Source organism: Macrosteles quadrilineatus, unplaced genomic scaffold, assembly GCF_028750875.1.
Source record: "Macrosteles quadrilineatus isolate MER2022 unplaced genomic scaffold, UCM_ALF_1.0 Scaffold_2__2_contigs__length_208266976, whole genome shotgun sequence".
Lineage (NCBI taxonomy): Eukaryota > Metazoa > Arthropoda > Insecta > Hemiptera > Cicadellidae > Macrosteles > Macrosteles quadrilineatus.
In genome coordinates, this window is record NW_026542595.1 from 171,708,733 (window position 1) to 171,997,090 (window position 288,358).

Below are 288,358 nucleotides of genomic sequence, written 5' to 3' on the forward strand. Positions count from 1 at the left end.
TGGGAGTTACTGAATTGTCCAAAAGAATTATTAGCAATGTTATTTTCTGATTTTAAAATTGATTTTCTTCTGTATCATGTCATATTTTCCAATATAACGTTCCATTACGAAATCAGTGGAAAATCCTTTTATCACAGTAACTCTTATTTACCAATAATTATTTCTTATTGAACTATCTTATATCTATTGTACGGGTTGGTGTCTGCCTTTTTCACCACTTTTGGCTATATTTGATCATATTCTAGACAGATCATCATAGGTTCGTGAGATTATTGTCATACATGTTTTCAATAATTGGAAAAATCTTCGATTGTGTAATACAATACAAAATAATACAAGTGCAGAAGTGTCTTTTAGCTTTAACATTAACCCCACAACCGATTTTTAAAACTATACTAAAGGGTAATTCATTGGCACAGAAGTACGATATGAACTGATGTGACGTGACGAAGGAAAAATCAAACAGACTGTGACGGATGGACCTCCCATTCAAGTTAGAACGTGTCTCCTCAACAAGCAGATATTTTCTCTCAAATAAAATCATAGATTAATCTTTATTACACTGATAAAATCGGGGAAGTTTTTAACTAATGAAAAAGGTCCACCAATACGGTTTTAATACTATTTAAAAGTTATTCCAAAGTGGGAAATATTTTATTCGTTGAATGATCAACCATATTTGGTAACTAACGCAATTAATATCATTATTGTTTTTACACTTATTACTCTTTAAACAATGCTAAATGCTCAAAATATGTATAATTTCACTCAATTTATCGCAGTTAGATTAATTAGCATAAGCCTTGAAAGTAACCGTCGATTTCGACCGGTTTCACCGATTAACATATATTTTATTAGGCTAATTTTGTAAAGGTTCAAACTATCTATACTAAGTGAAGCTGTTTTTTGTGAACACTACTCCTATCTTATTCTTGGACCAATTCAACGTTTGAGGTGTCAAAACAATTGTCTCAAATGGTAGTCATGCAATAAGGTTTTACAATTAAAAAATGCTTACCCTTAAGGGCATGAGGATCTCTCAAAGGTCCATTTTCCCCCATAAGGGTTGCATGGAAAAATTTTAAAAACTAAATACCAGCTGTTTATACAAATAAATTCAGCAGTTTTTTGTTGTTGTAAATATTGATGTTTAAAATAAGGAGGTTATAGACCAATGAAACAGTTAATCAGTTTTGTTGCAAAAAGAAGATATTCCTCGAGTTTGTAGAAGAAATATTTAAAACAGGAGGAGGAGACAATTATTATTAAAAAGAGATCTCAAGCGAATGAGAACAGTAGAAGAAGAGAGACCTGGTGTGACAGTAACGAATCCAGATACACATTTGGATAGATGAATAATATTTGTCTATTCCGCTATGCAGCTTACTTTGGAAGTGAAAAACACACCGATGAATATACACATTGTGTTGTCACAGTGGTAAAGTAAACTTGCCTAATGTCATATCAAATTAATACATGCAAAAATGTTTTCTGGAAACAGCTAATGGTCAGTAAACATTTGTAGAGAATACTAAAACAAACAGACCAGCTTCTGAAAAATGATAACATATAAGAAGTGTTAATTATATTAAACTCTCATCAATAGTGTGAGTATTTCCATTAGTTACATAAGCTTTTAGTTGAGACTTTTAAGCTCATCTAAAATTATGTCCATTAGTTTATAATTAACTCCTGCATAATACCGGTACTTGATAATTGCTCGATTTCGATTAACAGGTACACTAGTATTTTTATCATTATTGTCTGGATTTAACATTTTGTCAATATAGGCTAAATCGATATGTAATTTTATATGTGCTGTCCAATCAAAAATAAACACACAAATAAAGTAAATACGAGATATTGCTGTTGTGGATACACTCAAATAATTTGACCTGAAGAGGTTACAGATGGGATTTTGATGGAGTCGCCAATATCAAAACAACATCACTATCCCGATACTCGGTCTGTGTGTTTGTTTGTTTGAGGTTGTCTAACGAGTTTTATGTAAATCCGAGGAACATAGTGATCCATCCATCATTTAATGTTTTCAGACTATTTTATTCCACAACTTTTTGTTTTACCTGGAATATTCTGGGCGAATGAATACTTGTAGTATATTCAGAAATTGTGGATACTATTCGGTTTATTATATCTTTAAATATTGAGACTGTTTCGAGTTTGAATCAAATTTTGAAAATAATAAACTGATTTTATTGTATACAATTTGTTATTTGTTTTGAAGAAATCTTTAACATAACACGGGTAAAAACTAAAGATAGATTTAAAAATTAATTAATTACTCTTACTCCTGTGGCCATTGAAAACCAAGGCGGTCCTTGGCCTCGCCAACCATGTGCCTCCGGGATCCTTTGTCCTCTGCCAGCTCTAGGTCTGCTCCCATACTCCTCAGGTCCTTTGTAACCTCATCCATCGATCTCATCCTTGTCCTTCCCAATGGTCTCCTTCCCTCCGGCGTACTTCTTATCACTTGTTTTATCATCTCCCTCTCACCTCTGTGTTGAATGTGGCCCAGCCACCCCAACCTTCTGCTCCCACAATATCTGGTTCCTTATAGAATTCGTTCAATTCCATATTTCTTCATATTCTCCACGAGTCTCCGTCTCTTATTGGTCTAAAAATCCTTCTCAATACTTTACAGTATTTACAAAAGTAAATAGCTCTTTTTAGGATTTCTTTGTGAAAGTAGTCTCTGATCCGTATAGCACTACGGGTTGCACTATGGTTTTATACATTCTTATTTTGGTAGTTATAATAGAAGTTTACTTTTGTATAATTTTACTAAGCTCCATTATGATTTTTCTGCTGCCGTCCCCTGAGTCTGATTTGAATTTCAACATCTTCTCTATTATTGTTTGTGATTGCTACTCCCAGATATTTAAATGTGTTTGCTTGGTGGAACCTGTAGTCTAATATTTCTAAGTGGTCTTCTTCATATTCATGCAGTTTGTTTTACTCTCATTTATTTATAAGCCCACTTTTCATGCTTATTTGTGGTTACAAAGATAATAATATGCCAATCAAACCGTTGATTCCGTCTCAAATTGTTCTATTCGTAAAGTGTTCTCTTTTTCAGTTTTTGCTCCCTACAAGTATTAAGAAACGAACTTATAGTCGGTGTTCTAATTCTCTCTCAGTAATCGAAGGCCCATGTTTTTACCCAACAATAAATCAGGATTAAAATTCGCTATCGCAAAGCCAATCTGTCTGTAAGAAAATAAACCTGATATTTTATGACGTCACGCCATGAGTTATATCCGTCTCACTTTGACGTCTAAATACTTCAGCAGTTAACAACAGCCATTAATCACGATTATAGTTAATTGGCACGATAGTGCACGACCTAGTGCCCTAACTACAGTTTGTGTTTCAGATAGGTAGTTAACAATAAGTTTCCTTCATAAAGGATAATGCATCTGTGGAGTTTTTACACTTGTTAACAAAATTTGGATAGATTTGAATAAAGAAAAAATATTAAAACTTTTAATGAAAATATTAAGTTTAATTTGTAAGGAATTTAGATGTGTAAAAGATAAACCAAATGTTTACATGTCAAACCTAATTAAGTTGAAATACGAATTGGAGGGGGAGGATAGATTCTGGATAGGTTTAAAATATATTTGGTTACCGTATCTTATGAAACTAATATCCTATTAAACATCCTTAATGGGAAATAAAAGTAAAAAAATTATTTTAAGGGTAAAACCACTTTTTAGGTAAGTGATATTTTAAGAACAAATTATCTTTTACACAAATCTTTGGAAACCCATTTATATATTTCCCAATTAATGCCGTTCCTTATCTTAACCGATTGCAACTTAAAAGTCCTTTTAGCGAATTTCCCTATAGGGAAGTAGCTATTACCGTAGGTCTCATGGTAAGACTTAGGCCCGGGACCGATTTACTTTTTCATTTTAATGTCCCCAGAGGCCAAAAACACCATTCGTTCAAATTTTTATATATGTATATATATCTAATATATAAAATTCTCGTGTCACAGTGTTTGTCTGCAAACTCCTCCGGAACGACTTCACTGATCGTTATGAAATTTGGTGTGTAAATTCTGTAGGTATGCGAATCGGACGTAAACTATTTCCCGTTTCGAAATTCTTAAAAGGGCTCCGCCCCAGTGGCTCTGGAGTTTCCCATGTTAACCTTATGAGATATGGAATTAATGAATCTTAACAGCTGTTTCAATTAAACAAGTTGGTTCTGTTCTATGATGTTCAATAGCATTAAAGTTACAAGGATTACCAACAGGGTGCAGCACTATTATTTCTTTTACATTTATGACAACAGCTAATTTGCAACCAAAAGGTGAGTGAGCGTAGCGAACGAACTTCAACCTGGAGGCGAGTGAGCGTAGCGAACGAGCTAACCTGAAGGCAAGTGAGCGCAGCGAACGAGCTCCAACCTAAAGGTGAGTGAGCGTAGCGAACGAGCTCCAACCCAAAGGTGAGTGAGCGTAGCGAACGAACTTCAACCAGGATGTGATTGAGCGATGCGAACGAGATCATCTTGAAAATTAAACGTAACGGTACTTTCTTTCTATCGGTCTGTCTTAGGGGAAACCTATAACTTAGGCGATACGAAGTTCGCCGGGTCTGCTAGTATATATATAGATTTATATATATACTAGTGGCTTGTAGGGGCAATAGCCCCTATAAATATATATTCCTTGTACAAATTATTCGTCTCACGGGTTACCCTACCTTGATTGTCGTTTAACATTTTTTTTTATTATAATACCGTATGTATAATAGTTATTACATAATAGTTATTACATACCTGCATAATGCATGTTGATGTCTGCTCTATTTAAAATAAAAATTACAAAGGACTTTTCATGCGGCGTGTTTATAGTATAAATTTTCTAATCATAATACAACTAAGGAAAACTTTCAATAATAATCTTCATGACTATTAATTAAAAATATACAAATTTCTTTGTATACAGACAAATTCACTTAGATAAAACATATGGGAAAAATTGTTCAAATAAATGCCAATTTTTGTGAAAACTTTCCTTGTAAACTTAAACGGCATATTAGGATCTGTAGATATTATAGTTTTATTTTTGGCATGAAAAATGTGTTTCCTTTGCCTACTCCAGTAATTACTTACTAACTTTACACTTTGTTCAGACGTTACTAACACAACCAATCGTACTCCATTAACTAATCCAGACCCTAGCTTCATATTTCTAATGAGCATCATCACTATTGAACCAACTTTTAAAACTAATTCGTATGGTTGCATTCCAGATCGTGCAATTGAATTTATATAGTCAATTATTGGTATGTTCAACCTCTCTTCAGGGTTAGTATACATATTTCAGTGCATATTAAATATTAACATTATGCTTTAAATGAAGTTAAACCACATGTTTTAAAGTAAACAAAGCAGACATGACCTAGATTCCCATGTTATTTAAATGTGAATGATTTTATTCCATAACAACCTTTTGGTGCATAATCAAGAAAAATGAATAATTTTCCCCAAAACTTCATGCCCAGACCTTTAAAATGAGACCTCTCCCAGCTTTCTACGGCCTCCTGTTCGCTCACAATTTCATTGTAAAATTTTGGGCTTACGGAATTAGATATATAGATATGTGTGTCCGTGAACACGATAACTTGAGTAATTTTTATCCGATTTTGATGAAATTTGTTTTGAAGGTGTAAGGCGGGATAAACTTGAATGAGTTCGCGATCCAGCATGATCGGACCATGGGAACAGGGTTTTATGGGGTAAAAATTGGTTTTTCTCACTTCTTACCCTCAAAACACAAAATTTCCCAATTTTTCTCTAAACCTTCTTAAAGAGCTTAAAAAAACAAACAATTCAGTATATCAAAGTGTTTTTGTACGGTTATTGGTTACAGAGAAAACTAAAAAAATGGTAAATTTAAAATTCCCATGTTATTCTTATGGAGAATATTGTAAAATGTTGTAGTTTGCTTCTTTATGGATATATTTTGATCAAACTTGGCAAATTTATTTATTTTATAGTAAGCTATCAATATTTTACTAAAAACACACACTTTATTAGTTTCCTTGTAGCAGCAAACCTGGGTACTCGTTAAACCTAATGTTATTTAAATAGATCAATTGAAAATCAATTCGGACAAATGGAAATTCGCTTAGACGGCAGGTTTGCTGCGGCGGGGGTATTTATAATATGTAGAGAAAAATCATGATAAAATGGTAGTTAAAAATCACATTTATTTTTAATTGTAACTTTGTAGTTAATAACTATCGTAAAAACCATTGAATGAATATAAAAAAAAATTGAAAAATGCTACAGATACAGCTCATGTTTCTCGTCTAAAATACAATTTGGGAAAACAAACTTAACTAACCTGCAAAGACAATTTCTTAAAGAACCACTGGAACAAATGACTGTAATAAGTAAAGGATTATACAAACGTTCAAAGGATTTCCCAAATGGGACAGGTAAGGCAGTGGAAAACTAGATTTGGTTCACTTCATCCTTCCAGATTGAATTAGGTCTGGAAATAATGATTTTTTTATTTATTTCTCGTACAGTGACTAATAACTAAAGTTTGGAACAAATATTCGAATCAATAAAATATTCCTTTATATTTACAGTACAGTACATGCGACGCTTACGTCAAATTTTACAATTAACCTATCAGGCTAAATACATTGCAAAAATAAAAAGTCTAGGGACCATATCAGTGCGTTATAGGTTATAGCATAGCTCAATAGTTCAGAATGACTCCTAAAGTATTACTCTAAAAACACTATTCCGAAAAAAGTGGCAGGCCTACTCTTAGACTCTTCTCCAAAGGCACTTCTCCACAGGCTCTTCTCCAAAGGCACTTCTCCAAAGGCTCTTCTCCAAAGGCACTTCTCCAAAGGCTCTTCTCCAAAGACTCTTCTCCAAAGGGACTTTTCTAAAGGCATTTTTCCAAAGGCATTTTCCAAAAGCTCTTATCCAAAGGCACTTCTCCAAAGGCTCTTATCCATAGGCACTTTTCCAAAGGCATTTCTCCAAAGGCTCTTCTCCAAAGGCACTTTTCCAAAGGCATTTCTCCAAAGGTACGTCTCCAAAGGCTCTTTCTCCAAAGGCACTTCTCTAAAGGCTCTTCTCCAAAGGCACTTCTCCAAACATTTGTTTCTTATCAGTGCGTTTCGAAGTTATGACTTTCGTAGTAATGTTTGGATCTAGCTGAGTCTGCTCTTACCCTCGGTAATGCCCACGCAGTTGATATTTTTCTGTGGTTTTTGTTTGGGTTACGTTCAAACAGTGTTTTTGTGTTGATTATTCTTGAGATGCCTTAAAAAGTGTAATTTTTGTAGCCTGGTCATTATTGATTTTTAAACGACCGTAGAAACATTAATTTGTAGCAAGTAACTACCAACATACATGTCAAGGATTGTTTTCCATTGTTTTGCTTGTTATTTGTCATATCAAACCTTGGTCTATGAAAATGATTTGTTGTCTTTTCAAGAATATAACTGACACTATTGAAACTTGCTCTATGCAGGTTAGATCAGGCTAGTTTACGTTAGGTTATGCTAGGCTAGGTTAGGCAATTTTGTATCAAATTCGTTTTTCATATCAAACTACTCCGGGTCTACAAAACCATTTTGGTATTTTCAAACGGAAGGTCGTCATGATAGAAACTTGCGTTATTCCCTATTCAAGACGAATTGATAAACTTATCAGCCTGACCTAGCTCTTTATCAAACATAGGTTTTGATAGTTTATGTATACAAGTGCGTAAAGTATGTTTACCTACGACCGTTTTTTAAAGTAGCCATTTCAGTCCAGTTCTTAGAATTGAAAAGTTTCACTTTACAGCTGTTTACTTTCATATCCGCATAGTTTCATTTCATATCCGCATAGTTTTCTCATATCCACACAGGTAACGGACCAATGAGGTTCAAGTATTGAGAGAAAAGAATTAAAATTGTAATGCTTCGAACGTCAACTAATCACTAATGTCAACTAATCTGATCAGCTGATCAGTTGACCAATTTAATTGTTGATCCGACTTGTCCATGTTGATACTCGCGTATTCTTAATTAAGTTGGTGGAAGTCCAAAAATAAATGCAATATTTGCCGAATTGTACCTGATACAATATTATTTATGGTAAGAATGCTGCTAGCAATGTAATATTTAACGAAGTTTAACAAACACGTAATTACAGGAAATCAGCTGATTATACAACAAGTCGTTGCATCACTTTCAGTGGCAATGACAATACACGAAAACATAACCTCTCTAAAAAGTTATCATTAGTGATTGTTAGTAATTAAATCCAGATTGATAGTAATTAAAAAACGGTCGTAGTTAAAGTAGTGTACGCAACTCGCGTTAATAGTCTTTACGACACTCGTAGAAGTTTTTAAGGCACCCGCCAAGGCTCGTGCCTTAAATTTTCTACTCGTGTCGTAAAGACTCACTTAACGCAATCGTTGCGTAAACTACTATTACTAGCTTAGTGAAACCTGGAAATTAGATTAATCGGTACAGAGCGCGGACACATCACGTGATTAATTGTCGAGAGTTCTGCTTGGCGTGACCAAAACTGTGAGGAATTTGTTACGTGTTGATTATAATGCAAATTTAAAATATAACAACGTAGTTTATAGGCAAATACATGTATCGTATTATTACATAGCTGCTTGATTGTTTTTGTAAATTTATCAGGATAGTTCTTCTAAATGTATATAAATGAATATAAATTGTTTCGGTAGTAAGTTGAGACAACTTCATTTTTCGGTGATAAGTTGAAACAATTAACTTTTGAGTAAATGAAGCTTCTAATTTGACCGAAATCAGACAATACAACAGTCGAAAACGGTTTCCCTTTGGTGATCCAAATTTAATTGTTTAAGCCTTGTATACGGGAAAAATTGTATAACAAGGGACAGATTGATGTCCTCGTAGGCCCATTAAATTTAGGAGAAACATTTAAACTATTTTACGTGAAGGAGTTGCAAATAGCACTATTTACTTATTCTATAAAAGTAAAATACAAACGGTATCACCAATATAACACGTATATCTTCTTCCATTAGCTTGTCAACAACCCTTATTATGGGTAAGAGGTGGGAGTAACTATTTTATTTTATGGGTGAAATCGAAAAAGTTGCATCAATTTTTGAACCGTAGTTTGGGGTTCTACCATTTCGTAAAGAATTGAAAGGACTAACTTACTGAATTTGAATTAAAACTTTTCGTGTCATTTTTCCAAGCAACAATTTTTTATGATGTTTTATGGGAAAATCTCCGCCAAAAACATATATGACACATATATACACATATATTGAACATATATAACTCCACACAAAATTCAAACTTAAAAGTTTTGATTAAACCAATACTTTCTCAAAGTTGTACTGTATAGGGGAGAAATTGGAAATTAAATATGTTCAATAGCTTTTGCACGTGTTGATACGATTTATTACGTCATCATAAATTACTTACCATAATCGCCAATAGAGGGAATCCAATTTCACATTACTTTATATTCAAGACCATTTCGACGTGTCACCAAACATCACACTTCCCTGAAAGTCTGTCCGTCGTCTGTTAGTGGGAGTCTAACGAGTTTTATGTAAATGTTATGATATGGGAAACGGAGCATTTATCATCACATGGCCACCGAGTTTTCTTATTTTTCGATTCAAGCATAAACACAAATGCAATTCAATTGACTTGCTGTTATCAGAGATTTTTAAATTCCAATTCTAGACATGTGTTAAGCAATTAATTGTACAACTTTAAATACAAAATGATTGTTACTTTTTACAGGAAAAAAATGGTTCAAAAGGACTTTAATTAGCGAATTTCCCTATAGGGAAGTAGCTATTACCGTAGGTCTCATGGTAAGACCTAGGCCCGGGACCGATTCACTTTTTCATTTTGATGTCCCCAGAGGCCAAAAACACAATTTGTTCAAATTTTTATATATGTATATATATATATCCGCACGATAACTTAAGTATTTTTTGTCCGATTTTGATAAAATTTTGTTTGAAGGTGTAAGGCAGGATAAACTTGAATGAGTTCGCAAACCAGCATAACCGGATCATGGGAACGGGGTTTAACGGCGGGTTTTATGGGGTAAAAATGGGGTTTTCTTATTTTTCCCCCTTAAAACACAAAATTTATAAATTTTTCTCCAGACCTTTTTGAAGAGCTTAAAAAACAAATAATTTAGTATATCAAAGTGTTTTTGTACGATAATTAGTTACGGAGAAAAATCAAAAATGTTTATTAATTTAAAATCCCCATGTTATTCTTATGGAGAATATTTTAATATGTTGTAGTTGGCTTGTTTATGGATAAATTTTGATCAAACTTGGCTTTTTCATTTATTTCATACTAAGCTATTGATATTTTAATAAAAAACACACTTATTTAGTTTCCCTGTAGCAGCTAACCTAGGTACTCGTTAAACATAAATGTTAATTTAATAGATTAATAATTAAAAATCAATCCAGGCAAATGGAAATGCGCTAAGTCAGCAGGTTTGTTGCAGCGGGGGTATTTTAACTATATAACAAAAGTGATAGATTATTCAGCCATTGCGTGTTACTTATTGTAAAATTCATAAAATAAACCATAACGAAGTCATCTTTGAGAAATTAATCAATTTAAAAGCCAAATAAACCCTTCATGTCACTATACCGTTGGGAAACTTAGAATAATGTCTGCAATAAGGCGAGAGCTAAGTGACATGCCACGAACTGTACCTTGGGGAATCTTAATAAAAGGGAAGTAATAAATAAAATTGTTCGAGTAATAAGTCATTATTTTACTATTCACATCGAAATAAAGTTTTTCTAGTGTACCTGTTGCTCGAATTCGAGCAATTGCAAAGCATTACAGGCGTTATTTTAAAATAATTTCCGATGACTTTATAAGAGTCAACTCAAAGATGGAAATACTCAAGATGTACACAACAGTTAGATATAATTAAAATTGTTTTTTAATATCTTATCTTTATTCAAAGTCTGACCTTGTTTTTTAGTGTTTTCTACAAATGCTTTCCACTCATAGCCGCATTAGTTTGTCTATAATAACAATTAAGCTATAAATTAAAAAAAACATTATTTCTATTTCTTCTACTGTACTTGGTTGTGTTCTATGACTTTTCTGTTTCTATTGTTTTCAAATCGGCACTTTCAATTATTGCTCAAGAAATGTAGCACAGTGTTAATTCAGTTTTATTTTTAGTATATCAAATTGTCCATAATTGCTAGCTTTTTTCCATTGTAATTTTTAAAATGACACCAACCAAGTATCGTCTACTACAGATGCAATACGCCAAAGAATATCGTCTACGTGCAATCCCCAAGAAGTGGAAAGGCAGAAACCAACCCATACAATAGATATAAGTTAACTCCATAAAAAAAATAATTTTAAGAGTTACTGTGATTTTTCACTGATTTGGTAAAAGAACATTATATTGCACGATAATAACAATACCGTTATTATCGTTGTTCGTGCTATGTGGTAAATATAGCACGATTCAGAAGAAAATCGATTTTAAAATCAGCAAAAACCATTGCAAATACTTCATTTAGAGAAATTTAGTAAATCACAATTTAAATATTAACAGCTGTTTCATTAAAAAGTAGTGTAAATGTATGCATATGGTCGTGATGTAAACAAATCTGAAGAGGGGACTTTAAAGGCCTCTGGGGCAGAGCCCCAAGGGAATTTACCACGTTTCTCTTTTGATGGCTCATATACAGACCAAGACCTTTCTTTAGAGACCGCTACCGAGTTTCTACGCCCAACCAGTTCAAATTAACAGTTTCAAATTAATATATAGAGATATGTTCTTGTACCACATAACCCGTACTTTTTTACGTACCTTTCGTCACATCCTAGGCTTGCATCTGACCCGAAACTGTTATACATATTACTTTAGGCTACAGGGTTTCGGGGTTGCACTTAGATTTGTTGATTGGCGGGATTTGAACCCTGAACCTAAGGGACCGAAGTCTCACGCTCTCACTAGACCACCTCGTTTCCCTTAACATGTACGTAAGGTGCAGATGTTTATATGATCCTTCTTCAAGTCCAACAAAAAAGTTCTTCAACTACGAATAACTTTTGTAAATACTGTACGTATAAATGATAAGTTAACTTTGAAACCGGTCAGTTCACTATTGAAGTATGGCTAATTAACAACAAATTGGCGAATTGATCTGTCAAATTGTTTATCTTGCAGATGAATTGTACACCAATCATACAAAGTGTTTGGTCTAATCAAGATGGTTTTGCAATGGATAATTAAATCTCAGTGGAATACACCATTGAATCACTGAACTTCTTGTGATTGATTTTATGCTTCAATAAATTTAATTTCTATTAGAAAAGTGATTTGATTTTTGCCAACATTAATCGAGCTTGAATTGAACTGAATCTAATTGTTTTTGCTTATTGAATGTTGTTCTAGTTATTGGGTGAGAAGTTTGTACGGCATTCATTGCAGTAAGATTGCAATAATCAATAGTCAGGAATATATTTTCGATTCAACTGAGGGTAAAGGTAACTTATTTTCTTCTCACAATTTGACTGTTAAAATGGTTTGTAGCGAAAGTGATTGTTGTTTATGTAAAACGATTATTAATCGTTTCCTTTGTCTGTCTCAATTTGTTCGAACGCTTTAATAATAAAACACGTTTAATAACTTATAATGATGAATAAATTAATTTTATTTATGTATTTAACAGATCAACCACATTACCTTAAATTACCCTTATAAACCGTATATAGCTAGATTCGGATGCTAAAATGTATAATCTCTATAATCCGAACCATCCCTTAATCCAGCTTTATCACATCTACGAAAATCAACCCTTAATATTATATTTCATCACTAGGGCGTAAAGTGACTTTTCTGACTCGAGCTTAAGTTTTACGATTAAGGCAAAGCCGAGGTCAGAAAATGAGCGAGGGTTGAAAAGATACCTTTTTTCCGTGTGATAAACTATATTTTTCATAATATTGCAAAATTATTCGACATACTTAGATAGAAAATGAAGCTACTTTACATGTAAAGATAAGCTCTCAAAACGACTTTTAACTTGATTTCAATTTTGCTAATGGAAACAAACCGCTGTTTAGTAAGTGATTCGGTCTAGTCTATTACGATTGTGTTAGTGTACATTACACCATCAATATGTCGAACTGTTGACAAGAATGCAACAATAAGCTCCAATCAATTGAAACATACGATACATTTCGATCCATTCGATTTCTTACAACCGATGTTTACAACTGAGCTTGGGACAGCTGGTTTCTACTCCAGGGACTTAGACCAGCAACGCATTTATTAAAACCCCTTTTTTATGCCAAATGGCGAAAAATGTTTATGATCGATATATAATGCGTACGTAAGAACTAAGAACCTTGTAAATTTTACCATAAATTAAGAGAAGCGAATCTAAATTAAAAAGCGTTGTTGTACATGACACACACGCCAAACAAGCTTTAGATTTTACAATTGGTTGAGCAATGAGCAGCCTGCTTACTGTGTTAGGGTCAATCTATCCAATATCTAATACATTGTTTACGCTTTAAGTTAGAGTTTATTGTGTGCTGCTTTTTAGGGCCAATTCGCTAAAATATAGACTTTGAATATACGTAAGGCAAACAATTGTTTAAACATGTTTCATGTACAGTAAAGAAGTTTTTACTGCGTGTTTTTACATTATTTTCTCTTTACAGTGAGACAAATGTTAATCAGTAACATAGTTAGGAAACCTACCAAATATTTATGTAGCTGATTGGTCAAAAGTTTAAAACATATTAGTACAACTTACTAGAGGGTTTCATGTCAATATCCTACTAATATTAAAAGTGAGAAAGTTTGGATGTGTGGATGTTTGTGACAAGTAAACGCTAAAAATACTAAACCGACAGGGTTGAAATTTGGAGACATATTCTCCAAAATCATTTTCTCAAAATATTCTCAAAAATCCTTTCGGACTTCACCCCAGTGGCTCTGTAGTTTCCCATGTTGAGTATTCTTATTTCAAAGGAATTAAAGCATTTTGTCAGCTGTTTCAACTGCACAAGTTGGTTCTATGATATAAATAGCATTAAAAGGTTATAAGGTTTACCAACCGGGTTCAGCACTATTATTTTTTGCATTTATGACTACAGATTCTAACCAACTAGCAACAAAAAGCTGTGGTACACAATGAGCACTTTACTTTTTTCTATGGCTTAGGTGAAGTGGTAGAACATTATCGTTATGTTAATTGAAAGAACCAAATTTTCTCAAACCGTGTCCTCTCCCATAACTACAATAAGTATTTCATACTTATATTACAACCCCGTACGAAGGACGGGTACTCTGCTAGTATTCCATAACAGAAAGTCAGGTATTTATTCAAAAAGTTTGCGTAACATTTGTTAATTTTGTATGTTAAATCCCTTTTGCATAAACAGTTGCAGAAATCGCATTGGTTTTAATCAACAGCTGATTAGAATGCGTAAACAAATTTAATGCTTGCATTATAAACGACAAATGAATCAATAAACAATCCTCCGGGATGATGTGTGTTTTTAAATAAATGTTTTATTAGATTCCTTTGTCAATTTACTTATTTCAAAGTAAAATATAATACATAGTGTTGTTTCAATAAACAGCAACGCTATCGGAACTGATGAATTTTGTGGTATAACATTTCTGTTGAGGTAAAGAAAAATGTGTTAGTGTAATAGATATTTTCACTTATGTAAAACTGTTTCATACCGATCAATACCCGGTATTAAGCTGCTCATAAATTTTAATTTTTTTTTCTTCTAAATGAATATTTTCCAAAATTCTTTGTTATTGTTCTATATTGGTTTTCTGATTTATAATTTCGAAAATGGCGATATTATAAATAGGGTTTTTAATAAATTATCAAAATTTTAAAGAAATTTAGTAGTATTATAAATCCTTAGAGTATAACCCCTACTTACTGTAAATTTTTACTATATGGTTTCAATAATCAATATCAATAATTTAACTCCGTATCAAAGTTTTAAACCCTTCCTTTTACTGGCCAAGATGTTTAAATTAGGCTAGGTGAATTCTTAACGTTTATTGTATTGTAATTCCTGAAATTAACAGTGTAGATAGAAAAATTCGATCTAAAATAATTATAATCCATATTTTCTAGCCCCTGAGCTGGTTCTATAACTAAATTGAAATGTTACCTTCGTCAGCCAGCTCCTGATTTGTTATCAACTTGTTACGGCCGTTTCAGCATCAATGTGCCATCGTCGGACTGTTCAGCCAAAAGACGTCGTTAAAAAACAAAAACATATTTACACGAAACACACACATATTTGTCAAAACGGGGTTTTAAAAAATAGGCCTGTTGAGGATAGTACATTCCCGCACTCGAGCAAGTAGCTGACTGGGCACTTGGGCAGCTACTTGCTTGAGTGCGGGAATGTACTATCCTCAACAGGCCTGTTTTTTAAAACCCCGTTTTGACAAATATGTGTGTGTTTCGTGTAAATATGTTTTTGTGTTTTAACGACGCCTTTTGGCTGAACAGTCCGACGATGGCACAGTGATGCTGAAACGGCCGTAACAAGTTGATACCAAATCAGGAGCTGGCTAACGAAGGTAAAATTTAAATTTAGCTAAAATAATTATCTTCATTTTTTGTACAAGGTTTTACTGTTTACTTATTTCTTTCCCAAAATACAAGTAATGTTCTTTGGCATATAGTTATAACATCTTCCATATGCAGCATTAAACAGTACTTTCTCAAACCAGCTTATAACATTGTTACCAAGCTAACTTTCCTAAGGACTACTGTAAATAATTTACAGTATTATTTTCAAAAATCTTTCTTGATTAAAATCTACCATTATTTAATTAAAATTTCCTTACTCAAACAATTTTAAAGTACGTTAAAAACGGTGTGTTAGCCCAGCTATAGCGTATCATACTTAGGTGAGGAATGCGTTTGATTCCTGTAATATTAACATATTTTTGCCCCAATATCCCTTAAAACGTTCGTAACACTTTACAAAATGCTACAGCCGCATACATCTACAAAAAGTTAACTAAAATTAGTGTACAAAACTAGATTTCCCCAATCTAATCGACAACTGATGATGTATTGTAGTGTTGGCCGTAGCCCAGGGGTGTTAAATAAACTCTACACTATATCAAAGTTAAATATTGGGGTCCCAAAAGTGTCAGCACGAGTTGGAGAGGACTGCGGGTAGCCAAGATGGGGGAGGGGGTTATCAGGTGATTTTCACCCCCTAATCCACCCCCTTCAACCCCCATTCCACCTTAGTGGTGCTTCTAAATTTCTCAGTCCTCCCCCGGCCACCGTTAGGAATGCCGCCTGTGTTGTAAAGTGTTATTTTCGTTACGAGAAGTCTGTGAGTACAGTTTTGAAATGTTACGCGTTATTGATTCAAATATTTTTTTATGAAATACAGTATTAAAGCTGTCTTTTTAGTGTGTAACTTTTTGATGATTTAATTTAAATATATAACGTTAGTGCAGAAATTTTATGATTTTACCAAATTAAAGGATATGCATAATATTTAACGGTTAAATAATAGTACATTTTATTCATAACACGTTATTAATATTTCTTAATAATATATAATTTTGTCTTGGAAATATAAAAACAGAGATGCGTTGATAAAACGAGAAAATATGCTAATTTTGTTTGATAATTTAAACATCATGCACAAAACGAGATAAATGTTGACAACGTTCGGTTTATCACATTAAAATTTGCATATTTTCATGTTTCGTTAATCCATCTGTATTCTTTATTTACAAGGAAAATATAAGCCACTTTAAATTTTGTTTCAGAAGTAACAATACAATTATAGTCAGACCAACGCGTTAGTTATTATTATTATATTAATATCTGTACATAGCTAGGAATATAATCAAATTAAAATTATACTGTTTGCTGACATTTTAGAGGCAGCGTATGACCTTTAAAAGGGTGTATTTTGCTACAGTAAATATTTAAATAGCTGAGAAGTGTAGTGGTTTGGCATCCACTTTGTACAAAGGTTGGCAGTTTCTTCTTTTTTTAAGTCAAAGAACATTTTTATGAATAAAAACTGGAGATAGCTCATTAACAATTTCTCATTTTATAAATACTGCTGATCTATGTTAAAATTCCATAATTTATTTTAGTTGTGTATTAAATGGTTTGCAAATATAACTTTATTTATTTACAACCTTTTTGATAGCCATTTATTTATGTTTAAGTACATTCTTTTTTACTTTTAGCATCAATTGATAAATATTAAATATAATTTCATACCCAAGATAAGCTGGCCATGGTATAAAATACCCCCGCCGCAGCAAACCTGCTGTCTTAGCGAATTTCCATTTGGCTGAATTAATTTTCAATTGATCTATTTAAATAACATTAGGTTTAACGAGTACCTAGGTTTGCTGCTACAAGGAAACTAATAAAGTGTGTGTTTTAAGTAAAATAATTATTGCTTAGTATAAAATGAATATATTTGCCAAGTTTGATCAAAAGATATCCATAAACAAGCAAACTACAACATTTTATAATATTCTCCATAAGAATAACATGGGAATTTTAAATTGACCAATTTTTTAGTTTTCTCCGTAACCAATAACCGTACAAAAACACTTTGATATACTGAATTGTTTGTTTTTTTAAGCTCTTTAAGAAGGTTTAGAGGAAAATTGGGAAATTTTGTGTTTTGAGGGTCAAAAGTGAGAAAAACCAATTTTTACCCCATAAAACCCCCCATAAAACCCTGTTCCCATGGTCCGATCATGCTGGATCGCGAACTCATTCAAGTTTATCCCGCCTTACACCTTTAAACCAAATTTCATCAAAATCGGATAAAAATTACTTAAGTTATCGTGTTCACGGACATATATATATATATATATATATATATATATACATATATAAAAATTTGAACGAATGGTGTTTTTGGCCTCTGGGGACATCAAAATGAAAAAGTAAATCGGTCCCGGGCCTAAGTGTTACCATGAGACCTACGGTAATAGCTACTTCCCTATAGGGAAATTCGCTAAAAGACCAGCAAAGCGTGCTATCTTCTTAACATACATTATTATCGATGGATACAGTATTGTTCGGAAATATAATGTTAGTTTTTTACATTAATTTTCAACCCTTATTATGTATATTTGTATGAAATGCCAGTTTTCGAAAATGCTATTTTTTCATCCTAAAACATACATACAGTACAAACCAAATCAAATCAAAATAAGCTGTGATAATTATATGTACTTATACATTTTTTGTCCTAGGACGCTAGCCACGAGCCCGGGATTGCTTTTTACATTTCAGGCTAGACCTAGGATTTGCGGCATTGTCACTTAGATGAAATCCATTGGTGATTTGGTGAAATTCGAACCCGGGACCTCAGGGACTGAAGTCCTGCGCTCTAACCACTACACCAGCTCGCTCCCCCGTACTAATACATTACGCTGAACAAAATCACTAATTTTCTAAATAAAATAATGAACTATAATAGGAAAAAACACTTTCTACACAAAACCACACAACATACTACAATGATTTTCCAATCAGATAAATTATTGAGGATATTTTCTTAACCCAATTAAAGGGGGAAACGGCATTTGCAATGTCTATCATTTATTCTCGCCACCATTAAATAAAATATTATTTTATAATTAGCCTATTTGAAAAAATATTCCCACTAAAGTTAGACCGTTCTATATATTTACTAATTTGGTATAAAGATTTCGAATTTGTTGTAAGAATTGTTTTTGGAACACAATAACTCCAGTGGAAGTAGTTTATTGGCATCATAACGTCTGCCAATATATCGGTATGGAACTCAATTATCGCTCACTGGCGCTCCAATGCGGATTTTTGCCGCATAACTTGTGTTGTATAGCTCCATCTCTCTCCTACGCAAACCAACGGCTATAGTCAATGCGTGACATTATAGTCTGTATGATGGAACATATCTCTTGACCAGATAACAGTCAACCTAGGGACTGGGAAATGGTTTAAGGCTGGGATAGTCACAGGTAGACAGAGGGTCAGGGGACAGGTTCAATCATACAGACTACAGACTATAATTTTCAGAAGTTGGGATGCAGCTATCATTGATGAGAGCGCCACTTCTGATATGGTGGTCAAGGTTCAAATACCGACATTCACCAATTTTAGTTTTGTGGTAACGTCATGGTCTGGTGTTTCAGAATCCGTCTATCTATTTTTTGTTATTTTTACTGCATCAACGTCTTGGAATTGCAGTTAAAAGTTAAGAAATCAAAACTTTAACTTTAAAGGTGCTTGGATATTTGTTCAATTAGCTTCGTATGAGCAACAGCTTAACATATAATGTTTCTAACTACAAAATCAAACCTTCTATAAAATTTCGAGCACAATACTTAGGTAATATCTTCTCCATTCAGAAGTTGGTTGATATTTTTCTACTAGATTCTATCCGATCCCAAGATCGTTTTTCAAATTTCAGGCTAGGCCTAGGTTGCGGCATTACCGTATCATTTAGATGTAACCCATTGGTAAATTGCGGGATTTGAACTCAGGATCTCAGGGACCGAAGTCCCGTGCTTTACCACCAGACCAGCTCGCTGTCCAAAAGGTAGTTGAGATTAGGCTTCGACCAACTTTCAATGTAGAGATTAAGAAACAGAAAATTTATTTTAGCAAGTTTTATTTAATGTAAAGTAGTGCATAACAATTACCTAACAACATCCCTAATGTAATGGGTGAAAGATTGAAATAATCCAAATTATTATTCTCACACTATCTACGAGTAAAAACTAGTATATAAAACTAATACATACAGATGCACACATAAAACTCCCAAGATAATCATAACCCAGCAAACCCACTATTACAGCTGTGGCTGAAAATAGAATTAATCCTACTACCCTCTGCTTTAGTGCTTTGGCAGTAATGTTAATTTCACTGCTGTGCCACTCTTTGACGTCCTCGTGTGGGTGTAATCACTTTTTACCTTCACTGATTGATTAAAACCGCACCGCAATCACTTTACCATTATGTATTACATTTGGTAATTAAACTTGTTTGTGCTATTACACACCAAGATTTTCTTCAAAAACGTTTTTTATTGATTTCACATTGTGATTGTTGTATATTTAGTTTAGTACTTTCGTACAAAAAAAATGTTTTAATATTTCAATACGAAGAATATTATTGTGTTCAACGTGTTTCAAACATGGAGGACGTGGGCTGTTGGTCGGTGGCTAAGTCAGTGGCTAAGTCGATGCTCAGTTGGTGGCTAAGTCAGTGGCTAAGTCGATGCTCAGTTGGTGGCTAAGTCAGTGGCTAAGTCGATGCTCAGTTGGTAGCTAAGTCAGTGGCTAAGTCGATGCTCAGTTGGTGGCTAAGTCAGTGGCTAAGTCGATGCTCAGTTGGTGGCTAAGTTGGTGGCTAAGCCGATGCTCAGTTGGTAGCTAAGTCAGTGGCTAAGTCGGTTGCTCAGTCGGTGGCAAAGTTAGTGGCTAAGTCGGTGGCTAAGTCGGTGGCTAAGTCGGTTGCTCAGTCGGTGGCTAAGTCGGTGAGTCGGAGGCTCAGCCAGTGGCTTCGTCGAAAGCACTGGTGTTGCCACTTATATCTATCAATATACAGTTAATTGTTTTACTGCACCGAGTCACCTATTGGTTTATTTTCCAGAAGCCCAACGGCTTTGTACGGATAATTTTAATGTTAAAAATGCCTTATGAACAACCACTACAAAAACTAATAACAGAATACTTACTTTATTCATTCGATTGTGTTTGGACCTAATTTTTCTGAACGTGTGCAATTTATTTATTTTGTAAAAGATTGCGAGTGCTCTAATAACACACGGTTACCCTTACTATCTGTTGGTTTATTTCATTCCATTTATGTAATGAATGAGATTGAAATGCAACTCGAAAAAAATTTAAGCTATTAATGAAAAAATGAGTGTTAAATTGGTGAGCCTTGTGTACCTTTGTTGCTAAGGCTGTTTCCTTACATATATGTGAAAGTCAATTGTAAACAACATTCATATGAAATTCGTCCTATGGTTGAAATAATGTTACCTTTATGTAAATACAAAATAGCATCGCGACATAAATTTGGATAAGTTGTAATTTTGTAGTAAGTCGAAGATGTTTCTTACTTATTTCTAAGTGTGATAGGATGGGGACGTTAACAGGACCAGGGTACTTCTGGGCTCTGCTTTCATTAGCAGCGGCAATCTTGGCTTGTTCTGGCTTCTATCTTCCCTTCTGGGTACAGGTAAGTTATTACATTTTGCAATAAATAAGTAGAACACAATACACTTAGGCTATAGTAGTACCACTAAAAGAAGAACAGGGAAGAACTATTATAGTGAAGGAATTATTCAAGTACAGAGAATATAATATTTTTTATGATAAATTATCACCAATTGATAAGTGCATCCTACAGCTCAAGGTGGACTGAGAGCCATTTGGTTGCGTTGTACGTACATTGTCTCCATTAGTTTCATAATATGGTTTGTATTAGGTTCATTGATATTCTTGGAAACCAATGTTATTGTATCGGATAGTAAACGAATAATACTGTATTAACTCTTCAAACAGTTCAGTGAACTTTTTCCCATTGCAGGAAAAATGGTTTATCGGTAGTGTGGCTGTTGGTAGGAATTATATTTGACAAGTAATTAATGTAGGCCTAACTGGTTAGATATAAATGTAAAATCGGAGAAATCTGGTTGTGGAAAACAAGATCGTTTTCATTATTTATGAGATCATAACGAGAAGGGTGGTCTTGATGAACTAAGAGTGGCAAAGTGCCAAATAACAGGTTCCTTTGTAATAACACTGAAGTATATCAACTATGTCGATATCTATCCTAAGGTAACAGTTTTAAAGTATCACCAATCCAAATAACAGGTTCTTTCGTAAAAACACTGGAGTATCAACTATGTCGATATCTGTCTTAGGTAACTGTGTAAAAGTATTATCATACCAATAAATAACAGATTCCTTTGTAACGATACTGGCACTGGAGTATATCAACTATGTCTATATTTATAGCCTAAGTAACTGTGTCAAAGTAGCATCATGCCAAATAACATGTTCCTTTGTAACGTTATAATGGCATTGGAGTATATCAACTATATCAATATAGAATAGGTAACTGTGTCAAAGTATCATCATTCCAAATAACAGGTTCCTTTGTAGCGTTAATGGCACTGGAGTATATCAACTATGTCTATATTTATAGCCTAGGTAACTGTGTCAAAGTAGCATCATGCCAAATAACAGGTTCCTTTGTAACGTTAATGGCATTGGAGTATATCAACTATGTCAATATAGAATAGGTAACTGTGTCAAAGTAGTATCATCATTCCAAATAACAGGTTCCTTTGTAGCGTTAATGGCACTGGAGTATATCAACTATCTCGAAATCGATATCTATCCTAGGTAACAGTGTCCAAGTGTCATCATCAACAGGGAGGGTGGATGCATACTTCAACAGCTTCAATACAGTTGCTAAAGCTGGTTACGTGTTATAGGGTAGAATACTGGGGAGGGTGGATGCATACTTCAACAGCTTCAATACAGTTGCTAAAGCTGGTTACGTGTTATAGAGGGTAGAATACTGGGGAGGGTGGATGCATACTTCAACAGCTTCAATACAGTTGCTAAAGCTGGTTACGTGTTATAGGGTAGAATACTGGGGAGGGTGGATGCATACTTCAACAGCTTCAATACAGTTGCTAAAGCTGGTTACGTGTTATAGGGTAGAATACTGGGGAGGGTGGATGCATACTTCAACAGCTTCCGTCGCTGCAACTACCCCCGCATGGTTACTCCCCAAGGTGCAGTTGAGATCGTGATGCAGTGTGCCAGATATTCCAGGTACAATATCTTGTCACATAACAGATTAATTTATTGTTCTACATGACTTTAAGTGGAAACAATAAATTAAACATAGTTATTATTTTATTACATTACAGTCTATTCATTTACCAAATGAAATTAAATGTAGAATAATATAAAACTCAATTTTGTTTTTACCTATATGTTAAAAAATATTTTTCTTGATTTTGTGTTAAAGAACTATATTGCCTGGATGAAAGATAATGTACTATGAAAATAGCCTGGAAATCATAATTACAGTAAGAGCAAATGATTTATTGACATGACATTTGCAGTAACAGCAGGCTGTACTTGAATTTTTTACGCTAGGCATATTTTTGTCATAATTGTTTTGGAGTGGTGCAGCTACCGATCACCATGTCTAAGGTGTCGTTAGAGAGGTCTTAGCATGTAGTTTTGCCATCAAACAAAATAACTTTGGAATTCCATCAGGGCTCTGCCCCAGTGGCCTTCAAAGTTCCCATGTTATTCTTATGGAGAAAATGTTTGTTTTCATTTGAACAGATGAATACTTTGAAATTGAAACTAATATTTGAAACAGCTGGTTATACTAAAATTTTGCACAAAATAAAAACATATCAAAAAAACGTTCAACATAATGGAGACTAAGACGTTGACCGACGAACTTTAACTCGTAGACGAGAACGAAATGCAAATAATACCACTATTGTCGTTGATAGTCGAATACATAGCAAGCACCCTTCCATGTTGGGTTTAAGTGTGCTCTCCAACAGCCGCCTGAAGATTTCACATTCAGTTTAGGACTGTTGGATAATCGCTGCATAAGCTGTGGATTTTTGAACACGAGGAGGCGGGTAGCCCATGTAGAAATCTAATTCTGGCCCAGGTTCTGGCCAGTACTGGTACAGTACTGGCCAGTACGGCTACAGTACTGGCCAGTAATACCCAGGTTCTGTCCAGTACTGCCCAGGTTCTGGCCAGTACTGCCCAGGTTCTGGCCAGTACTGCCCAGGTTCTGGCCCAGTACTTCCCAGGTTCTGGCCAGTACTGCCCAGGTTCTGGCCAGTACTTCCCAGGTTCTGGCCAGTAATGTCCAGGTTCTGGCCAGTAATGTCCAGGTTCTGGCCAGTAATGTCCAGGTCCTGGCCAGTAATGTCCAGGTCCTGGCCAGTACTGGTTAGAACCTGGACCAGAACCGGCCAGTACTGGCCAGAACTCACCAGTACTGGCCAGAACTCACCCGTACTGGCCAGAACTTGCCAGTACTGGCCAGAACTTACCAGTAACTGGCTAGTACTTGTAGATTCTAGACCAATAATCAATCTTGACAGAGTACAGTATGTAAATAAAGGAACCGAGGTTAAGGTAATAAAATGCAGATATTTGAAGTAAAAACTAGTCAATTAGTTAAACCTATATTTATTGAAAAATTAAGTTTAAAGCAAGACAAAATTTATAGGCCTACATGTTTAGATAATTATCAAGGGTAAAAACTGTTACCATCAATAATATTGACTCAACTTGAACTCGCTCCCCCCCCCCCCCACCATGGTTTTAAACCTCTCTGGATTTGGATCCAGTCCAGTTAGTCCAATTGAAGGTTTGGGTTTGGCAATGGCTTTGACCTTTGACCAATGAATACGAATACACAATTTAACGTTTTTTTAAGCTCAACGCATCGCCAACAAAAATCTAACACAAGAGGACAATAATTAAGACGAGGACAAGACAGAAGTGAGAAGAGCAAAGACGAAGATAACTATTTTTTTTTTGTACGAGTTCCATTCCATTCCAAAATCAAATCCGATCCAATCCAACGTGACGCACGCCGGAGCGGAGCGGAGTTGTTACTAACTAACCTCAAATCTCAACCTGTCAGTTGGTCAGTTCAGTTTTGGTCTCGACATCTTTATTAACAGTTAATTTCTAACTAAGGTGTTCTTGTCTTAGTTATATCTTAATATTAATCGTAGAACAACGTTCTACCTAATTTGCTGTGAAAAATATCTATTCGTGTGGAATCAGAATGGATTATCGACAAAGAATCAGGTCGAACTTGGCAAACCATCAGGTTTATAGACAACTGAGTTCACAGGCCTCATTTTAGCAAAAAGTTGTAAGTAATGCACCACAGGTTAGCATAAGTGTCATATTATTAAGTTGTCACATTAAACTCATAATATGCCTTAATGTTGAGGTGGCTGTTAGGTTTAGTTTTTATGTGTCCAGTACCTAGTATAGGCCTAGGTAAACTTTAACTTAGGCCTACCTTATTCAGTGCAACAAAATAAACTAGCCTAGGCCTAGTTCCAATTTTAACGATTTTCTACTCATTGAAGTGTTAAATTTGGAGTTGTGAAGTATTTAGTCAGTATGTTACTTCATTATTTGATCTCACAAATTGTGTACCGGTACGGTAAGTTTAGGCCTTGATAGCCTAGGCCTATGACTAGGCCTACAAGTAAAGCAAACCTTGATTGGATTTGTAAATTAATGATGAGATTCGATTGCAATTAAGTCAATTTTTAGTACCGGTAGCCTAACTTTTGTTCAGCGTAGGTTCCGTTTGGGGCTACATTTGGGTACAGTTTCCGATTGAAACTATCAAATGGAAAATATTGATTAATAATCGATTTTGAAATATATCTAGGCCTATTTTATAATTAAACTATCATGACCTAACCTAACCAACCAAACTTGCTGATGGTGAAAAAATCGCATGAAGGCTTACTAATCGAATCGATAGTTTCAATCAATATTAGCATAGCCCAGTTAAGAAACTGTACCCGCCTACTTAACTTATGCCTAGATCAAAAGTAACTTAGGCTTAAACATCAAAATGCAAAACTACCTAATGAATAAGTTAGAGCCTACACAAAAACATTGTTTTTCATTTGAATGGGCGGCTATTTTTATTCACAGATTGTTTCGTTAAGTAAGTTATCTTAGGCCGGACTAACTTAACTTAACTTGATGTTTGGTTATGTTTGCTGTTGTATTTTATAATAAGAAGCCTACTAAGTTAGCCCTGATTATGTAAATAATATGATAAATAGGTCTTAGCTTAAGTGCTAAGGTAGGCCTAAGGCAGAGAACCCATGATGGGTTACATTAACGGATTAAATATTAAAATAGTCTACTTCGATATAACTTAGGCCTAACTATCGATTAACATGTTTCAATCGATATAAATATTGAATTTCAATATTGATTTTCGTTTACAGTAAGTTATGGCGTTTAGGTTAGGTTACCTACCTAGTTTAGTTTATGAAACTTATTAAAAAACTATATGAATAGGCCTACAAATTGATGTCTTTGTGATTGTAATCTGTTAAACAAACCAATGTAATATCAACTCTAATACCTACCAACAATTTTACTTTGATTGCTACTATCATAAACTAAACTAAAACAACCTAACCGCCGCAGAATGTGTGGAAAAAGTCTTCTTGAAACAACAATATTGATACAATTGTTACAATGGATATTTACATGAAAGCAAACTCATCCGATACAATATAACTACAGAATATAGTAGGTTCTCTACGGAACTGCACCCTTGGAAGTGCCAACATGAAAAAAGTACGGTAACAAGAAAGATAGGCTATAACATTTTTTTTTTAGTCTTTTTATTTTAAGTCCCTATAACTGAGTATTTAAGTAGGCCTACCTATTTAACTTTATTTATGGCCTTTGAAATGATTTTTCATTATACTTATATAAGTTACGTAGCCTATTACAGTAAAATTTTAAGATGGCCGCTTAAGTTAACCTGAATTGGGATAAAACTAGATTACCTATTAGGTCCTATATTGATTCTAAATGGTGTAGGCCTATTGCCAGGTTATTTTACAAAATCAAGTTTTAATTTGATTATTGAGATATGTACAATCTCATTTCTATTCAATATAAATCTAGCCTAGCCCGCATTAGGAACTGCGCAGCTTATGCGGCTATACATTAAAAATAATGGAGTTGTTCAAGTCTGCACATGTACATTGAAAGCGAATTAGCCCAAACTTAAAGACAACCCAACATAAAGGCCAAGCTGAGCTCTGGAGATACAAATATACTTACATCAGCTCACCATTTTTTATAGTTGTAACTTGTCTGTTTCAGGTAAAAAAAACTTTATGACAACTACTGTACTACATTTATATTCTAAAGACCATTGTGTTAATACTATAAATCTGACATTATTAATTTGATTAATAATTATAACCCCGACAAATTAGATTCATTGAACATTTTGATTGTTTAATTTTTTACATTTTCAATATAAAATTAAATTTAGTATTGTAGGGTATTATCAATAGTATTCTTTTTGGTGATTTTACTTTTTCATACAACTTTTATTGTAATTTTGCAAAAAAATAATTTATTACCTAACCTTGATTTTTGTTAACATAATTTGTATTTTAGCATATGTAATTTTCAAATACAAATTGTTTATTGCTAAAGGTGTCTTATTAATTCATCTTCCATATTGGTTCAATTCTCACTACTGTATGATCCAGATACTGGTCCAGTATTGGCCAGGTTCTGGCCCAGTACTGCCCAGGTTCTGGTCCAGTAATGCCCAGGTTCTGGTCCAGTCCTTCCCAGGTTCTGGCCCAGTACTACCCAGGTTCTGGCCCAGTACTGCCCAGGTTCTGGCCCAGTACTGCCCAGGTTCTGGCCCAGTACTGCCCAGGTTCTGGCCCAGTAATGCCCAGGTTCTGGCCAGTACTGCCCAGGTTCTGGCCCAGTACTTCCCAGGTTCTGGCCCAGTACTTCCCAGGTTCTGGCCAGTACTGGCCAGTTCTTGCCAATTTTGGAAGTGCCCAGAACCTGGGCCAGAAAATTTTTTTACTGGCCCAGAAAATTTTTTTCCACATGGGAGGACTACATCAAAAACAGAAGAGAGGATGAGATATTAGATGAGTGGCAAATGCGTTGGGAGCAGAGTGTTTTATGGATGTATACCTAACATCAGAAATAGACTGGAACAAGATTGGGAGATGGGTCATTATAAAACACAGTTTGTAACAGGACATGGAAAATTTCAAGGCGAATTTGTGAAGATTTCACATGGTGGAAGAGGAAGTAAGTAGATGTGGAGAAATAAAAACCACGAGTCACATATTTATAAATTGTTCACTTCAGGAGACAAATACAAAAGAACAGGAATAAGTCTTGGATAATATAGGTCTAGAGATGGGAAAAAAACATGATGAGTGATTAGGAAACAATTGAGACATTTAGAAAAGTAGCTAGGGTAATAGGAAAACCCAGGAATACATACAGGCGTTAAAATAAAAAAAAAATAAATAAATAAAACTAAGAAAGAAACAGGATTGAAAACTTGCCCATGAATGAGAGAGGAAAGGTTTAGAGCGAATCTCAAAGGATCCCTGTCGCTCAAGGCGGTATGGGGAAGGGAGTCGTGCTGTTAGGCTTTTGGACACAAAATGTGTCTGGAAACCTAATGCGGCTATGAGTAAGGCTATTTGTAGAAAACACTATACACAATAAATGTTGATTATATCGATCTGTTATGTACATCTTGAGTAATTCCATAATATATTTCTTTTAACATAATGGGCCACCGCAGGGGGCCCACGCTTGCGTGGGTTCGTGGCCTGGGCGACCACGCGGACCCTAGCTCTCCCAGAGGGGAGGTAATTGCCCGGTGTTGGAACCGGCACTTCAGGTAGACCACAAGCTATGGACGACTGGACAAGCCAGCCTCTTTGGGTTGTTCCCAAAGTGAGAGTACCCAGTGACATTCCCTCCATTCAGGGTGGTGGGGTGTTCAGCTCTGCTAGTGTTGATTAAGTTCATAGATCTTTCACCTGCCTGTAGCTTGTGGTTGTGACTGAGTCCTACCTGTAGTGTACGACTGACATTTTGTGAGGCATATCCTCGACTTTGGAAGTAGCCTCGTCCTGGGAGGTGAAATACCTAGCCCCCAGAGGGGAGGTAAATGCTCCGTGTTGGTATCGGCATTTTCAAGTAGGCCACAGACATGGACGACTGGGCATTGGGTCCCAGTGACATTCCTTTATCCAGGATGGAGGGGTGTTTAGCTCTAGGAGAGATGGAAGTACATCATAATCTCTAACCTACCTGTGTCTGTGGTTCTTTGGGCTTCGGCCTGCTTGTTGTGTGCGACCAGCATTCAGTGGGCAAATCCTCGACTTTGGAAGTAACCTTTCCTGGAGGTGAAAACGGGCAAGTACCCGCAGCTCACGGGGACACTCAAGGGCAACGTAACTTTCCGCAGTGTGAGGGCAACGGTTTGTAGGTACTTATGCAAACCAATCCCTGTCTCTGAGCACGGACGGTATGGTTATCTTGAGTGTGGGGGGTTCTTCCCGGAACCTCAATTGAGTCAAGGGTGTCGCCACCTCTGGTGGATAGGTTCATCCGGGTGGGTCCCACTTCTATACCTGCCTCCTTTTGGGAAACCCTGATGGCCTGGCAGTGATGTTGGGTCTGACGGGCAAACGAAGTAGATCGGGTGCTGGGTCCGAGCCCGCCAGGGGTATCTGGGGATCTATCGCTCTGGTTATCTCTGGTTTCCCAGCAATGGGTAAGGCCTCGATCGGGCAGCGGTGTAAATGCGTGCTGACGGTCCCCTTCCTCCTGGCTATTGATGGCGGGTTCTGCCTGTCAGGGATTAGATAGGTCCCGAGTGTTGCTTGCACTAAATGCGTCGGGGCGCTCTACCATGGACCTCTAGGTCTCGACCTAGTGGAACCCAGGTGGAGTAACGCTTAAACAAGCAGCCGGAATCCCTGGTTAGGATTGAGGGGCAACCCTCCTTCCGAAGGGTCTGCTTCGGCAGCCGGCGAGCCTGATGACCTTAAGTCATCTGCCCATGATGTGCTAAAGGTTGATGCGTAAGCTTTGGCCTACATCATGGGGCCCGGGTATGTCCTAAAGGATAGGTACCGGGTATGCAGTCAGGGGGCTTCGGCTCTCATGACAAAACGAAATGGAAATGGAAATATATTTCTTTTAATCGAATATTTTAAAGTCATCAGAAATTATGACTGTTATTTGTTTTAAAATAACGCCTGTAATACTTAGCAATTGCTCGAATTCGAGCAACAGGTACATTAGTTTTAGAATTATTTTTTTAAATTTATTTCTACAGGTATTACAGTCTGTTGTGTTGTGTTATAGATGGAGAGACATTCCAAGCAGTTGGTGGCAGGCCAGTACAGTGTTGATACTCCTGGGTTGTGTGATGGCTACAATAGTGGCTGTGATGGCTATTACAGCATGCTGTTTTGATTACATCATCCACTCTGCAACTGCAAGAATGGCGTGTAGCTTACAACTCGTTGCAGGTTGTAGGTTTTTATAAGTTGTCGTTATACAATGGGTTTAGGTCCATACTTTAAACATTTTTTCACAATTAAAATAAAAGGTGTGCCAAACAACACTTACCTGTTTAGACAAATCAGCAACGAAACTGTTCTACAGATGGAATTTCCTAATTATTCCATGCACTTGTTGATCCTCCCAGATTCCTTTCATATTGTAGATAACACAAAACGAGAAATTAAAGTTTTTTACTTTGTTTTTTTTTTTCTTTAATCTTGTAGTTTTTTCAAATTAAATTTATTGAACGTTCAAGGAGACGTAGATGTTTTCTTTTTGCCAATATTTTTGACATAGTTGCTTCTCAGGGCATTTTACTATTTGTGAATTTTCCATGCCATTTAGAATTTTTTAACTGTTTTGTAAAGGAACCAGACTAAACCTTGTTCTAGAATTTGCCTTTAAATTAAGCCCAATAAGAAGTAGATCTACGTTAGGTCCACAATTTATCCCACCTGGAATCAAACTCTCAGATTTGCAGACAATCACCACACTACCCAGTCAGCTATTGACAAATATGAACATAATGCTTTATTCTTACTGAATAGACTTCCAAGGTCACATATTTTTGGATTCCTGGTCTTCGGGCAATAACTGTGTTTTAGCGTAGCAAAAAAATATAATCTACATTGACATTTTGGTCTCGAAGAATGGCACCCTCAGGGTGACTTGACTTGTGTGGCCTTGCTTTTTCACATCCTTTTACCATTTTCCAACACCTTCAACCCTGTGTGGCTACTTGTGATCTAGTAAGTGACCATGAGGGTGGCACTCTGCATCGAGGACAAAACGTCGGTGAATAGTGTTTCGTTGAGTTTAACTTGTCACCGGAATCCACGAATCTATCTTACTGTTGTACCCCTTGATGTATCCCAGATTACAATGATTTCCCTGTTCACCAGGTGTGCTTGTGGGAAGTGGTTTGATTGTCTATCCACTGGGTTGGGACAACAAGGAGATGCGAGACTGTTGTGGACCTTCAGTACACATGTATACATTGGGTAAGTGTCACCAACCTACTTTACTACTGCTTTACTTAACTACCATAATCCTGGAAACTTCCATTCACCAGGCGAGCTTACATTAAACAATCTTACTCTAACATCATGTATTCTCTACCCTTGTTCTATTGTTGTAACAATTGCATACATGCTGAAGAATATATAATCTATAATTACTAGAATAATATAACCTATATAACTTGATAAATCATCTAGCTAACAAGAATACTAATTTATTTTACAGGAAACTGCAAGATATCTTGGTCAGTGTTTTTGCTGGTGGCAGCCATTATACTTCTGTTCGCTTGCTTCGCTCTGAGTCCTTGCATCACCAAAGTCAACTATTGCTACCTTCGCTCGTGACATTGACTATTGGTTGACCCTCCTTCCAAGAGGTTTCTGGAGACGTCTACCCAACTCTGATATCCACGAACAAACATAAGACTGAGAAATGGAAGTGATGAGTACAAATTGTTGAGGTGATGGACTAAATTTCAATTTTAAATTAACGTTTTGTATAGGATTTTATGTGGGTTTTTACAAGAAGAGCCTTTAGAAGACTCTTTATTAAAATTTACCCTATGCAAATGAAGGTGATGTAAACTAACCTATAACCTTAATTAAGCCAATCTAACCTAAACACATCCAACCCAACCTGATCTGACTTAAGCTAACCTAACCTGACCTGACCTAAGCTGACCTAATCCAGCCTAACCTGACTTAGCCTGACCCAAACTAACCTAATAACCTGACCTAACCTAGCCTAAATCTCATACGGTAAATTTTAATAGTGTTGCCACTCTTCTTTGAAAGTCTCTCTAACGAGCTTAGTTCCTAAGTACTTATAAGTTTTTAAAAAATTGTAAATAATTGTTGTAAATTAGCGTCCAGATTACTGTTTTCTTACCGAACCATGTAAATAGTTTCATCACATAATCCCACTTTCATTTTGTGTCTGGGTACCTCAGTAGATTTTGTAGGATATTTTTCCTAATTTTGTTAGCTAGATTTCAGAATTTTAATGTCCAATAAATTAAGCACGCCTTCTTTGTCTTTACATATCCCGAATACGTCTAAAAAATAAACTAAATGTAATAGAATAAAAAACAGTGTATAAAAGATAAGATAAAGGAAGTACATTCTTTTAAAGAGTACATCCATTTTATAGATATCAGGTAAAAGAACAAAGCACTAACCTTTTCAACTTTACAACTCTAAGGCAATAATACCATTATAATTTTCTGAGCGGGAACAATTACACAAAATTTATTACCTACATTCAAAGTTGCTAAACACCATTGCCCGACCTCAAGTGACCGCAGCGCATTTGTTTCTCCCTTTCCATAAATATTGTAGTGGTGTAAAAGCAGTTCCCTAAGTCATCCGTTGGTTTTCCATGTATCCACTAACAAAATTAATTTCTGTGCTTTATAACAGAATTTTACCTTATAATAAGAGACTTTTTTTACCATTAAATTGTTTGACATAATAATGAAATGTATTTAGTTGTTAATTTTTTCAAATAATTTTTATTGAAACAGGGATTTTTATAGGCTACTCAAGTGTTGTCTTATGTAATCATTCTCAACGTAATCAACTATAAGTTCACATTTATAATTACACAATAGTTTGAAAAACACAACATAATAGTAGTGGTCAGCACAAAAACATAATTTTAGTTTTCAACATACATAAAAGAAGTTTTCAGCACAAGTGTGTCATTTAACATAAGCAAAATTTTATTTTTTTTTATTCAACAAGTATGTGCAAAAAATAAAATAAACGGTTTCAGCATTCTGATACATACTTTCTCCCATTACCTTTTCAACAACGTTTATCGCGGGCAAGCTATGGGAGTAAACTATGATATTTTAGGTAAAGGCAAAAATTACAAAAGTTGCAATAACATCTAAACCATAATTGTTACAGCTATGAGAATTTTATTTAGAATTATAAGCACCACAACAAATTAATTTTGATCATGACCAGCTTTTTTCCTAAAATCAATTTTTTTGTTATTTATGGTTTTTTAATGGGAAAGTTACATAGTTTACAATAACTTTTCAACCGTAATTTTTACCAGAATGGGAGTTCTACCTTATGGTTCAGAATTTAAAGGGCTACAATATACTAAATTTTTATCAAAATCGTTAGGGCTATTTTTGAGAAGATTACATTTTTCCGTCCATAAATCCAGTCAAAACTCATATTGAAAATTTTGATGAAAACAATACTTTCGCCATATAGTATGGTGGACAAAGTAAAAATGTTAAACAAAATAGAACAAGTAAAGTGACCTATGGTTAGGGTTTGAAAGCGATATAAAAATATTCACCTGGAAAAATGTAGCATCAAAAATCACCATGTTTAGATAAGTATCCAATACACAACACGAATATTGATTAAAAGTAAAGAAGTTCGGGACATTGAGAACTCCATGCAAAGTTTTAATAATGTTAGTATCAAAGGAATACTTACTTAGAATTTTAACAGATCACTTTGATCCAATGGCCTCGCATCCGCATGTTTATTCAGGGCTGTTTGCTTTTGATGATAGATACAAGCCTTATCAAGGTTTTGCAATAAATAGCTTTAGGTGAAGCTTTATAATGAATTACAGTGCAAAACATACCACAGTTCAAAGCTTTTTTACTCCTACCACATTTATATAAGAATGGGCGCAATAAGTCTTCACAGTTAAATGACCCTTAAAAAAAATTATATATTTACTTGGGCCTTTTTGGTTGTAGCATTAAAGGTAATGGAGGATTTTTTTACGATCTGTAGTTTTAAATTCCCACGTTCTTCCTATAGAGGAAGTGAAAACTGTTGTTTGTTTGTGGATATATTTTCATCAAATTTAGCAGTTTGATTTATCTCATCCCATAGTCCCATTAAAATAAAAATAAAACACTTATCTCTTTCCCCGTAGCAGCAAACCCGAATGCTTGTTAAATGGGGAATAAATATGCCTTGTATGGAAATATTTTTGTTGAAATTAGACAAACTTAAATTGACTTAGTCTGCAGTTTTGCTTTGACAGGGGTATTGCTTATTTAGCACTCTGTGTTTATACATGTTTTGTATTAGCAGTTTATAAAATAATCTTTGCAATTCTAAATTATCTAAACCAAGTTGGATGAAAAGGAAATGTTTCACCTTCCTTTAAGGTTTCCTTGTAAATGATTTCCCCGAACAAATCCAAGTTCCGTTGAAGCCTTTGAATATATGGATGATCTGCGAGTCTATGAATACATTTATGTATAAGTGTACATTTGTTTTTGTTATGCATATATACTTTAAATAAATCTAGGGTTCAAATGTAGCACTTTGCAAATATCAAGGGTTCAAATATCAAACCTTTGAAAAAAGATAACCATGTTCCCATTTAGTGTTATCAATCAATTGAGATGGAGACTAGGTGTGTATTTTAACCCGAATATTAGTAAAGGATGAGTGTGAAATGGATGGAGATGATCTTTGTAGCTTTTTTACTATACTTTTACTTGTAAGTCCTTTTACCAGGACTTAAAGCCCAATTCAGGGACAGCTGGGTCCAGTTTCAAACCATCAAATTATAGCTCTTTATGTTCAGGATCGAACTGGTGACCTATCGATTAATCGATTGTTAGGTGAGCACTATAACCTTCTCATCCACCTAGTCAATTTAAACTTCCTAAACCTTTTTTACACTTTAACAACTCTTAAAACCCTAGTTCCTTAAAATATTTAATTTTAATTTAAAAGTAGTATGCTAGAAAGACTTAAAGAAACTATACTTTCAGTAAAATAAATAATGATAAAGGTCATAAACATGCATTTCTTTTCCATACAAATTTGTAGAAGTAAATAAGTGTCTTTACAAAGAAAATAAAAGCATTATCTCAATGTGATTTCCAAAATGGACACAAATGTGTTACTAGTTGGTTTAATGTTGCCATTTGTTCAGGTTTGTATTGAACGTCAGCCAAAAGAGATGCCATTAGGAGTAAGCAAGGGACACTTCTTGTGCTAACTTGGAAACTTATCCCTCTTGCGCGAGATGTTTTGCACCTTCCCAATCTAAGTTTGCGCATCGTGAATTGAAATATTGATGTCAACTTTTATTCAACGGTATCTCCGGATTACCAATATGGCGTTTACTGTGTTTATAAAGTTTTAACTTAATTAGATAGGTACTTTTTGTGGTATTAATTTTACTGTTGTTTTTAAAAACTATAAAACTGTAATTGTTATAGTTGTGTTGGATTAGTTTTGACAACATAACAACTCATGTTGAGAGGAGAGAGACGTGTTTATTAAATGATTTTGAAATTCTGCGTTGGTTTTGGTTTGTGTTGTTAGTGAAAGTTGTTACTCTATACCTGATAATGTTATATTATGAGAATAATTAGGTATATACGGTATTTGCAATAAAAAAAACCATACACAATTTATTGTTGAACGTGTTTATTTAAGGGAAGGATTTGACCAAAATGGCAAACGTAAACCGCACAATCCATACAAAGTAGGGATTCATACACTTGTAGATTGCATCCATATATTCAGGGGTTTAAGCCGACACCTGGATTTTGTTTAGTATAAACTACATTGAATAAAGGGAATAAAATATTTTTTTGTTTCATCCACAAAAGGGAAAGTGGTACAAACCACCAATATTTGTTATTATTATTTACTTACTTTGTCTAAAGTTTTTAGACTTACTAAGTGATTGTAATACACATTTTATACCAAGACAGTATCAAAGGTCGCTTTTATTTCAGTTTCACTATTTTACATTGGTATTTTTTTAGTCTTTCTTTTTAGGTATAAATGCCTAAAAAAAAGATAGTTTACTCTAAAACTTGGTCCAACTTTGAACATTTGGAATTCAACTCGCATTCAACAATTTTATACCTAAGCTGACATTTAATCTTTTTACATTAGTTCCCTAAAGTGGAAAGAAATAAGTGAAAATAGGTCTCTATAGGAACAGTGGAGAATAATGGTAGTTGATAGTTTGAAATATCGATTTACATTTATTGAGTACCTAAAGGATTAAATCTTTGACTATTAATACAACTAGGCAAACCATCCCATGTTAAAGCTGTCACCAGTTTTTAATCAATCGTTGTATTTGATGTGAGCCACCAACAGATTGCTCTGATCTAAATTACTAACTTCTGTCGAATATCAAGACTTGAGTCCATGAGGCTCCGGATTCAAACCCCAGAAATGTATTTATTTATTTATTTTTTTGTCCAAGGACGCTAGGCACGAGCCCGGGATTGTTTTTCACATTACTTCAGGCTAGAGGTTGCGGCATTCCCTAGGTCTAGCCTTAAGCTATGTAGACTATAACAAGTATGCTACTATATTGTAGTTCAGTCGGCCTTAGCCAGTAACAAGACTACCAGATTGCGCCACTCATCCTACACTCATCTCCATTCATACTTGGCTTAAAATACCTACCTTCCTATGGGTGCCATTTCAATTAAAAGTATTAAAGTATTAAATTGTTTCCCTAGTTCTTTGTTAAATGATAATAGTTATGGGGACATGAAAGATGCTAAGTTAAAGTTTGCATTAAGTTGCCCATCCGGTTTAGCATCATTAAAAGTTAGTAAGAAAGAAGACGGCATTTGAATTGAAAGCGACGTATTTTTGTCAGAATCTCCATTCATTTAATTCTTGTTTTACAAAACAAAACTGACTACAACATTAACAAGGAAATGAATGTCTATTTCATCTTTAATAGCAGAGTGTTTTTATTATACCTCTTAGCAAATTTCCGTATATGGAAGTAGCTATTATGGTGGCACAGTAAGACCTGGGCCCAGGTCATTAAAATGTTTAACTTTTCATTTTAATGTCCCCAGAGAGTTTAACACTATTTGTGTTCAAATTTTTATGTATAGGGTGGAAAAAAAGTCAGGGGGGACGCTTCAATCTTTCAAAAATTAACAAAGATAGAGCTTCAAAACTTGGTACACAGTTACTGGGCATTAAAATAATTTTAACACATTGTCCAGTGCTGACCTATCTCATCAGGCCCACTAGGAGTTAGAAGAAAGTGTTAAGTAGGCAAACGTTGTTATGTACATCAAATTAAAGGCCTTTATTAGTCAATTACGGTGCTGTAAACCGAACCATAGACAAATAGAATTAAATATGGACCAACAGCAGTGCTGCCGTTGGCATAAGTTTTAGCGTCTACCACTAGGAGCGCAGTGTAGTCACGTATAGTGTGTGCCTTAACTACATGGCGCTCCCAGCGGTGGACGCCAGAACTTATGCTAACCGCAGCACTGCTGTCAGTCTATATTTAATTCTTTTTGTCTATGCCCAAACTCAAAAGGACAATGGTTAATCAACCAGCAGTTTGCATAGGACAAGGCGGTGAATCACCATAATTTTTGCTTCTCTGTGTTCTCATGGGTAGAACAACTAGTCGATAAAGCTAACAAGAATTTAACTTTTGAGAAAACGATAAGCTGCACTCCTATCATCTGCATATACTTAAATGAACGGTCTTGATGTGAAACTTTACTGAACAATATGTGTTTTTTGATAAACCCTCTCCAAAGGGCTTTATCTAATCACATTTAACATATTCTAAATACATCTGCTGTTAGATTTGTTTTTGTTTTAACTTTGTTTGTTTGTTTACTTTTCCTTGAGTTCAGTATTATAAATTTTAAAACACATCAATTAATGTTACAGACAATTGTTGGTATATTATTGAGTGACAAGAACCATAGAGTGTGGAAGGAGCCTTATATGTACCACCTGAGAAAAAAAAACGCAACTGTAGAATATTTTCCATTGTAACATGGACATCAAAATTAATTTACATAGAGAACAAGTGCTTAATCAACCAGCAGTTTGTATTCGACAAGGAGGTGAAAAACTGCCATATCTTCTCTGCGTTCTCTTCCAGTGCAGCAAGGTACAGGCAGAACAACTAGTTAAATCTAATGTTATTTAAATTAGGAATAAATGTGTCAGTAGTTATGATATGAGAGGATCTCTCTCAATTCACATATAACATCCCAATCACACGAAACTAACAAAAAATTAGATTTTCATTCTAAATAGCATTTTCAGCACCCCCTCCTCAACACACATATACCACCACATGAACCAGAAAATACCATAACAAATCAATTTAATTTCAATAACCATAAAATCCTCTCATATCTACTTATGTCTTGTTTATGGAGATATTTTAGTAAAAATCCAATCAGACAAATTGAAACTCACCAAATATGCAGGTTCGCTGCAGCGGACGACAGGTAGTATTTAAAATTGAAATATTGGTTATTAGCTGATTCTTGCAACACTCCAACAAACTTATGTCAGGCTTTAACCAGACAAATATTGTTGAATCTTTTGAAAATAACAGCAAATAAAGAGAATGATGGTGTTCGCATGTTGCAAAAACCTCTTTAGCTACTTATGTTTCCAGTGAGGTGCTAAACAAAAGATTTTTAGCGGCGAGAGAAAAACAATTGTCTCCCACCTAAGTCCTTCTGCCACAATAATTAATGAAATTTTTATTTTATTTTTTTAAGGGAGAGGAGGGAAAATGCTTTTACGCACACAGGTAGCCAGCCTGTAATGTGAGACTCCTGAATCTATCACAGACTACTCACTAAAAAACCCCCTTTACTCTGTTGGACACAGACCTGGAATTGTTTGTCACATTACTTCAAGTCAGGCCAACATGTGACCTAAGCCCTCAGGGCTCTCACCGTTTTTGGCATTTAGATACTTTAGGACCTACACCGCATCCCGGTCAAGGTCGAGCTTCTTGGCGCGGAGAATACCCTGGATGTAATGTGACACACAGGTCCAATTGTCCTCACCCTCCGTCATCATCGGTATGACCGTGTCCACTGACAGCAGTCCTACTAACTGTTGAGACTCCAGGCGGGGCCTTTCCCAACGCTGGCAGTGGAAAATGGTATGTTCCACGTTGTTATCGGGAATGCCTGGGCAGTATATGCAATCGGGTGACACGGCTTTGCCTATCCTGAACAGGTACGACCGGAAAAAGCCGTGACTCGTCAGAAATTAGGTGAGGTAGAAGTCCACCTCTCCGCACCGCCGATTAACCCAAGGTTGGACTTGCTGTATCAGTCGCCTGGTCCAGCGTCCCCGAGTCTCCTGTTCCCAGCTCTCCTGCCACAGCTGGTAGGTGAGGGTGTGTTCCTCTGTTCATGCCTGGTCCTCCCCACGGCGCTGATAAATTAATGAGATGTTAACTATTCCAATATAGCAACAATTAATTTCCTATGGTTCATGAAACTAACAAAACCATATAAGCTAAAATCATTTCATCATTAATAACTTTAACAAGTTAAAAGTGTTGTGGGAAATTGTTATGCTTTTGTAAACTCTTTGATTAAATCTGGTCAGTTTTTCTAATAGGTAGGTTGGTTAAACAGTCATGAAATGTTTGAATCATTTTGTTAAAAGCTTTCACGAAAACGCGTCACTAACCAACGCATGTAAAATTGCAAAATGATTCTCCTTCCATAGTTGACGTATTGCTATGTAAGGTGGATACATCTTTCATTCCACTATTTGTGTGACTATAGTTGGTTTGATTGAGACTGGACCCAGCTTTTTTCCATCAGCTTTCCTCCATATTCCTTATTATTCCTAATTGTATCAAATGGTCCTGCATAAACAAATAGCTGACCTTAAACAATAACAAGCTACAAAGATTAAACCACTCATTACACTCACGTGCATTCATTTTCAACTTTGAATAAACACCCAATTGTGTGTTTGGCAGTTTTCCTAAAGCTAGGTTTTCCTAGGGCCGGAAGCGGAGCGTGGATTTGCGGAGAAGCGATTTCTGATCATCCAGTCACCCGCTGATCATAATCGTCTGATCACCCGCTACGCTACAGTACCATTAAACCGGTACCTAAGACGAGAGGAGAGCGTATTCCGCACTTCGCTTCCATGCCTAGGAAAACCCAGCTTTAGTGATTAGGAGGAGGACCTAAAGAAAATACAAGAACATTTAAAAAACTTTACTTTTTATATCTGAAAAAATAAAACTAGCGCAGGGTTAGAAATCTTTTGTTTAACACCTTAAACAAAAGTCAACTGAAAATTTTGTAGAAATTTTTAAACTGATACCTTTTTTTAGTTTGAGATAGCAGTCACACCCTAATTTATGCCATCCTGGTACAAGAAACACATTTTTTACACATCCAAAAGCTGGTTTATTGTGTAAATTTTAACGCTACGGAGAACAGTTTTTGTGATACTCGTGTCAAGATTGGCTATTTCGCATTCAGGCAAGACTTCTATCAACTGCAACCATTTAAACATGGTATGTCTCTTCATTATTACTTTAGTTGTTATCGCAGATTTCCACTCCTTGTAGAGTCAGTAGTAGTAAGGCGGTCCAGGGTACTGATGAGGTCCTCCGTTGTCCGCTGGCTGCACGACAAAATATCCCCACGGGGCGAATTTCTTGTGACCCACAATCCTTGTTGGTCCTCGGAATACCTGAAGAAATAACCTTCTCTGAATTACCTAAGCTGCCGCGGTACTTAATGTAAATTTTTCTTGTTGTATCAAGTTTCTCCATACACACCTGCCAACTGGCAACTGATTTCAATAGCGGTTGACTCCAGTGGTGTGGTGAGAAAATGCCCAGTGTGGGAATGTGCACAATTACCATAGAAGGGACCAACATATAAGAAATTATAGGATAAAGTAGGATGTGAACGCCGTTTTGTTGTTCTCTACTACACCACTAGTTGACTCCCATTCCATAGAAACCTAATTACAGAGCATCGATTTTCCATCACACCGTTTTTGTCTACTATGACAATACTAATCGTGACTTGGAGATGGGTTTGAGTATTAGTGGATGACTGGGACGGTGGCGTCGTCCTATAATCCAGCTACTAGGAGGTCACGATTTGTGGATATTTATTTATAGGCATGCAATGTGGATACGATATTCCCTGGTGTGGATTAAGTCCGCACTAGTGAGTACTACGACTATCTGCAGTACTATCCTGATAATTATACCAATTTGTTAATACTAAGGCAAAAATGTGGTTTGCATTCCACTGTAAAACTGTAGGTCCCTTAATAGCCCAGTCACTTTAGGTAAGAACCTAGACATGAAAGATGTAAAGCTGATTTTTTGCATGGTGATAGTATATAATAGGAAAGGTGTTTTCTGAAAGTTCCCTGAATTTCCCCCCCTTGCTTCCCCTTAAACCCCCCCCCCCCTCCCCCGAAACACCAGGTTGAAAGTGTAGTGTTTAACTAAATCACCTATATCTTTTGATGTAAACAAGCTATCAGCATAATTGTTTTTTCTTTGAACTCCCCGTTAAATTTACTTTAATAAAATAACCTTACACGTAGCATTATCTCTATTGGGTGGGATTTTATATGTGATACAAAATAAATATTATTTTATTTAAAACGTGAAGTTGTAGATTAAGCCAAACGTCGGTTTTGCAGAAGGTAGTACGTCAATGTAACAACACTTTTTACCTGTTTGATGAGCTTTCCAAAAATGTATAACAATATATATTTTAATTTAAATTGTTACCGAATGAAGCCATTTAAATCCATGCTTCAAACAGCCACAAAGCGCATTTAGCGTACCATTCCAACTTGTCCAGTAAATATCTATTCTATATACAGGGTTAAGTAAAAAGTGTGGAGACCCCCTGTAAATTTTTTTAACGGCCCATACTAAAAAAAACTAAACTCGGCACACCTTTATGGCATGTTATGAAGTACTTTTTGGGAATAACCGCCACTTGATGATCATCCCCAAAATGGGGGATTTTAGGGGAAACTCTAAAATTTCAAATTTTAAGCCCCATTGAGTGACCCCTCATTTTGAAGGTCCTGGTAAAAGAAAGCCAACAACGCAAATTAGAGGTATCTACCTCAATCCAGTAAAAAATGGCAGCCAATTGAAATTCTCAGAAGTTAAATTTAACTTACAGCTTTTCAAGTCTGGAGACCCCCTGTAAATTTTGTAACGGCTCACACTAGGAAAACTAAACTCTACACACCTTTTTGGCATGTTATGAAGTACTTTTGAAGCCTAATAGCCACTTGGTTACCAAACCCAAAATGGGGGATTTTTGGGGGAAACTCAAAAACTTTAAATGATAAGCCCCATCGAGTGACCCCTCATTTTGAAGATCATAATAAAAGAAAACTAGCAAACTAGAGGTCTCTATCTTAACACAGTAAAATATGGCAGCCAATTTAATATTAAATTGCAAGTTATTTCTGATTTCTAAAGATTTCAATCAGCTTCCATTTTTTACTGGATTGAGATAGAAACCTCTAGTTTGCGTTGTTAGTTTTCTTTGACCAGGACCTTCAAAATGAGGGGCCACTCAATGGGGCTTAACATTTAAAATGTGGTTTTTAAAGGGTTGTTTGAGTTTCCCCCAAAATCCCCCATTTTGGGGATGAACACCAAGTGGTGGTTATGCCCAAAAAGTACTTCATAACATGCCATAAAGGTGTGCCCAGTTTATTTTTTCTAGTATGGGCCGTTAAAAAAATAACAGGGGGTCTCCACACTTTTTACTAACCCTGTATAATTCAGTTTTAAAAATATTTGTACAACTAAATCTAGAGTTCTACTGGACCTATTTTATAATTATTGTGTCGTTGAAAAGCTTAATTCATGTAAATTTGCAAATAATTATGAAAGTTTGTTTTTGTTATGATTTATGGTGAAAAAAAAATGTTTTCCATAAGAAATACATTGAAAACTGTGTTTTTCACACGTTTTATTTGGGTGCGACTTTTGGCTACTTATTTTGAGTATTTCCAAAAAGTGCATGGTACCAATTTGTAGGAAATGTTATTCTCTTTCAGAATATCACCTTCCACTCTGGTGGATTTCCTCACCATTTAAAAGTTATTTGCTAAAAGGCTAAGCAACCTCTGAATTTATAGTAATGATAAAATACTGAGTAAGGGATATTTTCGTTAAACTTTGTACAACTAAATCTAGACTTCTACTAGACCGATTTTGTTAATTAATGGGTCATTGGAAAGCCTAATTCATGTAGATTTGCAAATAATTATGAAAGTGTGATTTTATCAAATATTTGTGGTGAAAGTTTCTTTTTTCAAGTTTCTGTTTTCAAGTTTCTATTTGTAGCCAGCTTTTGCCTGCCTTTATTAAGAATTTTCAAAAAATGCATGGTAGTTATTTGTAGTAAATTGTATTCTCTTTCAGAATATCACATCCACTTTGGTAGATTTTCCCTCCATTTAAAAGTTATTGGTAATAAGCTAAGTGATCTACAAATTTTAAGTGGTGAGAAAATACTAATTTTTTTTTTTTTTTAAACTTTGTACAACTAAATTGATTGTTTAAATGATTGTATAAAGCATTGATTGTATAAATTCACTCCCACCCTTCATTGACGAAGGAACTGACGATGATGAGGGAAAAGAAAGTTGATATGTACTGTATTGTTTATGCCTTACTTAAGTGTTTTTTAACTGTAGGCTAATTAAACCTGTTGAGCATATATTTGCCTTTTCTTATAACTACCGATTACTTAATTTTTAATCCTTGTGAGTACTTATTTTCTTACTATTTTTGTAATTCAGTGTTCTTATTTTGCTTGTTAAACATTCACACAGGGTGTGTAAACAATAAATAAATAAAAAGTAATCATTTAGTAATATTTACTGAACAATTTGGAATGATGTGCTAAGTGAAGCATGGATTTAAATAGCTTCATTCGGTAACAACTTAAATTAAAAATATATATTGTTATACATTTTTGGAAAGCTCATAAAATGGGTAAAAAGTTTTGTTTCAAACACATTGACGTACGACCTACTGCAAAAACCAGGGTTTGACCTAATCTACAATTTTATGTAAAAAAAATAATATTTTTTGTTATATCACAGATATAAACCCACCCAATAGAGATAATGCTACATGTAAGGTTATTTTATTAAAGTAAATTTTACGGGGAGTTCAAAGAAAAAATAATTATGCTGATAGCTCGTTTACATAAAAAGATATAGGTGATTTAGTAAAACACTACACTTTCAACCTGGTGTTTTGGGGGAGGGGGGGTTTTAAGGGGAAGCAAGGGGGGGAAATTCGGGGAACTTTCAGAAAACACCCTTCCTATCATACACTATCACCATGCAAAAAATCAGCTTTACATCTTTCATGTCTTTGTTGGCCTTGATTTTTAACTTAAGTTACTGGGCTATAATTGTCATTAGTTGCATGGGCTATTAATTAACAGCTTTGTCTAAGGAATATGTCGGCCTTAGTCACTAATAAGATCATGCCACTCCTGTAGTCTCCATCATTTGATGGAGATGAGATCGTACACTCATCTCCATTCATACTAGGATTTAAAATACCTACTTTGTATGGTCCCCATTTCAATGAAAAGTATTATGAGTATGAGTATTAAATTAAGTGAACATAACATTGGTCTCAGAATTTAACTGGTTTGCTAGTCTGTGAGGAGAGCTCAATGGAGACTTAATAATTTAAGTACAGCCCTTATACATTGTGTGTTAACACTTTTTTATTGACTTCCAAAGTGTGGACTGCAGAACCGATAAAGAAGCACCATTTTAAATGTGAAACACTTCAGGGCCGCTTAAATAATAGGTCCGGTGGGCTCAAGAGGTGCTATGTTTGTTTGGGGTCCAAGAAGAGAAAAATTTTCTAGCAAGGAAGGGGGTAACACTTACCCGTTACTCTAAGGAGTAAGTATCTTTAAGTCACCTGCATCTTGACTCTCCCAGTGGTGTGGTGGTGTGAAGGTTTCTTTGAGTGTACGACTCCATAACCAAACCCATGACCTCTGTGACTGGTACCTCCATGAAGTCTGCCATAACTGTCCAGATACACCTTCCCAGGACGCGAGGTCTCCGGCTACAAATGTACAACCATTACATTACTCATCACATTCAAGGCATTATGCCGTATAATTGTCATTTATAATCACACAAAGACAGTTTGCGGACTAGTTACTTGCCTTAGGTAACATGAAATATATTAGAGGCAAATTTCCGGCCCATAATTTGCCTGCTCTACTACTGGCCTTGTGTAGAGACGGTTTAATAGATCAAATGCCCATATTATTACATTTCCCTTACCAACTCCCCTAGAACCAACCCTTATTTGTCATCCTTATACAATAAGGATTCATAGGGGTTCAATAAGGGTTTCATTGTTGGATATTCTTTATGTCCGGTGACACCTGAATGTATTCTATTTGTTCTAGTTGTTTTACTAACTTTATATCTTACAGTTAAATCAAACTATCTATTTTTTTATCTCGGTTTTAATAACTTGAATTGTATTGGATGTAAATTTGATGTTGTTGCCTGAGCTGTTGTAGGTGAAATGTTTGTGATATGCATTTCGTCACCTTATGTGGCATCTTCAGTGGTCTTCTTGAGATTTCATCTTCTTATCACTAACATTTTAGTCTATATTTAGGCCTACAGTAGTATCGTTGTAAGGGCGATCAGACAACGTGACGATGGACACACGGTGAAAGGTCTTTCTTCCTCAATTTCATTTCTAGGACTCTCCAATCCAAGAAATGTGTTTGCATTTGAATTTAAAGAGACAAACATCTTACTTACAAGAGGCAACAACAACAAATGCAAACCTAATGTAAACAATCTATTGTGAACTACTGTTTGTGCCGTATGTGTCGTTAAGCAAAAAGTGAAAACTGTAAAATCCATTTTAAATTAACATTTTAAAATTTTAAGTCCATGTCAGTTTATTCATAGGTTTTAAAGGTTCTTTGGATCAGTCACACGCGTACCTGGTTGATGCATAAGTAGTTATTACCTAAGTGACGATCTTTTAGAAACTTGAAATGTAAGAATACTGACTATTGTTGCAATATAACACTATGTTTTACCTAATAAACTATCCGATTGGGCCTGATAATGATCAGTATTACAAGTCATGATCACTGATATAAAACCTTCATATATATTTACAATCTTTAAATGTTTATTTTTAATGTGAAAATTTTGAAATGTGTTAAACATATTTAAAATACCTTGCATAGTTACATACAAAATATGCTTTGCATACCTCGTCTTCTTGATCGATGTCTTCATCCAAGGCTATCGCAACATCATTGTCCACGTTTAAAGCCGAAGATGTGATATCATTCTCTGGTTCAGTATCTACAAACTTTTTTGTTGTTACTTCGTAACCTTTTTTGGAGCCTTCTGTCTTTGGCGTGACAAAATTCTCAAACCTCCGTTTGCCTTTTGGGGATATTTTTGAATACCGCTGACCACCATGAATCATGAATTTTCTCTCAGATGCTTCAGTTTCTGAATCGGCTTGCTCTTCTGGGGATTCTTTACTGAGTGGGCTTCTTAGCTGACTTGAGAATTGATTTGATGGATTTATGTGGTTAAGCATGCTAAGATTGAATTTGTATTCATTTCCGCTTTCATTTTTTGCGATTGTAAGGACCTCAGACTCAAAATTATATCTGTGGTTTGGATGATATACGGCTGATACTGCAGAAATCCCAAACTGTGTGGCAAAGAGAATCTGAAAACAATCGCTTTAATTTTGTATTTTATTTATGAAATATTTAATGCATAAGGAATATTTTATGTTATATACTCAGCTAGAGTTGAGCAAAAGCAATTAATTACAACACAGCCTGCTGCTGGCCGAAGCTGAAAAATAATAACTCTCTCTAATAATAGACTGTTTGTATATTAATGTCCAATTCCTATGCAATGACTGATACCACTGTAGCCGCCCAGTTATAAAAAGTGACTGCTTCCATGGAAAGTAAATGCAGTCTATTCCTATTGAACGACTCTAGCCGTGCGACTGGAGGGAGTATAGCCGCACGGCTGGAGTCGTTGCTGCTCGACTGTTCCGTGAGCAGTCTAGTCGCTGCAGTCGCATGACTGAAACAAATTTATAATACGGAATTTGAGTTGTGTACCTTCATGGATGATTCAAAGTTGATTGAACTGGTTCGTCCCCACCCATCCGTTTTCAACCCCAAGCACCCCCAATACTTGAAGAAGATCTCTCTGAATGAGAATACTCTGAAACTCCTCTTTTTGCCGTACCATGAAAAATGGATTAGATTGTTCATTGTTTTACGCAATGCACATTAAAATTTCTTCTTCTTCAAGTAAAATATTCGCTGCCAACTGTGCTTATTCCATTAATTGAAAATAGTTCATATAATTCAATGTTAAATTCTACACGACTTAAATATTTAGGTCTTAGTTTCTAAAACGAAATGCTGTTGTTCCCTTGCCAAAGTCTATGATTTCATAAGTGTTGGATGGATAGTGATATAATAATGGGAACAGCCCAAAAAATGAAAGTGAAGGTATAATAAATACCTTTTTGCGAGATTAAATTTGCTTACTGAACTTGTAGTGGGGTACCCCATGTGTCTTCTTCAATGGCTACTTGGGGTTGACCTTTGATACTAAGGCTGTTTATACAGGTTGGGTAACTAAGGGATTGGGACATTGTTAAACTTGATTGTCTAATAAGGGTTATGGTTAATGATAAGCTTTTTGCTGCCCGTACTCTTGCTTCTGGTAGTTTATGAGAAAAAACTTTATCTGTTTAAAAACACGTAGTTATAAAAACCTTGATACCTTGACTCTTACATTTATATTCTGTGTATAGAAGTTTCTAAATAAAAGCAGCATGTGATGTAATATGTTAAATTGTTAAGTAAGCAAGCAACATATATTTTGAATTCAAAGGCCAAATAATTTATACAGACTTAACTTCTGAATTATTGGCATAACAAGATTAAATAACTGTTTCATTGCATGTATTGCTTTGAAATGAAAGCAATACATGAAGGGTAAAACAAAACTTTTTCATTGCCTTGAAATGTTTCTGAACCAAAATTATACACAGAGATTGTTTGTTAATAATCCAAAATTACAGTGAAAGAAAATCAAATTATTTAACATTTGTCTAGTGAAGTTTATACTACTGAAAAAATAGGCTGATAAACAATTTGTTTACAGTATTGTTTTTAAATATTAGTGTGTAATCAAAAAGATTATATCCTCTGAGGTCTAGTTTTCAAATTGTGTATTTACATATCAAATTATGGCTTGGAACGAAATTTCAACAAGATTGTTAATATTTTATTGTTAAATGCTTAATTGTTTTTATTGTTTTAGTGAAAGTATATTCATTTTTCTGGTTTGAATTCACTGGGTTTATTAAATTAAAGTTTTGGATATACATTATAAAATAATATCATTCGAATTAATGTTTATTCATAAAACTTTGAACCAACCCAAAACTGTGATACTGTACTTACAATAATACAAGAGTAGCCAGCCATGGTGAAGCACTAACCAACTCCTCCTACCAACTGACTTCTGTACACTCACTGTTGATGGAGAAAACTTCAAAACTGTGCTACTTCTACACTGACTTGCATCTGGAGACACCTGATTCCTCTAGGTTCATAAATCTGCAACTTATGACAGAGCAAATTGCCTGCAATCGCCTGCAGTGCAAGATTGATACTTAGGTGACTTGCTTTGCCTTTGCATAGAGGAAATACCCCCGGCTGCAGCAAACCTACAGACCAAGCGAATTTCCATTTGCCTGATTTGATTCTCAATTCTATTTAAATAACATTGGGTTTAACGAGTAACTAGTTTGCTGCTACAGGGAGTGGTGTTTTTAGTAGAATATTAATAGCTTAGTTAAAATAAATAAATTTATCAAGTTTGGTCAAAATCTATACTTATTATATAAAAATCTAATGGTGTCTGTCTGTATGTGTGTTACTAATAGGTGCAAAAACTACTTAACCAACTGGGCTTAAATTTTACAAAAATATAATTACCCTACCAAGGATCATTAATGGACTATTCACATTTCAATACTGACCGTAGGCTTTGCCCCTTTGGCTTTAAAAGTTCTGAGGTGAACATTTTTAAAGTAAATATTGATTGGTCTCCATGGCTGTGATGAGAACACTAACAATGTTTGTTTACATTTGCTTTGACATTTAAATGTAAACAAGAAGAACTGCTAAACTGCATATTTCACAATTTCAGACAGCTGTTACAAAGAAATTAAATATAATATTTTCCATAAGGTAGGTTTATTTTAATCTAACCTTTTTATCATGGATTATTTATTCTAAAAATATGTCAATGATTATAGAAAAAAAGATTCTATAACCGTTGCTGTATCAACTCCGGCTCTGCTTTGGATTTTTTAAAGCGTAAGTTATGAAAATAATGTTATTGATATGTTTTCATGGAAACAGTATGAAAATTACAATGTATAGATGTTTTGTATGAATTTGGAGGCTACTTTAAATACATTCTAACTGGTTAACACGTGTTAGATTAACTTAACATAACTTGCCCATCACATTGTTTTTATATGTGTATTTAGGTAAATGAAGTTATTGTGTTTTGCTAAACCTATGCTTAAAGTAAACTAAAGAATATCATCAATAACTAAATTGCGTTGATTTTTGTTTTCTTAAATCTGTTGTACTCAGGCTATCCAGAAAGTAAAGAAAGTTTGTTGATTTTTTTGCAGAGTAGAATCAAAGATGCAATGAAACATATACTGTATTTGCTATTACATTTTTTAGTCCCTGATGCTTTGATAATCATATTAGATTTGTCTGCTGACTTTAACGCTAAATTATTTTATTTTTTATTTTTTATAGTACCTATAGATATAATTTCTTTAATATTTCAAAAGACTGTTTTGATAAGGCACAGCAATATTTCTAAAGTTTATAACAGCTGACTTAGTTTTGCTAATGATTTATTGTGAGTGAAGAACTTGAAGATGGTAGGATTTGTGATTTAATATAAAGAAGAGTGAAATTTTAAAAACATGTTAATTTAAATTTAATAAATTAGTATTTTTGCAACTTCAAAATTGAAATATAAAATGTTGATAATAAATTAAAAGATATGTAACTAAGGGAGATGAAGGTAAATCATGTATGTCAAAGTTTTATTCAAAGATTTGGTCAGTTTTTCTCATATCTGCCTACACAAGATTTAAAATTAATCAAAACCAAAATGGTAGTATCCACTACTTACCAGATTTAAAAGTCATAACTTAAACGTTTCTATCAAGGCTATACAAGTTAAATTTTGTTTCTAAAAGCATTGGTGGATGTGTAACTATTATATGCAACAGATGTGAAGATTAAAATGTTTCTATTTTGTGTCCTCTTCCCGTTGGGTACAACAGCTAGTATATCCATAAACAAGCAAACTACAACAGTTTACAATATTCTCCATAGGAATAACATGGGAATTTTAAATGTAACATTTTTTGAATTTCCTTCACAACCAATTGTGAAATTTTGTGTTTTGAGGGTCAAAAATTAGAAAAAACAATTTTTACCTCACAAAACCCCTTTTCCATGATCCGATCATGCTGGTTTGCGAACTCATTCAAGTTTATCCCACCCTACACATTCAAGCCAAATTTTATCAAAATCAGACAAAAACTATTACTCGAGTTATTGTGTTCACAGACCCATACATATATAACATTTTGACCAGATAGTATTATTGGCCTCTGGGGACATCAAAATTAAAATGTAAATTGGTCCCGGGCCTAGGTCTTACCATGAGACCTACTGTAATAGCTACTTCCCTATAGGGAAATTCGCTAAAAGGCGAAAAGTCTATCCATCCTTCTTAGTATTGCTTGGCAGAGTAGTTAAACTTGTAAGAAAGTTTAAAGGATAAGTGAAAATTTTTACTACCATGGCTTGAGCTCTGGATTTTGTTAGGTATTTATGACTTCCTGATAATGTTTTGAGAGTGAGCAAAAGCTTCATGTAATTTTTTGTGGATGTAAAAGCATCCTGGGATGGTTTCATGTTTTTTTTTATATAGATGGAGCTGCAAAAGTTGTATAGATTGATCGAGAAAAATAGCATATTTGCCCTTCACATTTGTCAATGTCAAAATAATAATCTAAACATCAATAACTAAGAGACCTTCCTCAATTTAAGACAGGAGGTAGTTAAAATAGTATTCTGGAGAACGAAATTGGAAGTCACTTCAAATATTTGTCATCCATTCAGTAATTGCATCAAGCCAGCTGAACGTTTATTTTATATGAAAAAATAATTGTTGGGATTTCAACAATAAGAACAGCAATGTACTGTATTGGATGTCGCTGTATTGGTTGGTGGTTACAGTTAGCGCTACAAGCGGCGATTTTCACTACTAACTCGGCAGCAAACGTAGAGCTCCAAGTAGCGATTTGTTGTAATAATGTTTCAGAAATGATCCGATTTGCGCTAGTGTCCACAAAACCATAAGATTTAAATCTTTAACATTATTTAAAAATAACAAACAGGATTCTATATAGCAATGTTTTCAACGTGTTCTCTATAATTGTATTTCGTCGATACTAGTTTTGATTACAATTCATACACTTTAGGAAGAACAAGGAGAAACCTACATTTAATTATCACAAATTGTACTTCTCGAATTCTACCGACTGTGTTGGTTATACACAGCACAGCCTAATTCGATCTTTTTACTCAAGTCCTGGGTTTCAAGGCTTATTGCATTCGTACCGTGAAAAATAATATTTTTTTTAGTTAGGTTAATACACGTCTCCTTCCTGAAAAGTATTCTACTGCCAATGGATGCGGAGTTTTTCAGTGTTTGAAACGTAACAGAAAACTAAAAAAGGTCATCATAGATCTAAATCACTTTAGTCATAGACTATTTTACCACACCAGTAAATAAATGTACCAAATCATAAATTTGGAAACTTAAAACACAAAATAAAGAAAATTATTGACACATTTATTACCACAAAGAACAATATTCAACTGATTTTTAGTGTCTACGAAAATATTCAGTTTTCTTAACATGTCTGAACCAGTAAGCAGATCTTAATATTTTGTATATAGTATTAGTAACCCATGAATATTAGAATAGAAACGATATAAACATGAACAAATTATGTCACTGGCTCGAGAGTAAACATGTTTGCATTATTATTTAAACGAGAGGTCGTCCAGTGGTCGAAACTCGACCAAAAATATCTAATGTACTGTACTCACTTATCTATTTTCACCCCACACTGTAAATAAAACATGTGATTGGAGTTTCTTCCATTTGTTTCGATTTTCTGTTTATATTTCGTTGTTATTTCGTCACCATGGCAACGCATAAGATCCATGTTAATTTTTTCAAATTTTTAAACTCATTTTTCGTGCTTATCTTTGAGCCTATTTAAATTTATAAAGGGATTCTGCACACCTAGAGGAAAATAGCTTTCTAAAGGTATGCGTAGATTTTACCTACGATGCACACGAGCTGAGAAAAAAGGTTTTAAAGAAACATGCTTGCCTATTAATATATAGATAGATTGAACTGTCCAAAAGATGTTAATGTTATTAGTTTAGAATTCGACCAATTAAGTCATCTGTTTATTTTTATGAGCCACACCATTTCGCTTCTAATATTCGAGGCAATAAAAATACACTGTCCTTATTAATTCGAGACGTAGCCAACAGCTTTGACTATTGATAAAACTAGATATCCCATCCCGATGTTACAGTTGTCGCCAGCTTTTTTAATCAAAATCGTAGTTGATGTGAGCCACCGACAGATTGTGCTGATCTAAATTGCTGATTTCTGTCGAATACACAAAATTTTTATTAAGTTTAACTGATAGAACGACTGATTGTAAGATATAGCAACTGTCTTGCCCCTCCAACTACGTCATCGACCAAAAATAAGGTAGAAAATAGGATTTTAGACACTAGCCCATAACTTACTGAGACAAATATGTTCTTTTTTAATAAAAATGTTAGACAGCTGTTCCATATAGATGTCTACTTCAGTATCCAATATTCAATGGCCAAAGTTTGGTTTGGATTTGACCATGAGCGCATGATTTGTGATTATTTTTCAGCTGTGTCATCAACAATATCTTCCGTCACGTCGGAGAAAATAACAGCCTTCTGTATTCCATCCTTTCTCTCGGCAACTACTTGGCCTACTGACGCTCCTTGGACCCTGACTCCTCTTTCCTTTCTTCATTTACCTTCGTCTTAATTCATCACAAAATTATAGAATTTTTACAACAAAATTCGTATCTCTGTATTTAATTTTCGGACAGGACAGTCAAAAGTGTTTTAAAATTATTGGTAGACATGTTTTGATTAATTTCAAAGTATTTTAGTAGCAATGAAAGCACTTTGAAATCACACAACCACGTGAAAATGTCACATGATGTATCTTAAAGAGTAAAGACAATAATTATGTGGAACAAAAAAATGCAAACTGTTGTTGGAAAGCATTTTCTTAATGTTGTTTGTATTGTTTGAAGCAGACGTCAAATCCCATCGTCCTGCTTCTTCGTGAGTTTTTAAAGGCATGACAATAATCGTTTCCTATAGGTAAAAAAATCTATTTGTATCAAGTTACTTACATTGGATTATTTGATAAGAAGTGCTGTGTTTTCATAATATGTACGTATAACATCCACAACTGGTATACGCGATTGTCATCAAACAAATATTGGTTAAATATATACATAAGTAGTCATTTTGAATAGCTTTAAATTATTTTATTAGTTGTAATTTAAATATTTTAGCGTCTGTATGCCAAAAAAAAGGTTGTTATTACTATTTATTCGTTATTGTAAAACACATTTTGGTGTTTCAGATCAATTTCGTGTAATTTGAAGAACTCTAGAACTGTTTTATTTAAATAAGAACAATGAGACTTACCCTCAAATAAAAGCTAATTACTGAATCTCCATTAACGCTGTCCAGTAGTGCCTAGTTGACCTATATTCTAAATCCTGATATCGAAAACATCAAATGACTTGGAAAAACTATTTTTTTAAGGGATATACTTTTTCCCCTTTTCCTCTTTATTATAATGATGAAAAACTATTTTTTTAAGGAATATACTTTTTTCCTCTTTTCCTCTTTATTATAATGACTTGATTAATTTAGCCAACCTTTTATTCTCTAGCCACAAATATTGTTAATATTTTTGGTAAATTTATGACCCACCAAATGTAAATGTAAAACACATACTGTATGTGAACATGATGTGAATATAAGCAAATATTTTACCAACTACAAAACGTTTTAATTCGTTATAATATTTACACGTGATCGCAGATAAAATTCAATTATCGTCCACGTAATGTTGGGTAGAAATAAGCTTTGAATGGTCAACAGGGGTTTCAAGTTTACTTTCTACGCCATTTACTAAATTTCCTCTTTTGAAATTTTACAGCAATAACATTTGAATTTTCTACGATTTTGCACTCAATATTTATTATTGGAGAAATCCTCAAGTTTCGTAAAGCAATACAATTATTTGAATCTATACGTTTGGCTTGTCAACTTCCACGGCAACATAATATTTTCTCTTTAAGGAATTTGTCATCGAGAACTAAATTTAAATTCCCCATATTTTGAACCCCGATATCGAATGCAGAAATATAGTACAGTCACTATTTGCGTACATGGCTAGCAATACGACAGTCGTTTGGTAAATAAGCAAATCCGCCTAATACTGTTTCTCTTTAAGGAATTCTACATGAAGTAAATTTAATTCCCGGTCTTACGCAATGTAAGACCACCAGCAATAACCCGACGTTGCATGTTAAGAGGAATCATCAAGTTACGTAAGATGTTATCGTTGTTTGGTCAATCAACTTTAGCGTTGACACATGTTGTCTTCAAGGAATTCTAACAGCATAAACTATATTCAACTCAACGGGCTTGTACTAAGGCGGATCTAATTGCGTACAAAGTTTACACATTTCGGTTATTTAATTTCGTGACGGGTAAATTTGTTTCTAAAATTTCTTTCTAGAAATGGACTACATTTTAATTCCTAGTCTTGAACCCGCATGACAGCCAATCACATTATCTTGAAAATTAGAATAATCCAGTTACAGGGGTGTCAATACGATTCCTATCGTCATTTGGTTAGTACATTTTATCTTTGAATAAATTATGGTACGAAATGCACTATACCGGTTCTATAGCTCCATCTTGGTGAAGGCAACCGGCAAATACTCAATAGTAGAAGAAACATACAGGAATCATGAGGTTCGATTTCATCGTTGCGCAAAAACTGTTACTCTTCATGGAACTTTACTACATTTAAATTCTTGAACCAAGGTCCACCACAGCCGATAGCATGAAAGATTAGACGTATAATCCAGTTACATACAGGGGTAGCTGAGGAGTGGTGGTGTGGTGAGTGTGCGTGCGCGCACTCATCGATCTGTGCAGAGCGTTCTGGCGGCGCGAGAGGGAGTCTTTCTGGAGAATTGAGTATTGAGTAGGTACATCCCTGGTGCGGAGTGTTTGTAGTAAAGTGTAAAACAGAAATGTGATGATCTCAGAACTCGAGGAGCCGCCTTCCCCTTCCCTCGGCCCAATGTAAGTTTGCTACAGTGGTAGGAAGTATGAGAAGTAGTCGAGGAAGTGCAAAGGTTCCAGGAAGTAGTTACCGCAACACGAGTAATGGCAAAACTAGGCCTAATTTACATAAAGTGTGCGTTTTGTTCGTTCAGTATTGAACTAGTAACTCGATTGATGGGAGGGAAGTGGTTCCGTAATTGGGTTACAGGTGGGGCGGGCATGTAAATACGGGGACCGAAAGTCCCACCCGAGTTTTGGAATGTGGGTTAAAGGAATCGATAGTTGATTAAAAATCTGATTTGTATTGGGCTTTGGAAGTCCTTGCTTGATTAGATTCTGTGGGATTTTCAATGTTTGAGACCAATGAATCAAACTGGATTGGGTAATGTTATCCAATATTTGATTAAACACTTAATAGTGTATGTGGTTTGGTAACTACAAGGATGTAGATGAAGATAATTTGTTTCAAATTAATAAAAAAAAAATAACAAAATATCATACAAACGAATCAAATGACCTTAAATGACCTCTTAGCTATGAAAGATCTTGGCATGCTTTAAACAATTTTGAAGTTAAAAGGTTTTCTGAAATTTAATACAGATTCACATTTATTTGCATCAGCCGGCTTTCATAAATTTAACCAAGCTGTTACGTGATGTAGTCTGCCAATGTCTGTCAAAACTTATGATAGAAGTTGTATGTTTCATTTTAAACAAATTTTGAAATTCTGACAACATTTTGTCTCTAATAATGCATCTGAACAGGTCCGATTCCTAAGCAAAAGAACTGATGACTTTTTTAACTTCCTAGGTCTCCAATTACACTTCGTGTATGTGATGGATCTATTGATGAACGTGTGAAGGATTTTATAAACAGTTAGCTAGCAATGGCTCATTCGGTTGTACTAGTGATAATGCCGTCACAGATAAGAGTAAAGATCCAAGTAACATACATCTTCTATGTGGTACTGTAAAGTACTCCTAGTATAGTATTCTTTTAGGAATGTGGCATACAACAGAAAAGATTATTGAGTAAAATAGTAGTATGTTTTCTGTGGTAAAATGTAAGTTTACGGCCAAAGAAGTAGGCCTAGTCCTGGTATCATTGTCATGAAGTATGTCCGGCTATTTGCCTAAGGAGTGTTACAATACAGATTAAAACATCTCTTAACGTTGTTCAATCCTTTACAAGGATTTGCAAGATACTATTGGAGTTAAATCTAGCTTGATGACTAAAATGTTGCTAATCTCATCGTGTTCATAACCAAAATGGGTTGTTTATCAATAGGGATCACTTCATGTTATAAGCATGAACACTGTTGAACATGAAATCATTGTATCCTAAGAGAACGTGGACCGGGCCATTGGCCAAGATAGAAAAATTGGGGAAGACAAGCCTAACTGACAACTAACAGCCGCACAGTGGCTCAGTGGCACAGTGGCACAGTGGATCAGTGGCACAGTGGCTCAAAGACGCAGTGGCTCAGTGGCACAGTGGCTCAAAGACTCAGTGGCTCAGAGGCACATTGGCTCAGGGGCACATTGGCTCAGGGGCACTTTGGCTCAGGGGCACATTGGCTAAGGGGCACATTGGCTCAGTGGCTCAGTGTCTCAGGGGCACATTGGCTAAGGGGCACATTGGCTAAGGGGCACATTGGCTCAGTGGCTCAGTGTCTCAGGGGCACATTGGCTAAGGGGCACATTGGCTCAGGGGCACTTTGGCTCAGGGGCACATTTGCTCAGGGGCACATTGGCTAAGGGGCACATTGGCTCAGTGGCTCAAAGACTCAGTGGCTCAGTGGCACAGTGGCTCAAAGAGTCAGTGGCTCAGTGGCACAGTGGCTCAGTGGCACAGTGGCTCAGTGGCACAGTGGCTCAGTGGCTCAAAGACTCAGTGGCTCAGTGGCACAGTGGCTCAAAGACTCAGTGGCTCAGTGGCACAGTGGCTCAAAGAGTCAGTGGCTCAGTGGCACAGTGGCTCAGTGGCACAGTGGCTCAGGGGCACATTGGCTAAGGGGCACATTGGCTCAGTGGCTCAAAGACTCAGTGGCTCAGTGGCACAGTGGCTCAAAGAGTCAGTGGCTCAGTGGCACAGTGGCTCAGTGGCACATTTGCTCAGGGGCACATTGGCTAAGGGGCACATTGGCTCAGTGGCTCAAAGACTCAGTGGCTCAGTGGCACAATGGCTCAGTGGCTCAGTGGCACAGTGGCACATTGGCTCAAAGACTCAGTGGCTCAGTGGTACATTGGCTCAGGGGCACATTGGCTCTGAGACTCAGTGGCTCAGGGCACATTGGCTAAGGGGCATATTGGCTCAGTGGCTCAGGGGCACATTGGCTCAGGGGCTCACTGTAAATAAAATCACATGTTTTATTTACAGCGTGGGGTGAAAATAGAGAAGTCTATACATTACATATTTTTGGTCGAGTTTCGACCACTGGACGACCTCTAGTATTTTCGAAAGCATACTTGCCCTTAAGCAAAAAGCAGGTACTAACTTTTAATTTCAAGATAATAACAATCAACCAACTAAAAGGCTTTATGGAGATCCAACCTAAAACACGACTAGTAGTAGTAGTCTTCTTAAACCAGAGATGAATAACCCAAATCGTCCAAAAACATATTATGGCCCTAAAGCACTACAAAGCATGAGCTATAAGCTGCTGGACAAATTGCTGTAGGAAGATCTTTAATCTAGAGATGCATCCATGTCTTATCGCAACCATCGCTTCAAACCACCATTCTTGGATGCTATAATCGACGAGAATCGTGCCTATCGGAATATTTTGCGCGTAATCTTTATAGGAATATGATCACATACTTGTAGCTATTGTTAGACCAAAATGTATATAATCTTAGTGCTTCTTTCTCTCTTAAAACCAAACGGAAATTTTTAACGTTAACAAATAGTTTAACACCCAATTATTTACTAGCAGTCATAGGTCATATAAATGTATACATTTGAATGACCAAACGAGTATACTGTCGGTCAAATAGTTTGCTCGTCTACTAACTAGTAAAATTAAATTATTATTGAACAATTCAAATCGCATTGCATTTGATAAATTAGCATAGGTCACATAGAGTACAGAATAGTTTGGATTAGGTAATGTGTGTTCCGATGTTCGTTGGATCTACAATTTTTCGACAGATTAATTTTTAGGTAAAAAACAAAGCCTTAGCCTTATGTGGTGGAATGTCTAAACTAAACATACTCCTGTATAGATTTTACAATTTATTAAAACGTACCGTAACTGAACATAAAATCTACATCAAAACAGGTTTCGTTTTACGGGTTTATTTTACTTATTTTTTCGTCCTAGGACGCTAGGCACATTATTCACATTACTTCAGGCTAGACCTAGGGGTTGGGGCATTATTACATGGATAAAATCCATTGGTGATTTGGCGGGATTTGAACGCGGGACCTCTGGAACCGAAGTCCCGCGCTCAAAACACTATCTTTGACTATCAATACAACTACTAAGCTCGCTGCCCCAGGGTGAAGTGTACTTGCAATATCCAAAGTCAATGACGAAACTAACCTATAAGAGGATTAAACAACTATAATTAATCTCATTACATCGTCATTAATGGACGTGTCTGTTCAGCTTCTAAAATGAGTATAAAATCCAACATAAACATCAGCCATTTTGATTATGAACTAGCTGTACCCGCGGGCTTTGTCCCGTTTAACTTAATAAGTGAGCTCGTTCGCATGGCTCAATCACGTCCTGGTTGAAGTTCGTTCGCTACGCTCACTCACTTTTAGGTTGGAGCTCGTTCGCTGCTCTCACTTGCCTTCAGGTTAGCTCGTTCGCTACGCTAACTCACCTCCAGGTTGAAGTTCGTTCGCTACGCTCACTCACCTTTTGGTTGCAAATTAGCTGTTGTCATAAATGTAAAAGAAATAATAGTGCTGCACTCTGTTGGTAATCCTTGTAACTTTAATGCTATTGAACATCATAGAACAGAACCAATTTGTTTAATTGAAACAGCTATTAAGATTCATTAATTCCATTTAAATATGAGTACTCATAAGGTTAACATGGGAAACTCCAGAGCCACTGGGGCGGAGCCCGAGAGTCCGATCAGAATAAAAACAGCTTAGTTTTCCTATTTAATGCCTAAAGAATCAGTGTACCAAATTTCAGCCTCCTAGGTAAATGGGAAGTAAGAGAATTAGTGATGAGTGAGTGAGTGAGTGAGTCAGTGAGGGCTTTGCCTTTTATATTTATAGATCACTAGCTGTACCCACGGGCTTTGCCCCGTTTAACTTCATAAGTGAGCTCGTTCGCATGGCTCAATCACGTCCTGGTTGAAGTTCGTTCGCTACGCTCACTCACTTTTAAGTTGGAGCTCGTTCGCTGCGCTCACTTGCCTTGAGGTTAGTTCGTTCGCTACGCTCACTCACTTTTAGGTTGGAGCTCGTTCGATGCGCTCACCTGCCTTAAGTTTAGCTCGTTCGCTACGCTAACTCGCCTCCAGGTTGAAGTTCGTTCGCTGCGCTCACTCACCTTTTGGTTGCAAATTAGCTGTTGTCATAAATGTAAAAGAAATAATAGTGCTGCACCCTGTTGGTAATCCTTGTAACTTAAATGCGATTGAACATCATAGAAGAGATCCAACTTGTTTAATTGAAACAGCTGTTGTTAAGATTCATTAATTCCATTTAAATACTAGGGTTGCTTTCAGAGAGGTGAAAGCCAGTTGAGCGGAACAAACGTGATTTGATATTTGTATAAGTAACTAAATGCAAAAAGGTCAATAGATTTATTTACTAATGCTGGTTTTAAAGACTAAAATTATAATAATTCAAATTTACCTCTTCGAGAAGTGTAAGGTAGTTTTGACCAGGAAAATATTACAGTAGTTGGAATCTGGTATTAACATCCAAAAAGGGCAACAAAGTATAAAAAAGAGAAAGGAAATTTTATCAACATTTGAAATGACTGAATTGTTACCAAATAACTGTTTCACAAAATGCAGATTCCATTTTCAGCCGAGCCATTAAAATGAGGATTTGCCGAACAATTATTAATATTACAGAATAGTATATAATTATATACAACTTTTCACATTCCATAAATTATATGTTAGTTTTGCTATGGTCAAAGATCCAAAACCAAATGTTCTCTTTTCTTTTGGTCAGTATGTAATAATTTGCTAGAATCATTGACTTTATATAAAGTCAAAGCTAGAATACTGTAGATGGTTTGTTAAGTTAAGACCATATGCAAGCATTTTTGAAATCGTTTCCCCGTTTAACCTTAACCAACTATTCCATTCCAAAAGATAACAATTATATGGTGCAACACAAATAAACAACCCGATCACCTACCTATAACCTACACTTTACCTTCCTAATCTAACCTTACTTCAAAACACTTAATGTAGTCACGAATACTCATAAACCCCGACCTACCTCCCCACCTGCCTAAATTAGATCAGTGTTCAATCTGCGTTTTATCAATAAGTGTAATAACTTACTGTACCGTCGATGTAATTCAACTTAATATAACCTATGAGGTATTATCGGATTAAATACCGATTTCGATGCGGTTCGATATATCGCTTATTAAATCCTGATTTCTAACATTGGCTGTTTCTAATCAGCTGGCAACACAAATAGGTTCCCAAGAAAGTAGTCACCGGTCCGTATCCCTCCGCCCCTTGTTTATGCTCCGCGCATTGAGAAAGTAGTTCCGTATAATTTCTCGATTTTCAGTGAATTCCGCGCCTTAAAAAATGTTTTAACGGCATTTTCTTGTTTATTAAAATTATAGGAATGGTTTAAAAACGTTTAAAAGAAAAGTATAGAAAGTTCAGAAATACCTTATGATTCTCTTGTTTACATTTTTCTTGTAAACAAAAAAACTGTCATAGCTACTTTAGTCCCATAAGCCTAATGTTAAAAATTTGAAATTTTAAGTTCGTTTTAAATTGCATTAGCATTATCTAATTGAAATTTGTTTGTTTACAAACCATCTCATTATTAGTCTAAGTGGTCTTGTTAAGTTTGGCTGAAATGTGTTCAGCCGTTATTGAGTGATGGTGTTATATTGTTTGCATTGAAGTTGATCCCAAAGAGCTTCGCTCGCTCCGCTCGCTCCGCTCAATGAGTACACATATGGTTAACATGGGAAACTCCAGAGCCACTGGGGCGGAGCCCGAGAGTCCGATCAGAATAAAAACAACTACCTACTAACTAGTTTGCCTATTTAATGCCTAAAGAATCAGTGTACCAAATTTCAGCCTCCTAGGTAAATGGGAAGTGGGAGAATTAGTGATGAGTGAGTGAGTGAGTGAGTCAGTCAGTGAGGGCTTTGCCTTTTATATATATAGATGATCGCCCAAAAATATACACAGTCTCCAAAATGTTTCAACCTACAAGATATACGAATAGGATTGTTAACCATTGAACACATGAACACCACAGCTGTGCTATTAACAGTTCTTTGAAGTAATGATCAAATTTTCCACCAGGTCGCTCGCCCTTTCCCTTTCATGATCAAAGAACTTGGGATACCCACGCGTTTCTCGATCCTAAAAGGTGAATGGATAGTGAAAATAGTCCTTTATTGTAGGAGATTTTTGCACATTGAAATAATCCCCTTTTGTAAAATAACGACAATACGACAACTATTATGTATGTATCACGAATACTTGAACAGAACCGGTATGGATCATAAACATAAACAAACGACGTTACCGTACCGAAAATAAACATAATTTAACATTGCTAAAAAAATGGAATGGTCGAAATCATATGTTAATGCTATTAGTATAGGATTTGGGCCAACTACATAATTCGTTTTTGTTTATAATCCATACCGGTTCAGTTCAAGTATTCGTGGTATGTATAACATTTCCGTAACATATCTAAATACCGTAGTAAGTTGTCCCAAAAATAAATTTACTATTAGACCAGTAAGCATATTATTGATTTAGGTTTACACATCAATTTGTATTTAGGTTGAGCCAATGTTTTTTTTGAGGCAATAATATTAAAATTGTAGAATACCATCATTATTAATTTATCTTGCATATTTGCAAAATAGAAAAATATTTCAGATTTTAAGATAAGATTTAAAAAAATACTTTTCACATGATCATATTATGTTATTTTACTTGACGAAACATCTTTTCTATACTAAAAAAACAAAATACGATTTTTAACAGATTTTAAAAATATTGCAAACATTCGTGTATAGACACGTTCGCTGCAAGTACAACTAAATTTGAGGTATTTTGCTGCCGTATACATGATAATGTTGAACAATTAATTTACTACCAAACTAATGTTTTATTAGCGGGTCGACACCAGTGATTGGACCTTATAGGCTTCTAAGTACCAAATTAAAACCAGTAGCTTTGATCATGCTCATTTCAAAACTTCATTAACTCCGGCAAACAACGTCACTCCCCTCATCACTGCTACGTTTACGTAAACAACAACAGTTTGTTTTTGCACCATTCTAGAATGTTTTCGGCTTTTTGAGGAACCAACGAATCACCTGATTCATTCGTTAGGTTTTAACATTTGAACAACAATAGATTTCAACCATTGTTTACGGTGAACATAATTTTCATTGTTGCAGTCGCTTAGCTCAAGTGACTTCGAAAATTCTAAATATAACTGTCAGTGGTTTGTTACTCGTTTGTATTGTTCGCATTCGTAACAAGTTTATAACGTTATTTTATCAGTGCTTTTAAAAATAATATTCAAACTTCCAAAGCAAATTCCGAATAACTTATTTATGATAGACAGTAAATTTATGTTCTGCTGCAGGCCTACTTATTTGCCTACCATACTAACTGTAATAAGTCCTAACCATAATCACAGAAAACATATTACTATAACCCAGAATGTCATGCCAACCGCGTGGTAAAAAGCTTTGCCTGTCAATCGTAGGCAGCGCCACCAGCGTTGCCATGCACTCATCATAGCAACGCTGGTGGCGCTGCCTACGATTGACAGGCAAAGCTCTCTCAAAACACTTACCGGTAATGCTTTTTACCATGCGGTTGGCATTCTAATGTAAAGAAAGTTCGAGTGAGTAGGGAGTACACAAATTTACATATAAAGGTAATCTATACATAAATCCCAAAGTGACCATGAACTTTTGAGAAAACTTCAAGTCACACCCCAATAAACCATATATACTTAAAATGTTCGTCATGACGAGAAACCTTGCGCAAAACTATCCATTGTTTTCATAAATTGCCCTTTTTTTAAGGTAGTAATTCCTTTCTAAAGGGAACTTTCCATATACCTAATGTTAAAAACACCTCAGCCGTACTTATTTGTATGTTATTCTTTCAATTTATTACCTTATCAAAATAAGGTGTGACTATTTGTTTGTATTACTGTATTCTGTTTTGTTTATTTCATCTTAACTTAACCAATCAATAGTTTTATTGATACTTATAAAGTCAAACAGGGTGAAGCCCGTGGGTAACAGAGTGTTGTGTAAAGAAAAAAAAACACGTACGCAAAAAACATAAACATGAGTTTTTATACTAACCAAACATTGTAAGTAAACTTTCCAGATGTGAAGTAAACCTTGTCAAATGTAAAGCTTGTTTGATGTATGTTTCTTTTCCGGTTACTTGTTAATGCATTGTTGGCAAATATATTTTTTCCTCTTATTTAGGCCTACATGTTATAGTACGCTCTTTGATCATAGTCCTAGACGATGATCAATAGTTTACAAATAGATGGTTTGGAGGTTCGATAGTAGTCCTATAGTATGCCTACAATCCAAAGCTTTCTGTGTGGTTCGTGTAGGCTATGTTTGAATGCGTTAATTTCAAATAAACGTTCTCCCATATTATAAAGTAAATTTACAAAAGTGCGTTTAAGGATGAAGTGTTTATTTCCAAATTATACGCAAATTATTACCACTTCTTCATGAAGATAAGAAATTATGTTTAATCATTGACTTATGTTTCTACAGTCTAGACTAGCAGGAGTTGATATAGTGATCGGAAACAACTAAAGGCACGAACAGAAGAAATCGATAGTCAGTTGTAAGCCTTCAGAGACTGCCGGCGCCTTACACACAGACCGACAAACAGTCAATAGTCAAAGACTACCAAAGTCAATGTCAACTGTCAACAGTCAATTATCAATTGTCAAAAAATATTGGGCGGTTGGCCCAATTTACTACGATTATAGCGTTTTCTAGGGGTCAATTAGTTCTTGCATTCGTACAGTTAGTTTGTCCTTCATCAAGCAAAAGATAAATAAATATATTTGTTTAAACACGTATTAAGTTAAGTTTTAGAACATTTTAAAAATATTTACAGTGAATGTTTAACTATAGAACTAATCATGAAAAATATTTAAGTAATATAATTGCAGTTAAGTACGACCTGCAATCCCGAGCTCAAAAGTTATTACAAACAATAAAAAACATGAATCGTCAAAAATATACATACAAATAGTGTCACTTTATTTGTTACTAGTTTCTGTGCCCATATTCAAAGCTTTAGGCAGTTAAATGGTAAAAATTAAATTATTTGTTGGTTAGGAGTAAATCCACTAAACTACTTTTAATATCCTAGTGCTGAAAGTTACCCTACATTGTTACAAGAAAATCCAGAGTAAATGCAACACAGATGCTATCCATGAGCAGAATCAATCAACTCGTAAAATGACCAAAGGCTCAACCTCTTACTGTACATCCTTTCCCATTTTAAGTTTTCTTATAAGAAAATTTTTTGCTTTGTTATTAGTTATTCTATTAAAAAGGCCTTTCTATTGACTATGTGGGTATTCACGTGGTTTATGAATTTACACATAATGTGAATAATGTTAGACATTCCATCCCCATGTTAAATTTGTAGCCAGATTTTTTTTCAAAATCGTCGTAGTTGATGTGAGCCTCCTACAGATTGCGCTGATCTAAATTACTAAATATGTCAAATACAAAAACTTGAATACCAAGTCAAACTTAGGGAATGACTTACGATGAATCATAGCAACTATTATGACCCATCAACCTGGTCAACAACACAAAATAAGGTGTAAAATTAGAATTTTAGACACTAGCGCATTCTGTGACTGGCTCACACAACTACGTTCTTTTTTATTAAAAATTGGCTACAGCTGGTAAATATGGATGGGATTTAAATTTATTCTTTCATAGGTGTTGTTTTATGGTAGAGAATTTACAAACTGTTGTTTTTTTTTTTTTTTTTTTTTCTAAACATCAATCTAGTTAAAAAATGATTAAAATATCAACATTCGCTTTGCACTTGGATAAGTTGGTGAGAAAAGGTGTAAACATATTATCATAGATGATAATAAAAGTTAAAACAGTTTGTACACAAACGAAATTAGAAGTAAACTACATACAAGCATGTGATAAACATAGACAAATAAAATAAATATTTATTCTATTTGTCTGTGATACTATTAGCAAAGACTTATCTTAGAATATACAAACTGTTTTCCCCCGAGCAAAGCTTAATTTCCAGATATTTATTTTTAGAAATCAGGAAATTAATGTTGTAAATGCATAAATGTATTATTTTAACCAAGTGTCCCAGCCTATTACAGAACTAGGAGTGGATTGCTGCCTATTCATTTTTTGACAAAAAAACTAATTTCACAAACTGTTTGTTAAATGAAAATACAAATTAGTACATGGAAAAAATATAGTTCTTAAAAATGTTAAAAATATTCCCTAATGCACTTTTAACACATATTTTTATACATGCAAATGTTGTATTAAGTTAATAGTCAGAGATAAAACACATCAATAATATTGTCTACTACTATTTAATTAACAACATGTATCCAATAAAAAATGTAGGCCAATAAAAAGTTAATCTAAAAAACATCATTACAAATCTGTATCACATATTTACATGAGCAGCTGAATTAAAATAGCCACATTAGATTGTTTTGATTTCAGGCCAGTTTGTATTGTACTCCATTTGCCATTTAGAGAAACATTTCAGCTCAGTTTTGGCAGCAATGTTCACTGTTTCTTCATTTAATTCCAATTGTGTTTTCTGGGCCAGTCTTTTCTACCTTCCTTATTGAGCGTTTCCTTCTGTGTTTTCTTCTTCAAAACATGTTTTTCTTTAAAGGTGTTTGCGTTTTTACCGTACTACTTACTGCGGCCTGTCTTGTTTCATTAATTATGATGATTTTATTGATTTGTGATTATTTTTATATGTTTACCAGTCGGCAGTACAATGACTTGAAAAGGATTTCTACAAAAACTGTAAGCAAAATTTGTTATCTGTGTCCACAGTAGGAGGACCCGCAATAGCTTAGAATTATTTTTATTTTATCAAAATTTTTTTTCTTTTTCATAAAACCATGAATGTTGACATCATGGACGTTTCACATTTTTGCTCACACTGCTTTTGATGTTTTGTCTAGTATAAAATATCACTCTTATTTTAAAACAATTTAAAAAATACTTTTTGTATAATTTTTAAAAGTTTATAAAAATAAGGTTTATCTTTTTTAACCACAACAAGCCTCACTTCACGCTTATTAATAATTAAATTAGTCTGTAATTAAAACTCATTGAACCAAGCAATGGTCAAGTCGATTAAAAATAAGTACCATTTCATAAAAAAATATGCAATAAATGTTCTTACAAAAATGACTACTTTTTATTTATTTAGTTTTAATCAATGGCATATTTACTACTTTAAAGTACAGTCGTTACATTTCAAACTCTAGTTGTACATTGATTTTATCTGATTGCTAGAGAATAAAGAACAAGCATTTTGCTAATAGTGTCCTAATTGTGTGAATCGAAAAAAAATATAGTTTATTGTTAGGTTTTCAAAACAAAATCTGTTTCAGTAAAAAAAGACTTGATTAATAGCTTATGTTTAGTTTCTATTTAATTAAAATAATTTTATTGGTAAAACTCCTAACATCAAAATATCTGGCCTAAGTGAATTTTAATGAGATAAAAATGTATAATGGCTTGGGATTTCATCAAAAGTTAGATTGTTAATTTAAAAGTTTAGTTTATGATTTTATCGATGTGTTGTTTGGAATCATTCATATTATGTACAATAATGTAAATAATGGTTGGCCTAGCATAGAAAATCGAACTAGAATTAAACTCTTAATAGATAGGTAGTGATGTAGAAATTTAGCGGATGAAATTATCAATCCCTTAAAAATTGTAATGTATTAGTGGTATTATTATCATAACTTAGCTGAACCATTGACTATACACAGTATAGACTTCCCATGTAATGTAAAAATTTGAAGCAAAGAAATTTGCTGCAATCTGTTGAGATGGTCTACCAACTAATGACAATAATCTGTGTCAAGTGATAAATCAATCAACTGTTTGCTATGATACTACAATTAATTAATATTTAACCCAATCTCTCATTCAATGGTGAAAAACAGGTAGCAAAGTTTTTTTCTTTACATACAGTAACAAATTCCAGTTAATAAACATTAAATAATCTAGTTATACATTTATTAGACTTGGATATAAAGATTTTTTTATTTGATTAAAATTTGTATACAGTAAACTCATCTATTTCAAATTACTTTGTGATCTTTCTCTTCGTAAAATTTAAAAATGAAATTGATCCCACAGAGAAATAACCTACAAATAATTTAACAATTTAATTCTTTCTGGAAGAATGGTGTAACCAACTATCCCTGTTCGTCCATCTAACTGTTCCATAAGGGGGCTGGGGGGAATTGAGGGTATGGCACCCAGTAAAAGGGGGTCCAGGAGACCTCCTCTGGAAAATGTTAAACAATTGTTGATTTTCCAATTAATTCTTGTCTCCGAGTTTGATTCATGTATTGTACATTTTGGTTTTTTTGCATAATTTTTAACATTAAAAAATGTTGTTTACTATCTCTTATCATCTTATTATTGTTTGCTGGGTAGATGGGAAGTGAGGGTTATACAGTAAATTATAGTCTATATGATGGAACTTGTCTCATGTCTGACCCTCTGGGACATGAGACTGGCTCTGGCCTTGAACCAATGGCCAGTCCTCAGGCTATACATAGGAGACAGTTTCCATCATACAGACTATAATACTATACTATTCTTGAGTGTGGCAGATTGCGTGAAAATATAATAAAATCTAAGTTCTTACCGTCAACGCAATCAGGAGTAATATTCCACTACGGCCATTTCGGAGATGACTCCATCGTCAGGTGCGTAGTGGTACACTAAACTATAGTCTTGTCACATTTAACACGAGTTTTCTTCATTTGCATTGCGTCAGGGGGTGAATAAATAATACACATATATTTACAGGACGGACACACGAAAACACGAATACACGAAAAAATTTAGAGCACGTGCATGGCTTGAAAACTGACGACCGACTAAAATTTGTAAAATTCATCTAATTGAGTCGGTCGTCAGTTTTCAAGCCATGCACGTGCTCTAAATGTTTTCGTGTATTCGTGTTTTCGTGTGTCCGTCCTGTAAATATATGTGTATTATTTATTCACCCCCTGACGCAATGCAAATGAAGAAAACTCGTGTTAAATGTGACAAGACTATAGTTTAGTGTACCACTACGCACCTGACGATGGAGTCATCTCCGAAACGGCCGTAGTGGAATATTACTCCTGATTGCGTTGACGGTAAGAACTTAGATTTTATTATAATACTATACAACTAAATCTCTGTGTTTGTACCAAAACAACACCTGATCAGTCATAAAAAGTAGTACCCATTGCAGATAGTTGTAAAATAATGTGTAGAAAATGTTCTTAGTATTTTCATGATAGTTGAAAAAGTTATTTACAAATTTTGTAGACCTACCACATTTTGATATTTTTTGTAAAAAATCAATACCTAAAAATGAGTAATGTTGAAACTTTAGACTTAGATGTAGAAAAATCTATATGTAAATATAACATAATTTGTAACTTACCTTCACAAAAATTAGATCCTACAAACTGTTTTAAGCATCACTTTAAATGAAACCTGGAACTAGAATTCAATAAGCACTTTAAAATCTGAATCAACCCTATACAGTCATGATCTTATTTTTAATCTAAACCAACATTTAAAACATTCAAGAATTGACTATTGGATATAATAGCCCAGTCAACAAAGCTCAAAATATGTCCCTCAGCGGGGAAAAATGGTGTAGTCCCGGATTTTTGCACAGTTGTAGGGGATACCCTCCTGACCAACATACTAAAAGTCCTGACTGATGGGGTGTGAGCTATGGGGGGGGAGGGGGGTGTAAATGCACAATTTTTCGGTTTTCTTTAAATATCTTGAAAACGGTGCCCTCTAGCGGTAAAATGTACTCATACAAAAATGAAGAGCATTAAATTTCCAACAATAATGTTCATTACATCGTGTTCCTAAAATCAACACTTAACGAGATACATGGGTCATAAGAAAAAAAAAAAACATTCAGAGTAACTAGTATTATTGTGGTTAAGTGATTGTTTTATACCACATCAAATAAACTGATAAAAATGTGCTAAATACTCGTCTATGCAGTACAGCTGTTGAACAAATTTAGGGGAAAGGAAGTCGGGCCGGACTGGAAGCTGAGAGACCAAACCAGTGGTAACCATAATAACATACTGTGATATTAAAACTAAAATAAACTTGCAGAAAATGTTATAACATCTGTCTTTTGGGATCCCTCTTGTACTGTATAATAATAACGAGAGGTCGTCCAGTGGTCGAAACTCGACCATAAATATGTAATGTAAACTTACTCACTTCTCTATTTTCACCCCACACTGTAAATAAAACATGTGATTGGAGTTTCTTCCATTTGTTTTGATTTTATGTTTATATTTCGTTGTTATTTCGTCACCAGCATGGCAACGCATAAGATCCATGTTAATTTTTTCAAATTTTTAAACTCATTTTTTGTGCTTATCTTTGAGCCTATTTAAATTTATAAAGGGATTCTGCACACCTACAGGAAAGTAGCTTTCTAACGGTATGCGTAGATTTACCCCACGATGCACACGAGCTGAGAAAAAAGGTTTTAAAGAAACATGCTTGCCTATTAATATATAGATAGATAATATATGAACAGCTGATAGGTTAATGTTTATATTTTTTAGTAAACAACTTAGATTTCACAAACAACCATCAAATTTCCTTGCGTAATTTGGCTTTCCCAGTAAAACACAAATCAAAATTAACATCTCCAGGCTATATTACAAAGACAATACAGTGACTAGACAGTGAGGAAGAGAATATGACAGAAGATAATGCAAGAACAATGAGTTTCAAGTAGAAGATAAGAGAAGTGTTGGAAGGGCCCTGTTTAATGAGCTTTATAACACACTGACAATTTAAAACTTTCTCAAAACTTTCAGTGTGTTTGCTTTTCAAATATAAATGGCTTAGTATATTCTGGTTTCCAAATAGAGAACACATGGACAATATTAATTATAATCTTTAGAAAATATTGTTTTTTTGTAAAGATCAGCATTATGTTTTCTTGCTGCCATTGTTAGTGGCTGTTAAAGTTTTATTATTATACAAAACCTCTGTATTGTATGTGGATCTTATTTTTGTGTCCTTAGTTGGAAGAGTTTTTGTTTTTATTTTAGAAATTAGCTGACAAATTTCTATATTTTGCCTGCAAGAAATAAATGTGCTAAACCATTTACTTAACAATTTGTCAGATTGTATAACAAATGTCTTCTTATTTCTGATAAAAAAAATATCCAAAACATTCAAATTGAAATATTCTTCATTAAAAGCCTATGTTTTAAAGTATGAGAAAAGATACAAAGATTATGATTTGTCAAAAAATTATTGCAACAAGTATAACATTAGGCTTTTTGTTATTTCAAATATTTTTCTTTTGTATGCTGTAGACAAATAATAAAATTTATGTAGATACGCTAAGAGTGAGACTTGAGTAAATCCCTTACTTACAGAAGTCACCTCATGATAGACATACAGTAGCAATACTTTGTCATTTCTAGTTTGCGGATCAAACAGAAAACAGTATTTGACAGAAGCACTCTCTGCTAAATTAATTTTCTCTCTAAACCTGGCTACAACCATAACATGTCACGCATGAGATTTAACACTCATCTCCAGATTAAAGTGTGCACTCTGGTGACACTATCAGCAAATTATTGTGGATTCAGTTTCAAGAACAATGTATATCAATATTTAATTTTTGAGTTCTTCATTGTAGATTGTAGTAGTTTGAAAGATAAATATTTGGGGTATCAGGTGAGTATCCTGTTAATCTCAAATAAATGGTATGGAAAATTGATAATAATCAAATTTCAGGCAAGGATGGAGTCGAAGGGAAGAGGCGTAGCTCCGTTTGCATCAATTGAAGATCTGAGTGACGAACACGAGCAAGAGAGTCCACCGGCGGGGCCGAGCCTCCTCACACTGCCGGGGGTGGACGGGGCTGCGGGGCCCAAGATGGGGGTCCCCACCCCCCGCATAGACATCTCCAGAGCCAGTAGTTCCTCACACCAGGATGACAGTAGTCCTGAGCGTGACCTCTTCACTGGTAAGTTCAGTGGTTGAATTTAGGGTGCTGAAGTAGACATCCCAGTTATACAGAACACTGGACCAGCTGTAGCTGTTGTCAATATTGTTTTCAAAAAGAACATAGTTAAATGAGCTATCCAGAACTCACAGAGGGTACTACTGACGCAATTATATATATTTTTGTAGTTTGATAATTGATGTCAGGAAGTTTGCTGTAGTTCTTCTAAATATAAGCTCTTTCCGTTTGACTTAAGTCAAATAAAAGTGGCTAAAAGTGGCTTCTTCAAGTCAGTAAATGACATCAATGCACAATTGCACACTGGCACTGGCAGTGGTTCAATCAATATGTTCATTTCGTTCCTAACTGGCTACAAAATTGACACGGGAATGGGTTTTACCAATTTCAAAGTTTAGTAGACTAGTTTTGGGAAATTCAGTGGGATGATGCTTTTAAATTATCAGTTGATGCGAATGAGGTACTATGGTAGCTTAGTGGTAATAGTGCTTGCCTTACAATTAAATATTTATATCTTTATAAGTGAAAAAGTCAGAAACTTTTGATAGTAGTTGGACCTACTGTCCTTGAGAATGGGGGAGCGAGCTGGTGTAGTGGTTTGAGCGCAGGACTTCAGTCCCGGGTTCAAATCCCGCCAAGTCACCAATGGATTTTATCTAAGTGATAATGCCGCCACCCCTAGGTCTAGCCTGAAGTAATGTGAAAAACAATCCCGGGCTCGTGCCTATAGCGTCCAAGGACAAAAAAAAACTGACCTTGAGAATGGTGCTTCAAATGGTGCTTTAAACAGGGCCTGGCTAATAAATCAGCAGATAGTCAGTAATAAAGCTACACTGATCATCTCACACCAACACACTCATCCTTCACTCATATTTTGGTTAAAATACGCACCTAGGTGACGTCCCCATCTTAAATGATATGGCAAGTAACTATTTTTAAAATAGTCGATGGCGGTTTATCATATAGGCTACTGTGCTGTAGTTGATCAGTAGGTAACTTCAAATGGAAAAAATCACTAATTGAACAGGATTTATAAAATACCCATTCTTGTGTGAATAAACTAATCTCGGTTGAGTAATTCAGTAATGGCTCATTTAGTTTAAACATATAAGCTGAACAATTTAAGTCACTACTCTGTATCTCAAACATCGTGTTGGGAGTGAGTAAAGATGCCTTGTTTTTAGCTTATTTGCTCCTGATTTTATTCAGGGTCATAGCTAACTTGATTGAACCATGGCTGTATGTAAATATAGTTGAAAATTAGAACACAGGAAATTGGGGGGGGGGGGATAGCCAGTGGAGGGTACTGCTCCAGCACTCCCAGAAATTCTCATAAAATTAAGTTTTAACAATAACTAAACTGAGGCTTTTTTAACTTGCTCAATAAACCAGTTTTGATGTCATGCCGGTTGGTTTATTGAACGAGTGAGCGACGTTAGTTGGTACAGACAACAAGATACAAACCAACAAGTCCTCATTTGTAGCTGAGTGTCCGTACGCAGGGGGTCGACGATTTTCGACGATGAAAAGAATCAAAAACTACTTAAGAAACAGGATCAATGACAAAAGATTAACCCTGATCTTGCACTCTTGTATGTTCACTACGGCAGAGTTAGTGTTTGACCAGAACAAGAACTGGACGTAATGGCAAGCGTACCAAGGCCCCACAAGAAAAAACAGGCCATGCTGCAGCAGGGGCAGCGCAACACTACGTCACAGTGGTGGATAGTTGTACTAAACTCTTACCATTAAAATCTTACAAACAGCCAGCTTGTTTATTTACCTCAAACATATGGGAATGGTGATGGCAATAATTTATCAATGAAATCCAACCACTAGTGTGACGTCATGAAACCTGCAGCATGGCCTTGTTTTTCTAGTGGGGCCTTGAGCGTACCCAGGAAGCTTGTTCTCTTGTAGTTTTTGATGCAATGCCATCAAAGCAGTTAGCAATGTTAACTTTTTTAAACTAATAAAAATCACATTTTTTGTTATTACCGGTATTTCTTTTAGCGAATTTCCCATAGGGAATAAGCTATTACCCTAGGTTTCATGGTAAGACCTAGACCCGGGACCGATTTACTTTTTCATTTTGAGGTCCACATAGGCCATTCGCATCAGGTTTGAGGTTAATTGCCATCCGTTCAAATTCATATATATATATATATATTATATATGTGTCCGTTAGCGCGATAACTCGAGCAAAAATTATCCAATTTTGATGAAATTTGGTACAAACCTGTAAACCTACGTTTATTCGAACGAGTTCGCCAGCATAATCGGACTATGGCAACAGGGGTTTATGGGGGGTTTTATAGGGTAAAAATTGATTTTTCCCATTTTTGACCCTAAAAACTTTAAATTTCTAAATTTCTCTCTAGACCATTTTGAAGAGCTTAAAAAAACAAATAATTTTGTATATTGAAGTGTTTTTAAATGTTCATTGGTTTGGAGAAAATTTAAAGAAATGTAAATTTAAAATACCCATGTTATTCTTATGGTGAATAAATAAACTGTTGTAGTTTGCTTGTTTATGGATATTTTTTAATCAAATTTGGCAATTTGGTTTATTTCATACTAAGCAATCAATATTTCAATAAAAAAACACACCTCAATATCTTTCCCGTTGCAGCAATCCTAACTACTCACTAAAATTGATGTTATTTAAATAGGAAATAAATCTGAAAATTTACTGTATTTTAGTAGAAATCAAGCCAGGTGAATGGAAATTCGCTTAGTATGCAGGTTTGCTGCGACGGGGGTATTTTTTATACTAATGAATTTGACTGTGTTAGTAATATATGGTTAATTGTTGAACGGTAAAGGTAAGGCACAAAGTCTTACCCTTTGTTCTTAAATTTTCCTATGGTCCGTAAAATGAATAAGAGATTTTAAATGCTCAAATCGCCTAAAATCCCACAATTTTGCTCTAAGATTTACAAACTTTTTCCTGGAGGGAGACCTCCGGAACCGCCCATTTTGATACGTGAATGTCATCAGCACCCCCCAAAATAAAATCCCGGCTACATCCTTGCATAACTAACTATGGTTAACAGTCTGTTTTGTGAAAATCTATCATACATCCTCAAAAAAATAACTTTCATAAATCTTTGTCAAAACCTTTTGACCCAAATCAAACAAGTATTGTGCTGTTTAAAACATTCCTGTGACAGTATTCCGCTACAAATCAGATTTGGCGAGGTTTTATTGTAAATTAGCCTTCTCACCTCTGCACAATAGCTGCAGATCTATTGAGTTCCAATACTCTGCCCCTCTGTGAGCAACTCTGTCATTCCAGCGCGTTTATTGGATTTTCAACTAGACAAAAACCTAAAAAAGGGGAAAATATTTTAAACATTTTTCAAAGACTTTTAAAGGGAAAATTGACTGATTAAATAAATAAACTATGAAAAAACAAAACAAAATCAATGCAGCATATTTAAAAGAGTTTTTTAAGTTTAGTTTTGATTGTTTTCAGTATTTGTGGAGATTTAAAAGTAAATTTGTGTCAAGCATTACCAGAATGAATGTTTAACATTCATTTATTACCATTATACTGGTACTCAAAAATGTATATAATATATTTTATTTTATCAATAAGTTCAAACGCTTTTAGTCATCAATAGAAGATATCAAGTATAATAACTGTTTTTCTGAAAATTGCTTTTTATTTGAAATACAGACCCAAAAAGTTTTTGTTTCAATTGAAATCGATGATTAAATGAGTAAACAAATTTAGGAAGAGATTTATCTAGGGAGGTACTTTCAAAGATTTATCGTCGAACAATTTATATTTTTAAAGTTTTGTTACTGAAATATTTTGTTTAACTGTCTAATCGTCGGTGTCTAGACATAGGCAGTTTCAGACAAAGTTGCCAGAAAGCTATAAAACTGTATCACAATGGATCTATTTAAAGCTTCTAGCATGGCAGTCAGTGCCTCTCTGTGTTACTGAGTAGAGTACTTGCTAGCAGCTCTGCTAAAGTGATACACTTGGTTTATTAAATATTATTGGTATATTTAAAAAAACAGTCAACTAGAAAATCAGGTAGAATAGTAGTTTTTTATTTTTTTTTTGTGTTAAGGTTAAATGAATATTCTTTTTACACACATGCAAACCCTTTACTTTCCTAAAAACATTTCCTAACTCGGGCTTCAGAGTTTAAATTTGTTGAGGGAATACGGTCTTAAATAATTGACTAAATTTGTTCCATTAATGAATAATATACTGTGAAATGGGTTGAGAATGGAACAACTCTGATCAAGTGTAAAAAACTTTCCCTCGCTCTCGATTAGTTCCCCACTCACTACGTGCGCTAGTGTTGTGTTACGATTTAATTTAATAATTTGAATCAGCTTTATGTATTGTTAAAAGTAGTTTTTTTTGTTTTATTTTACTGTTTAACCCAAATTTATTGAGAAAAGTACGTGGGTTTCCTTCAGAATATTTTCTTTTATTTTTATGTTTTAAAAAACTAATCAAAAATATACGTAGGTTTCCTTTTAGAAGGTTTTATTTTATTTTGATGTTTGATCAAACTAATTAGGAAATAAATTAGTTGTAATGTTACTGAGGTCTGCTATCCTGTGTTTGTGTATTTTTGCGCCGTGATGAAAAGTATCGTTCATAACGCGTACCGAAAGTTATTATCCGGCGCTTGCTCCATTATTCCCGTCCTCGGCTTCACCTCGTACGTGAAAATAGCTCTCGAGCTTCCCTGTTTACACAAAAACTTGAGCGCGCGCCGGAAAATGCAACTTTTGGTCCTAGTAATAAAATATACTATTCTAGGGCTAGAGTTATAAAATTTTACCATTTTTTTTATAAATTTATTTTTCCTTGACATTTGCATCCAGATACTTGTTTCGAAATTCTTATAGGGGAATAACTATTAGGGGAATATTTTTAGCTAGTTTTAGCAACTATAAAAATAAATATTTTATATTTCTGTCTGCAGGAGCCGAGGGAGCGCCCGTAGCCAAGCTGGGACTGGGCTTTACGGAAGAGATGGCCCAGGAACTCCGTAACAGCACTGAGGAACTCGATTTCCAAGACCCAACGGAACTCGAGACCAAACAAAGGCGACGGAAACTGCATCAACAACAGGCTGTGAGTTCTAGGGTATTTTTAGTTGTTAAAATTAAAGCTTATGTAAGGTTCACAGCCACTGCATGATTATATCTGTGGGCTTGAAAATGTCTGCTTTGTGATAAACGTTGAAAGTTAAAGTTGCTTGTAATGTATTTTTCTTCACACTACACTGTTTCAATAGACTTTCCCACACATAAAATTAGTCCGGAAAACAGCTGGTTGCCGCCTGCTTAGTCAAATGGGGTTGCATTACGTGCTACTGTACTGTAATAAATTTTACTGGACACCAGGTGATTATAATTGGCTGACGAATCAGCAATAAATCAACAAATCAATAAACAAATGATGATTTAGTTAAAAAATAAATAAATACCACCACCGCAGCAAACCTTCAAACTAAGGAAATTTCCAATTATCTGACTGGACTTAAGCAAAAATATTCTGGTCTTACAATTTTCACATTTTTCAATATAAATAACAGAAATCTTTAATGAGTAATTAAAAATATACAATTAAAGATATAGAGAAATAGATAATTAGAGATGGATATTAGCTTTGGCTGCTACAGGGAAGGTAAAAAAGTGTGTTTTTATTGAAATGTTGATAGCTAAGTAAAACATTAATTTAATTTATTAAATTCAATGAAGATATATCAATAATCAAACAAACTAGAAGAGTTTTCTTTTTCTCCATAAAAATAACAAGGGAATTTTATAACGAATGGTGATTTGGGCCTCTGGAGACCTCAAAACTAAAAAGTTAATCAGTCAAAAGGCCAAGGTCAAACCATGAATCCTACGGTAATAGCTTATTCCCTATCTAGGAAATTCGCTAAAAACTAAGTTAACAGAATTTATTATTGATTTCAATGAATTAAACTGACCAGAATTAAATCAATGGTTGTATCCAAGAATATAAAGTAGACTACTATGCTGACAGCTTATGCAAATTGTGTCACTACTCATTATATAATTAATATTAATATGCCTTTTGTACTGTGCATTTAATTTCTCTTTTGTGCTGTTTATGCTTTGTGTGCACAATGTTCAGCTGCTCTTTGTTTATTTATATTTAGCAAACAAATTTCAATTACATTCCATTGTTCATCCAACTTGAATCTTTCTTTTCTCTTTCAATTAAAAATTGTATTTTACTATAAAATTTAACTATAACTGGACTGCATTCTGCCAATATATTTAATGTCAATACGTGATGTCCACCTTTGGTATGAAACTGGTAGAGGGCAGACTTAATATTTAGGATGGTGGGGGCAGCGGTGTTAACTTTCAAATGATAAGTTTATTATTGTGTAAAAATAATACCGATGCCTGATATTGCTTATGTAGTAAAAGATTTTAAAAGAATAAAAAGAGCTATTTGCAGCAGTTTCAATAAATTGAAATTCAAACAAATTTATCTATAAATCAAAATTATCAGCAAATATCCATGATTTTATCAGCAATATATTTAGCCCATAATAAACTGTTGATGAGTTTTTTAGTATCATTTTTAGTATGTAGGTTCAAAACCAACACAAAGAAGAATATGTTACACCTTTAAGTGCTCAACATGAGATTTCAAATTCTTATTCAAAAACTTGTGTCCAAGCTTCAAAATACTCGCGAGTAACAATAACTGTGCAATGGTATTTTGTGACAAACATATAAAAATCTCACATTGTGAAATATGACGTGTAGGTTTGTAACTCGTTAGCCGGAGTTATTTTGGGACTACAAACTCTCAGACGCAGCCAAACTAGAGAAAGTGAAGCTTACTCTTCAATAACACCTCAAAATAATATTTATTTAGTGTAAAATACATCCCACAACATTCCAAACAAACGATATTGTGTTTACAACAGTGGCAATTAAGGTTAGTGTTATAATGTATGTTAACAGAGTTATGTTACGCTCTTAGCTCTACGCTCAACTTGCGTTTTATAAGATTTTTTTTTATTTAGAATACTGGTAGTAACTTAACATCCAATAATTTATTTTTAAGAACAAGGCCCAAATTTACAATAAAAGAGGAATCTGATGTAAAATTAGAGTAGGTTACATACAATCTAAAACCTTGGTTTTAATCAGTAAAACATTTATCTCACTAATTTAACACCTGTACTAATTTTTCCCAACAATGAATATTTAGTACCGTAACCTAATTTTCTTTAAATAGAAAATTTTTGAATGAGCTTCTCTCAGAGTGTACTATCGTTAAAATTCTATTTCTCCTCTAATTTTTCAATACTTTGCCGATGGTACATATAAATATACTATAGATTACCTTCCTGATTCTATACTTGTTCTTCCAGTTTAGTTTTGGCTTTCTTAATGACAGACATGTCTGAAATGAATAATTGACAGCAACACACATACTATGTTGGTGGCATAATTGAACTCTGTTCATTATAACATTTCAAAATGGTGGAACATGGGAATGGGGAGTATATTTCTCTAAATACACAAAATGACTGTGTTTTCTATTAATAACAAAAATAAACATTTACTACTTGCCTACATTTTAACATCCATCAATTCATAATATTTTGAATTGATGAATATTGAATAACTGTATATTGTAATTTCAAATGCCAGTGGAAGTAACAAACATGTGATTTCAGGTGAACAAATACGAGCTGGAGATGCAAGGTGACAAGGAGGGTAAGGAGCGGAAGGACTCGGCCTGTAGTGACACTGGGCTGCTATACATCGGCGGCCGCACCAGTCGGCTGTCCTCCATCGGTTCTGCAGCTTCAGGAGGCTCGGCGGCCTCAGGAGTGTCTGCAGCATCGCATCTCTCCGCAGCCTCACACCTTTCTGCGACCTCCCAGCTGTCTCGCGCCTCACGATGTTCCTCCCCTCACAAGATGCTGCTGGAGACATCCTTCTGCGGACCCAAGCCCATCCCCACCGTGAGTCTGGACGCAGAGTATCCGCCCAAGGAAAGTGTGGAGGCTACACTGCTGGCGCGGCAGACAGACCCGACGGGCGCAGTCTTACCACAAGAACACACTATGGTTAATGGGAAAAGTAGTAGAAGAGAAAAATCAAAGTCTACCAAAGGATCGAGTAGCACTCTTTCTGTCACGAGAGAACCCAGCGTCAAGTCAGAGAGTGAAAAGTCCAAGAGCGGAAGGGAGAGCAGAAGTAGTTCCTTTCATAGTAAAACTTCTCGAACAGAAGCTCCTAAAGATGTAGAGATAGTTGTACCAGTCAAAACAGAGGATGAGAAAGTTACTCCGACACACAGGAAAGAACCTCCGAGATTACCTCCTGGTAGTAATGCAAAATTTATATCCTTATACAGTGAAGAAGAACCGGAGCAGCCTGTTGTACCTGTTGTAACCGTTAGTCGGAGTAAGAGTAAAACATTGCCTCTGGAACCTGATCAAAGGATAATTTCTCTTCATGATGATGAGCCTGTAAAGAGTGAGCAGAAAAAGACCTTACCCTTGGATAACGACTCAAAATTTATTTCATTGCATAGTGATCCAACACCACCGCCTGCTAAATCTCCGGTAAGTACGAGCAAACGGAAAACACCTGTTAAAGAGATGAAGACTTTACCGTTACGTAACGTAGAGTCCAAATCTACTTCCGTTAGTACTAGTAAACGGAAAGAACCAATTAAGTATGAGGGTGACCAAATTTTTATTCCTCTTACGGGTGATGAAACTCCAATTGTCCTGAGTGGAGGTAAAAAACCACATACGACAACAACAACAGTATTAGAAGGTGATTCTAGAATAATACCTTTACATGGATCCCCTGATGAGGAGGTTGATAAATCTAGTAAAAGTTTTAATAATATCATACTGGATAAAGATTCGAGAATTATACCCCTTAAAGGAGATGAAATAGAAATCCACACCACAGCAAGAAAAATTAAAGACACAGAACAACCCCTACCAAAAGCAATGCCACCTAGAAAGAAACCAACAATACCACCGGACGCAAGTGCTGTCATCATTCCTCTACACGGTGATGAAGAAATAGTTGCTTTAGAAATTGAAACTGATCGACCCTCTTCCCCTGAATACGGGATTTATATTCCACTGAAGGGACCTCTTCCAGAGGGTGCAGACTTTACGAAAAAATCGCCAATGGAGACAAAGCCGAAAACTAAACAAGATACCCTCGCTAAACCGAAAAAGTTAGATGTAAAAGCTAAAGGAAAGACTCCCAAAACGTCACCGACCACGATTGATTCAAAACCTTTAAAAAAGAAAACAGACGAAGAACTAGTAAAATTTATCTCTCTTCATGCAGATGAATCGGAGAGACAACCTATCAAAGTTGAGATACAAGAAGATTTTTTGGATGAAAAATATGATTTGAAACCCGAAGACCTTCGACCGAAATCTGTCAGTCCGAGTCCAGGTTATCATTCTGATATACAATCCATCCAACACGCTTACTTCAAGCCTGACGACTCAAATGTGTACTCGAGGAAGCATTCCACAAGTAGTTGTAGAAGTCCTGAGTTGGAGGGAGTTAAAGTGAAACCTGCAACTCTTGATCTGACATCGATCCTTCGACCTTCAAGACCTGTACAGAGCCTCACCCAGTTGACCAGGTAACTAACTCGCTCTAGATAATATTACAAATAATATCAACTGATAATCAGTACGATGGTCAGAATGATTTGAATGAGTTTCTCTCGTAGTGAACGGTGTTAAGAAATATAATTAGACTTGAACATTAGTTTGTTGTTTAGTACAAGATCTGGAGGTTTTAAGGCAATTATTATTTATTACAAATTCTTCCAGCACATTGGTCTTACTACTTATTGACAGTAATGGAAAATGTCTATGCTGTTTTCAATTGTATTCATATTGTGATTACTGTCAAATAAATGTTGTGCAATTTTCAACTTTTTGGTGTTAGTTCTCTGATTTGAGAGGCACACGTGGGCACACTTTGTAGGCTATCTAATGTAAAAGCTTGGTCAGTCAGCACATTTGATTCTCTATATCTAGTGGTGTAGTTGGTCTGAAAGGTTTGGGAATTGCTTTCCCACGCTGATTTTTCCAATGAACCTGTATATTGGTAAGTGACCTATTTTTTCCCCTGACCTTGGTGAGCATAATTCCTACACTGAAAGATTTACTAGGTTACTACACCACTGTCTATAGCTCAGTTTTTTTTTTCAGTCTCATCACCCTGCCTAGTTTTATTGTTCCAAATAGTTTGAGCTTTGTTTGAAATCCTGAAGGCTAATTTTATATTACTCCTCCTTAATTGGTTCCTGAGACCGTGATCTAATATATTTTTCAATTTAAGCTCTCAAATAACCTCTCTAATTCAATTTAATTTACAATTTTTGAAAGGTATTTGAATTATTGATTGAAGATTTAAACCTCAAGGAATATGTTACTGAATGTAAAACTCTGTTCTCACAGGGATGAGTCCCGTACTCCATCACCGGCTGCTTCTATGTCTCGAGCATCTCTGTTCCGACGTAGCTCAGAATCGTCCAGCAGCACCAAGAGCCGAGCTTCCGGTAAATATATTACTGTACTTTCAGTCAATTCTTGAATCATCTTCAAGAAAGAATTAACTTTACCAATATTCAAACTCAAACATCATATTATCAATATGATCTAAGTGGCTGGTGATGCTTGTCTTGATGTCTGGGTTATAGTTCTGTACTCGCCTTCAGATTATAAGATTGCTGGTTCAATCCCAAGTGGGAACCAATTCTAGACACAGATACATTCATGTTGGGCAATAAATTAATTAATGGTGTTGATATTAGATTTTGGTTATCAATGAGTGTAAATGGTAATGAGATTATCTGTGTAGCTTTGTTACTGACTACGATCAGTAGAAACATGTCCAGGTTTTTGGAATGTTTTATTACAACAAGTTTTGAAAATGCCAATGGCTTGGATTATGTTTACTACAAATACTACAGTTAATTGGAAAAAGAGTTTTTTTTTTTTGTTAGTTTAAAATACCAAAGTTTTATTTCAGGTAAAAAGAAAAAGGAAAAATACAATACTATAGCTGGTAACAGAAGTCAAAATAGTGAGTACGGCGAATAGTTGTTTTCAGAATCTTAACACTCATTTTTAACTACTAACTCTTCTTTCGTACTTGTTACTAGTGTGATGATACAGTACCGTACGCTACTTAAAATATTACAGTACTTCTACTTAAAACATTAAAACCTTGGATTGAGAAATTCAGAAGTTTTATGACTGTCAGATCTGATTTGAGATATTTCTCCCTCAAATCTCATTGTTGAACTATTTAAACTAATTTCTTTCCTCTTCTCTAATATTTCATATCTTTTGTATTAGGATTAGTCTGAACATAGCCATAGTTTGTGTTTAATCTGAGCATGCTGTGTGAGACATTCTAGATTTTGTTTAAACAAAAACTAATACTATTTCTAAATTCAAAAAAATGTCAGTTACAGTAGACTCCCTCTTATCCAGACCCCTTTTAACCAGACATCGGTTTAGCCGAACTACATTCGACAGAAGTGACATCTCTTTTTTTTCTTTTACTGGACAATTTTTAAATCTTCACATTGGCTTAACAGAAACTCGATCAACAGGAAGTGAGTGGTACAGAAACAGACTTTTCTCGTGGGAAAGATATGAGACCAGTGAGCCAGTGATCATGTTTCAAATACTCACCCAAATGTATATAAAATATTTAGGTTGGTTTTCAAGTGATTCCTGTATAGTGCACATGTATTGTTAGCCTCGATCATATAATTTGAACTCTAAATTATATGGGCGTCCATCTGACTTTTCCATAAGGGTGGCCGGGGGTTGGGGTATGGAATAAACTTCAGTAAAAAGGGTAGTCTTGGGAGTACTTGAGGAAAATGATTAAAATTTAGATCTAAAAATGTTTGCTTTTAAACAGTTTTAACCCTAAAATTTCCTTTGTCAGTATATATGTTGTTGCTTTGTTTTTAAAATTTGAATACATATTACTGTGGCTACTGGTATAATGTGAATTGTTTAACTGTTATGTTTTATTCTACAATCTATAAAAATCGGTTGTTTTGGACAGAACTTAGAGACAAATTTCACTATTTTTCCAGATTTCTCGACAGAAAAACATGTTTTCCCAGTCTTGATTCCTAGTCCCCAAGGGTACCATGTACTAGGGATCTGTGGGTCCGGGAACTCCATATTTTCGGGTAGGGTATGGTCGGACCAACGGTTGGCACGGAAGATTTTCTCTATCATTCCTTGACCGCAGAAGATTTTCCCGATCGTTCCGTGACTGCGTAAGATGTTTTAGACATTACCGTGACCTCGGAGCAATCATGTTCTTGATTTTGCTGCGACCTAAGATTTCACCGTGTCCACAGTTGACAATCCAATTTCACCGTGACCGCAGACTAAAACAGGTTTTACCAGTGCGAACTAAAAATTCCCCCATAGTTCCTGATTCAATACATTTACGCAAACATTCCGGAATTTTCAGTCTGTATGGTCATTCTGGTAGAGTCTGAAAGAGGGGGCTTGAGCTCCCTCTTGCCCATATGGAATGACGCCCATGCTCTAAATTGTTGTTGTTGCAAACGTTTACCGAACTTTAAAGTACAGCTCGCATATGTAACTGTGTATTGTCCAGTATAGTGACTGATGTGTGCATTTGGTATTCTGTAGTTATTAGTTATTAGTTATATTACGATAAATAATCATTATTGGCTTATATAGTATGCATTAGACAAGTTTAACAAGTTTTAGGGGTCGGTTTAGCTGGAGTCTACTGTGTACATCAATTGTCAAACATATTTTTGACTTAACAAGAGACAAATCAAGACCATAAATTATTTATACAATGAGTGACTAAAAGGCCCCAAATTTCTTAACTAGGTCAAGTTTCAATTTACGTGTAATTTCAGTTTCTTCCGAGTTTCGAACAAGAAAGGATTCTAAAAACAAGTCTGTCTTCTCGTCACTATTCAAGAAAGGAAGCAGAGATTCTGTTAGACGGAAGAGCGAATCGTCAGAGAAAACCACTCCCATGGACCCGAGATTAGCTAAAGTAGAATTCACCTTCAACCATCAGGTAGGTGGATTTTTTACTCCGTGTGTTCATTAGTTGAAGGGGCTTTGATGGTAATATTTTAGACTATACAGTACAGTACAGACGAAGGATGAATCTCATCTTGAACAAACTTGTCATGGATAAAGGTAAAGGTTTTACCTTCATGACAAAATGTTTTACCTGATTTGTCTGAAAAGAAAATATTGTAGACACAAAATACCTTGAGCTACGTAGAAAGAGTTTTACATTTTAATTTGGAAAAAATGGCTGATGGAATTATTTGATATGTTAAAGCATTTTTTGTTAGATGTATTTATTAATTAAAATCAAGCAGTAATAGCAGGCCATAGTTCAAGACATTTCAAGTCAAGTATACCAAAATGCTTTATGGAGACACCAAGATTTTGGAAGGGTGTTTTTTTATTTTGTTATATCTACATACTTGTCCTATTGACTTTTATCCGTGCATTATTTATTGGATAGGTACCATTGAATGCCAGAAAGATGTCCCATACATATTATTCAGATTCTACCTTAAGGGAGCATTTAGTTACCCCTAACTGGGAATAACTATTTACTTTGAGTCATCTTATGATTACTTGACTTAGTTCATTTAATTTCTGTTCCCTGGCAGCGGTTCCAGCTTTTCCCTAAATATTGCACTAACCTGCAAGTGAACCAAACAGGTCCAAAAATTTTAAGCCACGTTTACAGTAGTCGCAGTTAGTCTGGGCGTGCGGACCCTTGTGTACTAGCCGTCCTGAGAATCACGGCTCGCTCACCCCCACAGCCTTGCTGAACAAGCCCAGAGAGCCGTGTGGGCCAGATGTTTTTGGAAATGAGCAATAAACACTCCCCTCTACACCCCCAGCCATAGCTCGGCCGCGTGCCCAGACTAACAGCGACTACTGTACACGAGGCTAGATGGCGGACAGGTTACTTACCTCAGGTAATTTGAAATACATTAAAGGCAAGTAACTTGCCCCTTAACCAGCCTGCTCTAAAGACCTCGTGGAAACACGGCTTTAGAACCTTAGAGTATTCCATAATTGACAAAACAACCGATCTCCGATCTCCCATTCGTCGCAGCATATATATTTGGACGTAGCACATCGTAATGAAGTCAGCAATTCAACTCAACTCACATGCAACTTCAGCCATAGCCAATCAGATTAGGACAGATCTAGTCAAGCAAAACCAAAGTCAAAACTCTAGTATGAAATTATAGTCAACTCGGTAAATCAACAAAACAATGCAAAACTGCTAACCATTTATTCCCTGATTTAAAATAATTAATACACTTCTTTCATCTTCCAGGGTCGTAGCGGAGAACCTGACCAGATCATCATCCCCCTCCACTCCCCTGATGAGGTCCCACCCCCTGAGGTGACGGCTCAGTCCATATCCGAAGTTGTGGCCGCCATAGGTAAGCTTCGGAGTTTTGGTTCCTTTAGAAATTAAATTAAATCTAAAACTATTTAAGGATGTGCTCTGCCACTGCTTGGCTATAAAAAAAAAGGTTTTGTAGAAAAGGTCTTCTTATCACCTAAACTTTAGGTGAGTCCAAAAGAATCTATATGGCGTTTAGCGGAAGTAGCAACTAAACGTAGATTCTCCTCCCCTAGGAGACATTGTTTTTTCTTAGTAGAACATACGCTGGAGGTTGGCTCTAAAGCGTCAGGTCCAAGGCCGCTTTAGTAAAACTAAAGGGTTTTAGCTTTATGGGGGCGCATGGTTGAATATTAAATATTGACTAGTTGTTAAAGAATGTTCTATTATTCACTTTATTTGAATTTTTTAGAATAAAATTTTTGTTAAATCTTTTGGTCACTTGACGAGTATGTTCGTGAAAATCGCTACAACTACAACGCCAAAGATTGACGCTGATACACCACATTTTTGTTGCTCCAAAAATAAACAGATAAATTTATAAATATTATGAGACACCAATTAGTAATATTCTAACAATTCTGTAAAATACCCTAAATCTTAGTGAATGATATAGATTTTTATTCAATTTTGTGGATGGAGAGCGCACCCTTAAATGAAGTCTTTGTATCAATTAGGCATGGACGTTTCATCTATGTATGGAATAGCAGCTGCATGCTTTTTAAACAAAATATGCAACAGGAAAGTATTGTTGCATTACCTTGATAGTATAGTAAAACTAGACAAAAAAGTATTGAAAAGCCATAAATTGTATAAAATTGCCTGATAACTGAAATATTCCTTTGTGGTTAAAATCTCTCCAACAATATCATATTAATCTCCTTTCAAACCTGCTACGACACCATTGGAGACTTTTCTCTACAAATTTATGTAAGGGTTGAAAGCTTTGAACAGTCAGAAAACCCTTTTTTATTTCAGCATTTTATTTGGTTTGTTTATTATACACCATTATTGCCATTTTGCTTTAATTCTTAATTTATTTAAAGGGGGGCCGTTAGAGACGGTTGTATGATGGTAAGTATAAAGATTGGGTTTGAGGTGAAGCAACTAAAATATGCTAACTGTATTTGAATGTCGATTTTTAATCATTAACTCTTCTAACACTTAGAGAGGCATTGATAAGTTATATATTGGGATTTGGTTTAAAATACCTAAAAGTTAAGTTAATAGCTTAGTATTTTCTCTATCTTAATCAATATGTACAATAAATTGTATTTTGCTAAATTAAGAACAAACGTCAACATTTTTATAAGGGTCTTAGAGTTATAACGATACAAGTTTTTTACTAAGACATTTGACACTTTATAATTTAATTATTATTACTGTACTCAGATAATACTAGTTTCTTCTAGTGATATTGTAGAATGTATTAGTTATTGGTATTTAAATGCACAGTTCCATCACCGCTAGCAACATTTGCACATTTTTCACTGCACGTTTTACTAACAAATGTGGATGTTTTTAGTTTCTAACAATATTTGACCATTATCTTTGTCCAATTTCATAAAACAATAATTCAAGAAATAATAGTCTAACTATAACAAAAAGTATAAACTTTCAACTTGAAAAGTAAGAAAAGGATTGGATAATCCTCAATAGTACGTGTTTGTCTTTTTATAAATTAAAAATGTAATTTAACAAATCTACATGAAACGTCTACTTACAAGTTCTAGGAATGATTTTTTTCTTTGAAGGATTTACGAGTACACAACCATAGATTCAGAGACTTATTCATTCAATTCATCAGACATATCCACTCCAATGTTTTAATAATTAACATTTAAAAAGTTCAAGAAATTAAGGGCTCCCACGAACAACGTTCCAAGCGCCGAGCTACTTGTTTTGAGTAATCACGCCACAAAGTGTTTTATGCAAAACTTTTTTAGAATACATACTTTTTGGTTTTTTTACCTGAAATTTTTGGTATGAGTCTAAAACGTCTAAATATGATGAACAACTTAAGTTTTTATTTCATATTGTTGTTTTATAACAATTTTATAACTTTTTTTGTGGAAACAACATTCCAAGCGACAGGCGCTTGAAACGTTGTTTCCCAAACAGTACTTTTTTTTTTTTTTTTTTTCGAGGTGGAAATGGCTTGTTTATGTATTAAGTAACTCCCTAAAGGGGTTGGCGTTTTATAATTTAATTAATTATTATTTAGCTTAATAAATTCAAACTTCTTTTAATAGTCCCCAGAATAATGTCCTATATAAGCATTCTTAAAACACAATGTGGTTAATTCGAGTTAATTCGCCAAAAGGCGATCATCTTTAAAAAATATTTTTTTAACTAGGTATTTAGCAGGATATGCACAAAAAAACATAAGATAAGATTAAAAACATTGTTAAAAAAAAACTTCTTATACATGAGCATCAGGTGGCGATAGAAACGTTGTTCCACTTACCTCACTTGGTGGTAGTTTGCCAGGAACTGCTTTCTTCCTTTTTGAAATGTAAGGCTCCCCACTATCCCTTGACTTCTTGTGAATCTTATCCTTCCATTCAACAATTATAAGTTTTAATTTAAATTTTTTACCCGCATTCAGCTTATATTGGTCGCCGGGACTCAATAGAACGCTTGACCCTGAAGCCATGCTGTGGCGGATGAGACGTTGTTCGTGCGGCGTAGCTGGAGTCTGGGAAACACGTGCTCCACTAAACCATTGGTAGCAGGCGTACCACTGCAGTTATGACAAAACAAAATATCCCTACTCTTAGAGGAAGGCGTATGGCACATTGTTCGCTCAATATCTCCACTTTGAAAAATTTGGCGCTTGGAACGTTGTTCGTGGGAGCCCTTCAAATGTTACAATTTCGACAAAGAGTTGAAATAATTAATTTCACCTGTCATAAAAACTTAAAATTGAACCCTTGGCCCTCTTTTTTCATTAAAACTCTTCTTCTGAGCTATAATAACTAGATAAGCCTATTAAGCATTATAAATCCTAACAATTGGGTGGATTATGTTTTTAATGATAGGCTTTATTTGTTCTAGGCTTAGATAGTGCAGAGCATGCAGCTGCTAAGTAAGGTTTGTCTATAAATCGTTTTGGTTGTTGTAGAATTTTATCATTTTACCTCACTTAGAACTTTTGTTGTTAGCTTAGATGGAGCAACTTTCCATGTGTTGCATTGGCATTAATGTGTTCAATGAATATTCCCTGTTCATTTCTCATTGTCTTCAAAAGTCTACCTACCGTTTGTTTTCCTCTGTTTTCAGGGCATATGTTTGTTGGCTTCAGTGTGTTTCAGATGCTATGACAGCTGTATAATAGCTTTTAGTGTGTTATGTCCAATTTCATGTTGGTGGTTTGACTCATGGCTACCTAAAATTAGATTACACTGAAGCATTGGTTCTAAGTATACATAGAATTCTGTTGCTTTAGGCCAGGCGCACACAGGCGATTTTGAGTTGCGCAACAGTTGCCCGACTAATTGGGGGACTGTTGCGCAACTCTCTCGGAGACTCTGAAGTCTAGCGACAGTTGAGCTGGAGTGCGCACACAGGCAACTTTTTAGTCGTGGATCTAGTCTTGAGACGTGTTAGAAATACATTCGTTACAGCGTTCCGAATGGATTTAAATGATACAGCCGTAGTATGTGCTTTGTTGCTGAAGTTTCGCGCGCGAAAGAAAAAGAGAAGATACTGGGTTCATCCCATATATAGTGAGCGACTTGTGAAAGGAGGGTTTCAATGACTTTAAATATATTCGGCCTCTTCTCAACTTCATCAATTAATTGTTCGACATCCTCATCACGCACACTCATACATGTAATTTTCTTAAAACTTCACACAACAAGAGAACTAGTGACAGTTCTGGCCACGAGTAGTTGAACTCCTGGGGTGAGACTGAGCGACACAGCGACTATTTAGTTGCATGTGTGCGCATCTACACTTGTTTCAATGGATACCAAACCTTTTAACCAACCAAACCTGGACCAAACCTGGAGCGACAGTCCCGCAACAATTCAGTCGCAGAGCAGTCGCTGGCAAATTGGGTCCGGGAACATCGGTTGCAACAGTTGCGCGACTGTCCCCAGACTGTTTCCTTCGTGTGTGCACTCCAATTTAAAACAATGTTGAACATTTTAGTCGGGCAACTGTTGCGCGACTCAAAATCGCCTGTGTGCGCCTGGCCTTACTGTCATCTAATAATTCATTTGTTGTGTGAAAGAACACAGTAAATTTTAACTAACAGTAATTTCACCGTCCGTTAATTATTTTGGACATAAAGTAAAGATGTAAATGTCATCCACAGTAAATGTCATCCACAGTAAATTAATTTAGGTAGCCAGAGTACCAATGAAAACTCAGAAAAACCAATTTAAAATTGGTGAGAATTTACATGCTTGTAGCTCCCCATAGTATGTGTTTAGAATTTCTTTCAAGATCGAAGAAGTTATAGTTTTCATTTGGTAACTTGCTGAATTGATCCTATCGTGGTAATTTCATGGACTGAACCATCAATATTTTAAAGTTTTAGAGTTTTTGTTATATCCTCGAGTTTATACATACTAAAACCTAGAATACTTTCTTTGGGACTGATTTGTGTGGGTAGTATATATTTTAAAATGTGTCCTTTCCCACCTAAAAAAACTCCCCTATTCCTCATCCATAAGAGCTTCAGGCCTTTGCAAAGAACATTGCAATGAAATTAATGTTTTACCCAAAATAAAACTCTATTCTCCAGTCATGATCAAATTAACTATTGGCAGATTGGCAGAACCAAACATTAAATTCTACTTCAAAGAAAATTGTTGTCAGAGTTCCTAAGACTGTAGATAGATTTGCACAATCATATTTTTGTGGGTTACACTAGTTAACTTTATGGTAGTTGGGATGAATAACAAAAATATAGTACAATAATTCCAAGAACCTGGTAAGCCATTTTATAGAGAAGATCAGTCCATATTATGTAAATTGTTTTAATTAGGTAGTCAAACAAATAAAGGATATTAGTTTGGTTAGTAAAAAGAAATTATCCTCATTGAGGTTTATTTACATGGTATTTATTAATAATATATCATTCTGAAGAATGTTTTTAACTTGAGATTTTTTACATATTTTAAATCAAATAATTAATTTAACTTATTGTTTTTGTTTCCACCAACACAGAAGAACTTAAGTCCCAACCAATAGAATCTCCAGTGCCTACGCCAACCAGTTCCTCAGCAAGAAAGAAAAGACAAGACCCATCACCCGAAAAGACCGCTTCAGAGGAAGCACAAATCGAAATTATAACACTGACAAAAGAAGAAACATGCGAAATAAAAATTGAAACCAAACCAATCAATCGTGAAACCGAGGAGAGGTTGGACATTAAAATAAAACAAGAGATTGAAAAACTACAAGAAACAATATTAGAAGATACATCAAGTTCGGTTACAAGTATAAAAGAAGTTGTCAAAGTAAAACAAGAATTGGAGGTGACTCCTAGATCGAGTTTGGACGCAGATGTTAGCCCGAAGTCCGAGACGAGCGGGGGAAGTGTGAAGACACAGCTGGAGAAGCAGGAGTCGGACCGGACTGGAGTGAGTTCCGAGTCTGAACCTGACTCAGATGCTGTACCGATAGCTCCAGCGGCAGACGACGAACATGAGCGAAAGGGATTGTTCCTGCAGCAAGAGTCTACGGAGGAGGAGCTGCCTTACGTGCCTACAACTCTGCCTCAGGAGAGGTAAGTGGTAGATTCATTGATTTGGATACCTGATATTGATTTGGATATATTGATTTGGGCACTACAGTAAACTTACCATCTATGTGAAGAGTTGTAGCCATTAAAAAAGAATTGAAAACAGTTAAAGTTGCATCAGCCTCTCATAGAGTGCTACTGCCTAAAATTATATTTAAACTTAGTTTTTGTAAAGAAGGTTTTTCCTAGGCAAGGAAGCAGACAGGGAGTGGGCCCGTAGAGGATAAAAAAACTTTTTTTTCAGAACAAAGGGTTTTTTTAAATTTGTTTATGCCATCAGTTTGGCGTGATCGCAGATGACGACAATGATGTACCCGAGATTGCGGACCGCGGTAGATGTTTCTTGAGCTAGCCACAGTCACGGGTGTGGGTGACGATATTACCTTAATATATAGTAAGTGTTCACGATTTCTCCGTGATAGTGGGTGAATATTATGATTTCCTTGTGATTGCGGGAGATTTTCACGATTTCCCCGCTATCGCAGGGAATTTCCAAAGGGGAGCCCCGCTCAAGTAATTTGGGCCGGGAGTATCCTTAAATCCAGCACTGATTCAATTCAAAACTTTTTGTATTCCCTTACAGATCAGTGGCCCATCCCATCATCCCTGTGAAGCAGCGAGTGCCCGAGGCGGTCAGAACTTGTCCCATAGATCGGCCGAGGTCCACGACACCAATCGACCCGTCCAAGCTTGACGAGTATGTCTCCAGCCCTCACGAGGACCCTTCTACCTCATCCAGGGAGAAGATGCAAATAGTTCTGCCAAGGTTTGTGTGACTCTTGTGGAGAAGCTCTACAATATACAGGGTGTTCTGTAAGTAAACAGCCTCAAATCCGAAAAATAGTTCTATGGGTCAAAATAAACAGAAAATACAAATTTATTTCCTGCAGGTTGGCTGTTTACTTACGCGACACCCTGCACAGAAAGCATTTAGTAAACATATAGTAGGAATTTTATCAAATTAAATTTTAAAGCTGTTTCCACATATCAAAACATACATAGGGTACCGCAAAAAATGAATAAACAATTATTATACTTCCAGAATCCTAGCTAGTGGAAAATCTTGGGTAAGCAAGATGTGAAAAACAAATTTCTTCTTTTCACATTTTTGCAAAATCTAATATTTTATCTAGTAAGTTTATATAACATAAGAATGTTTTATGTATTCTCCAGCTTCAAGCCATATATTGCATCAAAAAACTACTAACTTCTCAGAAATAGTTTATGATGTTCGTTTTAATTCATCCTTCTTTACCAATATCATCCTGTTTAATAATATTACTAATTTATAGAAAAGAATCATTGAGGGAGAGATCGAAAAGTCCTCACAAGCCAGGAGCTAAACCGTGGACACACTTTGCCGAGCAGGGACTCCAGAGTCCACGCGAGTTGAGACACGTTTCCTCCCCCTCGCCACCACCGCTGCCGCCTCGCGCGTGGGTGTGTTTTGACGAGGTGCCTGAGAGGCGACGGACGCCTAAGCGCATCACTACCTTACCTTCCGCATCTGGAGTTGTCTACAGCTACGTAAACCCTGAAGAGTGTAGTTGTGAGTGTCACGAAACCCAGGGATCGGACGGCGCTCACTGTGCCTACAGGACCTCGTAAACTTACAGGAGGCTAACAGCTGACAGGAGTGAAGTATAGCAGAGGGTGAAGTGATGTCTTTGGGTGTTTGGAATCTTAACAGGGAATAGAAGATTGGTGAAACAAATGGTTGGAAAAAATTATGCATTGTTTAAACATCTGAAAGTTCATACTTCACTCTCATCTGGGATTGTCCGTCCAGATGTAATTTGTCAATTGGCTGTATTTAAATTAATAATTGTGTCCAACAAAAGAGTAGTACGGTAAAAAGACCACTAAGACAGGGTTCATACCTTAAAAAAATTGTAAATGCCAACAGCTATGTAAAAAGTATTATATTTTTAACAAAGCAGTTGTCAAAGTTCATTTTATAGATTCACAGCCATTCCTCTAAGAGAGTTTTCCCTTTCATCCTACAGACTTGTTAAGATTCCACTCACCTAATGGTTATCACAGAAATTATTGAAGTGTGTCAGGATCTATCGAGTGCAGAGGGGTTTCAGTCCAGTTGATTTTCAAGCTTATAGCAATTAATGTCAACGTCAACACTTTTTTGAGAAGGCTATTCCATTTTACCCTAATTTCAAGGATCACAGTTGGTATGCTGAAGTCAGTGTTCCTAAGAAGCTCAGATTTCGATGAAATCTTGTAATTTCATACTTTTTACATTTTGTACTTCAGGAGCACTAAGTACAAAATGTTATATTGAATCATAACCTTAGCTTTTTAAATACTTCATTATTTACCTCGATGATTGGTATTTTTTCGACATATTTATTCATTGGTCCAATCACAAAGAAGTGAGATACAGAGGAAACATTCAATGGTTCACTTAAGTGGTGTCTAGCACTAGTTGCTGGTGTCTAGGGCAAAGTCTAACACCACCTCCCTCAAAATCATGTACTACAACACTCACATTGGAAGAAGACCCTGTGCGATAGGAATTTCCGCACAGCGGCTGCTATTCCTTGCTTGTTTCAAGTATATTTTCTGCACAATATACAAAAGCTGAACGTGCACGGTCATCCCATAAGCAAGTTTTGTCTGGACCTTACTCCTTTGTGGAACGACATATAAAAAATTCAACTAATCCTCGTTTAACCCTTTGAAGTCGAATTTTTTTCATTTTTCGGCGAGTATAGGTCGCCATTTGAGCAATCGGAAAAATGGCGCCCGGCGACCTATACTCGCCATTCGACCGCAAAGATAAACTTTTTTGATTTTTTTAGTATAAGTTAGGTCGCCATTTTTGAGCAGTCGGGGAAATGGCGGGCGCCGACCTATACTCGCCATTTGATTGCAAAGGGTTAAGGTAACCAAAACAAGATGAACAACTAATATCTGACTTTCTTTCAGTGGTTGCATGCCATTGGTTCTCTCCCATTACCATTTTTTTACAATTACATTTTTTTTAGTACCAATCCTCGTATTCCCATCTATTATTTCTCATTTCTTCAAGTGGTTGTACAATTGTCAAATTTGACAAATATTTCCAGTCTATCCTAGTGCCACTGTTTTTAAAGTATAATTATATATTTTCTAAGTGTAGTAAATAGCAAAAATATTGTCAGGATTGAGACCCCCAAATACCCAGTGACTCTTCCTACGCTTAACTAGATTTATCCAGTGTTGTTAACCTGAAAAAGATTTATTAGCTAATGTTGTTTAGTTTAAGTTAAAGCAATATTGTTGATTTTTACCCTCCATATTGTCTTGGGGGTGGATGCGATATTGTTAAGGATAGTAATAAATTTGAGTGTTTTAGGGACAAGCAAAATGGATATTGTTTGCATTTAACTCTACCAGTATTTGTGAACATTTTAATTAAAGATTTTTTGGGTAGTTATTTGTATAAATAAATATTATGAATCCTACTGCGATGTATATGATGTACACAAGTGCAAAAAAATCGAGTTGAAAGTTTGTCAGTTATATCAGATCTAAAAATAATATACAATTAATAAATTATCTACCAGAATATTGAGGTACTTTTTATTATTTTCACTTTCAATTCACTTAGTGTTAACATATAGTAAAAACATGGTCAAGTTTTTTAAGTTATTTGAAATATTTCCTATCTGTATGTTGTTTAAATATAGTCCCATCTTTTACAGGTATTATCTTTTGTTCCATATTTATTTTATTTTAAAATTGTATGCATATTTTGTTTTTTATATTTTTTAAACTAATGCATTTTGAACGGTAGACCGTAGTGTGTGGTGTGATTTTAGAATCTGTAATAATTATCAGCAAGGAGCAGAACTTTGTTGAAGAATAGGTATTACTGTTGGCTTGAGGGCTAGCATTGCAATAGTTAAATGCTTCTATGCTGCGCATTGGAAGTTAAGAAAATTGTTACACTTATTTATTAAACTCCATTCATGTTGATAGAACAACTATTGTTACTACTGTATAATAGGTTAGGTTCAGAAATTTATGTTAAATTACATTTTCAGACATACAACTTATTACTTTATGATGTAAATTTTATGAACTGCAAAAATACGGTGACAAATTTATTAAAATAACAGGTGATGACTCGATTTCATATGTATCACTGCCATTACTTTTAGGTTTCATGTATTTATTTTATGTTTTAAAGATGTAAAAATATAAATAACATAGATATATTGTGCATTTTCCAACAAATCGTTTACGTGTGCACTTAAATCACACATTAAAGAAACATTCAAAAGTGGGACTTTAAAAGTATTAATTTATTATTACAAATTCAAATTGGTTTTTATAAGCCGCTGTTTTAAGTAATGTTTTATTGGATTCATTGATTTAATGTAATTCAAGATCTAAAAAATAACAATTAATTCATATACCAAATCAGGAACATGCAGAGAATAGACAAATTATTTCAATACTATGTGAAAAATTGCAGAATATTTGAGCATCTAATCAACTTGCTAAACATCAGAGATTAATAAAAATAGGAAATAATAATGGACAGTTTCAGGAATAAAATAAAATTGAGTTGTTTTTTATGATACAGGGTAGCAGCTTGGCTTATTGCTTACCTTCAAATATGAATGTTACTGGTTCAACTCTGGAGGATGAGTATTTTAATTGTCTAGCAATTGATTATCATTAGTCTTTGCTTTCTAGCATTGGGTTAACATGGTAACTACTATAGACAGTTAGTTTTGGCTGTTCTCATAGCAAAACCATAAATATAGGCCAATAATAAACACAAAAATTGCAAAATATTTTCAAAAATAACGCATGCAACTCATTAGTATAGCACTCCAGAATTGTTCAAGGGACAAATAAGATTTGATCTTATCCTGAATATTTCCTATACACTATATATTCTTAATACTTTTAATTGAATAGGAGACCAAAACCAAAACTAACTATATTGTACATGTTAAGTCCAAAAATTGCCACATTATACACAAAACACAACTTCAACATCTACAACAATATTTTACTCCAAAATTGTTTGTGACAATAAGATTTTTCAATAAATTTAAACCTACAGAATGCTTATTTTTTCCTTTCATCTAATTTATTGACTTTTCATAAATGTACATATGTAAACTAGTAATAATTAACAGCTTTACTAAATGGTAATTTATATTGAAAAGATTAATTTTGCTTTACTTTACAATTGAACAAATGAATAGTAGTTACATGTGGTTTCCTTGAGTATTTATAGAAAACTATTGTAAACATTGTGGTTCAACCCCTGATCCTGTAATGTATAAGTATGTAAGTCTAGTATTAATAAACATGCTGTAGAAATAAAATTTAGGGTTTTTTGTTTTATAGTAAAATGTAAGATGATCCCTATGTTAACTTCCCACAAAATAAGACCTTGGAATTTTTATAAATAAATCAATACATCAGTTTAAACTATAAATCAGCATCCTAGTAAAAGTTGTCCATCAAAACCAAAGATGATTTTCCAATGTAAATATGATGTAACTGATAGTGTCCAAGAGTTTTATTTGCCATACCTAAACAGCTGTAAAACAATGTCTGTAAAGTTAAATGACTTTCTGCACTGATAAAATTCTTACAGTACATGAAAGTATCTTGAAATAACTATAATGTTAGTATACAAAAGCTTTTACCATCCAAACTTTCATTATTATTTTATTTTCATTTTGATTCTCTAAGTATTTTTGTTCCTATATTAAATTATGTCTAAATTTTGCAGTCCCTATTATTCCTTTGTTTTCCTTACAACTCAACCCTATTCAAATATTATACATGATTGTTTCATTCAATTGTGAATTTTTGAACCAAAATTACTACTTTTGATTTTTTATCCAATTGTGTAAGAGAGTATATGTGTGAATGTAAAACAGTTGGTTCCACCTTTCTGATTAAAATTAACTAAAATATTGTCTATTTGTGTAAACAGTTATATCCCAGTTTCAACTTGTTAAAGGCCTTATCTAAACGTTACCTAGGCTTAAGATAAATTAGATTTTGATCTAAAACTCTTATGAGCTTTGACCTTTACCCACTTGTCTAAAACCTCCTCCTTACCCATTGGAAAAGATTTTGCCTTCTCAAAATATATATCCATGTACACTAGGGTATGTACAGTTTTGTGTTATCTACTCCTTAAGAATCAATCAAAATATATAAATGTAAATGGTTGTTGATAGTTGCATACAGTTTTGCTTATTTTCAATTGACTAATCAAATGTATTGTTTCACAAACCAATTTTGTTGTAAACCATGTTGTGACATGTTTCTAAATCTACAAAGTTACTTGGTCAAATGTAGTTTATGTATTTTTGGTGCAATAAATCATTTTATAACATTTTACACTTTCATTTCTTACATGTCAGACTGTTAAACCAATAGGTTTATAACACGTGAGTACAAGCTGGTAACAATGACTGTAAAATCAGCTGTCCGAAGATCAGCTGTTACTGGACGTTTTAATAAAATTGTGACGACATGTTTGACTGTTGAAATCCTAACCTATAAATTGTTGAGTGATGTAGTAGACTATCATTTATGTTTTGCTAGTTAATGGATGCAAATATTGGTAAGTTTACTAGTGTACGTTAGTAAAACTCCAAGGAATGTTTTGAAATAGTTAATGCATCGACAATAATTAATATGAATATGAAATAGTTTGTACTACAAAACAATTATTTTCGTTCTCAATTAATTCTTCTATGCAACTATTATTTAATTTCACCCTATCAATAAAAGGTCAGTAATAAACACATTTGCACAATTAAGTTTGAATTAATCGCTTATAAGTAATCTTAGAAACACATTGGCTGTAGCCTATAGATTACATGTTCACTGTTCGCTAAATTCGGAAACCCCCTAACCTATACGAAATTTGTGTACAATTCATGGTAATTTATCCGGCCATCACGATCTAGATATAAAGTTCCTTTCATCGGTTTTTGTTTAAGAAAACTCTAAATACCGATACGTTTATTTAATTTACAAATACAAACTTTAATATTTGAAAACAATATACAGAATCAGACCACCCGTGCACAACGGTTTGCCCCAACAGGCGTAAAAAACAAACTTTTACATTGAAAACCCGCCATTTAAAATTTTTTTTTAGTTTACGATTTTAAAATGTCACTTTAGACACCTTTCTTTCAATTTTGGAATCATTAAAAGTACAAACATATATCCGAAAAGTAATTTAAAAAATTCAAAAACCGTAAAAAAATCAAAGACATTTTACAAATTTTAGAAGTAGGGCGTCTTTTGAAGGTGAAGGAGTGCGATTTGTGAAAAACGCCGAAGAGTGTCTTGTAGAAAATTTGAGTTCCTGACTGCGAAAATTCATAGAAATATTTGCTATCTCTTCCCATTTTCGAGCTATAGCCGTTTAAAAAAAAACTATATTTCCCAAAAAAGGGGGATTTGAGGGACTTTTGGGGGGGGGGGGTTGTAATTTGAAAATGTATTTTTTTTCTGGGTGGTTTGGGACCGAGACGGACCTCTACTAACAATTTCAGATCACTAGACTACTAGAATTGATAAACATTAGTGGTGTATACATATGGTCAGTGAGTTACACAAGCAAATGTATGTGCACGGGTGGTCTGATTCACCCTGTATAGGCTATGGTTATCTAGGACACACTTTTAAGTTATTTATTTGACTTCGTGTTAAATTTGGTACACTGAAGGGAAATAATAAACAATATCTAGCAGTAAAATTAGTTTCCAAGAAAGGTTTCCCACCTATACAAAAAAATTACCTCCCAATCGATTGCAACCCCAAATACACTCTTAGATCCCAAATGTAGGCATATATAGTGGCACTAATCTTTATATGCAGCGAGCAAGTTAGCAAGAACTTGCCTTTCAAACCTTTTCATATACAAAGGGAACTGTAAAATATGTTTGTAAAATATCTATTTATGCCACAACTATAAACAGTACCAGATGTTACGTTTTAGTTTACATTCGAGCCAGTGACGTCATTTGTTTATGTTTATGATGCACGTTATCTCTTCTAATATCCGTGATGTTCCCACTAATCATTAGTCTATGCCCAAACATACAAAAGTTTATGAGTTGAGAGATTAACCTTGTGATTTCCTGATTTTCGATCTGGAAACTTGGTCGTGTGGAGAAAATTAAATTATTAATTCAACTTAAGAGTTGTAATAGCACAGCTAAAGGTCACCAAAAATTGGTGTTTTAGGCACAGTAGGGGCCTATGTATCTGATCTTACCGATGCATGGTGTTTTTTTAACCAAACTTATTATTTTGAGTTTTTATATTTAGTCCCCATGAGATGGTTGGTTCTATGTAAAAAATTGGTTGGCTGGCAAACCGTAAGACTTAGTGTCAAAACATACTGTTGGCCAACCATGGACAGAAACGTAGGGCCAACAATTTGCCAAACGTTTTTGCTACTTGGAATACTGCAGATTAGGCCTATTTTGAGTTTTCTAGGGCTCCGCCCCACTGGCCTTCAAAGCTACCATGTTATTCTTTTTCTTCTCATTTTGAATACAGATACTGTATCTACAGTTCTACAGTAAGTACTAGGCTACACCTTTTCCAATTTTATTTGGAAACAGATATGTTTATTTCAGAACATATCAATTGTATTTTAGATTAGTCAAATATATTTTAGAAAACATCAAATGAAGTTGAGAACAGTCAGTTGTATTTGAGAAGACATAAAATTAATTTAAGAGCAGTAAATTATATTTAAGGAATGGTTAAATGTTTTTTAGAACTTGTGATTTGATAATGAGAAACTCAAAATTCAGCTGATTAATAACCAACTTCTCAAATTAAAAGCCCTCATTCTGAAATTAAATTAACAATTTAATTCCATATAGGCCCCTGAATATATGGTTTGACCTAGAAATAATTAGAACACAGACGAAACCATTATTGTTCGATAGTGAAAAGTATTGTGAATAACATATCAAAAGTCTCCAAAAATATCTTTGGTGGAACACCACCATTTTTCCAAAATGGCGGCCAAATCCAGTAGTTTTTTGCTTTTTATCGAAATTCTGACTTTCCAGTCAATATTGGTGAAAAGTCGTCAATACATTTAATGTTCCTTCTGAAATTACCTTTAAAATGATACCAAATACATGTACCTACAACAAAAAATTAACCTCGTAGAAATAATAAAATATTTCAAATAAAAATATTTGTTATAAATTAATGTAATAGTCCATAAGCAAACTAAAAATAACGTACACAGGGACCGTATACAAATTTGCAAGTAAACATTTTATGGTTTTATTTTTATTGTTGTGGTGTGCAGAGTCACATACCAAAAGTTGCAAAAAGTCAGTCCACGGGATACCCCTAAATTAAGGGAAAAATGGCTTTCCCCAATATTGGACAAATTTTTCAAAAAAAAAAGATATCACATGTTTTTTGCACATTTTTCGAGATATTGACTTGGAACCACGACCGATATTTTTTTGATGGTCCGTACCTAATTTCAATAGGGGACGCTTTTGGGGCCGCCATCTTGGATCAGCCATATTGGATCTGCCATATTGGATATAAATATATTTTAATGTAATTATAGTGTTGTGACATATCATTATGAACTAGATTTCCACGCTGATTTCAATGCTGAAATCCGTTTTTAAATAAGTTTTTTCGTTGCTTAAGATATATTAAAACGAAACTCTCCCCTATACATCACTTATGAACGTATCGTACTTTGAAAATGTGTTTTTATTATTTTTCTCCAGGTATTATTAATACTTGCAGTTCGTTCTACCCTTAAAGTATTCAGTGATAAAAGAGCTTTCATTGTAGTTCGCTTTAACTTTGTTTTATTTATAGTTAAAACATACTAGTAATAGACAAGGTACAAACCCCAACACAAAATTAAATTAAACTTTTTTATCAGTTTTTGTTAAAAGATTTGTATATCGGGTTGTTAATATGATAACAAGTTCGTTCTGGTATCAAAGTATACTCAGTAAAATGTTTGGCTTTAATTTTATTGATTATTAAATGACACATGACAAATTTAAAACGAATCATGTAGGCCTACCTTCAATGAACTATTGAATTATTTTTTGTTATTTTGAAATTTGTCTTTAGTTAAAGACATTTATCCCCAATTCTAAATAACTCCCAATAGGGAATCCATAGCTAAAATAAAAGTCAATATTTGAACGAATAGCTATGACGAGTTTTTTCCCGCTTTCGCTCTGCACAACAGTACAAAATAAAACCATAAAACGTTTTGTTGGAATTTTTTTAAGGCCATATCCTATATTTATTTAAATATAATTTCCAAGTTACACAGTTACAATTATTTATAAGTACAGTTATTTATTAGTTAGTTAGTCATATGTACCATCAGTCAAACACCACTCCCAATCTGTTGGATCTGCTGGTGAACTATTCCACGCCATACTTGAACCTGATGGTACAACCTTAGGCTGTGGTAGTTTTCAATGTGTTTTTAGATTGTCAAAGTACGAAACGTCCATAAGAAATGTATCGGGGAGAGTATTAGTTTTTATATATCTTAAAACCGTAAAACGCTATTTAAAACTGATTTCAGCATTGATATCAGCGTGGAAATCTAGTTCATAATGATGTGTCACAACACTATAATTACATTAAAACATATTTATATCCAATATGGCAGATCCAAGATGGCGGCCCAAAAAGCGTACCCTATTGAAATTAAGTACGGACTATCCAATAAATATCGGTCGTGGTTCCAAGTCAATATCTCGAAAAATGTGCAAAAAAACATGTGGTATCTTTTGTTGAAAAATTTTTCCAATATTGGGAAAAGCCGCCATTTTTTCCTTAATTTAAGGGTTTCCCGTGGACTGATTTTTTGAAACTTTTGGTATGTCACTCAGCACACCACAACAATAAAAATAAACCGTAAAATGTTTACTTGCAAATTTTTATACGATCCCTGTGTACGCTATTTTTAGTTTGCTTATAGACTATTACATTAATTTATAACAAATATTTTTATTTGAAATATTTTATTATTCCTACGGGGTTTATTTTTTGTTTTAGGTACATGTATTTGGTATCATTTTAAAGGTAATTTCAGGAGGAACATTAAATGTATTGACGACTTTTCATCAATATTGACTGGAAAGTCAGAATTTCAATAAAAAGCAAAAAACTACTGGATTTGGCCGCCATTTTGGAAAAATGATGGTGTTCCACCAAAGATATTTTTGGAGACTTTTGATATGTTATTCACAATACTTTTCACTATCAAACAACAATGGTTTCATCTGTGTTCTAATTATTTCTAGGTTTTGCTATTTATTTTCTTATTTTAAGGCGCCTAATAATACTTTCACAAATAATCAAATTCAACACCAATCTAATTTTTTTATATTTTCTCAAATACATGTAATGATTCTCAAATACAATTAATAACTTCTCAAATAAATATGGAAAAGGTGTAGAATTAATTTACAGTAGTTACATAAACCAGCTGTTGAAACATTAGTATGGAGTTTTTTCATGTTTTATTTACATTGTGGAAATTTGCGAGCTATTTAGTAATAGGGTTATGTTTATTTAAAGAAAGACTGTACAAGTTCGTAGAATTTTTTTTTAGTTTTCGGCGAAATTTACATAATGAGCTTTTGGAGAATAAGGGTAAAATATCTGTATCTCGAACATCAAAATCAAGGATTGATTTTATTACTGCCCTACGGTACCTACTGTATTTTTGGATCTGTCGACTTCATAAAAATGCGCTTAGAAGTAAGTATAACTACTTTTTAATAAGTTTATCTTTTCAAATTGAATCGTCGCATTTTTTAACTGAATAAAACACGTATCAGCACCACTTACACTCTGTACTAAATTGCCTCTGAAATTTAATCCCCTTTTTAAATCAAAATTTAATCATTTTAATACACTAACATCAGTATAGTTGAGCTTTATTCTTAAAATGAATCAGTGACGATTTCATAAAGAAGATCTAAAGAACATAAAAAACAGAGTGAAACATTATTGCAATAATCCTATGGTCATTCAAAGATGCGGATTCATTTTACATTCAATTGAAGGTTTAACTTGGTTTCACCTTTCCTAATTTTGTCAGCTGAATCCAATATCTTAACCATAAGAATAAATTTGACAGAGATCTAGCCAAAAAGGTATGAATGTTTAAGAACTGTACGGCCAGAAATAAAACTTTGCGAATCAAACTCAAACTAAATAAATAAGTGATTAAATTTTCGTTACCCGTACTTGATTGTCTTACAAGTATGAGAAGTACAAACATCGAGTAGATATTAATTGTTGTGAATCCTCAACATAATGCAGAATACCTACCAGTAGAAATTTAACTGGGATGGTATAGGTTATTGTATGTCGTCTTTGTATACTACTATAGTAGGCTAGCTAATGAGTTTAACGTGAATTTCAGAGTATAGAGATATGGAGTAAACAAGAAAGGTTCTACCTTTTTTTATCAAGGAGTGAGGATTAATTTATTCCTTTGTGGAAAATATTGGTATTATTCACAGTTAAATTTCCAATGCCCGAACAGTGTTAGATGTTTAGGCAGTTTTGTTTGCACTTGGTCTCTTTTTTCAGTTCTACTGTAATCTTCCTGAAATAAATCTTGTTACGATTCTTATCATTAATAAAATTAGGTTTAAATAATCTGTTATGGCAGATAAACTAGTTTTTTGCGTAAACAATCTTGATCGAATAATTTTAATTTTGTAGCCTACTTAAAAAAAAAACATACAATACAAAAATAACATACTGCATACAATAATAAACTAACATATAATAAAAAAGTTATAAAATCGAACACCATAATCGTAGATATGCAAAGTTTCAAAGAAATTCGTTAATATTTTAGGCCACCGAATGACCTCATTGACCTGTTATGAATATACACATTTATATTTATTGTAATTATTTAGTAAAAAGTATCATTTTTAAGCCTTTCTTTGTCGACCTATAGCATTTTGGCTTTAATTAATAAGTAAGAATTTTACTTAAATTTTGGGCATATTGTATTGAGGTGTAGTGTGTTGATTTTCTTGAGTAACTAAAACTTAAGCTAACTTGCTATTTTCAAAACATATTTATGTAACTATCTTCTCATAAAATTCCTACCATGATTTGCTTTCATGATTAAAAAGAACCTTTCAAGTCATCTAGGATCGTCTATTGCAAATGAAGAATTCAATCTCGCAAAGTCTTTCAAAGTCAAGGCATACGGCTATAACTACTGTTTACACATAAATTCTGTGCTCTGAATACATAAAAGCTTAGGATGTTTCGTAATATCTTATATTTTCAAATTTAATATGTTGGATTCTACTTAATATCTTCAAGAACATATTAAAACTTGTGGCAAAAATGTATTTTCAAATTAACTTTTTCTTCAGCATATAAATGTTTTTGTAGCATCTTTACTTATTCGAACGACCATGTTTCTCAGGATCTATTTCACAAGGGTGCAACTTAAGGCGGTGACACACTATCGATCTTTTCCCCGATCAAGACCCCGAACCGAGCAGGGAGAAGGGAGAAGGGAGATAAATATCAGCAAAATTTTACTCCGAACATTTCCCCGAACATGACCAAGACCAGACGAATTCTACCGAGCGCGGCAAAAGGAAGTTTGGAGAGAGATGCAGAGTGTGTGCGAGTGAGAGCGCAAAAATAAAATATTCTAGAAAGGATGCTTAGTTATATCTATTGATTTCTATTGGTTTTATTCATTGAAATAACGTTACAGAATGATCATTTTAATTGCCTTTAATAATATTAATGTTTATATTATTTTTGAAAGAATTTAAGTCAACATCAATTACTTAATTCAACCTTAATATTATTGATATAATTGATTTAACGGTTTCTACACTTTCAACCTTGACCAAACAAACCACAAACATTACATCTTAAATGATTATAATATATAACGGCAACATATTACCCAACATTTATTTATTTTACCAATTAAAGAGTTTAATTGCCACATTAAATCAGAACTATCAATGCTAGCGCAGGCGGCCGCTCGGTGCGGCGCTCGCGACGATGTACGGGGCAAAAATGTACCGTGACACACTATCGTACATCGGACCGTACATCGGACCGATCTTTTCTTTGATCTTTCGCCAAAAAACCGCCTCCAGAGCGCTCGTCTCCCTGCTCGGCCTGATGTCTTGTTCGGCGTCTTGATCGGTGTACGGACCCGTGACACACTATCGAACATCCTCCCTTCGACCTCCCTTCTCCCTTCTCCCTGCTCGGTTCGGGGTCTTGTTCGGGGAAAAGATCGATAGTGTGTCACCGTCTTTACATTTCCCCTCTCTCCCCACTACTTCTCTACCCCGAGCGCGCCTGAACTCTAGCGGCCATCCCGGCAACTATCACGCACACAGCAAAAACCCAAACAAAAAAGCACGTTCAGAAGTGCATCGTGTGTTGTGGTGTGACAATCGAGTTGGGGAAGGACCGAATATCAGGTAATCTTACAGTGTATTTGTATGTGTTGAAATGCGTGTGTTACTTATTTATCTCATTAACTTATCACGGTTGTTTTCATTCAAGAAATCCTAGTGTTGTGAAATAACGTGACTAACCTTCAAGAAACCACCCACCATGAGGGTGGTTTTCTCCCTTGTTTCGTAATGTTCGCGATTTCCTGCCGTGTTCTTCCTGTGTTTTCAGTAGTGGTTTGTCTTCTAGTGTTGATAGTTTGTGTTGTCAGTTTGTGTTTTTGTGTATCAGTGATGTACAGTTTGTGTCGAGTTTCGCGCGTCCGTTACCCTTGAAATCACATAAACAAACACCGCCTCACACCACCCTACGTTACCTTTGCGCGAGTTTTCGAGTTGTGCAGGTTGTGCGTGTTTTGGTGGCTGTGAAATCATTTTTATTTGTGTTTTGTCTAATTTATGCATTCAGGAAATTATGCTTATCTCTGGTATGTTATAATTTATTGCCACAAAGTTTCTATACAATGTAAACATGTTTGCAAAATTTATTGATTTAAGTTTATTGAACTGTAAAATATTAGTTAGGTGTTTTATGGAATAATGTTTTTGCTTGCAAAATTTCTTGCAATTGTGGCTACCTTGAGACTGCCTTGAATTTAATGGTATAGTTGAGTTATACCATTGACTATATTATAAAGTCAATGGTTATACTGTAATACGCTTCTGGGCCTATTAATAAATATTGATTCCTCTCGTTACAATAGTAAAATGGGAACTTAAAATCGTGTTATTGGTTTACTCTGCATCAAAGAAAGCCTTTTTTTATGGGAAACCCCAAATGGTATATGTTATTCGTCCCTTAGGTTTTATTTTTGTGATGTGGTAACGTAACCTTTATTTGAGATGTAGGACCCTAGCGCTTTCGTACACTTAAACAAAACAAGTACCTAATTGCTAGATGCAGCCCATTGGATTGCTCAATGAAAAGTGGACTTACAAAACTAATACATCCAATAAACTGCCTTTAACCTTCATGAAGTATTATGCGTTATGAATAATTGCAGACAAACTAAACGAGAAACTATTATCTCTTTCTAGGATGTATACAACTTATTGATTTTCAACAAAGTCAACACACCACATATTATTTGATCATGCAAAATTGTTTTTTACATGTTAACTATCGGGTTAAACATCAACAGCTAGATGTGTGTTAGCAAATTATTATCTTATAAAATTAATTGTCTGTTCCAAAAAGCACTCTTCAATCAGAAAATAATATTATTTCTACCAGTAAAAAATTAAACAATTACAAAGTTGATCTTGTTTTTTTACCGCTATACTTTTTTCAAACACATTCATTTACCCACATTGGTTGAAAAAACGTGCCTAATCGCAAGGGCTTATTTTTATTGGTTTTACATAGATGGAATTACACATTAACCAGTTATTATATCAAAGATAAAAAAATAACAGAATAGTTTGACGTGACAAGGAGCGTAAAAAATAACAGAATAGTTTGGCGTGACAAGGAGCGTTGTGATTTTCAATAGCAGCGTCGGGGCTTTGGGCAAGCTCTGTGTTGTTCTATGGACCAATTTTAAGTAGACACTTCCTGTTTTCAGACGACAAATTAACGGAATTGCCTACTGGGTGAGACTATAGACGATAAACTGGCCTCTGTGTTGAACTTTGGTTCAGCTTTTAACCAAGAAAGAATAAAAAGAGTGCTCTTGACGTGCGTTTAGCAAACGATCGCGTTAAAACTCTGAAAACTTTATTTGGTACTGTATTTATTTTGATAAAAATGTTATATTTTCATATTTTTATCTTAAAAATCCCCTAGGAAAGTTTAATATAAAAATAAGGCCTGTACAGTATTTATGTTGGTCTACTATTATTATTCTTCTAAACCCATATCATCATGATCTATCAGGACAGTTATCCTGAATTTATCAGTTGTTATCTGGAAGTCGTTCTTTGAAACTTGCCACAAATGGTTGCACAGAAATATTTGTGTGATCTTTGGTGAATTTAAATGACTAAAATATGATTTAAAATAGTGAACGGGCCAAACTGGCGTAGGCCTATGTGGTAAAAATATATTCTGCATATGTATATAGTCAAAATGTTTGTCGTATAGCTTTTAATTATTATTTCCTAATTGGTCCGTCAATTCATTTTATTTTCACGAATACTCAACAAACAGTTAAACTAACTGTAAGAAATTAATTTGAATTTGAAATAAAATCCAACTTTTTATTAAATAATCACGATAAATTGTAAATTGATAGGTAGGCTAGGCCTACATAAAATAAATTAACCAAAAATATATTTTTTAGATTGATAAATTGTAGTAAATTAGCATTAGGTATATCGATAGGATTTTGATTCCATAATATGAATAAAAACTTAGAAAAACAGGAACAAGGTTTGGGAGTAGGTTGGTGAAATGGTTTTCCTATCTGTCCAATAATGGTCTCCTAACCATTTACGAGTACACAAAAATAAACGTTGTTGTTTACCAATCATCACGTGCACATTTGAGGAATAGCATAGTATATACAGTTTTTATTTCTTTTTAAGCTATATATGATTAGCGAATTTCCATATAGGGAATAATCTACTACCGCAGGTCTCATGGCAAAACCTAGACCTAGACCCGGGACCGATTTACTTTTTCGCTTTGAGGTCCCCAGAGGCCAAAAACACCATCCATTCAAATACACATATATACACTCATTTAAGTGTTTAGTTGAATCTGGTTGGCTAAGAACATGCAATATCGAAGTGTGAATATAAAACTTTATGTTATGTTCTGTAGTATTTATAAGTGCAAAGTACTTGGTCGCGCTGACCGTCTGCGCCGATCGCCGTTTGCCGCGCAACGGCCGGAAACAGCTGTTGTCGTGTGGCAAGTTTGTTTCCGGTTGGTTTATTGGCTCTTGTCGATATGACCTTAAAATGTTAAAGAAATGCCGTGAGGTATCTTTGATAAGAACAGCCAAAAAGTCCTGGGGTTTTCACGTAGGGAAGGGTCGAAGGGAGTAAAATTGAGAGAAGCGCATGATTTTGGTATTATGATCACTAAACTAGGCCTGTTAGGTATTTATGTAGGAACGGTAATAATCAACGATCACGTAATAACCCCTGGCACAGAAAACAGGTAGCCTAATAGTAGTATGTTTTCTGTGCCCCTGGTCTTAAATGTTTATGATAAATGATAACTGGACCTAGAAACAAACTCACTATGGAATCATTACCTTTTGCTTGGATGAGAACATTTCAGCCTATGTGTAATGGTACATAATATGTTTCAAATTGAGCGGATAAAAAGATGTTTAATGTTTAGATATTAAACTATATTTTACAAATGTCTTTGCTATAGTACGTTAGGTACATGTGAATATGTTAATAACTGACCACCAAAACGTCCCCTTATAGTTTTTAACTTCCAATTTTGAGTTGACTTTCCAATAGGTTTCCCTTCCAGTTTGTCAAAATAAGTTAATACATGTGAAAGAAAACCAAAGTCTAAATACCGTCAGTAGATCAAGTAAACTAAATTAATTATACTGCTCTATCTTTACTACATCTTTTACGTGAATATTCAGGGTCTCATTGATTCCAAACTATTCATATTTTACCTGCAGACAACAGAAAATTTCTTCATATGCCTTTTTTTTTATATATTGTATTTACGATTGCTATTCATATACATTTCCTATGTTTATAAAATCGTATACTCTCAATCAATTATCAAATATCAATCATTGAGATGGGGACGCCATCTAGGTGCGTATTTTAACCCAAATATGAGTGAAGGATGAGTGTAGAATGGTGTGAGATGACCTGTGTAGCTTTGTTACTGACTTAATGTAAAGCTAATCCCGTGTTAGTTTCGTACAGTTACATTTTTAGTCTACACAGGAGTGCTTAGGGTTGCATTTAATCATTTTACTTTCTATAAAATATATTGCCTTGAGCAATTTAATTATAAACTGAACATCCCAATATATTCATTTTTGGTTTGTGAACAACGAGTGAGTGAGAGATGACATCCCGATGAGCTGGCGATGACGTCACTGTCTTGTGAACGTATTCCAGTGAATCGAACTTAAATGAACAAAGAGTGACTTGCATTATTATTATTAGTCGAATCTGTATCACGTCCATTTGTATATTTTTTGGCTAAGTTATTGGCTAATTATAATGGAAGTATTGCAAATTTTCTTCTCATTTTATACTGTTTTCAAGAATAACTTAGTCAACATTTATTTTACAGGACCACAAAAATAAACCATCAAACATTTTTATTTAAAAAAGGGGAACAACATTATGTTGACAATACCTTAAACATTAATCAATAAAATACTTGTGCAATTTTAATTTTAATTTTCTTTAAGATTAACAGTTTTTTCGGGGTCTAGATGGTTGTTCCATAGACTTCTGAGGAGACTACAGTATTGAAAGTAAATGGCTAAAAGTATTCGTCCAAAATCAATTCTCTCCCTAAATAACCAACAATTTAAGTATGTAATATTCTTATTTTAGCACAATTTAAATCAAATAACACTTAAATAAGAAAAATATTACAATTTCAATCAGAAATATGTATTTTGTAAAGCGTTACGACCGATTTCGTTGGAGTTTTACTATACACTGTTTGTAAAGTCGAAAACTCTTAGATTGTGTCCAAGTTAGGCTGATCAAAAAGCTCAACTCCGACACATTTCGTCGTATTGAGGCCGCGTAGTCACCCATCACGTCCAAATCACAGATCGCAGGCTGGCAGCCTCACAAGCAGCTGTTCCGTGACGTACCTTATGGCGCAGCTGTCCTTTGTATAGCCGCCGTGTATACCTGGTCCTCGTCCTTTATAACGGCTCCTCTACGCAAACACACAGCCACCGTGGCTGAGATTGAAATCGCACGTTGCTACATTTGGAAAATTGTCAACCGTGTTGTCAAACTGCCTATAAACATTGCAACCAACAACTTGGTCTTGTTTGGCGGTGTATTTGGATTGAGAAAGTTCTTAAATTGTCACAGTAACAGTGTTCAATGTGTTTATATTAAATTTAATTAATTGTTGATTTTTTTAGTTTATTAGTGGCAATGTGTTCAAACGATTTTTAAGAATATTTCACATCCATATTTTTTTGTGATAAAAAGTATAAATGTAAGTCTTTGATAGTAAATTTACTACAAAGTTAGCTGATGAAACCAGCTAAATAACTACAGTATGCACCCGCGTTTAAACTCAAACATTTTTTGTAGTATACACTGTAAATACAAACTGGTTTGTTGGTATCGCTTACCACAGAAGTCCTTAGTCTTAATAAGCCAAGTCATTATATTGTAAAATTTATTTAAACAAATCCATCCATTATCATGCATTATTTTAGTCCTTCTTGAGCACCTTTGCTGTCTGTCATATTCTCTGATTTTCTAGGAATCTAAGTAATGTAACATCTATTCCATCCTTTGATTAGTCACTCATCATATGCTTTCTGTGTTCCAGTGCCGGAAACTGCTCGTCATGACGTCATGACGGTGCGATGAGCGAAGGTGGAGGAGAGGGACAGTTCGGGGGTGGAGGGGGTAGTTTCTCCTCTCAACCCCCGACCCCGTCCTCCACGGTGCCTGACCCCGGGGCGGACAAGAACTCCGGGCTGCCTCCCTTCAGCTCCTTCTCAGCATCCGACATCGCCGAGGGTCTCGGCTCGGAGACCCGTCTCTTGGACATCTCCGGGTGGGACTACTACGGCGAGGGTCTGACCGGGCGACTCCTGGACCGCGGGGACGGGTTCCCCATGATCATCCCTCAAGCTCAGTACCGCCCGTGGGAGAGCAAGCCGCAAGACTCGACGTCGCAGGATAGCATGAAGACTTCAGAGTACCCCACGTCGCCTTCTAACAAGCTGCCTTCTTTTCAAAGCCAGTTCAACGCCTTCCCGCAAGACTCCAACGGTGAGACGGTGACATTGACCACGCTCACCCCCGCTCCGCCCTCGCCTTGCAACTCGTCCTCTGGCCTCCCTAGCTTCCACACGCTGTCCACGGTGAACGTGAACCCTCGAGGGTATCCTCTAGTCCCCGCGCCAGTCCAGGCCCGGGAGATACCCGCGATACAACAACAGTTCCTGGACGAGCGTCACATCCATCTGTTCCAAGGAGCCCCTGGACAGTACCACCAGTACGTGACCGCCCCACAGGCCGCGCCACAGACCACGCTGCTGACCGTGGTGAAGAGTGAGCCGGTCATAGTGACCGCCGTACAACCCGCCATCTACCACAGCTCGGGGCTCGACGAGGGCCGCCACTCCCCGTTGGACTCGAGGAAGAAGGAAAGACGGAAAGTGCGCGCGTCGAGTTTGGAGAGCGAGAGCGACGGAGTCGGCAGCTCGAGCGTCGAGAGTTCCGGACAAGTCGCGGCGATCTCGTCGACCGCCGGGTTCAAGAGTCCGCAGATCTCACATCCGATGATGGTCGGTCAGCAGATGGACATGGAGGACTGCGACAACAACGAGAAGCCGGTGAAGAAGAAGAGGAAGCGTTGCGGAGAGTGCATCGGGTGTCAGAGGAAGGACAACTGTGGAGACTGCGCACCTTGCCGCAACGACAAGAGTCACCAGATCTGCAAGATGAGACGGTGCGAGAAACTAACGGAGAAGAAGGTCAGTGTGTATAATATGTATGTAGATTGTAAACCTAGAAAGAAATAGTAGTGTGTGGTGACCTAGAGTTAGTTGTAGCTACATCATGTATGGTGTACAAAAAGAGGTTTCTACGTTTGCCGGGTTTTGATAAACTCCACTATCTTGATCTTCGGGAAATGACAGTATACATCGTTCCCTCAATTGTACATTGAGAATGTTGCTACATCGTATGTGAAAAACGCTACATCACTGTCCCTAGTGTTTGCTCCCGGTATTCAATGATGATGTCATCTGCCGAAGATCGAGATAGTGCAGTGTACTCAGCTAATAGAAGCTTCTCCCCTAGAAGGGCTGACATTGTACGCGTTTTCCTCCCGACGGTAAATCTGTATCGACCACTTAAAATAATGTTAGTAATCATGTCCAGCTTTTTTCTTGATTTTTGGGACCCAAATTCGTTTCGTTGAACAATTAAAAGCAAAATAAATTTGTATTCGGATATTAATTAATAAACCTCTGTTGTTACGTTGTTAAGTTATTAAATTTCTTTAACGCCATTTTTGTTTAACTTTGGAGTACTTACGTGAACTCGAGTACTGGGATCAGGACGATTATTTTCTACGCTCAAATAAGCATATTTTGGTTTTAGGTAAAGCATCTGGCCATTGATGACAACATCAATAACTAATTATTAAAATCGTAGTACTTGGTTTTGAACAAGTCCAATAATTATTTTTACTTTTATCCGATGTCAATAAGTAAAACTGTGCTTAACCTATCGATTCAGTAATTCATTTGTTTTAACTGAGTCCGAAGCGAACATACAAAGGTGGACGAGAAACGGGTCGTGTAAAAGTGTAAAACTGGCAATTTAGTTTGTTTGCAACAACGCCAATATTGGCGGCAGCCATCTACTGATAAGGTTCGGCGATGATGGGGGAGGAAGCAGGGTTACCAACCCCTGGCGGACCGCCAACCCGCGAAATATGACACCCTTATCACTGGAGTGTTGCCAACATAGCGAGATGAAATTCTGTATTTTACGGACTTCGTCCAAGCATCGTTTATTGTTAATCTCGTAATTGATTGTCGATCATGTTTCGTACTTTTCTCGTGCAGAAGGAAACTCGAATATTGTTTCAAACGAGCATTTTAACTTATTTGCCAACTGTTGATATTCTAATGTCTAAATATCTGGAAAACTAGTAGCTAAAAATAAAATTAATATCCAAATGCATTGTTCGTTTATATACGCGATCTAACATAACATTCTTACGTTGTCCAATTCATTGCGAAAGAAATTTGCCTCATTTTTATTTCAATGTAAAAAAATTGAACATTTTAAATTTTTATACTTCTTTTCAGTTAAATATTATATTTTACACACATACACAAGCTACAAATCAAAGAAGTATAAAATAAGAAGAACAAAACAAACTAAAATACAGGTGGCACTAGAGAAAAGAAGAAACATCATGATTCAGTCAGTTTCATTTAGTCAGCGATAAGACAGTAATGGCTAGCCTGTACAGTTTCAACCAGTTTTATCACTTTTTATTATATTTTAATTATTTGATCAACATGACAAGTTTCAATTATTGTGGTTGTGACCATATTTTAAAGAATCTATTGACTGTACCACAATGTATTAATACATCACAGTGATGATGTGGCTGCATACACAACCTGACGAAGTTCTAAGGAACGAAACTAGCCGTCATACCAACTAATTGGATAAGGTAATCATTTCATTTTATCAATGAAAAAATCATACAGTACAAATTCAATGTTGGTTCACCAACCTGTATAGAACATCGATCTTATTTTGATGTTTCAAAATTAATTTGTTCAGATATACTTATGAACACTTGTAACGTATAACACATGTAACTTTCATCATTTTACCGTTTTGGCCCAGGGTTGAGGATTAAAAATATTATTTGCTGAACATAGAGCAGATCCAACCCAAATTTGGTCTTACTACCATAAGATTTTACTTAAGATTTTGAACGTTTATGTTTCGAATACCAACCGTTACAGGGTACTGTATTATTTTATGCACAGATCAGTATCAGATCAGTATGGGGTTCTTACCACAAAAAGACTTTACTTAAGGTTTTTTACTTAGGTATGAATATTAAAAGTCAAAGTGTCTTAATTTCAGAATCTTACACTGGTTAGAGGTTAAGACCTTAGTGACTTGAGGCAGTCCAACCAACATATGGGTGCTCGACGCGGCGCCTAGCCTACTCTTGTTTACCCTGCGACTCAGACCTAGCAGAACACAACAGATGTGCTGTGATGAGGACCGCCATCTTGCATCTAGCTCTGCCCAAACATCCACATCCGTCTGCGAACCTATGTCCTGGGTCCTCGCCCAACTACAGCTATATAGAGCGTTCACATCAATCAAAACTAGCGCCAGAACCACCAAGGTGTCGCGAAGAAATGTCCCAAATACTTCCCCGTAGCTTCGGGCTCACATTGCTGTCCTCTGTCCACTTCTATTACCCCCTAACTGAAAACAATACCAATGAGGCTTCTAGTAACAATTAATTTCTTGAAAAATTGGCCACTTTTTTATTTCTGCAAACTGGTCCAAGACCTTGATCAGTGGGTTAATACAATTGTTCTAAGAAATAAAGATACTTGAGATTTCTCACTTCATTCTGGTCCCATCCTTCCTTCAAATCTTTTCCCAAAATACGTATCATATTGGCATCGTGGAGATTTAATCTAATTGGTGTACTCTACAATTACAGTTTCATTGACCCTGAACTGAAGGAAATCGTAGTAAGTCTTATAGCGATTAAGACTCAGCAAATTAACAAGTTAGGTAACAACTAACTATTAACAACCAACTATTAACAACTAAGCAATTAACAAGTTTATTTTCAAATTGTTATAATAAAAAAAAAAAAAAAATATATAAAAAAAAAGAGAAAAAGTCAAAAAAAAAAAAAAAAAAAAAAAAAAAAAAGGAGCACAAAAAAAAATAAAAATAACAATCAATCAATAAATAAACGGAGTCTGCACGAAACAAATGGAAAAGGTACTGCTACACCGGTATACCGAGAGGTGGGTACGGTGTCAAGGGAAAAAAAAAAAAAAAAAAAAAAAAAAAGCGATTAAGACTCTATGCCTTTATTGTTTCGACTTATGATAAATCTTAATAGGCTACCTTAATCACATCATTTGATGGAATATTCGAATGGTTAACAGGTTGTTGCACCTTTGTTTAGGAACTTTCTTCATTAGAATACTACTTGTTCTGACATGCTCATCACTCTTGTTTGAAAAAGGAAAAGGCAGCAGTGTTCCAAAGGGCTGTTTTCAAGGACGCCACGGTTCGGAGGTCCGGAACTTGTTATCAATGATAAGCCCAACAATGCCGCCCACCAGACCCTTATCTAAGTCAAGGTCATATTAGCACCTGGTAGATAACGTTCCGATGGCAGGTCCTGTAGAATGTCGATAGGTCGATACTTAAACTATTCAAACCGTATTTTGTATTGTGTTTTCTTAAAGTTGCCTGTAAGAGATTTTACCTGCGATATAAATGGTGTTTATAGATTTATTTAAGTATTCCCCTTCTTAATTTGCACTTAATGTAGACTAAGTAGACATAAATTTAAAAATAGCAATTCAAAGAAATCCATTGGGTGTAGATGAAGAATCTACAGCTACTGTATTAACTTTCAATAGTTTGGCAGACTTCCTATTGTAAATCTATGCTATTGACAGTGTGTACTCTGTGCAACGCTCGAGTAGGATCTTGTTTAAGGGTAAATTTCACTCACCTAATAATTATTGTAAATTGGACGAAACAATTAAAAGTAAGTCATCAACATGCTGTTTGCTTCTGAGCTGTGTGGATTAGAATAAAGGGGAGTATATGACTACACCACCCTCCTACCTTTTTATTTGTAAAGCCTTTCGTTCGTAATATGCAAGAAACTTAAGGGGAAGCGTAAAGAAAAAAAATCGAAGGAGTAAACCCGATACCGATGGGAGAATGGGGCAATGGGGGGGGGGAGGTAAAGGATAATCCAAAAGTTCAAAAACAGGCCCCAGGGGCTGCGTTAAGAAGTGTTTTTCACGAGTTCCGGAAAGTCGGCGGTGCTTTTGTAATTGGCGACTGAGAAGTTATGAACTTGTTTGCTCCCAGAGAGGTTGTATGTTGGGGAAACATTTATACTTCAATTACAAATATCTTGGTTTGGTTTCTGTATGTGTTATGGTCAGTAGAATGAATCATATTGTACTGCAGACCTGGCTAGTAGGGTGAGTTGTACCATAATCTTTAATTGTATTTTAGTTCCCAGGCGGCAGCCAATCACAAGACATGGCTAGTGTGACGTTGCCATATCGCCCGTTGACGACACTAATAAAAATACTAAACAATATTTTCAAATGAGCTGGTACTGTATTATTAGATTTGGCAACACCGCACTGTCCTCATTGGCTCCTTTAAAGTCACGTGGTAAATAGACTCCTTCCTCAACTGCAAACTTTCGTGGTCCCGACTGTAGCCAAGGTTTCTGTGTTTGGATGTTATTATACACGATAAGAGCACAATGGACTTCTAATGCAGATTAATAATCTGTTGGTTAAGAGAAATATAAACCAAATTATAAATGTCACAATCAAAGCGCATTAAAATGGGCTGTGGTCTGAACTTTTTTGTAGTATCAAGTTTGAGCATTTTTGTATATAGCTATCAGGGTTAGGCTGCTGCTTGTTGCACTTAAAATATATTTTTAGAGATAAAAATGCGTACTCCGCATGTAGGAAGTCCTCTTCTTAAATCCTAACAAGAAGAGGAGAGCTAGAACTACCTATGAACTGGAACCCCAAAATTTACTAAAAGGCTTTTAAGATGTTATAGAAAACTATACGTCGCGTATTCATCGTATGTAAAACATTGTGAGGTTTGTAATATCAACGAGAACAATATTAGAAAACTTAATAGCAAGATAGTTTATAAAGTTATAAGAGAAGTTATGGAGTTCACATGTTGGCGAAGCAAGGCCAAGGTAAAGGACCGCGAAGTAAATAAACATCGTAGTTGTATTGGTCCGGTCGGACATGAATGGCGGGAGTGGGGCTAGGGGCGCCAAATTTGTTCTCTCTACGCAGGACGGAGAAAAATAAGATCGATAGGAAAGCGAGAGTGACTCATCGTTAGGCTAGGTTATTGACGCGCTCGGATCCTAGCCAATGGCGTCTCAAATTGTAAAAATGGCGGGAGTAATGTGTGTGTAGCCCATAAAAATAAGAAATTAAAAACTGTATGTCCCAAAGTCCCAATATTTTTACACGGTTTTTTTTAATTAGACTCTAAAATCATTGTATTTAACTGTATATGTATTATTTCTGTGAAAGCGATGCAGTAATTTTAGATTAGGTTAGGTTGAGGGATTTCTTCTATGAGCATAATCTGTAAACAGTCCTACACCTCAGTAACATGTAAAAGCGTTTAACATACAACTTTAAAACGTAAGGCCCCGGCCACACGAGGCGGTTTAACCGCGCGAAGTTAAGCCGCGCGAAGTTAAGGGCTTCGACAACACATTGAATCAAATGAGAGTGGCCACACGAGGCGAAGTTTAGCCGCATGTGCGGTTGAGCCGCAACATGTCGTCCCCCGACCGCGCGAAGTTAAGCCGCGTTGGAGGGGATGACACACGTAGTCTTATGAGAGTGGCCACACGATACGGTTAGACCGCGCGGCAGCCGCGCTTATTGGAGATATTCTTCGGACATTTCCAGTGGTTTTTTAGTTTGTTTTGTGTATTTTTTACCGGTTGTGTGGTGTTCAAACAATGTTTGATACATATGAACTCCGAACTATGGTTTCGCATGTGCTCGTAAAAGGTTTGGAACACAAAAAAATGTTTTCCGTTATGAAGGGATGGACCCAATGATTTATGTTAACGTTCCAGATCACCACACGCTTTTAATGCACAAACTAACATAAGTGTTTCGCCCATGATTAAAAAGAGTGAACTGAACTATGTTTTAATAGAGTACTGATACTGAGAAAACCCAACAGGAAGCGGTTCATTCGCCCCGTGTGGCCAGGCACTTCGCGCGGCTTAACTTCGCGCGAAGATAAGCCGCGCGGCTTAAATTCGCCTCGTACTGATCCTACCTGTAACTGTTAACCTGTGTGGAATAACACACACTACCTGTGTGGTTGTGTGATTTAACCTGTAGTTGATCGTTTGTAAAAGTTGTGACTTTTTGACATGCAGTATTATTGTTTTGAAATTTTGTGGGATATTGGCCTTGTTTTTGCTTGAATACAATACTTACTGAAAATAGGTTAACAATGAAAATACAGTATATACACCAACGACTGTTTGGATCTTACTTTAACATATAATGGTGGTTTTAAACTATATGTCAAAAGTTCACCTTGTTAATTTATTATAGAATTTTTAGTGTGGGAAATAGTTACCGTAACCTGTATAAGCTAGGATTTAGTTTTTAATGTCTATGTAAACGTCACAGTTGATCAATATGCAGTAGTCAAATACCTACATTTTTCTAGAAGTTAAATTAAACGTTAATTTTAATGTTTTAACTAAGATCTAAACAGTTGTTGGTGTATGCTGTCTTTTCATTGTCAACCAATTGTCAGTAAGTACTGTATTCAACTAAAAATAATTAAAGACCAATTCCAAAAAAAAAAATCAAAACAATAATACTGTATCTCAAAATGTCACAAATTTTACATACAACCAACTACAGATTTTGATCTAACGTATCAACATCGTACAGGAAAACCTATTTTTCATGAGCATCCCTTTACAACGATTAAACCCGTGTATATAATTTAATTGACGAATACAGTAATAGAAATAGATTTTTTATTCTTTTAATCTGATTATTTACGTCTAATATATAAAAATTACGGGAAAATAGCACCAAGAACTTAAATAATGAAATACTGTACTATACATACACTGACCTACCCCCGATACAATAATAAACCAAAGCTACCCCTAGGTGACAACAGACCGTTTAACCCTACTCCTCCCCCTCACGGTATGTACGAGTACACGATGCGATGGTGAGTTAAACCCCTCCTTACTAGCCCTCAAAATAGGGAGGATAAATTATTTATAACCTTTTCTGTCCATGATATTTGATCTCAGTACCATAACTATACCATAGACAAAAATTATATTACTTGCATCACATCACCTTATACGCATTTACTGAAATTATCGGAAAGTAAATAAAAGATACGACTAATAACAGTTAAAACATATATTTACGCTTATACTGTTAACGCACAAGACGGTAAATATACATAAAATATGGTAAGTTGCGATCGATTTCGATTGGACACTCCAATCATCATCAGACCCAATAAGTGAATGAAATCATCAATTTGTAGACATCGCATAACTATTTTGAGCATTTGTCACTTTAATAGTTTTCTGAGATGTATTCGTGTTTATGCAGGAGTTTTTTCATATTTTTGTACGAAGAGTGTTTTATTAAGTAAGACTGGGAAACAGACACTCCATTCCAATTGTAAAACCCCAGATAGTTGTGTAAAACCTCTAGTTCAATTGAAAGTTTGCTGCCTTAAAATATGGTACCTAGTAAATAGTACGATTGTACTGCTTATCTTCTTTTGAAACTATTTTGATCAAATTGTTGTAAGTATTTAAGTTACAAATGTTCTGCGGTATCATAACCAAACAGTGAAGCAAAAAATCTTTAAATGAAACGAAACAAAAAACGTGTAGTTGACATAAACTCACTCTAAACGTCACCAATGTGACAGGCGTCATCTAACAGCCTTCAAATAAATGGTTGACATTTTCTTATGGAAAATTTCAGCAACAACGCTTAAATCAATGAACTTCATACAAAAATTGACTGTTCAGTTTAAATCTTTAAGATTTAACGCACTTTGGCGCGTAAGCTGAATGTGTGTTTGAATTATCTCAACCCTTGAAGTTTTAAAAATTTAGTAAAAAAATTTAAGAAAGTTGTTACGGTTCCATTACACATCCTTGACACCCAGTATCAATGTCGTAGGCTTTACACATAGGGAGGTGTACGTACATGGGGGTGGTGGGGGGGGGGGTAGATTAGGGGGTCAGATCACCGGTTTACCCTCAGATCTCTGTATGTTCTTGTTGATATCCGCAAACGAGGAGCGTACAAATTGCTGGGGGTTGGTTTATACGAGAATATTTTCGTTTAAAAATAATTTTGAGTTTTACTTTTGTAAATATATTTAGTGTTACGTATTGACATATTGTAATTTAAATTTCTGTAGACAAGTCACCTGCGTCAACACTTGAAGATTTAGTAAAAAAATTTTTGAAGAGAAATCGGTCTTGTTACTGATCCAAAAACAATAATCTAATTTAAGATAACCACTGGTTCAATTAGTCTGTGGAGAAATTAACTGAAAGTACCTCGAGGTCGCAGTTTTAATTAATTAAAAACTAGAGGTCGTCCAGTGGTCGAAAACTCGACCAAAAATATGTAATGTGGTCATCTCTATTTTCGCCCTAGGCTGTAAATAAAACATTTGATTGTAATTTCTTCCAATTGTTTTTGTTGATTTTCTTTTTATAATTTTTGTTATTTCGTCACCAGCATGGCAACCTAGAGGGTCAATATCTTTTTTATTAATTTTTCCCTGCGATTCACACGAGCTGAGAAAAAAGGTCTTTAAGAAACATGCTTGCCTATTATATAGATAATTTATATGTAATTTCATTTCACTTGGTAATACAATACTTGTACTTTAAAGTGCAATAGGTTTATGAATAATTGTTTAAGCTTAGGCTCATTGTGCAATCATTGACTATTGGTGCGATTTTAAAATAATATATCGTAATAGTTTCTTACTCGAATTTTCTCTCAAAACTTATCTAGCCAAGAGTAGTGTGTTTAGTAACTAAAAGATCCGTCCAACAAAATCTGTGCTTTTAAAATCTGTAATTGAAGAAAATACAGTAATATAGTTACATTATGGTACAGTAATAGGTATACTACAGTAGAATTCGTATAAAGTAAATTCCACTTGTTCAAAAATGCTCCGACTTCTGTTGGATACTAATGTTTCAAGAACAAAACTTTGTTTTAACATTTCGAAATTTTAGTTGTAGCTTTGCCTATTAATAGAACTATACATTCCATCCCCATGTTAACTGTCGACAGTTCAAAATCAAAATCGACTTAGTTAATGCGAGTCACCCGTATTTTTGTATGAACCACAAGCTTCAGTATCCAATAGGGAATGGTTCAATGGTTGTAGGCTAGTTTTCAAATGCAAAGGCTAGAAATTAGATAGTTGAACCTCCTTCTCATCCGAATTCAGTAAATAAAAAGAATAGAAAAAAGAAGAACGTTGACAAAAATTAAGTCAAAATTTGCCATTAAAAAATCTCAACGATTATTCAAGAAAAAGTTGCAATACATACAACTATTTTATGTTTAATGATTATTCTTGATTTGAGTAGTTAAGATTGTGTTTTGGGATTCTAAACAGTTGTATTCTGTTAATTTTCCATTTACAGTATGATAAACCGACGGAGAAAAATGTAAACAATTAAATGCAGCCGCCAACAAGACGATAGGATCACAAATCGATATCTTCACTTTGTGGGAGGAGAGGGGTAACAGTAGGAGGGGGGGGGGTAACAGAAGGAGGGTTAGTTACGAAGGTATTTGATTTGTTGACTCATATATTTCACAATGTTCGTGACAATAATAAGTAATCTGTATTGTTAATTTTTCTTTACAGTATACAACCTATTTTAAGGATGGTAATTATTATCTTTAACCGTCAGGGTGTTAAAACTCATTTATGGTGAAGTATTAAAATGTTTCAATTCAAATATATTTTTGCGACTTTGTTCAACACATGATTTCACTGTACCATAGATCTTTGGAACTTAAACAAGTTTTAAATATGCCTACAAATAATATCGAAACTAATTTTAAAAAGAAACGTTTCTGTATTTTTGTTAAATAACTGTGACATTATGATAGCTTATATCCTAGTTTCAATAAAAATTATAAATAATTGCCTTAATTCTTGTCATGGTTCTAGATGTAAATCTTAATACCCTAAAGGATGTCACACCATGCAAATTGGTCATACGCCGCAAGCTACACATCAAGAACTAAGACAACCAGCAAGGAAAATATTGATTACAATGATGAAATCAACTTAAGCATTTTCACTTGCTTACATAAAAAACAATAAAAGTATCTTCAAAAATTTTACATAGTTCTTTATAAAACAAGCCTTTTATTACACATTGCCAGCCATATAAATTGTTTTAAGGTTTTCTGGCAGAATAAACACGAAGTGGCAACAATGGTCTGTAGATGTCCGTTGAGATCAGCTGTTATTCCACTACCTGGCCCGCCAGCTGGTCTATGCCGACAGCTGCGCTACCATACTGCACTCTGTCCATTAGACTTTGGGTTAATATTTGCTGTGTAATTCTCTTTAGTTTTTTGGACTGTAATTGAATATTTCATTTGTTGACAGAGAGATGGAGTTGAATGAATTTTAGAGTCGAATTTTGCTAGGTTTGTTGCAAGTCGCATGTGTCCTTTACATACTATTTTGGAAATATTTCAAATTCATGGTTTTGAGGAATTTTTTGGGGGGTTTTGGTACTATGGTGTTATGTCCTACGGCTCATCTGCGATTAGGTAGATTTTTGTGGAGTGTCCTATAAACAATTTTTAATTTAAAACGCTATATAGTAGGCCTACATGTATTCACGATTCCTATTTGGAATACAAATAGATCTACATTTTATCCAGAATATTTGTAATATTTAACCCATTCCAATCTAAGAATCATTCACGCTGTATAAAAAACATTTGCCAAGCCTCCAACCCCCTATTGTATGGATGAAACTATTATTGTCTCTAATATAAATTCGATTATTGAATATAGTTACAATTTCTAAAACTATAATAATTCAAACGCATATATTTTTAAGTTTCCAACTCAAACTCCTCCATAAATCTATGATAGACTTACATTCAGAACATAATTAATTGTATTCTAATTTTCAGTATGGACTAAAATAAAGAATTTGTCTATTTAATTTCAAAAGCCCAAATAACTGTTCCGTGCCAGAAAGATGCGTCGCATGCTGTTACAGAAACTCTGGTAATATTATGCTGAAATAGGCGATATATACTCTGAGATATAAATGAGTCGTAATTTTTATTTGTATCATCGTTTTACTATTGAATTGATCAGGAAAACAACTTTAAAATGAGCTCGAAATTCAGTAAATCTATGGATACAAGATCGTCAGTCGGTTTATAAATTACGCCATTGCGTCAACCAAATATTTTAGATTTTTATTTTTTTCAAATCAAAGTTTCATCATTCAAATGTAAAATATGTAAATCATTTTCTTTTCCTCTACACCTTTAACAGAGTAGGCCTACTGCTTTCACGACTTTTTCTAAGCAAAAAAAAAAACTAGATTCCCACGATCATCGGGGACCCACATTTCGCGCAAAAACCAAATTACGCTATGCAAAATACCCATTACAAATTTTGTATTCAGCCTAAATTAGATTTAGAAAATTGTCACGTGTATGGTTTAGACCGAGGTAGAGTGCCGGGGGAAGGGAGGGGGTAGGCCCAGGTGCTCAACTGTCTGTCCGTCTGTCTGCCGAATAAAAAGGTCATCCTTTTCCATTCTGAAGCGAAATCTTTTCAATAGAATGAAAAACCGGTAAGCCGAGCTAGCTGAGACAAGGGTGTACAGTCTGTGCGAGTGCGTGCAGCGGACTGTACCGGGCTTGATAACACTATTGTTGTGATGCAGCTTTCTGATTGCAAAAACTACGACCCCCTTGTGATTTTGATCGATCCGCAGCGGCAGACGCGCGAACAGCGATGGCCCGAATGTGCAACCCTGTGGTACTCCGTGAGTTGCAAATACTGTACTGAATGGTACATGAGTGCAGTGTAAACTATTGTTGATCGGACGATTACTCATGATTGCGAGCCTTGGTCCGCAGCAATCAAGACATACTGAACACACATGCTGCAAGTAAAGTACCGAAAACTTCTGGTTTGCACATAGGTATGCTTTTATGATCCTTTGAAGACCCACTTCACGAAGGAAGATGGGTTTTGATCATAGTTTTCGCTAGACTAAATTTCAAATAATTCCAGGAGTGATTGCGAGTTAACTGTTTTCTAGAGAGAAAAATGTGTAAAAATGTTCAAACACACTAAACATTATTTTCTTGTTGTCCATTTTCACTGTATTTCACTACTAGTTTACTCAACCTACTACTTGTTCGTATTTAACGCACACATATTACGTAATACGTATCTTATTAGTTCTTTGAAACCAAGTGTGTAGGTTATCCAAGTTGACTAATGACCAAGCAATGGTAGGCTGTAAAAATTACAAAACCTAAAAAGTGTCATTAAGTCTAACGTCCCAACTTTACTGCGACGTTACCTTAGAATACTTGTGGATCGTTTAAAAGTCTAAACAGCTTCCTCAGTTGATCACAAGGCTCGGGGCTGGGAGGAAGTGGTCTGAGGACTTCCAGGCCGCTGGATATTCAGGACCTTCACCTGGTCCTGATCCTATCGACCCAGATCCTCAGACCTTGAAACTTCCCTTAAACGTTAGCAAGCTATCCTTACCCACCAGCTGGCAAAATTATTTCTGTAAAAAAATATTTTTGTTAGACGAAATTCTATCTACGTGAGTCAATGCAAGCAAACCAGAGGAAATGTTAAATTTTGTGAATGTTTTTAACTAATGGATATTTTTTCTATTTATTAAATTTACCATGACATTTTTGATTGGTAAAGGTTGGGGATGTGTTGCTACTTGCTAGCAGTTGCTAGTGTCTCGTTCTCGGACTTTAAGTGCGAGAGGAACGGGTCCAATACCCACATAATCAAGAATAATTAGACAGTTTTCTCGTGTAAAAGGCCACTCGTGTTGAAACCGAGAAAGACATTTTTACTCGGTTGTTATTGGTGTTATCATTTCTAGTGTTTCTTCCCCAATAAGTGATGCATACAATTATTTGATACATAAAGTTTTAAACGTTTGTAAAACACTTAAGAATTATAAGAGTGTGAAGTGTGAGTTAACAATTTATGTTGCTAGTTCTCGGTGATATTGCAAAACTGTTTTTTACGTTAGAAGTTTCATAAAATTCATATATTTCACTGACCTCCAAGTTACGTCCTGCTAAAAACAAACATGCATAAACGTTATGGTTTAAAACTAAAGTTTTTAAATGACAAAATCGTATACTTAATTTATTAGAGCTTAAAAGATTAACAGTAGAAATATCAATACCTAAAAAATCAATACAAATGCCACAGGATCTTCTCCTTAATCAAGACACGAGACTATTCGATTTAAACCCATTGAAATGTCTTATGGCTTTATGGTATATGCTATATTTAATTCCATGGAACATATATAATATAGCGAAATAGTAATGCAAAATTTGAAAATTCATATTTTTTAATTTAAAGTCTAGTCTCTTCTACAGTCTGTTGCCCAGTCGGTTCGCTACGCTCGTCGCTCGTAGCGTCTCGTCCGCCATGCTTATCCCGTAGTCCCGTAGATCAATATTCTCCTCATCATCTACAAGTCTACATGCCGCAATAGCGTCGTGGTAGACAGAGACTGTAAACAAAATAAAGTTTATGACTCGGTGCGGCTCAACTGGATTCCCAAAGTTTCAATGCCATCGCACTCTTTCAATATGATCACCTATATTTGTAAACGAAATCTGTCGATTTCATTTCCAAAATTCAACGTAACTGTTGTTTTAATTAAAGGAGAGCTGTCTGAAGGTGAACTTTATTACCAAGAAGTTTATGATTTGTATGAAGCTTTTATGTAGAGCATCTCTGAACCTTGTTTGAAGTTGGAAGAAACAAAACATTGGTTTGTTGCACAACATACAATTCAAGATTCAATTTATTTTTCCAAAGCAGTTTTTACACTTTATTTTAGTAAATGTGCTTTCTGTGGGAAAAAACTAATTTCATCTGGAATTTTATGTTGCGCAGCGAACCAATGTTTTGTTTATTTCAACTTCCAACAATTTTCAGAGAAGCAACCCTTTATATAAAAACTTTATACAAACAGGCGCACCCTGTTTAAATTATACAGTAGGAATGGAAAGTGGGTTTTTTACATTGTAATTATAACCTTTAAACAAACTTATTTCTTTGTTAGAGAAAATACAAGCTTACTGTACTTAAATTAAATTTCAAAGTAATCACAGATCAACAGTTCATGTTTGAGGGAATTCATCAAATTTGGCATGATTAAATTTGACTAAACTATAAACTCTGTCGTTAATGTATCAAGTAAGTGTTTTGCAGCATACTGTAAGTAAGCAATACAATAATTACCGTTACTATACACTTTGGCGTGGTTAAAAAATTAAGTAATATTTTACAGTACTATCAGTTGTATAGTAAATACTGAATATCTATTAAATACTTTCTTATCAACCGTGGACTTATACATAAACAATTCAAACTTTAGTAGAAAATGGCAATAAAAAAATTTAAAATTGTACCAATTAATATTGGAAATTAATTACATATACGTAATGAATAGCGTTATCTTATCAATTAGTTAACTTCCAACGATTATTGCAGCAGATTCTTAATTTTTACTCACCCTAAATGTAAAATATTTGTCATATATAAATTTGGTCCATCTTTCAATTAGAAATATTAACTCTATGAAACAGATTCAAGAAAAATATTTTTAGAAACATTACCAGCAAAAAGAGGTAAGAAATGGGTGGCAGAAAGAGCACGTAAGGGATTTAAATATTCAATTTTGAGAGGGGTAATGCATTCCTTGGGAGGAGAAGGTATACAAATACAATACAGCCAACGAGGTTTATTTTACCCTCTCACAGTCTATATCTCTGTTTTTGTGGCTTGTTGATTTCCAAATTTACATTTTTTTAGACCTGATTGTACTCGCTAAACTGTTAAACATAAGCAACTTATACCAATCATTACTTTATTTGTTGTGAAAACTTTTGCAACAGTGAGTTTTTGATGAAGTAACCAATATTCCAATATCTCGTAGTATTTATCCATAAAATTCAGATACACACCTAAATTTGTTAAGTTTTTGGAGCATCCCTTTGTGAAATGATAAATTTTAAGCTTGTTGGTAGACATGTTGGTAGCTTTATTGTAAAATTTTGGTCTTTTGGTGACTGGGTCGTATTGGCGAAGATAGTTAACCGACGTTTCGGATTTGTACCAGCGTCAGTCCATCTTCAGGGCAAACTATATACAAATCTACGGTCATCTAGCGAAGACAGAGACTCAACAATCTAAATAAACACTTGATTATCCCCCAAACATAGCTCTCACACTAGGTCAAGGGTATGGGACCTTTAACGTTTGAAGGGTCTAGGGTAGTGATCGACCCAATTTTCGACTTTCTCCACCCCCAAGGGTTTGCCCCTTTTCTCGCACCTCGGGCCACTTTGTTTTTGCCGCCCTTGCGCAACCGGAGGGGAGACCCCGTTATCCGCAGGGGGCCATTGTCCTCAAATTTGGCCCGAGTTTTTTTCACTTTCTTTTAATGCCTTTTCTCCGGTTTTAATCTGCCGATTCGTCATGGCTTTTAGCGCTTAACTATGTGATATTCTACAATGTTTATTGGGTGGATAGGAACATTTCTTCAGGTTAACTTCATCGTCTATGAAACGATTAAACCCCAATATTTTGACATCTTGAAAACTGTACAGAGTTAGTTTATTCAACACTTGTCAACATTATATTGTTGTTTAACGTTTATGTAACAACTGTACTTGAAACGAACAGTAGTGATGTAGTTGTTGGGAAGGGAAGATGCACAGGACGCGACATTCGACACCCTGCAGCTGTGGGCTTTCACCAGCCTCGGGCCTGCCTACCCTGCGAAACACGCGCTGCCTGCCTATCCTGCGAAAAAATACTAGCGCCTGCCTTACCTGCGTGTGCAAGGTTCCTTGCCTCAACTGCGAAAATATCAGTGCCTGCCTTCCATGTGAACAAATTATTGCTTGCCTCAACTGCGAAAATATCAGTACCTGCCTTACATGTGAAGAAATTATTGCTTGCCTCAAATGCGAAAATATCAGTGCCTGCCTTACATGTGAAAAAATTATTGCTTGCCTCTCCTGTGAAAATGAAGTAGTACGTGCATGTCCTGCAAACGCATGATTACTTTTCTCTCTTGTTAAATATCAGTGCCTGCCTTACATATGAACAAAATGGCTTGCTTCTCATGCGGAAAATAATGGTGCCTCGTAATAATAAACATATACGATTGCTTCCTATTTACTTAAAATAATATAAAATAATATAAGCTTTAAACCACTCTCTAGCCGACCTGAGATTTAGAAATCAATATTAATCTGTTGAATAAAACACAAATTTCACTAGTTTTGGGAAATTAATTTAGGGTTTAAGTAAAATCCTTCAGCAACTAGGTATCACTCAACTGGGTTAAAGTGTCAGTCACCCTCTTAAGCTGCGTATTTACCCTAACCGGACTCATCTCCCTGTCCCTCACACTATATAGAAACCATGCTCGTCGCTCCATCGTTTCATGTATGTTTATATATGTGAAGTGTATCGTGGAGGTTGGTAGCCCTGCAGGCTGCACTGTCGTGTTGTGTACAGACCGGAAGTGACCGTGTTGAGACAATTGACTGATTGACTTTGATTGCTGCTGTGCTTTTCACACGCCGCTCTAACTGATACAACCCATTTCTCACCTGATTTACGGTCTGATTGACTTTTAATTTGTACTGATTGAAAATCTATTTTAAATTTTATGGTGTTAGTATTGAATATTTTGAAGGCGTATATTAGTTATCCAGGATGAGAAATAGTGAATTTACAAGTTATGATACAGAATTGATGACAAAAATTGTGTTTTGATTGGTTTCTGCAATTCCATTTAAGCTGTATCTGAATTACAGTAATTCCTAAATTATTTTACCAATTCATTTAATTAGAAATTAATTTGGAAATCTCTTCAGCAGACAAACAATTCCGTATTCGTATTACCTATACTTTGTGGTGGTATTCAAAATTATATTGGCAAAATTAGGGCTAACACGGTTGTCAAGTAGTTATTCGTGAGGTTGAGTATAGTTAAAATAATATTTTTTCCATGGTAATGTACAAGAGTAAAATAATTAACTGTACATAAAATGTTCATACATTACCTTTTAAAGGACCACATGGTCAAATTCTTCTCAAGAAAGGACTTTCTTTCATTCCATGAATACCGCTTTGAATTACATATGTAAAAAAACCTTCTAACCATGAGTTACGAACCATAGGTGTTTCTCACTCAATGACTTTGTTTTAAGGAATAATAAATGTGGGTTTAGCTATCTTTAATCTTCAACAATTAAACGACGTCATCACCAGGTGTCACGTGATGCAGGTGTGAACCATATGGGAGGTGACAACAACAACTGAGCATCATATTGAGGATCATCCATTGACATAACATCTGCATCCTTAAGGCAGGTCAACGTACCTAGGTAGAAAATACTCTACAGATTTTTCATCTTGAGGATCAGCTGAAGATCATTTGAAGGATTCTTTCTGTCAAATAAAAATTTAAAACTAATTAAAACAAATAAGGACACGTGAAAAATCACCATGAAAGAAAAAGAATATTTTTAGTAGTCATCAACGTCCACAAGGCTTACGTCCACTTTTAAGGGCATAGGCATATTCCTACTTATCGAATCAGGCGCCAGGCCCTACAATAGGATTATTGTCTACTTGCAGTACCTTCAATGGCAATTCAGTAGTTTGAACGCCTTTCAAAATGGAGTTAATTGTTGGTGTAGCTTTGACTCTACTAAATTAAAACGATACTATACTACAACTACCAGTATATACTACAAGGTATATTAGAATACCTTTGCAATAATCAGGTGTAGAATTAAGTCATTATACACAGCTCTAAATATCTCCAAACATATTTAATGTTTTGGGTGAAAAGCCCAGTTAAGTACAGACATTTCAAGTACCAACCCTCTTTCTATAGTCAGACAGGACTTTCCACGAACTCATCATAAATATGTTGCATTACACGTTTGATTAAATTTAATCTAAATTGGGGAAATTTTACGAGATTTGACCAAATAACAAGACGGTAAATATTTATAGATTTAAATAAATCGAAATGTGTTTACGTATGTTTTGCATTTGATAGTGTCTGGGTAGTTTGAATAATTTTAACGTAAAGCGGAGAAGTACATTGGTCCCAGATCACTTTAGGTGTTACCATAAAGACTAATGTAAAAGCTCTCCCTGAAGTAAACACCTCTCATAAAATCTTCTCGAATTACCCTAAACCGCAGAAGTATGTTTTCTGTGCCTAAACGAATAAACGATCAAATCATCTCGGCAAAATTATACCAGTGTACCATGAAGACTGCTGTAGTAGCTCATACAGTAATTGACTGTAGAACCTAACTGCGCAGTTCGACCAAAGCCTCAAGATCATAGAAATAACATGCTTTCCAACTTCTTGACCACCTGCGCAGTTCGACCACAAACACTACTGTAATAGATCATAGAGTTTTACTGCGCAGTTCGAACATTGCCCCAAGATCAAGAAATAACCTGCTTTCCAACTTCTTAACCACCTGCGCAGTTCGACTGTTTTCCTTTCCTCCTTAGAATTCTCAGTTTTAACACGAAGTATTAGCACATGGGGAAATCGCTAAAATCAAATCGTCCTGAATGATCCTAATCGAAGGTGTTATTTACCGTTATAGCTAATTCCTTTATGAGAATTTCCAGCATAAAATCTCACAGCGGAATCTTTAGGTGTTAGGTGTTAGCATGACTGTAACAGCTTATCCCTGGTACAATATAAAATCTCGAATTACCCTAATCGACCTCAACACCGGCAGAATCTCCAGCGTCGCCGAGGGTGTTGGTGTTGTCGTACAGGGGTGAGTTTGGGGAGGGGGTGAGACTATTGCGTAGCAGCGTAGCACGGCGGCGGCACGATACGCGGAACATTCTACAGTCTAGAGACGCACGCATGCAGAAATCAATAAACGTGAAAAACGTAGGGGAAGCACGCTGTGGTCCGGCCCGACCCCCTCCACTGGCCTTGAGATGAGAGGGATGTAGCGGTCTGGGTGTGGTGGCTACGGATTAGTGGGGTGGCTCATGGTGGCTGTTTTAGAATTTACAGTTTCAGAAAGTAGAGAAGAAACAGTGGGGTCTTTGAATTTCGAAGGTACAGTACTGAATAGGAGAACTTTAAAGGTCTAACAAAATTAAAGGGTTTTTACTATGCATTGGTTTTACAAGTTAGAAAACGATGCGGACACATCTCCGAAATTAAAAGGACCTGTGGAAAAACTGGATAGGATGATAACATTTGGGTCTTCAAATTTCGAAAGTCCCATTACACTGAATAGGACAACTTTGGATGCATAAGAAAACGAAAGAGGTTCACATGTACAATTTATCATTCAAGAAAACTATGTGGACTCATCTCCGAAATGTAAAGGTCCTGCGGAGAAATTGAGATTCCTTGATAATTTTAAAGGGTCTTACAAGATGGTTTGGAGTAAGAATTTCAAAAGATACTTTTGTGACTGCATCGTGATCTCCGAGCAAATTGAATTTACGATATTATGATTAATTAATGAATTTATGGATTAAATATATGTATATATTATACATTTCTTGATATTGAAGAGGAGTAACAAAATGTGAGGGATTTTTAAATCCATCATGTTCTAACCCCTAGTATCGTACAATATTACTTTGGGGTAGCGGATTTTTATCCCCCTGGAATTTTACCCCCTGGGCAAACGTGACGTCACAAACCAGGGGGTAAAATTCCGGCCGGGAACTTTTGAGTTTCGCGACATCAGCTCGATGGATTAAACGCGGAATTAAACATATATTTTCACGGTTGAATGTACGGCCCGGATTTTTACCCCCCGGAATTTTACCCCCGGAATTTTACCCCCCGGATTTTTACCCCCGGAATTTTACCCCCGGAATTTTATCCCCTGACCAGATATAAATTAGTGAGAATGATTAATTATCGTCATTCAGTTTTAATTTAACGGTAAACATTTTATTATTAAGTAGCCTATCTTAATTTATAATATGTAACATTAACTAATCGAACAGGGTTTTAATATTAATTTTGAGATTCGAGTGTCAGGATTCGATCTTTGAAGCCAACTGTTGGTTAATATGATCAAAATAAAACAGCGAATTCTGTTTACTTAGTTGAGATTACAAAATAAATAAATAAAGATAGGCTACTAAATAATGAAATGTTTGCAATTAATTAAAAAAAAGAAATTAAAAAATCAATCATTCAATTTCTAAAATCAGCCAGGGGGTAAAATTCCGGGGGGTAAAATTCCGGGGGTAAAATTCCGGGGGGTAAAATTCCGGGGGTAAAAATCCGGCCCGTACATCTTCAGTTGCCTAAACGCTAGTTATATGGACAGGGGGTAAAATTCCGGTTTTTATCGCTAATCTAATTAATCACGCTCTGACTATTTTCATTAGACTTCCAAATCCGCGGGGGTAAAATTCCGGCCGCGAACAAACTTTTGGCCACTCAGGTTACTACGTCATAGTGACGTCAGCTTTGCCCAGGGGGTAAAATTCCAGGGGGATAAAATTCCGGCGACCCATTACTTTGAATTGGAAATGTTGATAGTGTGAGTAACAAAGGAAAGCCTTGGACCAAATGACATACAGGATTATGTATACCTTGTGTGCAAACAAAAATTTTGGATCTAGCACTTTAGAAATACGTGAATATTTTTAACTAGGAAAATTCTAACCAACATTAACAATATTATTTGTTTTGCTATTCCCTGTATTTAGTGCTTCCGTATAAGTTTAATGATTATCGAAAACAATAAATTTCACGGTTCCAATGTCTTTAGAAGCTATCAATTTTTTATACCCTTACCCAAATAAGGTGCCTTCAAGTTTTCATTAAAGACACGCTTGTGTCAATGGCGTCACGTTTGAATTAAAATTCTTACAGTAGGCATCGTTGCGGTACGCATCACATTTTAGTATGTTTACTACCCAGTCGTGTGCGTAGCCTTGCATTGACAAAAATTTCTCGAAAGATCGTTTTCTCACCAGGATCTTACGTAAACATTTCCTTGTTGGTTAGCTGCACTAGTTAATGTTTATGTGCGTGCTTTGGCTGATAGTTACCTGTGTCCGAAGCAATGCGCGTATCGTTGGGTCACGCATGTTTTCACTTGCGTGTTGTAACCCCCCCCCCCCCCCTACATGGACACAAGGTCATGGTCACTTTGCATAGCTTGAGGTATGCTAACTAAACTGTCTTTGTGTACATCAGGGCTGCTTAGAAATTCCAAACCAGTGTGTCCTTTCAGAGATCCCTTTTCAAAAATGTTTAAATGTCGGGAAAATTGCATTTTCATTTCCAGAAGACCTTTAACCAATCAAAGTCATGATATTGTATCCTGAGTTAATATTGTAAGATATTTCCTCACTCTCCGTCATTGAGGGACGATTTTCAATAGGTGAAACATGTTGAGTTGATGTCCAATGGGTTTGATGTCGAAAATCTCTCGGATTGCCACGATGAAGGATTTTAAAGGTTGTTGCTGCATTTTCCTGAGTGATAAAAAAAGCCCTAAATCCTTTAATTTCAATGATCTTGTGTTGCGAAGCCGATTTGGCTATTTTCAAATAAAACACTTTTTATGTTTACAATAGTAAGACTTTACCGTGGCTACTTATCGCTCCAAAACTTAATCATACTTGAGACATAGTTTCCTAACTGTTTCTTTCTTATTTCGGTCCTTCAAAGCCTCTAAGCCTCTCAAACGTCGTCAACTAAAGCTCTACTAAACGAGAATTTTCAACAAGAGCTTAATTTGACTTTGAAGCACATCCAAAACACCACGACTCATTTACAGATTCACTTTTCTTTATTTACTTCCAGAATAATTTGCAGCTACTGTTCAAAATCCCATGCACCTCCTCGACAAAAACCCAAACCCCTTCGCACCAACCCCAGTTCGACCACCCATCGACAAATTTGCGGCCTTGATTTGGTAAAGGGTGATCAGTATTGTTTCATGGGGTAGGGCAGGTGCTGCAATGGGGATTGATACAGTGGCCCAGATTTTCCTCCCCCAAAATGGGGTCCGCGGTGCCTTGATGCAGTCAGGTGACTAGGGGCTTATTTTGTACGTTTCCCCTTTGACTGCTCTTGAGGGCTCGAACCCTCCCCCTTGTTCTGGGCGCCGGCGCTTAACAAATTGCCACTTTTGACTTCATGAATTTAATCGCGCGGCTTTACCTTGCTTTGATTTTCAGTGGGGTGTAACTCGTTGACGGGTTAAATATGAGGATTTCGGCGCTATTTGGTGGTGTGTGTGGATTTTTGAACATAAATAAATATTTGAGGTATAAATAGGTGTTGAGGTGGCATTCTCTCGTTACAGATATCATTATTTTTTATGTTTAGAAGATTAAATTTCATATATTTAGTTTTATCATGTTGTTTCAAGCTATATTTACAACCACTCGTTTAGGCCTACACGATCGTCCCGAAGAATTTTCCATAAAAAAATATTGAAGTGGTGTTTCATTACACAATTCCACGAAACGAAAATCCGAAATTCAGTTTATAGGGTTTTTTTGAGTTTTTTTGTAATTTAGAACTTTTTGGCATGGAATTAGTTATACTATACGGTAATTTCTACCTGGTTTAAGCTTTTGCACTAAGCTTCAATAAATTATTGTTTTACTTGATTCAACACATGTCAAAAGACAGTTGTTTCAAAAAATCACGATTCTCTTCTTCCAAAACGGCGCATTCTAACGAAATTTCAAAATATTTTTGCAGCTCCTTTTGAGTTGAATATTTTGAACTAGGTGAGTAAAAACTAGTATTTTCTTTGACCTTTTCTTTGACTGAGCAATTCAAAACTTCATCAACCACGCCGATGCTGTTCCTGTCAACTACATCCCAGGATGCGTTTAAATTGATTCGCCTTTGTGACCTTTGACCCTATTTGACTCATTCAACTCAACCAACTCAAAAAATAGATTAAACCTCAAACAGGATGTGATAAAACTTTACATAAGTATTTAATAGCCAATGTATGTATAATAATCTTTCCCTAAACAAATAAAAAGGAAATCAACATAAAATTTAAATACAGTACAAAATAAATACACCCCAACCAATGTTGAAGAAACCCCCTTGGATTTTTCTGCTCTAAAACAACTCAAAAAGAAACTATGACAAAAAATAATTCGAAAAAAATACAATAAATGAAATTCTTGACTGTTAAACGAAAAAAAACACTATTCAGTTAGGATAAATTACCTGAGGAATCTGAAACCCATTCCAGAATCTGGAGTCTGACATTTATTTCATTTTGTACAGAACGCATTAAAATAATTTTTATCCTCGTATTGTGGCATGTGAAAATTTATATTTTACAAGAACAATTTGACTAATAAAGGCCACAAGGAAGGACTTGGCGACGGAATGTTAAGATGTTTGGTCCTCGTCTGATCCTGATGGTCTTGGCAGCTGCGACCACATGGCGACCCCCCCCCCTCCCACAACACTACCAGCTGATGGGGATGGAACAGACAAACTATGATGGTGTGGTAGGCGACATTTACAGACAGGTTGCGAAAATATCAATCGTCTATGATTGCATCTGCATAAAGTATTGGTAATAATGGAATATCCATGAAGAATCAAAGGTTTCATCTTTTAGATTCAGTTGAAGTGTCTTAAGGCACTAAAAGGGCAAGTTCAACGTGGTTTTTGATTTTCAAGAGCCTAGATTAATTCTAAAGCTGCCGTCTTTTGAAATAATAGAATGGTGGTATGTGCACATTGGCTACTCCGTAGGGGTTTCGAAAAGCTGGACTCTCCTTTAAGTATTGGAGTCTCCACCTCTATTTTTCGTAAGGTAGTTTAAGTCACCTTAAGATCAAGCACAAATTAAGTTTCGATCTTAGAAGGTGTATATTAAAAGAGGTTGAATTAAAAAAAAACATTAAATATGTATTAACGATGAGTTCTCTATCAAGTCTTTTTTTTAATACTGTATTTGAAAGTGACTATAAAGTGTTGGAGTCCGTCTCTTATTCTGTATGGAGGCCTCCTTAAAAAACCAAAAGAGTACAATTAATAATGGCCTAAAAAATAGTAATTTTTTAAATATTGAGAAGTAATATAGAACGGTTGCATACGTAGGCAGGATAACATTCAATTCTACAAGTAAAGAACGAATTCCTGAAGTTATTGTTGATTTACGTTCTATACAATGTGTAAATATCATTATTTACTCTCATAGTAACATATTATCTTAGTTTCCTCTATGCTTTTATTTCCTAATTTTTCAAAGGCATGGTGAGCTCAAATCCTTAATTGACTTGACAAACCCGCACCAACCAATACTAGACGTGTCAAACTCCGTGGATTACAAAGACCTAATCTGCAGTACTAATTGGTTAGAGGGATACAGTATTTGATTGATGAAGAAGGGGGAGAGAGAGTGAGAGGGAAAGAGGGTCGTCTAAACATAGAAACCCTGACCTACACAACCATCAGACCCTCGTGTAAACATTGCGAGCGTGGGTTTGTGATGGTTTGACCCCCCCCCCTTCCCCCCTACCCCTCACAGCGACTTGCCTGCTTCCGTAAACACCTACATTGTTTTTATCTTAATTGAGTTTCACCTGCGTTGTCACTTTTAACATCAGCCGTAGGATAGTTTGATTGTTTTGAGTTTAAATACTGTTGAATTTGTTGCAAGGGAACGGTCCAAACCCTGGTCTTCCTACAAACAAACTACCCTCTTCTTTCTGATTTTCCAAACTTTTTTCAGATGTGGAAGAAAATGTAATCGTTTGGTCATTAATATATCATGGCTTGAAAACGACGTCTGGGTATAAAATAGCCTTCGCTTGGTATCGAACCAGCAAATTTAAGGGCTAAATGCAAGCGCTATAACCTCCCAGACAATTAAACGATTGGGTGAAGGTACGAGTAAAACCAATCTTGATAAATCAGAATTTGATTTTCGGTTCTTCGTTTCCAATCTAACTTATTGTAAAGCAATCGGTAAAAACACTATACACAAAGTTGAGCACAACCAGCTAATCAGGAACAATGAAAATATTTTCCACGTCTAGCACTTGGTTTGCAAATACTATCCCGTTCTAGTTTATTAAACATGTTAATTTAGGTCAATTGTTTTATCGTAAAACAATAATCGTAATTTAAATATATTTGATTGTCGATGTTACAATATTTTTTATTTGAGAGTTTAAAGGCGTATTATTTATTTCTTAAATTGACAACTTTAACGTAACGTAAATACCCAGAAAACCTATTCACGAAGATTATTGATATCAATAAAAACTAAAACGAGAAGAAAAACTAACGAGAATTCATGTAATAATCTATGAACTTGTAATGAACAAAACAAACTAACCTAACACATTAATAAAACAAAGACCGTCAACATATTGAAAACGAGACAGATGTTTTATATGCCATTTAAAACTTAAAAGAAACAGCAATTCATTCGCCGTACTAATGCTAGTTAGTTATGCCTGGACATAATTCATCGTTGATGGGGCCCACGCTCGATGAGGAATTACAAAATAAACTTGTTTATAATGGGCGTGAAGGGCGGGTATATTACAAAATCAGCTGATCCACTAGCTTCCGGTTCCGGCGACCATATGACGGTGACAATTAACAAAACTTACTAATTAAAATGGCGGCGGATGAGTAAAGCGAGAGAGACGGCGAGAGTGGCCAGATGTGCTGGCAGATGTGTGGGGGTACAGGTCTACCAGTATACCATTATACCAATACACCATGTCAATAGCCCTACTATGGAAGTATACCGTGCATCTGGGTCTGGTATATACATGCCAGTCTACGAGGTCACTAGTACGCACACCTGTATACCATACCAGTAAATTAGTATGGTTAACTCGGAATAAATGTTATAGCTTGTGGGATAAATGTTAATAAAAAATCATCTAAAGTGCATCACGTATTCAGTGGCCCTAGGCGAGTTTTTTATACAGTATCTCTTATACAACGTATGTGTTTGTAAGCTGTCAGTGAAATACAACGATACCATTTCTCCTATGCACAGTTGTTTTCCAAACAGATAGGAAGGAGCAAGTGTCAATATGGCTACATGCAAGTGCTGCGGGAAGTGTCGCGCGCCTTACAATGCTATAACTATAATAATAGTCAAATGCAATCCTGTATCTTTATTATTAAAATAATAGTTCATCATGTCAAAATTGTGAGAAATGGTAAATATTATTTTTGTATATGATCATATCAAATGATGGGAAATCGTTTAGAATGTAATAAACAGTATTTTTCCTCTCTTTAATTACATGTACAAGAAATTGTTCTTCGGTATAATCGGGTCTTTCAAAATAAAAGTTATAATACGTTATGATTTTGTGTCACACTTTCTTGTTAATTTTGGGCATTAGCATGTTTGGATGAAGGCTACTGATCGATGTTTTTTTGTTTGTTTAGGGATTGATCGAACTACGAGTTTAGTGTCCAATTAATCACCACAATTCTTTGATAAGCCTTATATTTCTCGTTTAAAACATTAGGCAATGTACGTAAAAAATTACATGTTATATATATGCTCGTAAAACTCTGTTATTACTACTGATTTCCTGTTTGTCGTAGAACAAGAAGGGATATTACAATCTAGAATCAAAAACAACACTCCAATTTTGTAAAAATACAAAATAGTGTTAAACTTCTATTCAAAAATTGCATATGCAATCCCATCTTACGGATTTGTAGTTAAATGAACTAAATTTCAGTTTCCCCTAATATATTTTACTTTTTATACCATTGGGGTTTCTAAAAATATCAACATTTTCCTTTCACAAATGTATGCCTACACTTATTCAGATTTCAAAACCACATTTAAATCTGTAATAATTACACACACCCTTAACTCCTTAGGCCCCTAACCACGGCACAATCTGTTTGTAGAAATACCCCAATTATTCAGCAAGTAATCTACCCTCCGGCACCTGTACCCTCTCGGTGCCCTTCCCTCGCCACCCATGGTCTCCCCTTGTCAAGGTCACGGGCTCTCCCTCACCCTCTTATCAATCTTGGCCATCACCTGTCATTGATAAGGGGAATCCCCCTAGAACTACCCCATCGTAAGGAGTAAAGAGGGTAAGGTGCACTAGGTGAGTTATTTGTAGCTTGAAGGCTGGGATTTTATCCCGTAAATGGGATATGTTTATTGTTTAGTGGCGGGTGGGGAAAAAAGGTCTAGTTATAATTTCAGAGTTATAATTTTTTTAGCTGAATTAGTGACGAATCTATTTACCATCATGGTGAACACTTTTGATGAGTTATTTTTTTTTATTCAAATATATATTTTGGTCTGCTTGTTTAAAAATGAGCTAAGTTAAAATCTACCTTCGCCTACAATAACGTAGGCCTACTAATATATTTTCACGACAATTTATTTCTAAATTTAGAAATAGAAAATAAACTTAGATTAATATTTTTTTACATTAATAGGCTATCAAAATTAATCGTATTTATTCACATTTATTGATTTTTCCAATGTCAAAAAAGGATAACATAAAATTAGCCTTTCGTCGACTAAAATATTCAGATTTAATAGATATCGTATCTTGTAGTTATTGTATTACTGTAAAGCATTTCGGCAATCATGGTCTTATACTAATAAGTTATTTTTCTAATTATATTAAAAAATAACCTCAGTATCCAGTATACCCCAAGTACCCGTAAATTCCGTGTGTATTAAATTTTGGATTTAATTTTGACATTTTCTGATGTTGAATAGCTATCAAAAAACAATTCATTGTATCAAAGGTTAGGGACCGTTCATTTCCAAATGTCCTTGTCTAGCTGGAGTAACCTAAGCTTCTATTCCTTCGTTCCATATCCCACTTCCTGGTCTGTCCATGTGTTCCGGAAGCTGAGGGACCAGGTGTCCGTCTGTCTGTCTGTCTGTCTATCTGTCTGACGGATCATCCTCTTCAAAACCATGCTAGCCTTAACGTTAAATATAACGTTTAATTAATGGCAAATGCTTCTTACTAAAGAGTAAAATATGCCTAAAACGTTGGGCTGGTGTGTTTTAAATCATTTAGTAGATACCGGCTTGATAAGGAATCTACTTAAATTGTTAATTAAAGCATTGTTTTAAAATGTCATTGTAGTAAAATGTTTTTGTGAATTAAAATGTTATCTTAGCTTAGGTTGTATTACAAAATAAATATTAATTAACTTGTAGAAAAGGTGGAACATGTTTTACTTTCTTCTTTATAGTTTAAACAAGAACTTTAATTCTGTCACCTTTTCTGTACAGAAATACGTTTTAAAAGGTATTCTTTCCTTAGAAGTAATTCAAAGCACTGCCTAATTTTGAAGCTTTCAGGTTATCCTAGTAGGAAATTCAAAGATTTTCAAAATCATAATTTTCCAGATTATAATTACCCTTAATGATTAGAAAGGTAAATGTGAGAGTAAAACAACTATTCCTCTTTAAGCCTTCAAAGTTTTCACATTTATCTCAAGAATTTTTGGCTGCGTCGACAAAGCGTATCTCGAGCAGATTGCGTAATGTTGTTTACAACTGTTTTTAGTTTTGCGCGGTTGGCGACACCCGATCGATACGGGGTTGGCAACCCTGCGAGCACGTGGCCAGCAGCTGCAGCCGCCATCTTGGCTTCGCAGTTGCACAATTATAATGCTAAATAGCAGTAGCTCGGCTAGTAATTTATAGCTTGCGACATAATGTTAACAAAAGATCGAATTCGGGACGTGAGAACTGAGATTAGCGGATCAAGCAGGCTTACCAACCGACAGGACGGAAACGTGAAATTTGAAATGATTCTGTGATAAAACACTATATGATACACATTGTTGGTAAAGATTTCCGGGAATATTTTGGTCAGCTTTTCGATCACATATCTCGTGGAGCGCTTGACCATTTCGAAATTCTTAGGTTAGCGATAGAGTTGTGGGCACTAAATTATATAGTCCAGCTTTAGACATTTTTATTATTTTTTACTGATGAATAAGCTTCTATTTACTTGTAGGCCTATAGTTAATGAAGCTACTAACAGAATGAGCTGTAAAATCTTCCCTCAGTTGATGTTTGACGTGAAGTAAAAAGATGTAGTTTATACCACAGGTTATAGCTGTAATTTCAGTTTGGCCCTGTTTAAAACTTATCATATTCGACAGAAATCAATAATTTTCACAGTTCAACTGAGTTCATTTTTATTATAAAACTGACAAAAGCGTATACAATGGAGTTATATGCAGTCAACAAGAAACTTTAAAAACGAATGCAAGTGTAAGAATCTACATTAAACCTAACGAAATTGGAATAAATCAAGTTATTATGTGGCTTCCAATTTGTACACCTTTTAGTGCTAAACACCTGATTGAAGTTTTTTTAGTCGCCCTAATACATCCGTGAATGGTGTTAAATCTACTTAAACTGTTACGGTAATACAACAAACTTTAAACAAATAGTTCGTGGTCAGAGTTTAGTAGTAAATTAAAACATGCAGCCAGCCAACTCAAAAAATATGAATAAATCGGATCTTTAATTTAATCTTCAGTACATGTTTGGTACAGTACGAAATCAGTACGTACACCCGCGCCGGGGCTATAGAGGGGCTGCATCTATTCAAATTGCAAACATCAGGTGGAGGACCGGTCTCTCAAGTTTTTTTACCCGTGGAACTTGCTTTAAACTACTTTTTACCGACCAACGAACGGTACTTGTACTCTCACGCTAAACGTAGGCTTTAAATTCGTGGAATAAGAGTTTTTTTTTCAGTAAGAAATTTACATTTGTTTTTCTATTGGTTCCAAATAATTAGGATTTGCTGTATATTCACGATGGTATATAGACGCTGGTATATGAGAATGTTTCTCAGTCTAATAGAAAGCATTTGTTGATGTTTGATGTTTTATGAGCCATAAAGTGTAGGGTTTTTTTTTACAGAAAACATATGGTTTGCTCGTAGTGATGATAGAGGATGCGCAATAAGTTTATTACTAGATATCTGTATTTGTTTCGAACAGATTAAGGTTGTTAAATGTTAAAAAAACTATTTTCTTTGAGTCGGGAGTGCGTTGATGGCACTTTGGTCATAGAGTGCGTATGAATGGCATTCTTGAATTTAGAGATTAATTTCTGACCGTGTTCTTTACTCTTGCTAGAGGACGTGCAATACGATGATTTAAGATCTGTTTGGTTTAATATATACTAGAGGTCGTCCAGTGGTCGAAAACTCGACCAAAAATAAGTACAGGCATCTCTATTTTCACCCCACACTGTAAATAAAACATGCGAGTGGAGTTTATTCCATTCGTTTTGGTTTTCTGTTTCCATTTTGTTGTTATTTTGTCACCAGCATGGCAACCCATAAGGGCCAGGAAAATTAAAAAAAAATTTAAATTCATTTTTTGTGCTTGTTTTGGGCTTTTTTTATTTATAAAGGGATTCTGCACATCTACAGGCAAATATATTTCTAACAGTATGCGTAGACTTTCCCTGCGATGAACACGAGCTGAGAAAAAAGGGTTTAAAGAAACATGCTTGCCTATTAATATATAGATGGTAAAATACTGTAACAAGAAATTCATCGTAAACATCGTACAATATGTACCAGATCAGACATAACACTTGGTCTTCAGTTGATCCTTAAGATATACAGATATTATAGTAGTGTGTTTAAATGGTGTAACATAGGAAAAACATTTCACTAGCATCACTTTACCTAACTAAAGTAAAACTCCAGATACAAACCAAAATTTAAAAAAAATCAATTCTACGTAATATTTCAACTGAACCCATATAAAACTGCGTCGTAGAACTGGCGTGCGATAGTGCGTAGCAAGAGTGAGAGAGAGGAAGAACAAGATCGATACAGTAAGAAATCCCCCTAGTACTCTGTTAATAGGCGCAGCGAATGCAAGTGCATAGAGTACACCCTCTAGTGCATAGAGTAATCAACCCTCGAGGTGCATAGAGATGCGTACCTTTGAAACCGCACTCTTGAAGACCTACCTGGCAGTGACTACTGAATAGTTTGTCTTTGTAATTTATTTTCTTTTTGCGAACTTTATAAACACGAACATTATGTGATGTGAAGATTTCTTTTGATTGTTGTGTAAAATTTTTTCCGTCCAAAATGCAGTTCAATAGATTGGAATAATGTAATTCGTAGACTTTTTGTATGGACAGTTGTTTAAAATATTTTAAACAAGTTACAGACTGAGTTATTTAAAAAATTTTATTTTAATCTACGTTCAAAGCAAATTGAGAGACGTACTAATATGAATAAGACTTAATTAACCTCTTTCCTGTAGATAATCTTTAGGTTGACTTATTCGCACTTGTATTTAGTGATCCAAATAAAAAGTGTACGTATTTTAGAAACAAACGTTTGCATATGTACCTAACTTTTTGTTTTACTAAACTTTTTACTTCATATTCCACAAAAAAGTTTACTCAGTAACTATTGACAAATGGGTTTCACACTTAATAATCTTCATCCTTCAACACAAGTTAATGTTGTAGCTCACTTTTAACGCAATGCCAAGAAATATTTCTGCCAAAAACATAGTTCGAAATGCGACGTAATATCTTTGCCATGTAATTATTAAATCCTCAACTCTTGATGGCTGATGGGAAATCTGCCACTCAATTAACCGAGATTTGGCGGGAGTTAACCTTGTTGGCGGGAACTAGGCGGAAAATGACGAATCCTCTCCTCCCCCTCCATTCTGATACCTTGGCTCCCGTGTGGGGATGTGGTTGAAAACATATACCACTCTTAATAAACCTTCAGTATGGTCAGTTCACAAGGAGTTGATTTTGTGACCTTTGGTTTATTTTTGAAAATTATTCTATTTGTAATATAATACATGCAATACTACACTGACACTCACTAAAGATGTCAGACTTCGTGGTGATATATCTAAAATAGAATAATATATTGCGCTTTTGCAAGAACATTAGGCTACTATAAAACCGGCAACACCAAATATTCAAGTTCTTATCGCTGGGAAATATATCTATATTTAGGCAAGCATGTTTCTTTGAAACCTTTTTTCAGCTCGTGTGCATCGAAGGGGAAATCTACGAATACTGTAGAAAGATATTTTCCTGTAGATGTGTAGAATTCCTTTACAAAATTAAAATAGGCTCAATAATAAGCACAATAAATGAATTTTAAATTTTAATAAAATTAACATGGGCCTTACGGGTTGCCATGCTGGTTATAAAATAACAACGAAATATGAACAGAAAATCAACACAAATGAAAGAAATTCTAATCACATGTTTTATTTACAGCGTGTGGTGAAAATAGAGAAGTCTGTACATTACATATTTTTGGTCGTTTTTGAACACTGGACGACCCCAAGTAATAATAAATATCTAAGATCAAGTAGCATATATGTTTTATGAATCTGTAAACACTAATAAGTACACAAATTAACTACTTTCTAATCCAACATCTATATATTATTAATTCAACGTAACATAAAAAAATTACCAAAAGTGCCAAAAAAAAACACAATGTTATGTCAAATAGAAATGATAAGAATGTGTTAATTAATTACTTATCTTGAAGTTAGCTACAATAAATAACAAAAGGTCCACATTTGCAAAGTGAAACCTTGCTGATAGTTCCGACTGAGATCGTCAGCATCGTGACAGTATTGGCTACCTCAGCAGAGAGAAGATTAGGTTTCCAACAGTACTGTAACACTGTAACAGTGGTTTGTACGACTTTTACAAAAGTAACATTGACTGAGTCCGCGCTTTTCAATGTTTACAAACATTGTACATTGCTACCATTTGGAATTTTAATCACTCTTGTAAAACCATCGCATTAATACATGTGATAGTAAAATGATATATTTGACCATTGGTATAGCTAAACACTCCATACCCAAGCTAATATTGTGGTTTTTATTGTTTTTTATTTTTAATATACGACGTTGAATTTAGGCACCACCAGAATGTGCTGATGTAAATTAAAGATTTCTGTAGAATTCGACAACCCTACAATAGCACCATGTCACAATAAACCAGTATAGTATCTCTGGCTATATACAGTACAATACTATATTTATGGTAGTCAAAGATGGAAGTATAACTAATTAAATATACCAAACAATAATTTCATATAATATACCAATCTTATAATTATGTTTGATCTATGTTGATACTCTATGCATATGTTCAATTCTTAAGAAACATGAAATACAATCCCTTCCTGAAGCAGCAGCCATGTCGACTTGAGTTCATTCTCTCTAACGGTTCTACTAGAACTAATAATGTTAAATTACTGTTAACTATGTTGAGCAAGTCTCAACGTATATAGTGTATTGTAGAGGAAATACACTATAGAAACATTCTCTGTAAGGAACTAATTCAACAACTTCCTTCTGCATTTGAAATAAACGGTATCAGCAAACTGACACATGTTTGGGTTTCGTGACAAAATCACCATTGAAAGTGTAAATTTAAAAGGGGAAAAAATCATGGAGATGCATCAAGCAAAATCATGCATTAGTAGCTTGCCAGTCTATATATACCAAATTTCGTCGAAATCGGTTCACGTGTAGTATGTAGCTCTGTAAATTATCCACACACACTCACTCACATACAGACATTACTTAAAAACCACTTTCTGGTGTTTAGGGACGTTAAACAAATATTTCCACCCAAAATCCACTAAAAACTCGATAATGTTGACAAAACAATACATTCTCCATTTACTATGAATAGAGGGGGAAGTAAAAATGCCTACAGCTGGTCCATATATGGTGTATGTCTTCTTCAAAGTCTGAAACTACACGGTTCTCAGACAGAACTATACCCTTAGCAATATGGGAATGCCCCTGAGTACAAGGTAAAATACATAATACTAAACTATTACGTACCTCGTCTTGCAGTTCAAAAGTGTTTGAAACCCACTACATTAGTTTCGCCAAATATGACATTCTCAATTGGTTAACATAAACATTGTATCCAAATTGAACTTGTCAAGATGTAAATTTCAAATACAAAAATATGTATATGAAATTTACATCTTGGTGAGCCCAATTTGGACACGTTTATGTTGGATAGGGTTATGTTAACCTCTTGAGAATGCTATATTTGGCGAAACATATGTAGTGGACTTCAAACACTGTATTTGAACTGCAAGACGAGGTACGTAATAGCCTATACGACGCAGTTCAGGTGCTACAAAATGAAATTTAAAATATATAAGTTCAGGGACACTCTCCCATAATGCAAAGGGTATGCTCAAATTTACCAAATTCCTATATTACATGTTTAACCTTTTCACTATATACACGAGAGGTGTCTCATACAGTTAACTGTTTACAGTCCAGGAAGTAACGATGAGTCACCGACTACGTCATCCCCCGTCCCCATCCCCCAGTTGAGGGGTTGTATCTCCCTCCGCGTCATGAGCTCGCGCCTCCGCCCCCGTGGAAATCTCCACTCATCGAATTACCAAACTAGTGCGCTTCATTCGTTTACTTCCCTTTGACGTTTCTGATTACATCCATTTAGGGAAATTCTGCCGTGTGCAAGCATTACTACTTTTGATGGATTTATCTCGATAATTTATTGACCGGTTTTTAAACGTGTTGAAGAGAGCTTATGTTTGTAGAGCCTAAAACATCTTACAACAAAATGAAGTTTCTACAGTCAACTGACCAAGTGGGCTTCCTTGCACTGATTATAGTACAGGAAGTTGCTAATTGCTGCATATACTTACTTTTGCCGCACCGTTTTCCAACCTAACCACACAAAACAGCGTGATTTTATTAGGTACATAACCGTGTACGCTTGAAAATAAGGCAACACTTAAAGATACTACGACTATGATCAGCTGTTGCAGTGTTTCCCATCAAGGCCCCTCCCATTCGTTCAACGCTTGGACTTGACCTAACCCCCAAACGTGTTTTTAGTGTTTGCAAGACTAATTATTTCTATGCTTTATAATAACTGTAGGAAAAATATGTGTAACAAAAGTGCAAATTGCCTTTGCTGCAGTCGAGAAACTTTCCACACTCGCCTGCGGCTCGTGCGTAAACATAGGCTTACCTCTCATGTGCAGCAAAGTGCCACTTCGCTCACTAGTAACACAAACAACTACAGTATTGAAGTAACCTTGTAAAGTAGTTTTATACCGAATTTACTTCACCTTAATCAATTACAAAACTTGTAAATACTTAACGCATGTTGGAAGTGTGTATTTGAAAGGCAACACAGGCAAAGATAATTAGAGAAATTGTATAGTACCTTCTACCAAAAAATTCTTTACCTCAAAGTACACACTCTACTAAAAATTGCTACCAGTGTTAGAATTGAGCCCCCCAAACTTAATTTATCTAACTGCTTCGTTTACTGCTGCATAATAACAATTTCTTTATTATAAACAACGTCAATCTATTATCGTTCCGAAGTAAAATGAAATTTTTTTACCTAAAGTATGAAGTGGTCAACTCAGTATATTTAGTTCGTGATTGTTTTTACACCCCTTAGTTACATTTTGGTAAAAAAAGCGATCGCACCTCGGGTATAAGTGTTTAAGGGGTCTCGAAACTTGAATTCAAGCTGCAGAACCTAATTTTCGGTCCTTACCATTATAAAAATTTAATTTAATTTTGACAACAATTTGAGTAACTAATGTTTAATACCAAACCACAATATGTACGTGATCTTTTACAAAACCTTTACAAATTTGAAGGGTTAACACCTTCAACATCATTTCAGCAGTTGATTTGACGAAATAAAATAAATGAGAAGGCCGAAGCAATTTCGAGGTCGTAACGCGTTTGGTTGACTTCAGCGGAAAACCCCCAACCCAAAACTTTTCCTAATAAAAAAGAGCTTGGAAAAGTTTGTCCGCAAGTAACGTATTGCTGGCCAACTGTTTTATTTCTAATTGTCAAGTGTAAAACTCTAATTTTAATATTCCTTCTCATCCCTCTAAGATTTGCCCCTCTCTCCTCCCTGATGCAAGATTGAATCATTAGACGCTTGAAGAAGCTGATACGTTAAGTTAATTACTGATGGTGGAAAATGTGTTTTCATCTTTTTAATCGTTGAGTGTTACGCGTTGAAAGAGATTTAAATATAATCTTTTACTAGGGGTGGTAGTTTTGCTTAGCGTGTGGATTTATCAACTGTTTGAGGATACATTGCTTGTTTTTATGTTTTTTTAAAGCAATTTAAAGGAAATATATTTTGAAAGGGATGGGGCAACCCTAAGTGTTGTCACTGTCTTACTTTGGCTAATTGGGAGAAAACATAATTTATTATACCCTCAAATGACAAAACGAGTCCAGAAACGTTTATGTCCGTCAAATCAGTAAAGTTACCTTCGGAATCAACGGTTTTTTATGTAAAGAAAGGTTGTTTCAATATTTATCCTATTTTTTGTCCTAGGACGCTAGGCATGAACCCGGGATTGTTTTTCACATTACTTCAGGCTAGACCTAGGGGTTGCGGCATTATCGCTTAGATCAAATCCATTGCTAATTTGGCGGGATTTGAACCCGGGACCTCTTGGACCGAAGTCCCGCGCTCTAGAACAAAGAACAATTTATATGTCGTTGAATAAATGCAATCCAATGGTTAAATTAGTAAAATAAAGTAGTAGTGTATAGATAAGATTAGTCTATAAATGTGCCTAAGGTAAAGCCTTTCTACAAATATAAAAAAGTAAATATAATCCATAGTCGGGTAAATATAGGATATGACCTTAAAAAAATTGCAAGAAAACGTTTTATGGTTTTATTTTGTAGAGTTGAGTTTGCAGAATGACATACTAAAAGTTGCCAAAAATCGGTGCAAGAGAAAACCACTAAAATCACAATTTAAAATGGCGGCTTTTTTCAACATTGGACAAATTAAAAAAACATATTTCAAATGTATTTGTTATGCACATTTTTCGAGATATTGACTTGGGACCACCGCCTGTATTTATTGAGTGGTTAGTACTTCATTTTGATAGGGAACATGTTTTTGGCCGCCATCTTGGATCCGCCATATTGGACATAGATATTTTTTTTTCAATGTAATGATAGTGTTGTGACACATCATTACCAACTACATTTTTACACTGATTTCAATGCCGAAATCCGTTTTTAAATATCTTTATTCATTTAGAAGATATATACAAAAGAAAACTCTGCACCATACATTTCTTATGGACGTTTCGTAGTTTGATATTTTTTTTAAAATTATTTTTCTTATATCTCCAGTTCTTATTAACGCTTGTAGTTCGTTCTAGGCTTAAAATATTCAGTAATGTAAGGGCTTTCATTTGAGCTCTTGATCATTAAAATCAGACGAGTTAAAGACCTGCTACGAACCTCAGAACAATATTAAATTTAACTTTTTAGAAATATATTTTTATTAAAAGATTTATAACTCGGGTTGTTAATACGTCACCGAGTTCTTTCTGGTCTCAAATTACTCAGTAAATGTTTGGCTTTAATTTTATTGATCATTAAACAAAATCTGACAATTTTAAAATGAGCCATGGACCATAATTTAACATTAGAATGTATTTATATTGAAATTTGTCTTTAGTTAAAGACGTATATTCCTAATTCTAAATAACTCCCAAAACTCTTTATAGTCTTAAATAATTCGCCAAAATATTGACTTTTATTTTAGCTATGAATTACTTTCCAGGTGTTATTAGGGTTTGGGATATATGTCCTTAACTAAAGACAAATTTCAAAATAAATACATTCTAATGTTAAATTATGGTCCATGGCTCATTTTAAAATTGTCAGATTTTGTTTAATGATCAATAAAATTAAAGCCAAACATTTACTGAGTAATTTGAGACCAGAAAGAACTCGGTGACGTATTAACAACCCGAGTTATAAATCTTTTAATAAAAATATATTTCTAAAAAGTTAAATTTAATATTGTTCTGAGGTTCGTAGCAGGTCTTTAACTCGTCTGATTTTAATGATCAAGAGCTCAAATGAAAGCCCTTACATTACTGAATATTTTAAGCCTAGAACGAACTACAAGCGTTAATAAGAACTGGAGATATAAGAAAAATAATTTAAAAAAATATATCAAACTACGAAACGTCCATAAGAAATGTATGGTGCAGAGTTTTCTTTTGTATATATCTTCTAAATGAATAAAGATATTTAAAAACGGATTTCGGCATTGAAATCAGTGTAAAAATGTAGTTGGTAATGATGTGTCACAACACTATCATTACATTGAAAAAAAATTATCTATGTCCAATATGGCGGATCCAAGATGGCGGCCAAAAACATGTTCCCTATCAAAATGAAGTACTAACCACTCAATAAATACAGGCGGTGGTCCCAAGTCAATATCTCGAAAAATGTGCATAGCAAATGCATGAGAAATATGTTTTTTAATTTGTCCAATGTTGAAAAAAGCCGCCATTTTAAATTGTGATTTTAGTGGTTTTCTCGTGCACCGATTTTTGGCAACTTTTAGTATGTCATTCTGCAAACCCAACTCTACAAAATAAAACCATAAAACGTTTTCTTGCAATTTTTTTAACGGTCCCTATGTAAGTTTGTTTAGTTTGCCTGGACTACCACGGTTCCCTCCAACGTACAAATTTGTCGTCGGTGACTCTTGTTAATTGAGGTAAGACGGGACTTAAGCTGTACGTGCCGTTGCTAGTAGGGTCCAGGCGAATCATCCTGATTACAGGACCAAGGGGTGTCCTGACTTGGCTCTGTACTTTCAACCCCCCCCCCCCTCACACACACACACTAATGGGAAGGTTGGAGGGAGTACTTACCCTGCTAACTTAATACTTTCTGGGATCTAGATTCTGATCCTACCTTTAGAAGAGGCAGCATTTGACTCAACATTGTGCAGAAAATGATTGAAATAGATACACTAAACAACACACTGTAGACAGTGCAAGATTAAATTTAACAATATTATTAAGACAAAACAAACAAATCAAATATGAACTGTTGGTAATCATCATGTTTGTTTCCCACTTCCTTTTAGTTGGGTGAACTGTTACAATATTTCACTACTCTGTTTGGAATATTTTTTGAATAGCTGGATGGTACTTGTGCTCGTTAAGTGACAGAAAATCGAATAACTTGAGAAAAGTCAGTAGATAATTTATGGTTTGGAATGGGATACAACTTAATTTAATCATTAGGCTTTTTTGATGGTTCGGGCAAAGACATTGACTGATCTTTGCAACAACAAGGCTATTATAGCATTAATTCATCACTTGTACCCTACTTATATTCGCTTTAACATGTTTTGTATATTTAAAACAACGTATCTAGATTTACGATAAAGTGTCAATATGTGTTGGCTTAGTATAAACGTAATCTATTCAATTTTATTTCAAGATTAATACCATTTAGATTACATATACTTTATTGTACTTAATATTTTCTAAACATTTAAAACAAAGCTTCAATTTGTATTGGCAAAGGAGTAGTTCAACAATACACTTAATCAATTAAAACCTACAATAACAACGTCACATTCTCTGAACAGTACGAAGCTACACACACAATCCAGCGACCACAGAATAAAAATTCTAAAAATTTCACTCTAAATTTAATTCTGTGGTCGCTGACACAAACGGTGCCGACTAAGGGACAAGAACGATTACCCATAGTGCTAAGCGTGTCACTGGTTTCCGCGGTTTTCCCACCAAATTTGGCGGAAGCGCGGGAGATCCTGGTCCATCGGTCCCTTTTACGACGTTTCGTTCCTTGCCCACGCTGATTACTTGAGGGTGTTTCCCCCCCCCCCACCCACCCCTAGTCTGCGTCAATAATCGCTGATTTATTACCAAGTAAAATTGTACCTACGGTCGATACCGGTAATCGATTAAACCTTTCAATTATACAAGGTTATCTTTAATTGGTTTGCCATGTGTTTTTTTGTTTTTTAAAATTTTATATTTTTCACTGATTGTAAATTACGAAATCTGACATTTTTAGTAAGTTTATAACGTAATACCTCCGTTGCTGCTATGGTTCTTAAATACGCGAATGATTCAACATTATATTTTGATAAGGTGTACATTGTTAAGTTTGGCGTGTGGTAATGATTTTTTTATTTGGAGTACTACAGCCATTTTAGTTTTGTCATTGGCTACAAAAACACTAAACGACCTATACTAAACCCCTTTGCAACAAAACATGTATTTAAAATATTATTTACAAGCAATTTTTACAATTTATAGTATTAGAACACAGGTTAAAAGGCCCGTGCCTGACTTAAGTAACATTAAAACCAATAAATACTTCGTGATCTGGACATACACGGGTACGTTTACGACGAAATACATTTTCCCCCCTTTTTATGCTCGGATTACGTTGCACAAGTTTGATCTTTAATCTGTTAATTAATGAGTTTAAATAAATTACAACACAAACAATTTTACAGTAGTTATCGTGTCTAGTTTTCTCTGTAGTTCGTACAACAATATCACCCAACAATGCTTTACCCGAAGGAAGTTCCAAGGTTTCCCACCAGGAGCGCCAGTCGACTGTCCGCTGCTGCCATCCGTCGGAATGTTTAAAAACTGTTAACAGTTAAACACAAAATATGATTTTTTAACATTTTGGGTTTCATAAAGGTTCTATTTGAAGATAAACTTTTCCGGAAAATATGAATGTTTATCATAACATATTGTGTATTTCCTATTGAATTTTCGATTATAAATATGTTTTGAATTATGCTTACTTTTACAAAAAGATCAAAAGAAATTGTGATCCCGATTTTAACACAAGACAAGAATAATCATTTGACATGATTACTGAACTGTTAATCGGGTTTTATGTGTACTTTTAAATTTGTTGTTAGCATTTTATATGGTTAAATCTCACATCACCTGTCTTATGGGTTTCAAATATTGAGTTACTAAAAGCGTTGACTAAATATTACAAACACTGTAGTACTTTATGATAGCATTATACTTGTGCGCAGCGAACGATTCTTTATTATGTCTTTTACCTTTGACGCTTTTACTTATAGTATTGGCATGGTTCTACTTTATCACATGCAATCGATTTGAAATACGATATGTCAATAAATAAATTTAATAGATATAGCAAAGAGGGCATTTACTGTACTTCAAAAGTCAATAATATGGCTTGTTAGACACTCTTATCAGACACTCTCAATCAATCACTTTATTCCAGTATATAAGTAAATGTTCGGAGATTATTTTGTGATCAGACTTTTGTGTATTAATGTAATATGTTCTTGTTGCAGCATTTGTTGTACCTGAACCATGACTACCCTCGTGGCGAGCGGGGGAGAGGGAGGGGGAAATCTAGAGGATCGACCACTCCCACTCCGGTGAGTAAAGTATCTAACATAAAAAAAATATAAAAAAATAAAACATAAAACAAGAAAACCCCCAACTAAACATAACTGTCAAATAACAATAAACAATTGAAAGTAATGGCAAGACTATACAGTAAGCATAAAAAATAACGATGAACAGGGAAAAGAAATACGAGATATAATATTTAACTAGCTAGAACGATTAACTTAACAGCTAAAAATTAAACAAGGAAGTAGGATTAAAAAGTAAACAGACAAACAAAATAAGACAAGTTCTGATGAATCAAAAATGGGGGTTCTATATGAGTAATTACAATATAATGGTAATAATATTGCCCTTTTACGGTTGAAAATTAAAACTGTAGTTTACTATTTAAATGCAAATAATAAAGCAAAGCATAGTGCAGTTAGAAGTCTTATAAGTAAAATCGTGTTACTGATTCCGTCGACAGTTAAATTGGAATTCTTGCAAATTACGGTATATCCTATTTAATTTTCTCTGAAAATAAAGCTTTGTTAATGTTACAAAACCCAACGTATGTACGTTCAAAAGTCAATGTAAAGATAAACATAAACCTTCTGATGTAGATTAAACAAATTTTACATTGTTTGCATGTGAGAGTTTTGAGTCGTATTTTTTGCATCAAACAATATAACATATCACAAACTTTGGTCAAACATAGTGCAAAAAACTTCGGAACGCCCTTGAGAGTCGTAAAAAATCTAATTTTCTCTCCCCAGCAGAACAACTTTATCAAACCAATCTGGAATTGACAGAACAAAATATGGCTAAAAGAAGAGCTCGGGAAAAGAAGGAACATGTACCAAATACGTGATGGCTGTAGGCTTACGTAGCTCCGTATAAAAAAAAACATATTGTATATTGTATTGATGTGGGGACTTTTTAGATAAACAAAAATAAAATATTTGTCTCTAGCCTTAGTTACAGTTCATCTTTGGGGTTCTGCCAGTTTCCATTAAATTATTATAGAATGTTTGCACGAATTATTGGTTTTGGTACTTCAGTATTAAACGGAGGCCACATTTTGTCAGCGCGCTGCGGCGGTTATGTTAGGTTGGGTTATCATAATAGAAAGTATCGTTCGATTCATTACGAAGCGAGGAAAGTCCTACACACATAATATTTACGATAACCCAACCTAACATAACCGCCGCAGCGCGCTGACAAAATGTGGCCTCCGTTTAATACTGAAGTACCTTGGTTTTTGCTATGGAAAATTTTGAAACACAATTTGAACAAAACCATTAATTACAACTAGAGGTTGTTCAGTGGTCGAAAACTCGACCAAAAATATGTAATGAACAGACTTCCCTATTTTTACCCCACGCTGTAAATAAAACATGTGATTTGAATTTCTTCCATTTATTTTAATTTTCTGTTTAAATTTCGTTGTTATTTCGTCAGCAGCTTGCACTAAAGCCCATTTTGTTTTTGAAAATGTTTAACTAATTTTTTCTGCATATTTATGAGCCTATTTTAATTTATAAAGGTATTCTGCACATCTACAGGCAAATATCTTTCTAAAAGTAGGTGTAGATTTTTCCTGCGATGCTTGCCTATTAATGTATAGATACTGAATTTTTCCACCTGATCATTTTGCCTTTGTTCACAATTACAGCTTGGGAATGACACATTTTATTTTATATCGACTGTAAACGAAAATAAAATCATTCTCAGTAAAAGTGAAGACTTTCCCCGACCTACGGTTCGAACGCTACCGAATGTCATCTAACACGATAGTAGCATAAATTAAAACAACATTTTCGCGCACGCTAGTACAACATCATTAGATTTCACTACGCCGCGTCGCCATGGAAACCGCGTCCCCCTCCCGGGCGACCGATCGATTTTTCTCCTTTATTATAATTATTGTCTGCATTTAATTTATTGTCGTCCCGGGATTTCAATCCTCTTAATTGCCGTATGCGCCTTATGGCGCACAAGTGGTGCAAGATATTGTACGGCGTACATAACGATTCTGTACGCCGGGTTTGTACAATGGTATCCGTACATCTTGCAGCTGTCACGGAGGTTCTAACGGCCATTGATACAATCTGAGGGTTTTGTACAATTGTGTCAATCTTGTGACAATCTGAGTTGATGTTTACGTTAAACCATTGACTTTGGATACTGTAGGTCTTTTTTCATTATTGTAAAATACAAAACCTGTATTGTTGTTTCGTGTTTTATATTTTTGAGGGATCTAATGTTGGCAAACGTTTTGTTTTGTTTAGGGTAAATTTACAGTTTGCTATGTACTATTTAGTATAGCTTTAAAAATACAGAATTGTCTAAAAATAAGCGTTTCTACAGGTACAAACTATTGTTGATGTTAGAAAAATAAAACAGTGAAGATAAACACCTTTTTACACATTCAAGAAACGACATTGTCAGAAGCTGGCCCATAAGAATAGTAAATCTATATTTTATTTAATATATATGGTTCACTTTGCTGATGGAAAATGAGTCAAATTTAACAGGATTTGTTTATTAAAACTACTAATTTTAATATGATAGAACGTGACAATTTAAAACAGGAGGGTGAGAAGGGTTTTTGTAAGACTATTTGTTTTAGTTTTTCTATGCTATTTAACGATATTTATGAAAAAGATCGCCGAATTTTGAAGGTAAATTTTGAATTGTACATATTATTGCGTTTGCCCTAGTATTACTGTATTTATAAAAATAAATTGAAAGTTGATATGTAAACATAAGAGATGTAAGTTACTTTTAGGAGTGAAGAATATACTTTTAAAGAAAGACATAGGCCTAACTTATTTATCTAACATTTTCTTTATATTGGGGTATAACAACGCTCCTTTACAGAATTTTAACTAAATTATTATCTGGATGAATTTTGTTTTATAAAAATATCTAGATTATTCATCATTTAAATATTTACTTTATAATATACTTAGCGCCTTCAAGGCTGGTTGAGCTTCCTACGAACGTAAATGTTAGGTTGTTGCGTAGAGATTTCTGCAGGCACTACACTTTAAATTTGAAACTACTGTATGCAAAAAAAGACACTAGCTGCGTTTTCCACTCTAACTGCTATGATGTGTTTTAAATACTGAATATATAAATATATAATATATATTGTTAGTGACAAAACGCAATCGACTTCTTTGTTATAAACTTTTATATAATTTTTGTGTGTAAAATTTAAGAAAATGTGAACGACAACGAAGAAAAAATGATTAAGCCTTGCAGAATCATTTCAACAGCGAGCAAAATGGTCAAAAGTCAGAATGAATACAAAGTACTGTAACAGCAAATAAAGATTGATTACATACAGTGGATATTAAACTGATCCCTCTTTGACTAGTAAACTTCCTTGAGAGCGCTCAAAGTGTATTCTAACACATAGATTTTCTGTACATCCAAATTCACTGACGACAATTTAAAAATCGTGAAATTTCTCTAAAATAATCAAAACTGTATCAACAGGGTATCCCCTTTCTCCCCTTTGGGGGAATTCGTTGGGGAAGCTGTGACATTGGCCTATATTGCTCCCTACCCAGACATATTGTATCACAGGCCCCAACCTAGGCCCTCGGCAGTAAGGGTTGGTATCGTAGTGATTTCCGTAGCCCCTGCAACTGGCGAGATGCAGCGTGCGAGCGTAAATGCTTTGAAGTTGCGTCGGGTAGGTTGAAGGCGCTAAGCTTTCCTGAGAAACTAGTTTGCTTTAAAAATTAAATACATTTTAATTAAGAAATTCTGTTGGTATAACTAATAAGCTAATACTTGTTATTTACTTAAAAAATTATACGTTAACAAGCTTGTTTATATTTTATTTTCATTTAAATTTTTGTTAACACGTAAAGCACTGCAAATGTTGAATTCCCAAGAGTATGAACAGTTCATTTGATTTAAATAATTCATATGTAAATTTTAATTCCCATATTATGAGGTTATACTCACATATTATACCAACAAGAAATTAACATTTTCCAGACGTAATCATGAGACTTGGTGTTCTCTTAAGTGAACAGAGTTGAAATATTGTATCAATATATTAAAACAATCTATTTATACCCCACGCTGTACATAAAACATGTGATTGGAATTTCTTCCATTTGTTTTGATTGTCTTTGTCTATTTTGTTGTTATTTCGTCACTAAAATGGCAACCCATAAGGCCCATGTTAATTTTTTTTATATTTTAAACAAATTTGTTGTGCTTATTTTTGAGTATATTTTAATTTATAAAGCGATTCTGCACATCTGCAGGCAAATATATTTCTAACAGCAAGCGTAGATTTTACCTGCGATGCACACAGGAGCTGAGAAAAAAGGTTATCAAGAAACATGCTTGCCTATTAATATATAGAATTAGCCAGAATTAGCCTCATGTTAAATCTCCATAGGAAAAGTTTAGTTTCCATTTTTGACTCAATTAACATATATATTTTCAAAATAAAAATAAACCCTGCACATATAGGACCGATAACATTTCTTTTGGTACAACCCGCGTGTAATTCGGTCCAGTAGTATGGTCATGATAGATTTCATAAGTTTTGCAAAATTTTTTTAACATGCTACAAGCCTAGCAAATGTTTTATATTCACGGATAAAATATTTTCATGAGCCGTTCTTATTATGGCTGTAAAAAAGAGCTGATTATGTGGTAGTAACACATAATACCCCCGCCGCAGCAAACCTGCCGACTAAGCGAATTTCCATTTGTCTGAATTGATTTTCAGTTAAATATATTTTAATAACATTAGGTTTAACGAGTACCTAGGTTTGCTGCTACAAGGAAACTAATAAAGTGTGTTTTTGAGTAAAATATTGATAGCTTAGTACAAAATAAATAAATTTGCCAAGTTTGATCATAATATATCCATAAACAAGCAAACTACAACATTTGACAATATTCTCCATAAGAATAAAATGGGAATTTTAAATTTACAATTGTTTAATTTTCTCCGTTACTAACAATCGAACAAAAATACTTTTATAAACTAAATTATTTGTTTTTTAAGCTCTTTAAAAAAGTCTAAAGAAAATAGGAAAATTTTGTGTTTTGAGGGTCAAAAGTGAGAAAACCCAATTTTTACCCCATAAAACCCCCCGTAAAGCCCCGTTCCCATGGTCCGATCGTGCTGGTTCGCGAACTCATTCAAGTTTATCCCGCTTTACACCTTTAAACCAAATTTCATCAAAATCGGACTAAAATTACTCAAGTTATCGCGTTCACGGACGTATATAGATATATATATACATATATAAAAATTTGAACGAATGGTGTTTTTGGCCTCTGGGGACATCTAAATGAAAAAGTAAATCGGTCCCGGGTCTAGGTCTTACCGTGCCACCTATGGTAATAGCTACTTCCCTATAGGGAAATTCGCTAATACTAGTTCCATAAAAAATAGTACTATGATATTTTTTAAAGAGAACTCTGTATTTAGTATGTGATAAGTTCTGAACGCCTGTATTCAACGTTCCACAGCTGATATACATGTACAGACTTCATATGCGTTTCACTGTTAGAAGGCGTTCCGCTCAAACTGTTTTGGTTGACGCTCCGGTTTTTTATAATTACATGCAATGATATAATAAATACATATTAAAATTAGCCCATTTCATATCGTATTTGTCATTTCATCGTGGGATTTTTTTTACCTACCTGCATAAAGAATGATAAGCAATTGTTGGCACTTTTATTTCGTTTTACACATTCTGTGATTCGGATTTTATTGTCCAGTTCACGCTTGTGAAACGATAGATCTCTAAATTTACCTATATTTTTAAATTGATCCAGAGTTTATTAATCGAAGAATTGGTTTATTAATAAACATTAAGTTTTTAATTTCGGATAATTTGCTGAAAATGTTGATAACGTGATTATGCATCGCCACAGAGTATAATGCTGGATCACTATAGAATGACTTTGGAGAAAATTGTGCCTACCAGTAACTGTTCTATGAGACAGACTTTTATTAATCATCACAATAAAATTATTAAAATATAAAAATAAGTGTTTAGTTTCAGGGATTTTATAGTTGACGGTTAATCAAACAACACATAAGTTGTGAAATCTCGCTATAACAATTTTTTATATTAAAATTTTTGCATTCGAGATTAATATTACATTAAAAACTACCATTATCTGGTCCATTACCCATTGATAATAATTTAATTTTTTAAATATAGATGTTTAATTATTTGAAAAATCTAATGAAAACTATTTCAATAATTTAAATCTACTATTACAGTACCTTTGCCTAATAGTGCACTAATACACTAATCACATCATAGCCAACTTCCAAAAAGCTATAGTAAAAGATATACAGTCGTCATGTGAAGAATATTTCCACGTTTTACTAATGCATTGCACAAGAGTATTATAAGTTTAAATTATATATATATATATATATATATATATATATATATATATATATATATTGTTTACTATTTTGACTTTTCTACTTTTCTACTGACGTCCTCCCCTAGTTCACCACTGACATCCCAATCGATATAGAAAGGTTGCGGTATCTTTGACTAACAGACACAATGTGTCTATAGACCCTGGTGCCATCCCCTCATCTTCATCAGGGGGAGGGTAGTATACCTATATAGGGGAGGGGGGGGGGGCTTCACCCCTAACTTGTTTACAATTACACCTTGTCAATTAATTCGCAATATAATGTCCAGGTCGGTGGAAATTGATTTAGTCGACACTTAGAATTTCTCTATTGAAGGTATTGATTGATTCAACTTAAGCATGTCCTCTGGTAAAATACTACGTTTGAGTTATTTATTGGTGTACCGTACATACCAAAGAAGTTACGAGTTAATAATGCAAATGTGAAAACCATTTGAAAGGTATGCTCAAAATTTCGAAAGCTGCATAAAAACAATTTTAACCTTAACATTTGCAATAAAACGAGATTAACACAATAAAATTGTTTATGGAAATGGTCTGGTACTCGTAACAATGGATACAAGTTGTATACCGTAATTGATTGTAGAAAGAAGAAGACATTAAAATATTTAACTTGGCCTACCACTAATAATATGGAAAATAATAAATACAACTATTATTTTTCTTCATTAATTGTACATAATCTAACAAAAATATTTCCTACTCTTAAGAATGTGCATTATCAGATTTGGAAAATGCATTTATTTCTTACTAAACTATTAACATTAAAACCCCCCCTTTTTTACCCTCCATGTTGCAGTAAACCTAAGTACTCGTTAAAGTAATTCTATTTAAATTGGGAATAATTGTGACATTTTAAGAAGTCGTTTTAGTGTAAATCCAATCAGTCAAATGGAAATTCGCTTAGTCTGCAGGGTTGCTGCGGCGGGGGTATTTTAGTAGTACAATGCAACCGATATTCAGGTCAGAACATCTCCTGCCAGGATGTCTAAAAAGTCTTTGTTCCCAGTCCGGACCCGGAGGTTCAGTTTTGGTCTTCGATACACCAATTATCCCCCCCCCCCCATGCTTTATGTAGGTCGCCCCCTCCCCACTGGCAGGTTTTAAAAACGATATATTTCACTAATTTTGTTTTGTTTCTGTATTTTCATGCCCTTAAAACAAGTCATTATTCAATAGTAAATTCTTTTTGCGAATTGTCCTGCACGTAGCTATTATTAATAGTGTACCTGGATTCGCAGAAAAAAAAGCACCCTTGCACAATTGTTTATATTTTATTAGAGGTTTACGGCCATATTACTCGGCATTTTACCGGTAAGAAGATAAGCTTGTAAAATACTCTATATTAAAATATCCCTCCTAAATAAATCTGGATCACTCATGAAAACCAACTTCTAATATTATAATCTTGGATTCGTGAACCAGCCAAGGAATTTTTCCATATGCCTACGTTCTGCTTTATATTGGACGTAAAAAAGTCTGCAAATGCTAAAATGTTTTCTAAAAACCGGATTTATAAACAGTTTTGATGTCTTAGTAACAACGCTGTTAGCTCACAAACCCATCAAGACTAATAGCACAGACCACAGACAAACGAATCATTTGTGCTATTAGCTTCTAAGTGTAGTAATCAATGCTGAACATAATCGTGTTAACTAATAATTTGTTCTTATTTTATTAAGAAACATTAATCTATTAAATACACCTTTAATTTTATTTGTGCTACTAAACATCCAGTCTATATTACGGTACATAAAAATACTTTGAATGTAAGAACTTAATCAAGAAAGGTCCGAAGTTAAACCTTGTTTTTGATGGATACATTTTCAAATCAAAATATATTTTCATGCTCAACACAAGGGTGGATTTCAGAGCTGTGTTTTTTATATCACTAATATGTTCAGACTGTAATTGGTTATATTTTCGTACGTTGTAAAAATGGGTAAAACCATTAGAATAAATCCGTTAAATAAATTCATTGTGTTTACTAACAACCCAGCATGTTATGTTATAGGATGTAACTTTACAATATACTATAGTCATATTGCCATAATACCAGATTACCTCCCTTCCATCATAACAGAGGCGATCACGCTACGGTACGAACGTAATCAATATTTTCTTGGCCTACATAGTCCAGAAAGAGAAGGGCCAGAAATATCAGTGCTACTGCAGGTAACTCAAATGTTTTCACCCCGTATAGTACACAGACCTTGAATGTTTTCGGTAAGTTGAGTAGTGAAGCCTGCGCGCTGCAGTAGTGGGGGGGAATAGTGGAAGGGGGAACGCGAGCCTGTCAGATAGATACTTCACCGTGTCTGTCGTCTTGGTGTGTGTTTTAGCGGTTTTGAGTGGTGTTTAAGTGTCGGAAATAGTCAAAATCGATCTCATTTCCACCGTTTGTGTTCAGAATTCAGTGTTTACATATTTTCAGCCATGTGTTTAGTCAGAGTTGTGCAGTAAAGTGAGTGCGAGTGTAAGACACAAACATAACCTAGATTCACCGCTGCCAGCTATTGATTACTGTTATTGTTAAGTTTCATTTGTTTATTTTGCCCGGATCTCTTCGTTCTCGCTCACTGCCTACAGTGTTCAACCGTCCTATGTTGAGTAGTGTGTAGTGTTATATAATTGTGGAAGTGTAGCGTATTGGTCAGATAAGTGTTAATTGGCCAATTAGTGTAAGGGGTCTCAAGGATATTTCCGCTATGAGGATCCCCACTACTTCATTTTAAGGTGAGATTGAATCATCCTTTTGTAAACTTATAACTTGCACAGACTTTATTAAATTCCTATTTGTCTCAATGTTTGGTAAGGAATGGAAAGAAAGAAATTTAGTAGGGCCTAGAAATTTAGTAGATAGACACAAGCTACCTACCATGATAAATAATTAAGTTTGTTTTTATAATATACTTAATAAACACACGCGTTTAGTTTTATTGCATTCAATTTATTAAAAAAGTGTAGTTTGAAGTTAATTTCAAGTAATTAATTGAATTGGGAGTATACGTTCCGCTGTGATGTGTTACCCATGATAGTCTTCTTCATTTCCCATTAATTATAATGTTAAACATAACATTAAAATAATTGTGAATTAGCCAAATATTAACACGAAACAGTGAATTACTTGCCATTATTCACCTTGTGAAAATATAATGCAGTTAATCTACTGACAAATCGTTGACACTCGTCCTACGCTGATGATGGTTCAGCACCATGTTGACCTAATTGTTGTCCAAAGGTTAGCACTAAAGTTGCATTGTTGCACAGTTGGCACCCCTGACACTCACATTGTTGCACAGCTGAGCCGGCACGAGTCACTCTAGCAGTTCATTCAACTCTCGAGTTGTGCGTTCTGTTATTATTTCCTGATTATTCTGGTGTTACGTAGCCATTAATAATTAGAACATATTCTGGATAACACTGTACACCAGTCGATTTGACTTTCAGTTCGTATGTTCAATCGATTAATTTGAGAATGCAAGGTTAACTTTTATTGGTCAAGTTATAATGCATTTTGGAATAAATATTCGATTTGTATTTTGGGTTAGAGTTATGTTCGGAGTGTACATGTTGACCCGTTCAAGAGTAGATTAGGTCTTATCTTATGTACACAAGTGATATGTCGATTGAAGGAAAGTTGTGGTGACTCATTAAAGTTTAAGTATGACGAGTTCTATTTGTGCTAATTAAAAATTTTATATTTCAAACGCACAATAATTTTTACCGGTGTAGGCTAACAGATGATCTTGCATAGCCTACCTATATTTTAAATTCTGGCTGAATCAATGATTTTATTTAATTTGATAATATTTTGTGTATGAGATTTGATCAATTAAATTACTTAAAAACGCCAACAAAAAATGATTAAGTTACACTAAATCAACATTTAATTCGCAGTTTATTAAGCCCTTCTATCACAGCATACCTGTAGTAAGAGCTGACTTTATTTATTCGAACAAACTTTTATTTTTGTCGCAATTTTAATTCAAGTTGAAACAATGTTCCTAGATGTTTTGTGTGAAGGCGTAGCCGGAGCGAATGTTTTGTTTCGACTAGCCAAAACGCGAGTTGTATTCAACTGCAAGTTGAGTTGATAGACGAAAATAACCCTCAGCCCTTGACTCGGGCCGCTGCTGGGGCTGGTCCAAAACTCTTCAAAACAACCATTACCACCAAAGCGACGAGTTAAAGTGCATTAAATCACTCAGTAAAACTTGTGTTTGTAAATATTGGGACAAAATTGCAATAGGTACCTATTCTATAGTTTTAGTTCAATTACCGGTAGTACATTTTAAATGAACAATTATACAGTATTGTGGTAAGTGCCAGTGTATTGGGTAAAATATATTGTTTTGTTGCCATAATCAAAGCTACAACGTAAACGCAAAACTACCGGTACCACTACACCCTTATTTACGAGTAATAGACACTAAATGAGACAGCCTATTATTGATTATGACACTTTATATAGTTAATTGTAATTGTGTGTTTGGTTAAACAATTTGAAGACATTAGGTCCCCTCTCTTAGCAGTCAACCTTTTGACATTTTATCACAAGTTAAACTTAATTTATAGCTTGAGTTAGTCTATTTGAATTGTTCTGAAAATATTGAAATAAAAATAGTTGGACTTACCATATCTACCACTTTTACGAGCATACTTTACAAAAAGGTAACGTACAGTATGAATTTGAAAAAAGCCTACAACCTACTCAGGGGTAAATGTTTACAAGTGAATTCATGAACAAACTAAATTCTTTTACCAGCAACTGTAATACAAAATTTCCCTACATTGGCAGTTATTGGGTGGTCAAATTCCCTCCTCGATGGTCAACTTTGTATCCAGTGGAGGTCGGTTACCTCCCTGGTGTTAGCCTATATAAATAGACTTGAGACCAACTGTGTTTATCCACCAGCTGTTGCATTGTCGGATCAGCTGATCTGAATTGATCGTCTGCTGCTTACCGCTATCAATTAGTATTTTTGTCGTAGTGGTACTAGTGTTTTCGTTTGTGTGTTTCCGCAATCCGTAGTTATTCCTGGAGGTCTTAAAATTTCGAATACAGTTTAGAAAGACGATTTCTCCAACTATTATCTTGTTAGCATATTTCGTATTTATTTAAATGTAATTTAATTTTTATTACACTTTTATACCGTCTTTGTTCCTAAATAAACAATACATTTCTGTAGCCTAAAATAAAAATAAAAGTGTTTATTTGCAATAACTTTAGATATCCCAAGTAGATAGATAGGGTTCATGTTGCAGTTAAGTCTGAAGATATTTAGGTATGGCTTTTTTATTAAAATTGATTAGTATTTCAGGGTATAATTTGTGCATCCCCAAGTTTAACACCAGACGCTATAGGGACAGATAAATCGTTCCAAACGGTATCATAATTTTAAAGTTGATAAAATAACCTCAATAATTAAAAAATCAACGCCCTCGGATGATATTGGAAATAAATACACCTTAAAGTTTTCATTTCATTTCATTTCACATTTTCTATATTAATGAAACATTTGAAGGATGATACAACAATGTAGGCATATTCCAATTCCTTATTAATTACTACATAACGGCTGAAAATATTAAAACAATAGATTGAAGACAGGTTGCAAATCGTGTATCTATAGTCAATGCTACAAGTTGTTTACTCTTACGTTGGTAGCGCAACAAAATCGTAACGCCGCCGAAAATGAGAAAATGCGTTGCGCAGAGAAAGTGCTGGAGAAAGTTTAGAAAGTGGGTGAACGACGGGCCAATATTTTATTTTTATGGTTCTGTTAAGCACGACTTCATTTGTGATCAATTTGGTTTTGTTTTCGATCATGACGGCACCTAAACTAAACAGATAGAATTATGAAACTTGGCTTTATATTGTGTGTTTTCGTATCTGAGTGTGTACAATTAAGGCCAAAGGAATATCTCAGTAGTTGGAAATTAAATATATTTAATCTGTGTGCCGTAGGCTATATCAATAAAATATTTCTATATGCAAGGTAGGAAGGTAAAGCATTGAAATGGTAACTAAATATTCCCCTCGAAACGTATTAACACAGATAAGAACTATTTTTCCATTCATTGTCCACAGGAAATACTAGTTATCGTTAATTAGTTGCTATCATGTTGTATACGTATAATAAATGCCATAGAATTGTTTTATTACCACTGTTTATTATCGTGCTCGTAAAATACGGCTACAATAGCTAATTTCTCTTTGAAACTCGTAATTAAACTCATAAATTATCAATAACATTTTATAAACCCATTCATCCAATTTCAACAGTAATAAAAATACAGTAGCACCAATTGATTGGTTTTATCAGCTATTTATATGTAGGCCTAGATTACAGCTTTTTGTAGTTTTTAAAGTTAAGAATGGTTTAGCAATACATTAAGCGTTTCTAGAATTTCTTGTGTTTCTTTTTTTCGTTTCCAAAATTACATTTTCGCTACACTACTGTGAAATCACCTGTTTTCGTTTTTGTGATCGTTGGACATACTCGATCAAATTTGCAATCATACGCAATTCTAACAGTTTATTCTACAAAAGAAAGTTAGCCTAATGTTTAATTTTTACTATTGGATCATTGTACAGTAATTTTTAACATAACATTTGTAAAGCTTTCAGGCATTTTCAACAATAATTCGGTCCTCTCTCTAAAAACAATTGAAAAATTTTAGCTGAATTCAAATTAATCGATTTTTTCTATTGAAAAAAATAATTTGTATCATAAGGAGCTTGCTATTTTTGAAAAAGCTAATTTAGTTTTGAGGCTGAACTTAATTGGCACTGCAGGCCGAACTCGTTATGTAGTTTACGCACTTGACGATAACAAACGATTTCCAAACTGTTCAAATAGATAAGAATGGCGCGGTGGTGGGGGTGGTGCGTACGTGCGTCCCTGGCACATCAAGTACTGCCAACCTACGCAACAAATATCCCAAGTGTAGATTGGCAACTCTGAACGACACTCCCCTCGTCCCATGCAATGCTTCATGCTTCGTGGATTTCTGTGCGAACCTCGTGTTTACATGTTAAAATACAGTGGAACCTTGATAAGAAGACCCTCGATAACAAGTTGCCCTTGATAACTAGTGTCATTTTCAAATTCCCTTAAAATTATATTACCCCTAATCACATGTTATTACAAATCTCGATAAGAAGTCAACCTTGATAACAAGTCTTATTTTACAATCCCCATGAGAGTCTTGTTATCAAGGTTCTACTGTACACGTTTATTTCTATGCCGTTTATTTTTTATGTTGGATAACCAAACAAAAATTGATAGTAGTGGTTAACACTTTATTGGTACTGTAGTTTGAAGTATGATTTTGTAGTAAAACCTGTCGAGAGCTAATTAGTGTTTATTCTATATTCTTTGTTGAAACTATGGTTCACAATAATCAAGCATATTGAAAATCTCGTTTTTTATTCTAGAATGGGAACTGTGTTGGTATTTAATTTTCAAATGGACCAAACAATAAAAATATGCCTACGTTGAGTTATTTTATCATCTGGGAAGGTCGGAAAGTGGAGTCGATCTTCAGGCCATATCTGTCTTTTTATAATTAGAAAGGTGACTTGCACTACCCCCAACTGAGCTACCCTTAATTGGTGGCAAATTGGAAACTTTAAGCCTCTAAGGATGTCTAGAGGTTTGTGGTGTATGTGAAGTAAAGTATTGTACAAATATGCACCTTATCTACCGGTCGTGGTTATTTCGTAAACCTTACCGTGACTAAAGTTTGTTACTAGCCGTTCTAAAACATCGACTACTGGATCAGCTGTTTATTTCGTTATTGTTGGTTTGCTATATACTAGCCATTCTAAAACACGACTACTGGATCATCTGTTTATTTCGTTATTGTTGGTTTGCTGTATACTAGCCGTTCTAAAACATCGACTACTGGATCAGCTGTTTATTTCGTTATTGTTGGTTTGCTGTTTACTAGGAGTTCTAAAACATCGACTACGGGATCAGCTGTTTATTTCATTGCATTGTTGGTTTGCTGTATACTAGCCGTTCTAAAACATCGGTTACTGGATCAGCTGTTTATTTTGTCGCATTGTTGGTTTGCTGTATACTATCCGTTCTAAAACATCGGTTACTGGATCAGCTGTTTATTTTGTCGCATTGTTGGTTTGCTGTATACTAGCCGTTCTAAAACATCGACTACCAGATCAGCTGTTTGTTTCGTTGCATTGTTTCATTGTTTTCGTTTCTGTATGAACAGTAACGCTACGCGACGGAGTTGAATCTGAACCTGTTTTGTCTATGAAGGGTCACGTGGTTTGGTCACATGACTTCTCGTCTCTCATTGGTGACAGACAAGGCCGAGGCGATACGCACACACACACCTACACACTGTAGTGTACCGTGTAGTATACGTACACACACACCACAGTCATTGAGTAGCATACTAGCATATCACTTCCACGTAGGCCTACTGCACTCTCATGAATTATCCTAACCCCTCATTCAGTTGAGTGTGAACACATTTTTTTATATAATTTGTATTCTGTGTTCGCTGGTTTCACTGCCGTCGATTACACTACAAATTGTATATCTAATTAATTATTTTAAAATGTATTGCTTTCGTTTCCGTTATATAGTTAGTCTCGAAAGTGAGCCAATAAAATTTACTTTATTTCACCTGCGTTCTGCGTTGTTAGTGTTGTTCTGCAACTTTTTTAAATGAACAGCTTTGAAGAAACTAGACAAAGTATGAACACTAATTGGGAAATTGATTCATCCAGATTTTAGAAGGCACACTAACAAAAGTATTTTTTTCAATTTTACACTCCAATAAATAAGCTTATGCCTAAAAACAATAATACTTGAGGTCTTCCGAGTAAGTAAATTCTGGATTTAAATTATTCAGCTACGAATTTTATTTTGCTTTCCGAGTTGTTTTTCCATCGGAGAATAGCACCTGAAGGGAACACGGTAGAGACTGTATACCTAATCGTCCCGTTCCGCCGATCCTAGGCTTCTGAACAAACATCTTCAATTTGTCTTATTTCTAAAGGCTCCGGTAGCTTCTGTCTAGAGTTCCCTGGAGACTGGCGGCATCTTTTACCCGCGCAAAGTCTAATTGGCGCGAAAGAATATCATTTTTCATATTCTTTTGTGCCTGTGGCCAGGTGAACTTGGAAATACGTGACCAATTCCATTTGTTCATTAGTTTAGAGTTTGTTTCGAGAGAAAATGGACACATGCTGAACGTATACACATTTTAGATTAACATAATTGTGTTTTTGAATTCATTTTCGACTTGTGAAAGAGTGCTGATTTTATTGACAATGCATTGAAAGTTCGCACCATAATAAGGGAGAACGCATTTAAATATTTAATGTGTATGAACTTAGAACGTAAATTTTCCTGACCCATAGTTTGAATCGATTCACAACAATATTCGTAAAAATGTACCTTGTGAATTACGTTCAGCTTCGATTATAGCCTATTTTATACATTAAAACTAAAAAAAAGTCACTTAGGCCTATATAAAATAAGACGAAACAGAACACTCTAGTGTCAAATTGCAACAAAACAGTGTTCCTTGTGTCACTTTCTCATATATTTAACAATTTTAATTGCCTAGATAGTTTTGAAACAGCCAAACAAAGAGATATTTTGTTCTAACAGTTTTAAGAAAATGAGTCCAAAAAATTAAGATTAGTCGAACAGACATCGTTGTAGTATCCTATTAGCACTTCTTACCGGAAAATTTTGTATAGCGATTTTCATAAAACATCTTTAATTTTTGAATAAATTTAACACTCAAAACACAATATTCTCGAGTTCTAAATACAACAGTTGTACACATTCCTCTTTGATCACAATCTTGGTGTTCAAAGCTTTGACAAATAACTATCAACTGATGAACGTTCAACAATGCAGCCTTTATCAAACATTCACGGTTTTAATTTAATAATTAATTGTCTCTCATTTTATTTTCTAAATTATGATTCGTATTTTTGTTTTGCAGCCAGTGAGAGACATAAAACTGGAATCTCCCGCCGCAGTTGGTAACCCTGCCTTAACACCTACAATGGTGAGTTTTAGCATTGATTATATACTATATTAAGTGTATAGTCATTTTTTTTTTAGTTGTTACACCCCTGAATAGAGCGTAATCGTAGATTTATTTTTGTTTATTGACAAAAACAAATTTTTCTAACAGTCTGTGATATGTTTTCATCACTCTATAGGAGACGGATATGGGGCAACAGCCGTTTGGTAGTCTATTCAAACATAATCAACACAATTAAACATAGGCCTAATATACAACTGCAATCCGTCTGTATTCAATTTTGCGTGAATTAGTTCGTGGTTTTCAATTTTTCTTATATTTCTTTTTAAAAATTGCACTTTTCATCATAATATTGAGATTAGTTGAAAAATTAAGTACAATTTTCTTAGTTTGAACTACAAATATTATTTTTTAGAAATAAAATAACAAAGAGTTATGCTCTTTGTTATTTTATTTCTAAAAAATAATATTAATAATAAATAATAGTTAAGTAAAATGGATGACTTAAACATATAGACCTAGGTTCACTAGCACAACAAGTTTGCCGAAAAAATCTTACATACGTTTGAAAAATGTACCTTTTTATATAAAAAATACTCTATGCATTCGTAGAATTATCTAGTGTTTTTTTAACGAAAGAATTAAAAAAAATTGCATACAGGCCCTATAAACCCCTTTAAATTCCCTTTAAACAACGTTGTCTCGGCGCCCTTTGAGTTTGGGGACTACTCACTGACCTACCACATTCTAAACCACCTTCTCTCTCACCCCTTTACTGTCTCACCTAACCTACTTCTGTCTTACCATAAAAAAATATTGCTATAATACATTTTACGTCCGTGATCGATATAATTACCTATATTTTAAAATTAATCAGAAAACAAAATGTTACGAAAACATTTTCAAAAAGTAGGGGTAAAAATCGGCTAAAATTCATAGGAATATATAGTGTGAGTGCTTACTAGCAATAGGATAATGGAAACGATGGAAACCAACAACAGAATAATGTCTACTGATTACGTAATCCTAAGTCTACGTCATAGGAAACTTAAGTTATCTCTGGGTGTGGAAGTAAGGAAAATATGGGACTTAAATTTTAGGTTGACGATTGACTAGACTGTACACTACTAAAGTCTGTATTATGGAACCTGTCACGGACAAGGGGACCATTGTCTAGACCCAAGGTAGGCGGAGGGCCAGGACTCAAAAGGCAGGTTCCATCATACAGACTATAATATACCATTTAAAAAGTAGGGTAGTAGCATTTTAAACTTGAAGTTGGCTATTCCAATGGCTTTCAAAAGCTTCATTCAAATTCATATCGAATTCAATTTAAATCAAAATAACTTTATTTGTACACATAAATTTGCAGAAATTTATATGTACAAATCAACGTGCGTGGTCAACTAATTTGTTTCCTAATAAACAAAAGAGTATAATTTAAAATTAAAATACACTAATATACGTACATTAACACCTATAATACATTATATACATTTTGTGATTTAAAGATAGGCCTTACTGATAACTCAATACCTCCTAATGTAGGTGTTTGCTAACCCTTCAGAGCATTGTTAAAATTCCATTTATTTACGACCTTGTTTACTTCCGAGCGTTTACTGTAACATCTCCTAATGGTTCTGTATTATTTCAAGTTACCTTACTATTCTTCGTTCTTGCAGGAATATGTTCTTATATTACTCTCTATAGTTTTCCATAGAGTGAAATAATATTGGAGAGTTTGAGAACATCTTCCTGCAACAAAGGCTACCAAACTTTAAATAATATTTCTGTTTTTGACACTGGGGAAATATATAAGTATATTTGGTTGTGTCGTGAAGAGCTGAGTATTTGTAGGTTTAGCTAGTGTGGTGGTCCTTGACAATGGTAGTAGCAGTAGATAGTGGTTACGTCATTGTCAAGGTCGGTACCACCCAACACCACCACAACACAACCAGTGCAACCTAGCTGACTCTCGCTCTTTCAACTTGCCTTCTACAGTTCTACTGACACCTTTTCGCACTTCATTCATCCTTCTCATTCCCTTCAGCGTGTATTTCCATAATGACTTGGTATAATTTGTATCCTGAATCTCTGAACTAACCTTAATGTTATTGAAATTGTGAATGTGTTCAACGTTTGGTGTCCAACCGAAAAGGTTGATATTGTATACATCAGACACATCTAATATAACATGTACGGAACACTCCACCGCGACAACACAAATATGACAACTTCGAGTCCTTGATTCCGACCAATCAGAACATAAATGGTGGATCATAAAAATTATTTGTTTTTGTTTAAGTATTTCTTTTGCAAAACCAATTAAATTGTTAATTTTTACGATGCAACTTAAGGGAACGAGATAATACATAAATCAAATTAATGTTATTTATAACCCTTTATTCAGACCGATGTTGCATCAATCGCTATGCACTGCAACGAAACAAATAAACGGCATCAGCAATCTGACACATACTTTCTCCCATAAGTTTGTCAACAATATTTATCATGGGTAAGCGGTGGGAGTAGCTATGATATTTTATATAGAAAAAATCACAAAAGTTGCAATAACCTTTGAACCGTAATTGTTACAGTTCCGTACTTTTTTCCTCAAATCCATTTTTTATTTTTGTATAGGGTTTTTATGGGAAAATAACTTTAGGTACCGGTACAGTAACTTTTGAATCGTAATTTTTACGGAAATGGGATTTGTACCATTTTGTTCAGAATTTAAAGGACTTTATACTAAATATTGACCAAAACCGTGCGGGCCATTTTCGAGCCATTAAAAACCAAATTTCAAAAAAATAAAAAAACTCCTGGAGATACCGTGGATTAATACCTTTACAAATACTTGTGGTTTAGCGCCGCTGGTAAAGACAACGCTGCGTGGTCAACATATAAGTGTTGCGGGTGGCATCACTCAATTGCTAGGCGCTATATGTTAATAGATCGATTTTCTGTGATGTTTTATATTTTATTCTCAACTTTTAGAACCTTCAAAATAGCTTACAACCCATTTCGAGTATTAAATAAACAAGTAGGCAATAATTGGGTTTCCTTCAAGCCACAAATGTTTGTAAATAGAAATTTAGAATATTTCTAACATAACCTGGAGTTGTTTTTGAATATTTTTTGGACGCCCCCTCACATCCCCAGTGGTGACGTCATGCTACCTCCACTGAGGGGGGTAACTGGTATTGCTCGGTGGCAAGTCTCTAGATTCACATTGATCTGTGACGTCACGTCACTCCCACCCCCACTTATTTATTGCTAAGCTGCAACCCCCTCGCGTCAACAATTTTAGCTACACCTTGACGAATACATAGAAATAGTTATGTTTTTGAAGTAGGGCCTGATTGAGATTATTGTTTATTTAGGTGTACATTTAGCGTACAAACACTTAAATGCACTTTATATACACTTTAATGTCTGGTGTACACTTCTCATATAGTTTAATTCAATGATTTATGTATTTTGTGACTGACAATAAACTGACAATTTTCTTAGTTTATTTTTATTTATTTATTTTAATTATATTAAATTTTTGCAAACAAAAAAAACAAATATACAAAAATAATAGACAAAAACAAACAAAATTTTTGTAGAATCGTGGTCTTCTGGAAAACCTTGTCAAAAACGACAAAACGCTAGAACTCGTTCAAAAGTGTTAAGTCTATCCAGGCAGATTAAGCAAATTGTGTTCATCCTACACAAAACATACAGGATATGGGATAGCAATAATAACTAATTTATCTCGATATAATTTCAATTTCCTATAGTCATTTTAAATTATTATTTTTTTTAGTTATTGTAAACTTAAATAAAAAACATCAGGAGACATGGACTGTTTTCAATTTTCATCAATGAGCATTTACAACAAATAATTATCTTTCCATAAACAAAAATAAACGGAAATTTTCTGTTAATTTATTACCACCACATAAATTGTACTAACAATACCTAAATAAATTTTAGGTATGTCTCGGTTCTAACCTAACCTACAGTATTCTAATTCTATCTTAAACCTAACCCTTTAACGGTTCTGCAAATTACTTAAACAAAAAAAGTGGTGGTAGTGAATTAATGGGAATTCTAAATATCCTTTTCTGGTCAAAGCTGAATGTTAACAAAACACAAATTAATAGGCTACCAACTCATATTATTTCCCCTTTTTGCTGAGGCTCCCACTGGGTTTGGAAGTTTTTAGATTTTATGTGACTCTACAATACTTTGAATTACAGAACACCCTGTAAGTTGAATGTTTGTTTGTAACAGCCCGGTTCTGTGATGCCGTTCTACAGTAGTGTGCCGCAGGGTCAGATGGTAGACCCGGCCGGGTTTGTGCCTCCCATCAGGGAACATCGATTCCCCAATGCCGTCTGGCACCAAACGCCGGCACCTCCGGACCCCAACACACCAATCGGTAAGTACCATGGTAGGACTTGACTACTAAATATAAAACAAAGATAGTATTTTATTTAAATGACGATGTTTTCATGCACTAGTTATTCTGTTTAAAGATTGTTTATATTCTAGAAGAATGTGTAATGGTAGTAAGAACGAATCGATCAAATTTACAAGATCTCAAAACATGAAAACTTGTTCACAAAAAGGCAACAAAATTGTTTTTCTTGTTTTGTATTACCGTATTGCGACTGGATTGAACAATAGATATTTGGACTATTGCTCGTTCTCGGCTATTTGTTTTTGAGAAAATGCACATTGTAGAATTTTTGCATGAAAAATATTTAACCTACATTAACACTTATGATGATTACAGTATTATTAATTTTGAGACGGCAATGTACTGTATCCCAGGAATGCTGTGTAAACTGAATATGAATACAACATGAGTATAGCTTTGTTGCTAATCAAGATCAGCTGTTTATTTAGGGTGATTTATTCAATGGTCAACGCCAGGATATTATCAAGGGCAAATCAAAATCTACAGACTTACTCAGGATCGAATCAGTGAACTTTTGGTCAGGCAAGCACTATAGCCATACACAGCTAAAGTTACTGGACAACAAACCTACACTTAAAGTCTACTAGCAATATCTGTAGTTTCTATGTTCAACATTCATTTGCTTGTTTTAGCTGCTGCCCCGGGTGGTTGGACTCCTCAGGGTCAGTTTATCCAGCAACTACCAAGTCATCAGCTGGAGGACTTACGTTACCATCATCCGCAGTACAGTGTCACCACCTACCACCAGCCTGCCCCTGCGCCTGGTAAGAAAACTCTTATGTTACAAGTGTCTGAAAGTAGTTGAACCACTGTAAAGGAAAAGCATTACATTTTTTGGGGGCTCGAACCCACCAACTAGCCCCTGCACATGTTTAAGATAAATCTTATGTTACAAGAGTTGAAAGAAAGTACCGTAGCTGAAACACTGTAAAGGTAAAGCGTTAAAATGTTTTGGGTATGCAGGGAATCTAACCCACCAACCTGGCTCCACGTAGTAAGAAAACTCTTATGTTTTAAGAGTCTGAAAGTAACTCAAACGTTTGAGAAAGCATTTAAGTTTTTGTGTATCAGAATCAGAATAATTTATTTGTCATTGGACATTACAAAAATGCATTGAGAATTGTCATGTATACTGGATTGAATCGGTCTCTCCCACTCTAAAGTCCGATGGTAAACACTAGGCTTCAAACCACTTCACTTTGTATTTGATGTATTTTAACACTAGTAGTAATTACATTTTTCTTTATTTCTTTGAATGGTCTGAACCTTAATCAAGTAAATATCTGAAACCTGAAAGATAGCACAGATATAGCATGAAGAAAAATCGGCTACTGAGTCCAGAAACAATCTTTCTCAGGGTTACACTGACAACATTCAGATGTGCACAAGATGTCTCAGGTCATCTTGAAGCGATCAATGGGTGCACAATAAGCTAAATGGCTGAATGTGATTCCATTTAAATAAAATCTGACTCATTGTACAAACTAAAAAATAATAAAATATAGGTTAGATGATAGTAGGCCTAGTTTAAATTTCTCAGCCACCCATACAATGTGTGATGTTGAGTACTGACTGATTATAAACAATTATTCCGAGAAATATTAGGATGTATATTGGTAGGAATTACTGTAGGATGTGTAGGATATTGGCAAAACAAGTTATGAATTATATTCGAAAATCCTGTTTACAATATAGACTTGTCATCAAATTATAATGAATTTATTACATCCATACCTATCATTTAGTAGGGAAAAAACTCAGTTTAGGAATATTTGTATTGTCGCTAACAAATTTTTCTGGTTTAGGTTACCAACAGCAGGGGACAGCGTTTGTACAAACGAATGGCACTTACGCAACGCCAGTGGTCAACGGTACACTGGCACCTACGCCAGTCAGGAATGGTGTTCTAAACGGCATCGACTACCTGGACAACACACCCAGATCTACGGAGTATACAACTATCAACGGCTCTTACACACATGCAACGGTTAGCTCAAGTCTTATCTTTTATGCCAACAAAGTTTGTTTATTTTGATGCAAGTTAAGTCATTGCAGTTGTGTAGAGTAGAATGATCGATAATACTCTTTTAATTAGGCTTATATTTAATGAAATACAAATTTCTGAGGTATTGAAACAAAAAATAGAAGAACATAAGGCCAGAGCAAGTCGATAAACAGTTTTTAATGAGAGTCTACAAATGTGTTTGTGTATCTTCCGTAGGTATGCAGACAAGTTTATTACTATTATTATTACCAATTGAGTGACGCCACCTAGGTGAGTATTCAAACCCAAGTGAGTGAGGGATGAGTGTAGATGACGTGAGATGCCTTGTGTAGCTTTAATAATGACTTAAGACTAGCTGTTTTATTAACCAATGTATATTTACCCTAAATACTTTTGTTTACAGGAAGTAAGCATGGCCCCACCGCCTTCAACAACTCCTAACAGCCGTTGTTCATCTGTCCAACTCCCAGACGCCGGAGACAGCAAAACTCCCACCCCCTCCACTCCCACAACTCCCGGTCCGGGAAACGGGATGCCTGGATATCCGCCCCACACCCCTCCCCAAACGCAACAGAGTTCACACAACTCTAGTGGGTGAGTTGACTTATTACTCTCATAATCAAGTTGTAAAAAGATTTTTGATTGGAAGTTGCATATATAAATTAATAACTCATAAATTGTCTTTTCTATAGATTTTGTAAATAAAATATCTGATGTACCTCTTAAACATTGTATGTTGTATGCTATGTTTTAGGTATCCAGGCCAAGAAATAAATTCTGCTAGCAGAATTGGGGAGTCAAACAATTCAATTAGTACAAATCAACAGTGGAACGAACCACAAAGTCAACAAGAATATGATGGCCAAAGTTGGAACAACGACAGGCAAATAAAAAGTGAACAGCAACAACAACAATCTCTGCAACAGCAGCAGCAACAACAGCAACAACAGCAACAATCTCTGCACCAACAACATGTAGCTTGGAGCGAAAACGAAAGACAGTCCCACTCTAGTATATGGGGGGATAGTGAAAGACTTGTTAAACAAGAGGAAAAAGATACAGAAAATGCTGTCAGGCAAGAATCACTTTATCAGCAAGACAGAGCACATCTGAATAATAAGCTGAAGACCATGATTTTAAATAAACAACAGCAAAATCAGAACCAACAACAGAATCAGATTCAACAAACACATCAGGAATTGACCACTGGTGATCAGCAACATCAGATTACCTATCATCAGCAACAAGTACAGGACAATCAGTCAAACCAGCCACAGGACAGTAATCATCATCATGTTCAGCAACAATTACAGCAACATCAAGCTCAACAACAACAGCATCAACAACAAATACAGCAACATCAAGCTCAACAACAACACCAACAACAAATACAACAAGCACATTTACAGCACCAGCAACAAATACAGCAGCAACAGTATCAACAGCAGATTCAGCAGCAACAGCAACAACAACAGCAACAGCAACAGCAACAACAACAACAGCAACAACAAAAACAGCTACAAAATCAACATCAGGTACAGCAACAATCATCACAAAGCTCCCATCAGTCCCATCTAATCACTTCAGTACCACAAAGTCCACAGCAGAAGCAAGCTCAACACTTTCAACAGCAAACGTTACACCACCAACAGCAATCACAAAGCCAACTGCCATCCCCTAGCTATCAGCAAAGCCAACTCAACCAACAAAGCCAAAATCAAAAGCTGCAACAATTGCAATACCAGCACATGCAGCATCAACAGAAACTGTTGCAGCAACAACATCATCTTCAACAGCTTCAGCAGCAACAAACGAAACAATCTAGACAACAAACACCGTCTCCTTCAACTGTTCACCAACAGCAATCACCGGTGCATCATCAGCAATCTCAGCAGCAGCATCATCAGCAGAGTCTACACCATCAGCAGATGATGCAGCAACAGCAGCATTTGCAACAGTTGCAACAACAACAACTGCAGCAACAACAGCAGCAGATGCAGCATCAACAATACCAACACCAGATGTCCCCTCAGCAACAGAGGACCCCGAGCCGACAGTCAACGCCAGACATGAGTCCACGACCAAGTCAAAGGCGAAACTCTGCTGAAGGTAATAAAATTTTTCTTTTATTTAACAATGTAATGAGTTGCAAGATATAAGTGATCTTGAAGAATCTTTATTTTGGCTATACTTTTGGAATACAGAATATATTTCTCAACTGAATATTTTTACTTGAGATTTATGGTAAACTAAGAATGAATTCATTAAATTTTTACAATTTTAAGTCTTCAAGACACATGACTTAATGATTTTTTTCTAAACAATGATTTAGTTCTATGTTTGAACAATCCTGACCCATAAATTGCCTCTACATTTTAGGTTTGATGCTGAGTCCCAATCATGAAAGCCAAGGTGGTGTCAGATATAGAACTCCAACACCAGTCAGCTCCTCAGGAGAAACCAAAACTTCATCTCAGGGTTCACAAACGCTGTCTTCAACCACACAAACACAATTCGGAAATGTCGATATGAAACCAAATGTCCAACAATTGCAGTTTGATAAATCCAATTCTTCAACGGCGAATTTTTTAGCGCTAGGCCACCATCCTCAGAACTCAGTTACTGAGGGTGGTGGCGTTTGGGACTTTGGTAAGTGAAATTTAATTGTTCAATGTTTTGTTGCAAATTTCTTCTAAATGTTAGTAAAAACAGCTTACGGTAACTATTACATCAGACCCCTTAAAATCATGATTTTTCTTGATTTTCAAGCTCATACTTTGTAAGAAGAGGTTTCTGTTCAAATCTTTGTACAAATCTCTACAGTGTTTGATCCTCCAATGTGTAATACACCAGATGCAAATGTGATGTGTCAATGAAATGTTTGAAAAAGCTACATCTAAGCTGTATTGTACTGCTCAACCAATAGTGTGTGTTGTACTTTTATACCGAAGGCTATGTTTAATCATTATGTTTTTTGTTATAACTAAAAATTTTAAAATTAAGGAAAAGTTACTGAAGGTGATTTCTGTTGGAAATAGCTTGCACACACTCACTTCCTTTGCTAAACTTAATATGTTTTTGCATATTCAAGTTGATACATTAAATGATTAGTCTACTAATGTTGTGTGTTACTCGTAACAGTTTGATCTAAAACAGTTATTGTTTTACAGAAAGTCCAAAAAAAGAACCAGAAATTGGATTATCAGCAATGGAGAATTTTATGAAGTTTGCAGCATCTCTCAATAGTGCCTCACAGCATTTAAACAAAACACATCCAAAACCAAAATCACCCAAAATGTCATGGGATCCTCATCAAAATGTGCAAATAAAGCAAGAAAAAACTGAAGAGGATGACAAATCTTTTCAAAAATCTCTGAAAGGTTGGCAGGAAAACCACGATTGGAATGTTGACCAGAAAACAATATTGTGGAAATATCCGTGGACGACAAAAACTGAGAGTTTGTGTAATCAATGGAATGAAGACTTAAAACACCCTGTCTGTAGAGAAGTGAGGTACCCTTGGGAAGGGAAGGAAAAATATCAGATCAATGACATCAAAATAAAACCGGTAAGTCGCTTAACTATTTTGCTCTGCTTAATCTTTATTTTATCTTTAAAAACATTTCTGCATAGTGGTGCAAATTGCCCCCATTAAGAAGCATCAATAAAACCTACTTCTTTGTTGATACTGACTCTTTCCAAGGAATGTTCTGCAGCAAGATAAGCCTGGGAGACTGAAGTGTGTATACCCATATTAAGACCTGAGAAAACCTTCCATCTCTTGTGTTCTTGGTGTGTCCAAGATGTTTAAGATTAAGATGTTGTCTTGGGGATGCCACAGCATGGTTTGGGTCCTGTGAAAACTGCAGATGAACCCTCATTGGCCGTATTGGCAGTCCATCTGATCTGCCTTTTCGTTACTGTCCAGAATGTGTAGGAATTTAGCAGAGTGTGACTGTGTTTAGCTTTCGTGACCTCCAGGTGGCTTCAAATCATTCCCAAACTAACCTTCACTTATTCTGACATTGTTTTGATTTAAAGCTGATTGTCTCTCTTACTAAAGCATTAAACATTCTTCAAATTTGAAATTGATTTCACTCATGGTAAAAATTCTTTCATGGGACATCACTATAAGCAGCTTTTCAACATTAAATTTTTGTTACAGGGATACATGAGAGTTCCTTTTGGTACTGACCCTAGACTTGACGAACCAATCAAGATTGAATGTAACGGAGAAGTAAAACAAAAACCTGCGAGATTTGTCTTCGATGGTGATGGAGGGCCTCAGTTCAAAGTAAGTTTTTTAAATCGTTTAAACTGTAATCACCTAATAAAGTTAAAGTTATAATAGTTAGTTAAAGAAAATAATCACAGATTTTAATTTGCCTAAATCGTCATATATTAAATTTTGCTATGAAGTCATTTTCTTTAAAATTTTAATCATCTTAAAATCAATACATACCAAGTCAATCAAAAGTTTGATTGATCCAACTAATTTTGTTATTAAGATTTTTAATAGGATATGCTTACCTGAATGGGAAAAAACTCCACTCTGGCACAAGAAACATAGCCTTGCTGTCAACACCAACAATTTGAATATTTGTGAAATTAGTGTATAGTGTAAAGGTTATTGCGATTCTCCTGCCAGAATGGACTCTTTTTAATTCATAATTCAGTTAAGTCTGCTATTCTAGCCGACATCTTTTGTGCTCTATACATCTTTAACCTCTTTCTGTAAATATGTATTTTTATGTTCACAAATTGCATTGTAGATATTCATATTTATTACTTTAATATAACTGATCAATCTGTTTCGTAAGACTTCATTTTCAACCGGACCGCAATTTACATGTTAAGGGCCAAGAGATAATTGTGTCCCTATAAAACCCCTTGCAGCCCCCATTGACTAAAACGGCCCTGATTTTCATCACATAGATCTGTTCAATTTTTTATTTTTAAAATATAGTAATTTCCACTGAACTATATTTAAATTTAATTTAGGTAAAATAAGATCTTCGTAGAATGCACCAGATAGCTTTAGAAATAGTTTAAGGAGAAAAATACTCCATCAATTGTACGATCTTATAAAGTTGAAATGTCCTTTCTAGGGAGGAACAGGTGCCTGGTGTTGTCGCAAAGGCGGGACTTCCGCCCCAACCCTTGAACATCTCAAGGAGGGCGTATGTCAAGGACATCATACTCAAACCTTGGATGAAGTCTTGGAAGAAAAAGATCCTGAAGTGAAGGAAGAGCCATCTTCTGAACCCTCTACCCCTATCAAGTCTGAATTTATAGAAAAGCCAGATAAAGATTTCAACGAGTATTTAGACAGGTAAATATATTTGAGTAAATTTTTCACTAAATTAATTAATTTGTTAACTGTGACAGGAGATTGTACATTTAAAGCAGGTCACAAAAATTTTTTTTCAACTGTATCTTTGTAATATTTTCTGTTTATACTTGATATCAGTTTTTTTTAATACTATTCAACCTCATTGATAATAATCAATTTCTGACTTTTTTGTTAATTGCACTTGTACTATGCATTTTAATGAGCCATTTTATTACTATTTATACCCAATGATACATGGTGTAGAGTTATTTATTCATTCCCTGAGTAATTTCACGATTTATCAAACACATGCAAAAATGTTCAAAAACAGCTAAACAGAGTTTTAATATTCTGTCCCCCCAGTTGCAATAAATTGGTTTTCAGTAAAACCACAATGCACACACTAAAGGTATATTGAGAGGCAATTCAAGTGAAACTTTAATAATCATATCCTATAATTTAATTTCTAATGCAGTTTTTAAACATAAAAAATATCATATCCAAAAATTTTGATTAACCTAAAACCTATGAGTTAAAATCTTTCATTTACTGTGTAAAAATTGTATCCCAGCAAAACTAAAATTTCACTATTTTGTAGGTTGCTAGTAAAATGTAATACAAATTCACTTATGCTAACTACTTTTCTAGTATTCGAAACAACATGAGGCCCGAAGTCCCTGACTGCCAGTGTTTCCCTCCGGACCAGTTCCCACAGGAACCCGGATCATATTACACTCATCTGGGAGCTGCTCCTACCTTACCTCATCTCCGGAGTGACCTGGAACATCGTACGGGATACTCCGGAAAAGCAATCCGAGTCGAGAAGGTATCATCATAACTTTGTAGCATTAGATTCTCTGTGTGTACAAAACGTTTGAAAGGTAAAATAATCTATAGTAGGTTATATAGTTACCTTTCCAATGGTAAATTACAAATTTGTTATGTTAAAGTATAAGTTCACAATATCATCTCTAATATTATTGACTATTAAAATCTTGTAGTAACACAAACAGACTATTACACGGATTTTCTTTTAAATACATCAAATAGAAAGATAATGTTTTAACAAGTAGGTTTGTTTGTAGATCCTGTACACAGGCAAGGAAGGCAAGACAACAGCTGGTTGTCCTCTGGCTAAGTGGGTGATACGTCGTGGAGGTCCGGAGGAGAAGTTCCTAGTGGTTGTCAAACATCGGCCGGGACACAGGTGCGCCACCGCGTGGATAGTAGTCGTCATGGTCGCATGGGAAGGTGTTGCTGCCCAGGACGCTGATCATATATACTCCATGCTCTCTCACAAGCTCAACAAGTAAGCACCTGTTTATTGCAGATTTTGGCTTTTTATGAGTTTTGTTCCCAAGTAATAACAAATTCAGTTTGTAAAGGATGCAAATTAAGTAGTTGTTGGTTCTAAAAACGCTAGGTAGGCTACCTCATGGATGTGTATTGTAACATATTTGGTATATTTATTTATCATTCCATGGTTTTGTATTAATCTAGTTTTGCCCTTTACAAAAATCCCTTAAAATATCATTAGGTTTGGTATAGGATTTTTTACCTGGAAATCTTACCTTGATTAAATGTTGTAATTGCTTACAATTCTTTACTCCCTGTCTCAGATAGTTTCCACAAAAAATCTAGACAGAATCCATTCTGTTGGCTGTCAAAAAGGTTACGAGGATCATCACAGGTCATGTTAACTGAGGAAACACAGTGCTTAAAATGGGGACATAGCTTGTAGGACATTTGCAGTCTGAGGAGACTGCAGACCATAAGGTACAAATGATGTAAGGGAAAGCATCCTTGGAACCATGGATAGACACATACTCCTACCTCAGGTGCAGTGCCTCATGATATCTCAAACATAGATAGGGGCTTTGAAACACAAAACAGAATTTGCAAAAGTCAACAGGATGACTAACAAACTTAGGAACACAGCCCTCTCCTACACAATCAATCAATGCCTGCTTAAATTTTTAATTGCTATCGTTTCTATTAATTTTGGTGATCTCAGTGATTTCTTTGTATTTTGTATTGATAAGTAATTTTTCAACATTTACAGGTATGGATTGCCTACTATGCGACGCTGTGCTACCAACGAGCCACGGACATGTGCTTGTCAAGGCCTAGACCAGGACAGTTGTGGCGCCAGTTTCAGTTTCGGCTGTTCCTGGTCCATGTACTACAACGGCTGCAAGTACGCTCGCAGCAAGATTGTCAGGAAGTTCCGGCTATCTGTTAAAACTGAGGTGGGTTCCTTTCAGATTCCTATTTGTGTTTTTTATGTGATAAAAACATAAAAATGTACACCTATTTGATAATTTTCAATATGATTGGTATCTCTAAGAGCTTAAAAGATGTAAAGTGCGTGCAGCTTAGTAAAGACATAAATAAAAATTTGTTATAGACCCTGTTGAACGAAAACCTGAGGTAACTGAAACCATCATAACAATTTCAAATCAATTGAAAAATTAGGTAGCCTTAGGGAGTTACCTGTTGTGGTGCAGGTAGTTGGTCAACCAAATTTAATGAAGCAAAACTGCTTTTGTATCTATTTGAACCGAAATAGCTTTTACATTCCGATCAATCATTACCTGAAAATTTGTTTGTAGGGGGAGTATGTGAATCGTCCCTGCTCCCTTTATTTTGATCGGGGTTTTTTACTGGAGGCTACCTAACATGTCTCACACATTGAATCTCGCCAGTGATTTATTTTGTTTCAAAACTTACGTAATGCATATTGTTAGATTAAATTTACCTCTCAAATAAAAAAAAAGATTCCTCAACTACTTCCATGCGTATTGAGTAGATAACAGAACCTAGACTATTAAGATTCCACTAAATAAATTGGTGTTACAATATTTTAGTATGTTTTTAAAACAAGATATTTACAGGAAGAAGAAGTAGAAGACCGATTACAAGGGTTGGCCGATAATCTGTCACCGCTGTACAAGAGTGTCGCTCCAGCGTCGTGGACCAATCAGGTGCAGTTTGAGAGTGAAGCGTCAGACTGTCGCCTCGGCTCGCGGCCCGGTCGCCCCTTCAGTGGGGTCACAGCCTGTATTGACTTCTGCGCTCACGCTCATCGTGACCTGCACAATATGAACAGCGGTTGTACAGTGGTCAGTAATTTCATTGTCTACGTTTCATTTTTTAGTAATTTGCTTGCCAGAATTTTTTTTATTTGTGAAAAGTCATTACTTTTTATATTTCAAAAATATTTCTATACCCACAGGTGGTAACTCTGACAAAACACCGAAGTCTGAGTAAGCCGGAGGATGAACAACTGCACGTCCTTCCTCTGTACGTGATGGACGAAACTGATGAGTTCGGTAACAGAGAAGCTCAAGTGGACAAAGTGAGGACGGGAGCCATTGAAAGACTCACCAAGTAAGCCTGGACAAACTGCTTTGTTTTCTAAGAGTTCCACCGTAAATTTAAGACTAAGGTTCAACAGTGAATGCAAATTTTGTGTTGAAGAAAATGCCAGCTGTATTATAACAGTGAATCAGCCGTATTGGTTTTGAAACGTCAATTCTCGCTGACTACTACTTCCCGTTATTTCTGGTTTAAACCATAACGTTCATCATCGATTTAGCACCCCCAGAAAACTCGGGGTGCTTAATAGCCTCTTCCATCCTTTTCACTCTAGATTAAGCTCCTATACTTACACATAGTACTTAACTTATAGATGTTATTACATCACCTTTGACGCTGATGTATTTCTGGAAGAAATTACTAACAAGGATGTTTGTCTATTGTACCTTTCAGAATTAGGTCCATATAAAAATACCACAATAGGCTATGTGTTACTTGCATTCACTACTAAGTAACACAAGATTACATGTATTGAGTATCAGGTTATAAAAGGTTAAATAAAAATATACTTTTATTTTTACTATAGGCTAACTATTTTTATTGTGTACTAGGGAACAAGTTTGAAAAAAATACAAAATTCTAATTGTAGATTCTTTTTTCAGATTTCCTTGTGAAATTCGTGTTAGAAAAGTCCCACTCTCTTCATGTAGAAAAATGGGTAAAAAGAGGAAAGAAGAAGTTGGTGAATATGCGAAAAAAACAGGCAAAAGGTAATCTTCACCAATGTTTCTTATCTGAATACAATTGTGACACATTAAGAGGCTAGGGTTTAAAGTAAACTTTAAACAAAGATGTTTCTTCTGGTAATTTGAATATCTTTCAAAAACAAAAATCTCTTTCAAAAAGTTATAATTTTGTATATAAATATGCTCATTTAAATGGTTTCTCTGTTATCTTCAGAGTGATTAAATCAAGTAAAAATTTTCACTTGTATTCCTCATTTTTAGTTTAGTTTAAAACTGCTTTAGATTTAAGCTTTTCTTAAAAAAGAAATACATTTTCCATATACATAATTTGTGTTTGCTCAACCCTCATGGTTATTGTTTTTCCCAGTTTTGTTTTGGTTTTATGGTCTCAGACTGTCAGACTGTCAGTAAGATATTAATAAATAAAAATTTCAACAAGTGATTTTCTATAAGTAGATTTTGGTTTGAATAATGTATGATCTTGTCCTTGCAATAAATAAACTGGTTTGTTGGGTAAATTTAATCAAATTAAAAAATGATACAGTAAGGAAAAAGATTGATGGAGTCAAAACATAGGTGATTGTTGGATAAATATGTTTTAAATTCCAATGATACTTCTGAATTAAAAGAATGATTGTTGTCTGTTAAAGGAACATGGACAAGAAAAAAGGAAGAAGGAGAAATTCTGAGGCGAATTTTCCTCAAGTCCAGGAGGGCCTGGAACCACCTCATAACTTCCAAGATCCAAGATCTCGCTTACAACAACATCATGATCCAAGATCTTCTCCTTTGCAACATGATCAAAGATCTCCTTTACATCAAGATCCAAGATCTTCTCCTTCATTTGATCTTAGATCTTCACCTTTCCAGCATGAAGATCCAAGATCTCCTTCACAACACCAAGATCCAAGATCACGCTTACAACACCATGATCCAAGATCTTCCCCTTTGCAACATGATCAAAGATCTTATTCTTCATATCATGATCCTAGATCTTCACCTCTGCAGCATCAAGATAGAAGATCTCCTTCCCAACATCAAGATCCAAGATTACGCTTACAACAACATCATGATCCAAGATCTTCATTTCATGATCCTAGATCATCACCTTTGCAGCATCAAGATCGAAGATCTCCTTCACAACATCAAGATTCAAGATCTTCCTTACAATACCATGACCAAAGATCTTTCGCACACCATCAATATGTGAGTCCGTCCACTCTACACGATCATAACTACTTACACAGGCAGAACTCCAGATCCTTCACTCCAAATCATCCAGAATCCAATCACCTTCAAGACTCAAGAACGTCCACGCCCATCAGCCATAGATCTTCCACTCCTACAGATGGTCATGATAGGCTTACCCCTAGAGGGGACAGCAGGAGTACTACACCCACGGGACGAGATAACTGGAACGTCTCACGAGATGTCAGAGCTTCCCCCCATCTAAGTCCGCGAGATATGGCAAACATGTTGGATATGGAAGCTCAACTACAAAGTGCACAGGTGAGTTGTTTTAGAAACTTACTTTAAGTTGTGGCCATGATGTTTAAGTTTGTGTGAAAGAAAATCAGGATTGCTCTCATTAAATTTGTATTTTTACTTGTCAATTCAAACTATATCATGTATTGTTCTTCCAGGTTTCATCAACAGTGTTGGACAGTCCTAGAGGATCAGTACACTCTTGTCCCAGTCCTCAACTTCAACATCCTAATGCTCACAGTAAGTCTCTAATTAATTATCAAACCTTTCTTGTTTTTCTTGGTTATTTTTCAACATTCTATAACATTTGTCCACATTTTCCCAATTGATCAAATAACATTAAACTTGATATGAGTATCTAATTTTACAATTTTTTTGTCTTTATATCCTCACCTTCTATCACTGTTTTGTCTTCCTAAGAGTTTGTTTGCCAATTCAGTAGTGAAATGAAAACCTCATTAGCAAATCTATATAGAGGTCTTATGAGACTTTGTTCTTTATTTGGGAATCAACCATTCCTTGATTTCTTGGAGTTATAAATATTTATAACAAATGGACTTGTTAACGTTTTAGAAGTTATAACTTGGTTTTTAATCTACTTTATATTTAAAACAAAATTCAATTTTAAACTCAAATGTGCTTTATGTCAATTTGATTCCGTCTTACAGCCAATAGTTGGGAAGTGTCGGACCCAGACAGCACTACAAGTCACCTCAGTTCCCCCTCCACCTCCGTCTCTCGCAGTCACGGTTGGTTCTCGGACAGTCACCAAGTGTCTCCAAGGTTGTCTGCTCCCACAGCAATGTCCCCCTCCAGGTCAGCCGTACCACAACTGTCTCCGTCGTCTGAGTGGTACCACGAGAACTCCTGGGAAAGTCCGTCAGCATCTCCTCATCATTCCCCCTTCAGAGTTCCGAGAGGAAGACCTCCGTCACGCCACTCCACGCCGCAGTCACCCACCGAGTCCACGACCTTCCTCAAACCTTTCCCTCCGAGAGACAATCAAGAAACACAAAGACAAGAGGTTAAGAGCGAATTTCCACAAGGTGTTGTCGTCAAAAGCGAATTCCCCAATTGGAGTGTTGAGAAACAGATGGCTTGGAATGACAGTTTTGTAAAACAGAGTTTTGCGAGTGGAAACCCTCCCGCTGAGAGTAAGAGTCAGGAACATTCAGGTTACGCTGGGAATGACTTTCGCAAGACTGTTATCAAACAGGAAACACAGAGCTGGTCAGATGGAGAGTGCGGACGCAACGAATGGTCGAGAGTGGCAGAGGTTCAAGTCAAGAAGGAAGGTCAGAGTCACGGCAACTCATCATCTTACGGCTACCAGGTAAATTTACAACTTATCAACACAGTATCAACAATTTATAATTTGGTTTATTCCAATATATTTTCTTATGTGACCTACTTTTGACTCAGTTACTTTCATGATTAGGAATTTTCTCTTATCAAAAGTCTGAGCCCTTTAATTGCTAATAAATGTTTATGAAGTGCATATGCTTGTTCAAAAAGGTAGTTTGGTCCGATTACAAAAAAGTCAAAGTTTGTTCAATATATTCTTAAAACTTAAAACATAACTGGTGCATGCAGCATATGTACTTACAGTAATCATTAAGAAAATTGAGATTTGTAAATAACAATTTGCAAAAATTGAGTTTTATCCTGGCATATGTTCTTGAAAGGAAAAATAAACTGGCATGTGAAAGCATTTGAACATAGGAATAGCATACTAAACATGTTGGCTTCAAAGTGTTTTTTCTCAAACATTTGAAAAGTAGGTAATATTTGACCAAAAAAGTACTATTCTGTTAATTTTTTTTTAATTTTTCTCATAACTTGAACAAAAGAAAACATTTATAAGTGACAAAATTTCACTATAACATAATCAACTAGGAAGGAAACCTACAACTTTTTTATACGTATTTAGCTCAACCAATTCGATACATTTGACTTTTAGAGGTATTTTAACAGATAAAACTGTGATGTTCACAGGGGATGTCTCAGTTTCAGCTCCCCAGATGGGACCTGTATGGACCGACACCATACGTCCCCTCAGCCGCTGCGGACGCTACGCCTCCTCTGGGGGAGGTCACTGACTTCGTCCAGAACGAGGAGTGCTTTAGAGTAAGTATTGAGTAATGAAATCCAACAAAATTGTATCTATATCCAGTGCTTGATTTACAAAAAATGAGGTGCCGGAACTGTAGCTACCTACCTATTAGTACCTGTTTATGTACTTAATTATACCAATATTTTTATCTTTCCGAAAGAGAGGTACCAGAACGCAGTTCCACCGTAAATCTAGCACTGTCTATATCTGTACATAACATGTGTGACTACCTTTTGGCTATTCTATTTTGGATTGGATGGTGAAAGAGTAGCAATGGTTTTCATTATTTTTATGTCAGGATTAGAATTTCTACCGTCAACAATTAATTGTTTATCTTCACTAAATTTTTAACCCCCACCAATTAAAGAAGGTTTACATTATCCATCCTTCTGCAACAGCTGCCTGATTCTTGGTAGTTTATTCCTACATGTTACAATAACCAAATTGTGAAAAACAAAAGTAGCGAAAAACTTGAGACATACTGCTAATTTTAGAACACATTTGTGATTAAGTGCTGGTATTGAGAACATTATCACTAGTACCAATCTCAACCAAAAATATTTAGTTATAAGACAAATAAATACAAAACTAGGATTGTTATTCAAGAACTAAAACCAAGTGTATCTTGGTGTTGTGTTGTGTAACACAAAATACTTCCTAATTAAAAATATGTTTTAAAAATGTAATTCATTAGACTTTCACTAATCTGACACTAGATGGGGCGGTACAACAATAATAGTTAAGATAATGTTCATGGCTAAATTAGAAATTCCATAGTTTGTTGCTGAATTTATTTGTTCTTAAAATACGTCAAACTTCCTAAAATTACAAAAGTATATAACTCTGTCAAGTGGACAAACTTGTGAAATAAATAATCAAACAAATCCATGTACAACTATACCAAATTTGGAAAACAAAAGAGTTTTGTAAAGTTCATGTTTGATTTAGAGTAGAAACAGTATCGTTTGCCCGGGTAACCAAAGTATGATTGGCATTTTTCCCACAAAAAATGTTTACAAAAACAACAGTTAGCATAGCTTGTACTAACCCGTTATTCTTCCTCAGGACTCTCAAATGGGAGGTGTAGCTATTGCTCTCGGACACGGCTCAGTGCTGTTTGAATGTGCGAAACATGAGTTGCATGCGACGACAGCGTTGCGCAAACCTGACCGTAAACAGCCGACTCGCATCAGCCTGGTGTTCTACCAACATCGCAACCTGAACCATCCCAACCACGGCTGCCAACAGTGGGAGGAGAAATGTCGCATGCGCAAGCTGGGACTCGTCACCTCGGACCCTGCGCCTGTTAAGGCTATCACGGCGCATGTCCTTGCGCGATCTACCACGTTTACCACTACTACCTGGACCACACAGTTCCCCATGCATCCGTGTGTAGTCACGGGTCCTTACCAAGAGGGTGGATCCCAAGGATGATGAGGAGTTCCTTAGTCAAATCGAAATTCCAATATTTGGTTTTTAATTTATTTTCAAGTTGTGTGAGACATACACAAGTTGTGTACAATTTTTAAATTTAATTTTAAGAATAATTTACTCTGTATTTTTTTAGACACGTATACAGGCTTTATCTAGTTTTTAAATCCAAAAGAGCATAAACAAAGTTTGTGAAAACATATCATAAAACGCATTGTTTTAAACTAATATGCGATTTAGTAACTTGATGAATTAATTGTGATCTCTGATTTCTCATGTTCAGTATTTTCCTACTGTCTCATACCGTTGTTGGGTGCTGACAAAAATAATTTAAACTAATATTGTCTCTAAAGTGAAACACTGAACATCTCATACTTGATTAGTACAAAAAAACAATTTTGCTCAGGCACAAAAAAAATTTCCAATAACGTTCCTGTCCTAAATAGTTATGTTTTGTTGCTTTAATTTATAACTGCATGTGTTCAAGATATTTTTTACTGTTGCAAATATTTATATTTTATACAATTTTAAAGTTTTAACTTATGCTTTATACATGATTGTTTTCTTACGATTTTAACGGATATATCGAGTTATGCTGTTGTAAACAGATATGTTAGATTGACGGGGTAAGTTGCGTCTGACGATCTCAAGCTAACACTCCGAATGTGTTCATGTCTAACACCGTATGAATGTGCGAATGTTTGGTTATTTATTCCGTGTGAAAGTCGTGTGATTGTGTTAGCCTTAGTCACCGATGCCAAATTCAAGATCACCTCAGTGGTCGTTGGTTCGTTAGCGTTAAGAGTTGATTGTAAATGTTATGTAAATACTAAAAATAGTATTCCGAGCATTTAAATTTTTCACTTTTTAATTTATACAAAACCCGTAGACTCTTTAGAAATTTTACTAGTCACTGTTACAATTGGTGAATTGTATATTACGTACTTTTTGTTTTCTTCCCACATCGTCCTCCAACACACACACTCGGGTACAAATTTGCAATCAAACGTTTCAAAGACCTAGTGGTGTAGATAACATTATTTATTCTAGCCTACAGTTCTAAAGTGATGTATTGTAATATTTTTGTTGAATTTACTCGGCCTTTGTCAGGTGCGTAGCGTAAGTTGTACAATATCAGTGTTTAGTTAAGCTATTTATTCTTTAGAGTAGACGACCCAGTACTGATTAGTTCATAGGTGAATGTCTGTAAAAGTTAGATTTTTATAACACTTAATAATGTTGGTTTTGCATTTGGACAATTTTGTAATGATACTGCTCACATGAAGCTGTGTTTACACTGTGAAGCAAAACTGTATGTAGCGGATTCGTACGACATTTAGCTAAGCTATGTAACTTTTTCTAGGAGTAGAACAGGTTTTATCTAAATGTGCTATAAAACACTGCTATAAGTTTTAGATTCTGCTTTATGCAGGGTGCCCCATAATGCTGTATGTGGAAGAAATCTGTGCTGCAATCTTATGAAGAGTAAGGCATCCCATAATCTGGTGTATTTTCTTTTCAGTACTGAGGTTAAAAATTGACATACATTAGCAACATTAGCGTTCAAAATCATCATTTGATATCCTTAAATGAATTGGTCACACTGTATTTAATTCTTAATGTGAGCAAAATCCAAACCGAAATCCTTTCCTGTGACATGCTAAAATTGTACAGCTGCCATGAATACTAAATATCTTCACTGCAAAGATTTGATATCAGGTTTGTAGTATATTTTTTGCGTACAGCTATTACTATTGGGCAGCAGAGTTTCTAAAATCTTCTTTACAGTAAATCGTTACATAGCAGTGTTTAATAGCAAAGATGTACAACAGTACAGGTTTTGCTACATAGCGTAAACGCGGCTTATTCGTTGCATCGCTCGAGTATTTCCCTCAAACATTAGAACTTGGTGCAAATATTAACTGATGTTTTACATCAATATTTGTACCAGTGTCACTGAATCAATGTACCAGGGATTTATCTATAAATTCATAGAACAGTGTTTGTGCCTTCAAATTATATTAGTTTAACAAAATTATTTTTAACACTTCTTATCAAAACTTCTCAGCATGTAGTTTTTTTATTTTGAAAAAATTACTTTTTAGAATTTTTAAGTGTTGTATTAAATTTAATAATCAATCAGTATCAACAATTTTCCAAAAATTACATATTCAACTTAAAATACAAAATTTAAACTTTTGATGTACTTTTACTCAATAACGGCTACAAGAAGCAAATATTTGGAAAATAGTTTTCTTTGATGGAACGAAAACTTGGAAAACGTACTAAAGTGAAACACTTGGTATGACTTTAAGGTGTGTTGTGTTTTAACCTTAAACATAATCATGATACATAAAAGAGCTGTAAAATCCCTGGTACACTGAGCACACCCTCCTTGTATTTGAGTCATAGATTTTATACATTGTTACAAGCGTGTGAAACAAAATCTACTATCTTTTGTAGACCTCCAAAGTAATATTTTAAATAAGTCGCTTGCCTTGCTGAAAGAAGAGTAATTTTTACACATAAATTATGAAAAAATCCAAAAAAATAAAAGTAAAAGCAATATATAAACAGTGTTTGTATCGTGATGTGATGTTTTGTGACTTGTGTAGCCAGTACAAACAAACGGGCCCAATTTCGGGTTGATTTTCTACTAACTCATTTTCTGTACAAATGTAGATTTAGAACTGCGTTAAAGACATATAAAACAAACATGTTAATATATTTCTACAGCCTGTAATATATATGGTATATTTTTGACATGTTTTGTCACAAAAAGTTATCTATCAAAAGTGTTGTCCTTTTTACTTTAAAAGTATTACGAAAGTTTTAAAATGTAATGGATATTAGAATTTTTAAAGTAACTTTTGTACAAATTTTGTTGGCCGAATCGGAGACTATTTGATATTTGCCGAGTCTTCCCTGGCTGCTGTTGTTTTTATCACGATTGTTCAAAAGAATTTCTCATTAGATTAAGTGAATGTATTTTTACACTTGAGTTTGTGAGTAGCTTTTACTAGTGTTAGCCTGTAGTAGAGTAGATCAGTACATTGTCATTGTTTTCATGTGAATATAATAAATACATTTTGTCGACTTATGTTTTTTCATTCCCTTAAAATTTTATGTTCGTTTATAAGGTTCTTGATTTAAGAAAAATCTGAAAAGTAACATCAGATTGTTCAAGATACATCTGTGTTGGTCTTTAAATAAAGTTTACGCCACACTACACTGTTTTAAAAACTTCCTACGTAAGGATTTAGTACAGAAAACAGCTGTTTGCCGCCAGCAACGGGGGGTTTCATTACATACTACTTTACTGTTCACTGTAATAAGTTTTTACAGGACACCAACCAGCTGATTTGTATTTGTCAATGAGTGGTTATAAAAAAAACACAACCTCTAGTTATGAGTAGTGAGTGTTAGCACGGCCGCCTTTAACAACAGGCGGCCTGGTAGAATTGGCAACGTCGCAGGTGGTGTTGTTCAGTGACAGACGTCCCATAAGATAAACATGGCAGAAAGGTGACATCAGCTCATCAATTCGCACTTTATTTATTTCAATTTAAATTTATGAACATAAATTTGTTAAAATATTGAAAATGAAACATACAGAATTGAAAACCGAAACAATATTAATTAAAATCTATATCCTGTGCATTTTTAAGCGGAGTCAATATTGTCATAGTCCAGTAACCAATCTTTCGTAAATACACAAATACCATTAGCTACTTACAAACAAAAACAGCTGTTAGAACACCACTTGCGACGTTGCCAGTTCGAAGGCCGTGGCCTGGAGCAATGAATACGTATTCATTGCCTGGAGTTAAATGGGAACACAATCACAGATATTGTTAAGTTAGCTTAGTGGTATGGCGTAAAATAAAATATCGTATGCCACTCATCAATATGTGTTTACCGCACCGAGCACATAATACAATTATTTGTATTACTGTTTATTGTTATTGTATTAACAATTGTTTGTATTATGTGCTCGGTGGTTTACCGGACTCTTACAGTAATCCCGCACTCAACTTTGTCTCACACGGGAACGACCACTTTCGTCAGGTAAACACCTATTTTCAGGACTAGTAACGTAATTTACTATTAAGTCTTACTCGCCTTAATAAACAGCTGCTCATTCACATTAACAGAATTGAACACAGGCTGGAAGTCGTTTTGAGAATTTATCTTCAAATGAAAAGTAATTTCGTTTTCTAACTTAGTTTGTTAAATATAATGATGCAATGTATGATTGTTGTACATTGTTGTCTCGGAATAAAGATTGAAAGATTGATTGATAATGTTCATCACGCAAAAAATGTCTGTCTTTTCAACCCTCACTCATTTTCGTCGTAAAAACTGGAGCTCGGGTCGAAAAGAGTCACTTTACGCACTAGTGATGAAATATATCTTACTATTGGATATTTAAGTTTAAAGTTGTATATTTTATAAGTGTGAATGAATAGGCTATTCAAGGACAAATCTAAATAAAGTATATAATGAATACTAAACAAAAGAATTCAGTAACTCATTTAATCCAACCACTTGGTAAGGCAAACTATACTCGGCGAAAAATGGGGAAAAATTTGATCTCAAATAAGGGTTAATTAATTTTATAAAGGGGTTTTTAACAAACTTAAATAACAACTACTATGACTCATGAGACACCTTTACTCTAAAAACCAGCTTATATGTTGGTATTCTGGCTTTCTTTACTTCATTGTCTTTCAGCTAATATGGATTTTTGCATAGATACCTATGGTTTTATTCAATTGTTATTGAGACAATTTAAGATGTTGTGTTTTCATGCTTCCAATAGAGCATGAACGAGTACTTTTTTTATTTCCTAAAATTTTTGAAATTTCTATATGTATAGTTGATTTTTTTATATTGGAATCAAAACTATATTGGCATAAATACGAAATCAATTTACTTTTAAATCGTGGTGGGTGCCAAGGGTTCCTTTCTACCACGGCCGCCTTTAACTTCAGGCCGCGACCTTCAAAGTGGCAACGTCGCAAGTGGGGTTGTAACAGCTGTTTATTGGCAGCAGCTAATGGTATTTGTGTTTACGAAAGCTTGGTTACTGGATTATGACAATATTTACTCCGCCTTAAATGTACAGATATAAATTTTCAATTCATATTGTTTTGGTTTTCAATTATGTATGTTTTATTTTCAATATTTTAATAAATTATGTTCATAAGTTTAAATTTAAATCACTAACGTGCGAATTAATGAGCTGATGTCATTTGTATGCCATGTTATTTTATGGGACGTCTGTCACTAAACAACCCTACTTGCGACGTTGCCAATTCTGCAGACCACAGCCTGTAGTTAGAGGTGGCCGTGGCTCCCTCCGTGGACCCCTCGTTTCGTGAAAACGCAAGGGTCTGGGGCAATAGTGGTTCAAAGGCTACATTTCACGTAGAATCAAAATTATGGCATCGTTTTTGAAGAAAATTAAATGATATAAAATATGATGGCTGCAAAATATTTATTATTGTACCATAGAAAAATCTTCTTTTGAACGTAGACAAAACATTGACAGTTTTACACTTCTTTGACTTATTTAAAATTGTTACTTTAACATTCTGAAACCAGGGCCGCATAAATTGTTATTCGTTCTGAAAACCCCACTCTCTGTTTTTCCTAGCATGTATGGGTAGTTTACAAAGGCAGTTGCCGTGAACATCTGCAAGGGTCTTCTCGTGGCGCTCTTCAATGTCGCAATCATTGACTAAGGAAATGCACAACATAGCTACTGAAGCCCGCAGCTGAGGTAGAGCGCACCGCGCACCCTTTATGTGCAATACATACTCTCTGTGATTATTAAAGTACTTTTAACACTTGTATTTATTTACTTTACTTTTCCTAACAAATATACACAATTTTAAAAATAATTTAATCTTCTAACCCTCTAAGCCTCAAACGCCAACCTAGGAGTTAGGTTTAAGTTTAAGTAGCTATACTTTGGACTTTAAATTTTCCAGTATTGTTAGTGCGTTAAACAGTTAAGTCTGATCAATCAGTCAGGAATAGGTAGGTGGAGGGTTTCAAATCCCGTTTTGGTGAGGTACCAAGACTTTGGCGAGCGACTCATTATCAGGAGTTTACCTGTCTGGTGGATTGGCGAGAGAGGCCCACCTCAAGTGAATTGCACCTAAGATCTAATTACTACTTTTGCTCATCCTAACTGTACGTGTGTCCACCAAAAAAGTGTTCAATGAATATTTTGCTAGGAGGAGGAGAGGACTCGACAAGATGGCAATGACTCATTTGTTGCACCTATACTCTCTGGTATTTGGATACCTGCACGAAATGGTGGAGTCAATTGCATTTTTGTATCAATAAATTAAGTTAGATAGGAGCGGGGAGCGAGCTGGTCTAGTGGTTAGAGCGCGGGACTCCGGTTCCTGCGGGGTCCCGCGGGTTCAAATCCCGCCAAATCACCAATGGATTTTATCTAAGTGTAAGTTATAATGCTGTAACCCCTAGGTCTAGCCTGAAGTAATGTGAAAAACAATTCCGGGCTCGTGCCTAGCGTCCTAGGACAAAAAAGTTAGATAGGAGCACGTCAAAGATGAATTGATTCTAAGATTGTGACTACTTTGAAAATATTATTAGATTACATTGATAGTAGTTTTTATTGTAAACTTTAAAACTTTTTACAAAGCTCTTGAAAACATAATAACAAAGTAATTTATAATAACTTGAAACTAGAGTTACCCGTTATAGTACGTCATCTAGTAATTTGACAATTTTCTCTGCCTTCAAATACAAAATCAAGAGGGCAGCGCCAATAATGTCCTCTGCTGATTTTGTTTTGACCCATCAATATGGATGCATGCCAATGGCTAGTGCCAGATGACTCGTAATCATGTGACTGCAAGTTGCACGTGACAGTTGTTGGGTATTGTTATTATAAATTTGTATTTGATCAAATTAATGCACAAACACCCCAAATGTTTTTCTTGGATATTTCAAGAATGTGGCTAAAGGAATTCATGATGTGTTACAACCTTGTACCTTTTGTTATGGGTTTGCGTTAAGTCAAGCATTTCTGTTTATTCCTTAATTTGTTTTTTAAATTTCTAAAGGATGGCTTTATTGGCCCGTCTCTTTTCTCCAAGGAAAACCTACAACAAGGAAAAGCATTCTGACCCTCCAAAACAGGAATCCAGGTAACTTAATTAATTTGGCACTATACCTGTTTTTTGGTACCCCAGGCTAGATAACTTAGGCTACTTCGGCTAGTTCCATAAAATCAACTCCATTAGAACTTGAGTAAGTAGTAGTAGGGATTATAGCCCATACGTTAGTCAAGGTTTTGCAAGTGGTAATGATAGTAAATAGCCTAAGTAAGTTATATCATTCACAGTGGTTGATATACACTACAACACAAGACAACATCGACTGCGGTCGGAATAGTTTAAGGGAAGCATCACGCTTCTCTGCACCACTGCACCACCTCTCAAGATCATGAACACTGAATAAGTTATTTATCGCTTCCATCTTGCTGAGTGCCAAGAGTAGTGGGGCGGGGATGTACCGTAGTAAAGAATGATAGGTAGGGTAGACTTCCGTGTTATCTGTTGGCACAAACAACCGAATGAAAATATTGATTATTCTATTGTTTCGTTAGATATATATCGTTTGATTAGTAAGGTTAGGTTAACCTTACCTAACTAACCAAACGATACATTGAATAATCGATAAGTTATATCGTTTGATATATCATTCGGTTGTTTGTGCCAACAGATACGGAAGTCTACCCTCTGTTTGATTTGAACAATTTGTAATGGAAGTAACAAAACCTATAAAAAAATCAGCAACAACTTAAATGAACTAGGCATACGGTAGAGTGGTAGTCTACCTTAAAGTACCTAAGTTAATCATGTTACTGTTTCCTGGTTTTAAAATAGTTCAAAAACACATGTTTGAGAATAGGCCTAACTTACATTTTTCAAAATCTTATGATGAATAGGCTACAGGATAAACCTTAAGTTACTCCCCAGAGAGCTGGTACCACCTGATTTGCGCCCTCTTTTAAGTGAAAGGCAGCGCCTTTATTGGGGTCCCAGTCCGTCCTTGATTATTTTGCACATTAGGCTATGTCACTTCAGGTTAGGCGTAGAAGGTCGCAGCATTATCACATGGGTTAGCTAAATGCCATGACACGACCAATGCGGACGGGTACATTTCCGCAGAGAACCTATGATATATTATCAGATTAAATATTACTTTGATATTACACCTCTCCACCCCTAACTTAAAGGTAAGTTTAAGCTTGCTCCAGACTTGGGTGGTGCGTACAAATTCAAGTTATTAAATGTTGCTATAGCCTAGTTAGTGCAAGAAAGTCGCAATTGATAAGTTAGGGAGAAATAAAACAAAAAGAAAAGATTTTTGAAATCGTACCGTAGTGCATCTTCCAATCGTCCAATCAACCAAAATTTAAAAAAATTGTAAAATTAAAAAAATTCAAATACTAGCCTATTCAAGTTCATTTTTTATTTATTTTTTCCAGGAAATATTCAAACAAATTAGGTATTTTGTTGGCCTGCCTAACTTAGTTACCTACTTTTTTTAATTCCTATAGTAGAAATTTAATTTAATTTTAAAAGCCAGCTGTGAAAAACGATAATTATAAATTATTTACTGTATCTTCTTGGAGTATTTTTTCCGACCGTGCAACTCCATGAAAATTAAAAGAAAAAAATCGTGATTTTTGAACACATGCCTAAGTTAAGTTAATATGTTTGGAAAAATCATGCACTATAGCAACTTTAATTAGGCTACACAACTTTTATTTTCACAGAGCCTGCATTTTTTCTTTTGATCTTTTTCAGACCTTTTGGATTCTCCGTGGACACAAACAACGTCAGAGTGTTATTATTCCGAGAATGTGATTGGAGAGGAAGGAAACTTCTGTTTGATTCAACTTCTGTGGAAAAAATTGCTCTTGATCCCAAAGTACCTCTTGCTCGGCCGAGAAGTAACTCAAGCGACATGGTGGTGGAAGTCTCTAATGGTTATGGTTACAAGGTGAGATATTGGGCTATTAAAGTTTATTTAAAAACCAAACATCTTAAAATAGAACAGAGCAATTAAGAGTCTTCTTCACCCTTGCGAAAACACTAAGAACAACATGCGTTGGGATTCCCTTGCTCCGGATGGAATAAAAAACTTTTTCCCCTCTGGATTAATGTTTTGGTTCTAGACTCTAGAGCCCTCATACATGATATGATGTAGGTCCAAGAAAGTCAATAGTATTAGTACATACAACAAATTTTAAAATTAACGTATATTTAGTAGCTTTTAAACATAACTAACACTTTTTTTTCAATTTTTTGTGGTAGGGTGTCAGTCGGAGTAATTTTGAGAAAAAAAAATCAATAACTTGAGAATCTATTAATACAAAAATCTGGAAATATTTCCATGGATGCTCATTGGTATTTCAAATATATGGTACAAGTTTTAAGTTAATTTAAACTAACTACACAATGAGGAGAAAAATAATTTTGTGTCTCGTAATTTCCCCATTTCTTGGGCCAATTTTGAGACACCTTTACAACAATAGGTTTAACATTGGTCATGGGCTTCAACACTAGGCAATTTTTTTATTTTACTTCATGTGAACACTTTGGAACAAATTATGAACTTATCTCAAGCAGTACGATTAGCTAATTTCTAATTCTTCTAAAGACTTCCTAAAAAGTATGAAAATGTTAAAGTGAATTTTAGGGAACTAACCAAAAGGTTTTGCCCTCATTTTGGGATCAAGCTTGGTGTTATCCAACCTAACAGAATCACTGTAGCCTATTGTTTTTCTTGGGAACGAGTGTTTTATTACTGACAAAGTTTCCAATGTTTTCAGTACAAGAAGCCCCCTACTGACACTAACACACTTGGTGAGATGATTTTTGGATCCATTGCAATGGTAACTCGAGGGTCTTCAATCAAAATCCACGCAATGAAAGATCCTTCAAGACTCATGTTCAGTAAAATAATTCAGGTATGATAATAAGTAAGATACCTAAGTTTTTTATTGAATTAGGCTTCACCCTCAATTAGTAGACACTAGACAGGTATAGGCTACATACCTTAAAACCTTGGATAAGCTGTGAGTTTTATTGACCAAAAACCATCATTGAACAATTAAACCTTAAAAATAGGGATGAGCTGATTCTCAGAAAGCAAATAAGGCCTACTAGTGTTATCCAAGAAGTGTTTATTCACATTGCTTTGGAACTTTTAATTTAGTAACTGATCCAACAATTTCCAGTGGTCACATAATAATCACAATTTTGGACGACATAGGATAATCCATAACATTTTCTATGTTAATGTAAGTTAAATGATTTTTTTGTTTCTAGGCTCCAAGATCGGGTGTAAGAAAGAGGCAAGTAAGGTGAGTATTTTGTATATCAATTTGCTATTTTTGTATCCATTATCCAACCATTACTTACAATAAGTCTCACTAAGCCTCCACATGTAGTGGTAGGTTAGTTCTCTAGTTTACTTTAAGAGAAGTAGGTGAAGTATAAATATGACTTTGGCAGATTTAATTTTGTCTCCGGGAACACTAGAGAAGTTTTCAATACACTAAAATGTTGCAGAAGCATTGGCATTGTCATTGTTTTACATAATCACGATTATATTTTGCATTCACAGCCGCTCAAACTTCAACTGTGATTGCTGTGATTTCACCAGTTATACATTAATATCATAAAAGAAATCCTATCATCCCGAATTCCTGCTTGTTCAAATACGGTTTGCCCCGAGTTAGTTTGGAACAGCGGGACTCTACTGTGGGGTTTGGCCGAAGTAAATTGATGGGCAAAAAATGCATTAAAGCCTGTGAACATCTGTTCTGTGCTGTGTAGCCTGATTCATTCTTCCCTAAAACATGGTATAGAATAAACCTAAATATAGCTTAGTTAGCGATCCAGAGGCTAATTACCTAGGCCTACCATCATTAATATAATTTCCAAATACTATTCAAAGAAAAGAGGAAATATAAAGCAAATGGGTTTGAACATGACTTAAATGAATACAACGAATTATTAAACTTTAAAACTGGAGAACTTGAAATATTTGTTTATGTGATGAACTGCAATGATATTTAAAAAAATTCTTCAATAAAATTACTGCACAAAAAATGACACAATACAACTCTAAAGTTTTGTAAGAATCCATAAGCTTACCAAAGATACAAATTATTTTCTTTTTCGGAATAAACAAGTGAGGCCTTATTAGAGAAAATTGAAGAGTCATGATAGATTTAATTGATATGATTTTGTTCAGTGAAGTAACAAGTAAATGTTGGCTAATTAAACATTTTTTTTACAGCGATGACAAAACTCTTGACGATTCTCAAAGCAGCTCTGTAAATTCTATGGGAGAGTTTAACAGTGGATCATTTGGTTCAAAATCAGGTAAACCTTTAACAGTCTAGTGATTCATACTTTTTAAAGTAAGAAATTTGGTTTCCTATCTGAAAATTGTTGGTTGTAAATTAACTGCATATACACAGTACTAGGTGTACTACATACAAAATAAGGGTGTCTAACAAATAATCAGTTTTAATGTCATATACACATTTGTGAATCAAATATTTTAATGTTATTGGGAAAATTGAGTGGCTCAGTTGGTAGTGGGACAAACTACGAATCTGTTGCTGCGTTGTTTTGTGCTCCTGTACTGGTGCCGCCACTTTAAACTTAATTTTACAGTAAAACCTCGAATTACCAAAATCCAGGTGGCAAAACGGTTTTGGATATTACCTATTTATTTTGTTGTTAATCAATGTTAGAGACTTATAGGCTACAGTATGTCATTCAATTCAAAGAGATATAAAACAGTACTTTGTTTTGTTATTTAATTGCTGTCATCCTGAAATCTACAACTGTCTACACAAATTCTATTTCTTAAATAATCAACAGTTATTTTCTGACCTCTTTGTCACATGCCGTAGCTTGTTCGGGCAGTTCCTGTTTCCCAGCTCATTTACTAATTGATTTGGTTTAGTTATTATTGTTTCACTAAAAAATGTTTTACTGTAGCCGAAGCCTAGTTTGTTCTTGTACTACACCCGCTCACCCTTTCCTTGCTTGATACAAAACTGGCCACTAACCTTAAAAACCAGTGGTAACACAGACCTAGTCCTATACTAAATGAAATCTTTACGTTAGTGTTGTGCTAAGATATAAACATTCCTTTTGTTAACTCCTGCAGTAGGTTCGGTGGATGACAGCGGGTTTATGTCCCTGCCGCTGAGTGACGACTGGCCCAAACATCTCAGCCCGTCTCAACATTGCGGATGTAGTAGCTGTCCGCTCCATCCGTCAACGATGTCTCTTGGAAACGATAGTAAGTCTTGCTGTTCTATCGATTTTTAATATGTGTCAAGTCAGTTTGAATTTAAAGTTTAGGTTTTTGGTTAGGTGTACTTTTTTACTCTGTTTACACATTTACCAGTGCAGTGTTGATGCAGAGTGTTGATCCAGGCATTGAATCTATCTCATTGATCCTCAGGGTGAGGGGTGTCAAGCTCTGTGTAGCCTTTGTGTACAGACCCCCGCATGTGAGCTACACCTGTCTTGGCTCCTTGCTTCGGGCATTGTTTGTGGATGTAGCAGTTCAGGTGGACTATGTGGTATGTTTGGGTGACCTTAATATAGATTTACTATCTAACTCCTGCCCTGAAGCTAAATATCTACGACGTCACCTAAGCTTCCATAACAGTATACAGCACATCACTGAACTGACTAGGGTCACTGACATCTCAAGTACTTTAATTGATCATGTTATTACAAATAAATCATTGCAGTTAAAGAGATGTGGCGTTATTGATACTTCAGCTATACTTGACTATAGAAATAAGAAAATCACTGACCATAAACTTGTTTATTGTGAATTAGAAGTAAAAAAAGATAAATCTATGGTTAAGTTCGTAACATACAGAGATTTTTCTAATTTTAACATAGAAGACGCAATTTCAATGTTACAGAATATCGAATGGGAATTAGTAATGGACATGACCAACGCTAGTCAAATAAATTCTTTCATTTGCTCTGCTATAAACAATATTTATGATAAACATGCACCGCTAGTAACAAAGAGAGTGACAAAGAAAAAAGCACCTTGGAGAAATAATGAAATCATTGTGTTAACAAAAATGAAAAATAAATTAAGGAGGAAATTTTCAAGCTCGGGACAGAATGTCGACTGGATAGATTATAAAAAAGTTAGAAACAAACTGAATGGGGCTGTATGGAAAGCAAAAAGAAATTTTTTCTCAGAAAAACTGGCAGATTGTAAAGATACGAGAGCTTTTTGGAAATGCCTTAAACAGAGTGATATAATAGCAGGAAAGGGCAGAAATAATTTACCAAATGATTTTAGAGTCAGTGAAATGAATGAATTTTTTGTAAAAATGGGATCATTTTTTGAAGCAGATGCAGATTTGATTAGATTATATAATGAAGATACACTTAATGTAAATAAATTCCAGTTTAGAAAAATATCAGTATCAGAAGTGAGGGAAGCTATTAATGAAATTACCTCTACAGCTGTCGGTGTTGATGACATAAGTATTGCAATGATAAAAGCCGTCAGCCCTTATGCCATTGATGCAATAACTCACCTTATGAATATGTCTCTTGTAAACAGTGAATTTCCACACACGTGGAAGAAAAGTATGGTACATCCATTGCCCAAAAAACAGATTCCTTCAAACTTTAATGATTTAAGGCCAATATCGGTCTTGCCTGCTATGTCTAAAGTGCTGGAAAAATTAGTAATACGCCAAATAACAGAATTTTTAGATGCAGAGAATCTGCTTCCCAAACTGCAATCAGGGTTCAGAAAGAACCATAGCACCTGTACTGCATTGATGAATATGTTTGCAGACTTGTTTGGGGCGAGGAGCGAGGGCAGGTGTAGCTCTGTAGTCATGCTTGATTTTTCACAGGCCTTTGATTCCATAAGCCATGGTTTGCTCCTAGCAAAATTGAAACATTTTGGTTTTCATTGCAATGCGGTTGCTTGGTTTAGATCTTACCTGGAACACAGACTGCAAGTTACCAGGGTGGGTACCGATATCTCACCTCCTCTAGAGAAATCAAGGGGAGTGCCTCAGGGTAGCTGTCTGGGGCCCATTTTGTTTACCCTGTACACTGCAGATCTGTCCAGATGTGTGAGTCACTGCAATGTGCATTCATATGCCGATGACTGCCAATTGCATTTCTCCTATGAGATTCAGGCTGCTGATCAAGCTTTTGCAGGAGTGAACTCTGATCTGGTGAGAATGGATAAGTGAGTGGTCACGCAAACATGGTTTGAAATTGAACTCTGAAAAATGCATGATTCTTCATATTGCTACACCCACTACTCTTCACAGAGTTGCAAATGGAGACATGCACGTTCAAATCGCAGGAAAACCTCTAATGGTGAGGGATACCGTCAAGACCTTGGGTGTGGTACTTGACAGTGGCCTCACTTTCTCGGACCACATCACTTATGTTTCCCAGGTGGCTTTGGGAAGGCTGCGTGGTCTGTACCGGTACAAAAACATCCTGCCAGAGACAGCCAAGCTGCAGCTGGTACAGTCACTAGTGTTGTCAGTGGTCCATTACTGTTTTCCTGCATACGGCAACAGCATCTCAAGGGAAGAGATGTCCCGATTGCAAAAAGTGCAGAACTCCGCCATTCGTTTCGTTTACGGTATCCGTAAGCGTGAACGCGTATCCCCTTTTCGGGATGCTGCGGGGTTGCTGTCAATGGGTGCCGTGTGCAGGGCGCAGACTTGTAGCCTCATCCACCGGGTCTTGGTTCAGCAAGAGCCTAAGTACTTGGTGGAGAGGCTTGTGGCACGTGGGGAGGTGACTCAACGTGTGACCCGGCAGAACGCCTTGCTCCACATTCCAAAAGTAAGACTAGAAGTGGGTAGAAAAGGGTTTTCTTACTTTGGCCCAAAGATATACAGAGTGTCCATAAAAAACGTTTCAGGACTTTGGGAAATGAATCCCCATACTAAAAGGAAGAAAAAAGTTTATGGGAAGGTATGTCCGAAAATCCATATTTACCCAGATATCCGCCATTTTGTTTTTTATACAAAAATATTTTTATCTGTGAAATTTTTTATTTGATGATTATGAAACTTGGTTAACATGTTACCATACACAAGACCTATAATAAAAAAAATAATAAAGTTGTTCCGATTGTAAATTTCAAAATGGCGGCCGTTTGAATTTTTCTAACTTAAATAACTCGAAAACGGCTAATTCTATGAAAAAATGTCAAGAATACTTTTTTTAGCATTTTTAATTTCCTATCAAACGATACCAAGATCAAAAAGATCGGACAAAAGATAACTGAAATATACCGGTTTTTGTGTAAAAATAAGGCAAAAATTAAGGGTTCCCCGACTAATTTGCCTTATTTTTACACAAAAACCGGTATATTTCAGTTTTCTTTTGTCCGATCTTTTTGATCTTGGTATCGTTTGATAGAAAATTAAAAATGCTAAAAAAAGTATTCTTGACATTTTTTCATAGAATTAGCCGTTTTCGAGTTATTTAAGTTAGAAAAATTCAAACGGCCGCCATTTTGAAATTTACAATCGGAACAACTTTAATATTTTTTCTATTATAGGTCTTGTGTATGGTAACATGTTTACCAAGTTTCATAATCATCAAATAAAAAACTTCACAGATAAAAATATTTTTGTATAAAAAACAAAATGGCGGATATCTGGGTAAATATGGATTTTCGGACAAACCTTCCCATAAACTTTTTTCTTCCTTTTAGTATGAGGATTCATTTCCCAAAGTCCTGAAACGTTTTTTATGGACACCCTGTATAATGATCTCCCCTTGGACCTAAAACAGCTGGGGGTCCTGGCTTTCAAAAGAAAAGTAAAGAAGATGTAAGATGTAAAGTATTGTATATAGCTTATAATTTTGTTTTGTTTTGTCATACACATTGTTTTTGTATCATAATTTTTGTATATTTTTAAGTTAGTTATATTGACATGAGTTACTTTGTAAAACAGTTCTTGTACTGAAAGACGCTCGCAAATAAAGGCATTTTTATTTATTTATTTATTTACCTACGACCGCTTTTTAAAGTAGCCGTTTCAGTTCAGTTTGTAGAATTGAAAAGATTCACATAACAGCATTGTTTGCTTACTTAACAGCATTGCTGTTTTACTTAACAACACAACCAATGGACAATGAGGGTCAAGGATTGAGAGAAAAGAAGTAAAATTGTAATGCTTTGAACATAAACTAATCAGCTGTTTAGACCAATTTAATTGTTAATGAGTGGTGAAATGTTTGATACAATGATTCGTTCTGTCAGTGTCAGTGGCAAAGAGAGGTTAACAAAAACAAAACCTCTCCAATTAGAAGTTACAAGTAGTGATTGTTAGTAATTAAAAAAACTAGGTAAATTAGTGTAGGCAACTCACATAAATAGTCTTAACGACACTTGTAGAAATTTTTAAGTCACTCGCCAAGGATTCGTACCTTACCTTTCTACCCCTGTCGTTTACACAATCTTTAGACATTCGTTGCGTAAACTTCTATAAATATTGTTTTTAATTTTACAAGTTAGTAATGTTGAAAACGAATTGGAAAACGAGCTTTTGAAAGTCAGACAGGAAGATTGTCATGAAGATGAGAAAGGGATGAATTTAGTTGATTGGTCTACGATGGTGGAACGAATCATGTCTTCGTGTCTAGTTTATTTATTGTAATCTTTACAGTAATATTTACTGTAATATTTACTTATGTTGGTGTCATGTCATAATTTAATTTACATGTATTGTGAATAAATTCAAACACAAAATCGACTGCACAAATGATTAGGTCTATATATTTTAATTATAACCTTACTGTCAAAGTGCCGACATTGAATCAAATGGTCTCTTTTTTCATTTATAGGCAGTAGTTCGCTGCAGTCAGGTGGCAGTCTATCTAGTCTTCGGCGTCGCTGGGTTCGCAGTGTTGCCACATCGCTAAATCTAGATGATCCTGCACAACCAGTGTTGCCAAGTGGGAAGCGTACAAAACTGGGTATCTCCCTGATCATCCCATTGTCTCAGTCAAATATACCGTAAGTTTATAACATTTTTTACATTATATTGTAACTAGCAACAGAGCCCGTTGTGGTTAAATACAACGGTCTCTAGTAAAATAATGGTTATGAAATCCATACACCACTTTACTCACTAATATTAACGGTACAGTTTAAGCACATAACATTAGAATCACACATTTAACATAAGGAACACACTTTAAACATTAATGTAAATTGTTAACAACAGCATTTAATCAAAGAGAAATTAATCAGATAACAATATAACAATAAGCTGTTGAATTATTAACACATGTTTCGTATGATTAGATTATGCATACTGGTAAACCAATAATTGCCATCTATAAAAATAATTGGTTTTTCTTTTCCGACCGATAGAATTTTGGTTAGCTCTTCTACCCGACCGATTTTCATAATTTTGGCCTTAAACTAAAGGTATGGACATACCGCATATTTGCCATCAAGCATCGGCATTCATTTTGACGTATATTTCGAGTTATGCACAAACTGCATCCCTGTACATTTCTTATGGGAGTTAAATTTGGGGTTTTCGAGTTCAATGTTTCGCAGGCGGGCGATGGTTTAAAGGAGGGCTCTTCTACCTGCCCGATTTTTATAATTTTGGTCTTAAAATAAAGCTATGCAAGCACATATTTGTCATCAAGCATCATCATTAATTTATCTAATGTATTACTCGACGATAGAATTTTTTTCTCTTCAATTAAAGATGTATTCCAGCAGTTCTAATTACATTATACATTTTGGTCTAAAAACCTTAAGTGAAATACCAGCTTTCATTTGAGCTATTGATTATTAAGATCGGACTACCTAAAGCACACTGCTGAATCACGAATCAACAATAAATACAATCGTTTTAGTACCTATCTGCAATCAATGATACGTAACTCTATTTTTATTTAAGTCATTTTATATGTCTTGGTCTTAAAATACTTCAAAGGCTTTCACTTGAGATATTGATAGTTTTTATCAGTTAAGTTCAAGATACTGTATGGCTCAATAAAAAAATATAGATTTGATTATATCTTGGATATGGAATTTAGTTTTAGCATTGAGTATGTTTATACTCAATGGTTTTAGATACATTTACTTAATTCTAATTACGTTATTCTATTTGTTTTGACCTAAGAACCTTCATTGAAATACCAGCTTCCATTTCATTAAAGCACGCAGCATCACAACCAACACAAATTGTTCAAAAAATGGAGTTTTTTTATCATCGATTTATAGCCAAACGATCTTGCTTGCAACCTCAACAGTACTTTTATAATTATTTGCAAATCTTCACAAATTAGGCTTCCCAATGACCTACCAATTAATAAAATCGGTTCAGTAGAACTGTAGATTTAATCAAAGGTTTAACCAAAGTTTAACAACAACATCTTTAATTCAGTATTTTCTCACTACTATAAACCTGGAGGTTGGTTAACGTTTTTGCAAATAACTTTGAAACGGCGAGGAAATCGACCAAAGTGGAAGGTAATATTCTGAAAAAGAATAAAATTTCCTACAAATTACTATTATGAATTTCCTGAATATACTCAATAAAAGCAGCCAAAAGTTGGCTACAAATATAAAATTGAAAATATAAACCTGGAAAAAAGGAGTTTTAAATGTATCATTTTTTATTTTTTATTGTTTTACCTTAAATACCTAATAAAATCAAACTTTCATAATTATTTGCAAATCTACACAAATTAGGCTTTCCAACGACCCATTAAGTAACAAAATCGGTCCGGTAGAAGTCTAGATTTAGTTGTACAAAGTTTAACAAAAATATATCTAATTCAGTATTTTCTCGCCACTATAAATTTGGAGATCACTTAGATTATTGCCAATATCTTTTAAATGGAGGGGAAATCGACCAAAGTGAATGTGATATTCTGAAAGAGAATAAAATTTACTACATATAACTACCATGCAATTCTTGAAAATACTTAATAAAGGCAGCCAAAAGCTGGCTACAAATTGAATCTTGAAAACAGAAACTTGAAAAACCCAGTTTTTAATGTATTTTTATTATTTTTAATTTTTCGCCACAAATATTTAATAAAATCACAGTTTTATAATTATTTGCAAATCTACATGGGTTAGGCTTTCTAATGACCCATTAATTAACAAAATCGGTCCAGTAGAAGTCTAGATTTTGTTGTACAAAGTTTAACAAAAATATCCCAAACTCAATATTTTCTCATTACCATAAATTCGGAGGTTGCTTAGCTTTTTTGCAAATAACTTTTAAATGGTGAGGAAATCGACCAAAGTGGAAGGTGATATTCTGAAAGAGAATAAAATTTCCTACAAATTGATACCATGCACTTCTTAGAAATATTAAAAAATGACAGCTTAAAGTCGCGCCAAAATAAAAAGTGTGAAAAACACCGTTTCCAATGTATTTCTTATGGAAAACACGTTTTCTTTAATTTATCACCATAAATCATAACAAAAACAAATTTTCCTAATTATTTGCAAATCTACACGACTTAAGCTTTCCAACGACCCATTAATTAATAAAATCGGTCCAGTAGAACTCTAGATTTAGTTGTACAAAGATTTTTAAAACTGAATTATATATAGAATAGATAATACCCCTGCCGCAGCAAACCTGCAGACTAAGCAAATTTAAACTTGTCTGATTACATTTGTACTAGGACTAAAATATTTCCATAAATAAGACCCCTATTTAAATAACATTAGATTTAACGAGTGCTTAGGTTTGCTGCTACGGGGAAGGTAAAAAGTATTTTTTGACCATACGTCAATAGTATAGGATGAACCTAAATAAATTTGCCAAATTTTACTATATATATCCATAAACAAGTAAACTACAACAGTTTTCATTTTCTCCATAAGAATAACATGGGAATTTTAAATTAGACTATTTTTGAATTTTCTCCGTGATCGTTAGGCATACAACAGGGCTTCAATATACTAAATAATTTATTTTTTAAGCTCTACAAAACGGTTTAAAAAGAAATTGCAATTTTTTTGTTTTTAGGGCCAAAAATGGAAGTAGGTGGATGTAATTAATAAATTAGCTCTTATTGCCTTTTTTCTGTAGGCCTACTATTTAGGCTAAGCTTTAAGCATTGATGCAATCATTTCACCTTTGTGTTTAAAATAAAATCTTTATGTTGTAGCTTCTGTTATGAAAATTATCGATTCTGGATTTCATTGCCGTTTGAAACTGTGCCAAAATTAATTTATAGGTTTTTCTTTTTGTCTCTATATCTACCTTTGGGGGTATTTTTTGCATGTTTTGAAAGGGAACGGTCCAAACTCTTGGTCTTGTTGTTACTATCTAATACCGACCTTATGTTAGATAGCATGATAAATTGAGAGCCCAAAGACAAATGGCATCTGGGACCAGTAACAGTCTTGCTTAGAATCAAACCAGCGACCTACTTATTTGAAGGCGAACACGATAATAATATAAAGGCTACTCATACAATATGTTCATAGTGGTTTTAACCAAATAAACACTTTCTTAGAACAGGTCAATGATAAAAACTTGAAAGACATGGGTTTGGATTGTTTCATGGAAATCAAAAACTGCCTCTAGTATGGGAACGAACACATAACAATTGGTACAAATTAAATAAATCAATGTTGCTATTATGAGGCCATTTCCAATAAGAAAGGTCTCTAAATTTAAAGGTGAATTAATTTATTAGCGCTTTGGATCTAAAATTACTTAATGTGAAGGGAAATCAGATGATTTAACAATATTAAGAGTTTCAATTATTCATATCCTTACCTTACTGGCAGCGCCTCAATATGAAATGATCTAGACAACTGGGGGTAACAATTGAGTAGGCTTAACATATACTCAAGACATTTTAATTTTTGTCATAATTCTTGTAATTAATCAAACCTTATTCAGTGCCAATATTCTGTATTTTGTCTTAGAGAGATGGAACAGTTCTTGCTGGACCGATTACCGCTAGTCAACAACATTTTGACGAGACTGCAGCACAGCACGGAGAGGGCGTACTGTCGCAGGGATGTGTTTGTACAGAGCATGCATCAGGCCACGCAGCATGCCATACAGGTAGATCATTATGTAGTTAGCCACACTGTTCTGTGTAAAACAACTGTTATTTTGCATAACCACTGTTAAGTAGGCTTGTTTGACTTTTCCCACTCCACCTGGTGGTAAAGAACTATGAAATTTACCATCAGACATTTACCAAACCGAAACCAGTTGGTTAAGTCTGAACTTTATCAATCCAATGGTCTCGGAACTCGTATTTGCAAACGTTTTAGTTGGACCTTTACTAATAGAAAACACCTGAGAGATATTTTAATTTGTTTATGCAAACTTTTATTGTAACTTGATTGACTCTTTCGATCAAAGCGATCAAGATTGTCTAACCTTCATCACTCATCAAAGCCATATTTTACTTTAGTTGAATTTAGAAACATAATAATACAAATCATAAGCTACTCATCAGGCAAGGCCTACTAACTGATAGATAGTCCTGATAGATTTGTACCTTTTTTGGAAATCTCCTTCATCAGAATAGCCCAGCCCCTCTAATCACCATGCTAAGCGACATGTTAACATGTGCGATTTGGGGTCCTTATCACCAGAGATCCCTCAAGCCCAAACAACCCTAAAACCTTTCTCCTTAACAACTTTATTCTAGTTTTAAGCAAGGCCGATTGTTGAATTTCTCAAACTGAGGTATTGTTTGCTGCAGAGCGTCAGTTCACTGGTGGGAGGTCCGCGACTGGATCGTCCGTTGTGGTTGACAATGACTGATGATCGGACAGACTCACGTTGCAAGGCTGACTTGGAGCAACGACTGGTGTCTGACCTCAAACATCTGTTGGCAGAACTGGACACCAAGCATACCAACTTGTACGTTAAACATGTGTTACTTGATAATGAGTTACCATCCATTCCATTCAATTGGGATTAATCTAAACCATAGAATTTTAAGATACAAGGGTATCCACATGAACAAGGTGAAGCACATGTTTTTATTAAAACAGAATATTCCTGAATAAGACACAATTGATTGATCTGCAGATCTAAAATTATCTCACAGATTGATCTACTGTAAAAATTAAAAATAAAATTCTCCTCCTTATTTTTGGTTATGGTTTTTCAATAAGTTCTTCTTTAAGTTTGTATTGATTAAAAGATATTGTATTTGACAAAAATCAGTGAAACATGAGCTTACGTCTACTCTGTGGATGGCATAATTAATCTAAATTAATTTCTGTAAATTAACTAGACCCATCTATAGTAAAAGTTAAATATACAAATTTTCATGTTAACTTAATAAAACTTAATAATATTGCTTTTTTGCCTTAAGGAATATTGTTTTCTTCAACAGCCTTTTTTTAAGGAGAGTTATTTCTTTTGGAATTCAATCAAGGGGTAATAGAGAAATAAGTTGAAACACATGAAATTGTGGGTGATACTTTTGTCCCAAAGTCAGGGACGCTAACGACTATTTTCCCCACCAAACTTCTTTGCATAAAGAATATACTAATTTGCCAGTGCATGGTTTCCACACAAAAGCAATGAAAAAAACTGCCGTTCAGGAGTTTCGTCATAGATGGACCTAAGCTTTTATAGCAACAGGAAAATTTGTCATCCAACCTTTAATCTTTTGTGGAAAATTTATCTTTACCCTGGTCTCACTCTGGTAGTTTGCTTACGAGGAGCGGTAGTTGCTTCCACTGTGAACATTCTGCCAAATTGTTCAAGCGTTAGCGGTAGCGGTTGGCCAACGGCGAACAGAGTGAGGGACACAGTCTTGCCATCTCTAACTCTGCCAAATAGGGTAAAACATTAATAATAGTACTGGTCTAGCCTACGAGTGCAATGGATCCCGTTACTATTTGTAGCGCTTACTTACTAATTATACCGCTGATCTTAGTCAGTAACAAAGCAACACAGGTCATCACACATCATTCTACAATCATCCTTCACTCATATTTGGGTTAAAATACGCACTTAGGTGGCGTCCCCATCTCAATGATTGATAATTGATAATTAAAAAGAGAAAACGTAGACAAAGACGATGGGGTGTACACCCTATCAACCGTGCCAGGAAAAGTGACGGACACTTCAGAAAATTGTTTGGGTTATTGAGAGAAGACAATGAGAATTTTTTAAACTTTAGTAGGATGTCTACGAAAGTGTTGCTCTTCTTCCGCAGACTCCATCACTCCGTCAAACAAGAGCTCACAGTAAACGAATAACCTCTGACCGAATCCTGAAGACAATGCATGAGCGTATAAGGTTGGAAGTTGGCAACACTGTGTGCATCCGCTCCAGCTCCCGCCGTGCCTAATCAGTCCCATTTGACTCAATGTAGTTGAAATCCACTCACTCTCAAACAACTACTGCGATTTCTAACTACACAGTTGTCAAATTAGAAACCGCCGCGGGAGGACAACCGCTACTGTTCCCGCTCTTCGTGCATAAACGGGGCCTTACCAGCAAGAATACCTTCTGCATTCAGGACAATTTTTCAATGTTTTCTCTACTCCCACTGGGTTCTCTAATTTCCTCAAAATGTGTCCCTTTTATTGTCACAAGAATTGTAGTTGCATTTAGTATCATGCAGGAGTATAGTTATTTAGTTAACAACATTTCTGATTGTTCCAGTTTCATCAGCACTCTGTTGACTGCCGTGCTGACTCATCATCTAGGCTGGGTGCCGACTGCAATGCCTGATATTCCGCTCAACACAGAACCTTCGGTAAGTCACCTGCTGTGCTGATAGGTTAAGCTTGGATAGAGTACTGTTTAGTGCAGTAGAAATAATCGAAAATATAGCTTAAGGTGGAACTAATTGGAACACAAATGATTCTTGCTGTGAATGGTAGGTAGTATGCTTCTAATCAACATACTAAAAATATACATCCGTACTGTGGCGCAAAATACGTTTTTTGGCCGCCATCTTGAAAAAAGTGTCAAAATTTTAATATTCGTAAAAATAGCTTTTTGGGTATCAAATTATAGGAAATTTAATGCTGAAAAATGTTATAATAGTGGTTATAAGCACTATTTAGAAATACGATCGTAGTACAAAATACCCCCGCCGCAGCAAACCTGCAGACTAAACGAATTTCCATTTGTCTTAATTGATTTTCAATTAAATCTAGTAATTCAATTTTTAAAATCTTTGTACAACTAAATCTAGAGTTCTACTGGACCGATTTTATAACCTAATGGGTCATTGGAAAGGAATTCGTGTAGATTTTCAAATAATTATTAAAGTTTGATTTTTTAAGATTTGCTAGGTGAAACCCGTCAACGTCGACAATTAGCTTAGGTAGGCCTACTGTTGAGTTTGCAAGTAAGATCTTTTTAACTATAAATCGATGATAGATAATTCCATTTTTAAACAATTTGGGTCGTTTATAATTTAGCAGTGTGCTTTAGGTACGCCCAATCTCAATAATCAATAATTCCAATGGAATCTGGTATTTCACTGAAGATTTTTAGATAAAAACATATAGGATAATGTAACTGCTGGAATATATTTTGAATTGAAGTAAAAATTGAAAAAATTCAATTTAATTGTTTTCGTAGGGTTATACATTTGATAGATTAATGATGAAAAATATGTGCTTGCATAGCTTTGAGACCAAAATTATGAAAATCGGTCCGGTAGAAGAGCCAAACGAACTCGAAAAAAAACAAATTTATCTCCCGTAAATAATGTACAGGGAGGCAGTTTGTGCATAGCTCAAAATATACGTCAAAATTAGTGCTGATGCTTAATAGCAAATCTATGGTGTGTCTATAGCTTTAGTTTAAAGCCAAATTTACACTATGTAGCAAAACCTGCTATATAACTTTTGCTATATAACATTGCTTTATAACTTTTGCTGTATGAAAAATTTACAAACAATTTTAGTGATTCTGGTGCTCGTGCTATATGTTATATGTAGCACAACCTCATTCGCATTCCGTATCGAAATGTGCGCTGAAGAGACATTGTTCGTGGCAGCTATCGTGGTGATCTTGGAAGTCAGAGAGAGAGACAGACAGGAGCGAAGATTTTAGCAAGTTTTAGGTTTGACCGCTTCTTGCTTCGAGAAATAAGTACAGTGTAGCAGATTTATTACGGGACCTTAATGATGATGAATACCCTGACAATCCAGAATTAAAACGTTAAATAAGGCGACGGTAACTTCAAAAACGTTTCACCGTTTTACGTATGATCACAACGCCAGTTGTCCATGGAACAGTTCAATTTAGTGATGGGACAACCGACTGGAAAAAACAATCGACTAGTCAATCGGTTGTTTTAAAAACCAGTCGGTTTTTTCATTCGGATGAAAAACCGAGTGAATTCCACTACAACTGGTGGTGTTCAATCGGCGCTATGGTTTCAGTCATTGCAAGGAAAACAATCGATCACATTATAACTGGAAACGTTTGAGTCTTTGTTGTTGATTTATCGTTTGTTGTCTTTTGTGTTAAAATTGTATATGTATTATTACTTAATAACATTTAGTTTATACAGTACAAGTTATAAATTATTCAGTAGTCCTACTTTCTCAAACTAAACTCAGTAAAACAAATATTTCTATTTCATGAGTAGCCTACAGTACTTAAAAAACAGTGACTTGGAAATTAAACATTTTTAAAGACATAAACAATACACATAATTACATTATTTTAATTATACCTAAACACTGTTCACAATTAGTGTACAGTACGATAGTTGATCTACAGCAGTTTTCATTCACCAGTCAGTCCCAATCCCAAAAACAGTCAGTATAGTTCTTACGACTAGTTTCAATCTCAATCACCGACGTTTGACTGTTTCCAGTTATTCCAACGATTGGTTGACTGGTTTCAGTTTCAGTCGCCATAGGAACGGGAGTATGAAGTGACTAGTTTCAATCATATCCGGGAGAACAATCGACTAGTCGGTTGTTTTCCAACAATCGATTGAATCGGTTGTTTTCAATCAGTTGTTCCCATCACTAGTTCAATTAAGTTTATAATATCAATAGCCCCGATAATATCATCCCGATCCTAGGCACTGCCACTTTCCGTTTCCAGTCCTTCCATTGTAAACAAAGATCGCTGAGCAAAACCGTTCAGCGCTACATATAGCAGATGCTAGACGAAAAATATATGTATATCATTGCTACATATGGCAATGTTAGATGTAGCACGTATTTCTTTTGATATTTACCGACTCCCGATGGATAGCACAATTTTAGCTATATATAGCAGGATCTGCTACATATAGCAGTGTTATATAGCACTTTTGTAAAGTTACTTTTTCTACTTCTAGCCAATGTTATATAACATCGCTAGATGTTACACAAATCTGCAATGTAGCAGGTTTAGCTACATAGTGTAAACCCGGCTTAAGGCCAAAATTATGAAAATCGGTCTGGTAGAAGAGCTAACCCGACTCGGAAAAGAAAAACCAATTATTTTTATAGATGACAATAATTGGTTTGCCAGTATGCATAATTTAACCATACGAAAAATGAGTTGATAATTTAACAGCTTATTGTTATATTGTTATTTAATTAAATTTTCTTTGATTAAATATTGTTGTTAACAATTTGCATTTGTGTTTAAAGTGTGTTTCTTATGTTAAGTGTGTGATTAGCTAATGTTATGAGCTTAATATGTACCAAATATTAGTGAGTAAAGTGGTGTATGGATTTCATAACCATTATTTTACGAGAGACCGTTCTCTGTTGCTAGTCTATTAAATAAATAACATTAGGTTTAACGAAATGAGTACCAAGGTTTGCTGCTACAAGGAAACCAATTAAGTGTGTTTTTAGTCAAATATTAATTGTTTAGTATAAAATAAACTAGGAGTACGCTCCGAAGTCGCGTATGAGAATGAACGAAGACAATTTCATACATACAAATATGTTATTTAACAGTAGATCAACCACATTCATATCAGTTGATCAGCTGCTCAAGAAGTTTTAACTTAATTAAGGCACTTATCAAATCCATAATACTATAGATGAAACAAACTCCCTAAGGGAGTATGTTAAATCTACAGTATGACAATACTTTTTCACCAAAGCAGTTTCTTTACTGCACTTTGGGCTTGTGTCATTAAAGCAGCTAGGACCAGGAATCAGGGAGATGGTTTATGCATGGAAACTTTGGTCCAAGGTTTCTTGGATCCACTAAAGAAACGGGTAAATTTTCAAATTCCGTGATGTATAATCAAAGAATGTATTTCAATTTATTACTAAACCCCGCAATATTGCTAGAAAATGCTAAGCAATATAGGTTTGTCAATCTAATAAATAAAATCTCCAACAATTATTATTTGTGATGATTCATTGCTGTAATGTACAGCAGTGTGTAAGAACATCTATCACATGACCCATAAGAAGAATTACAATCATATCACAATACATGAGAATTTAAAACTTGTGTGGCGAGGTGGAGGAGAAAACACTATTTTGAACCAGCAGATACTGCTGATTTTGTTGTGCGAGTGATAAAACAAATGTTTTAAAGTTTTAAAACTTCATATTTAGATTCATATTTTAAGTCATTATCATAATAGTTTTAAATGCAAAATTACTATGAAGGAGTAAATATTTTCTAAATATCAAGTATTTTTTTCCCTCCTACAACTTCACACACAATTGGAGAGTACTGTCAAATGTTCGACTCTCTAGAGGACGAGATCCTAAAAATCGATGGTGAGGTGACTGTTTGGAGGGATTTCAATGCTAGTGTGGTGGAATGTGAAACAAACACAGGAAGGCGGTATGTTTTAGAGAGGGCAGCCAGGCTAGCTCTCTATATCCTAAACACAGGTGACGTTTCCAACATCCGCCACCCCCGGCATGGAATGATGGTCCCTGACATCTCTCTGGCATCTGAAGCCAGAGCCCACCAGCCACTGAGCCCACCGGTCACTGATAGGAGAGTCTTTGAGGACTACTCTGCAAGCGACTTATCTGGCAATTTTCTTCAAGGATATTCCTGAACTTTCCTGAGCTGGGCAAATACACAATATGCCAGCTCAGTTCATCCGTCTCAATGTATCTCAGTTGTCTTTGCCAGGGCACATTTCAGGGTTACATAAAAAATTAGCCTGTTGGGGACATTGGAAGTGCCTAATTTCAAGCTACGTTGACAATGCGTTCCACCATCTCCGGCATTTGATCGTTCCATGCCTAGGATTTTTGCCACCGCAGAAAGAAGCCAGTTAACTGGTGGAAACCCAAGATTGTAGAACCCTGGAGAATATGCCTTGAGCTCCAACGAGCAGCGCACCATGCCAGAAACTGGCCTGAAGCTAGATCGGCAGAACTCAAGGCCGCAATTCAAGATCCCCATATAGTGCTATCAACTGGAGTAACATCAGGTGCTGGAAGCAACTGTCAGGACATTCAGAACAATCCTTGAGTGATGGGCTACAAGATTGTAACCCAAATGATAGGGACTTGATCACCAACTACAGTCATGGAACCTGTCACCGTTTCTACTGTCATTGAAGCGTTATTTCCAAAGCATCCACCGCTACCAGCGAGGGAATTTGGAGATTAGGGCGCGTTACCAGCCTTTCGGGAAGAGGGACTTTCCTCCGCTGTCCCATTCCTTAGAAATGGAAGAGCACCTAGCCCTGATGGCATTCCTGCATAATTTCTACAGCTTGTTGGTGTTCATTAGACTGATACTTGAGATACAAGTCGCTAACTAATACCTGAAGAATTCAGTACTCAATAAAGAACTTGTAGTCATGGATTCTGCTATGCTGTAAGTTAGTTGAAACCAATCTTAAAACTTAAAGTGTGGCCTATCTTTACATTCTAAGTGGTATTGAACTTGGATTTAAATGCAATAATGTCTTGTAAATTTTTATTTGGTTGCTTGTTTTTATGAATATTAACTTTAAAATAACCTTTAGAGAGTCCCCATTTTCAAGTTTTACATCATCGAATGAAAGTTGTTTTTTTTTATATGGGACTCTTTTATCTCAAACATTCAGTAAATACCAATTGTCATTAAAAATTACCTCCACCGCAGCAAACCTGCCGACTAAGCGAATTTCTACTTGCCTTATTTGATTTTCACTTAAATGTATTTTAATAACATTAGGTTTATCGAGTACCTAGGTTTGCTAATACAAGGAGGGTAATAATAAAGTGTAATTTCTGGTAAAATACTTAATAGCTTAGAATAACAAAAAAAATATATATAACAGGGGAATTTCTTTTAAAATATTTTATTTTTTCTATTTTAAATAACCGTACGAAAACATCTCAATGTATTAAGTTTCTTCTGTTTTAAGCTGTTCAAAATGGTTTAGAGAGAAAATATTTAATTTTTATATAGTCCAAAATGAGAAAAACCAAATTTTACCCATAAATCCGTGTTCCCGTAGTTCGATCATGCTCCTGTGCTAACTCGTCCAAACAGGTTTGTATGAAATTTCATTGAAATTGGATGGTTTTTACTCGAGTTATCGTGCTTACGGACACAAACACACACACACATATATATATATTTATATATTAGTCTGAACAGATGGTGTTTTTGGCCACTGGAACATCAAAATTAAATATTAAAGTTGTTTCAGGTCTAGGTCTTACCCAGACCTGAGACAGTAATAGCTTATTCTCTATATATGAGTAATTCACTAAATAGTAGCTAAGAAACCAAACTAAAGAGTCATAGGCCTACAACTATCTATATATTAATAGTTTTAAATAATCCATAAACTTAAAACAAAAAGGGATTTCATGTAACAACCCTTTTCCAGCCTATCAAATTTAAAACTTAGGTAAGTCTCGGATTTTTAATAGTTAGGTGTCATTTTAATGCTAATGATTGCAAATAGTAATTTTTCATAAAGAAATCTCTATTTTTTTTCCATACAACGTACAAACACAAAGATACATTTACAAAAAAAAAATAAAATAAAATAAAAAACAATAACCATCTTGGGTTTAAATATACACTTTCTTAATTTCCTTTAGGGCTTTACCCCCTCCAGGTTTAATTTATTTCAAGAGTCCATCCAAAGATCCTCGATCTTAAGGTCAGCATATCTGGTATGCTGAGAAACTTTCTTTATTAAGATTGATATGTGAATTGTTATTTACAGTGGCGGTTCTAGGGGCCTTGTTATGGAGGGCTACCAGGGTGTTCCTCACCAGTAGGGGTCTAAGAGCTGTCCCCTGGACAGTTTGCTATTTTTTACGTCACATTTAACGTCTATAAACTATGTTCAAACACAACCGTTACGTATTTACGACAAAAATTAACTTATGTTTGAATTTATACTTCCAGGTCCAATATAAAAACTCCCGTGAGTGGCTTCAGCCTCTGTGCCCCCCCCCCCCCTTTTAATCGCCACTGATTTTAACAGCTGTAACTTTAGGTGAATGTTTAGCCACAGTCAGAATGTAAACAAAAGACTAAGCAGTTTACTTGGTCTGTGTATATGATGATTAGTGGCATCATATAATAGTTGGCTAAACTTGTTTTTTTTTCTTTGCTTCATCACTGGTTCATGGTCTGTGAGTAGGTATTGTGAACCAAAGACACCAGCTCTAGATGTGTAATATTAAATGTATACCTTGGTTTGTGACAATGACCGCAGCGTCGCATACGAGGTAAGTTCGGAAAGTAAGATTCCCCTACTCCCCGGGGGAGCATTGCGATCGCATGTTAGCGCATGCGCAGTAGTTACTCTGAGTCTTATGAAAGGAAATGACGCCATTTGGAACTCGCTTTTTTTTGTCGTACACTTCGTAACGCTTGTTCGTAATGCCTGCGTTGATTGAAAATCCAGCCGATTGTGAAATTCGATCAGTGATTTGTTTTTTTTAATACTGTACAAAAAGTTATATAGCAATTGACATTTACCGACAAATCTATTATGGGAACAATGTCATGAGTAATTCAATGGTGAGAAAATGTGTTTGACAGTTCAAAGAGGGGCAAGATACAGTGCATGATGAGGAACAAAGTGGACGTCCATCTGTGGTAAACAATGAAATGATTAGTGCAATTAGTCAATGTGAGATTAAAGAAAACTTTTATTTTACAATATGAGCTCTTGCACGTAAATTTCCTCAAGTTTCAAGAATTGTAATTTACGAGATTGTTACTGAAAAATTTGACTTTTATAAACTTTGCTCACGTTGGGTGCCTAACATCCTTTCTGAACGGGGCAAAAACCACTAAATGAGCAGTGCACTTAATTTCTTGACCCATTATGACGAGAATGGTGATACATTTTCATTGCAGATAGTCATGGGAGACAAATCTTATTATGGGTTGCTTATGATACCTCTGAAACCAAGCATCAATCAATCGAATAGAGGCACACTAACTTACGTTTTTGCAAAAATCAAACCAAAGTAATTCTTGCTATCTCAAAAGGTCATGTGCACAGTTTTCTGGGACAGAAAAGGATTTGGGTTACTGATTTTTTGCCAGGAGGCCAAACAATCAATAAAGATGTTTATTGCGAGACACTCAGGAAATTGCGTCGCGCAATACAGAATAAGCTTCAAGGAATGCTTACGAAAGGAGTGGTTTTCTTTCATGACAATGCTTGATCACACGCAGCAAATATGACGAAGCCACTTCTTTAGGGCTTTGGCTGGGACGTTTTTGACTATCCTCCATACAGCCCTGACCTCGATCCAAGCGATTTTCATTTGTTTCGCAATCTAAAGTCTTTTCTTGGCGGTCAGCGGTTTATCTGCGATGAAGATAAACCGCACTTCGCTCTGCATACTTACCTGTCAAACTGTTTCAATTATTAAATATTTTTATACAACATTTAATGCATCTGTATGCCAACTTCATCCTAAAGTGCATGTAGCCCATAGAAACAATTGTAATCCCCTTATCTGCCCTTTAATAAATATTTAAAACAAAAACAAGAAATTAAAAAAGCTAAAGAAAAGGGTAGAAGGGGACCCCACAATTCACACGCACAAAATTTATCATCAACTGGACGCAAAAAATTAATTTGCCTTTTTTGTAATTGCCATCAATACCTCACGTATTTATTTTGGTTCATACATAACGCATGTTCATCATTGTCTTGAATTAATTCATATTTTGTTCAAAACTGTAAAAATGGAGTGTTCCGTTGAAATGTAAAGTAAAATAAAATAAATAAAGAGCTGAAAGAACGTGTTACCTCATGGTTGACTACACAGGCGGCAACATTCTATGAGGAGGGTATACGGTACTCAAACTTGTACCATGCTATGACAAATGTCTCAAATATTGCGGGAGTTATCTAGAAAAATAGTGCAAGAGTTGTAGATTTTGTAAAAATAAATATTTTTCATGTGTATCTGTACTCGTTATTCTTTAATTTCAAAACGGAATCGGTAGCGAACGTGTCACTAGAAAAACATAATCAGACTTATTTCACTCCTTTGAGTTTTAACGGATCAGGCTAAGATTAAAAAATAATCAGATTACCAAAGCAATATAGACAATTATTTTATGATGCTTGCTGTAAGCATGAAACCACTAAGTGTCTCACAGAGTACCTAGAATATATTATCGCATGAAATGTTTGTTCGATATAAATATTGATTAAAATATTTCATTCAACGTTGTATCAATTTTCTGTTGTTATTACGGGTATATCTAAGAAAGCCCTACTACTACCGGTATTATCTATGGTACTATGCTATTAGTAATAAGTATTAGCTTAGGTAATGGTAGGCCTAACTTAATAGGTGACACTTTACTTTAGTAATAGTATCCTATTATCCCATGCGTTAAATACCCACCACAACCACTATGCTATGTAAAGGTAAATTGCCAAGATATTTTATTCCTTAATTGCTTAATATAGGCCTAACGGTAACTTAAGTTGGGAATTTCTTTTACCTTAGTTAGGCCTTAAATGTGTGACCTGTGGGCTAGGAAAGGTCACAAGTTAAGTATGAAATATTTTTAAATTGTTGCTTAGCCTACCTAAGGCATATTATGTTAGAAGCATAATTAATTTAACATCTAGGTCCTACCATTTAAATTCTACAAACGCAATATCATAGACTTAACACGTTCGCTACTGAGTGTCGCATATATGCGAAGCCGCGGTCATTGCCACAGACCGAGGTATACATTTGAATCTTACACATAGACCGGCTGTTACTTGGATAACAGTACACACAGACCACGGGCGAAAACCTGTAAACCAGTGATCATTTACATTGTAATACGCTACAATCTTGTTTGTAAATAAATTATTCTTGTTTTTTTGTATTTTTTATAACCTTTTGTAATGTCGCATATTTGCGACGCCCGGTCTACAGCGAAGACAATAGTGAAAATTATCATAGTTATTCTTGAAATAGACTAAACGTCGCATATATGTGACAGTTCATTTTTTGTGTTTTAAGGTGAAAGTAAGTAAAAAAATAAACAGATTATTCAAGAACAGTTTATAACTGAACAAATATAAAAGCTACATAGGATTTTGCAGCATACATACTGCATACGTACATACAGTGATGCAGAAAAGTAAAGACCAGTTTTTCCAACTATTATATGACGTCACCAATCATCATATCCACAGACCAAGCGACGCAGTTGTGCGTCAGACATCTCTGTAGACCACTGCAGGGAATTCAGTGCCTTCAAATAGACCACTACAAAGATATAAGCATTTTAATAACATTAGAACACGACGCAAATATGCGCGGCAGTCTATTTTATTGTGACTAGCCGTCGCATATATGCAACGGCAGTCTATGGGTGGAAACCGGCCGTCGCATATGTGCGTCGCTGGTCCATGTGAATGGAAAATTTCCTACTATTGCAGTAGCGAACGTGTTAACTTCATCATGTTAACAATAGGCTATTATAAAAACAAAAACACTGCATTGGAGTTGCTTATTTGGATAAAGCCAAGCAAAAAATTGCCCACATTGACTCATGGCTTATTTTCTTACTCTGTCAACCATTAGTATAAGCCTAGGCCTAACTCGGTGTAGGTAATATTAGAATCAAGCTTATTATGTACTTATTGGTGATGATACTTAAGCTAATTCAAAACATAGAAGTATGCCTAGGAGAACAGTTCCGCAGAGAACCTGCAATATATTATCGATTTAAATATCAATTAATTTAGCCTATATCGATTTTGGTTCGGTTCGATAAAGCTATTGTTTCTACAATATATATTTTTGTTGTTTAAACGTGGAATTGAGTTATTAGGTATTGATTTTAAACTCAACCAAAATCAAAATTTATTTTATGAAAGTTAAAAACAAAATAAACAATAACTATTATAATCCAACTTAAACCTTATTAATATAGGCTAACTTAAGTCAATTACCGCATACAGTTAGAAAATTTTTAATTTCTTCTGTTTTTAGTCGCTCAAATTTAAAATAATACCTCCCCCGCAGCAAACCTGCAGACTAAGCGAATTTCCATTTGCCTGATTGTTTATTCTCCAAAAGAATAATATAGAAATTTTAAATTTACAATTTTTTGGAATTTTCTCCGTGCACGGTAACCATTAGGCGAATAATAACGCTTCATTAAGAAATTACCGTAGCCTATTTGTTTTTTTAAGCTCAACAAAATAGTTTTGGAAAGAAGTTTAAAAATTTTGTCTTTGTAAGGTTAAATAGGGGAAAAACTTATTTTTACCTTAAGTATAAAAACCCCATAGTTCCCATAATATGATCGTGCTGGTTTGCGAACCCATTAGAATAAATTTAGGTTGACACGTTTACACCAAATTTCATCAAAATTGGATCATTTTTTCTTGTTATTGTTATAGGTTAGACCTAAGTAGGCCTAAGTAAGTTTAAGCACAGAAAATATAGCCTACTACTATAACCCAGAATGCCAACCGCATGGTAAAAAGCGTCAAGTACAGTTGAGAGAGCTTTGCCTGTCAGTTCGTAGGCAGCGCCACCAGCGTTGCAATGCACTCAGCATAGCAACGCTGGTGGCGCTGCCTACGAACTGACAGGCAAAGCTCTCTCAAAGTACTTAACGCATTTTACCATGCGGTTGGCATTCTGGGTTATAGTAGTATATTTTCTGTGGTTTAAGTTAAGTTAAGTTATTAAAATTCATCGAACCGAACCATAATCGATATATTATTAATTTGATAAAATATTGCAGGTTTTACCGGCACTGCACCCATGCCTAGGCCTACTAAATGAGAAATTCTGAGGTTAGGGCCTAACTGACTTTTAGAACAATCTGTCACATGAATCAATTTATAGATTCTGATTGAGCTATGAATGCTTCAAGCCTAACTTAGGCTTTAGAACAGTAATTATGGAAACTTTACTACAAACTGATAAGCCGGAGTTTCCTAAGTTAGGCACAGAAACGGAGTGCAATACACAGACTCCTCTTCATGTTGTATGTTGTTTTCAGAATCACTGATGTTAAAATTTAGAAGGTTACATTACCTTGATCGCCAAGTGATCCATGTAAGTCCAAAGAATAGGATTACGCGCATTTCGACGTCAAAGTGTCATTGTCAAATCGTACAAAAACTTTCTAAACCATATGGTCACGTCACAGTCTTTCCGACACACACAAAAATCACATTACCGGTACAAAAATACATTTAAAAGTAGGCTTCTAACTAAGCTCGCATGCCGAGGCTCGACTGCCGAGCAACAAAAATACATTTAAAAGTAGGCCTAAGTTACTAATTTGTGGTAATACGACAGATCTGCTCGCAAGCTGAGGCTTCCACAGATCTGTCGCCTTACCACAAATTAGTTAAGTTAGTAGGCCTAAGTTACTTTTAAGTGTATTTTGGTAGGCCTACCGGTACCTAATGTGTTTTTAGTGTGTGTCGGAAAGACTGTGACCATATGGTTTAGAAAGTTTTTGTACGATTTTACAATGACGCTTGTCGTGTTGTGACGATGTCGAAACGTGAGTAATCCTGTTTTTAGACTTACGGTACATGGATCACTTGGCGATCAAGGTAAAGAAATGTAACCTTATATATAGACTCCTCTTGCCTTAGGTAGGCCTCTTACAGTCATTTAAGTTTAAGTTAATGTTAACTTAACTGTTTACCTAGAAGTGCATTGTTGTTAATTATTAAGCGTTGCTAATCGCTTTTCCACACTCCGCGCCTAGAAAAACCAGGCTTAAGGCCACAGATAGGCTTACTTCTCCAAGTTTAAGTTTATAAGAAATTTATCTATTAACTTAGGCCTAGGTCCTTTTAACTTAAATTAAATAAGACTGTAGAAAAGGCCAAGGTAGGCTATTACCTTTGATTGCAGGCTCTAACTTGATAGGGAACACTCTGTCAGTTACACTTGATAACTTTTAGGCCTAATTTGTTAGTGTATCTAAGTTTACTTAGCTTATAATTAGGCCTAGGCCCTGCCGGATAACGTTAAGTTATAGGCCTAGTTTCACAATAACACTTGAAAGATCATATCTCAACAATGACGATTGATATTTCAAACACATAGGCCTAACCAGACACAGTGATTAATTAAAGTTAGGTACTTCCTTGCTTAGTCTAACCAATCAATGGCCATGCCAGCCTAGATCTTTGCCATTGACATGGGCGAACAAAATCGCAAGAAGGTTTACTAATCGAATCGATAGGTAGTTTCAATAAATAATAGCGTAGCCCAGTTAAGAAACTGTACCCCAAAAATCTTCCACTATTTTATATGACATCACCCAACAACCAACAAAACAACACCTAGCCTCTAGCCAAGAACCAACAGAGAAAACACAACAAACAAAAGAAAACACAACCGAACCGACGACGACGACGTGACGACGATAAGAAAAAAGACACTATGTTATGGTTAGAAAAAATGTCTCTTTAAGAAAAATCTGATTGGCATAGGCATTTAATAGTATGCTATAACAATAATTAATAATATTGAAAATTAATAATATAAAAAGCTCAAGACAATGTTAACACCACTTATTTTTAGAAATCCGTCATGCCACCCAAGTGATGAAGTTCGGCCCAAGGACTAATGTCTTAATTTCAAGCCTACTAAACAAACAACATAAACACATGTAAAAAGTTAAAACATGTAAATACCTAAAATATTTTTATCGATTATAATACATTTGAGTGGATATTTTTAAATCCCATATTTATTTCCTCAGATGAATATTTGTTTAAATAATTATAATTTAAAGATTTATTATGCATATAAAACCATTGACTAATATAATATACCTACACTGTCTACTCCATGGATGAAAGAAATAATAGAATTCACTTCGGTCTCTTTGGTCTCTAGAATTCACAACAAAGTTGTTGGTCGTCAAATGTAAACAAAAAAAGAAGAAGAAGGTAGCTCCTAATGTTATTCTTATGGGGGAAAATTAAAATGGTTTTTTTAGGATTTTATAATTATTACTGAACAAATAATCTCCAATAACGAACTTAACCAAGATAATATGATAAAGAACCTTTGTGCAAAACATCAACTTCATATACGTAGTCATTCTCGAGTTTTTGGATTTACATGAGATGCATTTTACACCAGTATGAGAATTCACTTCGTTCATTCTATAAATCTTAAAGTTTTATCAAAATATATCCATAAACAAGGAAACTACAACTTTTTACCATATTCTCCATAAGAATAACATAATGATTTTAAATTTCCAATTTTTTGAATTTTCCCGTTACCAATAATCGTACAAAACCCCTTTGATATACTTAACTATTTGTTTTTTAAGCTCTTTAAAAAGGTCTAGAGAGAAATTGGGAAATTTTACGTTTTAAGGGTCAAAAATGAAAAAAAACAAATTTTAAAAGTATAAAATAACTTATAAATAAAAAACTTTTCAAATGCCACGTTTTTAAACGCACCTTTTTTCGCCCCTAGTGCATCACTCTTAACAGTATATTTTAAATTCAACCATTATATTATTTTCCAGCATTAAATGTTCTATAATTTGATACCAAACCAGATTTTTTAACATTAATTTAAAATTTTACACTTTTTTTAATGGCGACCAAAAAACCGTATTTTGCGTAACAGTACAAATGTATATTTTTAGTATGTTTTTTATAAGTGTATTACCTACCATTTCTAACTGGAATAATTTCTGTTGCAATTAGTTCCACCTCAAACCCTATTTCTACTGCACTATGTTGTCAAGGCTAAATTGAAGTGTTTGGATAAAATGGGAAGATTTCAGTATTAAATTTTATTTGTTTGTGTGTCTCAGCTTTACCGTTTCTTTTGAGGAATGTTGAAAATTCCTGTTTTGTTATCAAACATTGCCTTAGAAAGTATTATTATTGATAGTCAAATTAGAAAAGGCCCATAGATGATACTTTGGACCCAACTCGAAATTTTACGATTTTAAGGTGGCACTTTAATTACTGTGTTGCTTAATATTTTATTACATTTTAAAATAATCACTCGTTTAATTGCAGCAAGATAAAAATACCCCCGCCGCAACAAACCTGCAGACTAAGCGAATTTCCATTTGACTGATTGGATTTACACTGAAATGTCTACTTAAAAATATAACATTTATTCTTGATTTAAATAGAATTAGTTAACAAGTACTTAGGTTTGCTGCATCAGGGAGGGTAAAACTGTTTTTTTTTGTAAAATGTGAATAGTTAGTAAGAAATAAAAACATTTTCCAAATTTGATCAAAATATGTTCACAAACAAGCAAACTACAACAGTTTACTTATTCTCCATAAGAATAACATGGGAATTTTAAATTTACAATTTTTTGGAATTTTCTCCGTAACCATTAGGCGCATAATAGCGCTTCAATATACTAAATTATTTGTTTTTTTAAGCTCCACAAAATGGTTTGGAACGAAATTGCTAAATTTTATGTTTTTTGGGTCAAAAATGGGAAAAACCTATTTTTACCCCATAAAACCCCCCGTAAACCCCCGTTCCCAATGGTCCGATCATGCTGGATCGCGAACTCGTTCGAATAAACGTACGTTTACACGTTTGTACCAAATTTCATCAAAATCGGATCATTTTTGCTCGAGTTATCGTGCTGACGGACACACATATATAAATATACTAGCTGTACCCGCGGGCTTTGCCCCGTTCAACTGTAACTTCATAAGTATTCGCATGGCTCATTCACGTCCTGGTTGAAGTTCGTTCGCTACGCTCACTCACCTTTGGGTTGGAGCTCGTTCGCTGCGCTCACTTGCCTTCAGGTTAGCTCGTTCGCTACGCTAACTCGCCTCCAGGTTGAAGTTCGTTCGCTACGCTCACTCACCTTTTGGTTGGAAATTAGCTGTTGCCATAAATAAAAAAAAAATAATAATAGTGCTGCACTCTGTTGGTAATCTTTGTAACTTTTATGCTATTGAACATCATAGAACAGAACCAACTTGTTTAATTGAAACAGCTGTTAATATTCATTAATTCCTTTTAAATATGAAAAACCATAAGGTTAACATGGGGAACTACAGAGCCACTGGGGCGGAGCCCGAAAGGATTTTTGGGATAATAATATGCTTTAATGTTAATCGGGAATGTGAGCTATCATCATGCCAAATTTCAGCCCAATCCGTCCAGTAGTTTATGCGTGATTGAGCAACACACACACACACAAACATACACACAAACACACACACAAACTCACAAACTTTCAGATTTATAATATTAGTAAGATATATATATATATGTGAATTTGAACGGATGGTGTTTTTGGCCTCTAAGGAACTCAAAACGAAAAAAAAATCGGTCCCGCGTCCAGGTCTTACCATGAGTACTACGGTAATAGCTTATTCCCTATATGGGAAATTCGCTAAAAGACAACTTATTAGTTATTGCTTTACAGGGTTTGAAGTTTTGCATTTTATTTTTGTTTTGGATGTAACTTTTCTTTAGTAAAGTATTGTTAAACAATAAGGTACAAAATATGAGGAAGGAAAAATTTAGATAATAAACCTACTCATAAATCCTTGAAGCAAAACTAAAAAATAATAATTTTGTGCCTTAAAAACATAAAACACATCATCTTGCTCCTGTTTAGGCCTAAAAATAGATTTGGTAAAAAATGAAGAGTGAGTGAGTAGTAAGTAGAGGATTGAAGAGCATCAGGCTTTTTGGTGTTGCCCTAAGAAGTTGACGATGTTTGTTTCAGCTGACTGAGCTGTCTAAGAACCACCCCTACAATCAGCTGTGGGCTCAGTTGAGTGATCTGCAGGGTGCGTTGGGTTACCCTCCCAAGATAGCCAAGACTGTGGTTCTGGGCAAGTCAGAGGTGCTGATACAGCAGCTACTCTCGGTACTGAGCTACTTCATACGCTGCGGACACGTCAAGGCAATGGACCAGCAGCGAGAAGTACCTCCTGGGGAAGAAAACCACCTCGAGGATCTGCTAGAAAGTAGTCTTGAGAACTGTTCGTTCGACAAAGACGCGATTAGAGAGTTCAGTAAAGCCGGGTCACTAGACGATACAGAGTCATCGTCGTCAACATTGACAAAGTGTAAAACCATGTTGAGCATGAAGACGTTCTCTGTAGTCGACGCTGATGCAGACAACGCAAACAGCATTGAGAGTGGCTTTGAATCTTGCAACGAGTTTTCTGGCGAAAGCTACGAGGACGGAAATAAAATTATAAAGTCAATGAACTCTTTAGGGTCAAAGTTTGGCAAAACTAAAAGTACAGCTAATTTGATGGAGACGTCCTTTTCTCAAAATACAATAGCAGATGGAAAGAAGTTGCACAACGGGGTGAAAATGAGCTTGGATTCGACAGAGTCTTCTTTTATAAAATGTATTGAAACCAATCACAGTGTGTTTGTGAAAGTTGAATCGGAAAAACAATTTACATCACCTCTCGTGCTAGATGCTATGAATAAAACCAATTCCAAACTCTCGCTCAAACGAGATAATGAGAAAAGTAATTCTTTCATAAAAGAAAATTTGATTCAGGCTGATCTTAGAGAGTCTGAAGATAAAGCAAGCAAGGTCGTTTTCGTCTTGGGAGAGAACGAGGAACTGGTTAATATCAAAGGGCAGGATGAAGCTAACGTGCCAGAGTTCTTCACATCACCGTCAACAACATCCAACAGCCTACATCCGACTCCTCCGATTATATTGGTCAACGATGCTGATGCGGAAACTCTAAATATTGGAGAGAAAAATGAGTTTGTCAGTGGAGAAGTTAGCAGTAGAGTGGTGGTAAGTCACTCAACCTCTATACAGTTAGAAGATGTCTGTGAGTCAAAGACGTTAAGGCCGTTACAACGACCTCGCTGTCTAAGTGCTCCTGAGGAAGTTGCTATAGAAAAGAACTGGACAAAGAGAAGAAGAAGAAGTAAAGGGATGATTCAGATTATTAGGAAGTGGTTCAGTGACAGTGCTATTGAGAGGATGTCTAGTAAACCAATGTGTGCTTTAGTTCCTAGTGTAAATACTGATAGTAAATTAAAAGTAAATGTTTATTCAGACGCAGAAGTGTTTAGGACTAGTAACAGATCTTTGAAAGATTCTGTTGTAGACACAAAAGCGAGTGTTGAAAACTTGATTGATAGTAGTTATGAAATCCCCCAAGTGATTGTGGAGAGCTCCACAGTTTCTTCAGCTGAGGAGTATCTCGAACTACCATTTTCAAGGTAATTTATAATTTGTATCCATATTAATAATATTAATATAATTTATAAATATATAAAACTGTGAAGAAGTGAAAATGAAAAGAAATCCCAAATTTTTATGGGCACCATGCCCCATAGATTGCATAGATTGATAAGATTGCTTGGTTATCAAAACAACAGATTTGATCTTAAGCTTAAGTCCTTCCATCAATAAATTCAGAATATAAAGGTTAGATTTAATGTGTAGCAAAAAGGTTTTAAGATTTTGTATGAGGTTGAAATTGAAACCATTCCTATTACCATTTAATTTACAGTTACCGGTACCATGGTAGGCATATAGGCCTACTGTAAATTCCATGATAAAGTTTTTAACTCGCTTAAAAGTATTTAATTTAATTTAATACAGATTCACCATTTTTACATAAATCACAGATAAACTACAATACTTAGCCTATTGTTGAATTAACAAAGGAGAAAAAATAAGCACATGTACAAAACAACAAGAATATGAAATGATAATAAAACAAAAACACTTTAATCGGCAATCACAAGTACCTAAATGTACCCGTAGCGTGTAATGTAGAAAATCGTTTTATAATGAATAGCCTATCTAATATGATTTGCCTTATCAAAAGTTCTGACTTTCAAATTTATCGTAGACACACAATGTGGATTACAAAAATTTTAATTAATTTTACATTGGCCTCTATATTAGCCTAAATAATGATGGCGAAGTGCGATAACAATATAAAACAAAAATACAACAATAGCTTGGCTTAACTGAGAAGTAGGAAGGTAAAAAATCTCTTACCAAAGGCTTATGGTTTATCAACCAGAATTTGCATATCGAAGTCCTTTCACCCCTAAGTCCAAATCAGCTGTGAAAAGGATTTTAATGTTACAGCTCACATCTGTTCACACCTAAGTGTAATGTGAACCGAAAAAAAATTCAAAGGCTTAATAAACTACGACTTACAGCTCTGTGGTAGACGAGGGAAGGCTGGTGAGTGTAGCGAGCTCCATGTTTGGCAGCATCAGTGAGCAGTACAGCCCTGAGTTGGTGCTGCAGGGACTGCCAAGAGTGTCTCCTGGCTGGCTGACAGACCTCAGACATTCACTGGCTCTGGAGGCTCACAGCATGGAGGACGGGGACAGAGAAGAAGTCGTCTGTATCGTGGCCAATGTAGACACTTGGTAAGTGGACCTAGACTTCTGCAATAGAAATGGATGTAGACAAGAATAGGTTCGGTTTTCTTTTAGATATGAAGAGCGGGCTTATCTGCACAGTAGGGTCTTCTCAATAGGTAACACATTTGTGTGTGATTTTATTTAGCCTTATATTTATTTAGAAGACCCACTGTCCAGCTTTTTACTTCCTATCCAAACTATAGTAGGTGAGAGGCTCATTTTAACTAAATTATTTTTTATGAAAAAATTGCTACAGGTGGTCCATCCATATCTAGATGGGATGTCTACTTAAGAAAATGAATAGTACAAAGGTGAATAGTATCATGTAGTAACTCCAAAATACAATACAAGCAGCTTGTGTATTTTGTATGAAAGTTATGTTCATTATATTCCATTAAAAAAGTTAAGGTGGTTTTAGGGAAAGAAATGTATTCCTTCCAGATCCTACCTTTAAAACATAAGTTCAACAGCTGAGGTTCGCCAAAGCGTTGATAACCTGCAACCTAGGCTACAGCGAAAATAAGTGGTGGGGAACTTCTCCTCAAACCGCCTAAATTGTGTGAACAGAGTATAGTGCAAGTTGTGTGCTAATGTCTGTGTATGGTTGCAGTGAAGTGTTGCTGGTATCTAGTCATTCGGTGAGGTCAGAACCAGGTGTGAGGGTGGGGATGTCACAGTTAGTAGCCAACATGTTGGAGACTACACAGCATCTTTGTGCACTATCTATACCTGCGCCAGTGGTGAGTATTGGCTAACTTGAGGTGGAAAGTAAATTTAGACCTCAGCTTTTCTCAAAGTTAGTGCATTTAATTGAGCTACATATTTGCATTATGAAAAATATTATTTTACATGCCATTTGACTAATTTGTCGGCTCGATACCAATATTGATTTATTCTTGATACAGAAAGCTAAACTCAACCATGCCAACCTCAAGGTGATATCGTGATCATTTCCTGAGGTCATGTAGACTATGATCATCGTCTTCTGCAAAATCCTGGATATCTTTACCAGTCACCGAAACATCATTACTGTTTTCTGTGATTGCGACAAAATCCTGAATATCCCTCATTGGTAACGAAAAAATCATCATCGTCACTGTCAAATACTGAATATCCCATCCAGTTGTTTAGAAATCCTTATAGTCTTCTGCAACCGCAGAGTAATTCTCGTCCTCTCCCGCAGTCATGTGGTAATCATCATTGTCTGCCGCTACCGCAAAAAAAATCATAAAAGTCTACGGTCATGTGGACATTATCATCGTCTTCCATGATCATGACAAAATTCTGATGATCCCACGCAGCCGTGTGGGCATCATCGTCGTCTTCCGCTACCACGGCACAATTTTGATCATCTCCCCTGGCCTTGTGGACTGCATTGTTGTCTCCCACGGTTGTGACAAAATTCTGATAGTTTCCTGAGATCGTGTAGACGTCATCATCATCATTATCTCCTGCAATTGTGGCAAAATTCTGATAATTTCCCGCAGTCGTGTAGACTTTCTTATAGTCTCCCCCTTGGAGGCATGGCAGGGTAATAGGAACATCGTGATTGTCGTCTGTGATCAAGACGAATCCTCATTATTAACAACAGCCGTGTAGACATCATTATCATCTCCTGAGGTTGTATGGACATCATCATTACACACCGCAATCGAGGCGAAATTCTCATGATCTGCATCTCAGTAGACATCATCATCGTCTCCCGGGCCAAGCTAACATCTGCAACCGCGGCAAAATTCTGACCAGCTTCAAAAATGTTGATGTTTAATCATCATTGTACGCTTAATGGGTCACAGAGAAAATTAAAAATAATTGAACATATTTAATTACTATGCTCTTGTCAAAATGACATATTTTGGAAACTTCATACTCAGCCAATACATTTTACTAAAAAAAAAAAACACCTATCATATTCCCTATAGCAGCAAAGCCGAGTACTTGTTAAACTTATTGTTATCCAAACTGTTAAAACAACTGATATGTACCAGGAAATGTTTTAGTAAAAATCCAATCAGACAACTGGAAATTAGCTTTGTCTTTAGGTTTGCTGTGGCGGCAGTAATTTGATTTATTTCAATGTCTCATAAGTACAGGTGACTTGTGTTTCAGTGTCTATCTCACCTGGAGACCAAACTACAAGAGTTATGTGTTAGAAGTCAAGCGTTAGCTGAACTGCTGCTCTCTGCTGAGTTTCTAGACATGGCGTCTCTCACTGCCACACTCGACCTGGACGCCAACGATGTTCCTCTTCTGCTCTCCGTCGCGTCGGCTCACACGCCGAGTGTTACACAGAAATATGGTCTTTCCTACCAGTAATGTTAACTTAACCTTAACAGTAATTTGATCTGTTTTTCTTTTTTATTTCTAAATGAAAGTAACTTTTTTTAGTTACTTTTCTCAAATTTATTAACTTGTTTATGTTTATTAGTTGTTATGGGAACATAGAGTCAGCTTCATGACTTCAAAATAGTTGGACGTATTTCCTAACCTTGTGGTATTCAAGAGAGCTGGTTTAATTTATTTCTTGAAATATTGCAGTTTGACACTGTACAAAAAAATACTGGTGGATTTTGATAGCTGTTTTCCAGCCTTTGGTCTAGAGGTTTTAGGTAACGCAATTGAGTTCCAACTCATAGTAAAATAACTGGTTTTATGTTTACTTTGAAATGTTTATAATTTTCTTACAAATTTTCATAGGATAAGTAATGGAAAAAAAGATCACGAGGTGGCCGTCTGATGATACAGGTTTTATTTGTTGTTCTTAATTACTGGAGTGGCGTCATATGCAGAAGCTAATTTTATTTGTTGTTTAGTTAAACACATAATTATAGTACAAGGTGTTTAAAGTTTGAAAATGCTATTTAAAGTACTAAATTATGAGATTGCATGATGAGAAAATGCTATTCACATTTATTTATGTTAGTAAAGTCTGTCACACTATTCTCAAATTGATCATGTTAGTGAATGATAAAGTACAGAAATTATTTTGCTGTTAAATTTCTAAATGTTTAACAATTTTGCTGTGCAATCAGACAGTTGAATATTTGCTTTGTCTCTATAGAATGTTGATTTAAAACATTTAAAATATGAATTTCTTTCTCAGCATCATATTTTATCACTTTTCATTGGAAAGTAGACCTATTTATTATTTAATAAAAACAGGTTTATGGTTTGTTTAAGTAAACTAATAATTTTTTAATTTTTTTTTTTTTTTTTTTTGAGAAACTGATTGAAGTTGAATGAAATATACTTATTGTCATTTTATTTTTTACATATTTAATGAAATGCCAAATTTTATTAAATGAGACTGTACCAAGAAAATAATTACTTTAAATGGATCTTATTTATTCTAGTTTCTAGTTTTAGCAAGAAATTGCTTAGTTATATTAGTATTTATTTGACTTACAAATCTGTAAATAAACTACTGAATGTAGTATGTAGAAACTATTGTTGTTCTTTTGTTATTTAATTTTTACTAACTACATTATTTTGGGGGTTTCTAACAGTTTGGTTGAAACTTTTATTTTCTATATCAGTTAAAAAGGATTAAAATTTTATTTTGAAAAGTTTGTGGTTTTACATTTGGGAACACTTTATTATGAAGTGTGATGCCAGTCTATGTTTATAAACACCAATGCAGTTACATGACAATCATCACATTTTGTGTACATGGTAGTAAAAGAAATAAATACATTTTCTATCTTTGAATGTGCGTTTTACTTTATTTAGTAGGATCTGTTTCATTAACACATTCGCTGCGGGCTACTATAACTGTAGTACCTGAAAACTATCACTGCACATGGCCTATTATAAATGTAGCACTGTACTCCATACACTCATTGCCTCGGTGTGAGCCAAGCATTCAGCAGGGAACATTATTATTGCCGCGTGTCATGCCGGTTTTGTACGTAATTTTGGTGAAATGCAATTTGTTTTTGTATCTCATTCATCATTTATTATTGGTCATTTATGTATCTTACTGTGTCAGTGCTTTTTGAAGAGGGTAGTGTGAGATTTTGGCTTAGATTTTGTGACATGGAATATGATAATGACTGTAGTGTAAGATTGTGGAAGAACCTAACCAAAAAATTGTGCTTTGCACCTTTTTTGCAGTTTTTTGATGGTGTAACTGGGTACTTCGCCCTGCTTTTTCTCTCTATTTGGCAATTCTGAGGGCCTGTTAGCACTATTTTAGTGCTGATATCCTGTTGGGTTCTTGTATAATTTTTCCACAACTACTGGAGCGCAATACATGCTATAATATGCCTCTCTTATTGAATGAAAATCAAATCAAATCAAATCAAATAATCAAATCAAATAGTTTATTTGCACATTAGATTTGTATACAATAACATGTAACAAATATCATGCAACGTCAATATTTACAAACTAAAACTAAAACATACAACATGAGAATCTACATATTTACACATTATAGGCTTAGAAATTCTGAGACGGAATAAACAGCATTTGAGCCTAGAAAATATTTTAAGTGTCTCTTAAATAGGGACAAAGAGTCTTGGGATTTTATTGCCTGAGGCAATTTGTTAAAAAATTCGATTCCCCTGTAAAACGGACTCCTCTCAAAGGCCGCAGTTCTGTGCCTCGGATAACAGAGGATGCCTCCATTTCTCGTCCGGTGGTCATGGAAATGCCCTAGATGTTGAAATTGACCCCTGTTGACATAGGTCAAAATGAGGACCTGCTGAATGTACAACGAATGTACTGTAAGGATGCCAGAATCTTTGAACACTTCCTTGCAAGGATGGCGATGGGAGAGACCGAAAATGCGCCTCAGAATCTTTTTTTGGAGCTTAAGTATTCTTTCCAAATCAGAAGAGCTTCCCCAAACAGCAATGCCATAACGTAAAATGCTTTGGCAATATCCACGATAGACGTCCACTAGAACTTCCCTGCTACAAGTTGAACTGAGAATTCGAATGGCAAACAGAGCAGAACTGGTGCGGTTAACAACACTTTGCACGTGACTATACCATTTGATGGAGGAATCAAAAATGACACCTAGGAATTTTGTGGTCAATGAGGGATTAGTGAGCTGCATTGCAGGACTACTTTGACTATTCTGAGACGAACCAATCAGACCAAAATTGAGACATTGTGTTTTGTCTTTGTTAAGGAGAAGACCATTGTACTCAAACCAACTATTTAAGCTCTTGATGACCGAAGTGAAGCTGTTCTCTAAGCTGGTTGCATTTGGGGCCTTGGTTAGAAGTGCTACATCGTCAGCGAATAAATTCATGTGACAGTCATTTCCTTCATAATGGAGATCATTGATATACAATAGGAATAAAATAGGAGAGAGAATGCATCCTTGGGGAACCCCTCGCTGAGAAAGCATGTAGGACGATGAGATCGGACCTGAGGAACTATTTATGGAAACCTTTTGATAACGGCCAGACAAGAAAGAGCGGAACCACTGCAGAGCAATGAAAGTAATTAAATTAAATTTAAATGGCCAACTCAGTGATCGTACACTCAGCACATTAGCTGTTCCCCCAACCGGCCATCACACAACCGCAGCGAACGAGTTAAGTCTAAATTCTCATTAGGTGAAATAATAAATATTTGTATCATTAGGTCATAAATATTATTTTCACAAAATATATTAAATCAAAAGTCTTTTCCAGCTTAAAGTAATTCTTAGCTTCAGTCAAAGCTCTTAAAATTTCACTCATTTATTGGAATATGGTCAAACTAGAGCTAACATCTGAACTTGTTTAAAAATTATAAAATATGAGGAATAATATTTCAACTAACGAAAACAATTGGTAAAATACTTTACTCTGCTGAGAGTTAATTAATCAATTATTATACTTAAAAGCATCAATATCTTATAGTACGCGTTGCTTAGCTTTTTTTAATTTTAATCCGATTTATTTTTAAACCTCAAAAGTTTGATTAAAAAAGATATGAAAAAAATCAACTTATTTACCCAGTCAAAAAAATAACTTAAAATATTGAATATTTTGAACGTGTATATTTAGTACGAAAGACCTGCATGATTATATTATGTAAACTAGTTTTATTCCATGTACAATTTGAAAGACTTAAAACTTGATTACGGTGTTATGTGAAAAAGTTAACACAAGAGATAAAATGCTATTTAACATTCATATTTTGCTTTTGTATAGTAAATGCTGACTAAAACTAAATGTAATATTAAGCCAAAATTGGTTTTTACATTTACAGTATTTTACATCCAAACAGTAAGTGGTAAAAAAACTTAAATTCAAAAAGATCAAAACTAACAAGATGAAATACTAAAAAAATCCAATTCTAGATGCCTAATGCACCAACAGTAAAAAAATGTTAAATGTTTGTCATTTTTGTCACAAATGAATTAATGTCCACTGTCGATGCTGATAAAAGTAAAAGTTGTCATTCATCTCATTGGAATGATTGACTCTTAATACATATGTGATGAGCTCTCATATGATTGACATCGACATGTGACATTTTATATGATTATGTTATATTGCCTCTTGTCAATTAATTATTAAATTATTACTTAATATTATTATTAATTGGAGAGATCCAAACAATTAGTGATTTAAATCCTAGTTTATCTTGACAAACTCTTTCCAATAAAAATTAATTTTTTTTTCAGAGCTAAATTTATAATAAAACTAGCAGTTACCCGGGGCGCGTTGCTCGTTGCTGCGCTAATAAAATACATCTGTCCGTGTGAAAAACATGTTTTTTCTACATTTAAACCGACGATAGTCAGGGATTGCCCTAGTGCCTTATAATGGTGATTGCGAAAGCAAGACACTAAGGAAATTGTAGTTGCTTAAATTCAGAGGGTAATTCGAATGAAATCATCAGTATTCTTATGATTAAGACTATTTCTCCCTTTACCTACCACTGATAATTTTTGCTTTAATCAATTTTGACGTCATTTTTTTAATCGTTAGTCTGGTAACGTTGTACAGCTTAAGTGGATTTAAGTTTCGCATTAGTATTATTGGAGTTCCTTCTTTTAATTACAATAATGTGGTGGGTTGATGACAATGAATACCCGAGATAGTACGCACGATTATTATTATCTTAATAATTTATGTTAGATTGTGTGGGTATAGAACGAAAGATAAAGATAATATGAAGGCATTGTCATCACTTTTATTGTTTATAATACTTTGATAAAGGTTTTTATGTTTTTAATATTTAACATTGGAGAATTTAAACGTTGTTGAGTGCACAGGTGTGCTGCGCTTGGGGTTTAGTACATTTGGACTTATTCAAAAGTAAAATAGTTTTCTGTGTTGCACTCTGTAGAAACACTGTGGCACTATTTCAAATCATGACTAATGCTAATACAGAATGTTGTGATTATTCAAACCTACAAAACAGTTGGTGAAAGTAAACATCTGCTTTTAAATTTATTTACTAGAGGTCGTCCAGTGGTCGAAACTCGACAACAAATATTTAATGTTCAGACTTCTTAATTTCATCCAACACTGTGAATAAAACATGTGATTGGAGTTTCTTCCATTTGTTTAGATTTTCTGTTAATATTTCGTTGTTATTTCGTCACCAGCATGGAAACCCATAAGATCCATCTTAATTTTTTCAAAATTTTAAATGAATTTTTTGTGCTTAATTTTGAGCCTATTTTAATATTGATAAAGGGATTCTGCACATCTACAGGTAAATATCTTTCCAACAGTATGCGTAGATTTACCCTGCGATGCACACAAGCTGAGAAAAAAAGGTTTTAAAGAAACATGCTTGTAAACACTGTAGATCAAAAAGTCTGATATTGGCCCACTTAAAACCCTCTAGGGCAGAGCCCTTTTGACGGATCTGCACCAAACTTCACTCGAACCATCCTTGAAAGATGCTTAATAATGCCTGAAAGTTTCATTACAATCTGTCGAGTGGTTTCGGAGTCCATAACGTATATAGATATATACACACATACATTCATACATAGTTCCTCTTTTATAGATATAGATATTACTTTTGATTAGTTATAGATAGATCTCCGTAATTACAAGTAGAATCATGTATTCTTACTTCTGTAATTTTAAAACATTAGTAATCTTATATTTCATTAGCTTATTTTATTTGTTTGATAAATTTCAATGATACTTCTTACAATCCACTTAATGTTATTTTTTACATCGTAACATGTTTTGGACATCTGGAAAATAATACGGTATTGTCTTCACATACATTTTTTCGCCACCACTGTTAAACTTAAGTTTAACGCTTATTGTTTCTACAAATCAAATTCCATTATTGTCGCAGTGGGGAACCAACATGACATGACAACATTAGTGTGTACGTCATGTACGTAGTCTCTACGGAGTTAGTACCATAATCAGTATTCCAGTACCGTGCACTTGCATGTGTTTAGTTGCTGGTACACCCGTGATCCACTGCCAATACCAATAGTTTAGTTAATTACCAAAGATAAGTCCGTTTGTGTGAAATACTTGACTGGTAACAAGGGAAGTTCAATATTGCAATACCTATTCTTTTTCTCATTCTTGTATAGCATGTGATAAGTGTATAGGAAAAATTTACTTTGAAAAGTACCAACCGGTTGTATAGAAAGGTTTTTGTTTAAAAATCGTGGAATTGACTTTATGACTTTTATTTTTTTATTTTTTTTAGATTGTAATATTGAATTCAATTATGTGTAGAGACTGAAACAATAACAACTGTGTACCAATGTGGATTAAGTTTCATTTGGATAAAAATCTCACAATTAAGAATATGTTAAAGATTCACCAATAGTTTTTATTATTTAAAACTAGCAGAGTACCCGTTCTTCGTACAGGGTTGGCATATAAGTATGAAATGCTTATTGTAGTACCGGGAGAGAACACGGTTTGATAAAATTAGTTTCTTTTAATTCATACGGTATGCTATAGTATAGCACATGATATACCATAGCCATAATGTTCTACTACTGCAACTAAACCGTAAAAAAGTTCTCATTGTGTACCACAGCAACTTTTGTCATAAATAAAAAAATATAATAGTGCTGCACCCTGTTGGTAAACCTTATGCATTGTTAATGCAAATTTAGATCATAAAACCAGTTGAAACAGCAGACAAAATTCTTTAATTCCTGTTAAATATTAATACTCATAAGATTAACATGGGAAACTCCAGAGCCACTGGGACGGAGCACGAAAGTATTTTTGAGATAAGAATATTGTCTGTATGTTAATCGGAAATGTGAGCTATCACCATACCAAATTTCAGCCCAGTCCAATCAGTATTTAACGCGTGATTGAACTTCAAACAAATAAACAAACACACAAACTTTCACATTTAGTGAGGTAGCATAGCGAACGAGCTAACCTGAAGGTAAGTGAGCGTAGCGAACGAACTTCAATCAGGACGTGATTGAGCCATGCGAACGAGCTCATCTTGAAAATGAACGAGCATTTGACATAAACCCACATTAGGACAGGACGACGTCTGTCGGGCCAGCTAGTATTAAATATAAGAAGGTTGAGAAATATTTCAGATTAAACGATCAAGGGATTTAAACTCACCAATAAAGCATCAAATAAGTTTTAAAAATACTCAAATACCTAATGTATCCCATTTTAGATACACAAAAACATGTAATTGAATACACTATCTCTTTCTTACTAAGCTGATATAGTACTGTATTAACAATATTTAATACAAATAAGATTTAAATTTACGTTGATATCGTCAACTGATTACTGATACCCCTCTCAGAGTGGATTATGCCCTACTTTGGTTCCTTGTCAAAAATATAAACCTACACTCATATTGTGGTCGTAAAAACATTAAACACGCAAAAACCAGCATTTTATACATTCTGTGTTTCTCTAGCCTGTGATAGCACTTACATCGTCGTTCGCAACAGTTCTTCTAGTTACCGCTAGATAGCAATTGCATCGTCGCTCGCAACAGTTCGTCTATTCACCGCTATGTTTCGCTAAATGTGAATTCCTAATCCACCGCAGTTTAGTGAGTATTATCAATAATTAAAATTGTATTAGGTGCAATAAACCAACTTGACCTCGTCCATACTAATGAAAAAGTAATTTATTTTAAACCAATTCACAATATTCTGGTATCGAACTTTTGTAGTACTATAAATGAGCCATTTTACTGTTTGGTACTCGCAGTGATTTTTGAGTAGCTCGTACATATAAGGTCCGATGAAAACGAATGATTTCATCGAATGTTGCGAAAATGTTTTTATAGATTCTTTGAAAAGCCGAAAGTCGCACTTCTTCTGGAGGTCGACAATTGGCTTATAAACTTTACTGAACTTTGAACACCTATCTTTGCTGCTACTGCTACTACATCGTCGTAGTAGTAGTACAAGTGCGACTATAGTTCGGCCGCTTAGAAAACGACCTGCGCGCCAATGCTAAACCAATGCTGGAGGAGGTCGCTTTCTAAGCGGCCGAACTTTAGTAAAGTGTGTTGTTTTGGTAAACAATTAATAGCATAGGATTAAATCAAATAAAATTCCCAAGTTTGGCTTAGAATGGGCATTTTTAGTTTATTTTTTCCGTAACCTATAACCATAACTGTACAAAAACACTTTGATATTATAAAGTATTTGTTTATAAGCTCTTTCAGATGGTTTAGAGAAAAATAGGAAAATTTCGTGTTTTAATGGTTAAAATGAGAAAATTAAATTTAAATTTTAACAGAATAAGGCCACCCCTAAAAACATCGTTCTCATGGTCAGATAATAGGGGTTCGCGAAGCAAACTTGATCAAGTTTATCTAGCCTTACACCAAACCAAATTGAAGCAAAACCTGACAGATATTAATTAAGGTATCGTGTTTACGGTCACACACATATATAACACATATAATATTTATATTATACATACATAACTTTTTTCAATAGATGGTGTTTTTTGCCTCTGATGACAACAAAATGAGAAGTAAATTGGTCCGGGGCCTAGTTCTTGCCGTGCAACATCTCGTAATAACTACTGCCCTATAGGCAAAACTCGCTAAAAATCGTATGGATTAGAGTTTAAATGGGTCCGCCAAGTCAGAAGTTGGTCATAGTCAATTTGAAGTTTATCATAGTTAACTGAGTGGTCGTCTCGTTTCGTTACCAACTATCATTTTTTATTTTGAGATTCTACAGTCGCTTTAGTTATATATACGATATACGGTTCGGATTTCACTATAAACTGTAGGTCCCTTAGTTGCCATTAGCTGTATGGGCTATTAATTAACAGCTGTGTCTTAGGAGTATGTCGGCCTCAGTCACTAAAAGACTACAAGAACGCGCCACTCATCGAGGAAAATCAAAGTTAAATCCCCATGTTATTCTTATAGAGGGGAGGTAGCCTGTTGTAGTTTGCTTATACAGGAAACATAAGGATACATGTAAGGATACATTTTGATAATATTTTGAAAAACTATTTATTTAACACTAAGCTACTAAAATTTCACTGAAAACACGTTTCACTACCTTTCCAGTATTGGAAAACCTAATTATTCTTTAAACATAGTGTAATTTTAATAAGCAATAAATATGGCATTTTTAGTACAAACTAGCTGTTGTACCCGTGCTTTGCAAACGGGAAGAGGACACAAAATAGAAACATTTTAATCTTTACATCTGTTGCGTATAATAATTACACATCCACCAAAGCTTTTAGAAAAAAAAATTAAACTTTTATGGCCTTAATAGAAAGGTTTAAGTTATGATTTTTAAATCTCGTAAGTAGTGGATACCACCATTTTGGTTTTGATTAATTTTAAATCTTGTGTAGGCTGATATGAGAAAAACTGACCAAATTTTCGAATTTAACTTTCACATACGATTTACCTTCATCTCCCTTAATTACATATCTTTTTATTTATAATTGGCATTATAAATTTCAATTTTGAAGCTGCATAAATACTTATTATTAAATTTAAATGGGTATTTTTTTCAAATTTCACTCTTCATATTAAATAACAAATCCTTCAATCTTCAGTTTCTTCACTCACAATAAATCATCAGCCAAACTAAGTCAGCTGTTATAAACTTTAGAAATATTCTTGTGCCTTATCAATACAGTCTTTTGACATATTAAAGAAACTATATCTATACTATAAAAAATGTTAAACAAATAATTTAGCACTAAAGACAGCAGACAAAACTAATATGATTATCAAAGCGTCGAGGAATAAAAATGTAATAGCAAATACAGTATATGTTTCATTGCATTTCTGATTCTACTCTACAAAAATATCAACAAACAACTTACAAACCAGTTAATCAGTTCCATCATCCATTGCTTTTAATTTTCACACTTACCATTAAGTAAACGTAGTAACAGATATTTTATTGATTTTATAAACAAAAGAACACTGTGTACTGCTTAGTTTTATGATATTTTCCTTGGTTTAATTTAATCAGTGGTGTGGCAAAACACAAATAATAAATTTATCAAATAAAGTAAATGTAAACTGAAAGCTATGTTAAGATAAATAAGAGTATTTTGTATTACCATTTGATAATTTAATATAGTTACACATATACAACAGATTTTAGAACACAAAATCAATGACGTACAATTTTGTTATTGATGATATTATTTAGTTTAGAATTTTTGTCTATAATCATTGACAGTTTTAGAATAAATAATCTATGATAAAAGGTTAGATTAAAATAAACCTACCTCATAGTTATGGAAAATATTATATTTAACTTCTTTGTATCAGCTGTCTGAAATTGTGAAATATGCAATTTAGCAGTTCTTCTTGTATACATTGAATTGAAGCAAATGTAAACAAACATTGTTAGTGTTCTGATCACAGTCATGGAGACCAATCAATATTTAGGCCTACTTTTAAAATCCTCACCTCAGAACTGTAAAAGCCAAAGGGGCAAAGCCTACAGTCAGTATCGAAATGTGAATAGTCCTATAATGGTCCTTGGTATGTTAGCTATATTTTTGTAAAATTTAAGCTTAGTTGGTTCAGTAGTTTTTGCACCTATTAGTAATACACATACAGACAGACACCATTAGATTTTTATATAATAGTATAGATATAGATGTTTAATTGTTTTGTAAAATGTATTGGTAATACCGCTAAAACCCTTGAATGTAAATCAAAGTCTGAATTCAAGAAAGGGATTTAATTGCAGTTTAGATTTTATTCAGTTTTTTTATGCTGCCACATCAACTTTATATACTGTATAGAAAAGTCCAAATTAGTTAAAGGAATGAATGAAATTATTTAATTTAATAAATCCAAATTAATTTAATTATAGACTATTAATTTTAATTGTGGAGGGGCTCAAAACTTGTTACTCATTAAATTACAGATCTACTAAAAATTACGCTATTACACAAAAATGTCCTCCTAGTTTGGTTTTTAATGCATACTAGTTATAGAATAAAATCAGAAATACTTATTGACATGAGAGTTTAGTTTAAGAATGTTTAGTTTGTTGTGGTACCTGACATCCTGGTGGGTTTAAGGAATTTTAAAAGTAACAAATCAAAAACTTATTCCATAAAATAACAATCATTGATTCCAAAATAGTATTTTAAATCTTGAGTTTCAAATTAAATTGATCAACATCTGCAAAATGCCAATTATAAATAAATGGTACCAAACAATCTGACACATACTTTCTCCCATAAGCTAGTTAGCTACCTTTTATAGCTGAAAGCGGTGGAAGTAAATATGATATTTTAGAGGAAAAATCACAAAAGTTGCAATAACTTCTGAACCGCAATTGTTACAGCAATGGGGGGTTGCAGTATTTTTTTAGAGTTATAAGGACCAAAACATATTAATTTGAACCAAAATCGGATTTTTTTCCTAAAATCCGTTTTTTTATTTTATTTTATGGGGTTTTATGGGAAAATAACAACAAAATCACATTTTTCAATCTGTTTGTTAAGATATACTCGGTAACAACATTCAAGATATTCAATTATAAATAATGGAACAAAACATGATAAGAATATTAGTGATCATTATTCATCTAGGAATATACAGTATAATTGCGTAGATATTCACTCTGATGCTAAACTGTTAACAGACAACATTCATACACATAGATTTATGGGTGTCGAGAGAGTTGAACGTGTCTTGTTTCAATACACACCTGAGTTATGAGGCAGCTTGATCAATAGAAGCTGCTGAGGTATATTTTATCAATTTAAATTAATAATGGTTGGTAATAAATTATTAAATTTATAATGTGTGGAGCTATTGAAGGAAAAATACTACGGTATGTTTTTAGCCACAGTTATTCTTTTAGTGAGTTTTGTAATATAGGTGTAAATAAATTAAAAGCAAAATTCTATTTGGAAATCCGTTAATCTAGTTTTAATCAAGTCTGACTGGCCATATACTTACATATTTGTTATTTAAGTATCGTGAATTGCAAAATATGAAAAACAAGATGTTTTGCTATAAATAATTAAAACTTCAATATTAGTTCTAAACTATCTAAAAATTTTGGCCTTACAACTGGTGCATTGACGAAAATGGTATGGTACAAGATCTTTTAAAATTGTATAATAATTATTAACTTCAGTTCTGACCTCTTCTCTGGCCCTCATTTTAACACATGGTATTAGAATGTGATTTTTCATTTTATCCTGTGAACTTAAAAGCGTTAGAAAACCATAAAATAAAAGTATTTGATCTAATGTCTTTCACGATTACTATTCTATTGGAATATTTAAGTGGAAAAGAAGGTTATTTGGGAAATTTAACAGTACTATCCTCCTTCCAACGCCAACAGGACAATTCATAGTACAAGACAATTTATTTATATTTCTTATGCAAGCCTTAGATAAGTTTTCTTTCAGCAATGCCATCGTATTCATGGCTAGGCCCGGAAAAGCTGTAGAAAGCCCTACTTAGGACAAAAACACAATTTATACATTCGTGAGAGACAACAGTATGGAACCTGACTAGTTTGAAATTTAAAAAATAACCTAAAAGAGGCTTTTACATCCTAAAACATGGATTGATATTCTCGTTTGAATCTAGATGTTTACACAAACATTTCAATCTGTATGGTGTTCTTTATATACCCACTGCATTTCTCTACCGTAGAGCAAATAGAACAGAACTAGAACTGTTTGTAGGAAAACATTAGTAACCGATTGCCCAATAAATGGTAAACAAGTGAAGTAAGTACTCAAACCCTGCGGGAAATCACAGCGAGATTCAACTACTGAGAATCGTAGTAAACTGTAGAGGAACAAGTTTGTAGTGGTCTTGTAAACCATTGCAATGAAATGCATCATTAAGTTTAAGTTGGTATAAACAAACTATAGAATATGAATGAAAACAATGAGGAATGTGTTTTTTATATTTTTTAATCTATTACTTATTTAATATGCAAGCAGGTTTTTTGTGACAATTACTCCTCCGAAACAACTAAACCGATTGACATGTTTTTGGTGTCATTGGAAAGAGCGTAACTTGAAGTTGTGCAGGAAACCTTCTTTTTAAGGAAATAATTAGAGAGTGAGGCCCTTTAAAGTTTTGTATTTCTCCATAAGATTAACATGGGAAACAAAAACTGTTATGAAACTGCAGCTGTTGAAAGAAATTAAAAGTGAGAAGAAGAACATATGTTAACTAGGTGAAACCCGTCGAAATCGACGGTTACTTTCAAGGCGTACGCTAATTCATCTGCTGCAATAAATTGAGTGAAATTATACATATTTTGAGCATTTAGCATTGTTTAAAGATTAATAAGTGTAAAAACAATAATGATATTAATTGCGTTAGTTACCAAAATATGGTTTATCATTCAATGAATAAAATATTTCCCATACTATTAGTCTTATGTGGTATCTCTTCCTTTGGAAGAACCTTTATAGGGACCAGGATTAAAATCGTATTGGTGGATCTTTTGTAGTTAAACACTTCCGTGATTCCATCAGTGTAATGCAGATTAATCTAGGATTTTATTTGAAAAAAATATCTGTTTGTTGGGAAGACACGTTCTAACTTCAAACAGAGGTACTGTATATCCGTTACAGTGTAAGTTTGAGTTTTCCTTCGTCACGTCGTGTCAGTTCATATCGTACTTCTGTGCCTATGAATCACACACCAAATTTGCCTATGCACATTTCTCTAGCAATGTTTTGAGAAATTGGTTGTGGGGTTACTGTTAAAGCTGGAATTCCTTGACATGGGAGATGTCAGTTAGTTGTCTCAGCCTTATCAATTACATAAAGTTGTCAATATAATCTCTCTACAGAATGTTAGGTGTAGTGGAATATACTTGAAGTAAAGTTGGATTTTATTCTTGAACTGTTAGAGGCCTCCTCAATTATATGGTCGTGCGGCTTCATTGGCAACAAATAATGCAAATGATATGATACAGAAGAAAATCAATTTTAAAATCAGAAAATAACATTGAAAATACTTCTTTTGGACAATTCTAACTCCCAATAAATGTGTGTTGTTTAAAATACAATATTAAAATTAACAGCTGTTTCATTAAAAATTATCCACATGGCCAAAATGCAAACAAATCTGTGGATGGGTCTTTAAAGGCTTCTGGGACAGAGCCCTAAGCGAATTTACTTCGTTTTTCTTTTGATAACTCATCTACAGACCAAGACCTTTCTTTGGACCCCTCTACCAAGTTTCTACGCCCAGCCGTTCTCTCAAATTAGTGGAGACAAAGTTTCCAATTAAATATTTAGATTCCCCCATGTTAATCTTATGGGAGAAAACCCAACTTTGATGGAAGATCCTGCCCAAACAAATAAAGATATCAAAAATCTAAAAACACTTTGCAAAACTACAGATTAGGGCCATATGTTTGACACTTTAATCATCAAAATCGGTCCAAAAATGAGGGAGGAGTTCTGTTTACAAAAATCGGCTTAGCGTATTATATATATAGAAGATTGTAAACAGTCAACACGTTTGCTAATTTAACAGTTTGCTACAAACATTTACTGACTTGGTTGAAATGAAATATTTACAATTTGAATTTTGGGTTGACATAAATATTACAACGGAAAAAAGGGAGAGAGCCTGGATAAATTTATATACCGGCACTAAAAAGAAAACTGAATTACCACTGTGCTGCATTTCTTAGTAATCATCGAAAGAGCTGATTTTCCAAGTATGGAAACATAGGAAAGACATAGAACACCACCAAGGAGAAGAAATAGAAATAATGTTTTTATTAATTTATAATCGTTATTATGGACAACCTAATGTGGCTATGAGTAAGGCTATTTGTAGAAAACACAAAAAAAAAACAAGATCAGCTTTAGAAAAATGATAAGATATTTACGAGAAATTTTGATTATATCGATCTGTTATGTACATCTCGAGTGTTTCCATAATCTTTGAGTCGAATCTTTTAAAGTTATCAGAAATGATGACTGTTATTCGTTTTAAAATAACACCTGTAATACTTAGCAATTGCTCGAATTCGAGCAACAGGGACACTAGTAATTATAAATAACTAACATGAGTGAGCTTACCTAATTACTTACGCCTGTATCGTGAAATAAGTTATAAGATTACAATACTGTCTGTCTAAATATGCTCAATTCACATTTTTCCTCGTTATACTAGTAAAAAAAGTGTGCATAATATATCTAAGTATCAACCACGTATTTCAAAACATACTAAACACATTCAACAATAAAATTAACAAAGATACAATTAATTAAGCATATCATCCAAAGCACTCGGCTGTTTTACTATTAAACTTTTACAAGAAATAAAGTGAAGAGTTTGACACTTAAGTATCAACCACGTCTTTAAACTTTTATCGTCAGTAAAAGTGCAATGGTGTGTAAGGCGAAAAGAATTTCATTTTACAACAGTAACTGTTAAGTTTATGTTTGTATACCAGCTACAATCTCCAACTTCCTAATTCTTTTGATTTTTTAAATTTGACACTGTAGATTTCCTATTTTCATTGAAGACAGAAAATAAATGTATGGTGGTAAGCTGTTGTTTTTGTGGATTTTATGAGCAAACCGCAAGAGCTTGTACAGTAATTTGTTACTAGTAAACACGTTGCTCGAAATCGAGCAATTGCAAAGAAGTAAAGTAGTTATTTTATAAATAAACAAATAAAAGTCATAATAATTTCCGATGAGTTGAAAAGACTTTGAATTTGAAAAATAAATAACAGCAATCTATATAAATAAAATTAGAGTTTTGTCTGTACATTGCTCAGAATCATAAATGTTTAGGTTATTTTTACGTTTTATACATTAAAGAAGCCGAAACAAGTCTCATCTAAATTTCTGTCTGTCTGTCTGTCTGTCTGTCTGTCTGTCTGTCTGTCTTTCTGTCTTTCTGCAACACTCAAGATGGCATTTTACGCAATCTTCTCCAGGAAAACGAGAGTACCTATCAAGACCCAAGTAATTTTAATGTATTCACTGGATTGGCGAGAGTGTCTTTAGCTATTAAAATAAGGCCTCACTACTTTGTAATTAAAATTACGGACGTTCAAAAATGCAGTTTTGTGCGATTTTTGTCAAGTTTTCGTCCAATTTTTATCACATAATCATCTATGAAATAACGAACAGCTGTTCGGATCAAGATTATTTTTTCTAGCTGTCACTGAAATGTTTACAAATGTTGTTTACAAACACCGCAACCATTTCCGATCACGTTTTGAAGGCAAATCCCATCCAAGTGAGATTAAAAACGTTTTTCTTACATAAAGGATTTAATTAATCGCAAGTGGAATAATATAGTGTAATCGTAAATTAAATAACTAGGCATCATCCAGGTCAGGAACCAGAGATTCTTTGTGTATAAAATTGTTCTGGAGTTTTGATAACCAGAAAGAAGACATTGAATCAGTGTTGTATACGGTGTAAGAAAGGGGATGAACCCCGTACCCACGGTGCTCATCTATGCAGACACTCTGTTCACATTACACTTGGTCGACCAGTTGGTGTGAACAGAGTTGAACAGTAGCATGAGCATCGATTTACAAATTCCTTTCCCAGCTGATGTGAGCTAGGCGATGACCGGTAGGGCTGACTTCCAAGAAACATCGTTAACCTATAAGCCACACACCCTATCGGTAATCAGCCAATGAGAAGGGCTAATGAAGAAGATGGAGAAGAAGAAGATGGGGTGACGAGTCTCGGAGCTGAAGGACCTGGAGAGGACAATCGAGGAGATCACCACGGGCCACGAGACCAAGAAGATCAGGAGTTTGGGAGTGCGTGTATCGGTGCGTGTGCTTCTGGGACAATTAACAGTATGTAAAAAGAATAAAATATTTAACTAAAGTTTTGTCAAACATACAAGTCATGTAATTTGTCAGTAACTAATTCTTTTAAATTTTCAATTGATTTTCTTTTCTTGTAAATTTAACGTTGTAAATTTATTTATCTTATTATTGTTGATTTTTGCCTTTTCAAAGTTTTCTTTTGCTGTTGTAACACTTTGTTACTTTTGTTGTTTTTCTAAATTTAAATTTTTGTTCATTACACGTTGAGTAACACCCTTAAGCAGTCTTATGTCTCATTAACCTGACACCTCTTGACTAAGCTAAGCGAGTGTATCATTTTAGGATACTTAAACTTAAAGTGAGGCATGGGACTCGCAACGGCTGGGAAACTTAAATTTACTAATGATCGTCACCAATAGCTTAGAAACAAGGTTCCACTCATTGACGGCTCTTCAATGGCGGTTGTGTAAAGTGTGAAGTAAAAAATCACAACTGCAGAGGGTGATTGTAACAGAGGTTTACGGATGATGCTAAGCTCGATTTTCCAATGTGTCACTTTCTGTTCCTACCATTGACTATATATAGTCAATAGTTCCTACTCACCGTGTGATGCAATCGCTGGACCATACAGCCAATAGGCCCATAGCCCATCTCTTGGGTACGTACTCTACAGAATTATTTTTATAACAACCTTTTCGACAACGATCCTTGATATCGGTACTTTTCCATAGAATACACGGCCTACCTAGGCACTTAAGAAATAAAATTACAAACGTCCAAAAACCCAACGTTGTGTGATTTTTGTCACATTTCCTTATAATGTTAATAGATATACCAGCAATCATTGTTTAGAGAATACGTAATCTATCATTTTTACACCAACACATCACAGTAATTTACAAATTAGTTAGTGGTGTTGCACCTTATTTATTACAGGCGTAGGCCTATTCAATTTATTGATGTCTTAACTATATAATTTTTGCTTTTTCTGTCTGGATTCCAAAATGTTAGTTTATGCTAAGCGATAACGCATTTTAGTAAAACATTTATTCAGCAAACCATCATGAATTGTTCAAACGCTTTGAACGTTGTTTATGTATCAATAGTTCGTGGTCTATTTTGGTAATTTTTACTATAAATCACCAATCTAAATCGTCTATAGTAGGCCTACTGTACTTCATTTCATATAGCAAACCGATTCAGATAGCATTTCGACAGAATTTCGGGTCATCTCCGGTCCAAGCAATAGCAAATATAAATTGTTATGATAAAATTTTATGACATTAACAAAGATTTCAAATACTAATTTTATATGTGCTTTTTTATGCTTAAAGCGTAGCAAATTCCCTAATTAAGTTCTGTATTTTTGTGTGTATGTCTGTTGGTAATGTCCTTATTTCTCAGGTTTTCACGAAAAGGACAAGAGCACCTTGATAATAAAAATGTCAACCCGAATAAAGTGTTAAATTATGAGTTTGAGGTAGTACCATAAATACCTTTAACCATTATGTTATAGTCCTTTAAATTCTGAACAAAATTTTACAAATCCCATTTCCGTATATTTACTCTCACCACTTACACATGATAAAGGTTGTTGACAAACTTATGGTATGTGTCAAGAATGCTGATACAGTTTTTTTTAGTTTAATCATTGCATTTAACATATGGACCAACAAGATCCGGGTGACATTTAATTGCGAAGCATTAGTTTTGGCTTGAAACTGTCAGATACTGTATTTGCGAAGGAATAGTTTTGTCAGCATATCTGAAAATATGCAAACCAACTGCTGTGCTTTAGTATATAAGAAAGTTTTAACTGACTATGATGAGATCCCCGTGCGTAGAACGGGCACACAGCTAGTTAAATTATACAGCTGATCAAAATGTAAACAATTATGTTCTTCATAAGGATAACATAGGAACTTTAACAGCCACTGGGGCAGAGCCTAAGGGCTTTTAAAAAAAATGTAAGGTCAGTTTGCAAATCTACGCGACACGCTCTTTCCAATGAGACGTCAATGGATAAAATCGTTTAAGAAATGGTGGAGGAGTTCAACCGACAAAGTTTCATGTAGCGTATTAATTATAAAGATGGCTATCTAGTTTTTCTTAACTTTAAAAATTCTAATACTATCAAAACATGTTGTGCACATTAAACACCAGTTACATTTAAGTTATCCAAAGAAACTTCTGGAAATTCAAATGTAATGATCAAAATGTAATTTATGCGATCTAGATTAACATAATTGGCATGCAAATGACTAAATTAAATTGTATCTCTGACTATTGACCATAATAGTCAATGATTGCATATCAAGTGGAAATTATTAAGCCTAATATAATGCTAATATGCTTATTATACACTGCACATAAACTATAACAATGCAAGATAAACTAGTTGTTCATTGAACTAAATAATCGATAATAACTCAACTAATTAAATACTAATCAAATATTTTATATCCGCTTCATGGTAAATATTTTTTTCCATTTGCTACAGTAAAATATTAAATTGGTCGAAGTGATTTTGATAAATTGTTCATAAACTAATTACCTCATAGCTTTGTCAATTGGTGGATGCATGTAGAATATTTTAGAGTTTATTTATTGGGCTATTGCATTTCGCACTGCCGTTCGTAAACCCTTGGAACAATCCAAATTTATATTCATACCACGGTCTGAATTGAACACTTAACTATTATGCAAAACATTATGAGTAGCCGTTAATACCATGGATGCTATACATGCTCGTTACTCTAAAACTGCAGTGTCTATTAAAAAAGTTTTAGGAGCAATTATTTGTGCTAAAAAAATAGAGATTTTAAAACAGAAATCTTAGAACAAACGAGATTTTTTTGAAGCTTTTCCATTCTAACTAACGTTCAAAGACAGTTTACATTGATATCACATTGATGAGGGTTTAAGAAAAACGTAACAACTAGAAAAAGAGTTATCCCTAAAGAGCAACATTTTGAAAAGCCAAGTCTGTTTAAAACGATTGTTTTGAACAATTTGCTATCATTAGGCCTAATAAATGGCCCTATTCCTGACGATAAATATAATTTGACCTCTCCATAACCAATGAGTGTAGCTGGTGTAGCTTTAAGTTTATGACACCATTAACGTGTTTTGACGTAAAACACAGCCGTTATTGTATTTATGACGTCATTCATAGCTGCTGAAACAGCTGGTGATGACGATGCAATTACACTGATAGCTATTATCATTTTAGATGTAATGAAACGATAAAGCTTAAAAGTGAGGCATTTACTACTGTTAAAGTATTTATTTTTATTTATTTTGCCATTTTGTCTGTCTCCAAGACAATATGTTTTATTCTTTGTCTCTAGTCTGGCTCTAAACACATGTTTTAGGTTTTTGGATATTACCATGTGCTTTAGTATTATTGTTGGTTTTTATGTTCTGCGTTAAATTGAAGAAATATATAACTGTTGTACTCAATTATTTTTGTTCTTGATTATTTAGTGATTTTTCTATCAAAGTATTTAAAAAAGAGTTCCTCTTTTTCACTATAACTCAAAATACTAACCTCAATACACATCAAGATTTAGAAAGAAGAAAATAGTTCAAGGTAAAATCTCTTCCTTAATAAATATCATTTATAGTACTTATAGTACTACGAGCTATAGCAACTAACTGTTGTGACCCGGCAACTATGTCAGTAACAAAAAATACAGTACAAAATAGAGTTTTAGACTCTAGCGCAATCTGTGACTGGCTAACACAACTACATTCTTTTTTGGTAAAAAATTGGAGAGAGCTGATCCATATAGATAGGATGTCTTCTTCTGTATCCAATAGTCAATGGTACTATTCAAGCCTGATGCTAAATGTTATTCTAACCACTCTGATTCTCACCTTTTTTCATTTCAACTACTCAAACATAAATCTACATAAACTTTTTAGGGGATCATTTCTTAATAACTTTGATAGGAAAATCCAGTGAAGGTACTAAATATTAGAATAGTTCAAAAAATCTTATTCTTTGTAATAAATATTACAGTATAATGGTTACAAAGGAAATTCCGTTAAGTTACAGTGAACAAAAACAATAGTAGACACGGGTATTTTAGCTAAGGATAAGTAAAACTTTATATGATTCAACAAAATAATCATTATAAATACTATCAGAAGCCTGAAGGTGCCGTTTAAGGTAATGCTTATGTGGTAGAAAACCAATGGTCTGTGTTCAGCCTATAAAGATAATTTAGTACAGGGATTAATTTTATTTATCACCAAGTATATACATAAAATAGTACCTTAGACAAGGGCATCTCTTATCTCTGATAGTACTTAATTTGATTTAGTACTGGTGTTTGCATTATAAACTAGACTATACAGACTAGAAATAATCCTAATACACTGAGTTCTCATTTAGTTTGAACTATAAATTATTATTACTTTGAAAACCAAACCTTTTTTTTTTTTTTTTTTTTAGAAAAAAGTATGAAAGGAATCTTTACAGGGGTATGTTTAGTAGCTATTTTTGTTGGTGCCAATGTATGTGTAATATGATTAAAATAACAATCATATCAACTTAAAAACTAAAACATATACTTATTGTACCTAATTTGCTTGGAATCTTTTGGGTTGTGAGCGAAATGGCACTTAATAAATACCTAAGAAAATATTGTTTTTTTCTTCGTAGTCATTATAGCCTTCATATGCGAGCGTCGCTGGTTCGATTCCCAGCTATATCAGTTCTGTCAATTAATTATGCTATCTAGCAAAGATCGATGTAAAAAGGAAAAGCTCTTCACTATTCCTGTAGTGTAAAAAATGCCCATGGTGCAGGTAAACACGTATTAACATTGTGCAAGGCAAACATATGTTTTGGGAACCGAAATAGTGTAAATATCTACAACTGTTTGAGGAAACGTAATGAATTAGGGAAAAAACTAAACAATGCACTGGACATCAACATTGAATAAGATAAAGTTGCTTTACAAAATAATTCATTTAATTAAAAGACCCGAATAACAATTCCGCATGTTGAACATCTAAACTAATAAATCAGCTGGTCTGTTTTGTTGTAAACTCTTTCACAACCTTACATCCCTTTTCATTGATTAGGCTACAGTATTTCTGGTAGTAATTTATCAAACTCTTTGTAGTATAAGGTAATAGCTTATTTCCTAGTTGGTTAAAAATAATGTTGTTAGTAAAAATGTTCTATCTGTAAAATATTTACTATTTATTTTTAATATTGAAGATCATTATGTTACTTAAGTTGTAATGACAATTTTAACTAACGATAACGTTTTAAATTTATTTTGGCAATCCATTTTTCAACTCCCATTGTATTATTCATCTACATTTTTTCAATCAGTTCAATGACATATAAGAGCATCCACACTATAAAAGCCTACCAACAAATTATCATAGATTACAAAATTAAATATCAGCCACGACTGTATGTTTGATTTCTTTTCATACTGGGTATTGGAGAGACCCTGGGCGAATGTACTGAGCTGCATAATGTACTACACTGGGTAGATTAGCAGATAACGCAATCATAATCATATATATTTAATAAAATCATATATATTATATAAAATACGTGACAGGGGGTTTTTATTACACGATTCTGAATCTACGACTTGACGGATTTTCATTATTTTTGTATTGAAAGAAAGATAATTTTGAGAACTAGGGAATGTCAAAGCCACAATTTTAGTTAAGGGTTTTAGTTTTTAGGAAATTAAGTTTTAAATTTCGTTGGGTAATCAACGATTTAACCATTTTCAACATGGTTTGGTAATTATTCGATTTGAAATCTACATTTTAGTGGTCTACTCAAGCTTGTCCAATTGTACTACCATAGATAAAACATACTAACTTTATAAGAATAAGTATAACTTAAATTGAAGTTAAAACGGTATCCAGTAAATTTGAAGTTAAAAAGTCGGATTTTTTCAATTGGCTTCACAAAAGGACGAAAGTCTTTAAAATTAAAATATTTTTTTTTACAGAAAAATTTGTTATAGACCAAGATTGATAGACAGAATAAACCAACATAAACAGTATTTCTTGTTGGAGAATTCAATTATTTATCGTCTTGCAGTCTATTGCAGTTTCATTGACGATAAAAGTTTAAAGACGTGGTACTTTAATGATAAACTCTTGACATTCTATTCTTGTAGTAAACGTTAAAGAGGGTGTCGAAAAACAACAAAGTATTTTCATGCGATAATGTAACTAAGAATTTTAATTTTAATTTTAGGGTATTGATTTTTTTTTTTTTTTTAATATGTCATTAAAGAAAATTAAAGGAAAATTTCACCAAACATTTTAACGTAGAATATTTTATATTATTCATAATCGTATAAAATAATAGCGTTAAACAATTATAGAATGGAGTTATTTTCGATGACTGCTGATATCGAAGAAAAATATGGTTTCATAAGCTTTTAATTACAGAAAAGAATATGGTTTGATTTTTATTTCGCTTTATTTTTTCTTTCTCTTCCTCCAATTTTTTTTTTCTTGTAAAATATGGACCCCCTATTTTGCTCTGAAACAAGACCCTTGATCACGTAAATAAAAATATAGTTTTCGTTGCTTGAAATAAAGGTTTTGTGTATTTAATGCACGAACATGTTTTTTATGCAGACTTTATATTAAAGGAGAATGTTTTTTGCATCCAAACATTTAAACAAATTAAAGTTTATCATTGTTATTGACCAAAATATGAAACAAAAATGTATTCTTTAATAGTCTTTTTCTGTGTTTTTGTGTGTGTTGTTTTTAAGGGGGTTAAGGATTATATTACATACTATTACTATACATATTTATGGAAACTAAGAGAAACCCGCCACAGAATAATCTTGGGGCTAATTTCATTAGGCGTCAAACAGCCAGTGTATAAACGAGTCCATTGAGTGAAAATATGGAAATTTCAATTTTGTTTGTTTCAGAGAAATGTTTGAGTACAAAAAAATTCTGCCTCAGCAAATGGTCTGTTGTAAAAATCGTAGAAACTAATTTAAATTTTGTATGGTTTTTAATGTGGTACAAAATAGGTACTGTACTGGGTTTACTAAGTGATATGCAACCTTTAAAGTCAAATGTAAGCAGCTAAGAAGTTTGTATAGAAATGTTAAAATCAGAAAGCATGTGTTCGGTATCAGCATATTCCATTCTATATTAATTGATTAAAGCTATTATTTTATACGAATATGAATAATATAAAATATTCTACGTTAAAAATGTTACTAAACATAATAGATTTTAAATTGACTAACCTGATGTAATCTCCCAGGTTTACATTTTTTAAAGGGGATGTACAAGAATCAAAAATCTTTCTGAGTACTGGAACCTAAATATTTGTTTGATTTCGTAGAAGACATCAATGTAAAGAGTTACTTGCATGAACAATTTCATTGTTAACAAATTATTTGACCGAATAAATTAACTGTAAGTATTCACTCCCTTTAAGAAACTAGTGAGCTATGGTTGAAGAATGCACCAACAAAATTGTTACTATAATTTAAACTGTGAAATTTTCTATCACTTTCGAAGATTTATTACAGTAACTTGTTACATTTCTAGGAATCAAGAGATAGAGCAATATAAAATCTAGAGTAAAGTAAATAGTAAGAAACTAGAACTGTTTGTAGGAAAACATTAATGACCGATTGCCCAATAAATGGTAAACAAGTGAAGTAAGTACTCAAACCCTGCGGGAAATCACAGCGAGATTCAACTACTGAGAATTGTTGTGGACTGAAGAGGAAAGATGGGAAGTAAGTTTGGTAAATTACTAAAGAGATTGTACATCGAGATACAGAGAGGTGTAGTATCCATAGAATCGAGAGGTGTAATATCCATAGAGTCTGGCATGTGTTTTGCTGTTTCATGTAAAGAAAAGTAATTTGACAGTTGAGTGTTTGTAAGGATAATCATTAGTCACATTTATCGGGTCGTCCGAAGTACTGTGGGCCATTAGTTCTGGGAAACAAGCTGGTCTAGAAGTAATGTAGAGCAGGACTTTGTTCCCTGAGATACCGGGCTCAAATCCTGCCAAGCACCAATGTATTTTAATGTGATAATTCCTCAAATCTTAAGCCTAAACCTGAAGGAATCTGAAAAACATTCTCGGGCTCGAGCGTAGCGTCCTAAGACAAAAATGTTATCTTATTTTTTATAGGATGTTCCAAAGATTAGCACTTAAAATATCACTTTAGAGAGTTAAACTATTGACTATATACTATAAATCATGGAATATAGTCAATGGTTATGCACGACTTAAAATTTTAATAAATTATGTGTCCTAACAATTAAACCCTTGAATAAACCATGTTTTGCACATAGCACTAAACAACCCCTACAGGTGTGTTGTCTTTTGATGTTTGATTTCTCTCTGATATTTTTTTTAGAGATAAATCAACTACATTTTGTGATTTTAAATAATTGTTGATGGTTTTCACCTATTTAAAATATTCCATACATAAAATTCCTAGTCGAATGTTAATGTTCCTATAGTTTAGTTTCGTATAATTTAGTTTACAAGCAAAGAAATTTATCGTTATTCATATTCTCAAACTAAAATCGTAACATTTAAAATTACAAATTGACATTCTAAAGCATCAACCACGTCTTTAAACATTTATCGTCAATGAAAAGGCAATAACCCGCAAGGCGACAAAGTATTCCATTTTACAGTAGTCAAGTTTAGTTTAATGTTTATGATCTGCTGTTAACTTCTGCCCACCAGTAATGTTCTGGAATTTCTGTTTTAAAATTTGCTCATAACTGTTCGTAATCTTAGGATCTATAATTAATAGCATTAATCATAAAATTTCTACTAGGCATTTTATATTAGAAGAGTCTTGTTAGAAGAGTCAAGGTAGGTTAACGTTAATATTTTATTTGAAATACTTTGTAAAAATAATACTGATATCCGGAAACGATATTTGACAATCTCGCAATCATAGTTTTAAAATAACTTTTGCTTCCTTAAAGGTGTATTTTTGTAGGTGTAATTTTTTATAGTTTTCCTGTGTTATTATTTTTTAGTTAGTTAGTTTTTATTTTTATTTTTAATTTTTATTTTTTTAATAGCACACAATAAACACAAGTTATGTTTGAGTTGTGCAAAGGCAAATTCTACGAACTCAAATGAAATGGGTAAATTTGAATACCGACTCAGGAAAACTAGGTTACCACATAATATGCGGCAGCACTTATTTTTGTACGTTGTGTGCTAAAATTCATTGCACTGGAAGCGTTTATTTAATTTAATTAATAAATTTGCATTTGTATTCAACATGAATTGAAAGTGAATTAAATTTAGTCAATGTAATCTGCTATTTACACACAATAAACTATTTCGGGTTATTATTGCAACAGTAAGTTAGTGATAAATAAGTAATTCACTAATTTGTTGTAAGAAATAAAACAATAAGTTATTTTTTAATGATAACCGTACCGTACAACATTAAGTAAAAAGTTTCAATTTTCAAACACTCGAAATGTGGTAATACAGTTTATTAAAATGTTGAAATATAAATCTACAAAGTGCAATTTATACTTGATAGATGTTGTGTAGGGAATTTAGTCTTTGTTTATTGACTATTTGGATATTTTATGTTGTCATCAATCTTCAGTCGTAAACCTCCAACATCAATCTGATAGATTGCTTCCACGCCATAATCTATGTAGAACAAACTATTATGATGTAAATAACCTAATTATGGTTACAATCAACCTGCATGTGTTACATTAACAAGTGTATGTAAATGATGTTCTTTCGTAAACAATTTTTTTGCCTAATGATGCTAGACACGAGCTCGGGTTTGTTTTTCACATTACTTCAGGCTAGACCTAGAGGTTGCGGCATTATCACTTAGATGAAATCCATTGATTTGGCGGGATTTGTACCCGGGACCTCTTGGACCGAAGTCCCGCGCTCTAACCACTACGCCGCTCGCTCCCGTGTTAAAATAGATTGAAATGTGCAATATTGTAGAGTTATCGGGAAATAAAATTGGTGCAACAGCTTTGCGATGTAAAAATGAAAATAATTGTCAAATCATAAGGCTTTTTAGAGTGGAATATGATTATGAGGATTTTCTCACAGGATTTAAACGTTAAGTAAGATAAAATAAAAATTAGCATTTGAAAAAATTGACTATCAAAAACAGGGTTAAAATAGTAAACTGCTTTCAAAATTACAACCCCCCCCCCCCCCAGAAGCATGCCACACTACAATCTCTAAAGTTTTTACTCATTTGAATTCTTTCTCGATTTACAGAAAGAAATATCAAGTGACTAGACAAAAGATGGTAAAATAATTATTGATTAAAATACGTACATAATAATAAGGAAAGCACGATTCATATTAATATATCTTCTTTACAAGTCAACTATGAAACATATAAACACACTTAAATAGACACTTACTATATCCTTGATATTTTCTGTTACATATGTTATTAAGATTCACAGATGTTCAGAATTATTTATTATTATTGTTTGTTTAATTCAATGTTGTTGTTTAGTTCAAGCTAACATTATGAAATGATTAAATTGAGTTTTATACAGTTCTTGTTAATAATTGTATTTAATAATTGGCGACGAGGACAATTAATTATTTCTACGTTTCTATTTTACACTTATTACATTTACTAGTACAAATAATTGATTATGGCCTCCTTACAAGGAAATGAAACATTGAGTGAACTGAAGAAAGCAAGGGCTGTTGTTAAAGGTCAGTTGACTAGAGCTGAGAGAATGCTGGAAGAATTGTCTGGTATTAAAGTTGATAGTATCAGAACAAGACTCTCAGTGATACATGCTTATTGGGAACGATTCGAGCAAATCCAGCACAACATTGAAGTAAAAACAGATGAAGAAGAACTTGACACTGAAATCACATACAGGACCGACATGGAGGATATGTATTTCAAAATAGTTGATGTATTACAACTCCGATTAAGTGAATTGGAAAGAGTCAACGAAACAGAAGAACTACAGCAGATCAGACCATACAGTGTTGATACTCAGAAATTGCGACCGCTTACATCAACAATTTCGTTCACACCCTTTCAATATGACGAGACATTCAAGAATTTCATAAGACGTCTAGAAGTCTTCATTCACTTACATGGACAAGGAATGCATCCTACAGATAAGGTATACACATTACTTCATTCTTTAACCCCTAGCTTACATCAGAAGGTTTATGATTTATGTGCTCCAGAAGTACCTCTGGATAAGTCATATACAGAATTGGTGAGAATGTTGACAGATTATGTTGATCCACAGCCAAGTACTTGGGCTTTACAGCACAAATTCATGTCTAGAGTACAGGAGCCCAATGAAACAGTTAAGATCTATTCAGTTGAATTGCAAAAACTTACATCTAATTGTGAGTTTAACTGTGAGTCTTGCCAGAAATCAATTGCTAATACACTTTTGCGAATGCAGTTCATAAGGGGGTTAGTTAGTAAAGATATTAGAGCCAAATTGCTTTAGGATAATTCATTTGTATCGTTTCAAGATGTTGTCAAAGCAGCGACAGCGATGGAAATTGCAAACCACGAGAGTGATCTATCTGAATACTATGCAACTAAAACTAATAGGCCCAGTACAGTACATCAGATTGAGGATAAATACAAAGGTGTATCAACTAAATCGCACATGACGTCAAACCAGAAAAAGCCTTCACCTCTCTTTGAGAGTCTTAAAGGAAAATGTTACAGATGTGGTTCTCAAAACCATAGGGCCAATAACTGTGAGTTTGCTTCAAAGATATGTAATAAATGCAAGAAACAGGGACACTTAGCCAGAGTATGTTTAGGATCTACAAGAACAAAAATTCACCAAGCTGAAGAAGAAGACTGTCAAGATGAACAACACGAGATTTTCAAAATAGATAGAAGAAATGGAGATAAAATTATGCTTGACTTATCAGTTGAAGGTAAACCAGTTCAAATGGAACTTGATACCGGTTCTGCTATAAGTACTATGCCTTACTCTACATTCAAGAAACTTGAGATTAATAGGAAAATTTTTCATACACAAGTGCAGCTACGAACATACACTCGAGAAGTCTTCAAACCAAAAGGAGTTGTTTTTGTGCATTGTACATACAAGGATCAGAAATTTACAGGCAAACTTTACATCGTGGATGACAACCTTGACGCAATATTTGGTCGCGATTGGTTGCGAGAAGTACAGTTAGACTGGGCTGAACTAAAGGCAGTACACCAATACCCAAAAGTTGGTGGTCTTGACAATCTTTTAGAGAAGTTCAAGGATGTGTTTGAGCCAGGTATCGGTAAGATTCCAGATCAACTTGGACACTTACAACTTGTCGATGGGGCTCGTCCGGTATTTATGAAGGCTAGGCCTGTACCGTACGCATTAAAACTGAAAGTGGAACAAGAACTTGACCGCTTAGAAGAAGCAGGAATAATTTCTAAAACTCAAGAATCTGAGTGGGGAACACCAATCGTTCCTGTAGTCAAGCCTAACGGAGATGTGAGAATATGCGCGGATTACAAAGTGACAGTAAACAAGCAGATCCAAGATGAACATCACCCTATTCCCAAAATTGAAGACATATTTGTCAACATGAATGGTGGAAAATTATTTTGTACTCTAGATTTAAGAAATGCTTACCTTCATTTGGAAATGGACAGTGATAGTGCAAATATTCAAACCTTAAGCACGCATAAGGGACAGTACAAGGTACATAGATTAATGTTTGGTATTAAAGTTGCCCCTGGAATTTGGCAGAAAACAATGGACAAGACGTTGGCAGGCCTAGAGGGGATACAGTGCTTCTTTGACGATATAGTCATTCAGGGAAATTCAGAAGAGGAACTACTTCTGCGTTTGGAAAGTGTCTTAGGAAAACTAAGAGAAAAGGTTTAAGACTCAATCGTGACAAATGCAAGTTTCTCCAGAGAAGAATACATTATTTGGGCCACGTCATTGATGAAAAAGGTATACATAAATGTATGGACAAAGTAGCTGCCCTAACTAAGGCAAGAAAACCTGAGAATGTAAGCGAACTCCGGACATTTTTAGGTTTGGTAAACTATTACAACCGATTCATAAAAGACCTAGCTACTCTACTGAAACCATTACATAAACTTTTACAGAAAGGGAACAAATACGTTTGGAATGAACAATGTGAACAGAGTTTTGAACAAATCAAGAAAGTTATCTCCAGTGATACTGTTCTTTGCCACTACAGTCCAGAACTACCACTAGTATTAGCTACAGACGCATCTCCTGTTGGGTTAGGCGCTGTTATATCACACCGTTTTCCTGATGGGACCGAGAAACCAATTGCTTTTGCCTCTCGAACGTTGACGAAGCCTGAAGAAAAATATAGTCAGATAGACAAGGAAGCAACTGGCATTATTTGGGGCCTAAAAAAGTTCTTTACTTATTGTTACGGTCGCAAATTCACCCTCGTAACCGACCACAAACCACTAGTCACAATCTTCAACCCAGAAAAAAATCTTCCATCCATGTCTGCAACTCGTTTGTTCAATTATTCTCATTATTTATCAGGCTTTGATTACAGCATTGAGTTCAGAAGATCAAATGAACATGGAAACGCTGATTTCCTCTCTAGATTTCCTACTGAGAGACAAAATAGTACCTGCATTGACCAAATTGATGTTTTCCTAACAAGTCAGATCAATCAAATGAGTTTGGATCATAAGTTGGTAGCAAAAGAAACTTCCCATGACACGGAAATGAATAAGATAGTACACGCTTTACAAAATGGCCAGTCTGTTGAAAAACTTGGATTTCACGATGGTGAACTGAGTCTCCATGAAGGTTGTATCCTCAAGGGATGGAGGGTTATGATTCCGAAGTCTCTTACTAAAACTGTTTTGAATGAATTACACTTTGGACACATGGGTGTATTGAAAACGAAAGCATTAGCCAGAAGTTTTTGTTATTGGAAAGGACAAGACAAAGATATCGAGGAGATGATTGCATCATGCAGAGTGTGTCGAGAAAAACAAAATGCACCACAAAAAGAAGTGAACCATCCTTGGATACCAGCTACTAGACCTTGGGAAAGGATTCACATTGATTTTGCTGGCCCTACAAATGGACTTTACTTCCTGTTAGTCATTGACGCATTTACCAAATGGGTAGAAGTGTTGCCTACGAAATGTACTACAGCTACTTGGACAGTAAAGGAGTTGCGAAAAATGTTTTCTACTTTTGGATTACCAGATCTTCTTGTGTCAGACAATGGACGACAGTTTACTTCCTTAGAGTTTACTAGCTTCCTTGAACAGTGTGGAATTACACATAAAACAACTGCACCATATCACCCTTCATCTAATGGGCAGGCTGAACGTTTTGTTCAAACTGTAAAGAAATCACTTAAATGTATGGAAAATGAACCTGGGACCATCGATGAAAAATTACATAGATTTCTAATGCAGATCCGCCAAGCTCCTAATTCAACGGGAACCTCTTCTTATTTCCTCATGTTTAATAGAAAGATTCGCACTTATCTAAGTCTACTAAAGCCTCGGGGAAAACACGAACCTACCTGTCCAAAAGGTATAATGCGAAGATTCAATCCTGGGGACCGCGTACAAGTCAGAAATTATTCAGGAAGAGACAAGTGGGCCTTGGGAACAGTTGAAATTAAAGATGGTAATCTTCATTATTACGTTAGAATGGATGATGGTCAAACTTGGAGGCGACACGTCGACCAGATGCTACGCACAAAACTTTAAGGGGGGGGACCACTGTTACATATGTTATTAAGATTCACAGATGTTCAGAATTATTTATTATTATTGTTCGTTTAATTCAATGTTGTTGTTTAGTTCAAGCTAACATTATGAAATGATTAAATTGAGTTTTATACAGTTCTTGTTAATAATTGTATTTAATATTTTCCACAAAGAACCAAAACATAACACGAATATAATTTTATTGGAACAATACAAATCATTTCAAACCAAATCAATATGTTAAACGTGTAAAGAAACTACAATTTTATTTATAATATTAAAAATACGAAAAATAGTCCTGCATAGGCAATGTAAGACCTGTGCGTGGGACATAAATTTTAGAACATTTAAATTAATGAAAAATAAACTGTTACAGTAAACCCTGTAAACTGTTCAATGCATAGCACGAATGTAGTGCATACAATGCAATCCAATGCATTGCTGTAGCAATGCACTAAGCAATATAGGAGTCGTGTGGTTGGTTAGACATTCCTTGTTAAATAATTCTGTGCATTAGGTATTGCTTAGTGAAGGGAACTATTTCACTAATAGTAAGGTTAAGGGGGTAAGGTTAGGTTAGGTAATATTGTATGCGAATATTAACTATGGTAAAGAATTTAAACAATAGCGTTTCACAGTACTATTGAATAAGATAAAGTTCCTTCCAAAATTCATTCATTTAATTAAAGGACCCAAGTTACAATTCCACATGTTGAACCTTTAGACTAATAAATCAACCGGCTTGTTTTGTTGTAAACTCGTTCACAAGCCTCTCTCAGAAGTTTTTTATGTTCATGTATCCAAAAATTAGAACAGTAATACTGTTTGTGGACGTTTTTATTTTGTGGAACTTAGTTATTTACTTAAGTTTTTTTTGTAGTAGTTGGATGTTAAGTTATATAGTAAAAATAGTTTTTAAAAATTTACCAGAACATTTTGATTAAGGCATGCATAATACTTAATTGATGGTTATCAATAAAATTCGTTAGTTGACTTAAAATAAAATGTTTTGATATGTCGGGAAACTTAGGCATGAACTATAATACCTTATAGGCCACTCAGCTGCCCTACTATAAAGTTGCTATAAAGTTTGTTAGGTTAGGTTAGGTAAGATTAGGTAAAGATAGGTTAAGTAAGGTTAGGTAAGGTTAGGCTAGGTGAGGTAAGGTTAGTCTAGGTTAGGTTAGTCTTCGTTAGGTTAGGTTAGGTTAGTTTAGGTAGGTTAGGTTAGATTATGTTAGGTAGGTTACGTTAGGTTAGGTTAGGCTAGGTTAGGTTAGATCAGGTCAGGTATGTTAGGTTAGGTTAGGTTTAGTCAAGTTAGGTAAGGTTAGGTTATTTTAGGTTAGTTAGGTTAGGTTATGACTAATTGTGTGAATAAAGCAACAAAATTAATAACTTAGTTTTATGACTGTGTTACACTTTCATTTAATTTAATCTCATAACGTACAAAAATACAATATCCCATCTGCGAAAGAATAGTTTTAATGTGCATGTACATAAGAAGTACATAATAACTTATTTCAGTTTACAGTTAATGTACATTAACATGGCTTGTACGTACATACACTTTAGTATCCCTGATGCACATCAATGTTTCAATGTTTACTCTATAGACTACATCTCCCACTGGGTATTGTAGAAACCCTGAGTTATATGTACTGAGCTGTATAATGTACTATACTGGATAAATTAAGAGAAGTGACCAAAGGTTATTTGAAAAGTAATATAAAATACAAGGGTTTTAAAGAGGATTCAGAAAAAATGTTTTAATGTATATTTTTATATTCATATAAAAGATTAGTATGACAAATTGCTTTTTATTGTCAAACCTTAATAAATACCTTAAATCTTTCATGTCTTATTATCTAAAGTTATATTACTTGTAAATTGTGTTTTGCGAACTGAAGGAACATAAAATGCTAAAGTTAGTAACCTTACAGCTTTCATCATCACGGAAATATTAATGTTAAACATCGAAGCAACTAATAGAACTAACTTTGAGAAATGCTTGCTTGCACCTGTTAAATATGTGATCAGTTATTACCATTAACTTCCAGTGACAAAATGTTTTTTATATATTGTTTTGAAACTAAATAATACAAACCAAAATCATTTATTATTTGATGTTATCTTTTGCCAAAAAAATTAAGATAATTTTGTTGTTCATCGTAACATCTTTTAAAATTTGTATTAGCTATTTCCTGCTGATATAGTCTATGATTAAATACAAAAGAGCACTTCATTTCAGTAGAGAGCTTAACTTTATAATAATGCATTTTTAAGTTTCAACTTTGTGATAAAAAAAACTCCATTTAAATATTGTACTAATAGCAATTCATAAAAGTAAGTCTATATGTCTGTCATTTCTTTTTAGTTAATCTATGTTACATATTTGATTGTTCTAATATATTTCCATCGTATACGAATTAGACAATAGAAAATCCTCAGTTTAATAGCATGATATTTTACATTATGTGGTTGAATAGTAAACGTTAAAAGGAATTGGTATTGTAATCACCTATATCAAAAACAATTAAATAAGTATTATCTAAATAACAATATTTGACTATAGTTACAATAATAACTATCAAGATGGGTAGGATTGTCAAAGCAAAATAAACGTTTAACTAAATGAAAAATATGTATTAAATTAAATTATGAAGGTGAACAAGTATCGTAAAAATTAATACAATTTAATAATTCCTCTTGTAGTTTAGTGACAAAAAGTGTTTATTTGTCACCTCAAAGCGTTGATGAAACTTCCTCAAGCCATAAATCTTGTTTGGTGATCATTTTTGTTGACTTTCCTTGCTACAGGATTGATCGATGGTTGAAACCCGTCTATCACTATCTTATATTGTTAAGCACTTGCCAATCTTGTTATTAATATCAGAAATTTTTTTCAAGAAGAGGTGTCGTGCTCAAATAAATACTTAGTGTAGTAAAATTGTCACAGTTGTTAACATTTTAAGTAAATTAACATTTTCAATTGGTATAAATCAAGCTTAGTACAGAACATTAGTATTTTATGGTGATTAAGATTGTTTTAATACACTGCAGTTATTGATTCCATATTAAAATAAAATATATTTATTACTGTATGAAACTATTATCCAGCAGCATTTGTATTAATTGATGCCAACTCAACTAAATATATAAAATAGTAAATTTAGTTAAATCTGTAGGTACAGTTTTGTAATCGTTTACTTTCGGAGAATTGAAATGGCAAACTGTGTTTTCGCCAAGTGATTCGTTAGTTGAATGTATATAATGCATATAATGTTTATAATGAATATAATGTATATAATGCACATAATGTATATAATGCATATAATCAATGGTTCAAATAGAGTTAAAAGCTGCAGAACAATGTGTAAAATTGTAAAAATGTGTCTAGTAAGGAATTTTTGGTACTATAAAAGGAACAGATATACTAAGAAACATGTCCCAGATGAAAATAGAATACAACCTAGGAATATCGTTGTGCTTCTAAATAACATTTTGTCACAGTATTGCATAAATCGATTATGATAATAAACAAGCAACAGTAAAATATTCAACTCATTTAATTTTTGTATTTGCTTTGAAAAATATATTTCATATATTTCAAAATATATTTACTACTTTCAAGACATACACCAACAAGTAGTAATTTCTACCTCCCTACTATAATTACATCGAAAAGAAATTAATTTTGTTATTCGTCTTCATGGTTATTAAATAAAGTATATGAAAGAATTCTATAAGAAACGATCTAAATTTCTTCTAATCCTTTTCATAATAATTAGTAAAGGCTTTTTGAGCTGAGATAATAAAGTATTGTAATGATTGATGACTAGCAATCAATGGTTTTCCTATTAATGGCACCCAAAGGGGCTTAGCCTATATTACACTAGTTATAACATTCACTCCATACTGATGGCACTGTACACTATTTGAGCCCGAATTCTTAGCATTTGCTTTATTCGCTATGGTCTGTTTAGAATAAATATTGAATGAATCATTCTGTAACTGTCTCTTGAAGAAACGTACTATTTGTTAACTATTACAAGCAGTCTTATAGATTATTAAAAATTTGGATATATATATTGATTTATATGTTATGTAATATTTCGAAAATTTCACTTTACATTTTAATAGCAAATTATCAAATCAAACAAACCAGTTTGTAGCAAATATCCATTGCTTATATGTAGAGAAAATAATAAAAAGTATTTTACCGTATTTTTCTACACTTACTAATTACAGTAGCCTGAATTGAGCCTGTAATTTAAAAATTCTCTATTTGCAAAAACGTTTGCTATGACTAAACTTAGTGAGAACATTACAGATTCAGTAAGTTTTCTTCCATTTTCCAGCTATATTCTACAGTAACAATTGAAGACACAAGAAACTACTTAAAATTCTAATGAAAGAAATTGCTCTCCAGCTAGCAAATAAGTGTCCTATTTCCAACTACAACTGCAGCTCCAACAAATTTCATTGTAATCGTTCTTTTACTCGTATTACAATAGTGTTCAAAGGTTTACTTTACTTTTTATGATTTAAAATCCAATTATATCAATCAACGTCAACATTTAATAATATTAACCAAAGTTAAATAAATATTTCAGACAATGTAAAAGCAAATTTTTACCCTTATTGTTTTTTCCTTCTCGTTGTTTCCCTGAGTTACAATGCAAGTTAAAAGAAACATATCAATTGGACAGAACCAATAAAGAACAACCATGTTGTTCTGTTTTATCGTTCAACGACAAACAACACTAATCCCTCCCCTTTTGACCACTGAACTGAAATATTCACTTGAATGAATCAAATAAAAATTTATGAATAGGAATATAGCAAAAAATAATAATTTCATGGTTCCTATGATCATATTACATTGGTATTTCTATTGACTAAGTAGAAGTGAGGTTTTGCCTTTTTTATCTGTTTGTTTAAACTCAAGAAGAATAGTTTTTTACACATTTTTCTAAAGTCCTTTGAACCTAAAATTCCTTTGACCATTTGGACCTCAATTCTATGCAAATGACATAATTTTTAACCTGTTAATATATTGTAGTTTATGTATTGTTAAATTTTGGTTATTGATAGTGAAAATATTAAATGTAATTTTGATGTGATATGTTTAAGGCGTGATTCGTATTTTAAAATTAAATAAAAAATGTAATTTCTACCCCTATACATAGTCCTCCCCCTCCATCTGCATATGGAGAAAGTATTGTTTTCGTAAAAAAATTCGAGTTTGAGTTTTAAGTGGATATATCCGTTTTGGGCCCTCCCGAACCCAAAGTAGTGGTTTTCGAAGTGATATCTGTGTACGTGGATGTGTGTTTGGATGTGTACAGAGCTACAAACCACACCTGTAGTCCGATTTTGATTACATTTGATATGGTATCTCTAGGCGTTTTTAATTTTCCGAAATTTTGATTTTTAATGGGGGTTTTACCATAACACCTATAAAATAACAGAAAAATCAGATTTTCTTGAAAATGACCCGAACGATTTTGATAGAAATTTAGTATGTTATAGTCCTTTAGATTTTGAACAAAATGTTACAAATCCCATTACTGTAAACATGACGTTTGAAAAGTTGCTATAACTTATATTATTTTCCCATATAAAATCTCAGAAAATTACTAAAAATCAGATTTTATAAAAAAACCGGTTTTGACCAAATATTAATGTGTTATGGTCCTTATAATTTGAAACAAAATAATGCAACCCCCATTACTGTAACAATTATGGTTAAAAAGTTATTGCAACTTTTTTGATTTTTTCCTACCAAATTGTCATAGTTACTCCCACCTTACCCATGATAAAGGTTGTTGGCAAGCTTATGCGAGAAAGTATGTTCACATTGCTGGTACCGTTTATTTAAATTACTTTAAACATCAAAAGATACTTTTAAATTCATAATTTGGTAATGTTTATGAAATATTTTTGTAACACACTTTACTACTGGGCACTGAAATGGAAGGTGATTTATAATGGACCCAATCCCACTAGCAATCCCCAACGCCAAATAAAGAGTTGAATTCTTCATCGTAACCACTTTATTACACCGATGAAAGCATGTTTTCATTTGTTACAGTCCACTTGGATTGCCTCATTATTCTTTTAGCCCTTTAACAACAGTACCTTTAAGCACATTTTATGCATTTTAGAATTTTTTAAAGAATTTTAGAAATGGAATGGTAGTTAAATATTATTGATTTGTATAAACATTAACTTTGGACCAATTTATGCTTAATTGTTTCGATAGTTACTTTGTATTAATTGAAAAAATAAAATTTTCATTCTAATTTTAAAAATATGGCACAATAAATAACGCATATTCTACGGCTGAATTCATTCTAACAAAAAATTCATTCCGCCAACACAACTGAAATTTCCATATTTTCACTCAATGGACTCGTTTAATACACTTTCTGCTTGAGACCTAATGAAATTGGTCCCGGAGTTGTACTGTGGTGGTTTACTTGAGATGTTTAAGATCATTATTATCTTTTAGTCAAAAAATTAAATTATAAAAAAATAAACTGCAGCTCAAAATTCAAGATTTTAAAGATAAGTTTATAGGAATTGTAGTTCCCTAATAGCGAAATATAATTCACAAATCAATATAACAATTTTTGTTTATAAGGTGCTTTTAATTTTAGGCTGCATTTATAACATTTTTAACTTACGTCGGTTGTGGAAATGGAAATAAATTTAAGAGGTACAATATTCAATATCTAAAAGCGTCAGTCTATTTTCTACCCCTGAATATTTTTGTACTATTTCATTAAGAATCACAACGTAATACCATTGGTAATACTTTGATGCAAATATAACTGGAACTAGTATAATTGAAACATTCATTTTAATTTCTTTGACTTACATATAAATGGTCTCTAGATAAAAAATGTTACTCAAATTGTACATATATTTCTTGCTAGATACAAAATTAAAGTTTCATCGCCTGTATATGTTAATGTGAGCCTTGAAACAGCTAATGGAAGTGACTTTGAGATTTGCTTGCTTACACTTAAACTTTTGAATTTATGATCAGTTAAATAATTTAACACCATTAACATAATCGTTCAATGAGCGTGGACATGTAAGTGTAGTTAAAAATATATACATATATTATTTAATCCAATTTTCGTACTTATGCCACTTATTTGTTATTTTATACATATAATTTGTGTTGTGTGTGTCCGTAAGCACGCTAACTCAAATAGGAAAATCATCCGATTTAGATTAAATTTGGTACAAGTGTAAACCTACCTATTCGAACGAGTTCACAAACCAGAATGATCGGATTATAGGAGCGGGGATTTATAGGGTGAAACTTGGGATTTTAAAACTATTCACTTTCGAAACTTAGCCATTTCTTTCTTGACATAGTTTTAAAGCTTAAAAACAAATAAAAGTAGTATCTTAAAGAGTTGTTGTACGCCTAAAGGTTGCTGAGAAAATGGCTACGACTGTACATTGAAAATTCCCATGTTAATCTTAATAAAAATAAGTAAACTGTTGTAGCTTGCTTATTGGTACATTTCGATCAAATTTAGCAAATTGATTGATTTTATACTAAACCATTAACTTATCATTAAAACGCTTTATTACCATTGTATCAGTCACCTAAGTGCTATTTGAACCTAATGTTATCACAATAGGTTTGAAATTTTTTAAATGATAAGTGAAAATCCAATTTGTCAAATGGAGTTGCAGCGAAGGTATTGTAATTATATCTTCACAATAATGCAGAAAATATTAAGACTTAGATTAAAATTTGACACAAAACATCACTATGATTCGATAACCTTATACGTGAGTAGTTAGAAATGTTCCTTATATTTAAAAACTGTTGATAACCCATATAGCTATTATGCCTCAAAATTTTCCTTGGACCTAGAAACAATTTTCACTTGAGCAGCAAAAGAATCCTAAAACATTACCCGCCTGGTTGAGAAGTTAGCTTGTACTACCTAGTGCATTGTGCTACTTGAGCTGTTAAAGTTTCTACTCATGCCTTGTACTCGCGCCATTGTACCAATCTCACTTGGGAGTCCGTGATTTCCCCGAGGGTCAGAGCACTTGTTTGTATTTATTGGGCTATCGGTCAATCCAACGTCTTCCTATCCTAACACTGTTAGCAGTTTTTCAGTAGTAAATTGCGTGTAATGAAATCAATCTTGTTTTTATGTTTATATGTCTCAAAAATATATATTCAAAACAGGAACCATAAAAACTTGTTTAAAGAAATATACTTGCAAGATCAGTAATAATAGTTTTAAATTGTTGAGTGAAATAGTTTAAATTAGTTTTTGTTTTATCCAAACACGATGATGAACATAAACAAGTACAACAAATGAATTTATTATGTAAATATATATTAAAATTATAATAATTAAATATTTATTATAATTCAATGTAAATTCATTTTCGTAAACTGTTTTGTATATTATTTACCATCTAACTGCGGTTAAACATAAAACGGAAGGATCAGTTATTAAATTAAACTTACAACTCAAACCCATTATAAGAAAAGTTGCTCGGCATCACTGGATCTTTGATTGCTAGGTATAGAAATAAATCAACAAGGACGAAGCCTTAGAGGAAATTACATATTTAGTTATTATTCATACCTCCGCTGGATCTTAAGCTAACAATTAACTCTCAAACGCAATAATCGGTTTAAGTATTACAGGTTGAAAAAGGTACGTTGCATAGAAAACGCTTATAGTATTAAGTGTATAAATTCCTAAAAATGTGCATGTATATTTAAAGTTTAATACAGTATTAATAGCGTACATTTATTGTATTTTATAACGTACACTGTTTTACGTGTTACCTTGTAATTGATTGTAATTGAAAAACCGAGTTATGATTAATGAAATATTAAAATCATAACATATGATATTATAAGTCAGATTATAAGAGTAATCAAAGCTAGTTTTTTTTCTAAAGCTTCAACTACAAACTACACACCTGTATGTATCACATCTCCCTGATGTGCTCATAAATACACTTGTATGAATACAGCTGATGGCTCCATACAGAGGATATATTGTCTCCGTTATTGCTGCAGGTTTACGTTACCTCATGTTGCAATATTTGTTATCAGCCATTTGTTTCCATACATTATACAGCCTATAAAATCAAAATCACGTAAATTCTGGTGGCTCAGTATGTACTGAGCTAGAAATATAACTGATAACCTAGAAAATACATAGAACACTTTTAATTTAGGGAATTTTAAATGATAATTAAAAGTGTTTAGGTATTTTTCCTAAAATCAGCCATTTTGAGTAATTTAAGTTTTAAAATCTAAAAAGGCCGCCATTTTTAAATTTTAGGTTGAATCAAAATGAATTTTTCCCTAAAATTAGCCTCTTCTATCTTAACATACATCAAGTTTCATAAAGATCGGTTGAAAAAAATCAAAGACTTATGCTTATATAAAACCATAAAACCATAATGGTTATATGACCATTGGGTCATATGCTTATGTAAAAAAATGGCGGATATCTGGTTAAAGAAGCGATAAAAAAAATTCTTGATTTTATCTTTATTTTGACCCAATGAATCACTACGTCAATTATGTCCCCATCCTCTTTTGAACGTTTTGTAGATACGAGTTAATTTACTTAGTGCAATAAAAATAAAATAAATCACCAGGATAAATTGCAAGAGTTTACAAGACAATAGTTACAATAGATATAATAGTAGACAATAGTTAGTACAAGGCAATAGTTTGCAAGAGTTACTGAGTTGAATGAGTTACTGAGTTAGGCCTATTTTGGACCTGCCAATTTTAAATTACAGGAGTTTTACCTGCCCAAATTTGTGGGAAACCCGATTATAAAAAAAACCAGTAGAATTGGCCTTCCCTATTAGATAGTTTCTGGCCAATACCTTATAAGATCTTACCCACCATATTAAAAAAGTTTCCAGTACAGTAATACGAAATAGGCCATCGCCTGTTAAAACAGGATTTGTTTAAATTTACACTCATGGTGACCTGTTAGGTAATTCGAAAATTTTAGAAATTCTTTAAGACGAGAGGTTTTACAAGGTTAACTTAATAAGAAAATGTTACACACTGGAAGATGGTTGTCACACTTTCAAAGAAAATGTCCATTGATACATTGTACACTTCTTTATTGAAATACCTATCACTATTTTATTTCCAAAAAAATATTACAAAAAAATCTCTAACCAAGGAGACGTTTAAGGGGAGTAACACAGTGTACAGATTCTTTAGGGAGAGTCAAGTGTTGTATTATTCACGAATAAACCCTCCAGCTGTATTTTCAAACCCATCATCATATGACATGAACATAATACTGTTGAAATCATATTATTTTTCAACGAAAAATGAGATTTTATGACGATTTCTTTTACCAAGAATAAACATGATACCAATTACCATCAAAACTGACTTTTTAAAATGACTCTGCATACAGGAATATTTTAGGTACATTTAAGGAATATTTAACTTTAATATTACATTTTGTTGGTAACATGGCTATACTGAAACCACGACTAATAAAAATTATATTTATTTTATTAACCGACTTCCCCACTACCAACAAAAGGAGGAGGTTCTCAATTTGTTTGTGGCGATGTTTTTTTTTCTATGTATGTTCACCAATTTCTCTGTGATTCGTTTACCGATCAGTGTGGTTCCACCACCAAAATAACCAGGAGAGTTTCTATTTGGTACCTTATATATTATGTTTAAGTATAATATTTGTTTAGGTAAAAAACTCTGAAAACCTTAAATATTCAACATTTATTTTGTTTACATTTGTGCAGATTGTTTACATTTGAGCAGAGAAGGCAATAAATAATAATAACATTCCTACAGCTGTTAGTTGAAACCATTTAAATGAAGCTACAGACAATTCTTCATGAAACAGTTGCTTCATATTGATCAATAAACTATTTCTTGCCATGGAGCCTAAATGAATTACATTGAGAAAAATGCATTTTGTTTTGGTTACTATAAAAAATGTATTTCAACGTTTGACCTGATTTGTGTATACAGTAATTCTGTTTTTAGTATTGAATATTCTGACTTACAAAAACATATATGTTTCAGTGAATAGCTGTATGATATTGACAAATAAAGGTGTATTGTGAAAACCAAAGCATTCGTAAAACAGGCCTAAATATAAATCAAATGCAATTATTCCTTACACGACCTAAGAAGTGTGACAGTGCATAATCGTCAATTGTCTTAAAAGTGTTAAATATTTTAATTAGCCTACTAAACATGCATTTGCAGATGTGGAATGTTTATTGATATTCTCTACCCAGGTACTATATCATATCAATACTATTATGCCTGCTTGGGAAAGTCCTAGAGGAAGATGATTTGCAATTTCGACTAGGCTATATCTTGAGCAAACAAAACCCCCTACATGACTTTCACCACTTTTAGCTGAACCAATCTTTCATATAATATTTTCCAAAGGTACTATACGAAATGTACTATGGTGTTAACGACCAATTTTCCACTTTTGAGAGATTTTTTAGTGCTGGTAGCTGAGGAATAACTTTCATATTGTTCCAAAAGGCTTGAGACGTTACTGTATTTATTTTTATAATGTAGGACACCTATTGCAGGAAACGATTATGTCTGACATTTCAATGTATCTAGAAAAGACAATTAGTTGTTCATTAGGCCTAATGTAATGGACAACTCTTTCTTTCTTAAGGAATATCTAAAGATGTTTATTTTCATACCCATCGATTAGTAACCTGAACAGGTGACTCAAGCAGTTTTAAAATAATGATTGTTCTGTGGAACTTTTGATTTTTTCAAACAGTTTTGCTAATCAAAAATCCTCAAGTAATTAATATATAAAAAATTATACAGTCACTAAAAATCATGAAATAATTTATTTTTGTAAAAAAATACAACCGACTTCAAACGCTCTAAAAAGAATGAAATAATTTCAATAAAGTAAACTTTTGTATTAGGCAAGCTCACGTATTTCAAGTCGGCGCGGCTCAAACTGCAAATATGATTGAAATTAAATATTGTGTGTGTATTTTGAAAATCAATAAATTGTAGCTGGATAACATAAATATATCAAAAACATACTGAACTGTTTTGTTTATATATTAAAGGAAATATTTTCTTGTATTTGATGTTTACTTCAGAATAAATGCATTATGAAAATAACACACACAAATGTTCTATATGAATAGGAAAATAATTTAGTTTGATATTATGATAGGGAAAATAAGCTAGTTTAGTATTAAAACGTTACTTTTCCATGTTAGAAACATTTAAATGCGTTATAATCTTTTTAAAGATACTCGTTAATACCACTATAATGCCGATCTCTGATTACGGTAATAAAATAACACTTAACGCATAACTATGAAAAAGACATGCAGATCAACACCTTTAGTTATAGATAGTCACCTTCAATATGGACACCCTCTTTCAATTTTGTATCAAAAATCATCGTAGAGCCGCGCCGACTTAAAATGCGTGAGCTTGCCTAATACAAAAGTTTACTTTATTGAAATTATTTCATTCTTTTTAGAGCGTTTGAAGTCGGTTGTATTTTTTTACAAAAATAAATTATATTGTTTATACATGTAAACATATAAGGAAAAAGGGTTAATTAAATACTTTAAATGGTAGCAGTGGTTGATAATTTGTTCATGATGGTTGGTAATGTTTTAAGTCAATACTGATGGTCAAAGTAGTTGTGGTTGAAGCACAGTGCTTGTGCTTCCAGGTTTCGGTTACTTCAGTCAGGTTCCTCCTAATCATTAACAAATGGTTTTAAGCTGTATTATATATCCGGGCACAGTGGTTTCGAGTCCATCCCAAGCCGTTTTTAAAAATGTATATATTACATTAATACTACTTAATATTACTTTGTATAAAACATACAGCTGAACTGTCAAAGAAACTGATAAGCAGTAGGACGCGTACAGATTCGTCTAGCAGAATTTTACTATTCATTTCTTCAGGGTAACCTGAGTCTTCCAGTAGAAAACTCCACTGCAGAAAATCCACATTGGAAAACAATGATTAAATACAAAAAAAATCTAAGTAAAAAACAGGAAATGCTACAATGTAGAACCTTAAGTCACCAAGGCGATTCAGTGACAACAATGGGTTCTCTTCAGAAACCTTTGTCAAGGTGTAATTGGATCCGATCTGTGCAATTGTACCCTTCCTTTCTGCTGCAAATGTTTACTGATTTCCGAAAGGCTTATGTTAATCGATTATTCCCTACATTTCATTATTTTAGTATACTGTTGTATTAACTTTTGCAGTTGAATTATAGACCTACTAAGCTATTAAATGTAAAAAAGAAAATAAAGCTCTTCATTTGGGATCTGCTGTATGAACGAATATAACAGATAATATTACTCATAAAAAGTTTTATTTTATTGACTAAACAAAATTACGATTGGTTTCAAGCGAAAGTTGACAGGTGAAAAATGAGCACTGCAGTATAAACACCTTACTCTTTGTTTATTAACAAACCAACCACACTTCTTGGACCTAATTCTGGAATAATAATAAATTAAGAAATAAAACAGAAGTAAGACCAATTATTTGATTTATTTCTCTAGTTATTTAAACATTTTGCTTAAACAATTAGACCGAAGCAACAAATCCAATAAGGTAAATAATATGCAACACTGCTCAAATACAACCAATAAACGTTCAAAGTAATTTGTCAAAGTAAACCGTTATCTTCAACCAACAAAACCTTTCGACCCTTTGTCATTTGCAAACGGTTTTTCATAAATATCCTTTTATGATTTTCAAAGATTTAACAGTTTAAATTATTCTTAGAGACCCCAATTATAATAATTATAATTAACTGTAGGCCAAATATACTTTCGAAAATATTTTCAAATTCTCAAGCTACAAGAGGTATTCTAGAAAAATCTACAAATAATGTAATGAAGAAATTGTAAACATGTTTTAATTCAGTAGTCTCTATTTTTGAATATTGTACATTTTACTATTATTGTTGAAAAAACCCGATTTTATCCTATTCGACAAGTTTTGAGCACTTAAATTAAATTAACAAGCGAAAAATGTGATAATTGGTATTTATAAAGTTGTGAATACCTAGGCTAAAACAGATTAATTAGTATACCAGGAAATTATATGAGAGACTTTTTACTTTTTAAACACTATCCCTTGCTATGTGTTGTTTAACCAAATGGCTGTCCAAATTAAGAATGTCAGTCATTATTCTTCAGTGGTCACCACAAAACCAATTTTCTGTTTAGGTCTGGGCCAAACCATGTAGTAACGAATACAATTCAAATCTTAACAAAACTGTTACCAATGTAAAATTATTTCCGTTACACGGGTGAAAAGTTTCAACTATAAACATTTGTTACTGTTCTTAAGTTTGAGTACACTGTTATTTTAAATAAGAAAAATAAGTTGTGAACAATATTGATTTGGCAAATCTTTACATTCAAACTGATTCAAAAACAAGACTGTAACATTTTTACTAGTATACGTAATTATTCGTTAAATCATATTAAGAAATAATTTTAATAAATAAATGACTGGTATTTTTTATTTGCGGTATCAGGACTAAAAGTGGCGGCATCGGAATAGAATGAATACCGTGAAAATCCATTGAATATAAAATTGTATATTGATAAATAAATGTTAAATGCAATTTTGCAAAAGATCATAAATATTCCATACCCAAAGCACAAATCTAAATACTATACAGCCGCATATGTAACTAAGGGATACAAATTCTAGACCACTTCTAGATGATCTAAATACTATACAGCCGCATATGTAACTAAGGGATACAAATTCTAGACCACTTCTAGATGAGCTAGAGACTTGAAATTTTCGGCGTTTTGTAAGTCTAGTGCCCAAACCCCCGGGAAAAATCCGAAAAGTCGCATTTTCAAATGTTAACCCCCCCGAAATTTCGAATTTCCCCCCCCCATGTTATTCTTATGGGAAATAACATTGAAAAATACCGAATTTGGTACTCTCATATGAACCGCTTAGAAACGTGCTAGAGACTTCAAATTTGCGTAGTATTGTAGTATGAGATCTTATATTACCGGTGGAATTTGCAAAAGTCCCATTTTCAAATTTTAACCCCCTCAAAAATCCAAAATGGCGGACCTCTGAAAACGAAAAAAACACTTTTTTTCAACCGGATGTAGCTCGAAAACGGTAAGAGCTAGAAAAGATTTGAAAGTATATCCAGGAACAGGAATTAAATTTTCTACAAAACCCTCTTATGCGTTTTCCGAAAATCGCACTCCTTCAGCTTCAAAAAACGCCCTACTTTCAAAATTTGGTAAATGTTTATTACATTTTTACCGGTTTTCGCCATGTTTTCATACTTAAAAAAATTTTTTTTTTCAAAAACTAGTATTGCTTTGTATTCTCTTTACTTTACTTTAAATTTTACTCATCACATGTTTTTTCGTATCTTTACTCCTTGACCCCCAAAACTTAATTTTAATCTCAAAATTTGAAGGTTTTTTGCCACTTTTACGAGCCCCGTGTTATTCTTATGGAGAATAAGATTGAAATATAATGACTTTGGTATGGTCATATGAATCGTTTAGAAATGTGCTAGAGACTTGTAATTTGGTAGTATTGTAGTAAGGGATCATAAGCTAATGGTGAAATTTCCAAAAGTCCCATTTTCAAATTTTAACCCCCCCAAAAATCCAAAATGGCGGACCTCTGAAAACGATAAAACACGTTTTTTTCAAACGGATTTAGCTTGAAAACAGTAAGAGCTAGAAAAGATTTGAAAGTATATCCAGGAACAGGAATTAAATTTTCTACAAAACCCTTTTAGATGTTTTCCGAAAATCGCACTCTTTCGGGTTCAAAAAACTCCCTACTTTCAAAATTTGGTAAATTTCTTTCAACTTTTTACCGGTTTTCGCTATTTTTTCATACTTAAATCATTCCTTTTTGCAAATATTATTATTGCTTTGTATTCTCCTTACTTTAGTTTAAATTTTACACGATACGTCTTTTTTCGTAACTTTACTCCTTAACCCCCAAAACTTAGGTTTAATGTCAACATTTGAAGGTTTTTTACCACTTTTACGAGCCCCATGTTATTCTTATGGAGAATAACATTGAAAAATGCCGACTTTAGTATGCTCATCTGAACCAATTAGAAACGTGCTAGAGACTTGAAACTTGGTAGTATTGTAGTATGGGATCTTACATTACCGGTGAAATTCCCAAAAGTCCCATTTTCTAATTTTAACCCCCCCAAACATCCAAAATGGCGGACCTCTGAAAACGAAAAAACAAGTTTTTTTAATCGGATGTAGCTCGAAAACAGTAAGAGATAGAAAGGATTTGAAAGAATCTTAGCGAAAGGAAATTAAATTTTCTACAAAACCCTATTCTGCGTTTTCCAAAAATCGCACTCCTTCAGCTTCAAAAAACGCCATACTTTTAAAATTTGATAAATTTCTTTCAAATTTTTACCGGTTTTCGCTATTTTTTCATACTTAAATAATAATTTTTCGCGAATATTATTATTGCTTTGTATTCTCCTTGGTTCTTGTATTCTCCTTACTTTAAATTCTACTCCTTTAATAATTTTTCGTATCTTTACTCCTTAACCCCCAAAACTTAGGTTTAATTTCAAAATTTAAAGGTTTTTTACCACTTTTACGAGCCCCATGTTTTTCTTATGGAGAATAAGATTAAAATATAATGACTTTGGTATGGTCATATGAATCGTTTAGAAACGTGCTAGAGACTTGGAATTTGGTACTATTGTAGTAAGGGATCATAAGTTTATGGCAAATTTTGCAAAAGTCCCATTTTTAAATTTTACCCACCTTAAAAATCCAAACTCTAGCGGACCTCTAAAAACGACAAAACACATTTTTTTTCAATCGCCTATAGCTCGAAAACAGTAAGAGATAGAAAAGATTTGAAAGGATTTTCATGAACGGGAATCAAATTTTCTACAAACCTTTATTAGGTGTTTCCCGAAAATCGCAATCCTTAACCTTCAAAAAATGCCCTACTTTCAAAATTTGGTAAATTTCTTTAAATTTTTACCGGTTTTCGCCATTTTTTATACTTAAATAATTTGTTTTTGCAAAAATTAATATTGCTTTGTATTCTCCTTACTTAACTTTAAATTTTAAACACTACGTGTTTTTTCGTAACTTTACTCCTTGACCCCCAAAACTTAGGTTTAATGTCAAAATTTGGGGCCCCCCAATATTATTCCTACAGGTGCATCGGTCTAAATCAATTTTAACCGATTCTAGATTAGCTAAAGATGTGAAATTTGGCTCAATTGTAGGTCTTGCGCCATGGCCCATTTGTATTTACCCCCAACCAAAAAAGGGGACCTGGGGGCGTCGTATTTTCAACCCCCCACCCAAATATTGAATCCTCCCCCCCCTAATGTTATTCTTACAGGTGCATAAGTCTAAATCACGATTACCCATTTCTAGATTAACTGGATATCTGAAATTTGGCATGATTGTTGATCTTGCGCCCTTTTCAAAATTGACATTTTACAAATATAACTCCCCCCCCCCACGAAAATTAGAATCCCCCCAATGTTATTCCTACAGGTGCATCGGTCTAAATCAATTTTACCCACTTCTAGATTAGCTAAAGATCTGAAATTTGGCTCAATTGCAGGTCTTGCGCCATGGCCCATTTCTTTTTATCCCCAACCAAAATAGGGGGCCTGGGGGCGGAGCCCCCAGCGAGCCAAAGGCGAGTCAGCTATCTACGTTCCAATGGGGCTCAATGCATATAAAGAAGGAATATAAATGCTACTCATAAATAAAGGAATATAGCTCGTGTTATCTTTGGACTATATAATGTATGGAAAGCATTGAAAGAATGAACTGTTGAGGAAGATAGTTGACTTAAAGTTCTCTTTTCACTTTGGCAAACTACTTTCAATGTTTGGTTGTTATATTTTTCGGTTAAGCTCAAGAACCCATAAAGAACCATATAGTTACGTTAGCTTGGATTCAAATTAATTATTATATACATTTTTATTATTTAGATCGCAAACAGTTCATTGATTGATTGATGATTGAGGGAAAGATCTTGTGTTTGGAAGTAAAGATTTTTATTGTGATTATAGTGTTTATTTACCTCAAGTATAACTTCGAATTCGCAGCTATCGTTTGATAGTTACACTAACCATTCAGAAATCAATAAACATTTGCAGCAGGAAGGATGGGTACAATTGCACAACCTGGTCCAATTACACATTGACAAAGGCTTCTGAAAAGAACCTATTGTTGTCATTGAATCGCTCCCGTGACTAAAGACTGCACATTGTTGCATTGCATAACAACTATTCAGCAGTTTTATAGAAACCTAACATTTGGTTTATTCTTAAAAAAAGTAAAAGGGAATTTTACCAAACAGATTTTTAGTTTATGTTCTACTTCATGTTAATCATCCTGAAAAAGTCCAATCCAAAGGTGTGCTTAAGTAATAATCAAAATACTCTGCCCATAAAATAACCAATCATGTTATCTTTGCCCACCTCTTAAATGCAAGAGATAGACGTTTTGGTTATTTGAGGTTTTTGAAATAATTTACTGCATTTCACTCTCAATGAGCTACTTTAGGTTTAATGTTAGTTTCAGAATGATTGATTAGTTTTATCAGTAAAATATTTTCTATTTTGTATCAGAACATGTAATTTGTTTACTTATACAGGGTGATTCACGAGAGGTGTCTCAATTCATTACGGAAAAACGGCTTAACGTACAAGGATGAAATAAAATTATTTCCCGCTAAATCAACCCCAAGGAATAACGTAAAAATATTTTTAACTTTTTCCCAAAACAGGATGTGCCAAAAACTGAAGGTCACTAGTTCGAATTTCGGAATTTTCAAATGTAAACATATGTCATGTTATACATCGTTTTAAAGGTATTTGATAGACAAAAATTTTGTCGAAAATAGAAATTAAATATCTTTTTCCGTTTCAAAATGGCGGCAGTTTTTTTGAAAAAAATCTATTATTTTTTTAATACTTTGTGTTTCCTATACC

General features: G+C 34.5%; 5 protein-coding genes and 1 long non-coding RNA gene across 14 annotated transcripts; 5 read left to right on the forward strand and 1 right to left on the reverse strand.

Moving 5' to 3' along the window:
• The first annotated feature begins 16,367 nt into the window (after positions 1-16,367).
• On the forward strand, positions 16,368-32,782 carry LOC128987413 (LHFPL tetraspan subfamily member 6 protein-like). Of its 2 annotated transcripts, XM_054408246.1 has the most exons (6): positions 16,368-16,418; positions 21,208-21,307; positions 22,799-22,917; positions 30,070-30,236; positions 31,173-31,271; positions 31,516-32,782. In XM_054408246.1, the coding sequence occupies exons 2-6, from the start codon at positions 21,209-21,211 to the stop codon at positions 31,632-31,634; spliced, it is 603 nt and encodes a 200-aa protein (XP_054264221.1). In that variant the 5' UTR covers positions 16,368-16,418; position 21,208; the 3' UTR covers positions 31,635-32,782. The 2 variants fall into 2 exon arrangements, with proteins under 2 accessions (XP_054264221.1, XP_054264222.1); XM_054408247.1 differs by lacking the exon at positions 16,368-16,418 and having other exon boundaries at positions 21,103-21,307.
• On the forward strand, positions 24,480-27,359 carry LOC128987415 (uncharacterized). Its single transcript, XR_008490237.1, has 2 exons — positions 24,480-25,015; positions 27,019-27,359. It is a non-coding gene; the product is annotated as an uncharacterized LOC128987415 (long non-coding RNA).
• A 7,592-nt stretch (positions 32,783-40,374) lies between the features above and the next one.
• On the reverse strand, positions 40,375-48,667 carry LOC128987769 (uncharacterized). Its single transcript, XM_054408788.1, has 4 exons — positions 48,623-48,667; positions 46,378-46,851; positions 45,043-45,192; positions 40,375-40,781 (listed from the first exon to the last, which is right to left on the reverse strand). The coding sequence occupies exons 1-4, from the start codon at positions 48,644-48,646 to the stop codon at positions 40,659-40,661; spliced, it is 771 nt and encodes a 256-aa protein (XP_054264763.1). The 5' UTR covers positions 48,647-48,667; the 3' UTR covers positions 40,375-40,658.
• A 6,972-nt stretch (positions 48,668-55,639) lies between these two features.
• On the forward strand, positions 55,640-94,319 carry LOC128987019 (titin). 4 transcript variants are annotated; one of them, XM_054407668.1, is made up of 12 exons: positions 55,665-55,741; positions 66,923-66,962; positions 71,985-72,216; positions 77,172-77,323; positions 79,926-81,880; positions 82,707-82,807; positions 83,281-83,334; positions 85,181-85,347; positions 86,644-86,752; positions 91,894-92,455; positions 93,054-93,236; positions 93,763-94,319. In XM_054407668.1, exons 1-12 carry the CDS (start codon positions 55,695-55,697, stop codon positions 94,076-94,078), a joined length of 3,918 nt encoding a protein of 1,305 aa, XP_054263643.1. In that variant the 5' UTR covers positions 55,665-55,694; the 3' UTR covers positions 94,079-94,319. The 4 variants fall into 4 exon arrangements, with proteins under 4 accessions (XP_054263645.1, XP_054263643.1, XP_054263644.1 ...); XM_054407670.1 differs by lacking the exon at positions 66,923-66,962 and having other exon boundaries at positions 55,640-55,741; XM_054407669.1 differs by lacking the exon at positions 83,281-83,334.
• A 12,606-nt stretch (positions 94,320-106,925) lies between these two features.
• LOC128985625 (methylcytosine dioxygenase TET-like) lies at positions 106,926-195,606 on the forward strand. 5 transcript variants are annotated; one of them, XM_054405328.1, is made up of 24 exons: positions 106,926-106,989; positions 112,487-113,642; positions 155,076-155,162; positions 171,565-171,630; positions 175,891-176,038; positions 176,713-176,844; positions 177,886-178,067; positions 178,489-178,679; positions 178,840-180,194; positions 180,465-180,734; positions 181,256-181,653; positions 182,251-182,379; positions 183,194-183,417; positions 184,066-184,243; positions 184,503-184,726; positions 185,480-185,666; positions 186,312-186,539; positions 186,653-186,807; positions 187,398-187,505; positions 188,132-188,990; positions 189,125-189,206; positions 189,635-190,299; positions 190,962-191,093; positions 192,145-195,606. In XM_054405328.1, the coding sequence occupies exons 2-24, from the start codon at positions 112,524-112,526 to the stop codon at positions 192,511-192,513; spliced, it is 7,488 nt and encodes a 2,495-aa protein (XP_054261303.1). In that variant the 5' UTR covers positions 106,926-106,989; positions 112,487-112,523; the 3' UTR covers positions 192,514-195,606. The 5 variants fall into 5 exon arrangements, with proteins under 5 accessions (XP_054261303.1, XP_054261304.1, XP_054261305.1 ...); XM_054405329.1 differs by having other exon boundaries at positions 190,974-191,093; XM_054405330.1 differs by lacking the exon at positions 171,565-171,630.
• A 3,785-nt stretch (positions 195,607-199,391) lies between these two features.
• LOC128987374 (folliculin-interacting protein 2) lies at positions 199,392-238,518 on the forward strand. Its single transcript, XM_054408191.1, has 14 exons — positions 199,392-199,697; positions 201,366-201,561; positions 202,394-202,531; positions 202,893-202,927; positions 203,869-203,954; positions 204,754-204,888; positions 209,466-209,637; positions 213,547-213,688; positions 214,341-214,501; positions 216,266-216,359; positions 232,720-234,197; positions 235,155-235,370; positions 235,975-236,104; positions 237,474-238,518. The coding sequence occupies exons 1-14, from the start codon at positions 199,615-199,617 to the stop codon at positions 237,678-237,680; spliced, it is 3,273 nt and encodes a 1,090-aa protein (XP_054264166.1). The 5' UTR covers positions 199,392-199,614; the 3' UTR covers positions 237,681-238,518.
• Positions 238,519-288,358: the final 49,840 nt, after the last annotated feature.

Excerpts from the sequence above, each read along its gene's own strand:
- LOC128987413 (XM_054408246.1), top strand. The coding sequence starts at position 21,209 with ATGGGGACGTTAACAGGACCAGGGTACTTCTGGGCTCTGCTTTCATTA. Across the intron at positions 21,308-22,798 it reads ATCTTCCCTTCTGGGTACAG|GGTAGAATACTGGGGAGGGT; the intron begins GTAAGTTATTAC and ends TACGTGTTATAG. Across the intron at positions 30,237-31,172 it reads TAGCTTACAACTCGTTGCAG|GTGTGCTTGTGGGAAGTGGT; the intron begins GTTGTAGGTTTT and ends CCTGTTCACCAG.
- LOC128987769 (XM_054408788.1), bottom strand. The coding sequence starts at position 48,646 with ATGGCTGGCTACTCTTGTATTATT. Across the intron at positions 46,852-48,622 it reads CTGGCTACTCTTGTATTATT|ATTCTCTTTGCCACACAGTT; the intron begins GTAAGTACAGTA and ends GATTGTTTTCAG. Across the intron at positions 40,782-45,042 it reads CTGGGAGAGTCAAGATGCAG|GTATTCCGAGGACCAACAAG; the intron begins GTGACTTAAAGA and ends TTATTTCTTCAG.
- LOC128987019 (XM_054407668.1), top strand. The coding sequence starts at position 55,695 with ATGATCTCAGAACTCGAGGAGCCGCCTTCCCCTTCCCTCGGCCCAAT. Across the intron at positions 82,808-83,280 it reads CACCAAGAGCCGAGCTTCCG|GTAAAAAGAAAAAGGAAAAA; the intron begins GTAAATATATTA and ends GTTTTATTTCAG. Across the intron at positions 83,335-85,180 it reads TGGTAACAGAAGTCAAAATA|TTTCTTCCGAGTTTCGAACA; the intron begins GTGAGTACGGCG and ends GTGTAATTTCAG.
- LOC128985625 (XM_054405328.1), top strand. The coding sequence starts at position 112,524 with ATGAGCGAAGGTGGAGGAGAGGGACAGTTCGGGGGTGGAGGGGGTAGT. Across the intron at positions 171,631-175,890 it reads CTGCCTTAACACCTACAATG|CCCGGTTCTGTGATGCCGTT; the intron begins GTGAGTTTTAGC and ends TGTTTGTAACAG. Across the intron at positions 186,540-186,652 it reads TGAACAGCGGTTGTACAGTG|GTGGTAACTCTGACAAAACA; the intron begins GTCAGTAATTTC and ends CTATACCCACAG.
- LOC128987374 (XM_054408191.1), top strand. The coding sequence starts at position 199,615 with ATGGCTTTATTGGCCCGTCTCTTTTCTCCAAGGAAAACCTACAACAAG. Across the intron at positions 201,562-202,393 it reads CTAATGGTTATGGTTACAAG|TACAAGAAGCCCCCTACTGA; the intron begins GTGAGATATTGG and ends CAATGTTTTCAG. Across the intron at positions 236,105-237,473 it reads TATCTATACCTGCGCCAGTG|TGTCTATCTCACCTGGAGAC; the intron begins GTGAGTATTGGC and ends CTTGTGTTTCAG.